Source organism: Salvia hispanica, chromosome 3 (assembly GCF_029641045.1).
Source record: "Salvia hispanica isolate PSC_SH4W2 chromosome 3, Shi_PSC_v1, whole genome shotgun sequence".
Taxonomy (NCBI): domain Eukaryota; kingdom Viridiplantae; phylum Streptophyta; class Magnoliopsida; order Lamiales; family Lamiaceae; genus Salvia; species Salvia hispanica.
Window position 1 is genome coordinate 13,615,873 of NC_142694.1, and position 212,384 is coordinate 13,828,256.

Consider the following 212,384-nt stretch of genomic DNA (forward strand, 5'->3'; position numbering starts at 1 on the left):
TCATTTTATCAATATTTTCTCAAAATCATTGTTGCATCTTCTGTCTGTCTGACAAAAACAAATATGAACAAATGACCAGAGTAAAATCATACAATCATCCAATAACAGTAATAGAAGAACTAATCTTATCGTTTTATAATCTACAGAAGAATTTGTAATGTTGCTATTTCGAATGATCTTGGCATGAAAAAATCGATTTTATGTGTTTTATCAATTCAAATTGGCGTAATGATCCCTAAAATTGCAAACTTTGAACGAAATTTGGTATATTTCATAAATTGAAACCTATTAGTATCATTTATCATCATTTCCCTTGAGTTCGTATTGAATTTAATTTTCAATTTTCGTGAAACTCGATAATGACTTACCATTCTTCCTAAAACTGTAAACCAATGTCAACAGGGGCTAACTGAACTATCCATCTTAAATTTTATGACAATACCATCCTTGTCCAACAAAGTTAGAAATTTCACTGATCAATGACATTTCCAGACAAGCCAAATTCATATAGATTGAAAAGGAAGTTCATTAACACAGATGTTGAAGCAAAGAGTTCAACTCTACAACTGATGTTTGTAAACTATCAAGAGCTGCCTCCACATTATCCGACACTAAGCATGTGTCGCGCGACATGGCTTCAACCAGTTCTGTCTTTCTTCGTGTTACTTCGTCTTTTGCCATCTGCAAACCTTCTGCTTCTCTTGCTTCTCTCAACAGCTCCTCGTGCACGATTTTGATCTCTTCTTCTCTCAGTTCTGCTTCGAAAACACTCTGATGGTACTCGGCTACTATGCTTTCAAGTTCATGTTTACCACTTTCTTTAACCTCCACAAGCATTTCTTTCTCCCGAAGAGAGTTTTGAAGTTTGAGGTTCATTTCATCAACAACGAGCTTTTCTTTCTGCACTTCAGCTTCAAGCATCTGTATTTCACTCTCCACCTTGGCCAGCTTGCAGTTCATAGCCTCACATTCCTTCCTTACATCGCTCAGCTTTTCTCTGTTGAGTTTCATTTGATTTTGCAGATTCTTCTTCTCTTCCTCAGATTTGAGCAAAGCAGTGGCTTTGCCTGTCACTTGCCAATTTCTGTTAGAGAGGTCATTTGCTGGTTTCTCAACATTATCTATTGCAAAGAGAACTCTCTCACTTTCCAGTTTCTGATTTTCCTCATCCACTTTCTGTTTCAAGTTTTCTCTGATGCTTCTCAGTTCATTCTCAGTTTGTTTCATATTTGAAAGGGCATTTACTAGTTCCCGCCTGGATGTCTGAAGGCTGGCTAACTCCTCTTTTCTTCGACTAAGATGTTGTGTAGAAACCTCCAGTCTTGAACGTGCCATAGCCTCGCGCTGTTCAAAGTAACTCAGTGAAGAAGAGAAGTTCGTCAAAGAGTGCTTCAAGGCCAGCAATTTCTTGTGAGCCAGTTCTTCTCTCTCATGCAGCTTTGATGAGAGTGCTTGTAGGTGTTGACACTCCTGTTGTTTAGCCTGTTTACTGCATTCCAGTTTCCCAATCTGTGTTGCAAGAGTATCAACTTCAATCATTGCTCTCTCAAATGAGCCAAAAATTCTTACTGCTTCAGCAGAGTATGAAAGCTTTTCTCGTGATTCTGCAAGCATCATACCTATTGACCTCAGATCTTCACACACATGCATTGGGAATGTATTAGGTTGGATTCCAGCAGTTGGATTCCCTGGGCTCATGCAATTTGATTCTTCAAATCCCAACATACAACTTTCTTCTTGTTCTTCAAGTTTTCTTGGCTCATCTATTTCCATTTCGTCCTGCTCAATTGGTTCTACAACATAATTCTTCCTGACTTCTTCGAATGACACTGTATTTGCTTCATTTGATTCGTGCAGTGGTGAGTCTATGAAACATAGGTTATGCTCATCTTGCACTTGCACTTCATATAAGCACGATTCTACATCAATGTCCGCATTTACACTATCTGCATTTAGCTCATTGGACTCCACTTCCTTTAGCTCGTGTACATTCTCAAGAAAACCTGAAGCTGCACCAAAACTAAGACGTTGACCTTTATCGACTTCAACAAGCTTTTCTGGAAAGCTATTATCTCCTTCATCATCTGCATGCTTCACCTGGCCAGAAGCAATTACTTTTTTCAGGTCATCTCTCTCTAGCATTGCATTCTCGTATAGACTCAAAAGCTTATCATTTTCTTCATGCATTTCTGTAAGTTGACATTTTAGCTTTTCAAACTCTGCCTCTATCTCCACTCCCCTGGTCTCATCTACTTTAGCAGTGTTATCACTGTGATCTTCTGTGGTATCTTGCCAAGGGATTTCAGAACCATCAGAGCTCTTTGTACGGTTTTCTGCAACTGCCTTTTCATACAGGTCAATCAGTTTATTGTTATCATCAATCAAGACCTTGAGCTTCATCTTCAATTCATCATTTTCTTTGGACAAGAAAATTGCCATTTCATGTGCTTCTGCTTCTCTTTCGCTGGCTGCTCCAATGGCATCAACCATAGTTTTTAGTTCTATTTGATCACTTACACCCACATTCACGAGAGAAGGAACTCTAGGTTCTTGTTTCTGTGCCTCAGCTACTATGGCTTCTTTTGACAATTGCTCGGCCTTGAGCTCTTTAACCAACTCATCAACATTCCTGCCAAATTGTCCATATGTTAAAACGCATAATTATTCAGGTCCATTGCACAGGATGCCTATTTTTGACCTTAAGAAATTCTAAGTTTTCAAATATCTGAATCAGCAGAAGCCATGACCAAATCATTTAAAAAGTTGTGGGGTGTATTAAAAGGTGTCCTTACCTTTCTAACTTTTCTTTCTCACCAACAAGGTAGTCAATTTTTCGGTGAAGTCCGTCAATCTCTGATTGGTTTTGAATGGCCTGATAGAACAAAAAAATGAGTGGACATGATTTAATTTAGGTAAACTAATCATAAATAGGAAGGGGGTTGAGGAAGAAGATAGAGAAGACATATAATAATCTATATATACCTGCATGCGCAAGAACTCATTCTCTTCACTCATTGATGTGCGCCAGGGTGATGCTGATTCCTGCAAAAGAGACAACTTACATAAGTAACAAAATCTCCTGACTAACTTTATTTGAATGCCGTTCAGAAAATTCTAAGAGCTGATCAACTATGTCTATGTGCACGCAATGTGACAGGTGAATAAAAAGTTGTATTTTATAAATATCAATGTAGTTTAGACCCAAACAATGCCTTCAGCTAAAGCAAACTATGATATATTCTTATCCTAATTATTGCACAAAAAATCATAATTGATGAAAAGTGAAACTGATCCGAATTAGTCAAGCATTGTTTGAGCAACGTCTAACAGTGTGCAGATAGAGGAAAGATACATAAGTATATCAGAGAAACCTTCTTGCATTACCTTATTGGAAGTCAAAAAGTTATTAGCATTGGGAGTGCCCAATACTGAATCATTGATTTCGTTCTGTTCCATCAATAAGAGCCATTGTTAGCTTCAAAAGTTTCATATTTTAATAATTATACTTACAAATTCAATTAAAACAAGATAAGCACCTGACTGTTAGTGCAATCCGACTCATGCATAAGTTTCCAATCAAGAGCTTCTCGTAGCTGCAGAAAGCACAAACTCATAAATTGAAACTGGTGATGTGTGCAAACTTCAGATCGAGGAGATTATAAAAAGCTGCAAGACATTACCTCTTTCTCTAGTACTGTAATCTGTTCATGAAGTCTTTCCCGTTCACCTTCCTCACAAAATAACTTTAGTCTGAATATACCAAATATTATACCAGATTTGATTAGCAAATAATAATAAACGGATGCATATACCTAGAAAGAGAAAACACAAATACGAAGCAGCTACTTGAACTGAGGTAGTTATGGCATGTCAACAATATCCCTATCAAACCAAAAAATTGAAGAATAGCTAGCACCGGTTGTACTTCAACTAATACTCCCTCTGTCCCACATTACTTGAGGCGTTTCTTTTCGGCACGAGATTTAAGAAACTTGTATTTAGTGAGTTAAATAAAGTAGAAATGAGAATAAAGTAAGAGAGAGGAGAGAAGGTAAAATAAAAGAAAGAATTACGTGTGATATGACTCAAGTATCTTGGGACAATCCAAATTGGAATACGACCCAAGTAACTTGGGACGGAGGGAGTAGTACAATATACTAAGATTCATTATATAAATCATCACTTTCAAACATGATAGTCGTAAGCAACAAACTGGAAATACTTGCCTTCTGATCTCTTCTTTCAGTCGCAGATTCTCCATAGCAAATCTTGTTACCTCCTGGTTACGGTCTACCTGAGCATGCAAGACCTCTATTACCTTTAAATGCTCTTCTCTTTCTTTGAGCAAGTGAGTCTCAGCCGATATCTTTCCAGAAGCAACAGATTCTAGTCTCTTTATTTGAGCTTCTCGAAATTTCAATCTCATCTTCAGACCTTGAACCTCATCTTCTCTTTGTTTGGCCTGATGATGCAAAAATGGTCATAAACTCAAAAAGGATTACGTACACATTCCTCAAACTGATATCAGAGATTTAGAAGGTGAGTTTCTTTTTTTCCTTTGCATAATCTCAGGTAGTGCAGATGAAGTGAAAATGGATGCAGCAAAAAATTTCCCTATTGCACAAAGAAAATTTGTAACTGTAATTTTCATTTATCATAGTTGACAACATGGTGCTCTTATTAAAGACTAACAAACCAACAAATTTATGCATAGATTGATACGATTTTCCACATTATTAGACTCAACCTTTCTAATCATTATTGTTCCTATAAATATCCTACAGATGCTAAACAAAATTATTTACTTTGGACGGTATGGAAGCAATATACTCCCTCCGTCCCAGATTTGTAGTAACATTTTGCCATAAAAGTCCGTCCCACATTTGGAGTAACATTTAGAATTTACCATATTTACACATAAAATTTTACCCCATTATTCACTAAAATTACACCCAAATGCCATTATCTATATTAAAATAAATCAAAACAAAAATAAAAAAACCAAAAAGTCAAAGAGGGACCCACCTTCAACCAACTCACTTCATTTATTACACACTCCATCATCTCACTTCATTTATTACACACTCCATCATCTCACTCCACTATCTCATTTCATTTATTACACACTCTACCTCTCACTTCATTAATTACACACTCCACCAATTTCTTAAAACCCGTGCCATAACTAAATGTTACTACAAATATGGGACGGAGGGAGTAAACATTTCCATTCACCTTGCTCCTCAATTGTGTTGTGTGAAATAATTGGATACATCAATTCTCATTTTAAAATCCATCAGCATATAATAGATTTTACTAGCAGGCAACATGTTTAAGAAAAATAACAGAGTCACAGACACAATTTACTATTTAGAGAACAATAATATCAACAAAGAAACTTAACATTTTGTGTTTGTCATTTGGAACAGAACTAGAATTGACAGATATGATCATTGGGGTCGGGGAATAAACATGTTGTACATCATTCCTGTATGCTCATATCTTCTTCACAGGTAAGCTTTTAATTTTCTAAATGTCAATACTTTCCCTAGCATTCGTTTAAAAGCTTCCTCGTGGCAAGAATTCAGTCTACTCGTTAAGATCAAATTTATGGGGTATGATAAAATATGGACTGAAAGTGTCAGATGGGAATTACCAGCTGCAGAGCTGCTTGATTTTCTTCTGCCAAGGACTGCAGCGCAGTGTCCTTGTCAATTTCCCTCTGAAGAGCTCCAACAAGAGCAACTTCATACTCCTTTTTCTGAAGCAATAAAGAGGAAATTAAGTTAGAAAGAGAAACCATGCAAAATTCTCATTCTCGTAGTGGAGACATTTCAACCTACATGTGACATCTTTTTCTGTGATACAATTGGACTGGAAAATCCTTGTTGCCCATCCCATTTAAAGGTTCCTGGAGATCCTGGAAATGTTATTGATAGAGCATCTCCATCGTGGCTTTCAGCTCCACCATTTACTAGGCCCCTCAAACGAGATACTTCTTTCTAAAAATTGCATATACCAAAATTACAGGGTACGTACAATACAAAATAGTCATTGCAGGAAATAGAACAAATACAAAGGGATTAAACCTTTTCTAGATTGATATTAAATCATAATCTACATATAGACCTTTGGACATGAAGAGAACTATTGGTTTGTCCGTTTGTGTGTGTGTATGCCAGAGATAATGTGATAACGTCAATTGGTTAAGAAATTTTGTTGTTAATGTTACCTTGAGGTTTTGGTTTTCAATCCTAAGAGCCAGCACATCACCAGAAGCATCTTCATTAACAATAGCCTAGTGTGGTAACAAAATGGAGAATTAGCGAAGGCCAGTATAGTAATAGCAACACTGACACCATAATAAAGAATATAACATCAATGAGCATAATAACAGTTATAGGCTTAAAGGTATACTGCATTAGCAACATCCAAAGACAGCTTTTCATGATCCTCCATCAGTATAAAATTAGCTGATTCTAGTGAGGAAAGCCACTTACATGATTTTTTATAAATTTGGCACGTTGGGCAAACTTTAATGTGCTCAAAGTTTCTAGCGAGCAGCTGCAAGGGGACAGATTTATGTGAATTTGAATTTGTACAGTAACTTAAACGGAGTAGGAACTACTGGGAAAATGAGAATTATAAATTTTGGAGAACAGTAAGTATATCCATACACATTTACACATTTTACTTAATAGTTCAGATCAAGAAAATTGTACCTAGTCGAGGGACTAATGTTTGCAATGATTATTGTCTTTGCATTTCCCCCAAGAGAATCCTGCATAATATTAATCAGAAATAGAAATAAGGCTCATAAGTATCGATACCAAAAAAAATCCAGTTTCACATCGATCAGTGAGCATAATAAATGGATTTTCTGATTATTTTCTCACACACACCAGAACAGCACTTATACGCTGTATATATTTAAACCCAGATATAGCTTCTTCATGATCTGAAAATAGAATCATCAACCTGAAGCAAAAAAGTGAGCTTGGAATCCCTGTAAGGAACATGAGGTGTCCTCCCATTGGATATGCTCACGAGATTCATTATCACGAGTCTGCATATTACATATATATCCATTCTCAGTTTTGTAGCCAATAGGCAAAGCATAAAACTAAGATAGTTCAACATAGCACCAAAAGCAAGCATACCCTAAAGTAGAAAGAGACTTGTTGATATTAGTAGCTTCCTTCAAACGTTCACCTTCTGCACCAGAGCTCTTTTGCCTGTATTTGAAGCAAAGAATGTGAGATCAACATAAAGTTATTTCTGAAGTGCATGATTGACCTCGTCTATAAATTTCACCCTCTCTTTCTCCTACATAGTTTCAGTTTACCTTTCAGATCCGGCTAAATCCACAAGATTAAGACGTGCAAACCGGTGATGAGTCACCCCCTCAGACTCCCACTGGAAGAAAGAATGTGTTAATAGTTCAAATAGAAGTTCGAGGTCACACTTGTACTATCCAAAAAAAAGTTTGGTAAAAAAAGAACAAAGAGTTATTTTTTTTCACCTTACTCTCTATGGCGCATGTGAATACACTATGAGAACGACTACTAGCATGGTTCATGTTTGTTGCAGCTACCTTTCTGTTGACTGAACCCTGAAAGTATAATATTGACAAATGAATCGTAAGAACTTTTAGAATTAGAATGGACATCATGTGCTAGGGTTTATCAGGTGAAAAAATAATTTTAGTCTGCATACGGGACCTTCAAATCCTTCAATCTTATTATTTCATGATCACGATATATTATCTAAACCAAACTCATGGTCTGTGGTTATACTATAAAATATGGAAGCAGTATATCAGTGAAAGCAAATTCAGTTGTCTTGTTCCAGTCATGCATATATGGCCATTTTGTTAATAATGTAACAATCCATATTGCTTCTGCATCTTTCAAGTATTTATAAACAGCATATAATGCTCATTTTTGAAACATGAAAGAAAAATCAAGTCATGAATAAAGGAAATCATACCTGAATGAGTTGTTGGATAACATCACGAGCACTCGTGACTTCTACCTCAGTGACATTTTCTACGTAGATACCTTTATGAGTGTCTTCTCTTATCTGCAAAAACCATGTAACAAGTTCAATCAGCTAAATCATTTGTATTCGCAAGAAAAAAGGACCATGGAGCTCAGAGCCTATCCAATGCAGATTTTGGAAATGAAGAGCATGAAATTGCAGGCTGCCAGAAGATTATAGTTTAACATAGAGTCGATGTTAAATTTTATTTCACAGGTTGAATTGTGAAGTCCATACATGAACCTCAACATGGCTTGCAAGAATCCCATTACAGCAAATTTCTGAGGGCTAGTCCCATAAATCCACATATTTTAAACTGAAGAATGTGGTTTAAAATGCACTTGAATTTCTGACAGTTCTAGAGGTTTGAATTGTTACAAGCACAACTAGTATGGCCTAATTTATCAAATTCTTGGGACCACTGTAGGTGTACTGGTGTGCATTCTTTATCCAAAAAAAATGTTAGTCTCAGCAGGCACCTGTTTCTCAAAATGTGATACAAAGATAGAATAAGTAACAGATACAATCCATACTTAACGTGAAGAATTGTGATTGATACCTGTAAATTAGAAGATAAGGGATCCAAAAGATCAAGAATCTGTTCGTTGTAGATTTCTATGAAGGAACATCTACAAGTAAATTTTATTTTTTCCTCCCTTCGAGCATCTTTATCCTGTGACATATAAAATGACTAAAAGATGAATTTGACTGTGGCATATATGACAGATACAGACAAGTAATAAGCTAGATCAATCAGCATTAGCAAATGAAAGGCAAGAGCTTGCAAAATGAACCTAATTGGGCAACTTTAAGACAATGTTGTTGGCTCTCTCTAGTAGAATCTAACCATAAAATATTATTGAATTTTTTGGCTCCAGAGGTTGATTTCTCGTAGATAAATTTCAATCCAAAAAAGAAGATAATTTTATACAAGAAATATTATGATCATAGGATAACCATACCTTTTGAATCCTGGAGAACAAGTACTCAAAAACTCTCGGTGTCATCCCACAGTTAACACTGTGTCTCCTAGTTCCTCCCTCAATGTCTCCCAGCATTGTATGAGTTTTGCCACTTCCAGTCTATATACATCAAAAGTGAACGGGAAAATAAGGAAAGTTACCTAGTATACAACCATAAGCATTTCCAAAATTATAGAACACTAAGAATGGCAGCAATTAATGTTGGAGATTTGTATGCTATCCTCAAAGCCTACATAAAAGTCCCAATAGTACCAACGGCCAATAATATTAGAATGCTCAAAGACACCGTAAAACTTACTTGTCCATAAGCAAACATGCAGCTGTTATATCCTAGCATGCAATTTTCCACCATTGGAATCCCAGCAACTTTAAACAGCATTTCCTGTTTAAGGAACGCCAACATGAAAATACGAGATATATAAAACCTTATTTAACGAAATCAAACACGCAACAGTGAAAAAAAATACTACCTGGCTAACACTTTCATCTGCAACGATATCAAACGTAAATCGGGATTCTGGATGTCCCGTCCACGTAATTGTCTGGGAGCTATCCTGCCTAACACATCTGTTAGAGCCTTGAACAGATATCTCGGAGCTGCTCAAAGGCCGTAACCGAATAATAACCTGCAAATCACCAAATTGATAGTCACTACATATTTTATCATTGTCAATTTTACATAGACTTCCTAGAGACTTATGCCTGAAATTTTCATAAATCGCACATTACAGTAATCGAATTAAGAGCAAGTAACCGATTCAGCTCAATGCAATATTGTAAACCGAAAGCCTAACCTAATTGATGAAATTAAGAGAAATGTACCTGAACATTGTGGTCCTTCCAAAAATTAGGGTCGAGACCGAACTCGAAACTGCGTGCAGTAGCGGGGGCGGCCGAGGTGGTTTCGCCATCTTCGGATACATAATTATCTCTGCGAGCTGATCTGAGAGTCAGATCTGGAGTGCTGGCGGAGTTCTTCATGACGGGGGTTGCCGATTCGGCCAAGTCAGGGTGGTGAATTTGGCCATAGCCAAAGCGCGACCTAAAAGCAGACATGGCGGATTCGGTGTTGGAGGAGAAGAGCGGCATTTGGAGGTCTCCAGCGAATTTGATGAAGAGAAATGAGTTCGATGAGATAGAGAGAGTGAATAAGAGAGAGAGGAAGTGGAAGAGACCGTTGAAGAGTTTGAAATATTTTGAATTTGAAAGCGTGGAGCCAATATATCGGCTTTGCCCTTCTGGTTGAGATTCGAATATCAGATTTTCATGTATTTATATATGGGTTAATTACAATTTACAACTAATAAACCGACCTTTTACAATTTTTTTTATTTGTATGACAACTTTTATGAAGTACGTGTACCTATCGATTTTTAAATTAGAGGGAATATCTTTTTTTATCCACGAACTTTGCCAAAGTATCATTTTAGGTTCGTAAACTTTGAAAATATCATTTCAGGTCCATCAACTATGAGTTAATATCATTTGAAGTACTTTTTTACTATTTTCAAGTTTTTTTGGACAAAAATACCCTTGATACTTTAAAGGGTATATATTTTTAATAAATTTATCCTATACTCATATTTTTTATAAATATCGTATGGCTCTTGGCGGCTCAAAATGCTTTCTTCACGTATTGTGCTGGAATGAGACGAGATCACGATAATGCAGCGATGTGGCACCACAACTAGAGTATCTCTACTCTATTATTTCACATATTTTATTCTCTCTTGCCCAACACATAAAACAAAACTACATAAAAATGTCAAAAAAAGGAAATGTTTCCCTTAAAATGAGGGAATACACTCTTTTAACCAAAGCATAGAATTGAAACATAGTTTCATTTATCACGTTAAACAATGCAACATCAAATCTTTTACAAAGCTCAAAAAGTAAAAACTCAAATCACACAACAAAGTGATAGAAGAAAGACATAGGAAATAAGTGACTAGAGAGAATTGTGTGCAATGAATTTGTTGATAAGGAGCATTAGTTGCTGAGACGGGTCTGAGAAAGGGTCGATGGTGAAGAAACCATGTTGCTGCCCTTCAAACTCCGCATATTCAATCTTCTTTCCCCATTTCTTTAGCCTATTAGCATACTCCACTGCTCTATCCCGCAGCAGATCGCAGCTCCCAACAATTAACAGAATTGGGCCCAAATCCATTGTTTCAAGATTTGGGCTGCTAGGCCCAAAAGGATTCACTAGTGGATGGTCTGTTGTTTCTCCAACTGGGATTGACAATCTCCAAAACCTATTCACATTGTAAATTTTGAAATGACCATATACTTATAGTAGTGTAAATTACAAAAATAACTATAGATGGATAAATTTAGGTCAATCCCACACTGTTTAAGATCTGAAAAATTAAAAGATGAAAATTTGCAATCATCTCATTCGCCCCCTTTATGACGAAATATGCAATGATAATGATATGGCAAAGCCAATTTTAAATACATCACCCACCACATAAACATATAGTATAACCTTAAAGAAATGAGCTAACAAAGTCATAACACTTCTATATGTTGCAAAATTTTCACTTTTGTGACTTAATTTCCAGATTTTAAAAAGCGTGTGACGGACCAAAATTTAACCATCTATCATGATTTATTTCGCAAGTTGCCGTCATTGTATTAAAAATATAAATCTTGTTTAATTATAAATGTTTCCTTCAATTATTTAGATTCTAAATTTTTAAATTCCTTGAATAGTAAGTTTCAATTATTAAAAAAAACAACAGACCTGTCAATGAGCTCAAGGTTAAGGAATGCATCCTTTGGTCCATTAGCCTCAAACTCAGTCCTCACAGTCCCACCAAAAAATGGAGCCAAATACACATATCCTCTCACTTGGACAGGACCCAGCCACCCTAACTCGGCTCCAACCCGAACGGCTAAGTGGTGCGCAATGTTCCCACCGGCTGAGTCACCCGAGATGAACACGCGGCTGAAGTCCGCCACGTCCGTGAGCCATCTATCCGGCTCCTCAGCCGTGGCTTGGCCCCGGAGCCACTCCAGGGACGAGTAGCCGTCCTCGATGGCCGCAGGGAGCCGGTTCTCGGGGGCCAGCCGATAGTCGGGTGCGACGACTAGGGCCTGGAGCTGGGAAGCCAGCCCGAAGCAGTAGTTCTGGCAATTGGGCCATGTCCGGGAGCCGATGCAGAAGCCGCCGCCGTGGATGTAGTAGAAGATCGGGAGCTTGGGCGAGGACGGGTTAGCCGGCTTGTAGAGGCGGAGCTGGAGGTTGTGCGCGTGGTCGAAGACGACATCCTTCCATAGCACGGAGCCGTCGTCTCGCACATCCACGTGGAAGCTCGGGTTTTCGGAGCGCCATATGGAGCCGTCGCTGTAGACTCGAAGAACGCCGCGGCACTCCTCCACTTCATAGAAAGGAGGAGCGCCTGTGGTGGCGGAGGCAGTGTTTCCCTCACTCATAGATTACACTTCTTCAACTATGATTCTCCCTCTCTCTCACAACTCATTAATAGGCAAAAAATATCACAGATAAATGACAACAGAGCACCAATGCAAGAGTTAGAAAGTGTTTTGGCAGCCGACCAGTTTTGTCATTACCATTATCTTTTAAACATTCATAAATCAACCAACTATGCAAAGGACAAAATCTTCCAACCAACTATGGTCAGGTTAGGTTCCTATTTTGTCACAATTATGAATAATTCTAGGGATACCAAATTTCGGAGATGATTCATTTCAGAACTTTTCTTAAAGTGAGGACAAGTAAATACATTAATATTAGTTATAGACTCAATATTAGTTCGCTGATTCATGAATATCAGTCTTTGACTCAATATATAAGGAACTAATATGTTTTGTGATGCTAACCCATATTAAATGTATCAAAGAACTGATACGATTTTCATTTTTTAGTTTAGAAAAGTTCTCATCGGAACCACCCCCTACCTAATATGTGGCGTCACTTGTTCCAAATGCTACTTAGGTATCATACGCACGATGTCATATAATAAACGCGACGTGTTTGGACTAAAAATTGGGCCATTAAGAGACAAGTGTAAGAAACCATAACTCCAAACAAATGGAATCAACAATGGAGAGTTAGTCTTACATTTTCAAGAGTGGAACAAGAAATAGAATGAGTAAAGAGAGCCTCAAACTCTAACTAGGCGCTATAGTCGCTTCGAATAACCCGATCCTCCACACTTCTTGCAGAGTATCAATCCTGTCAACAAATTTCATCACAAAATTACAAGTAATTTCAGTTTGCATTGACAAAAAAAAAAGAAAAGAGCTTAAATCAATCTTGAAGCTAAAACAGAAACATAAACAGATAATGGAATCAATCCATTAAGTAGTAGGAGTAATACCTGCACCCTTGCACACTTTACAATCTACAAGCCCTGTCTCAACCTTCATCTTACCATCATTGCAGAACACACATTTTGTTCCACCTGCTCATCAATGGTCATCAAACACCAGTATACTATCATAACACACTTAATTAAGGTTAAGGGACGAGCCTCGTTAAAATATATACGACAAAAAGAAGTCCTAAGAAAAACAGGACGGGAAGAAATGGGCCATTCAGTTGCCATGTTTACTTGTGAGTAAAGGCCATGTCTAATCTTATCTTGTGTTCGGTTGCCTGGTATCTAAACAAACTGCCCGTGACAATGTATCTTGGCCCCTATGACTGATTTAATCCTACACAAATTCCATTTTGGTCATATTGTATCTTATTGTTATTTTGTTTAACTAACCGAACGCAACGAAAGTATTTGGAAAATAGAATTACAAATTTGAATCCATCAACATATAGCACAAAAAAAACAATTATGATTGGGGATTTCAGTTGTATATTAAACTGATTATTAAGAGACTAGTGAAAGAGTTGGAAAGAAAGAAATACCATTTCCAGCACATCTTTCACACGGTACAGGATCTCCCTGCATATACAAAAATCTCAGAATTGATCAACAAGCACATAAATTTGTATTCATTTTACTTTGAATTATGTTAGTCATTACTTGAATATAAGAGTGATTGCAAGGCAAAAATGTAAAATTCATTAGTATTATATTTTTCATTTGATAAAAAAGTTGTTAATGTGAATTACCTTGAGACCAAGAAGGAGGGAGAGAGAAATGGCAACCAAAACACTAACAGTGACCAAGAAAGTCTGGGTGTCAACTATAGGCGGCGAGTCGATTCCGGTGAAGAGCAAAATGGGGTTGGTTGAAATGGTGGGGTGATGATGGAATTTGCTCAATTCTGAGAATTTTGAATTACTATATGATAACGCTGGGATTTCTGAGTTTGGGTGATGAGAGGGAAAGAAGAGAGATGAAGGAGGGGAAGAAGAAGGAGACGGTGATGAGAGGGAAAGTGGCGGCGGCGGCGGTGGTGCTGCTGCAGCCATGAAGTGGCTGTCGTTTGGATTGAGATTCTAACATGTGGAGCTCCGAGCTTCGTTTCCATTTTCTTTTCTATTTTCTTTTTTCAACATTTATTTTCATATCTTTTTGAGATTTTATTTATATTTCACCCAACTGTAAAAAAAAATTAATTTAATAGGAGTACTAAAGTAGACAGTTTCTTCATCCCTCCATCTAAAAAATACTCCATATATTCCATTTAAAAATTACTATCTCCGTCCACCAAAATTTATTCCACTTTGACCTGGTACGGGTTTTAAGAAATATAATGGAAAGTGAGTTGAAAAAGTTAGTGGATTGTGGGTCCTACTTTTATATAGTTTTATAATAAAATGTGAGTAGGAATGAGTTAGTGGAAGATGCGGTCCACTACCAAAAATGGTAAAAATGAAATAGGACAAATTTTGGGAAACGGACGAAAATAGAAAAATTGGACAAATTTTCATGGACGGAGGTAGTAAAAGTTTTTCAATTGAAACACTACCAATTATATTAGTTTTACTTTTAACCAATACTACTTATTCATTATAGACTAAAAGTTCAATTTTGGTCTCTTACATTTGCCTTAAAATTCTTTTTATTCTATATATTAAGTTTGTCCTTTTGGTCCCTACCATATTATTTTGGTACCTTTTGGTCCCAACAAGGTCACAAACTTAATATATGGGACCCGAAAAGAATTTTATGAAAAATGTAGGGGACCAAATTGGACTTTAGTCCTAGATTATAATTAAGTTATTAAATTAGTCAAACATTTTAACCGTTAGTTTTAACAAAAAATGATTATTTTGGACCAAAACAATATATTTAGGATCAAAAGGTACCAACAATATGTTAGGGACCAAAAAGTCACAAACTTAATGTATAGACCCGAAAATAATTTTAGGGTAATTCTTCTTTTTTATTTTGCTAATTTTATATTAAAATGCATCTCTTTCATCAATGAAAATATCTATAATGAACGACGGGAATATATTTGTCTTCGGTGCATGGAACTGACATTCTTTTAACCCTGAGAGTATAAAACTAGTATCTCAAAAATTAATTCATTTTAAGTAAAAAATGAAAAAATAGGAAGCACGTTTTTTCATATTATTACTTTTTCTATTATTCTCTTATTATTTTCCTAAAATAAATTATTAAAAGAAGCATCTATAGATTGAGATTTTGCTTGTAGGTATGTGTTTAAGTTCATATTTTTGCATTGAATTTTATGCAATTGTGTAAACTCCTAACATTAATGTTAATTTCTTTATCTTGTTTATCTAGCAACTATACTACCAGAAAAGCAAACAGCCAAAGGCGTATTATTTTCAATTTGCATATTAACAAGTTTATTAGCCCATTCAACTCACGCAGTAAAATGGAGAGAAATATCGAAAAGCTAAATAAAAATAGGACACAACACAACAATTACCACAAGAATTATTACTCTGAAATCAAGTTCAAAGGTAGTTGTACAACATCCAAAGCTCTTGATTCTGCTTTTCTTTTCCTACTAGTTTTATACACATGTACATCTTAGAATTGAAACCAAAATCTTGACGACCCTTTCTACAGCGCTAGCATACACAGGCCAAAATTTCAATCTAAGAACCTACGAATCAACAAAATTTACTAATCGAACCATCATCTGATGGAAGCCATGGTAAATTCAGACAACAAAGTATCCATCTGGAGAGATCTCACATACTAATATCTGCTGAAGAGCTTGCAGCACTGGTTTTTTAGAATCTAACAAGTGAAATGCATTTCTGAATCAATCTGTGGTTTCTGATGAAGACCTTGCAACAATGAAATGTTACAATCTAAACTGTGAAATGCATTTCTGAATCAATCTGTAGCATGCAACAATGAATGTTAGAATCTATACTGTAAAATGCATTTCTGACTCAATCTTTGGTTACAGGGTGTCCTCCAAAATCTTTGGCACGAAAGGAGAAAGAAGTGCCTCTGGTAGTTACAAAACTCGACCACTCCAGAATCCTGTTCCATTACCCTCTTAATTGTATATCTTCACAACAGATGGTTGACGACACTGAAAAAGATTTGGTAACCACAGATATTAGTGCAACCTATCCGCAGCATCCAAGAACAATTTGTGCACCATAGCAACTCCAATTCATGGCAATATAATAGATTCATAAGCAAGATACAACACTTCTTTTTAAGAACTACTACTACTTATAAACCAAAATGGGAGGTTGTTATTGAGGGTTCAATTTATGGTCCATCAAGCGCCCCATATGCAGACACTAACACTTTTTAAGGTGTTTAAACTAAACTCATATTTTTTATGTTAACAGAAAATAAATATATATATATCTATCTTCTTTAGTTATTTATCATATTTTTTATGTTAACAGAAAATAATAAAGATTGAAATATCAATACTCAAATATGGAGTACTTGGTAACTAAAGGCTTACATTATATACTAGTATTTCATAAAATTCAACGACAATTTTTTCAAGGAAAATGAGAACAAATTCTTATATGCTTATGTTTAGAAGAAAACTCAACACTTACTTAGGTCCTTACATGCTACTTAGTTGATACTATAACATATTAATAATAATAATCAATAACAATAATAATAAAGAATATAATAAGAAGAAGAATAATCATAACTAAATCAAAATATATTTATAGTAAGTGGCTGCTGGAGTAACATATTAGTATAATACTAGTACTAAATACTTACTAGACAATTTTTTCCAAAACTTGGAAAGGATCGTGGCCTTTAGCAAGTGTGTATATACGTATGTAGATCTTAAAGCAAGAACCTAATATGTTGAAGGAATTGATAAATGTTATCCAAAACTTTACAGAGTTTAGGTAACTGATTGAGAATTGGCGGAGAAAAAGCAAACAAGTGCTGGTTCAGAATACCTGATTAGCTGCAAGAGGCCTTTTGTGTTCCAACCCAAGATACTGCTCCCAAATATAAATGCTGCTTGTCTGCTGGCCCGAGATTCAGAAGAATAAATACGAATATTGTGAGATGTTGGCTCATCTTAACAATATAATATCAGTGGATGCTCAACAGAGAAATGAGAGGGGGTTTTTTTCCTTTTTGATTCTGTGTGTGTAAGGAGAGCGAGAGGGAGAGTGTGTATAAGATACAAAAAGAGACCTGGAATCGAGAAAACAAAAATTCTGAATTCTCTAGGTACTCGGTTCGATCTTGTGAAACAAAAGCAAATTTCCACTGGCAAAAAGAAGACAAGACCAGGGGGCAATAAGTTATCAACAGATTTTTAAGGGTTAGAATCACTTAAGACCTTAACATAATTAGTTCTCAGGCATACAACCTTAGAGAACTCTTCATCTGATACATCTAACTTTTTCTGAACACGAATCTTGACATTAGCTAAAATCTCGTCTGCATGAATGGCCAATAAAAAGGGCTCTCCAAAATTCTGAATTTTCTGCCACAAATATTGTGATAACAAATAACAAGGCATCAGAGTCATTATCCCAAGCATGGAACGGCTCATAAGCATCGACTACAATAGGTATAAACCAAATGTACCGCTTTGTTCTGATTTCCTTCATTCATAAAGTGATATACATGAATCAAGCGATCATGGGGACCGAGATGTTTCTCTTCTTCAGGTATCTGCAGAAATAAGGGGAAACTGTTGAAGATAAAGAATGACATAATTTAGTTAGGCGCATGCAGGGGCTAAAAAATGGCAATTACTTGCGTATGGGAAATGATATTGAACAAGAGAATTGGAGACCATGGACCTTAAAAGCACTTGCATGGATGAGTATGTAATGCACCCACCAATCAAACACACACACATGCTCGTGGAAGGAGGGGGGGGGGGGGAGGGAGGGAGAGAGAGAGAGAGAGAGAGAGAACCTCTTCTGCCTGTAAAGCCAAATAGTTGTCATTTATGCTTTCTATCTTTTCACCTGAAAGAAATATCTGAAAAGAAGTCCCTTTTTAGTACATAATTACTTTCTGATACATCAAGGATATGATGTAATTAACAAACCAAAAAAAGCAGCTTCTTGATCTTTAGTCCATCTGGCAGCCTATGTCAGATGATTCAGATCACACACCAGACACAGGGCAGCTCTAGGTAAAAAACTAACCCAAACTAACAAATTAATCTGATTGTTTCAAAGTCCTTAAAGTTCACTTTTCCTCACAGTCACCTACCAAGCACCAGCTTAATGCCACTTACATAATTCCCTGCTAGTTTCCGATTTATAAAAAGCATGTAGCAACATATCTTTCGTCGATACTCCAAAAATAAATTTTATTTAGCTGGAAGCAATATAGCATGGTAATTGAACGTTTTTCTTCAACTATAAACATACTTCTCCAACTTCTTAGAATATGTGGTGATATCCATAGTTTTAAATGACTCACCAATCAAGTTAACACATCCAAACCTTGTGTGAAATGTGAACATGGTCCTCAAATTTTTTAGTAAAGACAAACTAGTGATTAGGTCGTAACTAAATAAAACAATATATTTCTACCAATTTTGTTACTAATATAATCAAATGAGAACAAAGATTTATATACAAATAATGAAGATTGGAGCTGAAGACCTTGTAGATCTTGTGGGCGAATACTTCCAGCAATCTGAGTTCTACATCAGGACGAGACAGCTGAATCTGTATAGCAATCAAAAGATGCAATATCAGTCAAAGAAACACCAAAAAACAAATAATCCTAGGCACGTGAAGAAAGAAATTCCAGGCTTTGTAAGATGAATCCCAGTGAAATGTTGATGCAATGAAGCATCATCACTGGTCCCCTAGTTTACCTTCATCCTGAGATCATCAAGCAAATCAGCCACAGTGCTATCTTTAGACCGTCTAATAGAGTTAATTTCCATCTAGAAATCAGAAAGTGTAGGAGAATAATTATTTTGTCAAACAAATAGCAGAGGGGTAGATGTGTGTGCCAAGCACAATTAATTTACTAACTCAAACTAGAATATACTTCATCATTTGTCCCATGACGGAAAGCCACTCTAAGCGTTCTTAAGCCTTCCAATTCTGGCAGAGGTATATCCAGGACTTCATAGTACAATATATCAGAAACCTGACCAAAACAATAACTATTCAATATTTCAGGTAGTAAACATGTCAATTCAGACTCTTAGTCATACCTGATTGTAATGCAGTAACATATCTAGTAAAGTATCTACTCCTCTATACTTTATAGGATGAGGTTTAGGTTGTTGGGTGAATGAATTGCATGACGTGAGTCTAATTTTAGTAGGATCATTTAATCCAAGTCGGTGAGCCACTTTTTCTACAACTTCATCATATTTGTCACGCTTTGACCTTCATAGTGTATACGTATACATATTAGAAATTAATACACATATTAATGTGATCAAACTAAGACAAAAATGATGGCTTGAGTTCAAAATTTTGAATAATTTCGCACTTACAGTTCTAAACCAAATTCATATACTTTAGTCTTTTCTAGGGGCCGAAAATGAATAACCTGCAAAATAGCCAAAATAGAAGATGAAAACGACTCCATACACAGGTATTTATACATTAAGTTTGTTCGTGCTATCATCAGATTTAGATTCTAGACACGCAAGGTTCACAAGGGAAACTGTTGATAAAAAATTGGGATATTGCTAATGACAAATGTGTCCCAAAAAAATAATCTCAAAACAACAATTGAGGAAAACATAAATTAACAGAAAGTGTACTCAATGGAACAGAGCAAAAAGTGTTTGCACCCCGTGTTATTAGTTCCAAGGTAGAACCTTTATTTTCAATCATGCTTTACAATACAGGCCATGTCTCAGGAGTAGTAGCCTATTTTTATATCTTTCCTCTATTTTTCCTTTATAACAGAGCAACTCAGCTGTCAGTACCAATTTTTCTTGTTTTGTACTCAAAGCCTAAGACGCTAATGGCAGTCACATTTTCGTGATGCTTTTCTCATGGTTTGGGTTTACCTCTGGGGTATGCTTGAAGAGTGATATTCCCTTTCTCTTACTAGCAAGATAACACTGTATCTATATCGTATACTCTATGCATATGCATGGTAGGCTGGTAAGACATAATAGCATCTCAGCAATCAGTACCAAATTTTTTGTTTTGTACTTAAAGCCTTAGACGACTAATGGCAGTTACATTTTTATGATGTTTTCTCAACGTTTGGGTTAACATCTGGGCATGCTTGATGAGCTGAACATGGAGCCATTCCCTTTCTCTAGCCAGCAAGATATCACTGTATATGTGTCTATATCGTATACTCTATGCGTATGCATGGTAGGCTACTGGTAAGATAGGAGAGGACCAGGATAAAGAGATAGATGTAGCAAGGATCCAGACTCAGTACAGCACCAGAGGTCCAGATCAATGGACTGTTTTATAAGATAATGTGTGCATGTCAAAGGAGACAGTATATCGATACATTTTATGGGTTGAGAATAATAAGCGCTCAGGATGTAATAGGCAAAAACCATCACATCACATAGGATTGAATCTCCGTGGATGCTAACAAGCACGCCTCAAAGCATAAACCTAACATAACTCAGTAATGACAAAGAATTGTAAGGTCTCAAAAGTCATATCCATAAACCTAATCCACAAATTGTAAGTCGGTTACCTATACAGGAGTGTAAGGTTAGGAGAGAGGAAGGTCAACTAAGAACTAACAGTAAACAAAGGACATGTGAAAGGTATTTAAATTCAATTTCATAATCCAACTAAGAACTACAGAAGTAGAGATCAGAATTGAGTCAAAAAAGAAATACATAGAAGAGAGGTAGACAGATCGAGCGTGAAAAAGAAACAAAATGCATGGTAGGTGTGAAGGTCAGGAGGGAGGGGAGGGACAGTTGAAATTTTCCGACAGATTCATCAACAGAAAAGTGAAAGGCTGAAAGCTATGTGCACCTCTGAACACGAAGTTTGCAATTCCTAAAAGACAATGTAGTGTTATGCTAATGACAAGGCAGATCCCACAAGAAGAGAAATTTTTCCATAAGAAATGAAAGAGATTTCAAAATCAATGGTGCACGGAGTAAGATACGGAAGGGATTTCAAAATCAATGGTGCATGGAGTCTTTCCAAGGAGCAATATAAAGTGAAAGCCGCTCAGAAAAGTCGCAAAACCTTAAAAGGATTTGAATGAATATGCTAAAGATGTTCATATTGGACCATGAGTTATTCACACCAAAATTATTTTTCGAATCCCAACAAAAATAAACAGGAGTTCGTGATGACAGAAATAATGCAACACTTGTAAATACATAAAATATTAATTTGACATGAGAAATACGCAAAATGTATGCTATATGATATTCACCAAATTTTAAATGAAAAGTACTTGAAGATTATGGTGGTAGTCAAAGAATGACCGAACATCTGGGTAACGAAGACGCTGGCACACTTCGGTTGGAAGGGACTTCTGAAAGCAAACTATGTCCCCATCCTCAAGCTGTAGTTAGAAGACAAAGCAAATTGATACCAACATTTTTTTTCTCGCATAACGCATGGTATACTTACAAAAGTACAAAATAATACCTGGCTAGATCTAAAAGTTGATCCCTTCTTCATATGATCACACAACACATTAGGATAAAATCTTATTTCCTGACAACCAGAAACAGAACAGATTAATACCATATGAAAGACAGCATGTTAACCAATTACATAAAGAGACTTATTCAGTGAGTTCACACTACCAAAATAGCACAGCACACCCCAGAAAAACAATGCTGCCATAAGTATCTACTCAACCAGAAGATGAATCAGATGATGGGAAAGGGAGACTTGTCGTGAACATTCCAAAAAAATGACAGTTGATATCCTGCCCCAAAATTCTTTAACTACTTGATGTGAAAGATGAGAATAGAACAGCCAACACATTACGAGGATAGGAAATGGGACAGGATGATGGTAGATGGTTAACAGGAAAAAGAAGAGTATAAAATTAAGAAAAATGTGTTTAGCCTGTTGAAAACAGACATATACATAAACATGGAAGTGAGGCTAACAGTGGTTTAGAAAAAGCCAGTGCAGTCCAGTCCATCATGTATTAGTTCTGATATTTAAGCAACCAACCTCATAAAGATCAATATCTTCCTCAGGAGTATAGCCAGCCATCTCATTTAGTCTAGTAAAGATATCTACTGGCTTTCCCAAGTTATTCACAAAAAGTCTACCAACATATCTGGCATTAAACAAGGAAAAATAATGTCAAAAAATTGTTCTTATTTTCACCTCTTGGAGATGTCTATTTCTTTGGTTTTCTGGAGATGGTGTACATAAAAACATATCAAAACAATGTAATACAAACTAGAATAATACCTAAGCTCTTCCTTTTCTGGATCATAAAGCTTGAAGAATAACAAAATGTCATCTTTTTCCTTATTAGGGAGAGGGATAGGCAGTGAATCCTGATTAACAACATACAACGTTATTAGCACCAGTTATAAGGAGGGGCTTACTTTCTCATAAAGAACGGTTTCATTACCGGCCCAGATTCAAACTCAAGGAATAGCCTCAACTCTTTATTCTGAACTTTACTAGCTATACTCATCAAATGCCCAACCTAAAAACATGTGAACCCTCAACATGAATATACACACAACATAGATCATTGTGACAAAATAAATTTCAAAGTTGTCTAAATTTCATATAGGAAAGTACTTATACATGTAATATCAATATAAACTGATAGTGCTTGAAAACCAATGAGTTGGTGTATACTATAAAGGAAAAAGGACATTCATCAGCGGTAGTTGCATGATTATTAGACAAGGACAACAATTTGTTTAAATTGTCTTTTTAAAATTAGTATTGTATGCACTACTATTTTATGCCTGAATTAAAATGGTAGTATATTATATACTCCCTTCGTCCCAAGTTAGTTGGGACATTTCTTTTAGGCACGGGATTTAAGAAATTGATTTTTTAAAGGTAAAATTAGAGAGAGTAAAGTAAGAGAAATGTAGAGAGGGTAAAGTAAGAGAGAGAATCAAGTTTTTACCAAAGAAAGAAATGACTCAACTACCTTGGGACAAACTAAAAAGGAATTAGTACATATTAGAAAGGAATTATACCTCCTCGACATTGATAATCTAATATCTAAAATGTACTACTACAGTACTACATTAATAACTAATCCCCCCTGTCTCTTAAAAATTACAAGTATTTCCATTTTGGTATGTCCCTTAAAACTAAGCAATTCTAATTTAGGAAACTTTTAGTAACATATTACCCTTCCACATCATTTTATTTAAAACTTATACTATTAGAATTAATAATTTAATGTTTTGTGGTCCTCACTATCCAATAACAACACTACATAAATAAACATTGTGGACCCCACAATCTTGTAACACGAATTTCCTTACCCAAAACCCTTTACCAATTGCGCAGTAAAACCCATGCCGTTTCAAAACTTTACTTGCTATTTTTAAGAGACGGAGGGAGCATGAGATATGATAGCATATTGTATTAGAAAACAAACTTTTTATCGCCTCAAAGAATATTGTCAAGATGTATAACCATTTTTTTTTATTTTCTTTGTATATAACTAATTTCATGTTGGAGTTATTGGATGATGTGTCATGTATAAAAGAGATTGAAGATCAAAATAGCGACGTGAATTTCCAGCGCTGGAGGATTGAAAGAATTTTCTGTCAATTGACATTATTAGAGATTGGACGGTGTCCAATCAGGCTGATGAGGCCAGAATCAGAGCGCTTAGAAGCTGCCTACACTGCACTTTTTGACACCAATTATATTAGGCTACAAAATCAGTTAACACCTGAGAAAATCTCAATATGTGAGCAAAAACGATAGCAATGTAGGAAGAAAAGGCCCTACATACGAATGCAGAGAGGTCAATTATATTTAGTTCTGCATGTAACACATAAAGTAAAAGATGAATCCATAGCCACTGGGAGGATGGAGCAGCAGCTCCACAATACAGGAGCTGAGGTCACTTGTGAACACTCAGAGCGTAGAACACTACACATTCTAATCAAAAGATCCCTTATTACATATATTCTAGGTGAAGGCTTTTTTCCCCCTATTCTTAATGTGCTAAAACATTATTAGTTGAATTTAGCACCAATGATCCCTATTGTATTGCAAACAAGATGGATGAATAAAAATTATAGTAGTATATGATAAGCCCAAAGTCATAGATCAGTCAACACAACAGAAATACAATATAGTGACTTCGTAAGTAGTCACTTTTATAGGCAGCAAAAGATGCTTACAGTTTGTGCTTCCTCATCCTGTGTCAATGGACGAACGGGACGATAAGTTTGATTTAGGCGCTTTTCCCACAGCCAAAACCGTTGGAATTGCACCGGTATGCCGAATTCATTTTCAACCTCTACCTGAGGATTATGACAAGTTGATGTTAACAACAATAGAACAATAATTACAGCTTCAACAACTGATTGTTGAAAAACACTAACATGTGAGATGACTTAGCCTGATGTTAACAACTAATTATTTAATAAAAAATTATAGAAGTGTAAGTCCAGAAGAACATACTAAATTAAAAGGGCAAAACCTAGCCTCAAGCTGACACTGAAACCCATCTGATATACATTTTCCTTCACTTGATATTTATAGACAATAGTCTCAATTGGAACACTTACTAATTTAATGAGTAATGACAGACAAAAAAATTGATAACCAAGGCAAAAATGTGAGACTTTTATTTCAATTGAACTGAAACTGATATGTTTTCCGGTTACAATGTTATATCATATGATTCATATTGACGTTTCAGTCATAATTACGTTTTCCATCTACAGTTAAAGTTAGGCCTACATTTGAATCTAATCTTTTAGACTTTTAGACTAATGATAACCTTAGGAGTTAGGACAATTTGTCCTTTCTTTAGGGATATGCACATATCCATAATAAATAATAATATTCTGGCTTCCACACGCTTTATGATGAATTCCCAACTGTGCAAGTCCAATTGCCGTTCACTCAAATATTAACCCTATTCACCACAATTATTTCCAGATAATCTAGCTCAACATCATAAAGGTGGATTTCTCATGCACTAGAACCTACTTCTAGTTAAGTGATGCCGCTGAAGTATTACAAAATTAACCGTAGCGAAACATTTACTCATATTTATGTACCTTGAAAACATTAAATGGCATCAGCTTCTGGACCCGGAGGCTCTTAACCATATTATGATTGACTAAATCAAAGATAACATGACGTCCAATCTGCCAAAAAAAATCTCCATCACAGGCTACCTGGAAGCATCATGCCACTTTCTTATTAGTTGCAAGCTCTTACATTAGAAAGGTCATAAAGTTAAAACTTGTTCCTTAAATTACTTACCATTACAATCGTGTAAAGATGAGCTTCAGATTTGTATTTCTTTTTTTGTTCTTTTTCTTCTTGTTCTCTCTTCAGCTTCTCCTGTTTAACAGTTCAAACTCTAGTAAGGCCACATATAGTAAGTAAAAGCAAAGATTGTTATCTTTGAGAAATATGAAAAACTATATGCTGATATCAGAATCTAACCCTAAGACTCTCAGCAATATCCTTCTCATCGACATGACACATAATTTTATCCTTGTCACTGTCACGTATATACACCAGCATATAAGCATTTGAGTGTTTGGTAAACTTGTTGACTCCCTGAATCGTCTGCATCGGGTGCTGAAAAGATAAATGAAAAAGGATAGTGTCTCACAAAAACATAAGAATGCTAGCCCAACCAAATCAATCTATATATCACTGAAGAATGATACCACAAAAACGTACTTCTTCTTCACCACCATACTGCTCATCTAATGCATTTTTCACATCTTCTTTTGTCACTCGTTCATCATCAAACTTATACCTGAGAGACATTTAGGATTATTTGCTGTATGCAATTCAAAAACAAATCCGTTTGTAATCTTTCTGTAAAAAGCCCATGGTTAATACAATCTTCATGATTCAGCCAAGGGGTTTCTGAAAGTTTTGGGGACAATCATAAGAAAACCACAGTGAGGGATGCTGACTGCATAATTTTGTCAAAGGGACTAACTCTCCCGAGAATGAACAGCCATAACTATATTTTGATTAAGTGACAAGAATTGACAAGAGAATGACACAACAAATTCTTCCATTCAATCAACAAAAAGAGAGTCATTATTGCAAATATAATTCCTATGCTCAGACCAATTCCCAAACAAGAGAACACATGAGCTTAATCCTTAATGATGTACTCATGATGTATCACAAGCAACTCAACTCACTAAACGCTGTCAAACCATAGGAGTAGTACTTTTTTTTATGCTGCAAACATGAAAAAAAAAAAAAGAAGTTTGAGAATGAAGTGCATACCACTGGCCGGAAAGAGTAGGCCGTATAAAGGCATAATAGTGACCACCGTGCACACCACCACTATGGACCAAAACACTGCGCGCGAACAATATAAGTTGAACTAGTGAAAAGATATAGCATAAGATTTTGGATATATATATATACATACATAGATGGATCGAGAAAGACTATAATTAAGTTACACAGAAACAGATTTTCAAGATATCAACTTAGGCATATACAGAAATAAATAATTTATGAAAGTAAACCTTGTTCAGCATTTATATTCACATTCTGGGAGAATATATTTTTACAAAATTGTTTGTGAAGCAGCAACATAATTCAATAAACCAAAAAAGGAAAAACAACAGTTTAAATAGAATATGGAATTCACACATATATATTTAAGAGTGAACAACAAAAATGGTATATGAAACTATGGATAATATACGATGCATATTTGAGGTACTTCGTGAAAATAAATTACATCCGGGGTCTTGAACAATATTTTAATTCATTTGAGGTACTTTTTCTTTATTTTTGGATATTTTTGCCCTTTCTTTACTTTTTTGCATTGAAGGGTATTTTAGTACATCTAAAGTATTTGTTTCTTTCTTTTCTAATTTATTTGAAAGTTATATCTCTCATATATTCACACTCTTCCAATTTATTTATGATTTCTATCATCCTCTTTATCTTTTCTCTATTCTTTCTTTTTTATTTATTTCCTTTCCTAAAATTATTAGTTATACTTCACAAATAATTAATATTCTAAATACTGAATGAAAATAATATACAACGAAAAATAAATTCAAATTTATATCATATTTTAGTTTAATTAAAATAATAGTGTGAATAAATAGTACTATTATACAATTATCGTTAAAGAGTAAAAGCAAATGAAAAAAGGAGAGAAAAAAATAAGACTTTTAAATATAAATTTTAAAAATATGCAATTAATAATACTGTATTATCTATAACAATCTTGAATTTTGTAAAAAAACATATACAAATAATTGAATTTGAATATAAACAATATTATAAATTGAAATTAATTATATGTGAAGTATAACTAATAATATTAAGAGAGTTAAATTAAATAAATAAGAAAGAATTAAAATAGAAAAAGATAGACAGAAGAATTGAAATCATAAATAAATTGGAAGAGTAAGGAATGAAGAGAGGGGAGAGATAGAAACCATAAAAAAAAAAAAAAGAAAGAGAGAAGGTGATACAAAGAAAATGTCAATTGTGCACTTGAGGATAAAAAATGTGAAAAAGCACCTCAAATGAATTTAAATTTTGTCCAGATACCTCGAATGCAATTTACTTTCATGAAGTACCTCAAATATGCATCCAGATACCATTTATACCATTTTTGTAGTTCACTCTATATTTAAAAATGAAAATCTCTCTGAAATAATGGAAAGTAAACATCTTGCATTTTTCACGCAAGGCATAAAGGTTGAAGGAAAAGTGATTAACCCAAGAAATACTTCTATATAACCAAATCAGTTGAGTAAATTGTATTTTTTTCACTGTAAAGCTGGGACTAATGGTAGAAATCTCATCATCTGACCTGTGAAGTGTATAGAGGTTACAAACTCTTCTATCAGCATCAGGTGACAAGTATTTGCCATCATCTCTATCAAGATCAAGTTGAAGAGGGAACTCATAGCGGTCATTTATCTGTGTCATCGATATCAAGAAATTAGGTTACTCACTTTGTAGGATAAAGAACAACGAATACAAAGCACAAATATGCCATAAATCACAGCTAAAACCAACTACTAAAATGAAAAAATCATATACAACAATAAAACAGCAGGACCATAACTCAAACCTAAAATTTGGAGGCTTAACAGGAAAGATAACTAATAATTGACTCGAATTGCAATAAGTTCATCATTTGCATTACATAGCAAGTTACATTCGGCCAAGAATAATACCCATTAACTCGAATTGCAATAAGTTTATCATTTGCATTGCAATTTTTGACATACTTCAAATTTGCAAAAATTTGGTCAATGATTTTAAAAAACATTCCAAAATCTTCATCTACATTACCTTTGAACCCAATATTCATATTAAGTAGCAGACTATAAGTGCCAGTCTTTTCTACGTCTTTTAGTGGAACAAATATATTTTGTAATGCAACTTAAGTAGAAAGAAACTATTATAGGCATTCTTTACTAGCTGTACATACTATATAACCATATTCAAAGTAGAACTCATTCTTCTTGTCACAGTGTATTGCATGTGGAAACTCTTCATTGTATGTGGAATGGAACTTCAATTTAAAAAAAAAACTATAACCAAGAAACATTACTTATGTTTTCCCCAATAACTAAACTAGCTACTAGGATCCCTGATTAGGCACACTTGTTACATTTATCTGGAATTTTTCTAATTTGTGGTTAATCCAGCTTCCAGAAAAAAGGGCATAGAGTATGTGTTATCGAAAACACACTTTGCTTATGCGTTTCTAAAAATGCACAAGCCGTGTGCATTTTTCGCTTAATATAAACAACCCCATGGCTCTTCCCCTCTCCAAATCTGCTTTAATACAACCTATACACACATTTTTGGGACCATTTCAAACATTTAGTCATGAATTGAGGTAAGTTTTGATATTTAATTATCCTCAATTTTGTTTAATATTACTATATGTTGATGTCAAACTTAGGGTTTCAATAAATTAACTTTAGTTTAGGGATACATGCATATCGTTAATTAATTATATTTAGGGTTGATTAGAACTAAAAACTACGTTTTGGATTAATATGGTAATTTGGGTTAATTCTCCAACATGCAACTAAACACATACACTATCTATAGAGAGGCTATTCATATCATTTGTATATCCAGATTCCAAGAGTGCTAAAACACAATGCTCAGACAACTATGGTTTTGGTATCAGAAAAAACGCCATCCAACCTTGTACCATGTGGCAAATATATAGTGAATCAGGAAAGCTCGTACGGAATAGAACACAAAATTATGGAGTATTTTTTAAAGCTCACCTTTCCCATAACATCAGACACAAAGTCATACTCAAACCGCTTTAAGTGAAGCTGGAGAACTGGGGGGAAGTCAATAAAAAGCACTTCTTTCTTAGCATCCTGAAATAAGCAGAGCATTAGCTTTGAGCAGACCAATTACCGAATTTCTTTTCTTTGTTAAGACAATATGATCATAAAAGAACAGGAAAACAAGGCCCCTGAATTTTACAATCACAAGAACAGCATTGCTCATCACTGAGCTTATAGCTCCATCATTAATGTACATGAGAGTTAAAGCAACTAAAGTAGGCATAACATTGTAAAATCCAGTTAACTTGAGCACCTGCAAACCATGCTGTTCAGCATGATACTTGTTATCTCCATCTAGATTTTCAACCGCAACATACTTGTCAAAAGAAGCATAGACATCATGGCAACCTCTGACATCGAGCTGAAGATCTGTGCCATGGAGGAGGAATTAGAACCGAGCAAAAAAACAGCAGTAAAGTAATATCAACAGAAAATCTGATCATGTTAAGTACCATAGAATGACTCTTTTCTACTAGATTTGTAATCCACATTAATGCACTCAATGCAGTTCATATGGTGCCCTTCAAATAACTGTTGTATGGCACCTTCCACAACAGTTCTCTAATGACAGTATCACATTAGTCAGTGAGTAAACAGTGTCCAAATTCGAGGAAATTGAGAGTACTAGAAACTAAGAACCTTCATTTTCTCTTCAAGCTTCGCGCAAAGAACTCTATTGAGTTCTTGTACGTCGTGTTGCAAGAAAGATTCATAGTTGTCCCATCCAAAGGATTTTGTCAACTCCTTTGTTGCAACACTAGTATCGCTGTACTGAAGCTTGTAAAATAAACGCTGCATAGCCAGAGGGATACTTGCAGATGGCATATCATTAACATTCGTAGGCATGTGGTACACAGCCTGAATTCAAAAGCAAAGATGTATGAGTAAGATCGTGAAAGATAACTCGGATCCGACTACATAACCCCTAATAAATATTGTAACCTTTCTGAATAAAGGAATATGGTACAGAGTTTGGAGGAGAGAGTTCATATAGCAGGTAGCCCCTTGGTTTTTAAGTCCCACGAAACCAGTTTCTTTCTTCGAATCATATAGCCATGGATCCATAACTGTGTCCACCCCAACCTCAGCTTCAACTAAACAAGTGTCATTGACAAGATAACCCCTGCTAGTATCATAAAGCTCACCAAGTGGCATAAAGGATGCAAAGCCCCAATCAATTTTTCGGGCACTGAATTGGTATTGTGTTTCTGCACAATCAGTAAAAAAATATTTCAATTACATTAGTAACTAGATTCACATCTCCCTTAGAACAGAATATTATCTCTAACTGAAAGAAGCAGCAATTTGGATGAATCATTTCATGTTTACACCAAAGCGAATTTGAATTTTACTTGGTGAAATTTTGCACAACAGTTAAATTCTGTACAGGCTTAAAGGGGCCCATAATACCAGGAGCTGCAAAAGATGTTAAGCAGTATACCATATTCTGAAACAAATTTAATACTGCTTTCATATATGTTATAATCAGCATATCCAATAGATATTGTCCTTTTCCGGAAAAAGAAACAATAAAAAAAGGTCACTAAATTTTACTGGAGGTACTCAATTTTATACCTACTTACTCAAGGCGTGACGGCACTAGTACTGACTACTGTGCGTACATGTCGAGAGCCACTAAAACCTAGACTTCATAACAACACCACATATGCATATAGGTAATTTCACTTCTTAACTGTGGCTATAGAGTTTGCCGAAGCACGCCGTTCTTGGGGGAGGCTGGGATAGCAACTTTATATGCCGAATGATATACAAATACCAGAAGTATATAAATAGAGTTAGAACAGCCAACGAAAAAATGACCCAGTGAATTTCGAACCATACAACCGAATGTTCAAAAACTAATTGATAAATGGACTGTTTTTCTCAATACAGAAAATGTGATTTACCAAACCAACTCCACACAAAAAAATATAGACCAAATGATGCTAATGATTATTCACAAGTAGGTCAATGTGGTATATTGGATCAAAAGCAAAAGCTGCATCAATTTATATAGATAAAGAGGCATTGGGAGAGCTGACATTATTAACTTTCATTCTGACATATTTCTATTTCCAGAGGGGATGAAAAATACAGTGCACCAAAACCAACCAAGTTCAGTTGAGAAAAAAACATACTGAAGCTGGGCTAATTAATTTTCATGGTTACTGTAAATTATACTGCAAATTAAATTAGGGTAAGACGTACAATTTTAAAAAGTCAACCCCTTTTCATCCTGGGTAAGATAAGTTATCTGGTTTAGAATGAAAGACTATAGATAGACTAGAATCCTAGATTAATTCACTTCAAATAGTTGCTATGGACTAAATAAATAATGCAAACGCAATGAGCTATTTACTATTTTACAGGAAATAATATATTATCCTTTCATTACCCTTTCTGACTGAATAACTGCTATCGACTTGATCCACAATAGCCAAACTGAAATGGGTATATCTAGTCCATCCATAAGGTAAACTGGCAGAATCAGTAACACCCAGATACATGGATAAGGCATCAATATCGTTCCCCTTCGGAAAAATTAAAATCTGCCTACAAGAAGGAAACACTGATGGTTAGCATTACATTCATCAAAAAGTCAATTGTGTCAATTGGAGTTCTCAATTTTTAGGAAGGAATAGTTACCATTTGTAATCACCAACATCAAATATTCCAGAATAGACCCTCTTAGCAGTTATCCTAGAAAAATTCTCAATCTTCCAAGTAAATTTTTTTGTGCGGGGAACCTCTGTTGGTTGGTTTGCAGCGTTATTTTCTGTTGCTTCTGGTTCTAAAGCAAAGAATGGGAAAGAAAATGAGAATATATGGCTACAGAGAGAGTGAAAGAAAAGCCAGCGAGGCACTGTCATTCATCTACGTATGCAGACGAAAAATTATCCTAACAAAATAGTACTAGTAGAACCCAAAAAGCACATAGCTCCCTCTTTTTGCCAATACGGAAGAAAACGTAATAAACATACATTTAAGGCATCACACCATTAGTTTCTCCAACAACATTTGCCTTCTAAGCATAGCTGACACTACATGCACATAAATAAACAAACAGGGCAGGTTACACGCAACCAACTAATTGTTCACCATACAATTTCTTGTGTTAGATTTTACGAATTTTCATGCAAACATCAAAGTCCGCGTTTAAAACCAGACAGCGAACCACCCCGCTTCACACCCTCATCTCTGTTTCCAGAATTTACACATAAAAGAGAAACCGTAACCAAATGCAACATATAAGAAAAACGTTTTTCTTGCAGAATGGCCACAATTATGAAACAGGCCAAGAATCCATATTACCTCAACACAGTTGAACCGCTCCAAGAAAATAAATAAATAATTTCAACATTTCTATCTACTTATTTGAGTTACCTTCCACTGCCATCGGCTCAGGTCCTTCCACCAAATCTGATCGAGGATTTAACATGTCCTCGTCCTCTTTCTGCCAGCGCAGGAAAGAACAGAGATTAAATAAAATGAAACAAAAGAGGCGGCATATCAAAAAAACATACTACACCCCAATCACTTGATCGCAAACTAAACCTAAACAAAGAGCAGTTGACTATCACTGAAGCTCGTTCTTGCACCGAAAGAGAGCTAAAAACACACATAAAAACACTCACGCGTGGCGTGCGTGTTCTTCCTGCCAATTCACACCATAAGACAAAACTTGCAGGTATTTTCGAAGCAGTTGTGAGTGAATACGGAAGGCGCGCGGATTCACAAACCTCATTTGCGGCGGGAAGCGTTATGGCAGTCATGAGAGAAGAAGTTGAGTAGAATTTGAGGCAAAATTAACCTAGATTGGACTGAAATTGGATTTTGATGGGAATTTCGCAGGTGTTTTCAGGTTTTGGAAATGGGGGGAAAAGGTGGTGGGGAGAGGAAATATCTGACGTGAACTTTTTTACACTTTGATTGATTATTTTTTTCAATAAATTTTCTCTATTTGGATACTTAAAAACAAATTTTAAAAATCAATTAATTTGATCTCGAAACCTATGCTATGCAAGTCATATGTGATGTTTGACCTTGAAACCTTGACGCTTATTTCCATTTTTGTTGGTCTTTAAAAATTTGTCATCTTTCAATTTTATTACTACTATTTTTTTGGGATCACACATTCTAATCACTCAATTTCACTCATATTTTATCATAAAACTAATGCACAAAAATGGGATTTATATGCCACTGACTTTTTTAACCCATATTCTATAATGTTTCTTAAAAATCATGCCGAGTCAAATGGTAACAAGTTCTTAGCGATAGAGGGAGTAGTATTTTTCTAGTTGGGAACGGTATTAATACTCCTTTGTCCATGAATATACATACTATGTCATTTCCGGTGTGTCTCTTATTACTTGTTTCATTTACCTTTTATAATACTCACAATTTGTTGTCTTTTTTTTAAAGAAGATCAACAATGGTTCATCATCCACTTCTATGATGATTCGAATTCTCAACCTATTGATTGGAGAGGAAGCATCTTATCAATTGAGAGGCACTTTATTGTCTCTCATTCTATTCATATTTCATTATATTTCGAAACCTGCTTTTCATTCATATTTTTAAAAATTCAAACCGAGTATGAATTAGAACAGTTCATATCTTAATTGAATAAAGGCCAAAGTTTGTGAAAAAAATCCAACTTTTTGAAAAATTTATAATATTAGGAGCTAATATCCCTTGCTCTTTTTAGTTTTGAATAAGATTTTTGCCTATTATGGAGTTGGGAAAATAAAAAATTGACGAAAAAAAATAATTGAAAATTGAAGATTATGTACGGTGTAGTAAAAGTGAAGAAATGCTTGAAATCTTTTTGCTTATTTCGTGTAGTGGCTCTTAAATCTTGGTTGGATTAAATCGTTTTTTCCATGCTTGTTCTTGGTTTATCTATTTATAACTATCTAAAGTGGCAATTGTGGAGATATTAACAAAAATGCCACTGAAAGTAGTTTGGGCGGGAAAACAAAGTCTGTTAATTAGGAGTAAAATATTCATCATCATAGAGAGAAATGCGGGGAAGTGTAGCAGCCTATACTTTAATATTTTTGACACCACTTTCCGATAAAACACACCTCTGGTGCAGACCTTATTACTTTCAGAGAATCAAAAATATATCCGCTTCTTCATAGAGTACATATCACAATAAAATTCACATATGCCCTCCATTTTCTTCTCCAGATTAATTCAAAGATCCGATCTTTAGCTGCTCAAGAAAAAGGAAAGGAAAGAGAAAGAGAGAAGGTGACGCCGGTGATGCTCGACATGAGATGGCGAGGCGGCGAGAGAGGACAAGTGAGGGAAAAGAGAAAAGCGCCGGCGTCGGGAAATGAGGAAGCCGGTGTTCAGCACGATGGTAAGGGGGAGAAGATGATTTGGTGAGCGCAACAGCGCGGCGACGGCAAGTGGGAGAGGAGATGTGGAGGCGTGGTTTAGTGTATTAGGTTAATTTGTTTTATATGGGCTTTTATTTTGATACATAATTTTAATTTTGGACTTTTATTTTGGGCTTTTAATTATACTAATATATGGTCTTTTATTAATACTAGTATCATACCCGTGCGATTCACGAACCAATTGGTTTTCTATATGCATTATTTTGAAACAGTGAGTTCACATTTATGAAATGAAAAACAATATAATTATATAACGTTCTAAATTAGAAAAGTATACAATAATAATTTATTTAAAACACTTTTTCACCTCTATTACTAAAAGGTCAACCACAAACATGTCGAATACACTTTATTGTTTAATAAAAGAAAACAATAAATTATTGATATATGCGATAGGGCATGATTAACATCTGCAAAACCAAGATAAAATATCAATATGACATGTTTCAATTTATTTAATAAATTTATTATTAAAGAGAATTTTATACTTTAGATACATAAATTTTATGTTTAATAATATAAATATTGTATGTATTCTGATTTTTTATATTTCACGACAATTTTGATTAAATTAGTGTATTCAATTATAATAATGGTGGGACATTTAAACTCAAAATACGATTTGGACATATGTTGAATTTTAGTATTTTCACATTAAAATAAAAACTTTTTTTTTTGTTTTTTTAAAATTTTATTCAAATTAAAGGAAGATTCTTTTCTTACATTTACACTCATTAATACATCTCTAAAATGTAAAATTGACGGTTGGGATTATTGAATTTAGTCTAATGTATGAAAATAATTACAACACTAATATGTCCCGTAATATTTTTGAGAATTTTGTATGCATGTTTATAACGATAGATTGAAATTATAGTCTAGGAAAAACATTACAATTGAAAGAGATTTTGTTTATAAGACCAATCATTATTACTATTATCGGTCTAAACAACAAAAAATAATCAATAAATACCTTCATTTTAGGCCCTTCCATGATTATGTGACGAAATTATGAATACATGTCATCAAAATAATCAATAAATATATATTAAAAGATATCTAAAAATCAACATTATCATCAACAACAAATATAATATGATAACATGCTAACCAAAACATAAAATTGCATAGAGTGATGGACGAATTACCGATAGCAAAAAATAATGAACTATCAAGCAAGTAAATGAACAAATCAAGAAATTAACCAATTATTATTCCTATTGGTCTAAACACTGAAAAATAATTAATAGGAAACACCTTTATTTGGTCTTCCATAACCATTAGCAACGATTCTGTTATTAAACATCGAGTATATATCATCAAAATAGTCTATATAATATTAAGAAAAGATACCAAAAATATAAAATCGTCAATAATAAATATATTATAATAACATAATAATAATAATAAAAAAATACATAAAATGCTATGCGAATTAAGAATAGCAAAAAAAATACTACATATTGAATGGATAAATAGATAATTCTTTCAAAATGATTTTGAAGGTCTTGGCCAAAAATGCTACTACATTACAATACTCATTTTCTTTGTTTGGTGCCTTTTCTCAAACATCCCGAGGCATACACACATATATATAATGTTTCAACTTTGAATCATGAAAAGAACATAAATGAAAATATAATGATAATAATGGAAAATAGAATGCACCATCCTCAACTTCTCGTAACAGCCAAAAACTTTAAATTTTTATACTCATAATGATGAATTTGCCACCCACTTTCTCATGCATTAAAGATTGAAAATTTAATACTATAAAATTGTATTTGGGGTAAAATTGTAACGGTAGTAACTACTCGTAGTCTACTACTAAGAATTATTATTAGTTTTTATATAGTATTAAATAAAATTGTAATGTATTATGTTTGAATTATATGCTTATTGTGCTTGAATTATATAGTAAGCTCAAAATTTATAAATATTCAAATTTATACCCAAAATTCATAGATATTCAAATCAAGGCCAAAACTCGTCTTTTATATGTGTATAGATGTATAGATACTACATAATTTCATTTGATTGTTGCAAGACATAATAATATAGTGAGTATATATTTATATTTAAATATATTAATTTAAGTAAATATGTTGACATTACTTATAAATACTACTCCATATTTATAGTCCAGATATACAATTTATAAATATATTTATACTTAAATTACTAAAAATATAGTACTGCATGGCCTATGGTTTTCTATTTTTCTATTTTTTTGTTTTTATCCATATTTTCCATTCTATAAATACACCATATTTTTATCTTCATTTCTCACGCCTTTCAATCTCTTTCCCCAACTCACTTCCTATCGAAGAAATTTTGTCATGTAACCATTGAAATTGTATTTTTTTAATATTGTCTTTTCGGCTTTTTAATAAACGAAATTTTCCATATTGTGGTCTTAAATTTATATCTATGTTGTGTGAGTAATTTTTTATTCTTCTCACAAATTACAAATGTACTTAAATTTTGTTTCGAATATGATATTTTTTTTGGATTAGGACTAGAGAATCATTCTTTTTTTTTTTAATAAAGTATATATAATGATAATTATTTTCCCAGCTTATGTACAATTTGTATTTATTAGCTGAAAATTCATTAGTCCGTGCGTAGCGCGGGTGCTAATACTAGTATTCTAGTAATGGTTAAAAGAGTTCGACAACTGCTTTTATCATTTATTAAAAGAAATTTGGACTTCATATAAAAACTTTGGGCGTCAATCTGTAGCAGCCCAGTGACAGGCCCACTTACTAACTACGCTTCCGTTTCGTTTCCTCTGTACTAATTGAATCTAGGGCTAGATTTTTTGAACCTCTGCACTGATTTCAATTCCCCATTCGCCGGGAATTGAATCCAGTAATGGGAAGGAGAGCAAGTTCGAAAGCGGCGAAGCTGGAGGAACATTCGTCGGAAGAAGACAACAGAAAGCGGAAATCCCCCACCGAAGCGGCGAGCGATGATGATGATGATGATGCCGAGGCTAACGAAGATCTCACCCTCAAAATCGTTCAGAAATCCATGCAGCGAGCCGCCAGGAATGATCCCCATGGAGACGGCATTGCGGAGGTAGTTGAGAATTTGAAGGAAGAGCGGAGTAAGAAAGGGAAGAAGAAGAGGAAAAAGAGCAAGGAGGCTGAGCTTAATGGAGATGCCGTAAGAATTGAGTCGAACTTGATTTATTTGAAAGTTGTTTACTGGTTAGTTTTCTTAAGTTCATGCTTAGTCACTTATTCAAGTAATTTGTGTCATGTTGTCAGGTAACGAATGAAATAGATGCGGGGTTTAGAGATTTCTGCGGTGAATTGTTTCTGGTATTTTACTACTATTATTTAACTGGCATAGTTTGATGTGCTGATTATGATTCATGTTTGTATTCATACAATGGGGAATTATTATACTGCTGGATATGTCCCTCTGAGATTGGGTGAATTTAATTATTTTCTCTTGTTAAAAGTAACCAAGCTAGAATCGTAAAATATGTCGTTTCTGTCTTTTATTGTTTAGGTGGATAAAGTTCAGGAGAACGAAGTGGATAAAGTTCAGGAGAACGAAGTGGATAAAGTTCAGGAGAATAAAGAACCAGAGATTATTGAAAACACTACCGAGGCTGCTACTGTAGCAGTTGAAACCAATCCTGTGGAAGTGTCAGATAATGCTGTCCTGAGGAAACTTCTTGTGAGTTTTCGTAACTTGTGCACAAGCATTGTCTTTGAGATGAGCGACCACTCCTTTATGATTGTTTTCGTGATCTCAGCGGGGGCCAAGGTACTTTGATCCTCCTGATAACAATTGGGGTGCTTGCTATAATTGTGGCGAAGAGGGTCACACGACTGCCAACTGTACTTCAGCTAGGAGAAAGAAACCTTGCTTTGTTTGTGGGAGTTTTGAACACAATGCAAAACAATGTAACAAGGTATATACTCAAGAAAACTACTTATTTGCACTGGCTTGATTACAAAATTTGTGCTTTATTGTCTGGATTATTCAAGTGGTTTTATACTGTGGCTAGATGGAAAATAAGTGCATGTGATTTCTTTCTCATTTAATTAGTTGACTTCATTCTTAGGTTTTGTGCTCGTATACTTTGGAAGGATATTGTTTGGATGGATTTCCTAAATGGTTCAGCCTGGTTTATAGTACTCCCTCCGTCCCACAAGAATATGCACTCTTTCCTTTTTAGTCCGTCCCACAAGAATATGCAATTTCTAATTTTGGAAACTCTTTTTTCTCTAATGAGGTGGGACCTATTTCCCACTAACAATACTTTAATTACTCTCCACCTCTCTCTTACTTTACCAATTTTGCATTAAAACCCATGCTAAACCAAAGTGCATATTGTTTGGGGATGGAGGGAGTATTTTTTAGGCTTTTGGTTAATGTTAACTTTTTTTGAAAGCATTGTGACTTATGGAATCGTGTCTTTGGAAAGATATTGTTCGATTTTAAATTTTATTCTATCTCCTTTAATTACACAGGGGCGAGATTGCTTTATCTGCAAACAACAGGGTCACCGTGCTAAAGATTGCCCTGAGAAGTACAAGAGTTCAAAGATATGTTTAAAATGTGGAGATTTAGGGCATGAAATGTTCTCCTGCAGGAATGACTACTGCCCAGATGATTTAAAGGTTCTCTCTCTCTTTTTCTCTCCCGGAAGATGAATTGCTGCATTATTATTTTGTTTTATCTTCACAGATTTTATGACACCTGAGTGGTATGCAGGAAATACAATGTTACATTTGTGGAATATACGGCCATCTTTGCTGTAAAGAATATGGTGATCCTGGGCCCAAAGAACTTTCTTGTTATAGATGTGGTCTCTCTGGCCATACGGGTTTGGTAAGTTTGATATACATTAAATGCGATCTTGGTCAGATCACAGGCATCGTTGATCATATAAGAAGACATACCTTTATAGGCTTGAAATTTGAATCTTCTTTTGGTGTGGTAGCCTTTACAGTCTAACCTATTAACTATAGTTGGCTTTTGCTTATGGAGCCAATTATGCAACACTCCAGGCTCCATTAACTATGGTTTTTGTTTTTGCCCTTTATGATGAGACATGAAAATTTTGGATTTATTATTACTGCTGACTGTTTCATTTACTCCTAATACCTGAATAAGTATAATGTTCTAGTTTTAGCCTCAGAATTCCATTTTCTGAAGTTGTTTCTGATTTCTTCAGGCTTGCTCTGGCTTCCGTAGCCATCGGGATGCCAATGATAATGCACCTGATAGTTCATGCTACAAGTGTGGCGTAGTAGGACATTTTGCTCGCGAATGCACCAGCTCAATGAAGGTGCGTCACTATGTTCCCTTTAGTCTACTTTCTAATCTTTGAATAATTGGTCAAGCTTGCTTATGATGTGACACTCAGTTTCTGGGTATTTTCACCAGGCTAGTAAGAGAAACCATGAAACATCAACACCCAGGCACAAATCTCCAAAAAAGAAGCGGGATCGTTCGGAGACCCAGTCTGTCCCGCGTGATATTGGAAAGTCACGGAAAGGGAAGAAATTCAAGGACATTGAGTTTCATTCAGCTGCAAAACCAAAGCATAAAGGTGGTTGGTCTACTGAACATCCTGGAGATTATCATAGCAGTAAAAACCAAGATAGTTACTGGAGATCCCCAGCAACTCCAAGAGATAGAAAATCTCGGAATCCCTATTCAAATGGTTATTATGCATCAAGTTCCCATTCTTCGAAAAAGCCTAGGAAGATCGATTTCAATGATTCGCCGTCAAACGGGTCGAGTAGATTTCATCAACGTAGACATTCAACATCAAGATTTGGCAATAGTGTCAATGGTTATGGTGGCACGGGAAGAAATGATGATTGGTGGTAGATGTTTTATTTCGAGGAGAGGTGAATGTGGGATTGCGATACCGGCCTAGGCCATACACGAGGCTGTTGGAGGTTGTTTGCCTGTTTTAGCCCTCCTGCAAGAATATACAAGGAGTGTGCTGAAAAGTGCCAGCCGCACTCCTGCGGAAATGGAATACTAATACCAAAGCATGCCCCTCCTTGCATACAGGATAATAGTGTCCCAATTGTTAGTTGATTTTGTTTTTTATTGGTAGTTTGTATTTTGATGCGTTCTTTATTTTAAGATAATATTTTTGCTCATCTCACCCAACTGGGTCTGTAATTTATAATCTTTACAATAGTTAAAAATTTTCAAATGTCATAATTTGTGCTGTATGTTTCCGAATTTCTTTATCTAGTTTCGTAGATAAATCATGCAGTCTGATTTTTCCCCTAGTCCAAGGTCCACGTGCTTACCATACCTCCAAAGTTATACAGTATATATTTATTTGTTAAGTTAGTGTAGTTATTCAATACAATACGCATGCCATCACCGAAAAAAACATTATAAAATGAAGTAAAATTAAAATAGACATTGAAAATTAGTTGTTATTTTTCACGTATGAACACCCGTATCTTTATTATTTTTATCATTAAACGAGTTATGACGTAGAAACACACTATATTCTTGACGAAGTTGAGTAACAAAGACTTAAAAAACAGAAAAATAAAATAAAATTTATTGGTGTCATCATATAGGTGAGTTGATAATCAGGGACGGATCTAGCTACTAGTTAGCATGGGCAAATGCCCCACCTCAAATTTCATTAATTGCCCCTCTTAAATCTCTTAAATTTTGCCTATGTATATTTTTGCCCATCTTCATATAAATTTCTGGCTCCGTCACTATTGATAATGCATTAGCAATACACGAAAGAAATATAATTTGGTGAGGCAAATTAATATAGATTACTTAATATTGCATCAGTGAAAAATGAAAGTGCTAGGTCGAATTGGGCAATGTGACCTTTAAAGAAGTTGACGGTTGAGAGTTTTGAGGTACTACCATAAGGAGAGGCGATGCAATGCAAATTTATCCATTTTCGGTAGTTATTCATGCCTTTATATTTACATATTTAGAACTTTCTTGAGAAAGAGATACGTAGAAAATGGAGAAAAAAGATTGTGCAGTGGCCGGGGATGATAGTCATCTCGTGTTTGAGGTGAACGGCAAGAGATACGAGGTGGGAGAAGTCGATCCCTCCACCACTTTGCTCGAATTCCTGCGCTCCGCCACTCCTTTCAAGAGTGTCAAGCTCGGCTGCGGTGAAGGTTAGGTGCCTCGGCCATAATCTATGCTAACATACTCTTCATTATATACTTAAAAATGGTAAATTGTCTAAAAAATCATGAAATTTGGTTAATTTTTAGTCAATCTCGCAACTTTAATAAATAATTGATTATATCGTAAGGTTGGAAATGAGTTAACTCTTAAGATTTTGCAGTATAACTGAACTCAAATTGAAATATTTGTGTAAGCATGCAAATCTAGATAATCTAAAATTAAATAAAAAAGGGAAATGAAAGAAAGATCACAATTCCAAGTTATTGTGTCGGCTTTTTACTCGAGAGAGACTATTATTCCGAGAATGTGTTTGATACCATAGAATTGATGGTGTGTATTTGAATTATAAATCAATCTTTTAATATACTCTTTTTATAGATAAATTAACAGAAATTTAAAGTCAGTCATCAACCACTCTATCATGATTCATGAGTATTAGACTACTTTGATAGTAGTTTTTTTTATGGATTGTTTTGCATGCACAAATTAGAGTTTCACTCCCTTTACACATTACAACAAGCAATGAATGAATTGTGTAGTAATTCTGTGATTGAATTCAGGTGGCTGTGGGGCTTGTGTGGTGGTGCTCTCAAGATTCAACCCTGTCCTCAACCAACCAGAGATATTCAGTGTGAGCTCTTGCCTCACTCTCCTTTGCAGCCTCAATGGCTTCTCCATCACCACCACCGAAGGCCTCGGCAACACCAAGCACGGCCTCCACCCAATCCACCAACGCTTCGCGGGTTTCCACGCCTCCCAGTGCGGCTTCTGCACCCCCGGCTTCTGTATGTCCTTCTTCTCCGCCCTTGCCAACGCCGACACAGCACCTCAGCCCCCACCCCCCGGATTCTCCAACCTCACCGCCTCCCAAGCCCAAACGTCTATAACCGGCAACCTCTGTCGTTGCACTGGCTACCGCCCCATCGCTGATGCCTGCAAGAGCTTTGCTGCTGATGTTGACATCGAGGATCTTGGGATGAATGCTTTTCCGAAAGGGGAGTTTCCACCGTACGATCCTCAAGACGACGTCTGGCCATATGTACGAGTATGCAAACAAGAATGTAGCACAGTCTTGAATTCTGAAAGTCTCTCTTGGTTCACTCCAGTTAGTCTAGAGGAACTCGGCAGCTTGGTGGCGGATGGTGCGCGGTTCAAGTTAGTCGTCGGGAATACAGGGATGGGATATTACAAGGAAACAGAGAGATATGATAAGTACATTGATCTTAGGTACATTCCTGAGCTCTTGATGGTTAAAAAGGATGAATCCGGGATTGAGTTCGGGGCAGCTATTTCGATTTCAAGAGTTATATCATCTCTCAAGGAAGAAGGCGAATCCGACTTAGTCTTGGCGAAGATTGCTCATCATATGGAGAGGGTTGCTTCCATTTTCATTAGGAACTCAGCCAGCATTGGGGGGAATTTGGTGATGGCACAGAGGAGGTCTTTTCCTTCGGATATTGCTACATTGCTTCTTGCTGTGGGGTCGACTGTCGCCCTCTTGAGAGCCCGTGCGCAGGAAAGGATGACTATGGATGAGTTCTTGTACGGGCCACCTCTCGCCCCCACAGACGTGCTCTTGAGTGTCTACATTCCTTTCTTGGGTCCGAAAGTGGGTTTTGAGAGCTACCGGGCTGCACCAAGGCCGCTTGGGAATGCTTTGCCATACTTGAATGCTGCTTTCTTGGCTGATGTTAGCTTTAAAGAAAGTGGTGGTGTTACTTTGAACTATGCTCGGCTGGCTTTTGGCGCTTATGGGACAGACCACGCGACAAGGGCTAGCGAAGTGGAGGAGTATTTGGCAGGGAAAGTGTTAACCGTTGAAGTTTTGGTTGAAGCAGTTAGATTGGTGAAACTCTCTGTCGAACCCAAACATGGAACGACGCATCCTGCTTACAGGAAGAGCTTAGCAGTTAGTTTCTTGTTTTCGTTTCTCACTGCGTTTATTGATGTTTCTTCTCCCACGCTTGGTGTCTCACTTTCCGAAGTAGCTGCTTCAAGCAACGAAGAAACTGATACATACTATCCGGTTGGTGAGCCTATTCCTAAAGTTGGAGCAATCATCCAAGCTTCCGGTTCGTTCTCATCTTTTTTCCGTATGTAGGAATTTGGGGTGAAGGAAGTTTGTTAAATCTGTTTGTACCAACAGGTGAAGCTGTGTACGTAGATGACATTCCTTCACCTCCACATAGTCTACATGGAGCACTTGTTTATAGCACGAAGCCTCTAGCTCGAGTGAAGAGTATCTCTTTCGAGGCTGTCCCAAAACCAAGTGGAATCGTTGATGTTATCTCTGCCAAAGACATCCCCCAAGGAGGACAAAATTTTGGAGCCACGGGCCTTTTCGGATCTGAATATTTGTTTGCTGACGATACCACTGCGTCGGCTGGTGATCTAATCGCGTTTGTGGTATATGAAACTTGTCATATGGTACTAATTGTAACCGGTTGTTTGTCTGACTTTGCCTTGTTAATTATATTCGTTAGGTTGCACGTAGCCAAAAGGAAGCCAACGCCGCTGCAAGAATGGTTCAAGTGGATTATGAGACACAAGGCTTAGAACCACCAATCTTGACAGTTGAAGAGGCCGTCGAATACTCAAGTTTCTTCGATACTTTTTCACCCTACGAACCTCACCTAAAACCGGAAATGATTGGTGATTTCACCAAAGGAATGGCTGAAGCTGATCACAAGATTCTCTCTCAAGAGGTACTTTTATTGATTAGCTGTTTCAGTCAGTTGCATACATACTTCACATGTTGTTTTTGAACATTCAGATCATACTTGGTTCTCAATACTTCTTCTACATGGAGACGCAAACAGCGCTTGCAATCCCGGATGAAGACAGCTGTATGGTGGTGTATAGCTCAGTCCAATCCCCTGAGTTGGCTCAAATATCCATTGCACGTTGTCTCGGTGTCCCAGAGCACAATGTTCGTGTTATTACAAGACGATTAGGTGGAGGCTTCGGAGGGAAGTGTCAAAGAGCAATGAAGGTGAGTGTGATCATCGCTCCTCTCTCTATATCTCTCTGTCTCAACAATGTTGTGTTTTCAGGTAGCAACAGCATGTGCACTTGCAGCTCGAAAACTAGGCCGACCGGTCAGAAGCTACATAGACCGAAACGCTGACATGATAATAGCAGGAGGGAGACATCCTATGAAGATAACATACACTGTTGGATTCAAAGAGAATGGCAAATTGACAGCACTCCATGTCGATATACTTATCGATGCAGGCTTCTTTATCGACTTCAGCCCCTTCATCCCATATATGCTAGTAGCAGGGCTGAAGAAGTACAACTGGGGAGCTCTCTCGTTCGACATAAAACTATGCAAGACCAACAACACGAGCAAAACAATGATGCGCGCCCCTGGTGACGTGCAGGGGAATTTCATCGCTGAAGCTATAATAGAGCGCGTCGCGTCTCTGCTGTCAATGGAAGCCGGTTCAGTCAGAGAAATCAATTTTCACACAGGCGAGAGCCTGCAGCTATTCTACGCTGAGGCTGCTGGAGAAGCTTCGGACTACACCCTGCCTCGTATTTGGGACGAGTTGATTAGTTCATCATGCTATATGGAGAGGACTGCAGCGGTAGAGCAGTTCAACCGGTCCAACGTATGGTGTAAAAGAGGCATTTCTTGTGTTCCGATTGTGTATAAAGTGACGGTGAGTGGGAAACCGGGGAAAGTGAGCATCCTTAACGATGGATCCGTGGTTGTGGAAGTTGGAGGCATAGAGATGGGGCAAGGGCTGTATACAAAGGTGAAACAAGCAACTGCCTATGCTCTCAGTTTGATCAAATGTGATGGAATGGAAAACCTGATCGAAAAGGTTCGCGTTGTAGAGTCAGACACGTTGAGCCTTGTACAAGGAGGCATAACCGCTGGAAGCACCACCTCTGAAGCATGTTGTGCTGCTGTGATCCAATGCTCTACTCTTTTAGTCGAACGATTAAGCCCTCTTGCCACTACGCTGAAAGACGAACAGGGCTCACTCCAATGGAACGATCTCATTCTCGAGGTTTGTTTTTTGCATTCGATTCACTTCATGCTACAATATCCTTCCAAATAACTGTGTATTATGCGTTGTAATCAGGCACATAGTCAGTCTATAAATTTGGCAGCAAACTCTTACTTTCTTCCCGAGTCCGGTTCGACAGAATACTTGAACTATGGTGCTGCAGTAAGTGAGGTAACATTTCCTATGTTTTTACTTCAATGCTTCACGAATGGTGTTACTACAGCGAGTTTGTTGTGGTTGCAGGTGGAGATATGCGTCCTCACGGGCGAAAAGTCTATATTGAGAACGGATATCGTCTACGACTGTGGGCAGAGCTTGAACCCTGCTGTTGATATGGGACAGGTACTGTATGTTCAAGAAAAATGGTGACTTATAACTTACATGGATAATGCAATTCATTAGGTTGAGTTTGATACATACAGATTGAGGGATCTTTCATACAAGGTGTGGGGTTTTTCATGCTTGAAGAATACTTGACTAATGAAGAGGGACTTATGACTACAAACAGCACTTGGGATTACAAGATCCCGAGTCTTGACAACGTTCCGAAAAAGTTCAATGCTAGGGTGCTCAACACCGGGCATCACCCAGACCGCGTTCTCTCTTCTAAGGGTAATGTAGTGTTTTGAGTGTGTCTGATAGCAATGGTTTGTGTGGGTGTTGTTGTTGTTGTTGTGTGATGTGGTGCGCACGTGCAGCTAGTGGCGAACCTCCTTTGGTTCTTGCGACTTCAGTATATTGCGGTATACGAGCGGCTGTGGTGGAGGCTAGAAAACAGCTTAAAGGTTGGGGAGCCACACAAGGGACTGATTCCGACTTCCAACTCGACGTTCCGGCTACTCTGCCCGTTGTTAAGCAGTACTGCGGTCTCGATTATGTCGAAACCTACTTACGCAGCTTGCTTGCTCCTCCTTGAAGCTTTGTCATCGCCATCATCTACGTGTTAATATGATGTACATAGAGTTGCAATAATGCATGGATGCACTATGCTTGTGCTATGTAAGTCTTGCTACATGGCATCCCAAAAAACTGATCCTTTATATATGTATAGATTTGTGCGAATTGTAAAAGATTTACTAGTAATGTATGTTTAATATGGCAAGTTGTAAAATATCATTGTTGCAAATATAACTAGTTTTAAATGTTAATGGCAATATCATGAAAATATTAAATATCATAACGCTGTTATCCAGTGTATATGATGAAGATAAGGTACTACCTTTGAAAAAACTAGAATGCACTATAACGTGCACTAGTGGGATATTCTGTATCATCCACTTGGTACTTATATGTATTGATCAATTAGTCTTGAATTCTTTTATCTTTTTCCATGTTTAAACAGCAATATTTAACATTTCTTTTTTTGAATTTTAAATTGCCAATGAAATTTTATGATTCCAAAATAACTAACGTATAGAGATTTTACCATAAATCGGTAAATATAACTATGTTGGAAGTTGCTAGTGTTTCGTCATTTGTTGTAGTGCTATCATATGGTTAGTTTTATAAGTCGCTAGAGTTTCGTCATTTGTTTAGTTAGTAATCCCATTTTGCAGAAAATGTTTTGGCATTTTTGATAAATTCTTCTTTGAAGTTCTCTTATTTTTGTGATAATATTTTTACGTTTTTTTTTTGTACTACTAATCGTTTCAAGTGGGTCCAACCACTAGGTAAGTGCTCTCTCATATTCACTTCAATATCTTATCAGTAATATGGAGTAGATGATAATGTCAAAGTTCAAATAATGAGCTTTAAATAAACCTTGAATTAATTTTGAGTTTTGACACTGCAATTCACACCTAAATTTCAACTTCAATCTCATACCAAAAATCAATAAATCTAAATTGCAACAAATATTAAAAATTAGGTCTTTATTGCTAAGTTGTAGTATCAAAAATCATGACTAAATTGCAATTTACTTTTAAAAGTTATATAGATAAATTATGGAAAAATCGAATTCATAGAACTTGATATAGAAAACCTGTTATAAAAAAAAAGGCCTTAAAATAATTACGTTTTGATCAAAGAAATAAAAAAATATTTTAGTACATTTTATCTGCCTAGTTTTAAACCAAGTAACTACAAAAAGATTAAACCCAAAATAATTTAGTCATTTGCACTTATAACAAAATATCCAAGAATACATGTGAAAATACCTCCCACTAAAAACTCATCAGGAATCACTACTTGTATATTTATTCACACACTGGCACAGATACTACTCTCATTGAAATCTTCATAATCCTCTACAAAATATTTATAAAAAACCTTTAAATAGCTATCTCTACACCTTGCGTGCAACTAGAGGTATTACTTATTTTACTATGTTTCCCTAGACAAAATTAAATAATTGCATTATTTGTTGAACATAAATAGGCTGTGTTGCAGAGGTAATGATGAAGGTGGTTTCAAGGGGTGTGAAGATGAAAATGATGGTGATGGTATTAATGGTGATAGTAGTTACAGAAGCAAAGGAATACATGAAATACAAAGACCCAAAACAGCCATTAAATGCAAGAATCAGAGACTTGATGAAGAGAATGAGCCTTGAAGAAAAGATTGGGCAGATGACTCAGATTGAGAGGATGCATGTCTCTCCAACTCTACTCAAGAAATATTTCATAGGTAATTCTCTATTTTCTTAATTGTTTTTTGGCACCAACAACTCTATGGATTTAGTTTGGTGGATGTGTAGGGAGTGTTTTAAGTGGAGCTGGGAGTAGTCCATCTCCCAAGGCATCTGCAGAGGAATGGGTGAAAATGGTGAACACTTTTCAAAAGGCAGCTCTTTCGACTCGGCTCGGAATACCTATCTTCTATGGCGCTGATGCTACCCACGGCAACAACAATGTCTACAACGCTACTATTTTCCCTCACAATGTCGGCCTCGGAGCCACCAGGCAAGTCTAACGTTTTATACATTTTGACACGAACATCAGATCCTAACATCAGTGGTGGAACAGAGATCCAGCCCTTGTCAAGAGGATTGGAGCAGCCACTGCACTTGAAGTTAGAGCAACGGGAATCAACTACAATTTCGCACCCAGCCTTGCTGTAAGTAATTTATACCTAAACTAAACTCAGTAGTGTTAAGTATCAGGTCTAGTCATTCTGTTCATCTGACTACAGGTTTGCAGAGATCCAAGATGGGGCCAATGTTTCGAAAGCTATAGTGAAGATCCTAAGGTGGTTCGAGCAATGACAGAATTCATACCCGGTTTACAGGGCGACATTCCTGCCAGTTCCAGAAAGGGTGTCCCCTTTCTTGCTGGAAAGTATAAATCTCCATCTCTTTCTGTATTTCAACCCAGAACAAAAATATGGTTGCCTAACAAGTGAAGATATTATTCATTTACCTAAGGGCAAAGGTCGCAGCCTGTGCAAAAGGTTTTGTAGGCGAAGGAGGAACCGTAAACGGCATTGATAAGAACAACACAGAGCTTGACTTTCATGGATTGCTCAGCATTCACATGCTTCCATACCTGGATTCAATCAGAAAGGGTGTCATCTCAGTCATGGTGGCTTATTCAAGCTGGAATGGCAAGAAAATGCATGCTAACCGTGATCTACTTACAGGTTTCCTAAAACACAAGCTCAAATTCAGGGTAACACAAATTAATGATAGATATCATGTTTTCGTTAAAGTTGCCTCGAGAGAATAAAAAGACAATACTGAGTGCACACATGAATTGCAGGGCCTCATCATATCAAGTTGGCTTGGCATTGACAGAATTACAGATCCACCTCATTCAAACTATTCCCATTCAATTGAAGCTGGTATTCTTGCAGGAATAGACATAGTGAGTGTTAGACATTTCCCAAAGCTGTAATACAAGACATTTATAAAACATCTAGCTACAACACAAACATGTCCTGTCATCCTTCTGTCTAATGTCAGATGGTTTAACTATTCTAGGTCATGCTGGAAGATAATCTCACAGAATTTATTGATGATCTGACCTACCAAGTGAAGAGCAACAATATCCCAATGAGCAGGATAGATGATGCCGTGAGGAGAATATTAAGGGTGAAGTTCACCATGGGTCTCTTTGAAAACCCCTTCGCCGACCTTAGCTTGTTAAACCAACTTGGCAGCCAGGTATACCATCTGCTAATTGTAAACCTTCCTGCTACTGTTTATTGTCCTTGCAATTCAACAATAACCGAAGCATACTTTTTTTGGAAAGAATCATCGGGAATTGGCCAGGGAAGCAGTGAGAAGATCACTAGTGCTTCTGAAAAATGGTAAAAGTGCTAATCAGCCATTGCTTCCTCTTAAAAAGGATGTGCAGAAAGTACTTGTTGCAGGAACTCATGCTGATAATCTTGGATATCAATGTGGAGGCTGGACAGTTGAATGGCAGGGTGTCCAAGTCAGTGATCTCATAGTTGGTATACTTCAAATTTTAATGCCTCAAACTCTGAAGTTTAAACATATTCTCAACATATTAGATGGATTTCCACTATTTCTGATATGCTTAGCTTTCCAAAATAAAGTAATATAGCCTTCAGCAAAGCACATCTTTACATGTAACAGAGTTGTAATGAGAATAATTTATATAGAGATAACTTTCTAATAAATCCGCATTGCAGGAACCACAGTCTTAAATGCTATCAGAAAGACAGTAGACCCTTCCACTCCAGTTGTCCACATGAAAAACCCTGGCATGGATCTAGTGAAGTCACAAAATTTCTCTTATGCCATCGTTGTTGTGGGTGAGGTCCCATATGCTGAGGAAAAAGGAGACAGCACAAACCTAACTATAATTGAACCAGGTCCAAGTACTATCAGGAACGTCTGCAGGGTTGTCAGATGCGTTGTTGTTATCATATCTGGGCGTCCAGTGACAATTGAGCCTTACCTAGATAAGATAGACGCACTTGTCGCAGCTTGGCTTCCAGGAACAGAGGGCCAAGGTGTAGCTGATGTCCTATTTGGTCAATATGGCTTCACTGGAAAACTTCCTAGAACATGGTTCAAATCAGTCGACCAGCTCCCCATGAATGTAGGTGATCCACATTATGATCCTTTGTTCCCATTTGGATTTGGCCTGACAACTTAACCTAGGCAAGGGTGCTAAATCTTTAGTGATAGTTACTTAGTATTACTAGCACCAATGCATTACTGATGAATAATTACTAAAAGGAACTGCCAGTAAGTTTTGCTTACAACATTTGTATAACTGCAGCCTATTGAATTTGGCTCCCGAGATACGCACTGCACTAGTTTGTCGGTTAATGTGGCCTTACCACGGGAAAATCATCAATACCTGATTCCTATTATTAGTTATCACGCTCTCATGATAAAAACATTGAAATAAAGGTCATAACCAATACAATTAAGAAGATAGACGAACAAAAACTGACAAATACTTCAAATTTATAGTAGCACTGAATTCTGGAACTTTGAAAACGAACACAAAGGCACAAATTCATGGCCAATACAAAATCCAACTACGAATTCCTCTAGTTCCTAAAGCATTGCGATCACATAAGCATTCTAGCCAAGCATTGTAAAGAACATCACCTCAGTAATATCCAACCCCGGCCATATCATTCCTTGAAAACTGCGCAGCTTCAGCTCCGTTTCCTAGAACCAGAATCCTCCCATTCCTACGTACAGCAATCTCTCTGATTCGACGGACGAGTCCAGTTATTGGATCATTGAATATTTTAGTCTCGAGATTCCCTTCCACGTACAATGTAGAACCGGGGACGAGATTTTTCGCGGCGAGTTCGCCCAATTTCTCTGGATAAACGGAGACCCTGTGCCACTGCACCGCGCAGCGATTGGCGTAATCACGCGGCTCCTCGTTGTCCAAAGGCCTCCGATTGTTGCGAATGCCACCCGTGCCGAGCGAAATTAGGGTTACCATTTTCCCGCTTTTCAGCCGCTTTTGAATCGGCGCCTGCCCAACCTGCCCTACCAATATCGCCTTGTAAATGCCGAGGTCCAAGCCGTTTTCGAGGGGTCGATCTGTATTGGTGCGCTGCTGGTTTGGAGGGGGGGAATCGGGGGGTGAGTCGGAATCGGAAACGGATTCTGGGGAGGAGAGACTTTTGGTGCAGAAAGAGAGAGATGTGTTTGAGAGTGGTCTGTGCTTTGAGAGAATGGCAGCGGAGAGTTTTCTAGAGAGAGAAGACGCCATGGAAGTGCTATCGAAGCTTCTGCAGTCTGCACTCGACTTGTGAGACTAAAATGGAAGAGATGATGCAGAAAATAAAGACACGTCATATTTATGCGTAATTTTGTTTTTGATTTTTCTGACTCCAAATTTTAGTTCAAACCCTAAATGCAGAGTATAAGAATATTGCGATGCTTTTTTATCGTAAAAAATGCGAATTTTAGATAAATAACAACCAAAGAATTTGTAATGACGTGATTGATAGTCTGGTATATAATTTTAATATAATAATAAAAAAAATTGTTAATGTGGTATTTAAGATAATGTGGCATGAGTATAATTTCCTATTAATACGTCATTTTCTGAACTCATCAATTCTGTAAATTTCACATATTATGATTAAAAAGCCATGATTTCATATGTTTTTATCATTTATGTCTAAATAACATTTTGATCATATTCTTTTTTCTTAGTGATTTTTTAAAAAATGTTTGATGGTATTGTTTTCCCTGAAAATTGCAAATTTAATCATATAGTATGGCAATGATTAAAAAAATATGTGACTGACTTAGCGGTGCATGAATGCAATGGTCAAAATACCTTATAGTAATTTATATTTAGCCCAAATCTCGTGGTGATCAACCGGCGCAAATATAAATATGTTATATTGCTAACTCATAATTTAATTGTCAACTACAACTAAATAATACTCCCTCCGTCACAGAGAAGTTGGCACACTTTCCTTTTTAGTTTGTCCCATAAAAGATGTCACATTTCCCTTTTTGGAAAAAGTTCTCTCTCACATGAATATAAAAATTATATTTTCTCTCTCCATTTAACACACAAAACAAAACCTCCTAAAATCCCGTGCCATTTTCAAAGTATGCCAACTTCTCTGGGACGGAGGGAGTAGTCATTAAATATTCAAATTAAGGGTTTAGATCATTAATCCCTAAATGTCAATACAATCAACGAAAAACGTCAATAAGATCATAGGATTAATTCCAAAAAATATCAATAGAGGTATTAATGTCAATTAACTACATATTTAGTTATAACTAACTTTTAAATCCCCAAACTTTAAATTCATATAACATATATAAATTAAAGATAATTTCATAAGGATTCCAACGATATCCTACATGCATATGTTCCGACGTCAAAATTTGAAAAAAAATTCAAATTTTTTTAATTTTTTCGTACAAGCAGAAATGTCAACATACTATATAAAATATATCAATATAATACATATAGAATGTCAATATAAGCAATGAGTTAACATTCTTAAAGCATTGTGTTGACATTCTCAAAGCATTGTGATAATATTTTCAAAACAATATATTGACATTTTCATCCAAAACCCTAATTTGGAGTTTTTATTTTAATCTTTTTTTAATAAAAATGAAGATTACACGTGGCAAATTATAGACCACACATTTTCTAAAATTCTATAGCCTTAAATTAGTTGTAGTTAACAATTAAATGATGAGTGAGCAATTGATCACTCTCCTCTCGTGGTATATTGATATCCTATTCAATAGTATTTCTTTATTTTCCTAGTATTACTATATACTAAATGCCTATTCTTCGAATATGAGTGAAACCAATCACGACCTTCATAACACAACATACCATAAAGTTCTGAAAATAGAAAGACTGAAATCGAACTAAACGGATCAATCGAAAAGAGACAGAAATTAAAATCGAACTTTTCGAAAAAAGATAACATAAAAATCCACAGAGTAATTATAAAATACTCCCAAATTTGACAAGAATAATCTGTATAAGTAATGGCTACAGTTTCATCACATAAAATACAACAGCATCTACCTAGCACAGTTTTGTCAATATACAATCCTCCTTCCTCATTATTCTACGCTGCTTCTCATAAAAGTTTTCCCATATCACTGCAATTATTGGAACGCAATAATCAATCACTTCTGTATTTCTCTCATGTACATGATTTTCACAGTATAAAGAAAAGCTAACCTCGTTGTGGGACTGATCGTGGTCGATAAAATCCAGAGCATCTTCTTTGGTGATTACATTGACACGGCTGACTCTGTTTTTGTGTGTCACACCATATATCTTGTCAGCAACTTTCACCAGTTCTTGACGAAAAGTTGTCGTAATAAACTGAGTGCTGGCCATGTCTGCAAGACGACGGACCATGTCTGCGACAAACAAGTTAAGGATCCACCAGTTGTAGCACAAGGGAAGTGGAAATAGGGTAGAGGGTTTTGCATCATTTATCTAACTTTGCAAAACTATAACACGAGCAGATAAAACGCTAAAAGCATTTGCAAATGAGGTACAAGAATAGAGCCAGAATATAAACAAGGATACTCCCGACTGCAGTTCGATACTGGGGATCAAGTGCTGCATCTATCTCATCAAAAAGGTAAAATGGTGCAGGATCACAACGCTGAATGGCAAAGATTAGTGCCAGAGCCACCACTGTTTTTTGACCCCCGGATAACTGTTTCATCGACTGAGTCTCCCCTTGTCCAGTAAAAGAAACCTACCACAAGAAGGGAAAGCAAAATAAAGAATGTGGATGCAAAATAAGAACCAGAATAATGGCTTTAAAATGCACCCATCCTAAAAGCAAATTAATTATTTTTTTAGATGGAAAAGCAAATTGATTCTTAGGTTTTTAAGTTTTGAAGTACCCTCAGTCAGAGGACATGCCATGGTTCATGTTCATGTAGCAGATAATAAGGATAGTAATAGTAAAAAAGTTTTTTAAAAATAGCACATGACAAGAAATTAATAACAAACCTTCACTTTGACACCAATGTATTTTTCAACCCTGCCCTCAGTTTCCACTGAACGAGGTTCGTCATCATCTAAATCATTATCAGCATCCTCCATATCCTGCAAACCATTATTTTAATAGGAACAATTTAATAATTCACACAGAAGAGCTCTTGGGAAAAAAATAGCATTCTAGTAAAAGAAAGATGAGTAAAACACATATTTTATGTGCCTCCATTTAAGAACAGTCCGTCACATTTCACCAATTTTTAAGGCTAAATTAGTGAAGTGAGCACATGGTACAACTGGATAAAACCAATAACTTTGGTCAGCACTTAGTTTTGCACTTGAACTCAATTGACCTAGCACTTTGGGGTCTAATCTTTATTGTTAGCCATGGAAAGATGCAAATGATTTATTAAAGTTAACCAATAATAGCTGTCAGTCACGGTTTATATGATAAATAAAACTTTATGCGGTCAAATTATTGTTTAGCTTTGCATATTACCTTCGGTTGTTAAATTCATTTTAAAATCTTAACATAGCACAATATGCACCGTGGCCTTTTATCATTTTAAGATATATAGGGAACATAACTCGACAAGTCAATACTATCAACAAATGTTATCTGTGATGATGAAATCACAAACCTTTTTCTTCATCATAACCAAAAATCCATGACCTCCTTGTACGAGTTCTGAAAATACTTCTCGAAAGTGTTTGGCTACACCTTTAAACGTACGCTCAATTGATTCATCCTTCCTCATATCCAAAACAGTTATGAGTTCTTTGATTTTCTATCAAAGATAAGTAAAAAGTCAAGAAATCCATCCACATGCTATAAAGACTTCAATGGACAATGTCATCATAATATGAATGACTTTACCTCATCACCAGCATCCAACTCAGCTTGTCTTTTCTGGAGCTCTTCTCTTTGCTCTGTGAAATTGACATACTGATCAAGCGCCTTTTTGTTAACATGGCTGAATTGTTTCAGTTGCTCATTACACTTATGAAGCATTTTATATAATTCCTTAACACTCTTTCGTTTGTACCTAGATTGGGCATCACATGAAATTATCATTAGAAAGAAGTCCAATGTTGTAGGCCTAAATTCAATTGAACAGAAGCACATGTAGCACCAAAGATCAAGGATAAAAAAAGAATTCTAGCAGATAACAGGAACCAACATATTAGCACCAGGCAAACGGATAAACAGAGAATATGGTCCATAAGGTCCATTCATTGTCATATGAAGCTTGCTTCAAATATCAACTGTTCGAAGAAAAAAACAGTGCATGTAGTTTCAGATTACGTGAGCAAAGAAAGTTTAGTAATAAAGCCATAAGTCAATCACCACATGCTCAGTGAAGCTAAGGAGCAAATTTGCATATGAGGGCTTGCACCGTCACAGATACTGTTCCACCGATACTGGATCAGGATTCAGTCATCTTAGTGTTCGTTGAACATATAGTGAACTTTGTAAAGACTATTAGTGATGTACAAAGGGAATTGGCGAGTGCTTTTTTTTACAGAAACTCTTGGTTATTGCAGAAAGGAATTATATTTGGCTAATAACTGATAAATTAACATAGAACTTGTTGCAACAAATGCTAAAGATATTTAATGGGAAATTCAGTTTAAGTACAAATATCATTGTCTCCAGCTCTCACCAAAACAAAAGAGTAGCCTAACCTAAATTATTTGGTTTTGCCAAGCTCTCCACATTTCATTAAGAAAAATCATCAATAGTTAAACCAGTTCATAACAGATTATAGCCAGCTGAGAAGTGTCTGGAAAGTGTACAAGTACTTCAGATTAAATTATGAGTTCCGAATATGTTCAAGGAAGTTCTACATGATGCACCCAAGTGATGAAACAAGAACAAGACCTCTTGATAGTTTATATTTTTTAGAATGGGGGGGGGGGGGGGTGTATTTTGACTTTATGACAGAAGATATTTCTGACAACAACTACTATAGATATATCATCATTGGTAGGTTTTGACGCAAGCAATTTTATATTTTGACTATCTTACATGAAAGTTGCATGTGAAGCATAACTTCAAAAGCAATCTGCCAACAAGAGGTTATAAAGATCATGCAGTAGTATAAGTAATTCTAGTGATAAGGTAGAATTTGGATATGAAGATTACGTTTCAAAAGCATCAGAAGATAGGGGACCCAATTCCCGAATTTTCTTTGAGTACTCCTCTTGCTTGGCCACATATATATTCTTCTTACTCAATAACTGTTCCAGTTCTTTCGCTTCATCCTGGAGAGTAGTTTGGTACTCATCTTCAAATCTCTACAAATGCAAGAATACAATTAGCATCTACAAAATACAAACTCGGAAAGAGAAAAAAGAATAGGTATGACTAGAGAGAAGAGCTAGGATGAGAGAACATTATACACATTATATAAAATGGTAACATCTGAATTTACCTTTAGCTTATCCTTTTCAATTTTAATGTCTTCCATTTTCCTATTCTTCTCCTCTATACTTTGAGTAACGCCTGCAGAAGATATGACAGTGTTAAGATGCGGCAAAACGATGTGTCCTCAAGTTGAAGATTGAAAATGAGGAAAAGGAAGTTTTACTCTTTAGCTCCTGGGTCAATTGATCAACTAATGAATTGGCGTCCATTAACTCCTGATTTTTCAACTCAGCTTCTGCTTGCAACACATCAGTGTCTGAAGAGAGCATTACAGCCTCCAACTCTTCCTTCCGCCTAACGAGATTGGTAGATAGATTCATCTCCAGCTCTGCTTTTCTTGTTTCAGTCTGTCAATGATGGACAATGCCAAATGTCATCAAGGGGAACCATCCAAAGCAAACATCAAGGGAAAAGCTTAAATTAATGTTTAACCTCCATGCGGTTGCTCCTGCAGGTAATTAGCTGTTCCTTCAGATTAGTTATTTCAGGGTTCAAGCGAGAGAGTGACTCTTTTTCTTCTGGTGTCAAGTGATCAACAAGTTCAGTTCCCATTTCATCTCTCTTCATAGCAATATTAGCTCTATTCTGCTCTATTTGATTTAATACACTGGAAAGGAGCTTCTCCTGAAAAGAAAAAGACAACATGGAAACAATAAAACAATAATACTAAATTATAATAACAAATATACAATTGAAGGATTTTCATATTTTAACATTGAGCTAATCATTTTCCAAGATTGACTCACTTTCTTCTCAAGTGACTTCAAGATGGAATGCTTTTGCTTCTCCGCATTCATTACGTCCTGCTTCAGCTGTTCAAGTATAGATTTTTCATGAGCCATCTTGGCATCATTTTTTTGCTGCTCAGCCACTAGCTCATTGATTTTCTGGTCGGTAAGTGAGGCATGCTCAGTGAAAACAAAAGGCCAAAAGTTTAAGTAGAATATTTACTATACTGTAATCCTTAAACAAGAATGGCTTTACCCTGCTGGAGAATTATTATACATGTTATATTGCACAAACAAACGGTAGTTGGATTACATTACAGCACTTCATCACTTTTATGTAGGAAATACCAGGCAAACAAGGTATGGGAAATCCATTTAAGATAAAGCTAGAGTCATAGAATGGTTTATAAACAAATATTAAGTCAAAAGTAGTTGTGAACCAGAAGCAAGAGGAGTTTAGATGTGTTACAGCATGAACCGGATATCATTCAAGCAAACAGATACAGAACAAAAATAAAGGCATACTATTAGATAAACCCAATTAATGAAAGCGAATAGAAATTTTCTTCAAAGGATATGTTGGAGTTCCTCTCTGATTTTATTTAATTCATCCTCCTTTGTCTTAACGGACTTCATATTCTGTCTAATGGTGCTCATAAATTTCAGTTTGGAACGCCTATAGTCATAAAACCCACCAGTCATGCCACCCTTTTTGTTTACTTGATCACCTGCAGCAAGGGAGTGAGGTTAAGAATGTACACAAGATCCAAACAGAAAAGCCAAAATGAACCAAGATGGTGTACAATTACAACCTTCTAATGTGATGCAGTCCAAACCATCAGCACGGGCAACTCTTGAAGCAACGTCTAAGTCTCTGCAAATCACAGTCTTTGCGAACACCTATCAGTTTAACAAGGAAACACAAGGAAACACAACACATAAGTACTGTCATCATTAGGCGAGCATATAAGAAGCAAATACCAGCAAATGCAACAGGCAACGGAAGATAAATGGCAGGCCTTCAGTAACAATGTATGTGATGTCTTAAGAACAAACTATAAGAAGAAATATGATGAGTATCATGGCAAGCAGTACCAATTTTATATATAATCAACTTATCATCATTCCAGTGTCCCAAATGAACTTTTACTCAAGTACATTTGACCAACTAACCATCGATTATCATGCAAGCAACAGAGACATTTCAAAAGCCAAACCTGACCAAAGGCTGCACGATATTTCTCTAAGAAATTCAATTTCTTTAAAAGCGGTATCACATCAGAGCTCTGTGGATATGTGACGTGTGGAGCTTTCACCCTGTTCAGGGGTACAAATGTGACCCGACCACCTTTCTGTGCATTGAGGTGCCCAATTATTTTGGTTGATATATCATCATTTTCAACCACCACATGAAATAAGCTGTACAAAAAAAAGGAATGCTTGAGTGTATGAAAACCAAAACTAGAGAAGACACCAAAACTTAGATGTCTGGCATAATAACAATGTAACTTAAGTTCTACTGTTGATTCATGATTGACAGAATTGAGCATATCCAAGCAAGAAAGCAAAACAAAAGGAGGAACTATGAATGGTTAATTTGACAGGAGACGTGTAAACTATTGTAAGAATTGTCGTCACCTGTTCCCAGCAGTAACTTCAACAGCTGTGAAATATTTTTCATCACACTCTAGCAACTCAATAACAGGGCCATATACTCCACCAATACCATGTTGGTCACATATTCTCCTCACAGAATTAAGTCCTCTTCTTATATCCTGCGAAAGCCAAGAGTCAAGTAATATTAACAATATAATAGCAGATTTTAGAAATCAGAATGAGAAAATTAGAAAAGAAGGAACCACAGGAAGCAAAGAGTAAAAACACAATGTTTACTCCTCATTGTGTATAGTTCGCAGGAGATACCATGTCCATGATCACGCCTGAAGCTAAGTGAAAGCAAAGATAGGAGCACAACAAGGCAACGTCATAAAAAAATCTCAGACTATTAGTTAGCATCAACAGAGCTAAGGAAGATTTAAAGGTGTGCATAATTAGTTTGTGCATTGAACCTTAACAAAATAGTTTACTAAATCTGTGGGAAAAAGAAAAGCCTTCTTTTATCTCTTCAGATAATCTCAATTTCATGCATATCATTTTCTCATTATAGACTTGTGAGTCCCCATCAACAGCAGCCAATCGATCCATCCCACAAGTATAATGGATCTAGTCAAAGAGATTAAAGGCTTAACTTAAGTTCAATTTCTGGCCAAATCTGATAGGAACAAGAGTATAGTCCACCACAGATAAGCATTTAGAAAGCCAGAAACTATTGAGTCATCATCTCCAACCATATGGCTACCGTGAAGAGACAATGATGGGATATCCAACCAGTAGTGATCATACAATGATATTATTTAGTTGCATGAATTGATAACACCCATAAAGCACTCACACCAGCAGTTGCATGATCAAGGCTTTTCTCTGCTTTAAGAACATCCGACTTGAGCCTTTCAATTTCAGCAGCTTGCTCACTTTCTCTTCCCCACAATGTCCTAAATACCAATAAAAGGTTTTAGATTCCACATCAGTTAACCTTAATACTGAAATGAATAAAACAAAATTCATACTTCCGCTCATCATGCAGTTTGTCTCTCTCCACTTTATACTGGTTGTAGCTTTGCCTGTATCCAGAAATTAAAGATTCTAACTTTGCTGCATCATCTTTCCGCCCCTTTATGTAGTCATCCTGCGCTCTGATCTCTTTGTTGAGCTGCTCAATTTCATCTCTAAGCTTTTTCTCCTGACAAAAGCAATACACAAGAATTAATCTCATTTAATTTACTTCACACAAACCATGTCTGGATAAGATATGCACTCCATGGAAGTAAAAGGGTTGTTTCATCCACATGGATCAGTAAGTGTTGCAACACTGAACATGCTAGAAAGAAAGTAATGAGAATGGGAAGGCAGATCTAACTGCCTAATATAATGATGAGAGAAAAAATTTAATTGAGGACCAAAACCAAGGGTTCGATATAAAAGGCACTTGACAACGAGTCATGCATCCACCAGTTAAACCGATATCCCCACCATCACAGCATTGAAGCTAAGAATAAAAACATGCAAGAATAACTGGAAATGCTTCTTTTTCATGACAGTGATGACACTACTCTCAGTAACTAATAAATAGTTTGACATAGGAAAACAGCTACTCAGTGTCAACTAAAAATTGCAGAGCACATTGCTCAACAGCAACCACCACCACCACCCCCAAACAAAATAAACCAATACCTAAGGAGCATGCGATCACATTTTTCCCAAAGTACGACATCATGTCCTTATGCCAAAGAATAATATACTTCGAACAAATTCTACAGTAAATGTTAGTAACTTGTTCAATCTGAATCACTAATTTGTTACCAAGGATTCTTACCTGTACAAGGTTAGAGGACAAAACTTGCTCATAGTCCTTGATTTCTTTTTGTAGCCACCGGTCGCGATCTGCTTTACTAGCAAACTGTGTTGCACGTCCTTGTTTCTGATATAGAATGCTAAGCTGCTTTTCACGCTCCATAATCCTGCCATGCCGAAATCCAAAAATTATTATTCTTCGCATTAAATACCTCATTAAATAACATTAAAGCAATTAAACATAGTAAGAAAAATAAATAGCTAGACACAAATGAAAAGGGTTGAGCCTCTAGGCTATGTGAATGTGAACTAAGAGTCAGAAAGGTAGGGTGATGTGGAGGATATAGAAAAGGTGGTTGACATTAACTATGTGGATTAACCACCCTCAATAAAAAAAATACGCCTCGCTTAAGACCATGTAGGCTGATTTGTTGCCTTCTGGTTATTAGGTCCTTGATAGTCCAAAGGGCAATTTATAAGAAGAACATGATATGACTTGATTGCATGATGCTCGATCATAAGATTTACTACATAGAAAACGAAGATACAAGAATCTACAGGCTCCATCAGGGAACCAAATAATACCCTCTAGTCAAATGCTCCTCCTCCCTGATCTGCGAATCATGTAACTTCTTGACTCTAGCCAGCTCAGCATTGGATTCCAAAATTTCTCTATCCAAAAGATCTAGTTGTATCACAGCATCCTCCTGGAATACAAAATCCACACAACAGTTCAAAGGCTTTCACTCAGAGACTACGCACATCCACCAAAATGTCAAAAATTTATGCAGAAGCCAATAGTCAAAGCACCTTAGCTCTAATATTTCCTCTAATCTTATCATCATAGTCTTTGTAATCAAGCTCAAGTTTTGCACGCTTTTTTATAGCCTCTTTCTTTTGTTTCTCTACTGCTTCTTTCTCTCTGCTCAAAATCTGGGCTTCTTTGCTCAGATCTTTAAGCAGCTTGTCTAACTCCTTGCACTTCTCATGGGCATCTGAAACACTATTGTACATAGTGGCAGATTTTTCAGAAACTCTGTACCGATCCTCGTCTATCTGCAATAGTTGGCAATGGTACAGTCAGATGCTTATAAAATACTACTCACTATGCAAAAAATGCCACAACGAGACACTAGATGGCATGATATTACAAAAAGAAATCATTTTTACGAAAGCCACAAGGTTATTTATACATAGAAATGATAGAATTATAGATATATTATCAAATAATGAAATAACTTTAGTGATACTTGACGCAGAAGTGATTATAACTTGCAAATTAAATATTCCCAACAAAAGAATCATCAAACAAAAAGACCAAATAAGAAAACAGGTTCAAGTATAAGTATTATACCTTCGCCAATTGCTGTTTCGCATCATGGAGTTCTTTGTCATAAATAGTGTACTCCAGGGACTTCCTCTGCCGGTCAAGCTGCTGATACTTTTTCAGTTCCTCTTTCTCTTCATCAAGCTCACGAAGTCGGTCATCCAGGTATTGAACAACTTGAATAATTTGCTTCCTCTTGTTACCTGTAACAGACATATGTTAGATTCCAAAGTAAAATGGGTAGAAAAAATAATTCATGGGCACGTGCCAGTATCCTGCATGATTTTCAAGCTTTCACGACGTCGCTCTTCATATACCCTAGTCCCTCCAATTTCCTTCAGCAGATCCAATCGCTCAGAATCCTTCATTAATGTTAATGATGCAATCTAAAGAGAAACATATGTCAGAAAGATGAGTGGGAAGGACAATAAGGAGAGACGAAGAAAACATTCCACATACCTTTCCCTGCTGCACAACATAATAAGGATTTGAACGAGAGAATCCAGCACTTTCCAGCAGATTCATGACTTCTGTCTTCCTGAAAACTCAAAGACCACCAATTGTCAATTGCCAAGAAGTGGGTTTAAATAAGTCTTTGAGTAATTAGGCAAGTAGTAAGTACCAAAATCAAGACTAGATAAAATTAAAGACAAATAAAGAAAATCATTAAACTACATGACACAAGTTCATACATACGTGATATGTTTTCCATCCAAGAAATATTCATCTTTCTTGACACCTATTGTTCTCCTCAGCCGGACTTCCTCTTTATCAACCTATCAAAGATACACGGTAAGAGAGTAACTACAATCAGGTTTGGAGTTAGAATATGTTTCTGCACAGAATATAAACACAAAATAACACTGACATTAGCGTTGAGCTACAAAAATCTGTGGCTACTTTTGCATACAATTTACCCAACAAACATGCCTCAATATATCACAAGTGCAAAAAAAACTACAGTCGGTCTTAAACTATTTACTAGTAGAATTCTCAAAATATTATACCACAAGTCAAAACTAACAACTGAAGAAGTAATATTAGCTCAGTGGAAAATGCATTCTTAGTTCATCAAATAGTCGACTAAATGGGCCAACATGTCAATAATTTTAACATCAGAGTAACCCACCAAATTTGTATGTAGCAGAAAGGCTGGATATATCATATTAGGTTTCACATTAATGAAGTTATATAATTGAGACAATATCTTGCTTTTCAGATGGTGTATTGAATATCTCGCAGACAACCTTACTTTCCAGCAGCTAAGATCAATTCACTGTGCGCTTGACAATTATTTTCATCATTTTTATTTAACTTAAAAATCATTCCCATTTATTGCCACTGTCTATTTTTCTTTTCAACATATAAAGACAGAGGGAAATAGTCAGTAAACTGTAAACAATGATAAACACTAATTGGACCTGCAATACTGGAGAAATTTATATGCATTCAACTCTTGCTACATTTCTGGCTTAACAGTTTCTGCAGATCAAGCTTAAATAAAGAAGGCTAAGCACCAGCACCACATTGGTTTACTATTTAGTATTGCAAAATCACACAGGAATAAAAGTTATATGCCTAACAAGTGTTGGTAATTATGATACAATTGGCCAGAGCATAACTTAACAGGATAAAATTCTTAAACAGTGGATATGTCAAATCATCTGACAATGCATAGGAGTAGATGAAGCAACTTCCACTGTACATGTAAAAAGCATGTGACTTGATGTTCATAGAATATACAAAGTGGGAAAGTTGAAAAGTAAAAGTATCATCCAAATTTACAGGTATTCGATTGTCTGAGTTGTCGAACACAATCTCCACAAATGCTGATAACACCTGGTGGCCTGCACCTTCCTGATAATCACAAAAGCAAAGTGTTTGGTTCAAATTTCAGGGGTAAATAAATAGGATCAGAGAAATAAGTAATGTATCCCAATATTTCACTGCAGAACATACATGGAGCAATGCTTGTCTTTCTTCATTACGCAAGTTATGGAATAGGTCACTTATCACAAAGCGAATTGCTGTAAATAAAATGAGATTTATCAGTAAAATTAACCACTAAAAGCAGAAAAATAACATCACAAAATAATCCTGATCAGCATACCGTGGAAGAAGTTAGATTTACCAGATCCATTAGCACCAACTGCAGACATGCGTAAGACATAAATTATCTAATCTGATAAAACACTCCTCAAACAAGATTCATGGGTGAAATGAAACAACTACGAACATAATATGTAGAAGGAAAACGTATATACCAACACAGTTAACTTTGGGACTGAATGTTTCAGTTGAAATCTGTTCCCTGTAACTCTTAAACCCTTCTATTACAACCTGGAAATGAAGATACGTACGAAACTAAGAAATGAGTAAGCATATTCTGAAAGGAATCAGGAACCAATCAAATAAAAATGCCGATATTTCACCTGCTTTATATACATGACAAAATTCAGTACAGTTTGAAACTGCTCTCCAGATTGAACGATAATAAGCGAAAATGTTTAAATCCGGCGCCCTGAACAAAAACAAGCGTTTACTTAGTTAAGCCCAAATTACAAGTGAGACGAAGCAACTAGACGTTTTGGAATGAGAGATAGACTATATCCAGTCAGGAAGATTAATGACAGACTGACATAGTCAGCAAATACAGTCAAATGGGAAATATCACAACAGAAACAAAAAATTCATGAGGTCGATCAGAAAATGAAGTCGTCTAGGGTTCAGGACGAAATTGGGGCAAAGTTGAGTGAATTTTTATCAATTTTTTTGCGATGCTAACAAATTTACTCAGCGGGACTCACCAGTAAGCGGTTGAAGGCGGTGGCAATGAGCTCTTTGTGAGGTCTTGCCAGTGAGCAGAGCGTAGGTGCGAGAGAGGAGAGAGAAAATGGGAGAGATGGAAGATGATGAAAATGGAGGGAATTGACACAAGTATTTTTCTTATAATCTGTTTTGTGAAGAAAAATACCTCCGGCATTATTACTTGTACTCCTACAGAAATTGGTCGTTGCTTTCTCATCTTAAATTTTGGGACCCAAAAAATTTCAAACAATCCCTTGCGCCTAAACAAACTCAAAAGTCAAAACCCACATTAATTTATCAATAAATCTATATGACCAATTTTTTTAAAACCAAAAACTAGTTATTTTTGAAAAAAAAATAGGTTTATTTATGTATTTAATTAAAATATATGAATGCATGTATAATTCATGGAAAGTGCAATAGTGGTAATATATTTATGATTTGTGTATAATTTTTTTACTTTTTTGGAACCATAAATGTACTAAGTGTATACTTTAATTCAAATTTTAAAAATAATAGAAAGAAAATTCAAATATAAAAATAAAAAATAAGGTTAAAGGCTAATAAGTCTTTTTAACTTGTCCACTTACTATATTTATTATTTTAACATATAATTTATACATCAAATTATTAATATAACCTAATTTTGGTTGTACAAAATTTGGTTATTTATCATCACTCTTAATTTATACCCCAACTCAGAAGCTCTAAATTAAATTTACAATAATCATTACTATGTTATTAATATGGTATATAAATGCATATTTTTGTTTGCCATAATTGTTTTAGCTGTGGTTGTAGTTTTTTTATGGACAGAGTTGTATAATTGCTTTAGTGAGAAGATTATTGAAATCTACTAAATTCAATAATTGCATTCGAAGTTTGGTATATACATTTGACTGGGCATATCTACACATCTTATATTTTTTTTATCTATTTTCTTCTTCTTCTTTTTTTGTATTTGATTGTTGTACATATGATATGATGTGATGTTATCATTAGCTCTAAAATGAAAATATTATATTGTTAACTGATATTTATTCTAATTCACATAATAATACATAGGCCTTAATATAATAACAACAATACTTATGAACTTTAATGCATAATATTAATTTTATTTTGTGTTAATTTTTTACCAGGTATTTTCAGTTTCAATAATAAGAAAGATTCCACTTCATCTTTTCCATATTTAGAGTCTAACTATCAATGCTATTCTTTAACTTTCACTCAAGGTTAATCTAATTCTTCAACGTCTACAGTCGAAAAGAATGGTGGAGGAAACTCAGAATTACGAAGATAAAACAAATTAAAAATTTGAATTTATTATTATAAAGGATAATAAGAAGATTCAATTTCATCTCTTCCATATCTAGAGTCTAACTACCTCAAATATTTCTTTAAGTTTTCACTAAAGGTCCGTGTCATTCTTCCACGTCTACCTCCACAAGGATGGTGACAAATTAAACTTTGAATTTATTAAACCTTCACTCAAGGTTCATCCGGACCGGACATGCTAATTCGGCCACGAACCGGAGACCTATCCGATCCGATTCACCATATAAAACCAGTTGACATTCCGATCGTTTTGAACCGGAAGAATTGGGCGGTTCAACCAGAAACCGGTCTAACCACTTCAATATATTTTTAATCTATTTTCATTTCTTACTCTGTTGCTCTCTCAAAACAACGTCGATATCTTCTCCATCGTCACCCAACCTCTGCTTCGTCTAGTGCCCCTCCCGTCTAGATCAGTCATGCAAATGGCGACGACAGTGGCTGGCATCGTCTTTTGAGGCACTGCCTGCACAAGCAAAATGGATGTAGAAATTTAGGGATTTGTGATTTTGATATAAAATTGGGGCAAAAGACAGATAAGTGGTTGTTAGTGGCGGTGATGGCATGGGTGCTCGACGGAGGAGAAAAAATAACTCAGAAGAAAAGGGTGGAGAAGAAGAGTACAAATTACGAAAAAGGTCTGCAAAGTAAAACTAAGGGTGTCCACAATAGTGGAGCAACCACGCCTCCTACACAAAAAAAACTTGTTCGCCTAGTTATCACAGTCATGCCTCAGCCACATAATATTTGTCTAGACACGCCTCACATTTTTTTAAATTGTTGGTATATTTTAATTGGACAAGAACAAAATTAATTGTACAAAAATAAATTGTGGACTTGTATTGTGGATATGTGAAGTAAAAAATGAGGAAGAGATTTAATTTATAGAAATAAATTAAGAAAAAACAAAAAGAATCGGATTGAACCGTCGTGGCTCCACCGTGTGACCGCCATGCTCCCACCCGCCTCCACCGTGTCCTCGGCTGTCGAAGCTCAGCCGCGGCTATTTCTTTAACTTTTACTCGAGGTCCATCTCATTCTTCCACATCTACCATTAGAAGGATGGTGGAGACAACTCTCATTTACAATGAAAACAAATTAAATATTAGAAGAAAATAATAAGAAGATCCTGACCTCGTTTCTTCCATGCTTAGATTATAATCTGTCTCTGCTATTTCTTTAACATTCGTTCAAGATTCACCTAATTTTTCTACATCTATCGGCACGTCAATTTGCTGGTGGAAAAATGGTCATCAAGTTCGAGTTTGCGTATTTCTTACGAAGCCGAACATCAAAAAAATTATTTGGCCACAATTTACTAAAATTGACGTGTAATCTATTAATTCTATAGATGTGGAATTGTCATACTTGCAAATTTTCATGTATTTTAAGAGAGAAATATAAACATCAGCAGCAGATAATAAAATATGTGTTCGATCTAAAATCAATAAAAAATAAATACTAATATAAGCAAATGAACAATAAATACTAGAAAATATAGGCCAATTCTCATCCACCAGGAACTTTTCAATTGTTTTTAGCTGTTTAATTTGCCCCCCTTCAAAATTTATTTTTGCCTTCCTTCAAATTTATTTTTCTTTTTGTATTATTTTTCTCATTAAACATAATATTTTAAATCTCTACGTTCATCTAATTGTTTCACATCTACCGCTAAAAGCGGTGTGGAGGCCAACTCTTAGTTACGAAAAAATAAACTAAAATGTTGAAGTCATTATTAGAAAGAAAAATAAGGAGATTTGATTTCATCTCTTTCATATCTAGGGCCTAACCATCAACGCTATTTCTTTAACTTTTAATCAAGGTTCATCTAATTCAGCGCCACAAGATTTATGGAGAGAACAAAGATTAAAATTTTTAATTTGAAAGAGTAATATGAATATTCGACCTTGTTTCTTTCATGTTAAGATTCTTATTGCCTCGGCTATTTTTTTAACTTTAGCTCGATATTTACCTATTCTTCCACATTGATCGTCACACCTTATGAAAATTGGTCATAAAGTTTGAGTTTGAGTGTTTCTCACGAAGCCGAAGCTTGGAAAACAAATTGAAATTTCAATTTATTCAACCTCATTTTTTCACATTTAGATTCTAACTACCTCGGCTATTTCTTTAGCTTTCGCTCAAGATTCGCCTAATTTTTCTACATCTATCGTCACATCTATCTGCTGGTGAAAATTAGTCATCAAGTTTGAGTTTGCGTATTTCTTACGAAGCCGAACGTCGAAAAAATGTCTGGCCATAATATGCTAAAATTGACATGTAATCTATTAATTAACATAAAGTGAAGTTTTTCATAATTTTACGTATTTTAAGATATAAATATAAACATCAACAAAAGAAAATAAAATGTGTTCGATCTAATTAAATTAGTATAAATAAATATTACTCCGTATAAGCAAATGAACAATAAACATTAGAGATTATAGCCCATTTTCATCCACCAAAGACTATTCCAGTTTTTTGAGTTTGTCCGGTCTATGAATTTTGAAGTTTTTGCCATCATTCAAAAACGCGCCTTAAAAAGTACAGTATGTAATTCCTCCAGTAATTGAAAAGTCACGCTTTAAAAAATACTACTACTAGAATTTCAAAGTAAATGTAGTACTCCTATTTAATAAGTCATGCTTTACTTTCCATCCCAATTAATTGAGCCACGTTTTTATTGAATATTCTAAGTTAAATGATTTATTTTCTCTTAAAAAAAAACATTCAGCTTTAAAATTTTGAATTAATATTTGAAATAATAATAATAAGAAGAAGATTCGATTTCTTTTATTCTATGTTTAAATTTTAACAACTTCAACTATTTCTTTAACTTTCGCTCAAGATTCACCTAATTTTTCTACATCAATCGTCACAATCAATCTGTTGGTGAAAATTAGTTATAACATTCAAGTTTGCGTATTTATCGCGAAACCGAACGTCAGAACAAATGTCTTGCCACAATTTATTGAAAATTTACACATCATATATTTCAAATTGAAATCAAAACTCAAACAAAAGATAATAAAATATATGTTCTATCTAAATCACTACATGGATGGTGGAGACAATTCTTCCATGTTGGTTCGTCTCATTCTTCCAATCTACCATAAGAAGGATGGTGGAGACAACTCTCATTTACGATGAAAACAAATTAAAATTTTAATTAAATATTAAAATAAATTATAAGAAGATTCGACCTCGTTTCTCCCATGTAACTCTTGGATTTTAGCTCAAGATTCACCTAATTTTTCCACATCTATCGTCACATCAACCTGCATACAAAAATTGGTCATAAAGTCCGAGTTAGCGTATTTCTCACGAAGCCAAACGTCAGTAAAAATGTCTTGCAATATATTTTAAAATTAAAATAAACATCAACATAAAATAATAAAATTTGTGTTCTATCTAAATCTTTACAATTTATTTAAAAAAAATAGAATCAAATGAATAATACACATTACAGATACCGACCTATTTTCATCTACCAAAGACTATTCAGTTTCTTAGTTGTTTTTTTGCCCATCTATGAATTTAGAAGTTTTTGCGAAGTATTTGTCATGTTTTATTAAAAAGATAGTATGCTTTAAAAAATTACTATTATAAAAGAAATATATATATTTTTCATTTTTCTTTTGGAAAAAGTCATTCTTTTGAATATCTTTATTTATAAAAAAAATTATCCTAGTTTTTTTTTGCTCAACTGAATTTATAAAAACATTATATTATTTAATTTCCATGTCTTGAACTAACGTGTGATCAATACTTGATTTATATGTCAATTTTTAGTGAATACTAGTATTAACCCATCTAAGGTTCATTTAGGGAAATAAAATCGTCGATTAATAGCCAAACTCTCATTTACAAAGAGAACGAACTAATATTTCGAATTAATTTAGATTTAGACAATAAGATTCGACCGCATTTCTAGCATGTTTATATTCTAATTACCTTTGATGTATTTTTAATTTTCTAACAAGATTCACCTAATTCTTCCACATCTGTTGTCACATCAACCTGCATGCGAAAATTGGTCATAGAGTTTGAGCATGCGTATTTCGCACGAAGCCTAACATTGGAAAAAAATATCTTGCCACGATTTGCAGAAATTGACAAATCATATATTTTAAAATAGAAATATAACCATCAACAAAAGATAATAAAATATATATTTTATTCGAAATCAGTAAAAAAGAAATAGAAGTAAATGAATAATACAAAGAGAATATCAGCCAATTTTTATTCACCAAAGACTGCTCAATTTTTTGAAGTTGTACTATTACTTGCCCAATCTATGAATTTAGATGTTTTTGCCATCCATCTTAACTAATTAAAACGATAGTATATACTATATGTTTTAAAAATTATTATAAAAGAAAAATATACATGCATATTATTTTGGAAATAATAATTCTTTGAATATCCTTATTTACTAATGTTATTTTTTCTCCTAGTTTATGTTTCTGAACTGAACTTATTTAAACATTATAACTCAATTCTCATTTCTAAAACATATGTGTCAATTAAATTAGAATCGAAGGAGTATAACGAGTGGATTCGTGGTTAAGAATGGGGTTATACAGTATGTAAATCTAGAAATTAATACTCTCATCTCATGAAATATTGTAGTGAACAGTAACTGACTTGTTTATTATTGAAACAGACAACACTAGCTATATGTCAATTTTTAGTGAATAGTATTAAACAATATATAGGGATTTAGGGAAATAAAACGTCGATTAATAGCCAAACTATTATTTACTAAGAAAACAAATTAAACTTTTGAATTAATTTATATAAAGGTATAAGATTCGACCTCATTTATCCGATGTTCATATTCTAACCACCTTTGTTATTTCTTTAATTTTCTTTCAAGGTTCACCTAATTCTTCCAAATCTATTATATCGCCACATCAATTTGCATGTGAAAATTTGTCATAAAGTTCGAGCTTACTTAGTTTTCATGAAGCCACACGTCAAAAAAAATGATTATAAAAGAAAAATATGAATTTTTTATAATTTTTTTCTTTGGGAAAAAAAATTATTTTGAATATCTTTATTTAGTAATTTTATCGTTTCTCCTAGTTTATTTTTCTCAAATGAACTTATAATAATATTTTATTTTAATCCTCATGTCTAAAACAAACGTGTCAATTAAATTATGATCGAAGGAGTATAATGAGTAGAATGGTGGTTAGGAATAGAGTTATACATTATAGTATAAAGCAAGAAATTACTACACTCAGTCTCCTGTGTTTGTGAACAGTAATTGACTTGTTTTTTTTATTGAAACAGACAATATCATATGTCAATTTTTAGTAAATACTAGTACTATTAAACAATATCCGGGGTCCATTACTCCATTTAGGGAAATAAAACGTCGATTAATAGCTAAACTCTCATTTACTAAAAATAATAAATTATAATTTTTAGTTAATCATTGTAAAGATGAGAAGATTCGACTCCATTCTTCCATGTTTAGATTCGAACTATATTGGCTATTTCTTTAATTTTCGCTCAAGATTCACCTAATTCTTCCACAACTATGGCCACATCATTCTGCATGCGAAAATTGATCATAAAGTTTGAATTTGCATATTTCTCATGAAGCCCGAACGTTATAAAAAATGTCTTACCAAATATTTTATAATTGAAATATAAACATCTAACATAAGATAATAAAATATGGAGTAAAGACCAAAATTGGTCCTGTACATATGGTCATTTTATGTTTTTGGTCCTAAACATTATCTTTTGGATTTTTTGGTCCCGCACATATGGAAATTTGATCATTTTGATCCTCCGTCAACGTTTCCGCTAGAAACTAACGGTCAACGAGTTTAATCCCGATTTTGACCAAAATTAACATTTTAATTCTAATTTTTTACTCCTTAATTAATTCACTAACTATTATTATAAATATTCTTTTAAAATTAGAAAATTAGAATTTAAAATATTTTTTACTCCGCCGCCGGCGGCGGCTGCTGATCGAGGCTAGGGTTTGCGATTGGATTCACGTTGGAGAAGCTCACGTCGGCGAAATTGTAAATCACGGCGGAATCCGGCGTGGTGTGGATCGGTTCCGCGGCGGAGGATATAGGAGGAGCGGTTGCGGTTGCGACTGCGGCGGCGGAGGTGGTGAGGCTGGAGCTCTGCGCGGTGGATTTTTCCTCTGCGTCTTCGTCGGCGGCGGCGGCATTGGTTTTAGGCTTGGAGCGCTTGGTTTTGTGGGAGCCGCCGCCGACGGGGACACTGCGGAGGACGCCGCCTTTGGTCCAGTAGCGGCAGCAGCTCTTGCAGAAGTGGTGTGGCTGCGAGAGGTTGTAGTTGTTGTAGTAGCAGAATTTGGTGTTAAGCGAGTCGCAGCGAGGGCATTTGACGACCTGGTGATTGTGCGGCCGCATCCGCCTATCTCCGACGCCGATAAACCTCCCTCCGCCGCCGATTTCTTCTCCGATGCGAGCTTCTCCAACATGAATCCAATAATAGGATTTTCCATTCCCAGATTTTCTTTTTTACTTTTCGAATACCCACTTAAAAATCCTATCTTTAGTTTTTTACAATTCTTGATACTATCGAGATTCTCTGCTCACAATTTAACAGTGCTTGCGAGTAAATAATGTAACATCCCGCTTTTTCGAACCCTAATTTTTGTGACGTGAAAATTTTTGCATTTAATGCTTTTAATGCTATGACATATGTGAATTAAATGATGAGTGATTTATTGCAATATTCGTTGTGACCTAATTGCGATTTGGAATTGAGTTTGAGTTGAATAGTCAAACTTGTTGAATATGTGACGTGGCTATTGAATAGTCAACATGGTGGAAAATATGACGTGGCCGTGGAATGGTCAAAGTCGTTGGAAAATGTGGAATGGAGGTGAATTCGAATATGTGGATATTTTAATGTGGGGAGAAAGAATAATTGTGGTAAATTATTTTCCTAAGGGATGAGTGAGAATTTAATAGGAGCATTATTTAATCATGTGGAATTTTCGACCCCCTCCTATTTGTTGGAAATAATCCTATTTTTCTTGGATTTAATTATTGTTTGGGATAATTATCCGAATTAATTCCAAAGTCCGAATATTCCTTATTTATTGTTTGGGATAATTATCCGAATTAAATCCAAGGGTGATTTTCGAAATCTTCTACCTTATGGGAGAATGGATTTTATTGTTATATTATTTGATCCATTGTTTATTATCTTCCATAAATAAATTCAAATATCCCAGCATATCTTGTCAAATCTAAGAAGATCTTACCATATCCTAATTAAATTAGGATTTTAATTAATTCCTTGGAGTAGGAATTTGAAAATCACGCCTACTACCATATTTTTGGGGAGATTATTATTATTTTCTTGCTCCGTGATATTTTATTCTACTCCGTAAAATATTCAAATTAAATCATAGGCTAATTAAATAGCCTAAGAAATTCGAAATCCTCCTTTCCCTCAACGGTTTTAACGCCACTTCCCCTCAAATCTCTCCAAATCTTTAATTTATTTAATTAAAGATATTATATTTTGCACTCTATAAATAAGAGTGAGAACCTAACCCTAGCACATCACAAATCACGCCCCCCACTCCCAAATTTCGATCTCTATCTCTTTCCTACTCTTTCAAATTTTTCTTCTACTTTATCCATTAATTCTTCATCTTTTGGAGAAGAATTGAAGCTGCAATTCAAGATTTTGTTGAAGAATCAAGATTCTACTTGTATTATACCGATTGTTCTTGTGAAAAATGTACTTTTATTTTGATCTTCTCTTCTTCTACCGATCAATCGGTGTTCTTGAGTCCACATGCATTTAGATCGAGCGAAGGGGGAAATTAATCGATGAATTTGGATGCATGTGTGGGTGTGTGACCGTGTGTGTGTGTGTGCACGCCTCGGTAGGCGTGTACGTGTGTAACCGTGTGTTGTGTGTGGGAAACACTCATGCGTGACACGATTTGATGTTAAATCTAGAGTTGTTGTGTGAATAAAAACGATATGATAATCGTACTTTAATTTTGAATGGTGATATTGAAAATAATCGATGGGAAAGGGGAAACGTGAGAACATGCATGATTTTGATCCATGATTGAGACTTATTTGAAATATATGAACTAAAGGTGATAGTTCGCGTTCCCGGTGTGATAACAAGAAGAAGTTCGTTTTTGAACTCGAAGGAAATCGAGGTGGGCTTTATTCTTAAACTCTTCTATGTTGCGAATTTATGATATTGGAGAAATAATGGTGGATTAAACTGTTATGCCATGCCTATGATTATTTTGGATATTGTGTGTGCCTGATGCCTAGATTGTGAGTACGCTCCATTAGGCTAAAGGGCTATAAAAACGAATTCGGGTCTGAGTAGGGCCGCAAACCCTATCAGGCTAGTGTACACTGGAGATCGGGAGCCGTCCTTGCTAGTCGGCCGATCTCGTGGGCGAAAGTGTGGCCACACTTCGTCGCACCATATGAATTGTTGATTGATGAGAAAATGGGAGGTACTATTTGACTGGCCAGTCCATGAAATATTTTGTGATACTCGATGCTTATCTTTAAATAAATGCAAAACCTCGAGTTCACTATGGTAAGGGTGGCATAACTATAAAATGTTTTGGCATGAGTCCACTGAGTATGATTAAAATACTCAGCCCTGCATGTGTTTTCCCTATGTGCAGGTTGAGCTGCGATGGGCGGTCGGTGGTGTTGAGATGGTTGATTCAAATAATATGGATGGTTGGGATTTTGAGTGTAGTCGTGTCCTCATACATGGCTTCGCTTTCTCTTGGAATGCTTCCGCTGAATATTTTGAAACTTATTACCTTTGGTCGGTTTGAACTTAGTTCTTCGAATTAGAATATGGTGAATTACTGCGTTTTGTTGGAACTACATTAAACCTTTGACTTTTGAGCTTAGCCTATGAATCTATTAAACCTTGATTTTTCGTATTTAAGCCGTTGACTTACTATCTTGATACTTCATTAAACACTTGGTCAAATCTCTTTAAATGAAACCCTAGTCTACGCACATTCTTGTTGCCTTTAAGTTCGCTTAGTTAACCGTCGCCGCATTTATTATACCCTAGAAATGCCGGACTGTTACAAATAATCTCAAGAATAATTATTTGTTTATTGGGTTTGGATGTGCCATTACAGTTCCCAGGCTTGAATTTGATTTCTTTCTTTCTCGATCTTTCCCTAGTATGCACGAATTTCGGATTTTGTTTCTTGAAGCTTGATGATGAAGATATTTCAGAATTTATATATCTATTTCACTGCCGAGTTGGTTGATCAGTAGCCGCCGCCGCCGACGGCGGCAGAACAGATCTGCTCGGCGGAGTAAAAAATACTATTTTAAATTCTAATTTTCTAATTTTAAAATATTTATAATAATAGTTAGTGAATTAATTAAGGAGTAAAAAATCAGAATTAAAATATTAATTTTGGTCAAAATCAGGATTAAACCCGTTGACCGTTAGTTTCTTACGGAAATATTGACGGAGGACCAAAATGATCAAATTTCTACATGTGCAGGACCAAAAAATCCAAAAGATAATGTTTAGGAACAAAAACGTAAAATGACCATATGTTCAGGACCAATTTTGGCCTTTACTCTAAAATATGTATTCTATCTAAATCAGTACAAATTTTTTTTAAAAAAAACAGAAGCAAATAAAAAGACACATTAGAGAATATCAACTAATTTTCATCTACCAAATAGTGTACCGTTTTTTTGAGTTGTTTTATTTGCCCAGTCTATATGAATTAGAAGTTTTTGTCTTTTCTAATAAGATATTAGTATTTTTTTTTAAATGATTACAAAAAAAATGCATTTATTATTTTTTCAAAACAAATTAAAACTTCAAATTAATTAGTACTTAGGAAGATAAAGAAGATTCGATCCCATTTCTTCTATGTTTAGATTCTAAGTACCTTTGCTATTTCTTTAACTTTCGCTCTAGATCCACCTAAATTTTCTACATCTATAGTCACATCATTCTGCAAGTGAAAATTAATCATAAAGTTTGAGTTCGTGTATTCCTCACAAACCTGAAAGTAAGAAAAAATGAATGGCCACAAAAAGTTTGCAATCATTGATCTAATATTCTGTTAATTCTATAAATGTGAAGTTTTTCGTATATTATAAAATTAAAATATAAACATCAACAAAAGATGATACTCTAGTACGTTCTATTTAAAATCTAGTAAAAAAACAAACAAAAATAGAAGCAGATAAAAAAATATATATACATTAGAGAATATCGATCAATCCTCATCCCTAAAAAATTATTCAAATTTTATCTGCCCACCTGAAAAGTTTATGTTGTTTATCATGTTTAATTTGAAAGCTATTCTCTCCATCCTCGGCTAATTATGTTACATTTCTAATTTTACATGTCTCGAGCTAGATGAGTTATTTTATCTTTTAGCAAAATTCATTATTTTAATTTTATTTTGTCTTTACATTAATTTCACAACTTAATCTAATAAATACAGTACGTATAACTTTTTAAATCTTACGATGGTAAACAGATGATTCATTTTTTAATGTAATAAACATCATTATATGCCAATTTGTGAATATTAGACAATATATATAGGGTCCATTTAGGGAAATAAAACATTGATACACAATCTACTAATTCTATACATGTGGAATTTTTCGTTCTTACATATTTTCACATATATATTTTATAATTAAAATATAATCAACAGAAAATAATCAAATATAGTATTTCAAAGACTACTAAAAAGCATCAGTAAATCAACAAATGACTTATTTTTTATGATAATAAACAATATCCAGGGTCCATTTAGGGAAATAAAACATTTATTAAAAGCTAAACTCCGATTGTGAATCTAAAAAATTAAGATTTTAAATTAAATATTAGAAATAATAATAAGCCACATTTGTTTTATGCTTGGATTCTAACTGCCTCTGACATTTCTTCAACTTTAGCTCGATATTCACCTAATTTTTTCGCATTTATCGTCACATCAATCTGCTGGTGAAAATTGGTTATAAAGTTCGAGTTTGCGTATTTCTTACGAAACCAAATGTCAGAAAAAGTTTATTACCACGAGTCACTCGAATTGATATGCAAATCTACTAATTCTATACATCTGGAATTTTTCGTACTTACATATTTTCATATAAGGTAGTGATAAAATGCAAACTTATATATTGTACAAACTCAAAACTTTTTAACACAACTTCAACACAGTTTCAATACAATATCAACACAGTGTAAAATTTCAAGATTTTAATGTCACACAGTATCAACAAAATATCAACACAACATCAATCATTGACTACCGCTGATATTCTGTTGACATTTTCTTGTTGATGTTTTTTTGTGATCTGTTGACATTTTTCAATGGTACAGATCATAGTTTTGAGTTTGTACAATATTTAGAGTTTTCATTTGATCACATTCCTTTTTATATATTTATTTTATAATTGAAATATAATCAACATAAGATAATCAAATATAGTATTCCAAAGACGACTAAAAAGTATCAGTAAATCAACAAATGACTTATTTTTTATGATAATAAACAATATCCAGGGTCCATTTAGGGAAATAAAACATTGATTAAAAGCTAAATTCATGTGAATCTAAAAAATTAAGATTTTGAATTAGAAATTAGAAATAATAATAAGCCTCGTTTCTTTTATGCTTGGATTCTAACTACCTCGGCTATTTCTTTAACTTTAGCTCAACATTCACCTAAATTTTCCGCATTTATTGTCACATCAATCTGCTGGTGAAAATTGATTATAAGATTCGAGTTTGCGTATTTCTCACGAAACCAAACGTCAGAAAAAGTTTATTGCCATGCACGATTTGTTGAAATCGTTACGCAATCGGCTAATTCTATACATGTGGAGTTTTTCATACTTACAAATTTCCATATATTTTATAGCTAAAATATAATCTTCAACAAAAGAGAATCAAATATAGTATTTCAAAGACTATAAAAATAGTACTAAAAAATATCAATAAATCAGCAAATGACTCATTTTTAATGATAAAAACAACATTATATATCAATTTTCAGTGAATACTGTAATAAACAATATCCAGGGTCCATTTAGAGAAATAAAAGGTCGATTAATATAGCCAAACTCTCATTTACTAAGAAAATGAATTAAAATTTCAAATAATTATTAGAAAGCTAGAAATTAATACAATTAAGAAATATTGCTCTGAACAGTAAATAATTTGGTTTTTTAATGTACTAATTAATAAACAACATTATATTTCAATTTTAGGTGAATATTAAATAATATGTCTATGGTCCATTTAGGGAAATAAAACATTGATTAAAAGATAAACTCCTGTTGTGCATCTAACAAATTAAAATTTTTGAATGAAATATTAGAAATAATAATAAGCCTCATTTCTTTTATGCTTGGACTCTAACTACCTCGGCCATTTCTTCAACTTTAGCTCAAGATTCACCTAATTTTTCTGCATTTATCGTCACATCAATCTGCTGGTGAAAATTGGTTATAAAGTTCGAGTTTGCGTATTTCTCACGAAGTCAAACGTCAAAAAAAGTTTATTACCACGACTCGCTGAAATTGATACGCAATCTACTAATTCTATACATGTGGAATTTTTCGTACTTACAGATTTTCATATATTTTATAACTGAAATATAATCATCAACAAAATATAGTAAAATATATTCCAAAGACTACAAAAATAGTACTAAAAAAATATCATTAAATCAGCAAATGACTTATTTTTAATGATACAAACAACATTATATGTCAATTTTTAGTGAATATTAGTAATAAACAATATCCAGGGTCCATTTAGAGAAATAAAAGGTCGATTAATAGCCAAACTCTCATTTACTAAGAAAATGAATTAAAATTTCAAATAATTATTAGAAAGCTATAAATTAATACAATTAGGCAATATTGCTCTGAACAATAAATATTTTGGTTTTTTAATGTACTAATAAACAACAGTATATGCCAATTTTAAGTGAGTATTAAATAATATATCTAGGGTCCATTTAGGGAAATAAAACATTGATTAAAAGCTAAACTTGTGTTGTGCGTCTAACAAATTAAAAATTTTGAATTAAATATTAGAAATAATAAAAAGCCTCATTTCTTTTATGCTTGGATTCTAACTACCTCGGCCATTTCTTCAATTTTAGCTCAAGATTCACCTAATTTTTCCGCATTTATCGTCACATCAATCTGCTGGTGAAAATTGGTTATAAAGTTCGAATTTGCGTATTTCTCACGAAACCAAACGTCAGAAAAAGTTTATTACCGCGATTTGTTGAAATCGATACACAATATGCTAATTCTATACATGTGAAGTTTTTCATACTTACATATATTCATATATTTTATAACTGAAATAAAATCATCCGTCGAAGATAATCAAATATAGTATTCCAAAGACTACAAAAATAGTACTAAAAAATATCAGTAAATCAGCAAATGACTTATTTTTAATAATAAAAACAACCACTGGCGGACCCACATGTAAAGGAGGAAGGGCTTTAGCTCCTAAGAGCATCTCCAACCATTCCACTAAACTCAAACTCATTTTAATGTAAATTTCACACTAAATATTGATTTTACTCCAACCATTTACACTAAATTCAAACTTAAAAGAATATTCTCTATATTATACTTTTTTTACTCACAAAATTTGAAAAACTTTTAGGTATTGGTTTAGTGTAAACCTAAAGATAGGTATTTTTTTCTCAAAAACCAAAAATAGGAATGATTTTTGAGTACTATTGGAGCTAAATACCCATCCTATTTTAGTTTTTAGTATACCCTTGGAGATGGTTAATGAACCTAATTTTTCAATATTTTTCTATTATAAAATATTTTGAGCATATTGATATATAAAAGCCTCTAATAATAATTTGAATTACATGAAAATTTAATTTTACATAAAATTTTGAAAATTTAGGCCCTACTCATATTTATTTCGCGTCCGGCCATGAAAACAACATTATATATCAATTTTCAGTGAAATAAAAGGTCGATTAATAGCCAAACTCTCATTTACTAAGAAAATAAATTAAAATTTAAAATAATTATTAGAAGAGAACTAGAAATTAATACAATTAGGAAATATTGCTCTGAACAGTAAATAATTTGTTTTTTTCAATGTACTAATAAACAACATTATATGTCAATTTCAGGTGATTATTAAATAATATATCTAGGGTCCAATTAGGGAAATAAAACGTTGATTAATAGCCAAACTCCTGTTGTGAATCTAACAAAGCCCTATCTCTCTCTCACACACACGTTGTATTAAATTTTCTTACACGGCTCTGCTTCACGAAACGACAATCCGATTTACGAAGCACCACTCCAATAATTGTCATTATAAATAACACTCCCATCCTCCCATAAATCTCTTCATCCCTCTCTCCTCATTTTCTACACAGGGTCAATTGTTTTCTGCGCCAAGGAGAAAAGGGGATTGGACCTCTTTTTCTCCTTCACAGGAATTCTCTCAGCTACACAGAAAAGAGTAACTATCTACTGCTGCTTCTTCTTTCCTTCTTGCTTCATTTCTTCCACGCTTCTAATTCTAATTATTTTCTTCCTTCATTTTGGGTTGAAAAGTTTGTGTCTTTGATCGATTTGATGTTTATAATAGTAATTTATTTTGAAAACGTGCGGAATTAGGGGTGGGTTGCGTGCTGAGTTTTTCTTCTTCAGTGCTCCACTAGTAATATTTTCAATTACAAAATTGGGGGTTTTCAGTTTCATAAATATTAAGGTTTCTTCTTTCTTCCCTGACTTTGTGAACAGCGTATGGATCCGATTTTTTGGAGAAATTGATATCGCAATTTGTATGTAAAGCGTTTTGATTCAAATTTCAGATGATTCTTAGCTTTTTGATGCTTCAATTTGTTTCACAGCTTTCACGTTTTTTTAATATTTCTTCTGCAATTGTTACCTTTTTCTGTAATCTGTTAGATCTGCGGTTTTGCTTTTAGATTTTAGTAGAATTTAAAAACTTTGAACTGAAAGCTCTCCTTTTTCTTTTCCAACTTTTTGGTTAAAGTTCATGTGATTTCTGTGATATGCTCAAATTTTGTAGTTTGGTTTAATAGTATTCCAAATTTCTGCATAAATGTATAATCGAATAAACCAGAAATGTAATCTCTGCACGTGTTACAATTTTGTCTCTGTATAAATTTTAGCAATCTCAGCTGCAAATTTCGTGATGTTCATAATTTGCTTGTTTGCAGGTAGGAACACCTTTTTTGGTGATTCCTTTTTAAATCTTTCAAAGATTAGAGTTCACAATCTGAAACGATGATGATGTTTGAAGACATGGGGTTTGGTGACATTGAGTTCTTCCAATCTCTCCCTGTAAAGGGAGCAGATATGTGTGCCCTGCCGCCTGCGGAGTCTGAGGCTGAGGCAGAGGATGATGACTACTCCGATGAGGAGATAGATTTGGATGAGCTCGAGAAGAGAATGTGGAGGGACAAGATGCGGCTGAAGCGGCTCAAGGAGATGAGCAAGGGGAAAGAAGGTGTTGAGTGTGTGAAGCAACGGCTTTCACATTCGCATACGCAGGAGCAGGCGAGGAGGAAGAAGATGTCGAGGGCGCAGGATGGGATCTTGAAGTACATGTTGAAAATGATGGAAGTGTGCAACGCTCAGGGGTTCGTGTATGGGATCATCCCGGAGAATGGCAAGCCCGTGAGTGGGGCGTCCGACAATCTGAGGGAGTGGTGGAAGGAGAAGGTGAGGTTTGATCGCAACGGGCCAGCTGCGATAGCTAAGTACCTGTCGGATAACAAGATCCCGGGCGAGAAGGAGGGGTGTAGCGCTATTGGTCCGACTCCTCACACGCTGCAGGAGCTTCAGGACACCACCCTCGGGTCTCTGCTGTCGGCTCTGATGCAGCACTGCGACCCTCCACAGAGGCGATTCCCGTTGGAGAAGGGGGTTTCGCCTCCGTGGTGGCCGACTGGGAATGAGGAGTGGTGGCATCAGCTAGGCCTGCAGAGGGACCAGGGCGGCCCTCCGCCTTACAAGAAGCCTCACGACTTGAAGAAGGCGTTCAAGGTTGGCGTCCTGACCGCGGTCATCAAGCACATGTCTCCCGACATTGCAAAGATCCGTAAGCTCGTGAGGCAGTCCAAGGGTTTGCAGGACAAAATGACGGCCAAGGAGAGCACGACCTGGCTGGCCATTGTTAACCAAGAGGAAGCCATTGCTCGGGTACTCTACCCCAACCACCGCCCGCCCCTGTCCTCCTCCGAGGGCAGCGGACCATTCCCCATCAATGAGTACGACGTGGAAGGGGCTGAGGCGTCTAGCTTTGACGTGCACGAGCAGAAGCCTAACCCGCTCGCTCTGTTTCATCCCCCCATCAAGGATGAAACCATCATCAACTTGGACTTCTCCAAGAAGCGAAAATTGATCAACGAGGCTAATGGCTCGACGATGATGGTGGATCAACCACCGGCACTCTACAACGACACTCGCTACGGGTTTCGTGGTCGAACATGGAGGGACAACCACAACCACCTGCCTGAGTTTGGGGTCTCGAGCTTCAATAACAACAACGGGATGAAGCTGCCAACTGCGTTTCCTCCAAATCCAGGCTCTTTCGATCTGTCTGGAGCTGGGGTTCCGGAAGACGGGCAGAGGATGATCAGCGAGCTTATGTCGTGTTACGAGAGCAATTTGAATGCAGGTAATAATAACAAGGAGGTGGAGACTGTGAACGTAGCCGATAATGCTGGGCTGTTCCGGTCGGCTGATTGTTTCCCGACGATGTTTAGCTCGCCGTTCGACATGTGTGCGTCGGCGGACTTTGGCGAGGGCTTTCCGAGGGACAACATGGCGAAGCAGGATGGGTCTATGTGGTACTAGCGAACTGACGATGCGGCCTCAATCAGAAAAGTGGCTGGAGTTGTGGAGTAATAAAGCAAATGAGGATTTATGTTTGAATCCTGATTAGGTTTATGTAGATATTATAATTATATGAATATGTAGTTTATCATAATAGTTTAATTTTGTTGTGTAGGTTTGTTTGTTTTTATTTGCTCTGTTTCTATTATGTTTGGTTGTTGATGTACAAAGCCTAAAATATCATGTGTTTTAACGTTTCAGGAAATATTTTGTTGACTCAACATCTATCATAAGTTGATATCTGATTTCAAACACACACACTGTTCATCCTCATCCACATCTACATCCATAAAACTTGACTCAATGCAACAAATATTTTGGATGCAAATAAGGGGAAATTATGTTTTAATATCCTACTTTTGTTTTATTCGCAATTACGATCAGATCCAATTATAAGTTATTAGTCCTCTATCAAAATATAATTAATCAAAATTAAAATAAGATTAGGTTGGATACATTGAATCCTAAGCAAAAGAGTTGGATCACATGTTTGATTCCACAAAGTTTCCTGTTATAGCAACTATTCATTGGCATAAATTCATTTGCTGTTTTTGGGCATACTAAGGCACATGTGGGTGTGCATGCATCCACACACTTTGATCTATGCATGTATCCTCGCTCTCAGCATTATGTCACATATATTAAGTCAAACTTTCTCTACAATATTTTTGTTTAAACATCAAAACATAAGGGTATAAATTTAATCAATCATAAAAACTAGTAGTACTACTATCATTTTTTATTGCAAGTACTTGATATTAATCTTAGAGCAAAGAAGAATATAAAAAGGAGAGAGGAATTAGCCGCAGAGTTCAAGATACAACAAGGGAAAATTTTTCCGACTTATGAAATTTAGTTAATTTAATAATGATATGTTATAGAAAAAAATTGTTATGATAAAATTACTAAACTATTCTTACTCCATAAAATTTCCAAAATTTAATAATTTAGTCTTCATGCATATTCATTGACTGATTGACATATGTCTGTTTGTAGTTCTACATCACACTTCTTTCGTGACTCCATCTATAAAAAACGTTATTTATGTTTAGACATTTAGTGACGCATGTTTTCATAATTTTTAGTTGATCGTTATTAGTAGAGATGGGATCTATATTAGTATATGTGAGTGAAGTGAGATGGTATTTGAGCATGTATTAGAGTAAAGTTCAATTGTTGATCTGTGATACGGTTGTTGCCGAGCAAGCAACAAACAACTTAGACTAGGAACGCACACTAGCCGAAGAAGATGATGAAGAGAACGATGAAGCATGGAAAATATAGAAGAGAACAATGTGGAGGGAGTAGAGAAGGCTGGAGAGAGTACTCAAGAGAGTGAGAGCAGCAAGACGAAGGAGATAAGGGCGAGTGCGCGCCCAAAGAGAGACACACGACCACCTAATCATCTCCACAATTATGTGGCGTGTTAATTAGTTATGTTCACCCCTTGTTATTAATTGACTTTTATTATTTTTATGACTAACTATTGATTGCGTTGAGCGTAATTATAAGCTCTGTTTCAGGATTTATTTGTTAGTTCTTTCCCAAGATGAGTAGGAGGTCGGACCAGGGTATATAGTTCTTAGTCTTTATAAATAGGGACTTGTCTTATTAATCCAATAAATGAATGATAAGTTACTACATATTTCTCACCAAAAGTGATCACAAACCCTAAACTGACTTCAGTCTTCAGCAAAGTTCGACGGGAACCCTTCTCGCGCATTGAGCCGAAGCAGGCGATCGCTGAGCCTCCTCAGGCCGCCGATCACCCCATGTATGCCGAGCTAATCGTCGCTGGACGACCGTTGAGGGAAAAACGCCCTTAATACACATATTTCTTGTGGACGAACAAATATAGTAATGATATGTTTTTTTTTTAGAGTTATTAAATTTTATTTGAGATTATTTAGTAGTAATTATTTAGGTGTTCGGTTGCCAAGATTAAATCTCATGATTAAAGACGTATTATGTTTGGTTCATAAGATTGAACCCTACAACTTAATCCTAGATGCATAGTCTCATGATAATTAGTCATAGCATCCCTCCTCCAACTAAAATAATCCCACAATTTAATCATAGATGAATAGTCTTATGATAATTAGTAATGACAACTGAACGCCACCTATATGGACTATATGACAAAATTCACTTTTTTGTCATATACGTTAAAAAAATTACTTATTAATCAGGTATATAATTAAAATTAAATTACAATGTTATAAAAAAAATGTGTATTATTACAATTTTTGTAAAAACTTTTCAAAAGAGTTAACAATAATACTAATATTCTACTTTTGGCATGTATCTATGAATTAATTACACTTTGGTTCACTTTTCAAAATTTGTATTTTTATTACTAGTACTATATCTTTTGTAGTAACAACTAATTCTATTTTGATCCACCTCTTAATTTTATTTTATTTTATTTTAGGATAGTTTTTTTAAAATCTTTAATAAGGCGAGATTTACTCTCAATTAATTTTGTCTTTCTATTTATTTTTAGTGTAACTTAAAATTTGTAATATTATTAATTTTTTATATTTCCAATGCACTGAGTTTATTACTGAAGCTAGGGTTTGAGTGAGCAGCCGATTTTAGATGATCATCTCTGCTTATTGACGGCAATAATCACCCATAAGTCTGGATCCTTTTGTAAATCTTCGCAGGCTAGATTTGGAAAAAGCACGTTCCTCTGTTTAGATCTTCACCGGTTTAGTGTTTTGCAAGCAAAGAATCATATCATTGGTAGTTAAGTAGCATCAGAACCCTGCTATGATTTAGGAAATTGATAAATTGGGGGAGAAACACATTTCGTCGAGTTGAGTTTTTGAGCGATAAGGAGCTCCGAACAATGGCGACCAATGCAATTCGTGATGCGCTTATGAAAAATTCCAACTTTGGGAGCCAAGCTTTCAGCTCCAAAGGCCTATTCTCCGGAAGCTTCGTGGGGGCCTCCTCCTCCGCCACTTATCTCGCCATTGCAACTCCTTTTGCTTATCGAGCTTTGTTTGGGTATGTTGTGTTTAATAATGTATACAGTATATTTTTGTTTGACAAATGCAGTAGCTGCTGATACTTTGATGGATGATTATTGTTTCTGCTTTTATTTGATCCAACCCAGTAATTATATTGGGGAAAAGTTGTCATTTTTTATCCCAGCTTAGGTGGAATTCAAGTGTTGATGTAGGGATACTGATGCAATAGGAGCTTGATTAGTTGTAGTAGTACTAAATTAGTGATTGATATAGTAAAACATTGGCTTCTGCTTCCACCTGTTTGCATATACCAGTCTATCATAAAGCTGTTGGTTATTTCTGCAGTTTGAGAAAACTTGCTTGGTTCTTTAAAGAGTTAGGATTGCAAAGTTTGTGTGATCATTCATGTATTTTGTTAATCCTAAGTAAAAGCCCACTATGAGATTTGAAGAAAGCATGGCTGTTTGAGATTATCATAAGTAATGTAAATTTTCATTGTTATGTTTATATTAATCTCGGAACAAAAAAAGGTGGAGTCTTTTATTATTGCTGTATCTTTGCTAGAATGTATTGTTTTCAAGGGGGACTTTTACGCGATGGTCCCCATGCTATGCAAGGTCTGGATAGTATCTGCATGGCTTATGAAAAGTCTTGTGTCAAAAAAAAAATTTGTATCACAATTACTTAATATTGCTTGTGGATTGATCTGATGGTTTATTAGTATTAATGTATCCACGATTTATCTCAGGGATGGCCCTTTGCACATTACCTATTGTGATGCTGGTGCAGTCCTAGATGAAGATTTCAGTTCTGTTATGCAGAGCGGGCAAGTTGGCTATGTTGATGCATCTGTTGGTGTGAAGAGCAGTAAAAGTTTTTCCACTTGGAATACTTACGGGAATGAAGTAAGAGATAGTTTCAAGCAGTATGATATCCAGTTGAAACCACTCTTCTCAGCATTTCATTGGAAAAATTTTGGCCTGACATCATTGAGGTCTTTTATGTTATTCTATTTGCCTCTTTTGGAACCCCGTCCACCTAGAGAGGATGATGAGGAAGATTTTCTAGTTGAGAATCCAGAAGAGCATCATGTAGATTTGGTTGAGCCATTTAAGAAATCAGTGATACAAATAGCCCGTGAGGTAATATTCTTTACTTGATATTAGTGTAAAACTGGGTATAATTTTCCAGTCTAGTAGTATGCCGTAACTGAATATTGATGAGAATTGAGAACTATACATTAAGTCTTGTTCTTCACCAAAACTACATTTTTGGCTTCAAGCACCAGAATAATATCATAAAATTGGTTGAGTGTTTTAGGTTAAACTAACCTTTTGTCTTGCTGTCCATGTTCAGACGAGTGTGGTTACCACAAGGCGTATCCTTGAAAGACTTGCTGTTCATTTCGCTTCACAACGCATAGCATGGAAACTTCTGAAGGGTAATATATACAATCTTTATATGTTAGTAGTAATTTTTTTATACCCATTATTCACACGTTCTCTAAATGCCTCACATTACATATCAACCACCGCAGATGTTCCCAAATCCGCAATTCGGAAGGCAGCAAGGAAAATGCCAACTTGTACATTCTGTTTTTGTGTTAGCAGAACCACCCTCAGAGGTCCCATGTCTAAACCTTGGATTCTTGCATAAGCTTTCATTGGTGAAACCTGGTACTAATCATTTTTTCTCGATTGTGCTAATACCGATCTTTGTATTAACAGGACATCTCCTCGGAGTTGTAGCTTCATGGGCTGTTCAAGTTGGCATCAATATCTATGGATTTCTTTATACAATAACTAAATCCAAGAATGACAGTGATGCAACAATTGATACAACAGAGGAAATTAAGACACTTGGAAAGAAGGTTTATGGTACCAGTGTCCGATGTGTTTCCTCACTCGTTTTTGCTTCTATCGGAGCTGGCATTGGAGCTACGTTGATTCGTCCCTCAACGGGGCAGTGGGTTGGTATGACACCATAATGATTTATGATGATAACCATAGTTGATTAGCAGTAATTAGTGGAGTAGTACTAAGTATTTATGATTAATTTTTTTGCAGGGTGTTTGCTTGGGGATTTAGGAGGACCAATTATTGTTACATTCTGTTTCGAGAAACTTGGTTGGCCACTCTAAAGGCTCGTATCAACAGAGAGAACAATCGCTTCTACAGACAGACGCTTATATTTTTTTACTGGCACTTTTTCATTTTTGCTCTGCGCTGGTTGATTGTAACTTAGAAATGGGGTAATTTATTTCAAAATAAATAAAATTGAATTATTTACTCACACGGTTTGTTTTGGTGTAAGAATCATCTACAAATTATTGTTGTAATTGCATCCATGAATTTGATGGTTGTAATTTTGGTTAACAGACATTTAATGGTAATGTATAATTCGATAGAGAAGTAGATTCTTAATAATTTTATTTGCAATTCTTACATTTCTGGGTAGTCATTTAATTATTTAAAATAATACTAGATCTATTCTTTCATAGTTGCGTCAGGTGACGACTCATAGTTGAGTCAGGTGACGACCAGAATTGGACTGCACTGTGAATGCTTTAAAATATTATTGGCCATTAATCAAAGTATTGAAAGGGATTAATTTAGAGATGAACTAAAATGGGATTAATGTAGAGAACAAAAGGTGGTCACTTCGAAATAATCTATTTTCAGACGTCGAACAAAAACATAACTTGTTTTTGGTTTTATAAGTACAAATACAAAATTGTTACGTGTTTTTTGTTAATTTTATTTTTTTCTCTAAACTAATAAACCATAATTTCATTTATGCCTTAATAAAAAAGAATAAAAGATACTGGTTGAGCCGGCATGGCGTGCAAATTACATGTGTCAGATTAGTAATTTTCATGTTCAATAAAATTAAGATTATTATAAGTAACAATATAATGGTGAAAATAAAATGGATGGCCGGGACAACGAAGACATGATCAACAACAAAATAAAGTAATTTAGCAATCTAGATATAAGTTTTACATGTGTTTGTTTGGTTTAATTATATATATTTTTTCATTATAAGTTTAATTTGTCCAAATATAAACGACATGTCCATGATTACATCAGTACATTAATTAATTTATTGATTGGTAGTATTGTTTAGTTGCACTAGGTAGGAGCAGGGGTGGCAAAATGGGTAGCGGGTAATGGGTAATTTTCATTTCCACCTGTTATCCGTCAGGTATTGGGTACCCGGTACCTGACGATAACGGGAGATGAGACGAGATCGGATAGTGTGTTTTAGAGTTTTGCGGGTAGCGGGTATACCCACTACCCGGGCGGATATACCCGTTAGTCCCGATAATACCCGTTATTATTAGTATTAGCCATATTCCATCTCTTAATACTCCCTTCGTTCCATATTAATAGAGGTGTTTCAAATAGTTAAAATGGAGAAAAAAAAAAGTAAATAGTTAAATAATAACATCCATATACGCACTCATTTTGAAAATTTTAAAATAAATAGTTAGAACGGAGAAAAAATAAAGTGAGAGATAATGAAGTAGAGAAGACTATTTAGATTATTACATTTCCAAAATGGGTGAAGAAAATGAAATGCCTCTAAGGCGGACAGTGGAAGTACTTTATATAATCTAAGAGTTCTTTTAAAAAAAAATTATATTCCAACGAACATAAAATTGAAAACTCACCGGAACTAGCTATAGAGTGTCATCTCTCACTTTATTCTCAATATATTCAACGTTTACCATCGAGATTAATAACATAAATTAGGGAACATTGACGGTTATTATGGTTTTCAAATTTTTTATTAGGATTTCGGGTCGGGTACGGGATACCCAACACGGGTATCAGGTAATCCCGTTATGTCGCGGGGCGGGTATTGAGACAATAAATTTGGCTAAAATTGGGTACGGGTACCCGATTTATCGGGTGCGGATACCCGTGGGTAACCTGTTTCGCCACCCTAGGTAGGAGTAATATTTAACTCACAATACACTAGTTACGAGTTACGACAAATGTCAGAAAATAACTCAAGATAGAGTCGGTGGATTAGTCTGCTACGTTTACCGTAAAAATTAAGTTTAAAAAGCTACTATACTTTTTCTATATCAAGCAATTTATTTGTTTTGTTAAGAACTTAGAACTGTTATTAGTCATAAAACTTAATTAGGAGACAAAGAAAAATTGGTCTGATAGTTGAGATTGTTAAATACTGTGTAGACTACCAAATATATACTGCAAATGAAAAAATATTTGTATAGTCAAATAGTAATATTCTACATACTATATATAATAGTATATTACTAGTATAACACACGAGTCCGTGATCATTAATATTTATTAAAAAACGCTATATCACATGTTTGTTATTATCTCCTCCTTATTCAAACAATACATTTTTCTTGTTTGAAAGATTTCATTCATTTCATGGTGATATTTTTTAAAAATGGAAAGATCATCTAAATCTCTACTTTATTCTCATTTGTTGCATTCTCATTTAACTTTATATACCGACATATATCCTAAAATGCATAAAATTTGTTGCTGAAAAGAATGTTTTAATTTGAATGAGACGAATAGAACATTCCTACTTGTTATAAATAGATGCAAAACACTTTTAAGGCTATATTTTTCTTAGCATAAATTACATGAATACCATTTTGTAGTATTCGTTGTGTATTTTCCGTGTTAAGAAGATTGAAGATCTTCGTTTCTCCGAAATTCAATTTACCTAAAATATCACCAAAAATTATGAAAAATATTTGTTGTTATATACAGCCAAAAGATACCATTCATAACAAAATCTTGGTATGAAAGAAAGAAATAATTTTAATTAGTCCAACAAAATAGCGTTAAATCGAAAAAGAGATGGACTAAATTAACAACTGTTTTCACGCGGATGCCAACTCATCAAAAACACACACTTAAAAGTTCAAAAAATCTACACGCTGCGTGTATATATATATATATATGTAGATATCTTTACTGCTTTCCTCATTCCCAATTTCCGATTTCTTCCGTCTCTTCGGCCGCTAGTTTATGAAGAATGGCTGCCGCCGCAGACTCTCCGCCTCCTCCGCCTTCAACCACCGCACCACCACAAGCTGAATCCGACCAGATTAAGAAGCCTCCGCCTCCGAATCTCGCTCCTCCACCCGCAACCTACGTCGTCCGGGTACCGAGAGACCAGATCTTCTACATTCCGCCGCCGGGGAACGCCGCAAAATACGAGAAGTTCAGCCGCGGTAGAGAACGCCGGAGCTTCTGCTGCAGATGCTGCTGCTTCACCTTATGCCTCCTCTTCCTCCTGATCATCGCCACCGCCGTCTCCGCCGTAGCGGTGTACCTCGTCTTCAGATTCCAATCGCCGAGTTACACCGTGACCAAAGTCGCTATACACGGAATGAATCTAACTTCCGCGGCGCCGATCTCACCGCGATTCGACGTCGCCGTCAGAGCCGAGAACCCTAATCTCAAGGTCGGCATCTACTATTTGAAGGAAAGCTCCGTAAATGTTTACTACGACGGAGTGATGCTAGGCTACGGCGTTTTGCCCGATTTCTACCAGCCGAGGAAGAATGTGACGGTGGTGCGGGCGACGGTGGCGGGTTCCGATGTCGTTCTCGGCGATGCCGTTAAAACGAAGTTAAGGAATGCGCAGAGCCGCGGGAAAGTGCCGTTAGTGTTGACGGTGGAAGCCCCCGTTAAGTTTAAAGTGGGAGCCGTTAAGACGTGGGAAATCACCGCCGAGGTGAAGTGCGACGTCGTTTTGGACAAGTTGAGTGATAAAGCACAAATTGTTTCTAAGCATTGTGATTATAGCGTTAGACTTTTTGGATAGATAGGATCAATTCAAATTCATTTTTTTTACTACCCTTCGACCAAGTCTGACTTGACATTTCTCTTCATTTATCAATAAAAAATTTAAATACTACGAAATTGATAAAATTTCATCCATAAATTAGCAATTAGCACTTATCACCTCCTCTCCTCGCGCGGATGACTTGAAATCAGAAATTACTTAAATCACTAAATTTCAATTTTTTCAAGTGTCTCACCATCCATGTTCAAATAGATGACTTTTGATAATATTAAAAATGACAATATTTCAACAAAATAAGAAGAGAAATAAGAAAATTAAGAAATTTATTTTAATAATACAAGCCGTTTTGAACATCATTTAAATTTGACATTTGTACATGATGAGACAATTGAGAAAAATTAAAAATTCGTGATTTAATATTCAAATTTCAAAGTTACCAAAATTTGAACACACTTTATTTTTGTTTAAATAATAATAATACAACATGCATTCTAATTCAGACCATAACCTGAGACTGTGATCGTTGCAACAAAAACTGTTCATAGTTCATCTTGGCATCTTGGGTGGCCTTCTGCAATTCAGTAAACATCCTCAGCGAACATTCTGCAAAGCTGTTTAGTTTCACAAGAAAACCTTCCAAGCTCGTCCTAACACGGTCCAGACGAGGCACAGCAAAGTCGAGATCTCTCAACGTATCCATTGCAGCCTCATTTCTGTTGGCTCTGGCCTGCTTCTTCTCTTGACGAGGCAGAAACTGAGCAACTTCCGCAGCCAGTTCCTTGATAGAATCAGCAACACCTTTCGAAGGCAGGGTGTCGATCATTTCCAGCCAGGCACCGCATAGCATGTATATAGGCGGACCACAGTGTCTCATGGATGGTGGCCTCATCCTTCTGTTCCTCTTGGAAGGTTTCTTCTGTGGCACTGAGACGCACTTGAAGAGCCACTTGTCGATGGCTTCCACGTAGATTTTCTGGGCGCTGATCCATTTCGTGAAGCTGGATGATAGAGAGCTGAGTCTGTACCCGAGCTGGATGATGATTTGTCTTTGTGAATCTGACTGCATTTTCAATTTTGTGCTTCCGGGGGCATGAGATTTCGATATGATGAGCTCCTGCAGCTTGTGGCAATCCATCATTGTTTCCCACATCTTCCGTAACCTGTCATCAATGACATGAAAAAAGTATATGAGCTGACGGGCTGACAGGAACCATCGAAAGGAAACAACAGCGAGATTAGGCTATGATAATTGTTTATTAGCAAATTTGGCATCTACAGAAATGGAAGATATCGGGTTAACATTGATTGTAAGCTTTGGATCGAACTTACTCCTCAATTAACTCCTCGAGCTGTGGCTGAAGTTCGGTATCTCTAATAACTTCTATTTTCTGTGAGATTGCATTGATTCTGTGAATAGCCACTGTAATTCTTGAATGTAGATCTTTGGCTGCTGCACGAGTTTTTTCAGTATTCTCTCCGCGTGATTCTCTCTGTCGAAGAAGCTTGCATTTCTGTTCAAAACTACTTTGAAGTGCCTCACTAGCCTGCAGGCAGAGATGGTATCCAAACACAACAGTTACAATTGTGAAGACTCACGCGATAAATCAAAGTGATGCCTGAAATATGAGAATGAAACCAAAGCTGGCATTCTGCTGTTTTTATATTGCCATGTAAGTAAAATAGCAGAAACAAGATTCCTAATATCCAAGTAAGCAGGAGAGATATTGAGCTGACCTTCACTTCGTCATAGAGTTTCTTCTCCCATGCGTAAAGCCTATCTAAGGTTGAGGCATGGCTTCCAGACACCATGCAGAAGTTGTCGAATAGACTGTTATTAGGATCAGCAATATCACCATTGGAGTTTGTAGCTACAAGATTTCGAGATGATAGAGAACGAAATGATGCTGACCGGGGCCATGTTAAGTACTTGACTGAATTTTGAGAAGGCTCTGATGAAGGAAATGCAAAGTCAAGTAAATAAGTAAATAATCAGATAGTGCCTAGTAGAGCAACAAACTGAAAGTTGTACTGATAAGTTGTTAATTTGCAATCCTTAACTCAAAGCAAGAAATCAGTTCCACCAATTACTAAGAAACTAGAGTAGCTTCATGCTAATTCTATTGTGCAACCTTGTTTTTTGTACACACAAGTCTCTTGATTAAATCATATTAATCTAAAAAAACTCATAAGTTAAATAGACCTTACCTATTATGCCACAGAGATAGTACTACATTATAAGAAGTGTGATTAATCATATGCATGCTTGAAATTAAGTTCTGTTCTTGTTCAACCCTCTAGACAAAATGATATCGACCAAAAATAAATTGGAAGAAAATATTGTATCACATGCTATAAAAGTTTATGTTCTAAAATGATTCTACACACTTATCTTTCTCCCACAATGCATTTTTCTCATAGAACCACTTTTCATATAACATCTATAGATTCAATGCATGATTTGTTTAGAAGCCAAATTAAGTTATGTCTAATACACCAACTCAATCTACTTGCCAATCCAAGGATCATGCGTCTTTCCTTCACATTATAATTAGCTATGTCATATTGAAAATCTCAGGCATGATTCACCTACCTTGTTGAACCTCACTTGGATCTTTCCCACAAGAGAAACAAGACTTTAGTAGTGATGTAGCTGCTAACCTACCTGTCAAACAAAGAATCATTTATTTCCAAGTGAGACAGAAAGTATACGGAAGGAGAAGGCTAAAAGAAAATATATGTGATCAGTGATCCACTATGTTCAATTTATCACTTAGTAAAAAAATTTGCTTGTAAAATACACCTACTCCTATGATGCATTTTCCCTGATAGCACATTATCTTGATGATGCAGTAAATGAGTGCCGAAAGAAGCAACATATAAATCTTCCATAGGTCATTAAACTTTATTCTGAAGTCTCATTTGAAGGGATGCCTCAGAGAAAATTACTGATTAAAAGCATGCCTAGATAAGAAACCAATAGGAGTGAGAGTGACAGAGAGTTACGTTCTCTCCCAGTCAAAACTGGACGGAAATGGAGTTTATTTGCTTCAAGCATCCGTGGAACTTCTTTTCCAGATTCAGATGCTTTAACAAAGAGCTGTTCAATGTCACTGATGCTAGAATAGAAGTCCTTAGGCACAACTTTGTCTTCAAGTGCACCTCTGCCATCAGCTCTAGCTTCCTTATCATTTCTGTGAAGCGATAGACCAGGAGAGTTATTTTTTCTCCCATTTGCAGGATTGGTTTCCGATACTACAGCTTCAGGATGCCTTTCGGCTGAACTACCATTTACAACATCAGCTTTCCTTCCGTTCATATGATGTGTGGTTTCTGATTCTGTACTAATGGCTGACTCACCATTGCTGACACCCTCTGCCCCGGTGTTGACATTTTTAAAACTTCTAACAAGTGAAGCTATAGGAGGTTCATCAAATTCTTCTTCTGATCCATGTGTTTCCTCTGAGGACACACTCACACGTACATCCTCCAAATCAGGAATCCCTTCCTCTTTCCTAAGATGCCTAATCTCATCAGAGTCCTCGGAACCCTGATCAAACATTCTCTTTCCTTGAGCAGAATAGTCATTGTCCGCATGGTGGAACAGGCCAAAATAATCCCAAGGAGACTCAGGTCCTTCCGTTGAATCAACTGATACCACAACAGGAACAGGAGGCTTTTCTTCAATTTTGCTGGAAACTGTCCCTGTAAATTTCATAAGATGAGCCTGGTACTGGCTCGAGACTCGAGGTGAAGGGGATGGCAACAGATTCTCTGTTGCATCGGCATCTTGTGATTGAGACGGAGACAAGGAAGATAACCGATGGAAAGACTTGTCAGTCAAAGCAAGGAGCTGAGGAGTAGCAGTTATTGATGGATAGACTAAAGATTCAACTTGAAGATGATCAGGTTCCACAAATCTCCTCAAAGCAGCTCCTATGATTTTCAATTCCCCAATATAAGCAGTGTGAGCTGCTGCAAGAGAACACCTGCCATTAAGTGCTTGCTTGATGAACTTCTTCCTAGCGCGGCAGAGCTGCAGGCTCTTGTCTTCCTCCAACCGGGAATTCGAAGCCCCCATCACTTGCACCTATTCAATTATAGCTTCAAATGTCCTATACCACAAGATTAGCATGAAACATCAGATCAACCAAATCTAATGTTACCTAATCTAGAGATTTTCTTTGGTTTCAAATTTTCAGTGCATGAATAATGTGTTCTTAGTTACTCCATAATGAAAAATAGGAAAGTAGGAATCAAATGAAAGTGAGGATAATTCTCCTGCAATATGCTAGAAAGGAAATTAGGAAGTCCTTGAAATTGAATTGACAATAGCAAACACCAAATCAGATAAAATGCACATTCATACAACAGAATAACTAGTGCAATTAAAGCATGAGAATGCAGGAGCAGAAAATTACAAGCGAAAGAGCATACACAGAAAAGGGGGAAAAGATAAGTGAAGTAAGCAAAGAGAAGGAAGGGATGAAAAGGAATATTTGGCCACCTTTTCCCCTTTATTCATGGGAATTATAACGGAATTCAAAGTGGCGATGATAGAGGCGGTGAAGGAGTTCACTGCAGATTAAGATAGAGGGAATCTTCGCCACACATACACACAAAAAGGAGGAGAGAGAGAGAGAGAGAGACTTTTGATGCGATTGTGTGTGTGAGTGTCACCGTCACGTAGGAAAAAGGCAAACCGGTAAGATCAGCAAAGGTTGCATGCAAATGAAAATCCCCATTCTCCAAAAAGTGAGAGAGAGAAGGTAATCTGACATTGCAGCAGAAGAGCTGAAAATTATACTACTGTTATTCACTTTTTACCACAGGGAAGATACTGCCCAAATAGTCGAAAACTGAATATTTGATTCATTAAATTAAAATTTAAAATTCAGTTTAAACTTAAGGCAAATTTGGTTTTTCGATTCGATTCCATTTCATAAAAAAATCGAATATTCATCATAGGCCTCTTTCTCATCTCCCCAATAATATGAGCGTTACACCTACGCATCTCTCTCTCCTTTACTACAGCTTAAATAACTCAAAAACAGCGTAATGTTTGTTGGTTTGTAGGGTAATATCACTCACATGCCAAATAATGCCACAAATTCGAGTTAACGTATATGGTAAATATATCACTACGTTAATTAATCATAATATCACAAGTAATCACACAAATTCGAGTCAACACCCAGGGTAAATACTCCCTCTATTCCTTTATAGTTGAGTCATTTTTTTATTTCAGAAAATTCCTTCATAGTTCAATCATTTCCATATATGGTAACTTTTTTCTCTATCTTACTTTTCTCTCTTATTTTATTCACTTTATACTTTATTCTTCCTATTTTTTACTTTTTCTTACCTTTTTATCTATTTATTTAACACGTCCAACATTCTTTTCTAGAACTCCGTGCCAAAAAGTTTCGCCTCAACTATGAAAAAACGGAAGGAGTATAACGCTACGTCAATGCATCATATTATCACTATGTTATTACACAATTTACATTTCACCTATTAAAATCTCACAATTGATATGGTTCGTCAATTTATGTGTAGTGGGATCCTCATAAGCTGGTGTCACGTCTTATCACATAGTAAATGCAATGTACTGCATGATTTCGTTAAGATTTTTTTTCATTTTGCAGTTGTCGGTTGTAGAAACTATTTATTAAATTTAATTAATGGCTACAAGATTGATTACGGTGGATAAAATAGAACTGGTTAAATAAAGTATTGCATTAATATTTTATCAATTAAATATCACTGCATGAGTGGTCATGATTAGAGGATGATACTACATACTGTACTAATACACCATGACAAAAATTTATAGTAGTTTCTCGTCGCAATGTCAGCTTTATATCTTTGGCCCAGCTGTCTCACCGTCGAGATGCTTATAAATCAATAATCATTGATTCGTCGGTGAATACTATTAGTAATTAAAAAAAGAAAAGAAAAAGAAACAAGTGCAAATTAAATCTGAATCTTTGTGCATTAATGTTAAAAGATTGACCTAATTTCTTAATTATTTTAATCTGCAAACCCGGTCGAGCATGATTAGTTGGATTCCACCAAAAGCGTGTTCGATACACTCGTGGTCAAACAAAAAATAAATAAATAATTTAAAACTAGCTCAATAATAGAAAAAGAAGATGAAGACATGACCACCACCGTGATATTCGTCACTCTAGATATTTTCAAGGAGACGCAGATGGTATATTTTCGTTTTATTTGTTTTGTAATATTGCTAAAATATAAATTTGGCCACCACGAAAACATCCCTCCATGTGCGGAGAAACTTTTATTTGTTTTTTTCCATTCACAAATTTTTACAACGATTTATAGCAGTAATAGATAACCTATTTCCAAAGAGAGAAAAACAACCCCTGAGGCCCTGACAATAAGCAATTTCAATCACAAGAGAATTGTAATACTCGTATCTGAGGATTGACCATCACTATATATAACAATACATTCATTTTGGTGAATGCAGCAATGCCGAGGCACCGAACAATGAAGATCGAGAAAGCAAGAACTTCCATGTTAGCTCGTTGATCCGATTGAACAAGACAAATATGTTTAACAGTTCTTACGTATTTTGTATCATCACTTGGAATCATCATACCTCAAAACTTAGAAACAAGGAATACATCCCTAATGCTAATATCCTTACAAAGAGATTATTTTCCGATGCAAATGCTCTCCGTTTGAACCAGCTTCTCCATCATGATCGTGGAAAATGAGGGTCAGAACTCCGACTAAACATAGAACTGATCCTACAAGAAGCTTGTCGTAGCGTTCCACCCAGTGAAACTTGAGCTGACTTGCACCGTAAAATGAGAGAGCCACTAGCGACGTCATTACAGTTATCGTGCTGCAATGCAATATCATAACATGCCAAGGGTCATATTTCTAACTAAGATAAAATAGCATGAATTCCAAGATTTACAAAGGTACTAGTGTAAGGTTCATTGATTGCACATATCATTCTTGTATCTACAACATACGTATAATCCAAAAAGAGGCACACTCCATTACATCAAGATGCAAGGTTCATTCACCCTAATTAAATCATTTTTGGGGATTAATATACCCTAATAAGAGATTGATGAACCTTATTTGGAATTTATTTGGGTGGATGTGCACAAGTTTTTGCCATTCAAGAAAAAGGAATGGAACCTTCTTTTTTTCCGTTCTCATTACAAGCCAGAAAGTTCTCAACATGCAACCTTAAATACTTAGATTGCGGGCTTTTGGCTAAAGTATTAACAAGCTGGTATGATTTTTATCAGTCAGAAGTTGCTATGACCTAGAAGGATTGAAGCTTTAAAGCTACAACGTTGTGTTGTAAACTAGATATTGGTCAGATAAATTAATAACCAAATGATTTGATCTCTTTTAACTTTTAAGGAAAGAATTGCACATAAAAGGAAAGGACAATAATCACGCGATGGGAAGATCCATTAGCATTAACCAAAATGCCAAATATTTGAACATAATATTACAACCACAACTGAATATGTCAGGTTGATAGTTTATTTTTGAATCCATCAGTTGAATTAACCATACTTGCTGCTAGATGTAAAACTTGGGGTTATAATAAAGTTTGACAGCAAAAGATGATAAAAGCAAGAAATATACACAAGATATTCATTACCTGAATAACAGGACTATGATGGCAAGCACCATCATCGAGGATGAGTTTCCAACAGCAAGAAATACTGGAAGAGTGGTTGCACAAGGAGACAATGCAGGGACGAGAACAAGACCGGCAACAGCCATTTTTTCCATAGGTTGATTGTGAGAATGGCTATGACCACCCTTTCCAGTCAGAAATAACACGATGTAACCACCACCAAGAAAAATCAGCAACAAAGATGCAAGTTTATGCACAGTTTCCTCTCCAGCTATAGTGTTTGTTATGGTGATTGCTGTTATGCCGAGTAGCGAAGTGGATAGAACATGCAATACTGCTCCAAATGCAGCTGCAAACAGACAAACAATTAGCGCTCAGCACCATTGCAGTGACAAGAAAGTGGCACATTGGTAGTAAAACGATGTAGAAAAGGACCTTATACGTTATAACTTTGCAAGGACCTAAAGCACAAGGATAAAACAGAAGCCAGAAAAATACTAACAAATGGCAAATCTTAAGAATTCAAGTCAGTATGTAGCCCTAAGTTTACAACACAACCATCTCATTTCTCAAAAATTTGTGCACTTCCATCCTAATGAAAATCAATTAGGGTTCATCAATCCTTGATTAGGGTGGATGCACCATACACCCAGATGTACCAAAGGTGCACCTTAAATATAAGCTTATGTATATTGCTTAGGTGCTGATATTTTTCAGGAAAACTATTAAATATGAAATTCAGTGGGAGTATAGACTATAGATTAGGCCCAAGAGGCTGGCACAAGTCCTATATAAGGGATTAGAGACGCGCACCTGTGTTTCAGGTGCAAGGACTCAAATTCTTGCACTGTTTTTCAAGAAGCATTCCAAAACACAATAAAAACAGATCAGACGCTACATTTTACAAACAATAACCACAAACAACACACTGCTCAGATTTGCCTAGCATACAGCACCAAAATGCTTCACACACTTCCACTGTCATTTCTTAGCCATGTAAAGTTCGAAATCCCCAATTAGCCCAATTTTAAGGTAAATAGGGGTTCAGATGCAGCAATTATGAGATGAATTAAACAAATTAAACAAAACGTTGTTACGCAAGCAAAATCAATCTAGATCCCGCAAAACCCTACTAAATCAGGAGCATCACTTACTGACGAGAAGAGTGCGAGAGAGAGTCCATTTCTGAGCGCGGCCGACAATGGAAAACGGGAGCCAATGTGTAGGGATGAAGGAGTGCAGCAGCGAGACGGTGGCTATGCCGCCGATCGTCGACAAGTCCTCCGCCGTAATTCCACCCTCCATTTCCTATCGTCTTCAATCTTCACCCTTTACCCTGGATCGCCACTCTACAAAAGTACGATTGACAGAGTTGGTTTGCAGAGATCAGATTCAGGTAGAGAGAAAATTGCGTTCCGGTGATGTATGGAGTCAAATTTAAGCATAAATAATTAAATATGACTTTAATTTTCTATACCGAAAAGGATCATCTAATTCTTTTCCGCAAAAGAAATAGATAAAGATGTAAATAACACAAATTTAATTACAATTAGGTACCTGGACAACGTATAATCACATTTTAGTTATCGGTCTTTATTGGGTCAGTTAAGACATTTAATTTATAATTTTAATTAATTATTATAACTCACTTTTACTTACTACTACTAATATTTTAATGAAAAATAAATTTTATTTAAACAATTGGTATAGCACACTTTTTCGTTGTTTATTTTAAACACATTAACTAATTTCAACACTCAATAAAGACGTAAATAAAATCCAATTAATTTCACAATTAGTGTTACGATCTAATTAAATTATAATTTATCGTGAGAAATACTAAATCTATACATATATAAAAGGGGAGTTTTGGAGATATTTACAAAACTGCCATTATAAATTAAAATTTGTAATTTAATATAAACTCTTTTTTTTATATGAATCTATACATCTCAACGGCAATTTCACAGCTCTCATTGAATGTACTGATAAATATTGCAAAACAAGAAGACTAGGAAGAAAGCTGTACAATCTAATATTAATAAATTGAGTAAATGTATATAAGTTACAATCGACAATTTCATTCTCCTAATTCTTTATACTATTATTATTAATCAATATTAATATTATTATTTTGATGTTATAAATTAATAATTAATTCATTTTTAATATCATTCAAATATACTTAAATATAAATTATAGTTATAATTATATTTAATTATTATAATAATAATATTATTATAATACTAAAAACTAATAGTAATTAATAAATAATTATAGTATAATTATACAAATTATGAATCACATAATATTATGTAATAATAATAATAATAATAATAATAAAAATAATTATCATTATTATTATTATTAGCAGCTAATCAATATTGCCTTAATAAAAATTTAACATTGTGAATTGTAATAATATAAAATTTGAATATTATTAGTCAGGTGTTTCACCTTAAAATGAGTATAAAATAATTTAATAAAAAATATTCAATTAATTTAATTACTTTAAATAATTAATTTAGTTAAGTATTTTGATTTTTATTTATATAATGCAATAAGATTATGTAAAACACTAAAACGAAAAAAGAAAAAAGAAAAAAGAAGGAAGAAGAAACATAAATTAAGGAGAAAAAAAGAAAAAAAGAAAAAAAGAAAGGAAGATAAAATACTAAAAAGAAAGAAGAAAATGAGAAAAAAGAAAAAATAAGGAACTAAATAAGAAAAAGAGAAATAAGAAAGGAAGAAAATATAATCACATATTTGGTACTCCCATTTAATTGAAATTTCCAAAAATATCCTCCATGAAAAAAAATTACATATTTGATACCTAGGGTTATTTTTGTCACTGGGTACCAAAAACGATATAAAATAAAGATCAGGTACCATTTACGTGCGAAAGTGAAAGATCAGTTACCATTTATGTAGTTCATTCAAATAAAAAATTAGGCGTCTTAATTACTAAGTAAAAGACTAATATGCTCTTAATTTTTTTCAATTTATTTAAAATTGAATATTATTTTAATATTATAAAAATGATATTTCATTGATAAAATCAAAATTCCATAATTGAAATTACTAGAATAAAATTACTATTTTTTATAAATGAGAAAATACATAATCCTAAAATCGAAAGCTCCGTAGAAAAGCAGCCTCCACCAATGAAGAGTCATGCCAAAAAACTATTGTGGGAGATCGGCTACTCTCTCAATCAAATATGTTCGACTATAGGTGATTTGGGATGGATTGGAGGATACAAAGTTGGAAGAATAAACAAGGTGAAAAAATGATAATATTAATAATTTTGTTTCCAAATAAAAAAAAATAAAATTATTGTGGCCGTGTACGATGAGCGTGTCCCACGAGCTCGGTACACATCCTTCCAAGCCTATAGTTCCTACAGGACGGGACATCTGCAATGGGAACTCGTTGCTGGCTCGTTTCGTGGGATATTGTTGCGGGTGCTCTAAGATATGTAACTCGTTTTTTTTTTACTTACCAAATGATTAAGGGTATCAATGTAATTGTACTACTAATTTATAGAAGTAGCGAGTGCTATACTAATTAAATTTGGTCACAAAACCCCAACCCAATCTTAAAAATTGGGGACCGCACTCGCACGCACAGATTCGAATTAGGGTTTCGCCACTCAAACCGATAAATCATCGCCGATGACCGAAGTTCTGAGCACCACCGACGAAGATAACGACCGCCGCGGCGAAAAGGACACCGACGAAAAGCCTCCCGAAGCCGCCCCCTCCGATGCTCCCCCGGGGGACGCGTCACCGCCGCCCCCTCCGCCTCAACCGCCGCGCCGCGGCATCCGAGACCGAGAGCGCGACTCCCGTGATCGGCGTGATGACCGGGACTATGACCGTCCTCCGCGTCGCGAGTACTATGATCGGAACCGATCGCCGCCTCCGCCCCCACCGCGGGAAAGAGATTATCATAAGCGCGGCAGGATGAGCCCGAGCCCCCCTCCGCCTCCATATCGAGACCGGCGCGGAGGAGGTCCGCATTCTCCGCCTCCTAGAAGGTCTCCGCCGTTTCCTCCGTACAAGCGGAGGAGGGACGATGGTTATGATGGTAGGAGAGGGAGTCCGAGAGGAGGATATGGCCATGGGGATCGAAGGTGCATTGTGCATTTGGTTAATTTAGCTACTGTTCCTCTTGTGGCAGCTTACTGTAGTTTATGTCCTCCCATTGGTTCTTCAGTAACTAGTTTAGGATTTCATGGGCACTGTTCTTTGATTCAGATTTCTGGTCTTGATTTTACGCTCTGCAGAATATCCATTGCAACATATAGTGGTAGAATATAAATATTCACGAGTTTGTGCACCTTGTTTAAGTTACATTTCTAACCATGAGCACATGATTTTTGGCATTTTGCACATAAGAATTTCATCGTGCTGCTCAACTAGGTTATAGTGACATAATTTTTGGTTCAGGTTTGGGTATGATCATCCTGGTGGATATGACCGTGAAAACGGGGGCAGACCTGGCTATCCTGATGAAAGAACTCATGGTCGATATATGGGCCGCGGAGGTGGTGGCTACCAAGGCGGTATGTCTATATTTTTTCTGTTTTTATGGCATTGGTATGTGTATTCTATGGGGGGTTGCTATATCTTCATTATTTATATGATAGATAAATTGTTATTTTCATTTTACCATACACATCTCTAAGATGTCAATAATGTTAAGCGCTTATTCTACCTTGATAATCAAGTAATATGCGTTTAATGTTTATTCCCAGCGCGTAATCTTAACTGAATTCCTCATGCTAGCTTGTGCCAACCCCCTTCCCCCAAAAAACAAAAAAGATATTATTAGTGAAAGTGTCTTTTATTTTATTCTAGATTGCTATCATTATTCAATAGTGGCGTGAAGAAATGAACAATCTGGAGATAGTGTAATTTAAATGTATGTTGTTCAAACCCTTATCATAAGCCTCTGGTGCATCTCTTGAGCTACAATAGAAACTGAAATAGATGGACTGAGAACAACGGTATGAAGAATGACTTTGGAGTGATAAGACCCAGGAACTTGAAAACAATAAGAATTACATATAACAATATTGTAGATTTATTAGGAATGTTTTATTCAAGACGATTTTGTATGTTATCCTTAAGATAGTTAGTACATTGTTTAAGAGTATGAAAAGTAATTTGAAAATGCAATAGTTGCTATATAATTTAATTGAAATACGTAATTGGGGGCCTATTGCCTCCATAGTTTGGGGGGTCGTTGGTGGTGAAGTCTCTTTAGCTGCCACTTGGAGAAATGCAATGATGTTTGGTGATGTTAGAGATGGTAATCTGCCCCCATCAACCATTGGAGCAAGAGATTTTTTGCTTTACTACTGTGTAGTCATCCATAAAGGATCTTTTATGCTTTGAAATACACTGTATATCCTGAACTATCACTTCCAATATGCAGTTGTAAGTTGATTAGCTTCATGTTCAGGATGTGATAATAATTAATAAGTAGTTCATTGAGTTTAATCCTATGACCTTTTTTTAATTCTTACATACTTTGAACTAGTTAGACTTATCTTTTGTATCTCTGATCTTTCTACTTTAATATATGCTGGTTGAGTAGCTTACCTGCGCGATTCTTTGTATACCAGTCTAAATATTTTCGATACTGACAGAATATGTTGATATGTTGAGAAAGAGAAGCTTTCTCATTCATAGGACAGAGGACCTCAGTTTGTAGAATAAGATGCTTCCTGCTGCAAAATAGAACAGAAAGGACTTAGTGCAACTTGCACTAGGATTAAATTATGATTCATATATTCATTTTAGGAAATTGTAGACTTTGATTTCACTGCTGTAAAAATATCAGTCGAGATCCATTTTTTGGCTTCTATGGGGCAGGAAAATAATGGACTCCAAATACTATACTCATAATTAATAGTTTTACCATTAAGCTATCTTGTGCACGAGTTTTCCCATTTTCACTTTTGTTTGGTGGGTTTGGTATGACATTGAGTTAATCTTGATTGGAAATTTTAAACTACAATAACTTTTTTTTACGACTTATTTTCCTGTATTGATCCTATACTTCTCTTACCTAACTACTTTATTTTCCTTTTTGATGCAAAATAATTGGTTTTTTTCTATCTATATTAACTTTTTAGAAGAGAAAATATTTAGACATTTAGAATTTTGATTGAAATTCAGGAATTTGATATTCGAAGGTAAATTTGAAATCTGGTTTGGTTTGGAGTGGATTACTGTCAATAATTTCACACCCTGCAGTTCATTTGTTTGGAAAATTTGAGAAATTGTTTAAGTTTCTTCAATTGTTATTGTTATTTAGTAGTACATATATTAAGAAACATTTAATGCAAATTTATATGTTATATATGCTATGACTGTAGATTCAGAAATGTGTCTCTTATATTAGTGTGAAGTATTTGTAGTGCATATATTGTATGTGGTGTGTTAGTGCAATGACCTTTTGTTGACCCAGAAGAGTGGATTGAACTGTGGATTTGATGTCTACTCTCCAATCCAATCAAATCCTTCAATCTGAATGCAACCTTAGATTTTTTATTTATTCTTTCAAGTTTTACTGAATGCATACACCCAGGGCTTCCTATGATGACATTTGGGTGACTTCATATCTTTAAATTTCTATATTGTTGTTCCTTGTCCAATGTTTTCATTTGATCTTCTATGTATGCAGATTGGGATTCTGGTCGTGGTGCTTTTGCTGATACATTTGGTGCTGGTGGAACCCAAAGGTGAAAATCGTGCAATTGTACTGTATTCTGATTATTGCAGTGAATTCTTAGGACATCTGAGGTTTAATAATTTTCTTGGTGCAGTACATTCAATTCTTATAATATCACAGTTCGGTTTTGTTAGTTCCTCTCTCGAGTCAACCTTAACTCTTATCACCTATTATATATAAATGTAAGATTAAAGGTAACAGAAATAGTTATTATAAGTACATATATACACACAGACACACTGACCTGTGACATCTTAAAGTTGATATTTGCATATAATGTATTGCTGTTCAGTTTTTAGTATTCTTTTATATGAATAATGTTGTTTCATTGCTATGAAGCTAAATCCATTGATGTGTTTGAATTATTCTCCAGGGAAGGAATGATGTCTTACAAGCAGTTCATTCAGGAGCTTGAAGATGATATCTTGCCTTCTGAAGCAGAGCGCAGGTCTGGGTCTAAATGTTCTAAAGTTTGACAATTTGACATTATTAGATGGGCTCGCTGTTCAAGTAAAATACTCCATATCTTTACTTTGCCCCTCGTATTAGTTTCTCATTCTGTTACTTATTGTACTAAATGGCTGAGCATGATCAGATATCAAGAGTACCGGACAGAATACATATCAACCCAGAAACGAACTTACTTCAATTCACATAAAGATGAAGAATGGTACTTCTTTTTCTCCTCCTTGAAAATTATGCTAAGTATTCCTTTAACAAGTTTGTTTATTCATTCAGGTTGAAAGACAAATATCATCCAACAAACTTGCTCGCTGTCATAGAACGGTAAGCCTACTAAGTACTAATCGAAGTTTCCATTTGGGCCTCTTATCCACTTCAATGTGAAATGGCTTCCAGTTTGGTGTATATGCAAACTTGTAAACACGGTGACCCCTTTGCAGGAGGAACGAACTTGCGAAGAAGTTGGCAAAGGATTTTCAGCATGATCTGCAGGGAGGGACTTTGGATATGTAAGACTATTTCCTGCATATTTACTTTGCTTGTGCACTCTGACCATTTTTATGGAGTTAGACTAATCTGGCCAAGTTCTTTATGTTAAAAGAGGTCCTGCTTTTAGTCCTTCCTCATCAAACAAGGCGGACCAATCCAGTGAGCCCAATTCTGAAGATGAAACAGATGGCAAAAGAAGGCGGCCCAGTCGGGGTGGAGCCAAGGAATCTGAACTTTCTTCTGCCCCAAAGGCTCACCCTGTCAGTTCTGAGACTAGACGAATTCAGATTGACATTGAACAAGCTCAGGCTCTTGTACGGAAACTTGATAAGGAAAAAGGAATTGAGGAAAACATTTTATCTCGATCTGATAATGATAGAATTAGCAGAGATAAATCTCATGGAAGTTCAAGTGGTCCGGTCGTCATTGTAAGGGGTTTAAATACAATAAAAGGTCTGGAGGGGGTTGAGCTTCTGGACACTCTTCTGACTTATCTCTGGCGTATTCATGGAGTTGATTATTATGGGTTGTTTGAAACAAATGAACCCAAAGGTCTCCGGCATATTAGAGTTGAGGGGAAGGACCCTGATGGAATTGGTAATGGGAACGAGTGGGAGAAGAAATTAGATTCTCATTGGGAAGAGAGACTAAAAAATTTAGATCCTTTGGAAGTAATGACTGCGAAGGAAAAGATAGATGCTGCAGCTGTTGATGCTTTGGATCCACATGTCCGCAAAATTAGGGATGAAAAATATGGCTGGAAGTATGGATGTGGAGCTAAAGGTTGTACAAAGCTCTTCCACGCTGCAGAGTTTGTTCACAAACATTTGAAGTTGAAACACCCAGAAGTTGTGATGGAAGTGACATCAAAAGTGCGGGAAGAGTTGTACTTCCAGAACTACATGAAGTAAGTACTCCATTATAATGTCTATTGCTTATTTGCTACAAAGTCCTAAAAGGTTGTCTTGCAGTGATGAAAATGCACCTGGAGCGGCGCCTGTCATGCAGCCCTCATTGGTATGTCTTCTACGGTAGCTACTTGTTAAAATAATGGTCTTGAAGTATTTGGGTCTGCATTATTGACACGTATCCATGTCCAGAGGGAAAAGACACAAAGACGAAGACCTGGTCCAGATAACAGATTGAGAGATGATAGGGGGAACCGCAGAGAACGTGATAATCGTGCAAATGGCAGTGAACACTTTGATAGGTCTGAGAATCCTCAGGCTGGGGATTTCAACAATAGTGATGGTGCTGCCGGGAACAACCCAGACGAACCAATGTTTGATTCTTATGGTGGGCAAGGCATTCCTGTTGCTGCTTTCCCTTCAGACATACCTCCTCCTGTTCTGATGCCTGTTCCTGGTGCTGGGTAAGTTCGGATCGTTGTTTTGTCCATACTTTTCTCTCAGTACTCATACTGGGCATGGTTCTTATGTGTCTTCAGAATGTTTTCTATGTGAATTACATATTGTTAATTGGATAAAGTTCGTTGAATGCAGCCCACTCGGTCCTTTTGTTCCTGCCCCACCTGAGGTTGCTATGCGGATGTTACGAGACCAAGGGGGCCCTGCGCCATTTGAGGGAGGCAGAAATGGGAGGTCTGGACATCAGTTAGGTGGACCTTCCCCAATAATTGCTATGCCACCTGCACTTCGGCAGGATCCTCGTAACCTGCGAAGGTTGGTGTCTTGTTTATGTAAAATCTCCTAGCTAAAGCTTATTTGTCTGTTAGTTTTAATGCACAGTGCACGAAAACTAGAATGTGCAAATGAGTGCTCTGAGAACTGAATATCACTATTCTGCTAGAAGTGATCTTTTTGCCAATGAGTGCAATTGTTATCACAAATGTAACTTACCCGAGTTCAACAATTTTGCAGCTACAATGATCTGGATGCTCCAGATGATGAGGTGACAGTTATAGACTACAGGAGCTTGTAAGGAGGCACCTTATATGAATGCTGCTGAGTCGGGCTTGGGCTAATCTCGAATTTATCTATATGTTTGACGACGTGCTGGAAAGTGTGCGGGGTTTCTGCACAAGATTCTTTGTGAAGTTGGGGATATGTTGAATAGCGTTTGTGTTGTAAAACAGTCTTTTTCCTATGGCTAAGAAGCGTTGAGCTCCTTATTCTTTCAAGGCCTAGAATCTGACGAAAGAGCTGAAGCTCAATTGGAAAACAGAAATCTCACTTTTAATGTATTTTCGACGTTGTCTTTCTTTTTATTTGTAAGGTCAGATTGAAATGAGATCAACATACGGATTTCTGCATAGTAGAAAACAGCAGGTTGAGGTTCAATGGAATAATTCAAATTAAAACACTTGCCAAAAAAAAAATTACATCCAAACCAACACTGAAACAGTTTCTGTTTTTAGTTTCTAAAACGGTCATTTTTAAATGGTATATGGTCGATTTTTGTTCAACCGTATAAGACGTTTATATGAACATATCCGACGATTTAGAAAATTACTAGTAACACTTAGTACCCATGGTTTCATTTTGAGAATAATTTTTTACACAAAAAATTAGGCGATTGAAATGTTAACGTGACATTTGAAATTACAATTTTTGGTAATCAATGTGTAATTTTTAGTAATCGACTAGTAATTTCAGTTGATACGTCGATATTTCGATGGCCTTGCATTGACATATTATTCAAAGAAAATGAACTAGTAATAGGTAAATGTTTGGACAAAATCCACAATGTAAAATGCTGCATTTTTCTATCATGGTTCTGTATACCAAAATAAAGAGAAACTATCAATTGAACACAATGAAACACACAAGAAATTTGGACACAAGTTTCGGTTGATATTAATGATTTGAGTGCAACGCAATCCTTGATGTAGTAATTTACAAAGTAATTGGACTTGTTATAGAATGGGAGTCATCTAAATGGGTATATCAATTGCTATCTACTGAATCTTTATTTTCAAATTCTTAAACTTATGCAGCAGTGATTCTATTGATCTCTCTACTCTTGAACTCTCAGCAAGCCTCACAACTTCAGACGCCTGGTGCAAGTTTTGGATTCCGCGGCCCAAGCTCGCAATCGAAGGAGCAGAAGGGATCGATTCAGCAGCACACTCGATCCCATCTCCACACGCGAGTAACCCTGCGCAGGTTGCAATGCTACACCCGAAGGTCGCCCATGGCGCCACTCCAACTCTCCGCACTTGGCGCTTCCTCATTATTTCGTAGAACGCTGATCTCATCGCTGTGAGGCTTGTTTTCTCAGCAGAAGCTATCACACCGTGAGTTACAGCACGTATCTTCTCAGCCGACACCACAGCCTTAAAAGTCGTGCCTTTCAGCGTGGAACTCGCCATCCCAGGAGCCACCAGCTTTGTCGGACCAAGACCCTTCCCAAGAGCCAAAAGAACAGCCTTGTGCGTCTGCGCCAACAAAATTTGCAGAGAGGCCGGGACGTTAAGAGTTGCAACTTTCATCAAAGTCGATACTGGAACAACCTTGGAGAAGGAGGAGGCTCCAAGAACCGCTGTTGCACCAGCTCCTACCGCCACCATGGGCTTATCCGCTAGCTTCCATTTTCTGTTCCCTTGCGTGGAATCATCATCAAGATTGATGACAAGCTGATCAACCATATGTTTAACCTCCAAAGGGACCTCAGTCTTCCAGTTCCTCCTAAGCCCGGCTAATCCACTAGCATCAACAACTGCAACTATAGATTTGTACTTATTTGCCTGGCTTCGAAGAGCCTGTGCAACAATGGAGTGAGCTTGATCATCCATGGGGAGGTCAGAAAACTCACACTTAGCCATGGCAGGCTTCCTAACCACCCGACCTGCATTGCTCAGAGCAATCCGCAGCCCCTCAACCGCGATGGGGAATGCATAAACCTCAGAAAGGACCCTATTGTCAACAGTTCCCCCCTTGTTGACATCACACAGCATCTTCTGTGCACAGGCCAAAGCCGTCCCCATAGACGGTATATCCACAAAGATGTCATGCAAATCAACAAGCAGAGCGTACACAGATCTTGCAAACTGTGGCACCTCATAATCAGCCAGCGCACGAACCTCCTCACCACCCACCAACTTCATAGGTGGGCTCGCAGGAAGTAAGATGGACGACAAAGACTTCACCATCCGAGACTGGACTTCATCTAAGGCACGGAAGGCCCTTGAGTTCAGAGACACAATCGAACTCCCTACACTCTTGGAAACCAAACTACTCATCTGCAAACCGAACAAACCATGTAAGCCACCTTTTCCTGAATCTTCCCCTTCCGACTCGCCCTCAACACTGCCATCAAAGTTGCATTTCACGAAAGGCGAGTCAAGCATCAAGAAGGAAGAGCCTACTTCCTCAGCAGCATTCTTGGCTGCAACAAGGTGTCCATTGAAACTCACCCCGAAAATCTCCCTCAACACCAAACTCCCTGCAACATCCTCATACTTCTCCTTATTAGCCTTGTGCATAAAGCAATTCATCAAAACCTCAAACACAGAGGTGGGAACAGTATCACCATCACTAATCAATCCAACCCTAGTTTCCTTCAATCCATCCATATCCGATTCACTCAATTGCACAACAACTGCATCGGGCTTAATCTCCCTGATCAAACACTCGGCATCAGCAGCCGACCTCTCCGACAGATTCTGGACGGCTAGCACGTATATCACGGACTGCGATTCGCGAATCGCGTAGACGAAATGCTTCGTGCTTTCGGGAATCGATAATTTGCTGACAATCCTATCCGATTCCCTCAAGTCGTTGTGGAAAAATAGAGTGGTGAAAGGCCATAGCTTTTTAACATAATCCACCAGGCCCAGCATGATCACTGAACACCATCAAACGCGGTCGACTTCTTCACTCATTAAATCCGATTAACAAGATTGGAGAGTTGCGCAGGAGGAGAGGGGAGAGCAAATGGAAATTAAAAAGGATTGTTAAATTACCTGATGAATTAGGGATTCTCGGAGGTTACTGAATCGGCAAGATTAACGCTATTACGAGTAAACAGAGGCGATGGATAATCTATTCTCCCCATTTGCTTGCTTAATCTCCTCAATTCTTTGACATTCCATTTTTTTTGCCAATTCAACTATTCATATACTACTACCAACTTCGCTTAAAAAAGTTTAATTAAATAATGTATATACAGTAATTCTGAATATTTTAATTAAATAATAGGACTAGTATATTTAAAAAATTATATATTGATCCGCCGCCACCAAATTCCACTCTACAATCCTAACCCTTTCTCGCAGATTCGTCATCTTCTCATAAGGTAATTCCATTTTCTAGATTATTTGGCCGGCTATTTTCGATTTAAATGTTGTCGAATGGATTAACCAAATGTTTTAGTTTATTTACGCAATTCTAGATTCAGTTCGCTCAGATAAAACTTCGTCGTTCTATCCATCGATTTCTATTTTACTATTATACTCCATTATTGTTTTGTGATTTGAACCCTAGACATGTTTTGCAGTGAAAATGCCCTCTGTCCAACCAACATTGGCTCCTGAGATCGCCAACAATGTCATCAAGGTCGGACTAATTCTTGTTTTGAATTTGTTTCTCTCAATTGCAAAACCCTAATTTTATGCTAAATTGGAATTGGGAAACATCAAAATCAAAATCAACGATGAACATGGAATAAGTTTGATTGTGTTACTTAATTTTATGACCCCTTTAATGTTGCAGCTTTATCAAACTATAATAACTATATACAAGTTCACTTATGGTTATTTTTATGCTACTTCTGCAACTTATTATGGACCTTGTATATGCAGCTTTATCGTGAATGCCTACGGCGAGCTCATTCTTTTGAGCCTCAGGTATTTTGTACTGTGTGCTTAGGGTGACATGGAATTGTATTTTGCATGCATTGAAGAGTATACATGATTGTTTCATGCGTTGAATCCTTTGTTTTTGTGTTGTTTTGAATTCTGAGTGTTTTGGATCAAAAGAATTCCTCATTGGGAGAGCAAGTCTTCCCTTTTATTCTTTGGCCGGAGCATAACTTTTTTTACAAATAAGTAAATTAGCTTGTAGCTCTCGAGCCAGAACAGTTGATAATTAATACCCTACTTCTTGCCACATCCACATTTGCCTTATGACTGGGCGCACTTGATGAAGGGTTTGCGAATCAGCTTGGATTAGGTTATAAGTATAACGTAGTATAGCCTAGAGCCTCTTTTATCTTAGTTTTTCTAGAGAGAGCTGCTGTGCCTTTAGGATCAAAAGTTTGACTGATTCTGTAGGCCTTAGTTTATTTCTGAGCGTTCAAAAATAGAGGACTCGTCCCTTATTCCTGCAGCAAAGCAGCTAGTCCAAAGCTCATAATGGAACAACAAAGGATGAAACCATGAATTGTGTTTACTGTGAAACTACTGTATATTAAGAAGAAAGAAAGGCTCCCAAGTATCCATTTGGTTTATATTGATTACTCCAACAGTTCTTGACTTCTAGTGGATTGTCACTTGTAGTCCTTGGTATTCAGTCCTGACCGTGGTGAAAATCTGCCTGAATTGGGTGGAAATATGGTGGGTGTAGTTGTACTGAGAAAATGTAAAAATATCTCTATCATGGTTACAAACTGAATAAACCAAAACAAAAAGATACCATATGGTTAATTTGAAGCAGACTGACGCTATTACTTCAAAGTTCATTACCATTTGGGCTATGATTAAGCTCCCTGAGAAGTGTTTCTTTCAACTAATCCTTTTCATTTAACTATTCGATTGCAGCAGAACAGAGAACTTTTAATTATTTTGGTGCAATCGCAGTTCAGGCATCATAAGGATGAGACCAACCCAGATAAGATTCAAAAGTACAAGGACGAGTGAGTTCCGTTCTCTCTCTCTCTCTCTCTGGACTACATTCAAATTAATATCAACTTACCTTGCGAGACTCACTACATTAACTTGCTTGAGACTGTTTGATAAGATTTGCTATGCAACAGTGCGGTAAGAGGAGTGATTGATCATATGATATTCGAAGCCCAGAGAAAAGCCCACCAAACGCAAAGCACTGATGAAAGCTGAATGCTAGTATGTTCTTAAGTTATTAGCTTTTGTTCCTTTTTGGTGAGTTGTGGGGAATATTTTCTTCAAAGTAGGGTAAATTTGATGCTGCCTTTGTCCATAGCATCACACTGATGGGATAATAATGTATGCAAAACCATAATTCGTGTTTAAAATTTGATTGACTTTTACAATCGAATATTGTTTTTTGGTTACAAGATCTGTATTTTATTTTATCAAAGCAACGCAATATTAGTAATTACTTGCACCAGTTATGTTGTTATACTAAACTTGCTGATGCAAATATGCAACAATATATTTGGTAACAATGAATTATATAGTAGTAGTACAAAGAAGATCAGGGGTTGAGCGAATCAAAATCTCTTTCATTTTACTATTCGTTTATATTTTGAATATTTTTGTTGTATACAATCCGAATTTCAAACAAGCTTTTTTAGGCTAAACTCGAGCTTGGGTATGCAAAAATTTTCTTATTCCACAACCTGGGTACAAAGTTACACTAGAAAATCCCATTTTACATCAATAGCATGCTAGCTCTACAAAACCATCAAAATAAATGTACAAATAGCCGTCTATGTGTCATACAATCTGGGACATAACTATCAAACAAAAATGAGATAAAATAAACACTCTGCTCTACTGAAAGAAAAATCACATTTACAAGCAGGAGATACCAAACAAGATTATATTGGAACTAAACTACCCACAAGATGAGAACATCCGGGGTGAAGTCAGAGAAAGGAATGTTCAGAGAAGAACCAAAGATGAGTCGCACCTAAACTTTCGTGTGTGAATGCGTGGCACCAGAAGACACCTACTTCCGTGGTCTTTTTGTTAGATTATCTTGCTTGGGCTCGACCTGCAAAGACATTAACACATCAGCCAGATAAAGGTCACTGTTACAAGGCGAGACTGGTAATGATGATAAAAAAAAATACAATCAGCTGCAAAGGAAATATGAGAATCACTGGATGAAAGCAATACAACATCTATAGCAGTTTGAGAATTTAACAAGGGAAATATAGGTAGTCTGATAATGCTGCACATTGTCAGTACAATAAAAAATTTTGTGACAAACCGTGGTATTTGCAACTTATGATATTATTAAAAGCTCAGATGCTAATTTATTCCCCTTCTAAAGGTTAGAGGGCGAATTTGCCATCTTTACCAACAGTTATTAGACTAACTTCTACCAAGTGACATAAGAGGAACTAATGTCAAATAAAACAGATAACTTCTATGATTAGGTAATCATAAGAATTTACAAGAAAAAAGAATGTTTTTCCAGCATATGTCAATAATCCTTACTGCGCTTGAAAGCTGTTCTCGAATATAGGCCATTGATCTCAGCATGGCACCTAAAGTATCCTTAGAAACCTGAAACTTCACTTCTGATTCTCCCAAGGTTGTCTCTGTGTCTTGAAGCTGAACATAAGAGCAGATCATATGAAGAGAATGATTATGGCTTAGAACACATCAGAAGTTAGTAAATATCATAGCCACCTGATGTTTGATCGAAGAAATGCGATATCCACATGCAGTTTACAAGAACCCAGTCAGTCACACATGGCAATACGAATAAGTTAAAAAGGGCTTAACATTATTGCCTGATAGACATTTACGTGAGATCCAAACTCTAATGAAATGCTAATAAGGGTACGTCCAGTCCAGAAAGAACATATGGGTATGCAAATGAACAATTAGCAAAGTTTCTCCTTAGGGTGGGATAACTGCAACTACATGTTACTAAGCAGGTGATTGCCTCTTGGATACTACTTCCTCTTCTTTTATTGCACCAATTTTGAAAAGATGATACTTTTGCAGTATACTTTACCCTTGCTGTAATCCGGATTAGTAAAGTGACACTTACAATCACCATCAAAGTTATTGCATAGATTAACTTAAGTATCTCAAAATACATTTAGGGCCTAGACACACAATTCCCCTTTGTCCATTCAGGATTAATTTCTGCAGTTGTTGGAGGATGATCTTTGACATGTATAACTGGAATCATGCAAAAGATAAGGGTGTCCATGCAATTATTTCATCCAATCCAGTATCAAAATTGAGAGCCACAAACCTTTAAATTGATGACAGCAACCTTATTGGCAGTTGAAAGCTGTTCGCTGATGTAGGCCATGGACCTTAACGTGGGTTCCAAAGTCACCCTTGATAGTGTGAACTTTACCTCGGATTCTCCTGCTGGCGTCTTGGCGTAGTCTTGTAACTGCAGAAGCAGAAAATAAAAACATATAAATTAGAAACAGTAGGCATAAATAAAACTTCTTCATCAAAGTTGATAGCATAGAAGTGGCAAGTATTGAACGCCATCTAGAAAAATTAAAAACAATTATTTGAAAGCCATGAAGAAAACTAAAATCGCCTGACACTTGTAACAGAAAAATCAGCATCATACGAGCTTTTTGAGCTGTAGATTAGTTCCGGTCCTTCCTGATTAAAGGAGACTCAGGGAAATGACATTAATATGGGGTCACATTTATTTTTCAAAAGAAATCTATCACCACATAATAGTCAAAAATAAAAAGGGAGTAACTTGCTTGTGGCGGATGCACACATTCTCTTTTTGTCTTTTACATTTCTCTTGTTTAAGATTAGCTTTTATATGACTGTTTGAGATTCAAGGTAAGATATTTCTGTAACTCTCCTTTGGAGTAACAAATTGGGGTTTCAGAAAGACTGGAATTGGAAAAGTAATTAATAGAAGGAAAAAGAAGCTACAGGTACACCAATAATTCTGGAATAAAGTCATCATATTGGAGCACATACCTTCAGGTTAATTACTGCTACCTTATTAGCTGGAGTTGAGTTCTTGTTCTCCATTACCCAAGTCATTGACTTAAGACAAGGAAGAATCATCTGTATCCCAACGTAAAAAAAAAGAGATTAACAACTTTCCAAGAGATGATCTATTTCTATAGTTCCATTGTAACCCTCTCCAAGAAAAAATAAAACAAAAGGGGAAATACCATGTTTTCGGAGTGACCACTATCACGGTTAAGAGAAGCTGGTGCCATGCGTGGGACACTCAGATCTGAATGGCTAAGAACCCCAGTATCATTAAGATTAAAGCGTCGAAAAATATCATCTTGGCGTGGCCAAAGCAGAGGGGTCATTTCAAGGTTTGCTGTCGATGTTCTACAATCATCATTAGTAGCTCCACCAACCTGTGAGCTAGAAGGTGCAGCTTTTGCTACATTTTTTTTAACACCAGCAACCTTTATCCCTCCTTCTCTAAGACTAAGAATTGATGCTCTGTATGTCTCTAGCGATATAGCCCCTTCTTCAGCAAATCTAGTTGCTTCCTTGCATAAATTATTATATCTTGTCATCAGAGATCCCTGCAGATCACATTGTTCATCGGCTATAATGATGTTTTTAGCATTTCTGGTCCACCGCTTTAAGATGTAGTGAGATGGTAAAGTAAGTACATTTGTTACAGTAAATACTGTTAACACGTGTCTGCAAAGGATACCAGAATACTCAAACATCTTACAGCTACAATTAGCTTTCATTTCCACAATATTCACTTTGACGAAATAGACTTTCGTGACATCCTCAAATTTAGCAACCCTGAATGTACTACTATTCCCATCTCCATCAATTCTATTTGCAGTATATACAAATGTCTCTACTAATTCCTCTTGAAATTTCAAGAATATTCTCTTTGTATACATGCTAGCAGCCTGATTTTCCATAGGGGAAGGTGTCTTCAGCACTGGAGTGGTGCATACTGTATCAAAATCAGCTTCTACTTCCCTCTCAAATGAGTTCTCTAAAGCTCTTTCATATTGTCTAAAGAACATTGGCAAAGTAGTTTGCTGATTCACATAGCCATCAAAAAAGGAGCTCTGAAATCCAGGACTGGGGGAAATGGCAGCAAAGAAGGAGTCTCGACAATAAACAGGCACCCATTGCTTGCGGGAATTATATATAGACTGAAGCCAGTCATTTCTCTTGAGATCATACTTATCAAGTATTAATAGCCAAAAAGACTCAAATTCCTCAATGGTCTCTGTCATGTTGATGCAGTTATAGAGCTCCACCTGAAAGTTAGGATGAGCACGACATACATGAGCCATTCTATCATGGCCTTCTCTTAGCACATCCCATTTGTTTATACAATGGCGAGTTTCAGGAAAAACCTGTGTAACTGCAGCCTGTGCGGCTCTGTCCATATCTGTGGTCAGGGAGACAGGCGCATGATCATTCATGGCAGCCAGAAACGTTTTAAATAGCCACACAAATGTAGCTTCAGATTCATCAAAAAGTAACGCACAACCAAATAAAATAGTTTGACCATGATGGTTCACCCCTGTAAATGGAGCAAATGGTACTCTAAATTGATTCATCCTGTACGTTGTATCCAGAACAACTGCATCTCCAAAATGACTGTAAGCTCTCCTTGACTTAGAGTCTGCCCAGAATGCATTAGCCATGCGATTCTCTTCATCAAGTTGTATAGCATAGTAAAATCCATGATTCTCTGCCTGCATCTTTTTAAAATAATCAAGGAGATTTTGAGCATCCCTACCCAATGTTCTTGTTTGGTTGCAATGCTCAAGTGTTAGGCCCAGTGCTCCAATACTTTTCACTGGATGATTTAATCCAGAAGCAGGTATATTCTTCGCTACATGGTTAATTTCTGAAGAAATGCCATTTCCATCCACGGAAACATACATGACGCCACTAGGAACTATGTCTACATCTTGGAAAGTTTTGGCCGCACTGTTTGTTGTAGCAGCAAAATGTCTTTTAGGTCTAAGGCACCGCAACTTACTACGACTAACAACTGTGTGGCTATGATCTTTCACAAACTTTGACACAATCCATATGTTTTCACCCCTTTGTTCAACTCTGAGCATTGCCCCACAGCTCTCACCAGCACTTTTCTTTAAACCATTCCTGGAACACAGAAACTCCCTGGAGGTTGAACGGTCAGAGGAAACTTGAGCATTAAACCCCAGAGTTCTTGCATAGTCTTCGTAAAACATCTTTGCTGCATTTTTAGAATCAAATTCCATCCCAACATACGGTTCAGCAAAAATACCATCCTCAACCAGCAAGTGCCCAGAAGCATCCATGTCACCACTAATATTAGAATCAGCATCCCCATCATCTGCCAGCTCCCCATGATGGCCCATATTTACCTCTTTGGCACCTACCAATTCAGCATCCATATGCGTTATCCTACTTGCACGATAGTCAACTACCGCAAAAAACCAAAAGTACCGGCATTTCTTGACAACTTCTTCTCAGCTTCATTTGCCAAAATTTGCATGAATTTCAGCAGTCCACTACATGCAGAGTAAAAAAGGTAAAGCCCTAATTACACTTAACAAAGACAATATAACGAACCGCAGAAATTCGGAAAGCACACAAACCGTATCCAGCTAAACGTGCATTCAACTCTTAATCACTCAAAAGTCTTCATTGATCCTTCCATCCCACCATAGTGGTATGTTGAAACATCAAACAGCATATCAACTTCTGCATCACATACACATATAAAAACATACTCATATGGTTAGGACCTCTCCTATAACTTTATCACTGAATCTCCTATACAAATGAATTATTTACAAGGATAATACGAAGCGTTCACAAGCACTTGAAAATTGTGATGTACACACTAACCAACTAACGAGCGCAGTAATTAAGCAATCATATTGGGGGAAATGATTTTCATAACAACGTAAAAGATGCTGAATATATGAGATATTACAACAAATACCTTTGATCAAAGCCAAATACGAAGATAAGCAAGAATATCTCTCGCGATCCGTCATAAATTAGGCGCAATTGAAATTTTATGTGTCAAGGTGATACGACGGCGTTGGACGGAGCACCGGCGACGTTGATTGAAGGGAGCGGCGAATAGAGGGAGAGAGTGAGTGGGTGTCGCGTGTATACCGATTGATTTTCGTGGGCGCGGCCTTTCTAGCCGTTGATTTTCATCAGCGGCTGAGATTACGTTGAAGATAGTCCTCAATTTGCCTGACTTGCTTACGTGGCGTGGGGTTGCAACAGTGTGTCCATCATTTGTTTCTTATTATTACTAATATTTTTTTATTTTTAATTTGATTCAATTTATTTTTTTTGGAATGGTTAAATAACTTTTAAATTTAAAAGTCGCGCCACGAAGGGCTCGAACCTGAGACATTTATAACACTTAGTATTATAGTATATAAAATATTTTTTATATAAATTTCTATTTTATTAATAAATACAGTGTTCATTTTTAGGTAAGAAATAAAAATCCTACTCCTTTTGTTCAGGAATAAATATCTCACTTGACTTGGCACAAGTTAAAAAAATTAAAATAAATTTAATAGAACGTGAATCTTAATTAAATATATTATTTTTATAATAAAATGTGAATAAAATGAGATGGTGAAATGTGAGTTTTAATTCAGGTGCGGAGCCAAGAATAAATACTGAGCGAGCAAAAATTAAAAATTAGAAAGGTTTAATGAAAAATTAGGTGTAGAAACCCGGTGTGTGAGGGGGGGGGGCATTTTTTTGCAAATAGTAAAAGTAAAAAACAAATATTTTGTTACCTCGAAATGATAGTATGAGATAATACTAGTACTATTTAATGACATATGGAAGGAAGAAATATCCACTTCCATTTATGCAAATGTTGTAAAACGTTGACGTGAATTTGGAAACTTTAGAGGATCAATATTCAATATGTCGAATTTCTGATAATTGTACATAAAAAAAAAAGCTGCCCCTGTAAAATTGTTTAAAATAGATAGATGATCATCATCTTATCTGAATCTTGTAAAACTTAATCATCTCAAATTCAATTCAAAAGACTATCAGATTTTTGAAAGTCGAATTTTTTTAGGATCATTATAATTGAAGTTGAATGAATACGTAGTAGTACAAAAAGTTTCCAGCAATCCATCCTTGTAATCAAATACATCAAAACGTCCATTACTATAATACTATGCCAGATAAGGCGAAACGATAAACCCTTTATTAACTGCATCATAAAAATTTGAATTTCCCCTAGAAAATCGACACTGGTACTGTATTTGGCAGTGATCAAGCCGCAGAAGTTGAGTGTCGAAACATGTCCTGTATGTCAAGGATATCAGCAAGGACACCCGCCGCAGTAGTGTCGTTGCCTGCTCCAGCACCTTGAATAACCAGTGGTTGTTTGCTATAGCAGCGGCTATATATCTCGACCTGCACTTGAAAATAAGAATGCATAAAATCCCTTCATACTATCAAAATTTAAGGGGTGTTTACTCCACGTCATAGACTAGATTGACAATGCATATGATTGCGCATTTGATGGATCGAGCAACACAAATTTGTACAATATGTGGTGGATTATCCTCTATTTTTGTGTACATCTAAACTATAACCGCCTCCAGTTGAAAATAATGGAATAACTTCATACTATTAAGGATTGGGTTGGGGGGGCAAAAGAGATCATTCAATTAGTAGAAACTATACAGAAAGCTAAAATGTTTTTAAATGCAGCAAAGATGGTAGAAATTATATAGAAGAGAATTAAGTTAAAAACAGTTAAAGTGGACAGAAAACAATTGGTGTCATATAAACAAACATACTATTATCTAAAGAAGTATAAATACAAGCCAAAAAACTTCTTCGCGCATTAACTTCCCTATTGCATGCAGAGAGAATACAGCTTTCGATAACTATATGTTATAAATGAATATTACGAAAGTTTTGATCTACTATTAAATGTTTACATATAATGTGGAAGCATGTCGTATAACTAGTTAGGATAGAAATTGCATCAAGGGCATGGAAGGAGAATGGGATGTGAATCATAAGTGTGAAATAACTGAATATGGATAATTGGATCGATGAAAGAAATGCTTACCACATTATCACTACCCTGCAATCTACCCAAGGCTGAATCTTTTGAAACTTCTTGCAAACCAACTTCACACCTGCCGGAGGTGTAAAATGTATGTCAAATTATAAATTATTATGATGACAAGGATAAAACCAAGAACTAACCAGGAGTAGACAATAGCTTATTATAAGAGCATTTTTTAGTTTGTCTATCTCTTCCTTATGCGGCAATAGTACCAAGTTATGTAATAAGAAGATACCTAGACTCTTCGATCAGACAAACATAGCGCAGAACATTTCCATTTGAAGCAGCACTTTCTATGCGTTTTTGGATAGCTTCATCAAGCAAGGGGAGGCCTTTTGCCAAAAATTCATCAAGGGGCATATTAGCAGGTCCCATTTTTTCTGGATACAAACTTTCAACCTGAGGAAAGACACTGGTTCTAAATATCTTATTCTAAAGCAATCAGGCAGAGGTTGCAATCGGGCTGATAGCAGGAACCTACCTTGATACTGTCCAACTCAATACGATGTCCAAGAAGTCGTGCAAGGATCAGTGCCTATTTATACAGAAATATGAATATATAAGTACCTTTTGAAAGCAAGTATGAGATGGTTTCTTCTAATTTGAATAGGTTATGCAAAAGCTTTAGAGTGGACAGTATTTAACTATTTATTACGCATCAGTTGTGCTCATCTAACACTACCTTCTTCCTTCTCCTGTTTGGGTTGCAATCAAATTAAAAGGAGATACAGTTCAAATCCATATCAGCCCTTTCGGTGGGATCTATGAAATTAAAAATTATGGCATCTTATAAGGATAGTATATAAGCAGACTTGCATGGTTCTTGTTGAATGTTGATACAATAATTGAGTAACTTTTCCAGCATCCCATCTCAGAGACTTGACAGCATTAAGCTTAATGAAGATGCAGATATGAAACTAATCATTCTTAGAATTTCTAGAGAAGTCATTGCAGATGCAATACTTAATGAGTGTCGCGCCTTCAACCTAAAATGAATACCTATCATCAACTTTCAAATCAACAAAAGTGTTGTATGCAAATGTCAGCTAAACTGAGAGGACAGAGCTTACAGACCTTTCTAGCGACATCCATCCCGCCAAGATCATCCCGAGGATCTGAGAGAAAATATTAACCTTGAAGTCAGAATAGACCAAGAAAAACTAACATAATAGGAAAGGGTCCCCAATCTTGCATATGAATATGCAAAACAATGAGCCTGTCTGAATTACATTTCTGAGATCTGAATGAAATATGCAATATCCTACTTAGCCCATGTTGAATACAAGTACATATTACAGACGATTTAAAATGTGTATTTAAGGATTCTAAAGCATTATTTCACAATATGTAAATCCCTTCTAGAAAAGAGATGTATTTGTAACAAAATATATACAGTTATTAAGTTTAAAGATGTCTTTCTTTTCCAATGCAGCAAGGCATTCCCCATACCGAAGAATAATTTATAAATCACATAGTGAAGAATCCATGTAGGCCTTAGCTTTCCTATTTTGATCATAATCTAGCAAGAATTCCCTAATATATGTCACAGAATTATCTGTAACAACCTCGAATGAAAAGGCAGAGATTTGTAAATAATTGAGAAAAATGATAATCCAATTTCATTACCAGGTTCAGTGAATCCAAGCTTTTTTGCAGAAGTGACAACTTGGCTAAAGGGTCTTCCGCCTTCAACCTCACTCATCACATAGCCCAGGGTACCTTGTAATCAGAAGAATGAAATGTTTCCCAACCAGGCAGTCATAAGTTAATAATTAATTAATTAGAAGAACATCACAGAGCCTAAACACAAAGAAAAGATAGTGTCAAGCAAGGAAACAAGAGCATACCACTCAAACTTCCAATGATGCGATTGATAGGATCTCCTGATGAAAGCATTCGATTAATAGTTGCTATGACAGGAAGACCTGCACCAACCTAACATGAAACAGGAATTAGACAGGAGTTATGCTTCACAACTCCCGTTGAGCTGATATATAAAGAATTTTGAAAATTTAGAAAGCAAAACAGCATGAGCATTCAGGAATGGGTAACCCTTCAAGCACCTCAGTTCTAGAATAAAAAAATCCAATTGGTTTCTTGCTACTGGAATTTGTTATTTATCTCATTGCAAAAGTCTTTTAGGGATAAAAGAAAAATATAATGAAGAAATGCAGTCACTGCAAAACATTTGCAGGATAAAGAGTTCGAGTTTGACTGTGAGGTAGAACCTAGGTAAGACTAGTAAGAGTCTGGATTTATTGACTTGCTACATCTCGACATTAAATTGTGTTTGCAAAACTTTACGGCTCCAGTCCAATGTCCAAAGTTGATGCTTAGAAACACTTACAGTTGACTCGTGTCTAAGGCGTCGAGGCTGCGAGACCAACTTGTCATAATATTCCTGCATATTGAACAGGAAAAGCATTGATTAGCTATGCAGAAAGCTTGGTTACTGCCTGAAGAAATATCAATACTTCAATATTGTCGTAGAAGATGACAACCATGTTACCGAACCAGTACCAAATATTGGTGCAAAATAAACAATGTAGAAACAAATACCAACCAATGGAGAAGTAAGTGGTTTCTTGTTCGCCAAGACCACACAGCCGTCCAAGTTAATCACTTGACTCAGCAGCCCAGTAGTTTCAGAGCTCGCTGAGCAGTCAATTAATGCCAGACCTATCAAAACAGGCACGGTGCGCACACAGTTTGAATTGATGTAGTCAAATTATGGTAATGTAACAACTCGGATATAAATTAAAGTATATGCTAAGAAAAATCATTTAAAACCACAAAATAATTAGCAAAATTTACTCTCGTGCATTCTATGCCTTGTTAATTCATGCCGGTGCTAGCTGCGAACAATAGATTGAACACTACCCAATGCATATATATTAGGATCCAACTAAATCAAGAAGAAAATAGCTTTGAAAGAATAACTAAACGAAGAGCTGTGATCATATCAAGCTCGTAAACAAAAAGGTTGAGCCGTATCCTACCACTTGAACTACGTAGAGCAGTAGCAACATCAATCACTTTCCTCCCAATTTCTTCACCGGAATACACTTGACATTCGCCTTCATTTTCACAAAAATGATCAATAACTCTTGTCAAAACAACTATGGCGGATTTTGACAGGTAACAAATAAGTAAAACGAACTCAACTAACCAGTTTTAGTAAGATCGAGGAAAGAAGAGCCGTTGGACTTAATCACGCAAAGTTGCAGCAAAAAATCATCACGGAATTCGGAGGTCAAAACATCCGGTATAGCCACCATAGATTTACTATCACACACTCCCACCACCCTTAGCCTCACCCCCTGAAAAATTCAATTTACATACATTTTTATACTCCTCAGTCCTCGGTGTTTTCCATTATCTATCAGCACACGGTGGCATACATTAACAATGAATGCGTGATTGAAAGGGAGAAACCTGTTGGGAGTGGAGAGGGCGGCAAGAGATGACGTGGTGGAGGAGCTGGCGGCCGACGCCGCCGCAGCCCATCAGCAGCAACGGAATGCTGGCCATTCTCCAATCACTCTGGTTTGAGCAATTTGGTGGCAACTCGATTCCGATTGTTGAACTGCTTTTGGAAGTTCGATTGAGGGGAATAATTTGCTCTCTGTGTTTTTCTCAGTTAATTTGAAATTAGTGTGTACTAATACTAGTATTTAGGTTATACCGAAATGGAAATGGATTTTTTTTTTCTTTAAAACCAATATTGAACTTTTATTTTTTTTTAGAGCATGAGAAATAACTATTAGAGCATCCGCGATGGCGCCCTTCCTGTCGGATGTCGGAGAGGCTTCCGGGAAGGGCGTGCGGGACGTCCGCCACTGGGGCGGACGTTGACGTCCCTTAAGGACACGAGAGGGGCGCGGTCGTCAGCGGAAGGGCGACGGGACGTCCGCCATTATGGCGAGTCGCGAACTTCCCAATTTTTTAAAAAAAATTTTAAAAAAAAATTCTATATATATAGCTCGTTGAGCCGGGGGTCACATTTATTGAAGCTTGGGGTTGTATTTTTTTTGTTTTATGACTATGTACTTTTTTATATTTAATTATGTATGTTTTTTTTAATGAAGTTGTTGCATTTTCTCCGTCCGTATTCGTGTCGAAATTTTAATTCCGTAATGTAAATTGCATATTTGTGAATTTTTTTATTGCCGGAAGTCCGCGCGGGAAGAGCGATGGGAAGTCCGGATTGTGCAGTGGGAAGTCCTTATGACGTGGCAGGAGGGTGGGAAGTTGAAAGTACGATTTTGTGTTCACGGTGCGCACAAAAGGAAATAAACAGGTTCCCTTGGTCCAGCAAATCCATTAGATCACGCGGTCTAGGAACTCGTTGGTCGTAGGAAATCCTGGTCGTCGGACACACAGAGCACTCTTTCAAAAACCCTCAACCACTTTACTAAACCTAGTATAGGGAAGTAGGGATCGATCCCACAGAGAAGATGCGTAATAATCATGTTCAAGGATTTGGACTTGTTTTTTGGTGTTGGCTGCTGCCACGCATTTTTTCTTGGGTTGAGGAAAACAAATTAAACTTGACTTGGGAATTTTAAAACTACTACGCTAATAGCTGGACTTAGGCGAAATAACAAGAGAACGTTGCAAAGAAAATTAACTGCTCAATTACCATATCTAAGAAAACTACTCTAATTACCTAGACCTAGGAAACAAACTGACTGTGGGGACCATGACTGAAAAAGCAGGGTACGGACGAAAAGCTGGCAGAATAACTAACTCGGGTACTAACTAACAGCGACATCATCTTCTTCAACCAAATTGCGTAAAAACTCATAAGAAAAACAACATGAACGAAATCAGAGCAGAGCAAACTAAATCTAAATCAAATTGATGCATAACAACAAAGAACTAAACGGATCTACAGATGCTAGACGAAGTAAAACAGGAAACAAGCAGAAAACTCAAATTCATCCAACAACTTCCTTTTCTCACTTCGGATCCAACCTCAGACGCTAAATCCACTCCGGATCCAAGCGTCCGACACAAACTCCACCCAACAGAAACACTTCATCACTTCAGATTTAAACAACAACCTCCAATCAGTCAACAAACCACAGATCTATCACCAAATTCCCAGATCGAGTACCACAACATCAAAATAAAACAGAGATCGACATAAAATTTGTTAAAATAAACTCTCAGCAGCAAGATCTACGTAAATCAACTTGAAATATCACAACTAAACGCAAACCAACAGAAGCGAAAAGATAACAAGTAACATCAACAGCCAAGTCGACTCCCGAAAGTGAAGTTCGACCGCAAAGTGCAAAACAACTGAAATTAAAAGAGATTGTATTTTCGTCCACACGCGGACGGTGTTACAACTGAGACTTTCTAAAGAAATGAACCCTTTCGTAACCCGAACTACCTCAGATCTCCCATTCTCAAGTGTGTGTTATGTGTGTGAGCTAAAAGAGAGTGAAAAAATGATGATTTGTGCGTTGCATGCTCTTCTATATATAGGCGTTGGAGTGGGGCCCAGCGAGGTATAGATAGACTTTGTTGCCCTCAGCTACTAACTCTCTCCGTCACGCCTTCTTTTCCTTTGAATTCTGCTCACTTCACTTCATTCCTTTGCTAGACCGTTTCCTTCAGCATTCCCTTGATCTAGCGATTTTATCACACACCTGGCTTAGGAAACATGTTAGACCCAACAAATTGTAACGCTTTTCACCATATAACCGATGCATGAAATTAGCCTTATCAGAAGTCCTTATGACGTAGCAGAAGGTGTTTTTGGGAAGTTCGACGGGAAGAGCGGAGGGACATCCGCACTATTGGGGTGCGGATGCTCTAAAGAAATAGTAATAAGTTTATAAGAGAAATAGTTGTAAGTTGAGTTGATGAAACTCTCTTTTTACTTGATAAATTATGTCATAATTAATACTTTTTGATAGATGTATGGTTTACAAAGATAAATGGAGTATAATTTTCTTCTTGCGTGAAGGAATATATCAAACTCACTAGCATCAACGAACTTAATGAACTTCTGAGAATCAAACAAATAATGCTCTTAAATATGATAAGTGATAGATGTGTGTGATACAAACGCTAATGCCGATTTGAGATAAGAGTTAGAGAACGAACATCTTTTTTATCTCTCTTCCAAAGGCCACGATTGTGTATATGGGCTGAAGGCCAAATGCCACACGTTTACAACATGTCATAATTGGGTGGGGTTAGATTAGCTTAAACCAATTTTTGCAATAAATCCCCTCAATTCATTAAAGGTGCATATGTAATCGCGGCTTAATTCTTGATATATAAAATTGTAGTATATGGATCGATAGCTCAGAGCTTTGAACCTTTAACAACTCCGTCATACCGACAATTTGGTGGACGAGATGCCAGTGAATTGAGACAATATTATCGACATACTATTATTTACAAACTCATCAGTTCGGACGTTTGTATCCATTTTGGCTATGCAATTCATATGTGATTCAAACATTTAAAGTTTGAAATTGCTCTCATTTCTCACTTATGTAGGCAATTCTTTCTCAATATTTTGTCAAAGTCCACCTCCTATAGATTTCAGCGAATCATCAGAAGTCATTTTTTAATTGTAACAACTAAATTCATATATTTTCGCATTTCCATTGAACCCATCTCATGAGATCTTCAATCTTCTTGATTGTGTTACCACTGTAAGACCCTAATCATATGTTAAATGTGGTTTTCAACTTCGTTCCTTCTAACAATTTAAGAATTTGATCACAACTTAACCTTTGATTAATGGATTCGTCTAAGTTATATATTGACCTTATGCAGTCAACTGAAACACAACCTATGATCAATTATATTACAATATTGTGTCACTAGCAGATATATCTAAACTTACCGCTATACTACAAGTCATTTTATGCTCTTTATAATGATGAAAATGCATACTAAGTTACTGGCTTAAAATACAAAGTGTTGCCATATCAGCTTCGATTTAAAGTATCATCAAAATTCCAAACCATCCCTAAAATAATATGTGTAGAGAGAGAGAGAGGGGCATTGAAATCAAGTTTTGAATGAGGAAAGCTTAATAAGAAAGGTAATTGGGTAAAATGATAAAAACCCATGGGTGGTAGCGCAGCAACACACACTTAGGAGGAGGCTGTGGTGTTGGCTACTTTCTCTGCCTCGCCTTCACTACTTAACTCCTTCTTCACTTTAAATACTTTGAATATTGCTAGATTAGTGTCGCCTGAACAACAAAAAACATCCATCAATTATATTATGCATTAGCAGGCATCAAATTATGAAATAGGTATGTGATGCTTTATGAAGTAAAGGGACCAACAATATGTGTGTGATGGGTCAACTTAAGAGGAGTATGAAAGTTGGTGTGGTTGAATTGAATTATCTCTAATATTACTACTATTATCATGTTCATGATCATACACACATACCAAATGTGATGAGATTCCCTGGTGATGCAGGGGAGACTATTCCAGGAAGAAGCCGCTTCTCGTTGATGAAGGTACCATTCGTGCTGTCTAAGTCCGTAATCAAGAGGTTCTCTTCTGTCTTCTCGATCCGAGCATGCACACCCGATACTGCCAATAGTTGTCCAACACAACACAACACAACCAAAGAGAGGTATCACAATGAGAATCATGTCTAGGATCAATAACATTTCCATTAAAGATTTCAAACTAAACAACTAAACCTTCCTTGTCAACAATTACACTGTCATTGTAAACACACACACACACACCCCAAATCAAAGATTTCGCATAATCAACGTGTATGATGCCGAGATCAGCAGCAAGGCTAGTAGGTGTAAACTATGATAATGAATTAAAATGAAAGAAATATTAGTAATTCAAGTACCTGTAGGCACAGGAAGCACAATATCCGCTTTGTCAGGAACGCGCCCAACAGTAACTACATTCTGAATCCATCTCAACAACAACCATTCAGTAATGCATTACTTAAAAAATAATGCCAAATTATATCCTAAAACTTACAGAATCGATTTGGAATGTGCCTGGCCTCGCAATCTTATAGCCTATATGCCTAAAATCGCCATCACCTGTTTAGCAATTAACACTATAAGAAGATTTTTCTCCCAAATAGTAGAATTTTGCCAATCAAGCAATGCAATGGAGACATCAGTTAAATAATAAGGTGATTTTTCAAACCCTTGGTGTATCAAGTTTTGAATCGGATGAATGAATAACGTATATCTTTGCAGATTACAAACAAGCTCTGAATTTTTCCTAATAACCTATAGATGATCAATGTATCAATCTCTCTCTCTCACGCACACACACAAAGAAGGAGATGAGGTCAGCTGACCTACGGCTTGAAGAAGCCACGTTGAAGAGGCATTGGTTGCAGCTTCATTGGTAGAATCCGAAGCTCTTACGGCGACGAAATTCCTCAGCTCTCTGGCACTAAATTTGAGGTTCCTGGGCAGGCAATTATAGCCATTAAAGAGGTGGTTTTGGCTGCGAAAATTGGTGGGGAGAGAGAGTTGGCCTTGGCATATGAGAGAGAAAGAGAATGGCCACTCATTTCTACTACTTTCTCTAGATTTTAGAAATTAAGGAGTAGTATATCTGTTTCTGATGTTTTGTGATCATATAAAATAGATAGGTGAACGATAATAGGTGGCATACGATTAATGCTTTGGATAACCAAAAAATCTTGCTCGTGGTCGCCCCTCATCATAATCATAATCATAATCAATTTATGGAAACATTTCTATCTCTACTTTTTAATTTCTTTTATTTTATTCTATTTTCATTAATTCATAAAATAAAACTACATAAAAACCATGTCAATTCCCAAATATTGCATATTTAATGAAACAGAGGGAGTATTTAGTTTTAATTTAGGCCAAATAATTAATAATTTGTAAAGTTCAACATGTCAAACTTTCAACAAATTTGCGATAAATATCCAAAAAATGATGTAATATGCAGTTACTGGAATTCTTAAATTTCACTAGATGTGACTGATGACTTAAAAATAAACTAAAATATAGATGAATAATCTAACGAAGCTATTGTGCCCTGGTTGATTAGTGTGCTTGTTGTGCACATGAATAATTTGAATAATCAAATGAATGGAGTAGATGTTTTATTGGAGCTACAACTAAAAAAGATGAACAGATATAAGTTTAATGTGGAATTGTAAGGTATTAAGGTCTTAACATGTTCCATATAAACTTATAAAGGGATATAAAGAAATTGTTTGGAATCCATATTTAATAGAGTAGTTTTTTTTACTGGTTATTGATAATAGAGTAGTTTTCAACAAAGTTTATTTTTCCATTGATATATAATATTATGAACTTAATTAGTATTCTTTGTTGAATTTTCCTAGTGACTATGAAATCCAGCTATACCTCATTTGTCATCACACTTTATTAGGTGTAATTACCACTGAAAATGATAGTGATGTGTAGGCCTGTCAAATCGGGTATCCGTGGATATCCGATCTGAAAATTTCGGGTATCCGATTCCGAATTTCTCAAAAACTACTACCCGATACCCGATCTGAAAATGATTTCGGATATCTGGATACCCGATTCGGGTATCCAGTCCTGATTGGACACCAGTGGTAGAGGGCAGCAACGGTGGACGACTGTGGTTGGGCGGTAGGCGGTGTTTGCACTGCAGAGGTGACTTAAGAGGGAAGGGATTTTGGGATACATTTAATTATTTAATTTTTTAAACAATAAAATAAATATATAATTTATTAAATTAGAAAAAAAAATTAAAAAAACGGGTAATTCGGGTAAATCCGATACCCGATACCCGATAATTCCAAAATCCCATACACGAACCCGATCCCGATACCCGAAAAATAGGGTATCGGATATCCAATTACCCGATTTTTTGGGTTTGGATATTGGATATCGAATATCCGATATCCATTTTGACACCCCTGGTAATGTGAATATAAACTCCATAGATTGGAATATGATTATTAATTTCATTTTAATGTAGTCAGATTTTGTTACTGGTGAAATAAATTCAACAACTATTTAAAGTCGTGATATTGTATCATAATCATAATCATAATCATTTTCATCGTTCTAAATTATACTTCCTCTCTCCAATTAGAAATGAAACATTTTCTTTTTTTAGTTCGTCTCATTATAAATGAAACATTTTCTAAAATGGAAACATTTCTATCTCTACTTTTTAATCTCTCTTATTTTATTCTATTTTCATTAATTCACAAAATAAAACTATATAAAAACCATGTCAATTCCCAAATGTTGCATATTTAATGAAACAGATGGAGTATTTGGTTTTAATTTAGGCCAAATAATTAATAATTTGTAAAGTTCAACATGTCAAACTTTCAACAAATTTGCGATAAATATCAAAAAATGATGTAATATGCAGTTATTGGAATTCTTAAATTTCACTAGATGTGATTGATGACTTAAAAATAAATTAAAATATAGATGAATAATCTAATGAAGCTATTGTGCCCTGGTTGATTAGTGTGCTTGTTGTGCACATGAATAATTTGAATAATCAAATGAATGATGGAGTAGATGTTTTATTGGAGCTACAACTAAAAAAGATGAACAGATATAAGTTTAATGTGGAATTTCAAGGTATTAAGAGCACTCCCAATGCACTCGGCGTTAAATCCGGAGTTTTATCGCCGATTATCGCCGAAAATTCGCCGGCAATGGGGAGGAATCGACGATAATCCGGCGTTAATTCTACCGAATTAACGCCGAATCCCGAAAATTCGCCGGATTATCGCCGACCACCGTGGGCGATAATCCGGCGATAAAAATAGTTTTTTTTTTTTTATTTCCCCCCCTATAAATTTAAAATTTAATAATTAATTTAAAATAATTTTCCCCCTATTTTTTTTTATTTTCGTCGTTGTAATTTTTTACTCGTGTTTAATACAACGAACTTTATTACTATTATTTGTCTTGTCTTATAAATTAGCTAGCTTTATTATATACAAAAATAAAACAATTAAATTAGTAATGATGTAAAAATGAAATGTTGAGTTAGGGAGAAATAAGGGAGAAACCATTGGAGCAGTTGGCTAAAAGTTGGCTAAAAACTGGGGATAAATTTTGGTGCTGATGTGGCGCTGATGTGGCAGAAGTTAGGGAGAAATAAGGGAGAGCATTGGGAGTGCTCTAAGGTCTTAACATGTTCCATATAAACTTATAAAGGGATATAAAGAAATTGTTTGGAATCCATATTTAATAGAGTAGTTTTTTTACTGGTTATTGATAATAGAGTAGTTTTCAACAAAGTTTATTTTTCCATTGATATATAATATTATGAACTTAATTAGTACTCCTAGTTGTTGAATTTTCCTAGTGACTATGAAATCCAGCTACACCTCATTTGTCATTACACTTTATTAGGTGTAATTACCACTGAAAATGATAGTGATGTGTAAGCCTGTCAAATCGGGTATCCGTGGATACACGATCCGAAAATTTCGGGTATCCGATCCCGAATTTTTCAAAAACTACTACCCGATATCCGATCCGAAAATGATTTCGGATACTCGGATACCCGATTCGGGTATCCAGTCCCGAAAAATCGGGTATCCAGTCCCGATTGGACACCAGTGGTAGAGGGCAGCAACGGTGAACGACTGTGGTTGGGCGGTAGGCGGTGCTGTGCTCGTTTACACTGCAGAGGTGACTTCAGAGGGAAGGGATTTTGGGCTACATTTAATTATTTAATTTTTTAAATAATAAAATAAATATATAATTTATTAAATTAGAAAAAAAATAAAAATCGGGTAATTCGGGTAAATCCGATACCCGATACCCGATAATTCCAAAATCCCATACACGAACCCGATCCCGATACCCGAAAAATAGGGTATCGGATCCAATTACCCGATTTTTTGGGTTTGGATATTGGATATCCAATATCCGATATCCATTTTGACACCCCTAGACCCTAGTGATGTGAATATAAACTCCATAGAATGGAATATGATTATTAATTTCATTTTAATGTAGTCAGGTTTTGTTACTGGTGAAATAAATTCAACAACTATTTAAAGTCGTGCTATTGTATCAAATTTAAAGTTTATGGGAAAAAACAAATATTAAAAATTGTAATAATAATAGTTGTCAATACTGCTTTGAATAAAATGTTTTTGTTGTATTTAGCGTATTTTCTCAATCCATTAGTATAATTTATGATAATGAAATATACTAGGAATAAATTTTTGTAATTAACATTGTTGAATTAGAAAGGTGTTAATAATACTCTATGTCTTTAGGATATTGGTCCCTAAAATCACAAAATTTGGGCGAAATTTGGTATTTCTCACGAACTTTAAATTTGGTCTAGAATATCACAAATTTTGCACTTTTGTTTGATATTTCCCAAACTGGCTCAAATGAGATATTTTTATCAAAATCTTATTTTACATGGACAATCGTAATACATTTTACTTATGAAATTTTAAACCATTTTTCAAGTTCATAACAAGTAGGATAAAAAGTCACGTAGAAAATCACATTGATTAAATTGTGTAAAGTATGGTAAAAAAGTCTCGTAAGTTAATCAAGTATGGTTATAGATATGTCATGGGAAATAGCAAACAAAGTGCAAAGTTTGTGATATTTTAGACCAATTTTAACGTTCGTGAAAAATACTAAATTTAACAAAATTCATGATTTTAAAGACCAATCAATCCCTATATCTTTTTGTACTTATTTGTATTAATTCGATTGTTACACCACTTAGTTTGGTATCTAAACTACTAAAATTTCATAATTTTTACATAGTATTATACTTTCAAACAACATGGCAATAGAGTTTGTGGAAGCAAACTTTATTGAATAAGAAAATACAGGAGAAAAGAAAATACTGGCCAAATAAATAAAAAAATCCCCAAAACAATTTGAATAAGAAAACCCTAAATCCCCAAATTCCCCTCTCGTCACCACCCTCCCAAATTCCGAATTCATCGCCATTCACACGCGCTATGCTTACAGCCTGATCATCACATCCAGAATTCAAGGTATTTCTCTGCTAGAACATGGCGGAAACGCTGGATAGGACGCCGAACCAGACATCGCCGACGCGTTCGAGGTCGGTGACGGAGACGGTGAACGGGTCGCACCGGTTCGTGATACAGGGATACTCTCTGGCGAAAGGCATGGGCGTCGGTAAACACATAGCGAGCGAAGAATTCACTGTGGGAGGGTACAAATGGGCCATTTATTTCTACCCCGACGGGAAGAATCCCGAGGATAACTCAACCTACGTCTCGGTGTTCATTGCGCTGGCGAGCGAGGGTACTGATGTGCGGGCGCTCTTCGAGCTCACGCTCATGGATCAGAGCGGGAAAGGGAAGCATAAGGTGCATAGCCATTTCGATAGGTCGCTCGAGAGCGGGCCCTATACGCTGAAATACCGCGGTAGCATGTGGTGAGTTTATCGTTTCATTGTCATTCTTGCAAGTTCCTATTTGGATACCCGGCTTTCGTTTACACTTTTGCGTTCGAAATGGCGTGAAATGGATGATGTGTTGCTGAGATTATGTGATTTTATCTGAATTGATTCTTTGATGTTTTTCTTGCCTTCTTATTTTTGGTCTTACTCAATGAACAAACAACTATTTTTTCTTCTTTAGATTTTGGGCATGCTAATTCTATAGGCTGCTATTTTGTTAATCAGTAGATTTCTCTGTGGTATAAGTCTTTGTAAAAGGGTTGTTTTGCTTTACGATAGGAAGTGTGGTAGCATATCTTGTTGGTGTCATCATATGCCAGCCAGCTTCTATTGTTTCTTGTGATGAAGTTGGATTGTACCCTACATGAATTGCATGTGTCCCAGTTTAGTAACTTTAGTTGCATTACCAAGAGGGTTTAGACTTGGTGGTAACTGGTTCAGGTATATATCATGATTCTTTAACTCTATTTCCCTGTATGATCAATGCTGGACTATAGGTCAGGGCCATCTAATATTGGAATTACACGAATAAAGGAAAAACTGCCTTGTTGGGTTAAATAAAAAGTGGTTTATGTTGCACTATCAGGTTTATAAGATTAGCTCCACATTTGGTAACACGTTTTAATCAGTTCCTCCAGAATGGTTTAGTACCTAGTAATCTATATCAAAAGATGTAATGAAAATTGTTATCACAGATTCACAGATTGTGTTGGTTTGGGCCTAATGAATTTTATGAATCATATCAGTATTCTTTAATTGGGTAAAGTTGGTGGTCTTCCTTTCTGATACTTACGTTTTAACTTCTTCTGTGCCTTAATGCAGGGGTTACAAGCGTTTTTTCAGGAGAGCTATGCTTGAAACATCAGATTTTCTTCGAGATGATTGCTTGAAGATCAACTGCACAGTTGGAGTTGTTGTTTCTGCTACTGATTGTTCTATGTTACACTCTATTCAGGTTCCAGATTCTGATATTGGGTCAGACATTGGGATGCTTTTAGAAAACATGGAAGGTTCTGATATCATATTTAATGTATCTGGGGAGAAATTCCATGCCCATAAGTTGGTATTATCTGCCCGTTCCCCCAAGTTTCGGTCTGAGCTCCTCGAAGGAGTGGATATTGAAGCGGAAGAGGTTATGGTACCGGACATGGAACCTAAAGTTTTTAAGGTGAGGTGATGTTATAGTTTTGATCTGCTCTTTCTGGTTCTACTAGAGTAATTATCTTACCTAACAGTAAGCTATAGCATTTTGGTGATTTGCTATTTCTGCCCTTAAATTAGTGAGGTTGATGAAATGGCTAGCCTGTTCATTTCCATAATGGTGAATGTGGATACATGCTAATGTTCTTTGATTCACGACAGGCGCTGCTGCACTTTATCTACCGAGATACCTTGGCTGAAGATGAGCTGATATCATCTAGTTCTTGTTCTACACCTTTGGTAGCTGACACCCTGACTGCAAAATTGCTGGCTGCAGCTGATCATTATGACTTAGAAAGACTCAAAAGGATATGTGAATCTCATCTGTGCAAAGATATATCTGTAGATTCAGTTACACAAGTGCTTTCTTTGGCAGATTGTTATCATGCTGCAGAATTGAAAGATGTCTGCCTTAAATTTGCCGCTGAGAACCTGGCAGGTATATGACTTGTGGACTTCTTTCTTTAACCCGTGATTATTTGGAATCTTGTTATTTCTGATATAAGAGGAGATCCTCATTTCATTACCTGGCTCCTTTCCTTATGACAGTTGCTATTCATTTCATTGTGGTTGTCCATAAGATACTATGGCATTTATAGGCCTTTATTAGTGTTGTTTTACTAACACTTAAGGTTGAGAATGAGATGGAAATCTCCTCTCACTGCAGCGTCAACACATTTTGAAGTTCCATTTTATGGTGCCAATAGAATTTATGCCAATGACCTTTGATTTGCTTTTCCCAGCTTGTTTTTGAGTATGTATGTATGTATGTATGTATGTATGTATTCTTACAGTAGCATCCTAACTTAGAGGAAACATGATTCTTCTAGGTGTTGGTCTTTAGAGATAAATTAGATTTGTGTAAATTTTGCCAATGACCAAGCTAGTTGGGTTTTTTATTTATTTGGGGAGTAAAGTAAATATATTATGAAATTGTTGAAGGAAAGTGCTTCCACAAATTCTTTGACAGGCACTTTACTTTTTTTTAATCTTTTCGGACGATCACCTCTTTCTTGAACAACCTCTTTCTTCACCAGTCTTCGCCTTCCATTCTCTTGAACTAAAACATCGAAGAATTTTTCTATTTTCTTTCTGTCCATTTTTAAGAATGAATTGAAACCCACAACTATGTGCCTATTTATAGACCCCTGTGTCACTTTTTCAATGTAGTGTTCTCAATTATTCATGTCATTTGATTATTTGTTTCCTTATCAGAGCTACAGAAAGAAAAGTGAATCTAGGTGCTAACATAAGCATCTAGTAGCAAAAGGTAGATTGAAATTTTGAAATTATAATATGGACTATGGAGTAGTATGTTAACATAAAAATGTGTAAAAATCAAACTAATCTGGGGGTGATATAATAATGATCACACAATAAAAGTTCATTTTAAATTTTCAAATAAAATACTATATGGTATCACGCATTCACACCACTTACGTGTTGTCATATAATCATGTAATTCTGCTTCATATTGTCTTCCCTTGTCTCAATAACATTTTTATTCTTTGTTACTTTTCAATTAAAATGTAAACACTATTATATATGAGAATGTATATTTCACCCTGTGTTACTATGTATTCACTTTTTGACGTAGTTCAAATTGTAACTATATATACTAGGTTATTTAAATGAAATGTAGCATGCTTACGTAGTTCAGTATTGATGCTTTTGTATTTCTTAATGTTGCTCACAACATTTTGGAACTTCTCAGTCGACCAAGGTTTAGAATTTGAAGTTAGTATATGTTGTGGCCTTTTCTGCACATTCTGGAATGATTAATAGGTACATAAGGGAAGTGCAAAGTTGTATTTGCATAACAGGCTCCTAGTGTAACATTTCTGCATCATTAAGTAAGACATTAATAATTATAGTACAAATCATAGTTTAACTCATACTTTGATACCCCCAATTACTTGACTTGTGTTTGGATCTACATTGTGGACAATATACTAGTATCTTATTCTCCATGATCTTTGAGTTTGTAGCCTATTAGATTGCAACTACCATGTACTATGTATTTTAGCTTTGTATATTGATTCGCTGCGATATACAATCTACCATGACTCTTTTTGCAGCTGTCATGCGTTCGGATGGTTTTGAATATCTTAAAGAAAATTGCCCATCTCTACAGTCTGAGCTTTTGAAGACGGTGGCTGGCTGTGATGAAGACTGCAGCAATGGTGGTGTCAAGTCCGGGAGCGTGTGGGCTCAGCTCTCTGATGGCAGTGACAACAGCAGCCGGAGAGTTAGGCAACGAACTTGATTTTGGAAGGTAGGAATGATAGCTGAGTGAACAATATTTTCTGTAACAATTGTAATTAGCAGTAATGTTTTGTATTTCGTTCAGAAAATTATGGTGACACAGTGAAGTTGCTACATTTACTGTGCTTATTGTGCTTTGATCCAAAAATTGGATTCAAAAGTACTACACATGAAACAAGTGAGAATTAGCTTTTGTTTAAGGCAATTATATATGATAAAGTGCCTTCTTAAACCAAGTGACTAGAACGTAAAGAAACAACAATATATTCGTCAAAAGCCCTCATAAATGAAACAAATATAAATGCGCACACGTTGTTACAATGTGAAAACTGCTAGACATCAAGACCAAACATCACAGAATTGTTCCTGAAAAAGTAAGCAATCTGCCCCAATATTGAGGCCAGAACTTAAATTCACGCGACAAGTAGCAATGGAAAATAGAAAACATGTCCAGAGAAAGTTGATAATCTGCGTTTTCTCGAATGCAAATAAGTGGACTAGATGGTAGGCATGGCATTCCAAGCACTGGAATCATGATCATGGTGGCTTGGAGTTGATGGAGTTGCCACTGCGTCAACTATTTTGTAGTCTTTGCTCAAATCGTCACCATAAAAAGCTTCGATTGCATCTTTTACAGTGTGTTCGTTAGTTTGGTGCTTAACTGGGCTGAAGCAGTTCGAGGCAAGCAAAAAATCAGGTCTGGAAAAGATCATCTGGTTTCTTGCCTCAATGCTATCATCATATGTCAATAGGCCCCCGTTTATTGCTTCTTCCTTAACTAAAACATCAAAATAATGCAGGATAAAATCATGAAAAATCCCCAGTGAAGTAAATGCAGAGCACAAATAGAGCGATGAAGGTTGTGTAGAAGGAACTCGTACCTGGAAAAGTCCCCGTATGGAAGGTCTCATCCAACGAGTTCCCACTGAACATTGATGGGGAAGAATGGCCTAAAGGAGAGAGTTGATTATCATATGCTCCCCATTCCGTCTCGTGGAGAGTATGTAATGAGTCATCCATAAAAGTGGGTGCATGTGGGGTATTAACACTGTTGCTCTTGGAGTTTCTTATGGTTTCTGATTCAGATAGAACTGCTTCCAATAGACCACTATTTTGGCGTGAAAGATTACATGAGTTCATGGGCTCATTTGGGGGCGACTGGATTAAATTTTCATCGGACTCAAGGTAACGCAACGGGGAAGAGGGTGAGGGTGAGCCCCAAGTACCCATCTGTGTTTGGAGTGAAGGGAGCTCCGGCTTCGTTGCCCAAGAAGGCTCTGAAGAAGAGTTGCCATTTAAGACGGCATGGCTGCCATTAGGTAAACTTGAAGTTCTCGCATTGTCAGTTGCAGGATTATGATCATATGCAGAGAACACTGGCGATTTCCCAATTTGCATAGAACTATCAAAATGGTATTGATTCCCACCTGGGAAAGCATTACATATAGGAGCATTTAAGCCAGGGAACATCGGTTCTGACCCGCAAAGACGCTTGGATGGATGAACTGTTGGGAGCACGGACTTGTTATGGTACGGATTGCTTAGACTCTGCGTAAGCAGGCTACTTGCGGGAATGTCAGGCAAGTTACCAGGAGGAAAGTTCAGCATGAATATATGGCGATTAAGTTCCAAATTCTTAAATTCCACAGCTGGAATGTCAAAATTGTTATTTGGCATGAGTTCTGGATGGTGCACGTTACCAGAGGATAAATTACTCATGTCATCACTTTGCAGGTTGTCATTCAATGGCTGCGAACAGATATCAGGTGGATAAATTGGTAAACCGGCACGTTGTCTTCTTTTGATTCTGGTGTTCCAGTAATTCTTAATCTCATTATCTGTGCGGCCAGGCAACTGCCAGTAGAGAAGAAAAGGATGAGAAGCTGAGCAAGAAGATGTAATTATGCTGAATATCAAATATTTAGTAGTTAATGGAGCGAAATATTTCCATCACACCAAACAGATATTAAAAAACCCACGTAACTACAATATCTCATACGATGAAAGATTATTGCTAAACTCTAATATATTGTGTTACTAAGGGATCAATATCAGTAATATCATAATTGTACTTGACACGCTATAACTCAAAACATAACCTAGAATGGCCACTTTACGGCCCCATACACTATAAACCTGTGCACATAGCAAGCCATCTCTATCACGTATGCAATGTACACCTTTAATCCTTTCTTTTACATTTGAAAGCAGGTGATGGTCACATGTTTCATGATTATAATGATGACATACCAGTTACCACAAATATATACTCTGTCCCACGTTACTTGACTCTCTTCTTTTTTGCACTCGTTTTGGAAAAATTTAATAAATAGTTAAAGTGGAGAGAGAGTAAAGTAAGAAAGAGAATACGGACGAGAAGACCGGTGTGTATTTAAACTCAGTGAGGCAGTACAGAGTAAAGGATTTCAGAATATGGTAAATAGGATTGGATGATAGGAGCCATCTAAAATTCATTGCATTTTGGCATCCATTGAGGTGGCGGCGTCCATGGGGACCAACTTTGGAAATTAACTGTACAATTTTTACAGGGAAAGTATTGGTTTAACTGTATCACAATGATAATTGACTATTCTTACAATCTTGATTAAATACCAATCGGAACCAACCACGGAAATCTAACAGTAATTTTTTACAGGGAAGCTTAACTATCACACTATGATGCGACTATTTTTAGAATCATAAATGAGGAAACAGATATATCATATGCAGCTGAGAAAAAGTATTGAGTATTTGCAGTGAAATGCTGCATGAGAAATGAAACTGCCTAAATGAGGAAACAGATATATCATATGCCAAGATATTTTTCACAAGACATGAGAATAAACTGAAGCACTGGGACACACCTCAGCAGCCATTCGAGCCCATTTGTTTCCCATCTGGGCATGGAGTTCAATTATGCGATGCTCCTCCTCAGCCGTAAATGCACCTTTCTTAAGATCTGGTCTGAGGTGATTCGCCCACCTCAAACGACAACTTTTCCCACAGCGGGCAAGACCCGAGTGTTTCTGAACTGCATTCCAGTTACCCTCTCCGTTTTTGGTAACATATTCAACTAAAATTGCATCTTCTGCAGAAGTCCACGGACCTTTTTTAAGTGGGCCATTCCCTCCGACATTTCCTTCAGTAACATCATCAACAGATGGGGAATCTACGCCACTGTTGGGCTTCGTCCTCTCATCACTTTCAGTCGACATTCTATCTCCTAAATTTCGAAAGAACAAGAAGCAAACGTGTGAGGCAGCAAGTGGGGCTTGATGCATGGTTTTCTAAAGAGACTTTAAACTTTGAGCAACCCAAAATATCCAATCTCATATTCTTCCAAAAAACTAGTTATCTCACCAATCAAGAAGCCATGAATTTTGAGAAAGAGGAAATACAGATTGCCAAGAATATCTTACCTATATAAACCATAAAGTCCCCGCACGTTATAAGAGATAACAGACATAACACACGTAGAATTCGTGATTGCACAAGTCACGTCACGTATAGGGTTGATTCCAATGGAAAAAGTTGATGTCTGAGAGGCCAATCAAGTTCGAAGAGATCCTACAAAATATAATATCAAATTTTGTAACACATTTGCAACACACCATCAGAAACAGGCGAAGGACAATGCCAAAAGTTCACAGTTTTATGAGTGAACTGTCCAAATATAACTGTATAAGTCAAACTCAAAAACTTAAAGTGACATCTTTTCCGGGTCCTATAACTGGGAAGGGAAAATTGCACAATTTATATATTGGCATGATACACACACCAAAAGAACTAATGCATGAATTATCAATTACAAGTGGTGAAAGTACAGCAGTTTGAGAATTTTCATGAATAGAAAGAGAATCAGAATCCAGTTTCCTTATAATCCTTGGAAACAAAATCGGCTGACCAATGATTTTCCATGAAAGCTAAGTTCCAAGGCGAGCAATTCTACGAGCATCACAATTTGACAAAACGTTGCCTCCAGAAAGACACTATTCCTTACTTCTGCAAGTCCCTAGAGAATTACCAAAGCCGGCATGCATGCAAAAAAAAGTCTCACATGATTTGGCAAAAAAGCAAAATGTAACTATAATGAGATTATAACTATATTCTGCAAAAAAAAAAAAAAAAAAAAAAAGGAAAAGTAGGGTTATAAAATTAAGCAGTCACAAGAAAGGGAAAAAATATTACTAAATGGCAGAATCTATAAACAAATAGACTTTCATAATTCCAAGGCATAGTTTTCACAAAGTTCTTGTCGACAAAAAAGAACAGCTATTGAACTATAGAGATCTATCATCCGAATAACATTCCAAATTAACATAATATCCCTAGTATCTATTAATCACACTAACGATTATGCAAATAATATTAAATGCAGTTATTATCTACCTTCATCCAGCGATCTCTCCAAATTAAATCTTTCGAAATGGAAAATCTAGTCTCTTAGTATCCAAGTCTCAATTTTTTTTCATTTATATTTCCTGGGAAAAGGCTTTTTCTTTAATAAGAAAATAAACGAAAACAATGCCGCAAACTCAAATCTGCGCTTAATTTTGACGAATACAGGAACAAAATAAGAGCTGAAAACTTTGAAGGTCGGACAAAATCGGAATCATGACAGATTAAAAAAAAAGATTTAAGAATCCGGAAACCCTAGTGAAGAATTGATGAAATGGCACCAGATCCACTTGTTCATGAAAAGGAGATAAAGATAGAGAGAGAAAGTGAAATCATATATATAGAGAGAGAGCGAAGAATAAGCTAATTAGCATGTGAAACTATGAAAAAAAAAAAAAAATTGAAAATAAAAATAAAAAATGAAATTGCAGAATTGAAAGAGAGGAGAAAGAGAGAGAATTAGCTGGCAGGAGAAATGGTAAAATGGAGGAGAGGTTTGAGGGGTGAAAAACACCTCAATTTGGAGTAGGAATGGCAAAAAAACACTCATAAACGCACTACTCCTTTTCCGGGACTTCATTTATTTGTAGACATTTGAATGTTTATTGTATTGATTGAACTCTACCCTTTCTTCAATGCTTGCCACTTTCTCTCTCATAGTGAGTGTGTGAGAGAGAGAAAGAGGAAATCAAGGCCAGTAACCTGAAAGCCTAAAATTCTGCTAGAAGAGGGAGAAAGCCAGAGCTGGAATTTCATGTGTTGCGGTGCACTGCGCCAACATTTTATATTACTACTTTTATTTTTCTAATGTGATATACTAGTACTTTATAAAAAATTTAATTTACTGAGATAAACGATGCAAATAATTAAAATGTGTTTATAGCCACATTTGCGACATTTTTTATGTGTTTAAATTTGTTTTGAATTTTCTAATATAATGTATTATCGCGTTGTTATTGTTATACTTATTAAAGTTAAATTAACAATATTGGAAATGTGTGATGTAAAAAGAAGTCTTGACGTGCCCAACTCCAATAGGAGATGAGAGGGTTTGAATTAACATGTAGTACTACAATTCTTGAAACTTTTCACATGAGGTTGGAGAGATGAAACCAACCTATACATGTATGCGATGAATGTGATTCTTTAGTTACAATTATTTGTAGTCATACTTAGTGGTGGACCGCAAAAAATATTTCTATAGTCTAGATTTTGTGTTGAAATTTTAAATCAAATTTTTTTTTAGAGATTTGACTATAAAATATGTACTAAAACACATGTACTATTATAAAATATCAAAAAATCAACCATATTAATAAATAAAGTACAAAAATGAATTTTTAGTCTAGGTGTGTATGTGTGCCTAGTGTCCACCAATGATGAGTCTCCTAGTGGCGAATCCAAATTCTGAGAATGGAACTCAAGAACGAAATGTTGAAAACCTCATTTAGTGGCTATTGAACATATTTTTGTATAATAATTATTGAACTTACCTCATTTAGTGGCTATCTGTTAGTGGAAAAGAAACATCGCCAAATTGTGAATGAATTCAGTAACACAACGCACGTAACTCGATCATGTAGTAACGATGTTGCAATAAAATAAGATACTAACAAACATTGTACAAGTCATGGATCATGTTCAAAATTAAGGATTTCACCATTCAAATAACAGAGCTTGTGAAATAAAATTGATAGAGATGATTAAACAGACTTTGTTAAAGAATAATCATTATCAAATATATTTTTTAATTTAAAATAAAAAATAAATACTACTCCTCTCTTTTTTTTTTGACTCGCACCTAAGTTAATGAAACCACGTGATATTCCTATATCATCTATTTAACATCGAAGAAGATGGTGACACCTGTCACGATCCATTGATTCATAATTATATTTTTAATATTAATATAATTAATATATTTTATATAATATATTAAAAAATACCAAGAATTATACCAAAAATTACGAATATTTCAAAAGGGACATTCATATTTGAATTAATTTTATAGAACTAGTTTAATACTACGGCCTATGGCCTATGGCTATGGTAGTGAGGGGCAATGCAAAGTCAAAATCAATTGAGGAATTTAGTGGGCCTTTGATTCAATAAATTCCTTCAACCACTGTAGACTGAGTGAAAGAGTGAAGAAAGTGGATAAATACAGTGAAAGGAGGGCCAAACAAGGAAAATCAAAGAAATGGGGGAAGCCACAAATATGTTGTCCGTTGAAGAGGCGTCGGAGATAGTGCTGAGGGTCGCTGAGCGGCTGCCGCCGGTCACGGTGCCTATCCACCACGCACTCGGCAAAATCTTGGCCCAAGACGCTACTGCTCCCGACCCACACCCCCCTTACCCCGCCTCTATCAAGGTGGATTATAAAAATCGATTCTTTTTGCTGGTTCACTGAGTTGTAGTGTTTAATTACTGTGAAATTTCTGAATTAGTGCGTCAAAATTGTTTCTTTTAGATTTTTATTGGAGGGGCTATCTGATTGCATCTATGAGAAACGTTACTTACATTTACTGCTTTTTGTGGGTTCATTCATGCATTTGAGAATGAACATTTTTGTTGTGCTTTTAGATTTTAATGCCAAGAGTTGGTCGTGCTACTTTATGGTCAAGCTTTGCTACCATTGCTTGGTTTATCTTAGCTTGCAAAGTTCTCTTCTTTAGATCTTTAAAAAAATTGTTCTGTTATTTGGTTCTCTAGGATGGGTATGCAGTGGTTGCTTCAGATGGTCCTGGTGAGTATCCGGTAATCACTGAGTCACGAGCGGGTGATGATGGTATTGATGTCACAGTGACTCCTGGAACAGTTGCTTATGTGACAACTGGAGGTTAGTCACCTGGTGGTCCAGATTTTACTCTCTCTCATCTTTAACCTCATCTTGTGTTAATGGACAGTACACCATTTTTTAGACAGTGTAGCAATTCTCTGAGTTTCAGGGAGTTTTTAGGTTTCAAACGTCATGAGCTAAGACCCGACAGATTTTAGAAGAGTGATTGTTTTAACTAACTTAAAATAGTTAGACCAGAGCCAGGATTGAAATTCAACAAGATAGAAGTTATATCCCTTTAGGCTGATAAATCTGGCTATGTTTAGTCAATAATTGAGGAACTTCAGTTGCCTATCTGTTTGTCCAAATTCTGGTTTCATTTATTCAGAAAATCAAACTTGATTTAGGTTGTTTGACAACTGCAAAACTGAGCGGGTCCAGATATTGGTGTTGTTAAATCACGCACAAGAACACCACAAATCCGTATTCTTGTTTTTAGATTCCTTAAACTGAATATAGAAGGCCAAAAGTTCAATTTCAGCCTGCTGATAATGTGAAGTGCTTCCTGAATTATTAGAAACTGATTTTTTATGCTTTTTGTTTTTTCTGAGTTCAGGACCAATACCTAACGGTGCTGATGCTGTTATTCAAGTAGAGGACACTGTAGAAGTAGAGAGCGCAGCATCAGGTCAGAAGCGTATCCGCATGTTGAAACAAGTCTTGCAGGGACTTGATATTAGGCCAGTGGTATGAAGGCTTTCCATATTGTTATGTTCATTTGTTGGTTAGTGTTAATTAGATTAGGACTGCATGATAGGAGCTTCATGGTATCCAGACATTGCCTTATTTTGCGTTATTAGGAATTCCATTTAAAATATTCTCAATCAGAGTTATGTTATAATCCCTGCAAACATATGCTGATCTGTAATTGAATGATGGATCAATTCTTTCACATGTTTTCTAATTTCTAGTTAAAAGCTTGGCAATCTTTATAATTGCACAAATACCTGTATATTACTGCTGAGAATTGTTGTTCCATTCCACAATGATACAATCTTGCTGAATGTCCAATTTTTTTCCATTTAGGTTAAGAAGATCTAAAAGTAATTCCTTCTACTGTAGGCTCTAAATTTCTTCTACACCACGATCCTTCATTGATGGAGTCTATTTACTTGCAAATAATTGCTGCTATTGTACTGTCCTCCCATTCACGTTTGTCCTCAATTAAGTTCTGTGTAAATGTTGCTAGGGTTGTGATATTGCTAAAGGTGATGTAGTATTGAAATCTGGAGAACGTTTAGGACCTGCGGAAATTGGTCTACTTGTGACAGTGGGTATGACTTCGGTGAAGGTATTGATTTTTTTAATTCCTTTTTCTGTATCGTTCTCTCTTCCCCTATGCCTCACTGGTTCTGGTCCCACAATGACAAGCTAAAAGCTTAACAACAATATTATGTACAGGTATATCCTATGCCAAAAGTTGCTGTGCTTTCCACAGGGGATGAACTTGTTGAGCCTGAGACTAAATCTCTAAAACGTGGCCAGGTAGTAGAAAATTTTCAGTTACACTATTAGTCCTTACAAGACTAATATCTAGAATATAAGTCATTTCTACGTTTGAGTAGGTCCTGTTGAGTTGATCTCAGATACGCATTGTCTAAACAGGAAGGATTGTAGTGACCAGTATAATTAATTTTTATCTAGGTTGTCCATGGGAAAATTTCCCATATAAAATTTCCCTGTTTTGGTATAGATTTAAAGACATGAAATTTTGTTGATTTTTGTCTATTAATTTTGTAGCATAATGTGTGCTTCTTCCTCATCCAGTAAATGGTATCAAAATCATTATGCTTATGAGCTATGCTCTGAAGTCTGAACAAAAGTTTGTTGCGTCTGGATGGTAATCTCATGCTAAAAATGCTTTTTTAAAAACTTTCTGATTTTTTTTGAAATACATGCATCGTAATTTGTAAATATAGTTTACTTTCCCTCTCTTCTACTGCCTTCCATCTCCTATTTCTGACATTTGAAAAAATCAGTCATTAATAGTGTTATGGTTTGGCTTATTTTTAAAACGCACCTCTTTTTTTTTGTTTTGTTTTGTTTTGGTTCGTTTCTTTACTTTCTTTTCCTTGGCTGTAAATCTACTGGATAAGAAATTTATGTAACGACATCAGGACAGGACTTTCTACTACCAATATAGTGCATCTTGATTTATTTGGATGCCTGCTCTTCTGCAGATTAGGGACTCCAACCGTGCCATGATTATTGCTGCTGCACAGCAGCAGCAGTGTGAAGTTATTGATCTTGGTATAGTTCATGATGACGAAGAAGAGATCGAGAGGGTGTTTGATAGAGCTTTCTCTAGTGGAATTGATATACTGATAACCTCTGGAGGAGTTTCAATGGGAGACCGGGATTTTGTAAAACCCATGCTTGCAAAGAGTGGAAAGTTATATTTTCACAAGGTAATTGTTTCGTTTTTCTGCTTCGTAGTTTGATTTCTCTGTAAATGAAACACATGTGTGAATCCACGGTTTAGATGGCTGAATCTGATCTTGATCTTGTCATTGCCTGCTGTTCAATTCACAAACATCTTTTTATTTTTCATGTATTACCTTTCAAAATGAAGTTTGTTTTCTTTTGACATGATCTTTCATTCAGGTTAACATGAAACCAGGAAAGCCTCTTACATTTGCTGAGATCCTTCGTGGATCAACTGATAAGAAGTCGCAAACTAAAATTCTTGCTTTCGGTTTACCTGGAAATCCAGTGAGCTGCATGGTCTGCTTCCATCTCTTTTTGGTTCCTGCGATTCGACAACTTTCTGGATGGACCCAACCTCACCTTCCTAGGTTTATGAAAGTTCTATATCTCTGCGTTTCTATTTCTCCGCCATCTTTTCATTTTAATATTTTGCCTCCCAATCTTCCTTCCAAGTCGTCACCTTTTACTATTCATGCATATGCTTTGCAGAGTATATGCTCGTCTAAAGCATTCAATAAAGGCAGATCACGTTCGTCGGGAATTCCATCGTGCAACTATTAGGTGGGAGTTCGATAATGGAACAAAAACATCTGGGTAAGACTTTGGTTGCATCATTATATTGGGTTTCTTTCACTCCCTCATTTTCCCCCTCTCTCAATCTCTATCTCATATTTGCACCTGTCTTCTCGTTATAAAATGATGTGTTTTTTAGCGTCACAAGTTAGTACAGCTTCGTAAAAGATTCCGGTTATCAAATCTGGTTGTCCTTGATGGGGTGGAAATGATTCCAGATTCATCGCTGAGAGCACAGGCCACCAGATCAGCAGTCGGCTTTTGAGTATGAAGTCAGCAAATGCCTTGTTGGAGCTACCACCTACGGGAAACCTGATTCCTGCTGGGACTTCTGTGGTTGCAATTATTATTTCCGATATAATCGGTTTTGCTGAGACTACTAGTTTGCCATCATTAACTTCAGAAGCTATATCACCTCAAACTAACCCTAGCCACGTAAATGTCAAGTCTGAAGCTTCTGAGTATAAAGTGGCTATTCTCACTGTGAGCGACACTGTTGCATCAGGGGAGGGGCCGGATAGAAGGTGAGAATCTGTCACTTTATTCAGTTTGTTTATTGTTTATTATATGCTAATACATTTGTTATTGTAACTGGCCTCACTAATCAGTCATGCTTTCATACTGCATTGATATTATGTTGATTATGGTTACTATCTGAGGTATGGAATCCGATTTCCCTTCAAGGGGAGGGGACTGGGGAGTGGGAGTGGGAGTGGGATAACAGGTAGAAGAGCGTACGTACGAGCTCTAATATCTTATTGCTGGTTTCAATGTAAGTTGTTTAAATTTAGGATAAAATGAGATCTTAGAACATATAAGATGTTTGTAATGTCATTTAGAATGAGTTAGAATCCTCAGTTGCATATGGCGGTGAAAATTTAAAATAGAAAACATTGCATCTTGATACATCTTTCAGGATCATTATTCCTGAAAGGTCACTATAGTGATGCTAAAACAAGCGCAGCACTGATATTAATCCATGTGAGAGATCAACATGGACTTTCTGAAGACTATGCAACATAATCCCATTTGATTTCTTATCGAATATATGTGGCTGTGTTTAATGTAACGTGACTGCTAGAGACTTAGGGCTTTGGCGGAATAGAGTACATTGCATCTTGATACATCTTTCAGTTTCATAATTCCTGAAAGGTCACTTTAGTGATGCTAAAACAAGCGCAACACTGATGTAAATCCATGTGAGAGATCAACATGGAATTTTGTGAAGACTATGCAACATAATCCCATTTGAATTTTATCGCATTTATGTGGTTGTGTTAACGGTAATGCGACTGCTTTGGAGACTTGGGGCTTTCTACCCAGTTGATCTTAACTGTAGCTATAACATCAACAAGCCTCATAAAGGCATTGTTTTTATTTTTATTTTCCTTCTTCATTCGCATTCAATCTTAACAGTCACATACTATGGAATTTTTTATCGTAGAACATAAGTACTAGTAATTAGGTGTGAGGGCTTCATTTCGATCAAAAGTAAAGCTTGGTCACAAGTAGAGCAGTCAAGTATGATTTCAATGTATTAACGTGTTCTGCTGGACTCTTGTCCCACAATCTCTTCGCATTGCTGATAAACATCGAGCTTTGAATGCCTATTTTCCGGCTTATAAGATGTATATAACTTTGCAGTGGCCCAAGGGCAGTATCCTTTGTGAATTCAGTGTCAGAACAACTAGGTGGGGCAAGTGTTGTTGCTACAGCAGTTGTTCCAGATGAAATCCCTAAAATCAAGGAATCATTGGAGAGATGGAGTGATGTCGATAAGATGGATCTCATTCTTACTCTTGGTGAGCATGTCAATTAACATCTTTGATGAGGTTGAGATAGGATCTCTGTGTCTGAAAAAACATCTTATTCATAACTGGTTCCTTTATTCTTCCGTTGGTTCGAGTTTACTTTCCACTCTTCTGCAGTAACGTGACTTGTAAAATGAAATAGGTGGTACTGGATTCACCCCGAGAGATGTAACTCCTGAAGCTACCAAAGAAGTGATACACAAGGAGGCGCCCGGTCTACTTTATGTCATGATGCAAGAGAGCCTAAAGGTACCTAAATTTCTAATTTTCTTCATCTTTGGCTACTTTCAATTTAAAAATGTTTCTCTATTTTCCTGAGTCTTTTCTGGCCTCATCCTATATACAAAGTTGTTTCCTTTCCTGCATCTAATCACTGGTCACGAGCCAATGTTGAGGTCCTATAAATATGATTTCGATTCATAACACAAAATAATCAAAACTCTTCTAAAAAAATTCATAATTGTAATAAAAGAAAAGACGAAATTCTTGTTACTGATTTTTGTGTGCGCAGGTGACGCCATTTGCAGTTCTATCACGCTCTGCAGCTGGAATACGAGGATCAACACTGGTTAGTTGAAAATATGATTTACATCCCATCTAGTTAAAGTATGCATTTTCACTGCTGTACGAAGCTGCAGTCACTCAGCCGTGTTCTCTGATATTCGTGTGTATCATCAGATCATAAACATGCCCGGAAATCCCAATGCTGTGGCGGAATGTATGGGCGCTATACTGCCTGTTCTTAAGCACGCACTGAGGCAAGTGAGGGGCGACAAAAGAGAGAAACACCCTCGCCACGTGCCCCACGCAGAAGCTGCCCCGGTCGATACCTGGGAACATAGCCACAAGTCTGCTGCCGCTGCTCAAGAAACTGGCTGCTCTTGTTCCCATTAACACACTCACTTGTAAGGACTTCTCTGTCTTCTGGATTGAAATTAGCAACCAACAATAAATGGAGCATAAAAGTGTCAGTAGAAACGTGAGTTGTTTTGTTGTTGTATTAAAAGAACATCCGAGTCAAATATATATCACGACACAATTTATGCTTCAAGTGTAAGCTTATGTTGTAACTTGTAATGATGTTTTTTTGTACTAATAAAGTTGTATTGCTCGAGACTATATTGTTTTGTGCTTCGTGACTGCTTTTGAGTTTGGACAATGTTTATGTAATGCCACTCACTATAATGCGAATTATGCACCTGCCCTATCTCCATTTTTCGTCCGCAACGTTAGCATTTTTATCTTCCAGCCCTGCAATAGGCCGGACTATACACCCGTCCTATCTTTTGATAACCATTTTGGTGAAAATTTATTCTATGTGAGCAATCGTGAAACGTTTAATATATTTTCAACCACTTTTTAAATTCGTGGCAAGTAGGATAAAAAAAAGTCACATTGATTTTTATTTTGCCAAGTAAGATAAAAAAAATGCCACGTATTTTAGTCGGAATTGGTGATTGACCCAACATGAACATAAAATAAAAACTATAAAGTCTAATATTTTAGACTATTTTTAAAGTTATGGAAAATACCATAATTAGGCAAAAGTAAATAATTTTTGGGACCAATATCTTAGTAAGAAATCAGTTAATTATACGAAGCTTATGTAGAAACTTTTCGCCAAAAATGTTGAAAATTAAACTCTAATAAAAAAGAAATTCTATTTTAGAAAGCCCAACACATTTTACCTCCATTCAAAGGCCCATTATATAAACAATATACAGTAATTTCTTAATAATTTGTTATTATCAATAAAATTAATAATACAGATGCATACACAGACAGATATATACACTCACGAGAGAAGTTTCAATTGGCTTCTCTCTCATCCCGTTGAGGTCAGAACTCCGAATTGATTCAATGAGCTTGCTTTTTTCTTCTTCTTCTTTCAAATTTTTTCACTTCACTTTATTTTGTCTGTCGCCGTTGGGTTGTGCTATCCATATCGTGAACATGCTTTTCTCGTTTGCTTTGACCTTAGGCATTTCCAGTTAAAGGATTATTAAATTCTTTTGGAATCAATCGTTTGAAAGATTAATTGTGATTAATTTGATTGAATAGCTCGTTCTGATGCTTCGTATCTGGATTTTGTTGAGTTTTGAGATTTTGGCAGTATCATAATAGTGGTTGCAATCCATCTTTTTTGTTCGATTTTATTTTCAAAATTGCAACTTTCCTTAGTGTTTTTGTCCCCTATAAATTGCTCCAATCTTGATTAAATTCTATGGTTTTGCTAGAAATTCTATTCTGTGTGGATAATGTGTTTTGGTGGACAAATTTGGAAGGGAAGGGTTAAAAAAGATGAATCTTTTAGCAGCGCTGAATTGTGTTCACTTTTAGTACTTCCAATTTTATGCATTTTAGGGTTATATTGCTGAGTTAGGATTAATGGAGCTAAAACTTGCTACAAATTTGAAGCTTGTTTTAGGAACAAAGGCTAAATTGGTTGAATTCCTTTGCTTTTCTGCAGAATGTTCTGAAGCATTGAACTAGTTATTCTTGTGGATTCTTTCTCCATATCTGAGTAATAATGGCCGCAGAGGAAGAAGGCATGAATCTAATAGAGATATTGGAGGAGAATGTGGCTATTGACATGAGCAAATACATGAGCTATGTCCAGTCTCCGAGCTGTGGCGCCATAGCAACATTTGGTGGCACCACTCGCGACACCTTCGAGGGCAAGACTGTCTTGGAGCTGAGGTACGAAGCATACGTCCCCATGGCTGTACGATGCATCAAGACGATATGCACTTCTGCAAGATCATCATGGAACCTGAATTCAATTGCAGTGGCCCATCGCTTAGGCCCCGTACCTGTTGGTGAAACAAGTGTTTTCATAGCAACCTCAGCCGTTCATCGTGCAGATGCCTTGGATGCTTGCAAGTTCATCATCGATGAGGTTAAGGCATCGGTTCCAATATGGAAGAAGGAAGTTTATACCAATGGCGAGGTTTGGAAAGAGAACTCTGAGTTCCTCGAGAGGCGGGACGAGCTTGGGAATTCAAGTTGCCGAAAAAAAGTTGTAGTGGATGGACCAGAGAGAAAGGGTTGCTGCGGAGGAAAGGTGAAGATGCCGCCAGAGGCATGAGATGATGTGTGGTGATGAAAAGAGAGGCCTTTTGTTGTTGTAATACAAGGATTTTTTTAACATTTTACTTGTGTAAACTTGTAGTATATCTTGGAACATTGAAAGCAAGATTAATAAACACAATTTACACATCATTGGCTTTGCTTAGAAACATAAATTGAATTAATTCATTCATCAGTACAGTCAAATGATCTCTAATTTGACTTGAAATTACTAATATAGTAAACGGTTGTATTTAGCAGCAAATTCAAAATGGAACTGGAATGAGAGCACAGGCAGGAGGAATGAGTGCAACAGCTCCTCTCTCTGGATTTGTGTATTTCCGATACACAGCCTTGAGCTTGTTCTCTGCTGCTCCGAAGTGGAAACTGACCAGCATCTTCGCACACTCACTGATATATATCAATCAGATACACCGAGAATCAATTAATACACACGTATTATCTAAAGTCAGAAATGGAAAAAAGGAGAGTTATAGTTTTGCATACATCAAGTGACCCTCAGAGTAGCCAGTGTGATGCTCGAGTGTCTCAGTCCACGAAGGGCTTCTGTTAAGCGCACAACGTGCAGCATATACAGCAGAAGCCGCAATCTTTGAAGGACTATGCTCTATGATCGTTGCGTAGCTCATCAAGCCAAGTTCAGCATAGAAGAACACCATGTTCTCCAGCTACAACAAATAAGCAAGCATTCATTTTCACATTATTCAAATGCTAAAATATGCGAAAATTTGTTTGGATGAATAAATCTTAATCTACCTCCTTATCAGAAGGGACAGATGCTTTGATGTATCGAACCAGAAACACGTAAGGTGTTGGAACAGTCAGGTACCACTCCAGCTTCCCAAGAATAGCCTTCTCCATGAAAAGCACTTGCTCCCTCACATAAGCATTATCCGATATGGCTATAAAGTCGCTCACCTCCGGTGCCCATATCTCCTCGTACTTGCAAGCAATCAGCATCGAACTCATGCCCACCAACTGAAGCTCCCTTCTCGGGACAGTCTTCACTGCAAGAAACCGGTCCACTATGTTGATGGTGAGGTAGAGGCTCTCCGGCACCAGTTCAAACTTCTTGTGAACTTCAATCAACCAATCAACCAGAATGCCTCTCATTTTAGAGTTAACCTCTGGCTGTGAGTCAATGTAATCATGAACTCTGCCATCTTCCTGATTGAGTCAAAGGATTGAAACATGTTACACAAACAATCAATGATGAAGGTGAGGATGAAATCAGTTAGTATGAATTGCGCACCTCTGTTTGCTTATAGAATTTGTACATATCCTCAACATACTCCACTGCTGCCAATTCATTATCCGCATCAACTGCATCGATGTCTATCAGATTCTTCAGCTTCTTAGTCACTCCAGAAGCAGCCTAAGAGAACAAACCGATACCGTCAGAACAAGTTCTCAATATATGATGTTGAAACTAATCTCAAGTAGAAGCATCTAAGTAAGTCTCACTTTGCTTCGAGCAGTGAGGATTGCAGTGAGACTTTTAGCAGATTTCTTGGCTATCACTGCATCATTCTTTGGCTTAGCAACAGCAACACCTTCCTTCCTATTCATGACCCTATTAGCTTTTGCAGCACCATCTTTTGCCACTAGAATGTTGGGGTTTTCCGCCTGCTGTTTCTGCAGATGATAACAAGAATCAGTTGTGGGAAAAACATAGAAAACAAAACAATCCAAACGCCAAAGATGTGCATTGAGCAGAAGTTTTTTAAGGCCTTGCCTTGCAGTTGTTCTTGTCTTGAACTTGACCATTTGCCAATAGCTGAGCACTGAATCTCCTCGTTACAGGACGGTTGATCTGATTCAGCGGCTTGCCCTCAGCCACTGGTGCCGGAACCAAGTTTCCGATGTCTCTCAAGACCCTCCGCTTCCTCGCTTCCGGCTGAGGATTCTTCTGCTTCCCTCCTCCAACTGATAACCAAATCAAGAATATTGCTTGTGAGATTAATCGTCATATTAAAGAAAAAATCATTCTTAAAACGTAAATTGTTACACTTCTCCAACATTAAACAAACACTCAGTTCAACACAATCTAACTCAACAATCGTAAACTTTAGGCCATATAAAGAAAACTATGAATTTTCTCAATAGAAAACCCAAACGGAGTGAATAGCCTATCATCAAATCTCCAATCAGATTGAAAAGTAAATTGATGGATGAATAAATAATTCTAAAACCTAATTTCAGAAGGGCTTTGAGAAGAAACACAAATAAAAAACAGTAATAAATTGACTCAAAAAGAAGAAGAAAAGAACGATCAGCGCCAATTGTATAACATACCGATGGGTTGCTCAGGGGCAGCGACAACTCTTGAAGCCATCTCCAAATCTAATTCTTCCTCTTCTTCTTCGCTTTCGATTTCTTCTTCACGGCTACCGAAAACCTCTCCAAGACTGGCCCAAAACGATGACAGAAGCACACCGAGACGGCCTCTGCGCGTCTCTCCTCCTTCTTCGGGTTTATCTGTCGTCGCCACAATGCACAAACCACAATCGGCCTTCTCTCTGTAGAAATCTGGTGATGGAAGAGCGTCAATGGAGAGAATGAGCTTTCGCAACAACGGTCATATATAGTTCAGCTTCGAATAGGATCCGTTGGATCTCTTATGATCGGACGGTTTTCATCCGCACTAAATTTACTAGCCGTTGTGACAGAGCACTTAGAATTACCGTTGATAAATTACTCCACTTTTAAGTTTTTTTTTTCTCTTCTTTCCCATATATGATGCTGCACAAAATAACTTTCTATTTAAACTTATAGCGGCGATAAATATATTTTTACTATTATAAAAGGTATTGCTAAAATAAAATTTTACTATTCGGTTTGTTTTTCAATAAGTTTTGTGTTCGATAATGTGTTCGATTTGTGTTGTTAGGCAAAACGATAGGAGAATATGGTGATGATGATGCTCTCACAACAACTGCGTGGGAATGGACAGTTGGTGACTTCGATATTTGTGTGTGTTCGGTGGTCATGGGCCATGCCGGTCCGCAGCTAAAATTGAGACGATGGGTGTGTGAGTAAGTTTTTAATTAATATTTAATTAAAGTGAAATTTATTTTATAATTGATATATTAATTAATTCACATTTGATTCTCACTTGATTAATTAAACAAGTTTTTATTAACTTTTGCATATAAATGAGATAAATATATTTATAAGAACAAGAAAGTAATTTGATAACTTAATCCACTAGTATAACTTGTGAACATTTTTATCTTGGTTTAATCTTATATTGTACATCAAACAATATAGTGTAAATCCAATAGTAATTCAATCTTCATTTTAATATCTACAATTGATCTCTGTTTTAATCGAGGAATGCTACCATGTGACCCTTCATATTATAATATTCTCACTCGACTCTTGAATATTGTTATCATTGTTCTGCTAAAAAGTATTCCTAGTGAATACTCATAGTATAATATTCTCATCTGACTCTTAAATATTGTTATTATTGATCAACTTAAATTTTTTTAGAAACTTTTTTTCTATATATCAAATACAATAATTACATTTTAATAAAATTTATTTTCCATTAGGCATTTCTAGTTTGCAAATGCAAGCAACTCAAAACTGGTGATTTAGTAATTAATTAATTATGAATCCATGTGAAGAAAACATTTTCAATTTGCCCAAATCATTGTAAATTTTCGAAAACAATACTCACTTCGTGCTAGAAAAACCATAATTTTTCAATATTTTTGTATATCTCACAACAATTTTCATTTCTTATTTTAGATATTATTCCACCACCAACTCAAAAATTATTATCTTTACTCTATCAACTTATTCACGCTCACATCTGACCATTATAACACTAACTCCACCATATTACTACTCATGTCTCACCTAGCTTTTTTATACGAGAATGGAAGTAATAGGTTTCGGACATATTCTAGGTATATTCACAGAAATCAGTGGCAAAATGTCAGTTGGGGATGTAGCTCAAATGGTAGAGCGCTCGCTTTGCATGCGAGAGGCACGGGGTTCGATCCCCCGCATCTCCATTCTTTTTATATTTTATTTTTGTTCTTATTTTTACTTTTAACAAATTTCCCACGTTAAGCCTTGATTAGAAGCTAAAACTTATTTACATCATTTAAATCTTATCATATCTAGAAGTTACAAACAAGAAACAGGGGTCTGACTGCAAAAAGCCAAAAACAAAGGGTGACAAACCAACAAACAAAATACTACTCCTACTACTAGTATCAATTCTAAGTATAACAGAGCTTTTGTGGGAAGGAAGGCTATCAATTTCATAAATGTTCATTAAAAAAAGCATTTCAAATCTATAAAAGACATCAGCAAAAAAATGCATATTAATATCACAAGTCTCCCACTTTACATTACTGTAGCAACAGACCATAATCCCCACAACTTTTATTTGGACGTCGTACACTTACTAAACTAGTTATCAAAGCATACACAATTTAAACATCATGAGAAAGAATTGTACCTCTCCTCTTGATCTTGGCAGATGGCTCGTAAGTAACACGTTGAATGAGTTCGACTGCGCCCTTCAAATTGTTGTGTCTGAGCTCCATCTCCGACCATTCACACCAAATGCTAGCAAGATGATCCACAGCCTTAGCAAAAATGAGCCGGGCATTCAGACATCTCCATGATGGGATCAACTGTCCTCACAGCTTCTGCGTATGTCAAAATCTGTTTTGTCGGATTCCCTTCGAATATCCTAACTCTCTTTCGCCTTTACATTGCGGTGGTTTAAAATAGTCTTTGAAGAAAGAATACGAAAGAGTAATACTAGTATAATAGTATTAATATTGTCGGTTATAAATCCTCTTCCTAAAGTCACGCCCATTTTATCTTTGACTCAATAAGGTATGTTAGTCTTATTAAAGCCAAACAAATTTTTTTAAATATTACTCTATTTTCAGTGATAACAATTTCACAATTTATTATACTACTACTTAAATAATACTTACATATAAGTTTGCATATATATTTGCATAACGAATTTAGTACTGCTAGTTTTGCATGAACAATATATTTTTGGTTATCTCTACATCCTATTTTTCTCATGTAATTACATCATCATAAGGTAAGTGTCGATCTTGCCAATTTTTAGATAGATAAGTATAATATTATTTCCTAATTAGTATTATTACAGTCGTATCCCGTTTCATCCACAACAAACTATATTTTGCATTGCCATAAGTTCGTTTTGCATTAAATTTTTTTTCCTTCAATTGCAAAACTTCAGAGATCCAAGATATTTTCAATTGTAAATCCTATTTTTACATCATCAAGATATTATCTCGAGGCAGGTGTCGATTTTGTCTAATTTTAGATAAATATTACTAGTAGTATATTAACTTTTCATTAAGATTATCTTAACTTTTTACGCAATAATTTGCATCACAACACAATAATCAATAATCTACTACTACTATTACATTATATACGACTCGTTATACAATTATGCATTTGGTGATACATTCCTGTTGCATAATTATTGATAGAAATATACGAGTTCCATTCTTAAAACTAATTGGTGATAGGAGGAGGGCCCATAAGAGACTTCCATCCTTAAAACTAATTGGTGATAGGAGGAGTGACCCTTTTTTACCCACAGTCAGCGACCCGCCCTGATACCATGATACAAATTCATGGATTCCATCCTAAAAGCAATTGGTAATAGGAGGGGGGGCATGAGACTTATATAGTAATTTCAATTCTCTTTGTACACCGATGTGAGATAACTGTAATATATTTTTTGTAATTTTAATTCCCAACATATTATAAACTTATAATCGGGTCCATTTATAATTGTGTATCATTAAAAATATTAGGTGATCCGAACGGGGCTCTGGAACTGGCTCTTTTCTGATATTTACATCCAACATTCTCAATAGTGGCACAAAATACTTTTCAGTTATAGAAATTAAGGATGAACACAAGAATGACCATTCAATTCCTTCCATACTAGTGCCTGTTACTGTAAGGAGAATACAACCTTTGAAAAATATTTTATTACTCATTAATCTATAATATATCATTTTAATTGTGATAGTATAAAAACATAAATGTATACCATGTTTCTAAGTAAATTAAAAAGATATATTTTCCATTTATCTCTTTAGAAAGATAAGTATAATTATCTTCTTAAAAAAGTAGTGAATTTCAAGTGAAGAATTTAAATTGAAAAGGTATACAAAAATAACTACTTTACCATTTTACTTTTTATGTGGAAAAGATATAAAAATACATTTTAAAACTGAAAAAGGTATAATATCTTCTTAAATACTTTTACCAATAAAGAATGAGTTTCATGAAGAAAAAGTAAATATCGTAGTTATTTCACTTTATCTCTCTATTTATCTTCTCTCTTGGAGATACTCTTATAGGCTTTTTTTTTGTATGATGAAACGGAATAAGCAGGGAGTTAAATGAAGATGAGATTGGAATGAGGTTGAGAATAAAATGAGGATTTCATTCCATTATTGTGCTTAGTGAATGTAAGGAATACAAATGGAATGAAATTGTGCAGTGAGTGTGGTGTGTGCAATATGTATAGTGTGTGCCTGTGTGGAGTGTATATGCAGAGTGTGCATATAGTGTGTGCAGTGTGCGCGCGCACCCAATGTGTGGATTTTTTTAATAATTTAAAATTAAATTTTTTTAGTTATATTATAAAATAAAAATTATAAAATTGAATGATATTTAATTTAAATATAATATAAATGTTTTATAATTTTATTAAAATCTAAAATAAGAAGAAAAAATAATGAAATGGAATGCAAATTAAATGAAATGGCCCTTCCTTAGTAGATAGTAGAAGGAAGGGTTATTCCCATGAGGAATAGATTGATAATTTCAAATATAATAATAATTCTTTAGGTAAAAAATTATGAAGAGAAGAAGTGGAATGATATTAAAAAAATTCCATTTCATTCCTTCGTTCTATTCCATTAAAGTTGATGATCGGAATGAATCTAATAAAATTCAGTAGTACATACCAATAAAATTCCAAACCAAAATATTGGATTCACCATTATAAATACGCGGTGCATAATTTTATTTCATAGATACGCATAGCATTTAATACCCAATTATGACAAAAATGCATCACTTGCTAATTTTGTCAAATAAAACTAATTTCCGTTTGACTTTATAGAAATGTGACTAATCACTTATCACTGTCGATTCAGTTTTTTTTCAGCCTCGCATTATCCCCCATCCGCCTCTCTCCACGTATATATATATATATACGTCTGTGACGATACACAATACACATTTTTTCTCTCTATAACGTTACGCGATTTCTCCGACACTAAAAATCCAATCCTCCTTCCTCGTACGGGCAACCAACTGACGCCGCGGCGCTCGATATCGCCATCGATCGCATCGATCCGTTATTAAGGTGAGCCTTTGCCGCGTTGCGTGGCCTTTCTTTTCGATTTTGATTAGGGTTGCGGCGTGATTTTGAATTTTTTATTTATTTAGATTTTGGAATGTATTGGCATTGGCGTTCGATTAGATGAATTTGAGGGCGGCGCGTTTGGTTTTCTCTCATTGCTTGTGTTTGTGGGGGCTTGTTTTGTGAATTCTGGCTTCTTTATTGGTTTGCGATAGATTGATCTACGGACTGCATTTGTCATTTCGAATGATTGTATGAATCTGGTTTTCTAAATTCGTGATTGAATTTCTTTTTCTCAGTGATAGGATTGTTGAGGGTGGATGTGTCGCTTCCCTAATTTTATTTGGGAAATGGAATTTGATTAATAAATGTGGTTTTTCCTTGAGGAAACCTGGTATTATTTGGATGTGTGTCGGTAGGGTTGTGTTTCCTTCATTAGCCATTCTACGATTAGCCTTTGGAATGTTTGGAATGTCAACATCAATTAGGCATTATTGTGAATTGATTGCACGAAGATGATTGATTGTCCATGTATTACTTTTGTTGGATCTGGGAGATTATGTAGTTATTTTCTCTAGATTTGAAACATGAATGTGGGGAGTTTTGCTGTATGGCCAACAAATTTTAGATATTGTTACAACAAGTGAGGAAAATAAGCATAAATGCTTGGTGCTCAGACTCAGAGTGGTTGACTTGAGGGTAGTTATTGAGGCAGGGAAATAATAGCTGTGGAGATGACTTAATACGTTGGAAATAATGTCGACACGATGGCTTTCATGAATTATTGAATTACTATATGACAATCACTAAGGAAGTTACTGCAGGGATCTGACTATTTGACTCTAATATGTTTTGCAAATATATAGTACTAAAAAAAGGCATTAGAACTGAATAAGGCAGCAATAGATTTTTGCTTCTTATAACCAGTATTCAGAATCAGAAATATGTATACTTGCAGGATAAGCTCAATATCAGATACATTTGATTTTCGCCAATTGATTGGGCATCTTGGTCAAAGCTGTTCATTTGTGTGGGAGGTTGCTAGTGTTTGATCCATTGCACCCTGGATTGGATATATTATGTGACAATAGGAAAACATCAATTATTTTCTCATATCCTAACCAAGTCACTTGCCAAGAAGACAATGAATGGCAATATTCTTGCACATGTTTGGCTTAACCTGCGACTTTTTGCTGCTGGCTAATGCTTCTTTATTCTTTAGTTTTGCAGAAATTAGAGCTTGAAGTTGCAGACATGTCGCCAGCATCCAAGGCCAAGTCTAAAGATAAGAAGACTGGCAAAGAAGCTCCAAAGAATTCTCTAAAGCCTTTGAGTCATGTTAATGCCAGTAGTGGGACCACAGCAAGTGGATACAATCCTGTTTCAAGAACATTTCATACCTTTGAATCTGCACCAGTGCCTACGGCCTGTCCACTTCATGTTAATGGTCGTTTCCGGAATATAGATGATACGGATGACCATAATGGAAGTTCATCAGGGACGGGCATTGAGTATGACTCTATTTCCAATAATGGTAGTTGGTCTGGCGACTCTGAAGACCATAAAGAAAAGTCATCACAGCCGCTTACTCGTCAGGATATAATACCTGGTGCTGACAATGACAAAAGAGAGAAGATACGTCAGAAGAATGAGAGGAAACATCAGCGCCAAAAGGAGAGGCGAGCGCAGGAGTTGCACGAACGGTGCTGTAGCTATCTCATGTCGAGGAAGCTGGAAGCTCTGGCACAGAAGCTTGTTGCTATGGGTTTCTCCCAAGAGCGAGCGGCAATGGCTCTTATTATGAATGAAGGCAGGTTAGAGGAATCAGTATCATGGCTTTTTGAAGGAGGTGAAGAAGACAAGAACTCGGATAACAATCTTGATGGTGGTGGTAATTTGAAAATTGACATATCAGAGGAGCTTGCTCGCATTACATATTTGGAAATTACATATAAGGCTTCCAAACAAGAGGTGGAAAGAGCTGTAGTATCCTGTCAGGGTGATCTTGAAAGGGCTGAAGAGACATTAAAGGCACAAAAGGAAGAGACTCCTGCTGTCTTGTCTAAGCCTGATGAAAATGGCGATCCTCCTACTGTTACAAATAGCAAGCTAGCAACGATTAGTCAGAATCCATTAAGAATACAACCAAAGTCTACTTCAGTAACCACTGTACAGCAGAGAAGAGATGACAAAGATTTCAACTACATCAAACTTCCTGCAACAGTAGAGTCTGTAGTGGATCCTGTGACCAAAAGCATGCAGGTGGTAAAGAAAATACCACCTAAAGCTGACTGGGCTAAACAACAGCAGATTGTGCCTGCAGAGAAAAGGTGGGTAAGTCCAGGATCAGATTCTTCTGCATCATTTTCTTTAGCATCACGGTCTCTGCCATCATCAACTCCAGCCAAGACGGATGTTCGCTATGTTGGTGTTGGAAATGAATTGAAGAAGTTGCAGCTAGGATCAGTCAAAGAACCGGTAATCGTCATGCAGCGACCTCAGTCCATCAATGCAAAGCAGGTTCCCAGCACAAGTATTAGCTCATCTCCTCCTGGAGAGATGGCTATGAGTTGGTATCCTAGTTCTGTTGAAACAGTGAAGCCACATGGGTTCGTGCCATCTGTTACCGTGTCTAATGGTTTTAGCTCAAATCAGTCGCACAGCCAACCTCAATATCAGTCGTCACAGCACCAATTTATGTCCAGTAGCAGCCCAATTGATTCATCAGGAACTAAAAAATCCAACAGTTACTGGGGTCAAGGCGGATCACCAGCACTTGCTGCTCCTTCCTCCCTTGGTCTCTTCTCCTGCATTGGTGCCAGTGGCTCATCTGGGACTTCATCTCAGGTGGACTGGAGCACCGGCAGCTCAATGTTGCAATTTGATTACACCAACGTTGACTGGAGTTTGGATCGTGGGTCACTATTCCCAAAACCTAACGGCCCATGGACTGGGGCTAACTACATTCCAACTAATTCTAGCCTGTATGATTCATTTACATATGGTGCGGGTTTGAAGTCTACTATGAGGCCTGGTCTGTCCAATGGGAATGCTGCAGCGATGGATGGGCTAAATCCCAATGACCTGATGGCTGGTGGATCACGGGAATGGACTTCACCATTTGAAGAGAAAGACCTTTTCAGTCTACCCAGACAAGTTGTTTCCTCTCCTACACTGTAAGAGAATGGTGATGGGTTTTACGAATAAAGAAAAGGGTGTTGATGTTGGTGCTTGTTCTTTTATGCTTTTGGATTTGTATTTCATATGAATTGACATCATATCTTAATGGGAAAAGCATTACAGTTTCTTTGATTCACTGACTTTCATATTTTGATTTCTTGCCCAAAATCTGTTGAAATCCACCATCCAGCCAAAACTCACTACAAATATCAATCTCATGTTTCCGGATAGTACAATTCTTGAATCTATCTTGTTAAAATCCCTGTCTTATTTGCTACAAATGTATAATGAATTATGTAGAGAGAAATGATAGTAGGTGCGGCAGTGGGCCAACGATGATTCAGTGAGGACGGAGGTTGCTGATGACCCACCAAACGGTAGTAGCTATGCACAAGAACTTGTCATACATCATCAAGTGGAAGCACACAATTAACACGGAATGACAAACTGTAACATCGAGCGCAAAAAAAATCAAGAGATACTAAAATATATGGAGGCACAAGTTTGTAAGGACATGTGGGGTTGATCTTTTCATATGTGGTGTAAGTTTAGCATACAGGTAGGGAAATCGTTTTCACTCCAAAAGGGATTTACTAACAACCAGAAACTGACTTTTTCGAGGCAGACAACAACAAACACGACTGAGAAACGAATAAAAAGAGGGAGCATTGCAGATGTAAAATCAATAGTCAAAAGGCCAGCGCGTTCTGCTATGCTCCTCATTTGGAGCTGCTGCACCGTTTCCTTCAGTTCCTGAATGGCGTTGAGTGTTCTGATTCGATGAGTTTGAAGGCCACAGAAATGTAAATGGATTCCACCTCCCTTGACTCTGAGAGTTACTGATGTCCCTTCTGCTGCTGTTGTCACTTGCATTCACTGCTCTCTGATTCAAGTTAGAACGAGAATTTGCAGAGTCTAGTGAAGGCAGCTCAACACGACAGACAGGGCACGAATTATGTTCCACTAGCCAAGGCACAATACAGTCTGAATGATAGATATGATCACATGGCATCTGTCTAGCTCTTGTCCCCAATTCAAACTTATCTTGACAAACTGGGCAGTGAGCATCTGTATTGAGATGCCTTTGCAAAATCTTGATGGTTGGCATAGCATCAATCGCGGAACGCGGTGCTGGAGGAGGACCCCGCCTGTCATTCACACTCAGCTGCTCTATCAGTTCCTGTAACCCATGCCCCATAAAGAAATCACCAGAATCAGCCCGTCGTTGCCCCATAAAGATCTCACCAGAATCAGCTCGTCTTTGCCCCACTCCATGTCCATCACTAAAAAAGAAATCAAATGGATCGACAGCAACTGGAGTTTGGCCATGGTATATCAATAATTGGCCAGGAGGCCTGGGGCCAACGCCCACACTTGTTCGTCCTCTCACATCAAAGTTCGGGTCCCTTCCTATCATCCTGCGCCTCATTAGGGCAGCAAACGCATCCATAATACCAAATCTTGGATCTTGCATAAACCCGAGTCCAGAACCATCACCGGAGTGAGTGCCCATAACTTCGGCCAGCTCTTGTATAAAGCCACCATCACAGTACGGGCAGACCAAGTTACGGCCTCGAGGTCGTACAGGCTGTCTGCATTGGTGGCACCAATGAGTGTTTCCACCACTAGACATTATTATTATTATTATTTATCTTAAACACGAAACATAAGCCACAATCTCCAGCCCCGGAACTTTTCCTGCATCCAGACATCTATGAATAACCATAACTCAACTATGAAGCAGTTTTAGCAAATTCAAAATTTGAAACAAATAACTGATATGAGATCTTCCAATGAAGGCTGGACCATATTCCAATCAATTATGCAGGGTTCAACTTGCTTAGCTCATCATGTAAATTTACAGGGTCTAGATCTGCTCCACACCACAGAATTCAATCCTCTAACACAAAGATAGAGAATAGAAAGGGGAACTCACCTAACAAAAAAATAAAATTCTAGGCAACGAAAAATCATGTTGATCAGAACACAATAAGTTCATGAGCAAAGTGTACACGGCACAATCAAGCATCAACAACAACTTTTATTGGTCGGAAAAATCCAACAAGCAAGCAAACAAAGTTGTATAAACTGAAAGCGATCAATCAAGTTAAAATAGAAGAAATCTGAAATTAAGAAGAGCATGAGTAGTTAATGTAGTCAGTACTTACCAGAGATAGAGAGAGAGAGTAATGCAGGAGATTGCGACAATTTCCCTAAATTAAGGATTTAGCAATGGAATCACAAAAGACTTGTGTTGGAGTTGAGTAGGATATATATTTATATATACGAATGGATCTATTCATTCTGACCCGACCCGAACCACCCGCGCTTCTTTTCTTTTGCCACTCAAAAAATTGAGATGGATTTATAATCGGATATTATCATTTCTTAAAATAACGAATTACCAGTCTTACCAACCCAAATCCAAACCCAAACCCAAAGCATCAGAGAAGAAAATGAGAAAACGGCATTAATTGAGTAGTATTGTATATTAGTTGGCACAATACCTCTTTAAATCACACTATCTGCAGTCACACCTTCGTGTCCTAATAATTTTTTTTTTTCAACACGTCCTCTATAGCACAGCTTGAACATTGCAAAGACATTAGTAGGGATTACATTTTCAAAATTTTCTTTAGAAGTTTATTTTCAAGTAATTTAGATTATTAATAGGGCTTTTGTAAAATTTAAATAAAATTTCAAAATAATTTATAAAAAAATATTCAAAAATTCAATTCATTAGGGGCTTAAGCCTCTCCCCCTCCGCATTGCTCAAGACCTTAGGTCATCCTATTCGTGGTAAGGAAGTGAAATCATACAAAATGACCAATCCAGTCATATTATCATCATTTTCTTCTTTGGTCCTTTTTTTCTCATGCCATTAACCGACTAATGCATCAAAGTGAATATTTTAATCGAGGTACTCTCATCGTCACTTCCATCATCATAGCCCGACACCTATAGTTAAAAAGGGATTAAAAATGTATAAGCTACTGCTATAACATAATCACATTCTTGGTTTGAATTTGTGAATAACCTTTAACATTACACCCCCAAGTCTCTAACAAAAAACTCAACTATGAACGAAAACAACTTTGATACATAACACAACCTGGTAAATTGTCAAATAATCAAATACTTGCACATCAAATAAAAGTCTAAATAAACTATCAGCTTATATAAAGAGGTGTTAAGACTACAACGCAAGGTATATCATGAAAACAACTTGATGAAGTATATTTTTTTCTCTTTTTAATTATACTGCTATTACTGCCACAATATGGTAAAACAAAAGCTGTGGAACTATATGTTACTGCCACACAATATATATTGTAAAACAAAAGTTTTATTTCACAGGTAGAGAATGCAAATATAGTTTCATACATAAATATTTTTTCGGATTTCTGATTTCTTCTTTACATAGTTAAATCTAACATTCGCTGACATACTATACATAATTAATCTAGCATAATATTCCTTCATCCGCGAATAAGATATATATATTTTTTTCATTTTGGCACATCTGCCAATAATAATCTCAATTCACATTTACTGAGAATAGTAAATAAGTTCTACTCCATATTATAACATTTTCTACTCACCTTTTATTATAAAATTGTATTTAAAAGTGAGAGTCACACTCTCTTATTTTTTCTACTCACTTTTCTTTGTACAATATATCTTAAAACTCGCACCAAGCTCAAACGTTACCCCTATAGCAGACGGAATGAGTAATAATCAAAGACTCCACACATAAATATAATATGTGGGATACAAAAAGGTCTCAAAATAAATCAAATCCTAAATTAATAATTTAAATAAGAGTGAACTACATAATAGTACCCGATCTTTCATTTTCGCACAAAAATGATACCTAATCTTTGTTTTATACTCCCTCTGTCGCATTAGAAATGAAACGTTTTCTTTTTTGGGTTGTCCCAATAAAAATGAAACATTTTCTAAAATGAAAATAACACTATCTCTACTTTTTCTTCTCTCTTATTTTACCCTCTCTTCATTAACTCACAAAACAACACTGCATAAAATCTCGTGCCGAAAACCAAATGTTGCATATTTATTGAACGGAGGGAGTATTATTTTTGGTACCTCGTGACAAAAATAACCATAGATACTAAAGGGGTGTGATCAATTGCTAACTCACCTCTTAATCGCTAACTACAACTAATCTAAGATCATAGAAGTTTGGAAATCTAAAGGTCTATAATTTGTTATGTGTAATTTCGTTTTTTATTTTTTAATATTGAAAAGATAAGAATAACTAACCAAATTTAGGGTTGCGGAACATCCTGTCAATATAGTGTGTTAAATATGTCAACACGAATACATGAAAACGTAAATACAGTTTCATATTGGCATTATTCATGTATTATATTGACATATTTTGCAAGTTGTATTGACATAATCTACTGGACGAATTATATGAAAATTCACGAAAATAATATCAAATTTTGACAATGAAACGTATGCATGTAGGATCTCGTTGGAATCTTTATAAAATTATCTTTAATTTGATATATGTAGTGTAAAAAATAATTTAAATCGAGATAATTATATGCATTTAAAGTTTTGATATATTTTTTTAATTTTGTTAATCGACATTAATACCCTTAATGACATTTAGTTGTAATTAGCAATTTAAGGGTGAGTTCACAATATAACACACCTCAGATACTAAATATGTGATTTTTTAGTCATATAGGGCATCTTTAGAAATTACAACTAAATAGTACTCCCTTCGTCCCATAATAGATGTCATACTTTCCTTTTTAGTCTGTCCAATAAAAGATGTCACATTTCTTCTTTTAGAAAAAATTCTCTCTCACATCAATTATAAAATTATATTTTCTCTCACCACTTAATACACAAAATAACATCTCCTAAAATCCAATGCCATCTCCCAAGTGTGACATCTACTATGGGACGGAGAAAGCACCAAAGATGTAATTTCTTTTTTGTTTTTCTCTCTTCTTTCCTTTTTCTTTTAATTTCTATTTTCTCTTCTTTCTTTTTTCCTTCCCTTTTTTCCATTATTTTATGCATACGAGTATACGACTAGTTAACATTCATAATATAAATTAAGAACCACCTAATTAGACTAATTGTTTAAACTAATCAAATCAATTGAATCCTTTTAATTTAAATATTTTGTATCGTTTTAAAACTAAAACACCTAATTAAAAATAGCAATCATTTTTTTTATCGTTATAAATATAATTTATATTTTAAATTTTATTAAGACTATATTGATTAGTTATTAATAAGATAAAATAATAATAATAATAATAATTGTTATAATTTAATATTATATGATTCATATTTTGAATAACTATATTATAGTAATTATTTATTAGTTGCAAGTTATTAATTAATATAATAATAATTAAATATATTTAAAACTATAACTTTGATTAAGTATGAGTTATAATGAATTATATTAAAAATAAATTAAATAATATTAATTTATACATAATAATATTAATAATGAGAGAAAGATATAGAAGATACTCCCTCTGTCCGCGAATAGGAGTCCCGTTTTGCCATGTCCGCGAATAGGAGTCCCGGTTCACTTTTATCATAAATGGTAATAGAGTCCCACCTTCCACTAACTCATTTCATTTACATTTCATTTAAAATTAATATATACAAGTGGGACCTCTATTCCACTAACTTTTTTCCATCCACTTTTCTTAACATTTCTTAAAATCCATGCCGCTAAGAAATGAGACTCCTAATAGATGACGAATGGTGTATATAAGTACTTCGGAAAGGATCACCTACAACAGTAGTCACACAATAAGACTACACTCATTTTTACAATAAATAGTTGGTAAGTCTCACATTGTACTAACTCACTTCACTCACATTTTATTATAAAATCAATATAAAAATTATGGGTCTCCTATTCCACTAACTTTTTCAACCTACTATTATTTATATTTCTTAAAACCCGTAATAACAATAAGAGTAACTCCTATTGTGGGACGGGGGAAGTATCATTTTAGGTCCTAGCAAAGTATGCTAAAAAATGTCTATCATAGCAAAAATGTGAAATTGTGATTTTTAGTTGATGTTTTGTGGTGAAAATTAGCATTAACTACTCAAAGTGTGATTTTTAAATACCAAAAACAATACAAAACAAAGATCAGGTGCCGCTTTTGTGCGAATGTAAAAGATCAGATACTCCCTCCGTCCAATATGCACATTTTCCTTTTTAGTCCGTCTCATAAGAATATCCATTTTTCATTTTTGAAAACTCTTTTTTCTCTAATGAGGTAGAATCCATTTTTTATTAACAAAACTTTAATTGCTTTTTCTTTCAATCCCTTTCTTATTTTACTAATTTTATATTAAAATTTGTCACTAACAAAACTTTAATTATTTTTTCTTTCTATCTATTTTTTATTTTATTAATTTTATATTAAAATTTGTGTCAAAATCGTGTATATTATTTGGAGATGGAGGAAGTATAGTTCACACTTTAAATAATTATAAAATGATTCAAATCATTTCACGATCTAGGGTTTTTATAACTGCATATAAAATCTCGCCCCTCCAATATTTCTCCCTCTTTCACTCTCTTTCTACTTGGCCTAGGTTATCTCTACATCTCTCTCTTTCTCTCTCCAATGGCTGTTACCTTCGCAGATCTGCACACAGAAGCCGGCCTAAAGGCCCTCGACGCCTTCCTCTCTGGAAAATCATACATCTCTGGGTAACACGCTTCTTCACTTTCTCCTTTTTTTCTACAATTTCACACTGTTCAATTTATTCTAACGATTTGTGAATTGTTTGATTGGCGATTTTCAGGAGTCAATTGACTAAAGACGATGTTAAAGTTTATGCTTCCGTTTCGGGGAAGCCTAGTGCTGATCTCTACCCTAATGCCTCCAAGTGGTACGAAGCTGTTTCCGCAAAGCTAGCATCGAGGTATTTTCTTCTGACTTCACAAATTAATCCAATTTGCTTTCGTGCTTATGTTTGCTTATTTATTGAATTTCGTCATGCCGATAGTTTGCTTTGTATATCCTGTATTTGTGTATATTAATTATGTTTGTGATTCTTGTTGTACTTGATTGTTGAGTTGCAATTTGTTATGGTGTAGCTTTCCTGGAAAAGCTGTTGGAGTAAGTATCGGAGGTCCAGCTGCAGTGTCAGCTGTTGAAGCGAAGGTAGCTGATTTACCTTTGTGTTTCGTATACCGATCTGCCTGAAAAATATGCTAATTGTTTCCATGGCATTTAATTTACTGGGTCGATTGATAGGGGAAGATTGATGAGGCATAACATGATAACAACACACATTTTAGGCTGATACAGGAGTTATCTCCTAACAAACCATTGTACAAAGTATGAACTTTTTGCAATCCTGAACTCAATGCAGCAAGAAGTCATTTGGATTATAGGATGTTCTGGGCATTGTTACTTACGGCCATGGATGAACTTTAGTTCTGTATTGATATTTTTCCTTTTCCCAAGACATTGTAGGTAGCCCTGGTTATTGGAATTGGTATTGTCAACACAACATGGTTTACACTTTTAGGGCCTGTTTATGTTTTATAGATAGCCCTGGCTCAAGATACTAGAGGCTTTTAATTGATTGGAAGATTCGTTCTTAGGCCTAATGGCTTTGTACTGTTTATTTTTTTGGTGTGTATTGGAGTAGATAATAACTGATATGTAAAATCCATTTCATCCAGGAGGATGCTGCCGATGATGATGACGATCTTGATTTATTTGGCGATGAGACCGAGGAGGAAAAGAAGGCTGCCGAAGCAAGAGAAGCAGCCAAGGCGCCTGCTAAGAAGAAAGAAAGTGAGTCTATGGCATCTTAATCTCACAGTGTTTGCTTTTTAAGTCATTATCTGCGCATATGGCTGCCATTATTATCATTTCAAAAATTGATGCAACCTTTTAACAACACATGACTAAAAGTTATTTTGAGATCATAATGTATAGATCAATTGATGCTATATGATTGTATCCATATGTTAGAGAATATCTGTTTCCACACGTTTTTACATGTCTACACTGTTTCATTGTGATTCTAAGTTGTCCTGTTTGTCTTCATCTTGCAGGTGGTAAGTCATCTGTTCTCATGGATATTAAGCCCTGGGATGATGAGACCGACATGAAGAAGCTTGAAGAGAGTGTTCGAAGCGTTGAGTTGCCAGGACTCTTATGGGGAGCATGTATGATTCTCTTCTGTTTTTGGCATCCTTTCTCTTCCTACATACTTTTATGTATTGTTACTACATTGCACTAGTTATCATATATGCATTTGGTGCTTTACTTAACTCAGTCTATAACTTCTCCATGCAGCCAAATTGGTTGCAGTTGGTTATGGAATTAAGAAGCTCCAAATCATGCTTACCATTGTTGATGATCTTGTCTCTGTTGACACTATGATAGAGGAGGTACTCACCGTGGAACCTCACAACGAATACATCCAAAGTTGCGACATTGTTGCCTTCAACAAGATTTAAAGTTGCGATGTCTGAGCCTTTGTCCGGCTATAATTTTGTTATTCACTAGAACTTTTGCTTGTTTTGGTTTATACCACCTTTATTGTTACCAAGGGAAGAGGAAAGGATTTTTAAGACACTGTTTGCGGATTTGATTTGGTGGTGTTTGATGAAATTTGCTGTTTTTATAACCTTTGGCGGCGTTTGATGAAAGTTAACTGTTTTTACAAGTACTTGAACACTACTGATGTTAAATAAATACAGTACTATTTCTGTTATTAAATTTTGGTTATGACTTATGACTTAACAAATGTTGTTAGGTTTTAGGTAAAACTTTAAACTGCTTTTTTTGACTATTAATCACATTCACTGATATAATTTAATATCAACTATACATTAAAGTGGTGTTGCATCATTTTTTTTCTAATAACAAGCATCTAGGTCTTCATCTCCTACAAGAAGGGTAACATTTTTACACACTACACTACTACAGAAGCAATGCAGGGATGGAATGCAGGCCAATTCTACCCTATATTGAATAGGCTCCACTCAAAAACTTTGTTCGCATAGAGTATTAGAATGAAGAAGTTCTTCGCAGCTGAAACCTTAGTGTGCAGGGCTCACATGTGGTTATCTGTTCGAATTCCTGCAACACAGTCAACAAAACAAAACTAAGTGCGCCAGTGTAGGCATCAATTTAAGATAAAGAAAGTGTTTAAAATTAGTCACTGTGGTAAAGGAATATGGAACAAAAACACCAAGCAAGTTTTCAACATAAAGATATGTTCGAGGTTTGTTTATTGGCGAATCTAGTGCAATACTTCAAATTTCATGACAAATAGACATCAAGTAGCATGAGAAATTTACACAACTAAAGTGCAAGGAATTCAAAATCTCGAAATAGTTTTTTCCATTATTCATAGTGGAAGCATATCAATAAAGAAAAAAAGGGAGATATTCAAGCTGCAGAATATAGCCAAATAGCTGCTAGTGTGTTGTTAAAAGCATGAATCGTGATGGCTTAACTTGAAAGAACATAGCTGATGAGTTACGCACGGAGGAACAGAGATATTGGAGCATCCACGGAAAAAGTTGAGTTGAAGAACAAGAAGCTTTTAGCTCATTTTGTATGATTTAAAACAAGCTGCTGGCAGAGAACAATACAGACCAGGCACATTGTTCATGTAAGAAATATGCTGCGAACTCTTTGATGTGCTTTCCATTCGAGAAGTGAAGGAATAACAAACTAATAGGACTAGTTCTACGAGAGACACCAAGTGCATATCAGCCAATCAGCAAGCTAACTTTTTTTGTCTAAGCCACAAACTACAGAACAAGAACTTTGTTCTGATAAGAAAGAGACTATGCTGCTCTTTACTACGAAGTTGTTAATTTGTAGTGGATCAATGTCACATGAAAAGTATCCTTACGGGATATCACAGTTGACAGTATAGCTGTCGAACGAACCCCATTTGCTTTCACACCAAGACAATCTGAAGGTAGAATAAGCTAACATGGGTAGTTACATGAGAAATCTGAATCGTTAAACATCAGAGAACAGGCCAAAATTTTGCAGGTTTATACAAAAAAGGACAGATAACAGCTCACAATCAATGAATCAACATGTGGAAGAAAATGTAATCCGCATTACTTTATGCCAATTTCACAGTCAAGCCAGAGGTACAGTTAGATCATATTAGATGTTATTCAGTAGCTTTTACAAATTTGTATAACAAAATTCAATTTCGAAGTCTATATAGATGTCTAAAATCCATTGTACATACAAGTGTGAAATGTTAAAGTAGTTGTAGGTGGCACTTCTTTAAACTGTATGGATAGACGCCATAGTGCATCATATCTAACATTTCCTAGTAAGTTAGGCACCAATCTTTGATACTCGCTAAGAGTAAGGTTCTTCTCAATCCTAATTTCACAAAATTGTAGATTCAGTCACCACTCCATAATGTCAGGCTGAATTGGATAGTTACACGACCCATGCTTCCTTTTAGCTACTAAAGGAGGTTGATATTTTAAATTCCCCCAACTCCTTCTAACAACTGAAACACCAACTGTGCTTCACTCTCAACATATTTCTTCTTGAGACAATCCTCTTTTTTCATCTCATATGTGTTGCTGCACCTAGACAGTACCGCATGCAAAGTTCCAGATAATTCTTTTTCTTTAAGTTTATAGTGAATGTTTGCTGTTTTTCCAAATGTGATATAAGTTGATTAACCCACCAGTGAAAAGTACAAACCAATAAGCTTATAATAATTAGTAATCTAGGAATGGAGTCAAGTGTGATACTAGTTTCTTTTATATTTCCTAGATCCTTTGCTTTTCTTTCATATCTTCGCGTTAAGATGTTTGGTGCTTGTAGTTATATTCACTTTCCAGTTTCCACCACACACAAATGGTTCTAGTGTATTAGCTTCCAAGCCACTACCACCAAAATTTGGATTATATATAAGATCCATAGATAGGTCTTGAAATTTAAAATTTGTTTGAAATATTCAATGGATCAGAGTGATGCCAACTTGAACCATATTCCCTACAGATTTCAAGATGTGAGGAACAAAAGACATATTGCTGCTAGATACCTCACTTATCTCCAATCACAGAGAAGATACCTGAGGTGGTTTATAATGTACTAGTACTTAACTCAAAGCTAGATTCTGAGAATGTTTGATTAACGTTGCTAAAATTTTCTTGTTTTAATGTTTGACAGTTTTCAGCTTTATATGGTTTTCCATCATGTTCTTCATTATACTACTAGTATATAAGTTCGGTCAAGACTACTAATTCCTGCGTCCTATGTTACTTGAGTGCGTGCGTCCTATGTTACTTGAGGTGTTTCTTTTGGGTACGAGATTTAATAAAGTTGTATTTAGGGGGTTAAATGGAAATAAAATAAAGTAGGAGAGAGAAGTGAGAGTTTTGTTTTTAATCGTAAAGGGAAATGACTCAAGTAACTTGGGACTGGGGGAGTATTACTTTAATTATAATTCATAGGTAACAAGGCCTATCCACTTGAAATTTTCCAAATTATTTTTCTAGTTATTAAGGTTCATCAAATATACTACTAGGGGAAAAAAACCAAAGTCTAAATGTACTTTGCGAAATTCAAAGAATCAAGACTGTACCCCTCAAGATCAAATGGACTCTGTTCATCAAAGGTAACTGAACCTTCCAGCATGTGCAAGCTGGTGAGAATGACATTAAACAGTAAATGAAAGAAAATGCTCATATTTAGCAACCACTCATAGAAATCAGAAAAAACTAAAAGTTGAAGAATTTATGTTCAGAAAAAAAGAATCGTGTGCGATTCCAGTAAACTGTGAAACTTCGTGCAGTTAGCTGCTGATATCACAAATTTGAATCTGCTAACTTTTATCACGTGAAGGTGTAGTAGTCTCTGATGCATGCACTTTCGGATAACTTTTTAGTCAAAACTTGATTTGTGGCTGGTTCATGTCCATTACCTTAAATGGAAAACTTCATCACCCAAAACAATTTAAACAGGAAAAGACACTGAATTGTTGGGCAGTTAAGTTTGAATCACTTAATTGTACCCGAAAATTAGATCGTTAACATTTCACATTAGCAAAAGTCTTGCTGTCACATATATTACCAGCATGCACCATGGAAATGCATTTATTAAAGAAGGATACAGGTAGGTATTACTTGCCTTTTCCTTCTTAAGCTTTGAATTTTCCTCTTCAAGTCGTGAGACCTTGGTCACCAACTCATTGTGGTAGGCCTGTGAATGCTACATGAGTAAATATCCCGATGCCAATATATTCAAAATGCACCAGCAGCATAAAATATAACACAGCTATGCGAATTTTCTAGTCTTGCCTGTTTCCTTGCACGTGACCGTGCAGCAGACTCTCTGTTCTTAATTTTTCGCCTTAGCCTCCTCTCGATGGTCTTCTCAAGATCCCCAGGCATCCTCTTCCGGCCAGGCAATGGCGTATCTGACAAATCATCAATTGAAGGCGAAGGAGACAACGACCTCATTTGAGATGAGAATTTGTGGGACTTGAGTGCGCTATCCAAGGACATCATGGGTTCAATAGAAACGGTGGAAGCATTGGACACGTACATCCCCGCTTTCACCAAAAAGTCCTCCAAAGTCATCTCACCAAGGGTCGGGGGTGTTCTTTCCTGGCTACCAAAGCCCTCCACATTGCTCATCTTATACCCTCGCTGGATATCCCTCCACACCTCATTCACCGTCTTCCCTGTGAAAGCCCTAGCAAGCGACCAACTGGCTTGGCGCTGCAGTGACGCTGCAGGGGATGTTTCGATGCTCTCCATCCCAGAGGAGCGGCCAGTATCAGTGGTCCACACTTTCTTGAGCAACTCATCAAGGTTCATGCTTCCTAACGGCTTTGCCAAATTACCTAGCAAGTGCCTCTCAACTTCGTCTAGCGTTAGGCCTAACCACGAGTTGCAACGTTGCAGTGGATGATGCTGTACATGAGATTGCTGCCCTCCACCACTCACATGAGAATTCATAGTCTGAATCCCCATTCACACTTCACCTCCACTTTTCTAAAACTACTACCAATTGGAAACCCTCAAAAACCTAATCAACTAGAATTTTCCGAAGCCAATCCGATCTCTAAAATGATAAAACTCCTTACACCTCAAAACCTGAGCATGGATTAAAAAAACGCATGATTGAAGCAAATCCATCTAAATAATGTGAGAAACATCCAATCAAAAACACAACAAACTCCTTACAAGCAAATTCACAATAGATGAACCGAAACGTTGAGAAGAAACGAAAGTGTTCGCAGTGAGCAGAGCGGAGCTAGGAACAGACGATTGTATTCGACAAACAAGGCAATTTCGGTTGGGGACACAAAACAAGAAGCAGCGAAAAATAGAGCAATTAGAGAAACAGAGAAAATAGTATGAATTGCAAAGAAAAACATAAATTAGGTGGGATAAGAAGAGGATCAGATGATCTGTTACCGGAAAACGAGATTGCTTTTGTATTGTAGGAGGGATCCACGTGTTGCAATTGGGAATTTGTTTTAGAGATAATAGAAACAAGTATGTAATCGGGATCGGGTTGAGGTGTTGGATTTGTGTTGATTGCTTTTTTCCAGTTTTGTATTTTTTTTTCATGCGAAAACGATGATTAGATGCCGTTACATATGCATAAAAAATATCCAAACCATAAATACAAAAATAGGGTAATTAAATTTAAACTAGGAGTAGTATCGATCCATGTAATTGAATTAATACTAAAAATTTCAATCGACAAGTTTGATGGATCATATTTTTGTTTTATGGAAGAATCATTATTTATTCAGTAAAGAAACGAAATGTGCAATACACTTATCATTGTCCAAGTTAGAGAGATGCTATTAACGAAAAAGGTTCATTTGATTAGGTGGTTGTTCAGCCTAAGGATGGCAACATAAACGAGTTTAACATGATCATTGGGCAATAAAGATCGGTTGAAATCAAGTTTGATGACTAGCCACATGTCTTAATTATGTTATCTTATATGCATGGATAGTGGCAATAGTTAGCACTTCATCCACGATGGCTAAGCTGAGTTTGTTGAAGTCCGATATTTATTTAATGATTATGGAGGCTAATACGAGTCAATTTAGAAATTATTATTGATTACGTAATTCTTTTAAAATATTATTGATTTAGAAATTAGTATTCTTAATCATGATTACGTAAATTAATTTATTAATTAGATTAATTAAATCGATTTATTTGTATTATTATTCTAATTCTAAAATAAATAAATAAAGCATTTTATATAAAAGTAGAACTACTATTGAAAGCCTATTATTAGTGAACTTTCCCCACGAACATGATTCAAGAAACAAAATTCAACCGAGAACCAACTACTGCCTCGGCAGTTCTTCGTTATGAAATGACAATTTTATCACAATTGGCAAATAAGCAAAAAATTCAATTATATTAAGGGTTTGAAGGGGGAGAAGAAATTAAATTGTAAAACTAAAATAAAATCAAAAGCAACAAATATATAAAAACTGAAACCTAAGCTTTATATTCAGAAAATATTAGTAATATATATCTAAGCGTTTTTGGTTTTTTAATTGGTAACAAATTCCAAAAATATCACGCTTATGTATCTCAATTCATTACTAAGTATGATTGTGAGCTTGCAAATTATGAATTGAATAATTAAAATAATACAGTAATTTATAAGATACAGTATTAAAATTTGAATTATATCTTACTACAACATATACAACATATCAATTGTGTATATGAAAGTGATATTGAATAATCCCAAAGCTACAAACCCCATTTATCCCCCATCTATTAAATAAAGCCTAGAAATTTTAGAGTATAAATATTGAATTGATTAATAAAAAAAATTCGGGGGGGATATTAGTGAAGTTATCACTCCACCAAATTTGAAGATACGATACAAAATTAGATGCTTGACATAATTAATACAGTATAATCGTGGTTCGTAAAATATTTACTGTGACTAAACGGGAACGTAATTTGCACTACACTATACCGACTTATTGGAAATTAAAAACAATGAAACGGGATGTCTCCTAATCTTAGATGGAAATATTAAATAAATTTTATATATATGGAAATATTGCCAAAATCCACAAAAAAGATTTTCCGTATCTTGAGAGGTATAGAGATTTACTTACCAGAGGAAAAATAAAGTTTGACCTTAGAAAAATGGTAGTAGTTTTTTATACTCAATGGTATATCAATTGAAAATATTCTATTTTTATTTTATATACGGAGTACATAATTATTTTAGGGTGCAATAGGTAAAATTCTTTTTTTACTCAACTATAGGTTTCTAGGTAATTTCGTATTTTCATCAAAAGGCAATAACTCATCAACACCATGGAAAAAAACACGCATGTTGACTCTAAAAAAGAAATCCTCCTACATTCAATCATAATAGCACGCAAAAATATTTTGGAAAAAGAAATTAAATATATTTATGAATGAATAATTGCGTTATAGAACTTTCCCTATACCAAGCAAAGAGACTTCACTCCGAAACACACACACAATATTATTTTGGAAAAAGTAATAAAATATATGTAGGAATGAATAATTAAGCACCAATGCGACTTCACCTCAAAACAGCTGAAAAGAAAAAAAAGAAAAGAAAAGATTATGCTAAGCTAAGAGGATCTTTAATAAAGATATTATTTGAATGAAAAAAAGAGTGTTTGAGTGTATCTAATTGCGACAATAGTTAAAGGTTGTTGCTCTCCCTCCATTATCTCCTCCCTTGTTTGTCGTTTGATTTCCTAAAGGAAAGTGCGAGATTCAAATCGCAAATAATCTCAATTACTCAAGATTTACCATATTTACTCCTCGATTGCCCTTCTGTCTTCTTATAGGGTTTTCTTTTTCATATCAAATCAAACCAAACCAAATCCAATCTCCTTCTCCTCATATCTCTTGAATCTTGATTAATATTCCATCAATTTCAACCGCTTCTCTTCTGAATTCCTTCTGAATTCTTGAATTGATTCGATGGAGGAGGGAGACAGCGGCAGAATTCCGGTGATCAAGATAAAAATCCCAAAGAAGGCGGGAGAGGAAGAGGGTGTTCCGAGCCACTACTGCAAGGAATGCGACCGGAGCTTCAGCTCGGGGAAGGCGCTGGGAGGGCACATGAGCTCCGCGCATGTTCAAGCTAACAAGGAGTACTCGATGAGGAAGGCGATGAGCTTCAACTCCAAATCCAAATCATCGTCGCCTGGATCTCCTTGCTGCTCCTGCAAGATCTGCGGCAAGGCTTTCCAGTCGCAGAAATCCCTCTTCGGCCACATGCGCTGCCACCCCGACCGGGACTGGCGCGGGATGGAGCCGCCGCGGGAGGAGCTAGGGTTTTTGAGTGGGAAGGCGTGGCCCACTTGCAAGAGGGGGCGCCCGGCGTTGGACAAGGAGAAGGACAAGGTGGAGGATGAGGTGGAGGAGATGTTCAAGGTGGCGGTGCAGGTGCTGGCCACCGGGAAGATGGAGAGGGACTACAAGTGCGATACGTGTGGGAAGGTTTTCAGGAGCCACGAGGCCCTCGGAGGGCACCGGGCCAGCCACAACAAGTTCAAGATGATTATCGTCAACACGAGCACCCGCCATCTCGAGCCCAAGAAGATGCCAAGGACCAAGAAGATGATGATGATGATGACTAAGCCTGATTTTGTCACTAGTGATCCTGGTCCTAGTGATGATCATGTTGATGGTGATGGCGATTCGGCCTCGGCCTCACCCTCCACCATCAGTCCTACCTCAGCCTCGGGTTTTCTCTTTGATATCGATCTCAACATGGCTCCTCCCGAGGAGGAGGAGGACAAGGGCGTGGAGGAGTCTTCGAATGATAGGCGGTAACAGTCTGGTTCATTACTTTGATTATGTGTTTCTGTTTCTAGGTTTTGTTTTTGCTGTTTTTTTTGGTGTTAGTGAGAAGAGACATGGAAATTCAAGTTGCATAGTTCCAATTGTGGTGATAAACCCCTTTGTTTCTTTCTTCTAGCTCTACTCACTAATAATGCTACCAATTTCAACTTTGTTGTTCCAATCTATTGCTTTTCTTGAGATCATATAGCTACAGGCTTGATTATTTTGTGATTAGCTTCAAGTTCATTAAGCCAGTTTCAGAATGGGATGTCAATCAAATTGAGATTTTATATGTAAAAGATCTGAGCAAATTTTAAGTAACAAATACATATTCAAGCCTAATATTTTCTCCAAGATCCCATGGGTATGAATGTTGAAGAACATAAAATATTGTACCAATGTGAAGCCCTCAGATACAGTATTATCACTATAGGGTTATTCTTAGTGTAAAAATACTCTTTTTTTTTATTGAAGATGTATGAAAAAAACAAATTAGTATCTCATGCTATACATAAATTAATTTGATGTTAAAAGCATTATAAATATATTTGACTTACTTTTTGTTCTTATATATTGATTAGATGGAACACAACAGATAATTAACAGTTAGCTTTGTTACAAAAAAATTGCACACAAAACAGTTAGCTAATTTGTTTGCTCCTAAAATTACTCACTATTATTAGGGATCAAGGTTTTAGGGTCCAACAGCCAGCAGCTGATGCTGTCATATATATATGAATTTTGAATTTTGAATTTTGAATTTTGAATTTTGAATTCATGACTCTATTTCTGATATGAATTGGTTGAACTCAAACCCAAAAGCTAGTTACATATTGGCCAATCACTACAAAAAATATAACGTATAATGACCAATTTTTTTGTCAATAAGAACGTATAAGGACCAATTTGTGTTTATAAATACATTCTCAACATTTGAAAAAATGACTTCAATCTTGGTATCTCAACTAAGGGACGGCGTATAAAAGCGTCCCAAAACATGCAAAAGTGGTATATATAGTAGACAATCGTAACTTAACTTAAAGCCATTTTTCTTTGTGCCCACGGCTATTTTTTCTACTAACACAAATAATCTTTCTTTAATTTTGAATTGGTTGACTTCATATCATAATACCAATGTAGACTTGGTATTAGTAGTAGAACTGTAGAATAAACATATGTACTATACAATTTATAAATTCATATATCTTTAATCTAAATCAAATTTGGCCGAATAAACCTTACTATATGCTAAATATTTCAAAAGGATCGACAATTTTCTTTTTGGCGTGATCAAAGAGCTTAGATCTAATCATAGTAAACCATAAGTTTTCCATAAATATTATACGTAATATATGCTGATTAATGAACTTACGCATTTATAGTCGCACGAGATATTTCAGCATCTCAATTATATATAAATGACGATTTTCTCTTGGTTTTAACTCTTTTGATATACTCCTACTTAGGGCTGGCAATTTTTGACACGACACGATAACACGACACGAACCGGCACGAAATTAATGGGTTTGGGTCAGAACTTATCGTGTTCGTGTCCTTATCGGGTCGACCCATTAAGGACACGAAAATTTCGTGTCGTGTTCGTGTCGGGTTCGTGTTATCCGTTAACAATGCGTGTTCGTGTCGTGTTCGTGTTATCCGTTAACACATAATATTTTAATATTATTATTCTTATTAACACATAATATTTTAATATTATTATTCTTATTATTTTCATTTTTCAATACTTATTTTCGTGTCATTAATGGGTTCGTGTCGTGTTCGTGTCGTGTTGACCCGAAACGGTTCGTGCCGTTAATGGGTTCGTGTCGTGTTCGTGTCTGAGGGTAGCGGGCCGTGTTCGTGTTCGTGTTTGAGGTTTTCTTAACGGGTCGTGTTCGTGTTTGTTGTTATCGTGTTCGTGTCGTTATCGTGTCGACACGATAACGACCCGACACGCACGATTTGCCACCCCTACTCCTACTATATCCAAAATCAAATTATGAGATGCTTTTGTTTTCTTATTTTTCTCAGTTATATATTTGCATACGTCTGCAAAAAGTATTTTTATTTTATTTTATTAAAATCAATTTTCTTTTTCTGATTCCAATCTTCGACTATCCTAGATTGAAGCTCCTAGGATGGGCCGCAAATATCTTGTATTAAAAAAAATGAATTCGAATGCTAAAATATCTTGATAGCATTATTTTGCCTACATAATCCAGTTAAGCCGTTTATGGTGATTGGTGACCTATTTGGTATTGATTATGTTGAGCTAGCATTACTTTTGATTATATGGGACCTATATATTTAATTATTTGGTTTATATCGCCTATATAATCGACGGGGTACAAAAATGTTCTATTCAAAATATTTGTAAAACTAACCTTTTTCATACGGATCACATATATCCACGTGTATATTTAAAAGAAAAAATTGGAGGTTTTATCAGATAAAGCAAAACTCTCCACGTTTTTCGTGAGTCTGTTATCCTTTAATTTTTAATTATAAATGTTATTTTAGATTAATTGCATAATAGCAATAATTTATAAATATTATATCTCAGTCATATCTATCTAAACTGGTAGATTGCAGCTTTAGAGAATGCTACAAATTGTAATACTACTACTGTTTATAAATTATTAATATCTTACAAGATAGTATTAATTATACTGAAAATATCTTAATTGTCAATAGCTTACGAGGTATATATTGAAAACCCTAATTATTGATAAATATGATTTTATTTTCATAATTTGATTTCTCTATATACAAAATAGAATTAGATTATAGCATTTTCAAAATATAAAGTTAATAAGTAGTACTATGAAAAATATTAAAGTATTATAATCAATTTAATAAATTCATGAACTCGTAGTACTAAATTAGAAATATATGAAGTCGTGCTAATTCTAAAATCGTGTTAATAAATACTCCTTCCATTCATAATAAGAGTCACATTTTGCCATTTCGATCCGTCCACAATAAGAGTCATGTTTCACTTTTTTACTATAAATAGTAAGTAGATCTCACATTCCACTAATACACTTCACTCACATTCTATTATAAAACCAATATAAAAAGTGGACTTTATGTTCCACTAACTTTATATTCCTTATATTTATTAAAAGTCGTATCCATACTAAATATTACTCCTATTGTGAGACGGAGAGAGTAGATTAATAGTGTAAACTTAAAATTCATTTTAAAATTACTTTTGGATTCAAGTTGAAACTTTCACCGACAATGAAAAGTATGTTGCATAAGCAATAATATGTGCGTGAATTGGTTAAACGATAGAATGGTAATATTGATCCAAGTTTGAATCATACCGCCCAATCTTTAAATATTTTGAATGTACATGAATATTAGAGCATCCGCAATGGTAGGCTAGCCGAACCATTGGAGTAGGCTAGCGGGAAATCGGCCAAAATTTCGGCGTGGGCTAGCCGATCGCGTTGCGCTGGCCGATGCGCTAGCCGATGCGCTGGCCGCCATTGTGGCGTGCCGATCGGCCAGCGATCGGCCAGCGCTATTTTTTAATTTTTTTAATTTTGTTTTTTTGAAAAAATATATAATGTATTTTTTAAATGTTTTTTTATGAATTTTTTTTAATTATGTAATTTTTAAATAGGCACACAGCGAGACCCCCGTTCGGCTAGCGGCAAACTATAATGGATTCAAAGCATACTAACATTTGTTAATGTATTTTTTAATAAATTAGTGAGGAGTAGAGTGGGGCGGTGGCTCGTGTGTGGAAGCCCGGATTTTATTTTATTATGTAATTTTTTTTTATTTTTGGTTAATGTACTTTTTTTATTTAAATAAAATTAACGAATTTTTTCATATATGTGTCGTAAATTTAATTCCGTAAATGTAGTATATTTTGAATTATTTTTATTGCGGCTGGCCTATGGCTAGCCTATGGCTGGCCTAAATCTGATGTGGCAGGTGGTTTTTTTAGTATTACTGACGTGGCAGGGGAGAGAATGGCTGGCCTATGGCTGGCCTACCGACCATTGCGGATGCTCTTAGCATTCATAGTGCACCGATTCCAAGAGGATTCACATATAGTTGGTTGGCATATAAATCGGAGTACATGACGTAAAAACATATTACTAAAACCTTTTTGCATCCACGTCATTTTTTAAACTTTCTCTCTCCAATTAAGATGACATATTTCCTATTTTAAAAAATTTTTCTCTCCAAATAATACACCCAGCAACTTTCTCACTCCTATTAAAATATCCATCTTTCTTTCTCTCTCTATTTTAATACTTACACCCATTCTTTTTCTCTCCAATTAAACATTTTAACCAATAACTCTTAAAATCTCGTGCCGACTAAGGAATGTGTCATTTTAGCCGGGACGAAGGGAATAGTATATGAGATATAGTTATACATCACTAACCAAACTATTTTGTTAGCTCAGTTGTCTGGATGGCTGTCATGTAACCATATGGTTACAGGTTTGATTCATCTTGCTTGCATATCTCGACTTGCTTATTTCTAATTCTTGTTCCTTTGTAAATTTTTATCTTTTTTTTTTAATTTGTATTTTCCTAGTTCTCATAACTAATTTAATTTATTAATGTTGTTTTTGATTTTCTCATAGATCATTAACTAATAATTAATTAATTAATAGTATTATTTTTCATTTTCTTAAACAATAAGTTTTGTTTATTTTTCATTATTTGTGTAAATGTTACTATTATAAGATCATAAATTAATAATCATTAATTTATTAATTTTTCTCTTTAATTATTTCAACGTCAACATTTCATCGTATGTGTATTTAATTTAGGGTGCTCAGTCAAACTGTTCATCTTTCTCATTCATCTCCCTCGCAGGTTCGTAATATGTCGGGTTGCTTCTAGAATCGTTGACACTAAAAATATGCAATTATCGTTAATAGTAATTTGGACCCCCAGTATAAAAATCCCGCGTCCGCCACTGATGTGTGCAATGTGTGTTTACATGCAAAATGTGTGAAGGTACTCAATTTATAAGTAAATATTTGGAATTTCAATTATATAGGAGTACTATTTTTTATATGAAATTCAAATTATGAAATTGAGAAAAAATGGAATGGTAATTCAATTTTAAATCTTTTTTTTTTTTCGGTACCAAACATTGTGGTTATGGAATAGAAGATTCCAATTCCACAGACCCAAGTCTGTAATACCGAACAGCGGAGCTTGTACGGATTTTGTTTTATTTCTTTGTAATTTCAATTCTATAATTGTGTTCGCATATATTCCTTCTACATTTGAGTAGTATTATACCTAACAAGTTAATGTATCCGGTTACAACAATTATTATCCATATATTTATCATTGAATTTATTCTATTATTCTTGCAAAACTAAAGCATGAAAAAAGAATAAAAAAAACAATTCCAAGTTGTACAAAGTCATGTCTTTATTAGCTATTTTTTCTATAATTTTTTTCTATACAGTTTAGAAAACCAAAATAGGAAGAAAATAAAAATCCGATACTAGAATGTCGCCAACATTCTATGTACAAAAATGTATAAATACACCTCTATAGACGTTAGAGTTATCCCCCAAAATTTGCGACGTTGTCAGTTGCAAAAAGCTTTGAATTCACTGCAACTGCCAAGTCGAGCCATATCCGGCTAATGGCTGTCTTCTTTCACGGCTGCCTTGTTAGCTCTAGTACGCTTGAAATCTTCCATGCCACGGTATTCCTCTCTCAGCAGCCTATCCAATTCAGGGTGTTTCTTCACTGCCTCTTTCTCATCCCGTGCCTCCCGGAAATGATGAAATGCCCTGCCAAGTCGAACTGAGATTGTGAACACGTCTAAGTGACTGTGAACAAAGATTGTGAAGATGTAGCAATTACCAATACTTCTCCAGGCCATACAGGTTCCCTTTTTCATAAAATTGGAGTGTCAGCTGCTCAAAGTCATCATACAGATCCCCTTTGAATTCCTTCTCCAATCCATAACTGAAAAACAAAAAATTGAGGGCTAGAGAATCCCGTCTAGGAAAGACTGAAAGACGGCTGTTTGTAAGAGAGAAAACGAAGAGTACAACTCATGTACCTATAGAACCGGAATAGGCATTCTGTTCCATAATTGTAACCAGCAGCAGCATCTTCTAGAGCCAGCTTACGGAACTCGTTGTACATGGAAGGGGCAAACATGTTCCTTAAGAATAAACACCAAAACTTGTACAATGTGTTCATCTCCTGCAAGTAAACAGGCGTGAAATGCATCAGCCTCAGCAAATTAAGGTTACCACATTCCAAGACCCCGCGCAGTCCAGTCCGATTAGTTGTTATTTAATGGCAAGTGTATGAAATAAAATCACAAGGAGGAAACATCCATTACATCCAAGACCTAAATTCCAACGAAAATATATCTTGGAGGAGTTCAAAGAGAAATTCATCTATAGTTTCCAAGATACCTCACTGCGACCAGTGCCCATTTTCTTTCGTTCACTGAGGCAGCGTTTTTTATACTTGTTGTACCTGAAGAAAGAAAAACATACCAGCTATATGATAGGGGCACAATCAATGAGTCCTTTGGCTAAACATGCATGCTAGCAACTATAGCATAAAATTCCTTAAAATTGTAGTATCTTCTTACAACTGCTGTTTGAAACCATTTTCCTCCAGAAGTTTATGGCTTGCATGCTGAAATGGTGGAAATGACTTTGGTACTGAACCAACCGGAGGACTACTTCCTGAATGGCTTAACCTGAAAATTAATGGGTTTCATCAAACCAGAGAAAAACCTATAATAAGTCTTAATGAAATTTAGATGCTTCACATCTGGTCTGCGCAGATTATTCATTATTTCTTGTGTTTAATAGTAAAATTGTGTGATACTCACCCATAACTATCTGGGGGTGTAGAACCAAAGAAAAAACCAACTGCATCACTAGGTGGACTTCCAGATAACGCTCCCAAGGAGTTCCAGCCACTTACATGGCCTTTAAGATTTCCGTAAAACAATCGCTGGTGTTGCTTCAAGTTACTTTTATTTTGCTTTTTATGTGAGTTGGATGTGGTAGCACCGTGAGCAGAATTTCTGGAGCTGTCATCCCTGTCTTCACCAATTGGCTTATTATGTCTACGATGTGACCTTTTTAAGCTCAGTTCCTGCAAATGGAGTTATATTAAGAAATTGTTTTCCATCAAATAGGATGTGGAAACAAATACGGGAACCTGCTCATAACAGTAAAGGCCATCATTTATCTTGGAAGCATCCTCACTGGATAAGAGCTTTGATTCTTCCCCGGCTCTCCTTTGACTATTCTGCATCACAGAACCTAGTGTCACAAACTTAAAGAATTCAACTGATAATGTCATTCAGTTACAACTTTGTAGTAATTTATTAGGAGCAAAGCATGTCTTTGAATGGACACCTAAAACATCTAGCATAGGCTCCTTCACCTAACAAAATACAGTTGATAATAAAGAGAAACCGAATGTTTCAAAGACATGCTTAGTGTAATTAGATGTGGGTTATAATCAATATCTGTTCAACCAAATGAGGAGAATGAAGGAAATAAATAGAAGAAATATAGAGCTCTAAATAAGCATTTTCCCAGTTCAACCATGTTATTAAGAGGTAATAATATACTGCGAAAACAAAAGATGATTTCATATAATGCAAATCTATTTTACCCTATCACTGAACCTCAAATAAATACGGAGTAGCAGACATAACCTAATTGAGAAAATATCAGTAGAGCAATAAGCATTCTAAATTAATATTACTCCGCATTAAATAGTAGTAATAGGCTAGCAGAAAGTCTCAAACAAGCTTGGCAATGAGTCATGGCCTCACTTGAGTGACAATTACAAGCCTCTCGACAGCTTGATCATTAATACTGATTTCCTCATCTTCATCATCAATCCTGCATACACCCAAAAATTAAATGCACAGAGCACCTATCATGAAGCTTTCACGCAACAGGGACTAGGAAAAAACACAAGCAATTCAAAAGGCAGTAGAATTCCAGAAGGATGTACCCAGAGAAAATGAAAACAAAACAATAACCAGTAATTAAAAGGCATTCACTATGCTCGTGATGGAAAAAGGTAACAGTAAGATAAACTAGATGTGACATATCAAAGTTATATCCAAAGCTTGTGGAAAGATTTAACAATGAAGCCTGAACAAGTGATGTTCAACCAATTATCACAAAATTACATCATGTGGATCTGTAGTTGAGAAAACTTTTCCAGTGATCACCCAATTATTGCACATGAAGCAATACTTCGTGCATGGTTTGTAGCTTCTCAGTTGCTGATATTGTCCATAATATCACAGATCAACTGCTTGCATAACTATTACCTGTTTATAATTTATAGTTGCAGAAGCTGTATTATTAAGTAACGTAGAAACAGAAACTCTGTAACTACTAGAAAGGAGGCTTATTTTAAATATATAACTACTGGTGCATGGACAGAATTGACACAAACAACTTGAAATTTATGTATAACACCTCTACTTGGAAGTTGAGAAAGGACATAGCCAAAACGTATTAAGTGGATCCAAGGGAGACAAGAAAATATAGTAACTTGTATTTCATTAAAAGGAATCAACAAAACCCATAGACCTTCAATGCCAAGGAGAATTAAATCATTTACCGAAGAAGGTACAGGAATGTCTGTGCATATCAGTCATCAGAAATCAACGTTTAGATATAGTGAAAGAACACATGTCATGAGAAATTTGGTATGGAACAATATATGTTTGCATAACCAAAATTGCTGACTATCATCCATGTCTTTTACAACGATGAGGCTGCATACTAGATTCATTGTACATGCTACATACTAGATCCTTTGTACATTTCTGCAGCAAATATAATCGACCAATACTTTCCTGTCCATAACAAACACATGCATTTTCTGTTTGAACAACTTTACATGTAACAAAGAAGCGAAAATGCACCCACTTATGCATTTTCCATTTAAAAATTTTTACATGTAACAAAGAAACGAATAGGCGCATCCAACAATTTTAAGATACATATAAATCAAGCAGGAAGAAATCCTATACTACCTTCCAGCAGTAGACGGATGGTCACGTCCTGTTATTTTCTGCTCCAATTCCAGCTCTTCATCAAGCATAAATGTGCTTGAAAATTCATCAGATGACTCACCAAAGTTCTTCAATTTCGGTTTCGAAAGATCCTGCATTTTATTGCTTTTGCCATTTTCTAATAAGACCGACTTCACAGAATCAGCTCCTACAGAATTTTCTTGGAAATTTGATCCATCGCTAAGTACACTAGTATTGTTTTTAGAGCTGGGTTGAGAGCCCTGCTCTAATCTTAAATTACTTTTTCCAGAAGCAACTCTTTGTTCTTCACCATCCTTGCAATGTTCTGTAGAACTTTTAATGGAGCTTCCCAAAGCATCAGAAGCCAATGGCAGAGATCCCAATGAGCTTTCAGCTGGAGGAAGCAACCCAGATGTTCCACCAGGACCGTCTCTTTTATTCTCATTCTGATCATTAATATTCACAGAATTTCCAACTAGGGATGTAGAGTTAGCATTCACAGATTTCGGAATCCACTTAGACCACTCATTGCGTCTCCTCACCTTCTCACCCTGCAGAGATTGAGATCAAACATGCAACAAAGGGTTCAGAAGAAAGGAAGTGAAAATGCTTTCTGTACAATCACCAGAGACGAAAAGACATAAGTGAAAAGTGCCAAGGAGAGGAAATTTATCGAACCTGCACTTCAATGGTCTGTGAAGTTTTCAATGCATCGATAATAAATGGGATATCTTCACTCATTCGTTTAACCTGAAACTCAAAATGACAGGAAAGCTCTTAGTAGCAAAGACTCCAACAGAAACAACTCATCTAGGAGAAGTAAATCAAGTGTAAGAGACAATGGATTTGCAGAGAAAAGAGAAAAAGCTTTTACTCCCTCAGTTCTTTTGTGGGTAGGGGGGATGGGAGGATTTATCCAAAGATAATGAGTTCAAATATTCTCAGATACCTTAAGAAAAAACTGTCATAACATTATGCAGTGTTACCATGCTCAGAGACTGAATAACAAAAAAATCATCACTTTACCCTGTTAAATTTTGCAATGCTTGATACCGGGACCCAGCCATGGTTGTCCATCAAGGAGATCAAGTAGACATCATCACTCCCCAGATTCTCATCACTGCCAAAGTATATTAATGTTAAGTGCAGAGTTATCAGGATAAGTTCTCTCTGTATTTTCTTGCTAGTTTTACCAATCTCAAAGCATGGCCAAATAAAGTTAGTAGCATGTTTCTTGAAATACCATTCAAAACTAAAGAACACTATGAAATTTTTCCCAAACTTAAGCATATGAAAGAGTAATTCAAAGTGCATGGACATCAACTTTAATAAATGCAGCTGATACAAAACAATAGGCTTGAAGACGTGTTTTGGTTCTTATGGGACTAGTTCCAACCCTCCTGCAGCGTAGGCTGAATTTCAGAGGCATGAGATCTGTTTAAATAATTCACCTGAAATAATACTCAATTTGCTTAACAATGCTGGTCCTCAGTGCTTCCAGTGGCGTGGGTGATATGGGAACTCCAGGGCTCAATGGATATGGAACAAAAGATGGCGGATAAGGAACCCTAACAGAGCCAGGGGGGGCAGCAGGATAGAAGAAAGGTCCTGATGGACCTGTTGATAGAAAACTTTGTTAGATAACTGTTCTAATATAAGAATAGAAGAACAAAGTGGGGAGAAGGATAGAAAGAATAAAACTGAAACGGAGAATATAAGATGTCGATTTAATAAAACGATAAGTCAAAAATACATACACAACACAGAACATATACCTGGATAGTTTGGCCCGTCAACAATGCCTGCAGGCCCAAAAAATGGAGGCCTAATCAAAGGTCTTGGCCCCACATTTTGTTGCATATAGAAATTGTGAGAGGCAGGCCATTGACTGTTGTAGGATGGATTCCTTGGTCCATGTTGCTCATTTGTAATACGCCTTCTTCCACCAGAACCAGAATCATGGCCACTCGAATCTGCATGCAATGAAGGTTGAAAATTTCCATTCATTGGTGGAACATAGGCTTTTGCTGGATCAGTACCGGACTTCAGCATTTGAGCATCAGCCCTTGGAAAAGGTCTGGCTGGAAACTGATAATTGGATCCAGGGACAGGAGTTGGTGAAATTGGAACCATACCATGAAAGTGTGGGGTCATTGGCGGCGGAGGGTAAGGACCGTAAGGTGAGGGACCAGAAAATGGAGGTATATTATTTGGGCCATGCTTTGGGCCATTTTTATTGTGATGTGTGGCGTATGGCCTTCGGGGAGACTTAAAGTTACCACGACCATGAAACTTCTGAGGCTCAACAGTAACCTAGATGTCACCAAGAACTGGCAGATAAGCTACCAATTTAAACAAAAGTATACTTGTTCAAATAGATATGTAGGTTCTCAAACAGAACAGAAGTAAGATGAATTAAGTGATATTGTATCACGCATTACATGTCGATATAAGCTGAGCAAAAGGGAAAATATAGTTTTACTAAGTACAACGTGCCAAACCAACAAACATGATAAAAAATGCAATAAACAGTACTTAGATAGTCGAAAACATAATACATTGAAATAATAAATTGAGTAATATAACATAACCTATTGAATTCATATGCTGATTCAACTGCTTATATAGATCATTTCTTTTTACTTACCTGCGCAGAGGATCCTCCAATAACAGTTACTTTAAGTAAGTGATAAGCAATGGGTAAATCCTATTATCCATCAACTAACTAAAACTTCAGACCAATTTTCCATAATAGAAAATTAGGCACAATTCCCATTCTAAAAAGTAAAAAAACTCAGATGTCTCTAGGGTGCATGAAAAACAACGAGTGTTCCATAATCTGAGGGGTCCTATCATTCATCTAAAATCTACTTGTATTACCTTACACACTAGTGATTTTACTGTCTTCAACAATCATATTCTTACTCGCATCAAACTTATATCTAATCTCTGGCAACAGATGAAGTAAGAACCTTCACATGAAAATTTGACCTAGCATTACAAGACTTGATTTCCATCCATTAATTTAGATTATTAAGGTAAAAACGAACTCGCGCGAGTTTAAACAAAATTATACCGATTAATTCACCCTCAACGGATAGAATGCAAATAGCTAGAGCATTAATTAATACAATAAAATAAAATAAAATAAATCAGTAAATTAGAAGAGGATCATCACCCACCGGCGGCGCAGAAGACGTCTGAGGATCAGCACGGCCATCACTCCCGGCCTCAGTCGGCGGAGGAGGCGAGTTGGAGGGGTTCAAAGCGCTAGACCTCGATCGCTGCTGCGCGTCGGATAGCGCCGGCCAATCAGCGCCGGCCACCGGAGACGCGGCGGCCGAAGTCTTCCACGGCGACCTTGGAGGAGCGCCGGAGACGGCGTCAGTTTGATTCTCTGGCCGATCACCGGCATCACTACCCCCATTGTCGCCCATGCCCACGACTGCTTGCTTTCCTCTCAATGAAAGTAATAAAAGGGTTTTGATTGTTGAATGGTGAAAACGAGACTAGGGTTGTAAAAGTATCAGAATTAATGTGTAAAGATTGTGTATTTTTATTTTTGGAGTATCTACTAAAATTGGAGATATGTGAGAGAGAAAAAACAAATCTATCGTCAAATTTCAAATATTTGGATTAAACATATCTATAATTATTCAAAGGGAGTAGAAATAATAAATAAATTATTTTATTAGTCGGTTTGTTGAGATTTTGTTGGATTATTGTTTCCTTATTCTTTGGGATAGAATACAATATATGGTTTCTTATTTTTCATGTTTCTTGGATTTTATAAAAAATGTGTAAAGTACAAATAATTTGTAGATGACAAAGCTTGATTCAACTAAAATAAATCGGATATTAAAAAATGATTTGTATTAGCTTGTTGAATTGGTTCTTCAAATTAAATAGCTAAGGGCATCAACAATTAAAAGTTTTTATATGGCTACTTGAATAACCGATAACTGTAACATTTATTAATGATTATGATCTCAATTTGCATTGAGATGGATTGTCGGTTATAATCGAGAACTTGTTCTAATAGAATCGAAGTAACTAAATTTGATAAATACAACAATAAATTATATTTAGTAGTAATAAATTAGATTTACATAACAAGATATTTGATTGTTTGAATATTTTATATTTGGAAAAATGTCTTTAATCCGAATGATGACAAAAGAATATGGAGCATCATTGACAGATGCATTTCTAGTAGATATGTTTACCGGGACAAATGATTGGTTTGGGAGTTCAACACCATGTTTTGTCTTACAACTTAAAATGTGTTTCGTTCGGCACCATTCCTGGACGGTTAATATTTGACATGATAATTTAGCCCCCACCCCAATGGATATATGTCAAATTATCAATTATCCTTTTCAACCCAAAATGGATTGTAAGAGGGGTCTCATGTTTTTCTTACGTCACACCAAAATAAAAAATGAGAAAAAATACAAAAGGGTTGCGATTGAGATCCTTGCATTTCTGTCTCTCGTGATTGCTTGTGACGGGCTTCAACCAAGATTATAGCTTGGAAAAGACTACAACCCGATGCAGGTCATACATCATAGGTGTGGGCTTCAACCTACACGGTGCTTACAAGATTGAATGTAAAAACTAATGGACTTAGATTGTGAAGGTGAGGTTTTGTCCCCAAAATTAGTTTTCATTCATTGTTAATTCAAGAATTCATCAGGGTCTATTTTGCATTCGGTTATAAGCAGATCATGTTCCAACTGTGTTTTTTCACATACTAACTTAATAATAACAGATGTTTTATGCAGGACAACTAGACAAGTCATGTGGAGATAGATACTTGAGAAGGATCAAGCTAACAAGTCTGAGTGTTGAAGACAACATGGTCCACACAGATGATGTCAATGTTTAGATATACGGAAAACGCTCTCTCCATAACGTTGCGGGCCTTGGTATGTTTCATTTTACATCAGATCATATGTATTGACGAACAGTTATGTGTGTCCTCATTCCTTTAAGTGGTATCACCCTTTGTATAACGTTGGAAAGCCCTCATTGTTGGCATATCAGTTGTCACAAAAATAATACTCCCTCCGTCCCACAAAATTCGTCACCATTTGACCCGGCACGGGTTTTAAGAAATGTAGTAGAAAGTGAGTTGAAAAAGTTAGTGACACGTGGTTCCTACTTTTATATATTAGTTTTAAAATAAAATGTGAGAGGGAATGAGTTGGTGGAATGTGTGGTCTACTACCAAAAATGGTAAAAGTGAAAGGTGACAAATTTTTAGGGACGGACGAAAAAAGAAATATGTGACAAATTTTTCAGGGACGGAGGGAGTAATTCGCATGCCATGTAGAGCAACAAAATTTGTAATAATTACCAATTTTTCTGTGTTTTTTATGATATAAAATTATTGAGACACGAGTACATACATGAAACAAAAGCACAGGGCTACCATGCTACACCTTTTTGCACTTTTAGCTGGTTGATCTTGTGGCGACATATCAAGGGACACTAAAATCGCCTAAGGAGTCACCTTCCCATCCAGTCAACACATAAATGAAGTTCATATTTGGGTCACATTAGCCGGTGTGTTTGTGTTTATGGAGATGTTTCCCTTTCTCGTCTAGCAACACACTTCTCGGCACTGCTCACATGCAAGTCCATATATGCCATGTCCAAAGCACCCTCATAGACTTACAAAGGAGGCATAAGAGTGATAAAAATTTGCTCAAATATTGAGCTTGCATTTTAAAATTCTAGTTCCGCTATTGGCTAACAGTTTATACCTTGCCTGGGTGTGATTGTGTAATACATTTGTCAAATATTATGCTTGCATCTTAAATGACATCTTACTCTAAATGACTTTCTTATTCTCTCCTGTCTCCAAATAAAAGTATTTGTCACTCCATCTCTAAATAAAAATCTTATTTAATCATTTCCATCTGTTATTTAACCATTTCCATCTGTTCTGATTATCTGTCCCTAAATAAGAGTGAAATATTACAAACAATATGAATTCCAAATTTCATCTTATTTCATTCACACATCTTATTATAAAACTAATATACATAAATAAAACTCATATTTCATTAACATCATTTCTTCAAACCAAGAAAATAACAAAATATAACTTTTTATTTTGGAACTGAGATCAAACAAACTGATCATGTCTAAAACGCCATATATTTATTTTACTTTGACATCTTGCAAATACAATCAACCAGTCATGACTAACTATTAGACTAGTTAAATGTAGAAATCGTGAGCCAATAAGTGCATTTCCAAGATCATTCCATCTACTATTAGGAAAATAGTCTCCCCATTTCTTGTATGGGCGAAATATTAATTCAACATCCAATTCCAAACAACTAAATTGATCAATACAGAACTTGAGCCACTCTTTCGAAGAACTCATGACTGCAAATAAAAAGAGAAAAATTTAATAATCCGAATTCCGAAGCACACATCCTAGATCGAATTAGTACCAACAGTTTACTACTCATGCTGTCCTAATTTCAATATCTCAAAAGACTATTATTAATATACATATTTTATCATTTTGTCACATTTCATTTCACAAAAGCGGCGAACGACATCACCAATCTTCGCCGCGAAGCTGCCGGAGAACTCTGCCGTGCGGAGAGTCCGGATCCCCTCTCATCGCATTCATCCGAAATATCTCTGCCGCCCTCCTCAGCGCCTCCTCCGCCGTATCCAGCTGCTCCGGCCGCCACACCCCCTCCCCCCAATTCCCATCATAGCCGACGCTCTCGCTCTGCGCCGTCCCATCCGTGGCCTGAGTCACCGGCTTCCTCGTATCGCAAACCTCAATCTCCGACAGCGGAGACGCCTTGTGGTGCTCGTAATACTCCTTGTTGTCCCTCTCCTGCTCCTCCCGCTGCGTCTTCCGGTCCACTCCATCCTCCTCCTCCGGCCACGGGCTCCCGTCGATCCCCGCGCACGTGCTCCGCCGCTTCTGCTGCCCGAACGGGTCGGGCATCGGCCCCACGCCGCTGGACTCCAGCTTCGCCGCCGTCTCTATCGGAGACTTCGGAGCAGTGTATGTTTCGTTGTCTTTGCTCGTCGGCTCGTGCTTCGGCGGCCGCCGCCGCTTCTCGTCTTGCATCGCATCCGTAGGATACACATCCTTAGAAACAAGATTAATCAATTTTATTCAAAATTGTAAAAACTTAGTCAAAACAGATAATATCATACTAATATTGAATTCAGACGTGCATAAATCACTAAAAAATGTGCAAACAATATACAAGGGCAACTCATTAGAACAAAGTCAGTAAAACTTTATCAAAACAGACAATATCATACTAATATGAAGTTCGAATAATATGAAGTTTGGATATGCATAAATCACTAAAATTTAGTTACTCAAAATTAATACAGTACTTCTTCCTCGATGGCGTGGATGGCTGGATCAGCCGTTCTGCCGGAGGTGGTGGTGCAGCCGCGTAAGCTCTGCTGCGGGAACAGAGTGCGGTTGAATTTGGCGGCGGTGAGAGCGAATCTAGATTGCATTTTTCCTCTTAGTAAATTAATTATGCGATCTCACTAGCGGTAGAGCTTATTCGAAATGTTGTCACAATATCCACGTAGCATCTAACTTTTTTATAAGAGGTTGGAATATAGAATTGCCTGCGTTGCTTAGGAATTGGACACGTGTCTAGTTAATGACACGTGGCATTAGTTTCCAGCATATGTTGGCGTCTAGTGTCTTCGTGTCAGTAATGAGGTTTTTTTACCCTCTAAAGTTGTATTAATCGAGTTATGCCTAGAAGATATTAGAACTTTCGCCATTTGTCTTCTAGAGAATCTTTTCTCTCTAGCTCATTCGATTTTTGTGCAGATAATGTTTTAGAAACATTTAATTTGATGAATAAACTTCAGTATGGTACATAATATGCTAGAACTTTCTTAAAATAGTAGTACTAGTAGAAGTTTTTAGAACTTTACTTTTTCTAAGGCAACCTTCTTAATTTGCTTAAATAGGTTTTGTTTGGTGACCGTTTCGTATTATTTGCTTAAATATGAAATGAAATGATATAGAAAAAGGCAACCTTCTTAATTTGCTTAAATAGGTTTTGTTTGGTGACCGTTTTGTATTATTTGCTTAAATATGAAATGAAATGATATAGTTTTATTATTAGTGGGTTTGTTGGTTTCAAGCAAAATTATTTTATTAGTTGGTTTGTTGAGATTAAGCAAATATGAAAAGAAATGATATAGTTTTATTATTAGTTGGTTTGTTGATATTTGGTTGGGTGTTGATTTTTACCAGCAGATATTTTGAAATTATTATTTTCTTATTCTTTGGGAGGGAATATAATATGATTTCTTATTTTCCCGTGTTGAATTGGTTCTTCAAATAATATGAAATTAAACAAAATGAAATGATATAGTTTTATTATGGAGCAGTTTGAATAAAATAAACACTTCATTAATATATTTAAATAATATATATTATGGTTTTTGACTACAAACTTAAATAATAAATATTTTTTAATTAAATGCTTTAATTAGTTTAGAATATTTGTTTTATTACATATATTCTATATAAACAGAATAATAGTATTTGGAATAGATGCCAGCATGCCTCAAGAAATTTTGTCTTTTCACCGGAGGGTGGTGGCAATTGCTCGATAGCGGTAATGTTTGCTCTATCCATCTCTAAACCATCCGCATAAATCTTGTGCCCAAACACGATAAGCCCAATTCCATCGACCATCCCTTATCAAGAAATGACATTTTTCTCGATTTAACATAATAAAAATTGAAGTGACATCTCAATCCAGTGATGATGTCATTAGATATTTCTATTCGTCTCTCTCTGCTGCACCCTGCTTTGTGAGTATAAAAACCTAGTGTACACATTATATTTTGCTAAGTTTGTTTGAGTTTAATGTAAATAGTTGGAGTTAAATTACTATTTAATATAAATTTATATAAAAATAAATTTGATTTTAATAAATGATTAATTTCTTAGAGTTTGCGAGTTTAAGCAATTTCCTAGTGTATAATTTAGTTTCAAAATTTTTGTTACACAAGTTGAGAGTTGAGGGTGTCACAAAAAATAGGGCAAAACCTCTAACAAACAAAATAAAGGAGATTAGAACCTATTTATTTCTTGTTTTCAAATTTATTGATATACTCCCTTCGTCGGTACAAAGGGAGTTTTGATTTGACATGGATTTTTAAGAAATGTAAGTAGAAAGTTGGTTGAAAATGTTAGTGGAATGTGAATTTTATTTTTTTTGTATTAATTTAGTAATAAAATGTGAGTGAAATAAAGTTAGTGGAATGTGGAGTTCATTACCAAAGGTAATAAAAAAACAAATAGAAAGTTTATCAGTAGACAAACGAAAAGGAAAAATGAGATGTTTATTGATTGATGGATGAAATATATCAATCAAGACACGTAATCTTGACAAACTCATGGTTTAGGATATTTAGGTAGGTGATTAATACAAGTTGTTGAGTAATTTGAGGTATAAAGTCTAGGTTTCATCCACTTATTTGCTAATTATAGAGCTAACAGGTTTGTCGAACCCTTGATGCAAAAACAGGTCTAAAACGAGCTTAAACGGAGTTGAACTGGACAATACAGAACCTGCCCGGGCATTTTCTAGGCGAAGAAATACCCGTCCGGGCGTTCTGACTGGAATTGCACATCAAGATACAGAGAGTTCGTTCAGTCGGGCGTTTTCCATCTGAAAAAGCGCTCGCCTGAGCGTTTTGAAGCGAATTGCGGGTTCCATACAAAATGTCCGGTCGGGCATTTTGACACTTGCATATCACCCGATCGGGCATTTTTGACAGCTTCCTTATTTTCCCATTTTTCACCTCAAATATAAAAGAGATTTCATATTTTTTTAACCCTATCTCTGACAACCATGATTTTGAGCGGAAACAAGAGAATGAAGAAGGCCAAGGAGCTTATCCTCTCAAGAGATTGAAGGAGAAGACTCTTCCTTCAACTATGTTCTCTTTCATTTACTTTGTATTTCATTTTATTTGACTTTGATCTTGTTTAGTTAAGTTTCTAGTAAGGATTTGGAGAAGTTTGAGCAGATTGTATAGATTGAACTTTGGTTTAATGCTTTTCTATCTCATATTGTTGGTTTCGTTGATTGTTGAGCTTTTATTATCTAATTGCTTAGCTACCAATTAGATACATTTCTTGCTTAATTAATTGTTGTCATTGAAAAATGCATGATCAGGATAGATGTGCAATCAACAACTCCGTGCAACCCATATGATCGAGAGATGCATGTGCTAGAGAGGGCTTGAGTTCGTAGAATTAGGGAGTCATTCTCGAAGTGTTGGAAGGAGACTCCGACATTAGAGGTCGATCAACTCGTTAGATGCACTCGAGAGAGGGTCTAATCAACCATCTCGACTTTCCTAACCACAATTGAGGCCCAATAGAACTGCATGACCCGTAGGTAATATCCTTGATCCATTCTAACGGATCAATTTCCCTATACTTTCCCAATTTATGTGAAAATCATATTTTATTTGCTTTATTTAGTTAATTATCTTTACTTACTTATTTGTTCTTCATTATTAATTAAGAAAATCCAAAACCCCCATCATTAATCTGGCATTGCATCATAATATTCATTCCAACCTTCAGTCTTCGAGAATCGATAAATATAACTTGTCACGTACTGCCTATCCCATACACTTGCGGGTAACGCTTTTGATTGCTAAAAATAGCATAAGCCAAATCTTCACACTAATTATGAATCAATATGAAAATTAAACTATGTAGTTGAATACGGCAATAACGGACAGAATTTGTCGCAATAACCACCATTACATGCTCTTGAGAAAGAAAGAAAATTGTAGTTTTAAAGTTAGAAAACACAGTGTTAATTTTAGCTTTTTTAATCGACATAGTGTTAATTGCTGTTTCTATACCCTAATTACTCGTTAATTATGATTATGTTAACTAGTTGACGCAGAAACGTCATGTATGTTCGTCTGCTGTAACGTCTTCTGATATGGGCCAAACAATTTTATTTGTATAAATTCATTTTTTGGCGTTCATAGACCACCATCTTTTAATGCGCCACCATTGTCTATTGATTTGTTACTCTTATTTAGTACGGTCACAACTCACAACAATAATGCTAATCATAAATTTAGGTCTGCCTTTTCGTGACCCAATAAAAATATACTATTATAATTAAATATTTGAGCACAATTTATATGGACACACCAATTTTAGGTGATTCCATGAAGTGAATCGAAATTTGGGCACCGATACTATTTCCTTCTATCCATTCATTTCCATAAATTGAGATTCACTACCATATTTATAATTTAATTCCATATTATTAACTAAATAGGGTTTGATCTTGGTATTAATAAAAACGACCCGACTTTTTTCTTTATCTAATATATAATGTCTATCTTATTTTCCTTATGTTAGATTTTCTTTAAAGATGCACTCTATGTAGTAATTTCCAATTATTTCTTTTTCTAATATATAATGTCTACCTTATTTTCCTTGTGTGATTTTCTCTAAAGATGCATATATATTAATTTCCAATTATGTGATGTTTCATTTATTTTATTCGTATGACAATAATGTATCTGTATCATATATTATCACATATATCAATAATGATTTTTAGCCATATCTACATTTGTGACATGCACATCATACCTTTGCAATGTACTCCATAATTGTTTAAGGCATAAAGTAAAAAAAAAAATGATTTAAAATCAGGGGGCTTGGTTTTGTTCTTCAGGATTTTCACTTTATTAACAATATATACATCAAATGTGGATTATTGAGCTTTGTTTTACACACATTATTAAACAAAACATGCATCCATTTTAGTTACACAATTTCAAAATTACATTTGAAAACCAATTCCATCATTACTCCAATAATACTTAGTAAAATGATTAAGAGCAAAATCCAAAACCAGACTTGGTCAAACTGTCAACCACTTGTATTCCCAAAAAGTTCAAAATGCCCGCGTCAATTGGGAAATTTAATTTTTGAAACCCAAAATGTTGGAAGTTGGAACGAATTTATAACAAAGAATTTCATGTTAGATAACATTACCACTTTTTCCCAAGACATCCAAAAAGCTACTTGTACCATCAATAACAAAACTAAATAGAGAAAGAATAAAAATATAAATCAAAACAGCTTATATACACAAGTCAAAAATCAAAATCTAAGGATTTAATCATACTATTACTAGGAAAAACATGACTAATTCAATCATTGTTAGTCATTACATCAGCAAATCACCCTAAAAAAAAAAAACCTAAATTTTCCCCTCAAATTAACATCACATTAAGTTAGACACTTAGACTAGAGCTCTCCAATTTTTTTTCCTTTTTCCAGATTTCAAATTTAGGGTACAACCGGAGAGGCCGGAGGTACAACTCCACTAAGCGTAGACAGATGATCCACACGAAAGCGCCATCAACAGTATCGCCGCTCTTTCTTCCTCTCTCAACTTGTTCATCAACTTTCCCGATCTCTGCAACACAATCTCGCTTTTGAATCGCATTTTCAAAATCTCTCTGACCTCGTTGCTCCGCACAACGCTCGTTCGCTTTTTCTTCTTGTTTGGCTTCCCCGAATCCAGCCCTAGGAGCTGCCTCCTCTTCTTGTTGTATTTTATCCCGCAGGCATTGCATAGAGACTGCAAATCAAACAGAAAATTTCAAATCAAATCAAACCGTACAATTTTTTTTTTTTAAATGCTACAACGGTTCACTTTTATACCTTCGGTCCAGCTGGACCGCCTCGCCATAGCGGAGTTCTCGAGGTGTGACAATCGCTGCAGGTCTTCAATGGAGAAACACTGCCATTTTTCTTCTCAAAATCTTCTTTCTGAAACAGCAAAAGCGAGATGTAAAACAGTCGCGGTTGATTGATGAACCGAAAAAAAAAGTGGATAATGATGCGATCGCTTGATTTCTCACCTTATCTACTTTCAGATCCATGTGATCGGAGTGTGGATTGATGAAATTAGAGCAATGCTTTGAGAATGTTTATCCAGAAAATGGCGTGATCATCGCATGGAGGAAAAAAAGAAAAACTTAAAAAGAAATAATTTGTGAAAATAAATCAATTTTTGGCGAAGGGTTTAGAGTGTGAATGGGCCGAGTGTGTGTAGTGTGTGTGTTTTTGTGGGCTCGGCTAATCTTTTTATATGTCTGTTGACAGAAAATAATAGAAAGCCAGCGATACGCCAAACCCTAGCTGACCTTGTTTTGTGGTAATTGACTATAGTGCCCCTTGATGTTTCAAAATTTGAATTTACAGTGAAACAATCTCGGCCGTTGGTTTCGTGATTCTGTTGTGATGGAATCCGTGCATGACTTTTCATTTTTCGATTTTTGGGGTTTGATGATTTATTGGTCGTTTTATAAGTGATTAATTGAGTGCTTATTATTGGTATCTTGACATTCCTATTATTTGGATATTTTATGAAATAAACTTTTAATATATTAGTACGTATACTAGTACTCCCTGTTCCATAGTAATGGAAATGTTTTTTTTTGGGTACATAATTAAAAAAAAAATGCGTTAACTGAGTTAAGTGAGTGAACAATAAAGTTGAAAATGAAAAGGGTACATAGATGAAGAGATAATGAAATAAGTGAGAATGAATATATTAATTTTTACTAATGACTCCAATACTATAAAATGTACTAAAATAATAAAATTACTTCACTGCTATAGAAAGAAGGGAGAATATTGACCGACTATATAATTCCCAAACTTATAAAACAAAAACGAGGGCCAATTTATTTAGATGGTTCTTTAGCTAGTTTGCAACACAACAAAGTAAACTGTGAACTTATTTTAATGATTCATAATTCATACTATAATCAATCATATACTACTCCACTAATGTTTAAATAAGGTTCGAGAATCTAAAGGGGACAGATGACATAAAGGTACAACTAATAATAACGATTCTGATCATGTTATGAAACAGAAGAAGCTAAATAAGAATCTGCTGCAGTTCCTTGCTTGTACTTTAGAATCAAATATCAAATATTAGTATAGTAGGAGTATGTTTCCATATGCCAAAATCAAGTGTTTTGACTTCTGAAATATCATTGACATTCAGAAATAAAAATAATTCTTGAAAACAAAAGTTTTGGAGCGAATACTCAAATTAAAGCTAAACATTAATTAGTAAGAATGTTTCGCTGTGAGTAGTAAGTAGTAGTACTAGCAAAAAGTTTATAACAAAAAAAAAAGTGAGCATGAATAATACTCTCCGTACAATAAAAATAGCATATTTTTGAATATCAAGAATATTAAGTTACCAAAAACAAGTTGATTGTGAATTCAATGAAGAAATATCAGAAGCCACAGCTTTTGCAAGCAATTTATAGTGTCCTTTGCTACTGATACCTTGTGATTTCTTAATTATGTGATTTTACTGAAAATGAAGCTAACACTGCTAGAAAATACTGCCAAAACTGAATATTACTCCAACATTTGAATTGTAACCTCATAAATACAAGGCCAAATTCCCAATTTCATTTGAGCAAAGCCAATAACGCTGATATCATCCAATATAAGGTATCATATAAAACTCGAGAAGAAATATACACAACAGCAAAACTCAAGAAGAAATAAACACGAACTGCTTAGGCTACTAATCGCTGAAGCAAACGAATGTGCACGAGATTTCATTGTATTTACCAAAATCCAAAAAGAAAAGAAACCAATACAGGACAAATCACATAAAAACGACTCAATTTCAACTTTATATACTCTAGCGGGCATGGAAGATGTTTTCAATATAATATAGTACCACATGATATTCATGCTACCATTGCAGAAAAAGGTATGATAAGAAAAAAGATTTTGCAAATATGGTTCTCTGCAGACAAAAACATGTGAGATAACCGTCTTGACGACGCCACCAGACAATCCCTTTGTATCCCACCACCTTCAGGGAATACTACACCTTGGACGCCATCTCTCATATCCATAACTGGCATTACGATAAGTTAAAAACATAAGAGACCGACAGCCAACCAGACTCCAGATAAAACTCAACCAGCCAGATCCATTGGACATCCATTCAAGTTCCTCTTGAGCTTCCTGTAAATTTCAACTATTTTCATGTTACGGTTGGTCACATTCACGTATACATCACAAGGGAAAGGATCGGAAACTATATGATCAGGTTTAACCATAAATAAATCTACACACAATATTGACTAAGTAGATACACAGAGTGGTTACTAGACAGGCCAAGATAAAAGACTCAAAATGAAAACATTTACTTCACCTTCAACTGAATTGAAAGCCCCCTGTTGGAACAGGTAGGTCGCCACCTCCAAAGTTAAAGCCAGCTTGCTGTGTAGCATCTCCAGCCATGACCTGTTCATCATCGTCTTCCAACCAATATGTTTCAAGAATCTTCACAGATTTCTCATAGATTTCATTGTTGTCATGACTTTGGAGATTTTCAATCTTCTCTAGACCTTCTGCGTCATCAATCATCTGAGCATAGACATTCACATCTCCGGTGTTACCCTGGTTCTTCTCAGCTTCTCCAACCTTAAGAATGTTCTCGAGGCCTTCCAAGCAGACTGTGACAATGCGTGGATCGGGACAAATAAGAAGGTCGCACATCGGCTTTATACATCCCTCACCAACCAAAAACCTGTAGATGTTGGATTAATTTTCAAGCTACACATTCCACGACATGAAATAACTAGGAATGAGGTTGAAAGTTTTTACTTGATCTGGTCTGGAGTTCCACCAGAAGTGGCATTTGAAATAGCCCAGGCAGCCTCTTTCTTTATCTCAAATTCAGCACTTTGAAGCAGAGTAAGAAGAGGAGAGAAAATACCAGCAGCAATCACAGCCTGAACATTAAAATAACAAGCCTTTTAAATTATATGTAGCATTATAACATAAAACAGAAAAAACACTATTTTTCGAGAAGGAGAATAAGCAGCTAGTCCATAGAGAAGCAATTGGTGTAACAGAATACATTTACTGTCTGTATCTACATTTTCCATGCAGTAATGGCAATTAGTTACAATGAAATTGTAGATGACCAGTTCACTTGTCCAAGTTTGGGTACCTGGATCTGGTCCTTATTTCCTGCTGTTATGTTTGAGATGGTCCAACAAGCTTCTTTCTTGATACTTTTCTTATAATTTTGTGTCAACAAGTTAAGCAGGCAAGGAAGAGCCCCCTTTTCAATGATGACCTGAAAATGATTGCAAAGATCCTGAGTGTCTAGTTTAAAGCAAAGCCACTGCGGACTAACAACAAAATTATTGCCTTCCCGAAATAAAGTGCAGGTAAACAATAAATATCAATTTTTATATCACTAAAAGGTCGCTTTTGTTATCACATGTCAACATATCCTTACACGACAAAAATCAGTGTCTTCCACACAGAGAGTGGCGGAAAAGACATGCAAACAATCATTGAAAGTAATCCTAGGATGAACTTTCTGTTGGGAAATAAACAGTTTTATAACTAATCGGAGAAATACGTCTGTCTAAATACCTGAGTCTGGACATCATCACCAGTCACAATATTTCCAACAGTGCGCAGGGCAGGTATCAAAACAGATGGTGATGGGTGTCTGAAAAGACCCAGAAAAGAATAAATAGAAAACAAAATATAATCGTCAAAAGTGTACCAAACTAATAAATTAACTGATATAACTAGACAAGAAATTTGGGAAGAGTAGTAGACACTCTGCCACTTACAGTAAAAGCTCAATAAGACGAGGACAAACATCAGCATCAATCACAGCTTGGATTTTCTCATTAACACCATCAGATAGATATGAAAGTGCCCAGCATGAATCTGTTAGGACCTCTTCATCATTCATATGAATAAGAAGAGTAAGAGCAAGGAGGGCGGGCTTCACCTGGTCAAGGGTTTAATCATGACATGTTATAGGCTATCAAATGGGATTGGCAGTGAAAAGATGCACAAAAATCTGAAACAAACTACTGAAAGACAAACCTGTTCAAATGGAGGCTGTGGCTTTCCCCTACAAAAGTTTGACAGAGTCCATGTTGCATTTCTCAGCATGGATAGTTTCGATTGGTCACTAAATTGCGACAACAACGGCATTAAAGCCCCATAACCGAGAACCAGATCACGACATTTTGGTGAGTCACCTGCAACGTTTCCTAAAGCCCAGACTGCCTGCATAAGAAGTCAAAGAAAATCAAATGATATAAAAGTAACAAGTTCAACATAAATCATTTGTGCGTGCCACTGGCAAAGTGGCAATACAAGCATAAAAATAACAATATATATACATCCATGTATGCATACCTGTTCGCGAACATCATCACTTGGAGAAGTAAGAAGTTTCACAAATATTGGGACAGCGCCATGATCAATCACAACCTTGGTGTTATCAGATGTTCCAGAGGCAATGTTTGTGAGGGCCCATGCTGCCTCAAACTAAATAAAGGAAGAAGTCATCCATCATTTCATAATCAAAAGTCATAGCAACTATTCATCAAAATAATACAAAAACATCCACCACAACATACCTGAAGCTGCGGATAATCGTCCCTTGCAAGAAACTCTACAAACCTAGGAACAACTCCGGACTGTATTACTTCCTCAATCGGCGGATTTCGCTCTATTATAACAAACCATAATAAAAATAATTCAGGTTGAGCTCGAAAGTGAAAACAATAAACCCAAATTGTATCACTAAGTAGAGCTTTCCGATTACCAATTGAAAGAAGTTTCCGGAACTGAGTTGTGGACTCCAGTTGCCGCGGACCATCGTCAGACCAAACACCATCAATCAATGCTGGAAGACTTTCAAGCTGAAAAGGGCACGGCATGCACGATGCAACCAACAGCTCAAAATTAAAATGTAAAAGTATCTCACAAATCGCGACATGAAGTTTCTTTTATCCCTATTGATCCAACTATAAGATGCTAGGCAGACCTAATTAGATAACTTAGACATTTAATCACCAGATCATATATGACAATTACAAATTTTATAATAACAGACAATAAATTCAATAGCAACAAGACGAGCAGATTCGTGAATCAATAATCAATCCAATTCGATCAGATCCAAACCTAACTTTAATTAAAGCAAAAAAAAACGTTGAACAACCAATACCTTCTTATCAAGCTGCGGAACGTTGACTGCAGAGGGTAGCTGCTGAGGTTGAAGCCCCTCCCGCCGCTTTTTTTGCAAATTCTCCTCCCTTCTGTTCTTCCGGATCTCCACCATGTTGTCCTCCCGCCTCCGGCGACCCTCCTCCGCGTCGACCGCCACCTTGTAGCGGCTCCGACGGACCTCCGTCCTGGCGTTCGGCCTCAACGACATCGATCAAAAAGGGAGGGGCGAAATTTCAAATCCTAGAAATGGCCGATATTGCACAATAATTGCGTTGCTTTGTTTGGTGTCAGAGGAGAATGGTAGTGCGGAAGAATATTTATGGATACGGACGAAAAAGTTTCAGAATTTGAAGAAGTTCTTTTTCAAATGGAGAGAGAAAATGGGGAGTTTGAGTTGTATAGAGAGAGAAAGCTCGGGATTTTTTTCATGCGAATTGAGAATGGGGCGATGATTGTAGCGGTTCCAACGACCCTCCTCAGCTGAACTGCCCTCTTTCTTTACTTATTTAACGATATTGCCACTCAATTTGAATTTGTGGGCTGCAATCTCCTGCATCGCGAGATTAGGGTAAGATTAGAAGTGAGCGTATGACGGCTGTATATTGATTAAACTAATGGAAACATAATTATTTTTTGTATTTCGGATTTTAAAAATGATGATAAAATTTTCCCTTCATCACTGTTTTCCGGTGATTTCTTGGCATTCTCTCAATTTATTATCATAAATTCGTAACATAATATTCTGTAATTTAAGTATAACCATCTCATCAAAAGTGTTTGTTTATACAGTATATATTATCAAAACGGGTATAGTTTTTAAGGGTTTGGATTAAGATGGAGCATTGAAATTAGAAAATGTCGGATAGGCACACCTGATTCATGCTACGTTACCTGATTTATAAGAGCATATAAAGGAGAGAGGTAAATAAAAAGGTAAACTAATATAACTATCATATTTACTTTTTTTTATGAAATTATTTTTCAAAGGAAGATGTATTTGAGAAGGTATTATACCTTTTTCCATTTTGAAGAGGTATCTTTACCTCTCCATGAATAGGTAAAATCTTATAACTACCATATTTGTTATTCTTTTCATGAAAAACCATTTTCTAAGGGGAAAGGTATTTGAGAATGTTTTACACTTTATGTTTTTAATGCATTTGTACTATTATTTTATTCTTAACAAATAATTTATCTTTCTATATACCTTTTTCCTTTGGAATGTGTAACTTTTTAGAAGGATATATTTTACTTTTTAAGAAAGTAAATACTACATGATATCTTTTCTATATACCTTCTCTCCTTAGAAATGCTCTAAGGGATGATCCTCATACTGTCGAAGAGTCGAAGAGTTTAAAGGTTTTCTAGTCAAGCCAAAAAATAACATGACTGTCTATCCTAGCGTAAAAGTGTATTTATTTTTAATTAATGTTATATGGAGTAGTATGCTGATTAGTTTGATAGTCAATAAGCTAAAAGGTCCAATGTTAAATATTGAATACTTACGTCGGTAAAAGGATATATACTACAAATTACAATTATCTAAATTTGAATCCTATGAGCCTATATTCGAATTTGATAATATCACCAAATCATCTCAATGCAACCTTATATAGTCTTTGTTTCATATATCTCCTAGCTTCGACATGGGAATGATGAAATACTTTGTTGCAGGGATCGAATATAAGTGTTGGGAGCATATAGGAAATTGCCGAGAAGGAAACATAAAAAAACAATGATATGATGTGGAGTTGCATGTCAGAGGAAAAAAATTGACAGGGAGTGAAATAATTAGATGAGTTTGTATGTGATCAAAATTTTGCATATGAAGTTTTGATTATCATAGAATAATAAGAATTTACTAGAAGAATTAGTCAATTAGACCTGACCTATAAGGAGAATTAGAATTGTGGAAGAAATTGAGAATCCATGTTGACGCCTTGATGGGGGAAAATATATGCAAGGACCAATGAGCACTACATTTAAAAGTACAGAGTGAGAAGAGGAGTGAATGTCAATAATGTGGTACGATTAAAAGTAATTTTTTTTCACAAAAATAATAATAAAAAATCGATGATAGGATCGATATTCAGCTCTATCTCCACAATGGAGGGCGATCACATGCCTATGGGGTCGGTCAAAGCCGATACAACGGCTCTTTGGGGGGAGGTGCATGGGCCGATGATCGGACCCTCTTCCACAATGAGGAGCCGATGGGGGAGCCGATCACCGCCTCATTTGATCGCCCCCAATAGTGATATAATCACATTTCATTAACTCATTCTATTTATATTTTATTTTAAAACAATATAATTTTATAAGAGTAGGATCCACATTTCTAATTCTTTTTATTCACTTTTCATTATATTGTAGTAACATTCTACTAACTTATTTTAAAACTT

At 35.9% G+C, this 212,384-nt stretch overlaps 33 protein-coding genes, 1 long non-coding RNA gene, 1 other non-coding gene and 2 pseudogenes across 85 annotated transcripts; 16 read left to right on the forward strand and 21 right to left on the reverse strand.

Annotated features, from left to right (window-relative positions):
* Positions 1-406: 406 nt before the first annotated feature.
* Positions 407-10,213, reverse strand: LOC125216091 (P-loop containing nucleoside triphosphate hydrolases superfamily protein). The gene is made up of 22 exons (XM_048117711.2): positions 9,846-10,213; positions 9,494-9,649; positions 9,322-9,405; positions 9,003-9,122; positions 8,600-8,713; positions 7,990-8,082; positions 7,523-7,612; positions 7,346-7,416; positions 7,161-7,235; positions 6,979-7,066; positions 6,723-6,781; positions 6,501-6,564; positions 6,233-6,298; positions 5,844-6,002; positions 5,657-5,761; positions 4,227-4,462; positions 3,681-3,750; positions 3,537-3,593; positions 3,385-3,447; positions 2,983-3,042; positions 2,793-2,872; positions 407-2,629 (listed from the first exon to the last, which is right to left on the reverse strand). The coding sequence occupies exons 1-22, from the start codon at positions 10,110-10,112 to the stop codon at positions 529-531; spliced, it is 4,278 nt and encodes a 1,425-aa protein (XP_047973668.1). The 5' UTR covers positions 10,113-10,213; the 3' UTR covers positions 407-528.
* Positions 10,214-10,847: 634 nt separating this feature from the next.
* LOC125214953 (strigolactones hydrolase CXE15-like) lies at positions 10,848-12,914 on the reverse strand. Its single transcript, XM_048116209.2, has 2 exons — positions 11,770-12,914; positions 10,848-11,278 (listed from the first exon to the last, which is right to left on the reverse strand). The coding sequence occupies exons 1-2, from the start codon at positions 12,459-12,461 to the stop codon at positions 10,972-10,974; spliced, it is 999 nt and encodes a 332-aa protein (XP_047972166.1). The 5' UTR covers positions 12,462-12,914; the 3' UTR covers positions 10,848-10,971.
* Positions 12,915-13,057: 143 nt separating this feature from the next.
* LOC125214954 (thylakoid lumenal P17.1 protein) lies at positions 13,058-14,481 on the reverse strand. The gene is made up of 4 exons (XM_048116210.2): positions 14,119-14,481; positions 13,912-13,948; positions 13,370-13,453; positions 13,058-13,224 (listed from the first exon to the last, which is right to left on the reverse strand). Exons 1-4 carry the CDS (start codon positions 14,419-14,421, stop codon positions 13,172-13,174), a joined length of 477 nt encoding a protein of 158 aa, XP_047972167.1. The 5' UTR covers positions 14,422-14,481; the 3' UTR covers positions 13,058-13,171.
* A 1,369-nt stretch (positions 14,482-15,850) lies between these two features.
* On the reverse strand, positions 15,851-33,745 carry LOC125214363 (ubiquitin C-terminal hydrolase 12-like). 13 transcript variants are annotated; one of them, XM_089067961.1, is made up of 34 exons: positions 33,470-33,745; positions 33,219-33,288; positions 32,481-32,625; positions 32,230-32,387; positions 30,980-31,042; positions 30,777-30,901; positions 30,474-30,692; positions 30,287-30,395; positions 30,088-30,203; positions 29,766-29,864; positions 28,322-28,431; positions 26,764-26,838; positions 26,197-26,275; positions 25,954-26,091; positions 25,768-25,848; positions 25,560-25,679; positions 24,672-24,794; positions 22,916-22,993; positions 22,750-22,838; positions 22,504-22,612; positions 21,964-22,032; positions 21,767-21,877; positions 19,863-19,918; positions 19,575-19,752; positions 19,406-19,507; positions 19,227-19,298; positions 19,009-19,074; positions 18,308-18,373; positions 17,972-18,058; positions 17,751-17,867; positions 17,573-17,647; positions 17,329-17,400; positions 17,141-17,222; positions 15,851-16,475 (listed from the first exon to the last, which is right to left on the reverse strand). In XM_089067961.1, the coding sequence occupies exons 1-34, from the start codon at positions 33,605-33,607 to the stop codon at positions 16,432-16,434; spliced, it is 3,441 nt and encodes a 1,146-aa protein (XP_088924087.1). In that variant the 5' UTR covers positions 33,608-33,745; the 3' UTR covers positions 15,851-16,431. The 13 variants fall into 13 exon arrangements, 9 of the variants coding, with proteins under 9 accessions (XP_088924087.1, XP_088924086.1, XP_088924085.1 ...); XM_089067960.1 differs by having other exon boundaries at positions 17,751-17,858; positions 30,777-31,042; XM_089067959.1 differs by having other exon boundaries at positions 17,329-17,397; positions 30,777-31,042.
* A 4,260-nt stretch (positions 33,746-38,005) lies between these two features.
* Positions 38,006-41,470, forward strand: LOC125214097 (uncharacterized). 2 transcript variants are annotated; one of them, XM_089067967.1, is made up of 8 exons: positions 38,006-38,413; positions 38,518-38,571; positions 38,765-38,935; positions 39,015-39,173; positions 39,736-39,885; positions 39,980-40,096; positions 40,443-40,556; positions 40,635-41,470. In XM_089067967.1, exons 1-8 carry the CDS (start codon positions 38,120-38,122, stop codon positions 41,151-41,153), a joined length of 1,578 nt encoding a protein of 525 aa, XP_088924093.1. In that variant the 5' UTR covers positions 38,006-38,119; the 3' UTR covers positions 41,154-41,470. The 2 variants fall into 2 exon arrangements, with proteins under 2 accessions (XP_088924093.1, XP_047970934.1); XM_048114977.2 differs by having other exon boundaries at positions 38,008-38,413; positions 40,655-41,470.
* A 533-nt stretch (positions 41,471-42,003) lies between these two features.
* Positions 42,004-47,539, forward strand: LOC125214095 (aldehyde oxidase 4-like). Its single transcript, XM_048114975.2, has 10 exons — positions 42,004-42,396; positions 42,970-44,481; positions 44,556-44,815; positions 44,893-45,114; positions 45,183-45,401; positions 45,463-46,428; positions 46,504-46,599; positions 46,672-46,770; positions 46,851-47,040; positions 47,127-47,539. Exons 1-10 carry the CDS (start codon positions 42,234-42,236, stop codon positions 47,342-47,344), a joined length of 3,945 nt encoding a protein of 1,314 aa, XP_047970932.1. The 5' UTR covers positions 42,004-42,233; the 3' UTR covers positions 47,345-47,539.
* A 981-nt stretch (positions 47,540-48,520) lies between these two features.
* LOC125214098 (Nucleic acid-binding, OB-fold-like protein) lies at positions 48,521-52,650 on the reverse strand. 16 transcript variants are annotated; one of them, XR_016136621.1, is made up of 4 exons: positions 51,956-52,650; positions 51,602-51,698; positions 50,113-51,492; positions 48,521-49,910 (listed from the first exon to the last, which is right to left on the reverse strand). XR_016136621.1 is itself a non-coding variant. In XM_048114979.2 (2 exons), the coding sequence occupies exon 1, from the start codon at positions 52,575-52,577 to the stop codon at positions 51,957-51,959; it is 621 nt and encodes a 206-aa protein (XP_047970936.1). In that variant the 5' UTR covers positions 52,578-52,650; the 3' UTR covers positions 48,521-49,910; position 51,956. The 16 variants fall into 16 exon arrangements, 1 of the variants encoding a protein (XP_047970936.1); XR_016136617.1 differs by having other exon boundaries at positions 51,599-51,698; XR_016136623.1 differs by having other exon boundaries at positions 50,113-50,663; positions 51,291-51,698.
* On the forward strand, positions 48,822-51,718 carry LOC125214096 (uncharacterized). The gene is made up of 9 exons (XM_048114976.2): positions 48,822-49,053; positions 49,124-49,328; positions 49,392-49,482; positions 49,558-49,703; positions 49,790-50,033; positions 50,124-50,228; positions 50,345-50,527; positions 50,616-50,820; positions 51,022-51,718. Exons 1-9 carry the CDS (start codon positions 48,822-48,824, stop codon positions 51,489-51,491), a joined length of 1,881 nt encoding a protein of 626 aa, XP_047970933.1. The 3' UTR covers positions 51,492-51,718.
* Positions 52,651-54,250: 1,600 nt separating the features above from the next.
* On the reverse strand, positions 54,251-66,177 carry LOC125209273 (structural maintenance of chromosomes protein 3-like). The gene is made up of 30 exons (XM_089068131.1): positions 66,021-66,177; positions 65,646-65,734; positions 65,478-65,553; positions 65,324-65,362; positions 65,173-65,240; positions 64,999-65,070; positions 63,910-63,989; positions 63,673-63,751; positions 63,482-63,599; positions 63,241-63,416; positions 62,697-62,942; positions 62,472-62,593; positions 61,909-62,053; positions 61,103-61,275; positions 60,928-61,027; positions 60,114-60,250; positions 59,693-59,894; positions 59,288-59,375; positions 59,054-59,203; positions 58,494-58,645; positions 58,180-58,371; positions 57,911-58,094; positions 57,755-57,825; positions 57,466-57,617; positions 56,197-56,365; positions 55,961-56,107; positions 55,335-55,430; positions 54,900-55,074; positions 54,543-54,727; positions 54,251-54,460 (listed from the first exon to the last, which is right to left on the reverse strand). The coding sequence occupies exons 2-30, from the start codon at positions 65,658-65,660 to the stop codon at positions 54,458-54,460; spliced, it is 3,612 nt and encodes a 1,203-aa protein (XP_088924257.1). The 5' UTR covers positions 65,661-65,734; positions 66,021-66,177; the 3' UTR covers positions 54,251-54,457.
* A 7,145-nt stretch (positions 66,178-73,322) lies between these two features.
* Positions 73,323-73,990, reverse strand: LOC125209274 (uncharacterized). Its single transcript, XM_048108879.2, has 2 exons — positions 73,956-73,990; positions 73,323-73,872 (listed from the first exon to the last, which is right to left on the reverse strand). The coding sequence occupies exons 1-2, from the start codon at positions 73,988-73,990 to the stop codon at positions 73,323-73,325; spliced, it is 585 nt and encodes a 194-aa protein (XP_047964836.2).
* A 7,741-nt stretch (positions 73,991-81,731) lies between these two features.
* LOC125213459 (ETHYLENE INSENSITIVE 3-like 1 protein pseudogene) lies at positions 81,732-84,501 on the forward strand (annotated as a pseudogene). Of its 2 annotated transcripts, none has more exons than XR_016137083.1 (2): positions 81,732-81,888; positions 82,616-84,501. The product of XR_016137083.1 is annotated as an ETHYLENE INSENSITIVE 3-like 1 protein pseudogene, transcript variant X1 (transcript). The 2 variants fall into 2 exon arrangements; XR_016137084.1 differs by lacking the exon at positions 81,732-81,888 and adding an exon at positions 81,926-82,213.
* A 2,340-nt stretch (positions 84,502-86,841) lies between these two features.
* On the forward strand, positions 86,842-89,682 carry LOC125211319 (uncharacterized). The gene is made up of 6 exons (XM_048111053.2): positions 86,842-87,308; positions 88,020-88,413; positions 88,628-88,712; positions 88,809-88,895; positions 88,999-89,244; positions 89,338-89,682. Exons 1-6 carry the CDS (start codon positions 87,148-87,150, stop codon positions 89,409-89,411), a joined length of 1,047 nt encoding a protein of 348 aa, XP_047967010.1. The 5' UTR covers positions 86,842-87,147; the 3' UTR covers positions 89,412-89,682.
* Positions 89,683-92,239: 2,557 nt separating this feature from the next.
* On the forward strand, positions 92,240-93,129 carry LOC125214075 (NDR1/HIN1-like protein 13 pseudogene; annotated as a pseudogene).
* Positions 93,130-93,467: 338 nt separating this feature from the next.
* Positions 93,468-97,837, reverse strand: LOC125214074 (uncharacterized). Of its 3 annotated transcripts, none has more exons than XM_048114946.2 (6): positions 97,584-97,837; positions 96,083-97,191; positions 95,670-95,741; positions 94,814-95,028; positions 94,409-94,623; positions 93,468-94,239 (listed from the first exon to the last, which is right to left on the reverse strand). In XM_048114946.2, exons 2-6 carry the CDS (start codon positions 97,155-97,157, stop codon positions 93,576-93,578), a joined length of 2,241 nt encoding a protein of 746 aa, XP_047970903.2. In that variant the 5' UTR covers positions 97,158-97,191; positions 97,584-97,837; the 3' UTR covers positions 93,468-93,575. The 3 variants fall into 3 exon arrangements, with proteins under 3 accessions (XP_047970903.2, XP_047970905.2, XP_047970904.2); XM_048114948.2 differs by having other exon boundaries at positions 97,514-97,837; XM_048114947.2 differs by having other exon boundaries at positions 97,498-97,837.
* Positions 97,838-99,593: 1,756 nt separating this feature from the next.
* On the reverse strand, positions 99,594-102,173 carry LOC125208986 (Fe(3+) dicitrate transport system permease). Its single transcript, XM_048108543.2, has 3 exons — positions 101,870-102,173; positions 100,737-101,064; positions 99,594-99,953 (listed from the first exon to the last, which is right to left on the reverse strand). The coding sequence occupies exons 1-3, from the start codon at positions 102,018-102,020 to the stop codon at positions 99,749-99,751; spliced, it is 684 nt and encodes a 227-aa protein (XP_047964500.1). The 5' UTR covers positions 102,021-102,173; the 3' UTR covers positions 99,594-99,748.
* Positions 102,174-104,295: 2,122 nt separating this feature from the next.
* Positions 104,296-110,637, forward strand: LOC125213983 (serrate RNA effector molecule-like). The gene is made up of 12 exons (XM_048114812.2): positions 104,296-104,850; positions 105,167-105,282; positions 107,412-107,469; positions 107,833-107,907; positions 108,055-108,129; positions 108,198-108,245; positions 108,362-108,430; positions 108,523-109,317; positions 109,382-109,427; positions 109,511-109,782; positions 109,913-110,092; positions 110,291-110,637. The coding sequence occupies exons 1-12, from the start codon at positions 104,390-104,392 to the stop codon at positions 110,349-110,351; spliced, it is 2,256 nt and encodes a 751-aa protein (XP_047970769.1). The 5' UTR covers positions 104,296-104,389; the 3' UTR covers positions 110,352-110,637.
* A 565-nt stretch (positions 110,638-111,202) lies between these two features.
* Positions 111,203-113,454, reverse strand: LOC125216905 (uncharacterized). Its single transcript, XM_048118691.2, has 2 exons — positions 113,335-113,454; positions 111,203-113,216 (listed from the first exon to the last, which is right to left on the reverse strand). The coding sequence occupies exon 2, from the start codon at positions 113,209-113,211 to the stop codon at positions 111,328-111,330; it is 1,884 nt and encodes a 627-aa protein (XP_047974648.1). The 5' UTR covers positions 113,212-113,216; positions 113,335-113,454; the 3' UTR covers positions 111,203-111,327.
* Positions 113,455-113,537: 83 nt separating this feature from the next.
* On the forward strand, positions 113,538-115,622 carry LOC125211434 (uncharacterized). 3 transcript variants are annotated; one of them, XM_048111224.2, is made up of 5 exons: positions 113,538-113,666; positions 113,868-113,926; positions 114,172-114,216; positions 115,129-115,223; positions 115,344-115,622. In XM_048111224.2, the coding sequence occupies exons 2-5, from the start codon at positions 113,873-113,875 to the stop codon at positions 115,423-115,425; spliced, it is 276 nt and encodes a 91-aa protein (XP_047967181.1). In that variant the 5' UTR covers positions 113,538-113,666; positions 113,868-113,872; the 3' UTR covers positions 115,426-115,622. The 3 variants fall into 3 exon arrangements, with proteins under 3 accessions (XP_047967181.1, XP_047967182.1, XP_047967183.1); XM_048111225.2 differs by having other exon boundaries at positions 115,132-115,223; XM_048111226.2 differs by having other exon boundaries at positions 115,168-115,223.
* A 258-nt stretch (positions 115,623-115,880) lies between these two features.
* On the reverse strand, positions 115,881-121,340 carry LOC125214426 (protein FAR1-RELATED SEQUENCE 3-like). 2 transcript variants are annotated; one of them, XM_048115450.2, is made up of 8 exons: positions 121,178-121,337; positions 120,828-120,933; positions 120,676-120,740; positions 118,413-120,604; positions 118,213-118,302; positions 117,506-117,652; positions 116,734-116,850; positions 115,881-116,284 (listed from the first exon to the last, which is right to left on the reverse strand). In XM_048115450.2, exons 3-8 carry the CDS (start codon positions 120,722-120,724, stop codon positions 116,240-116,242), a joined length of 2,640 nt encoding a protein of 879 aa, XP_047971407.1. In that variant the 5' UTR covers positions 120,725-120,740; positions 120,828-120,933; positions 121,178-121,337; the 3' UTR covers positions 115,881-116,239. The 2 variants fall into 2 exon arrangements, with proteins under 2 accessions (XP_047971407.1, XP_047971409.1); XM_048115452.2 differs by lacking the exon at positions 115,881-116,284 and having other exon boundaries at positions 116,806-116,928; positions 121,178-121,340.
* Positions 121,341-122,272: 932 nt separating this feature from the next.
* On the reverse strand, positions 122,273-126,952 carry LOC125211629 (Glyceraldehyde-3-phosphate dehydrogenase-like family protein). The gene is made up of 12 exons (XM_048111507.2): positions 126,743-126,952; positions 126,477-126,627; positions 126,307-126,384; positions 125,871-125,986; positions 125,655-125,708; positions 125,155-125,242; positions 124,934-125,026; positions 124,382-124,422; positions 123,789-123,842; positions 123,543-123,706; positions 123,308-123,377; positions 122,273-122,640 (listed from the first exon to the last, which is right to left on the reverse strand). Exons 1-12 carry the CDS (start codon positions 126,836-126,838, stop codon positions 122,497-122,499), a joined length of 1,149 nt encoding a protein of 382 aa, XP_047967464.1. The 5' UTR covers positions 126,839-126,952; the 3' UTR covers positions 122,273-122,496.
* Positions 126,953-130,239: 3,287 nt separating this feature from the next.
* On the reverse strand, positions 130,240-131,894 carry LOC125212183 (SMAD/FHA domain-containing protein). Its single transcript, XM_048112280.2, is given in 6 exon segments — positions 130,240-130,535; positions 130,741-130,887; positions 131,165-131,225; positions 131,302-131,366; positions 131,633-131,773; positions 131,776-131,894. Coding segments are annotated over 6 exon segments (591 nt in total). The 5' UTR covers positions 131,852-131,894; the 3' UTR covers positions 130,240-130,434.
* Positions 131,895-136,196: 4,302 nt separating this feature from the next.
* LOC125216259 (BTB/POZ and MATH domain-containing protein 4-like) lies at positions 136,197-140,452 on the forward strand. Of its 2 annotated transcripts, none has more exons than XM_048117926.2 (4): positions 136,197-136,731; positions 137,578-137,923; positions 138,118-138,394; positions 140,090-140,309. In XM_048117926.2, exons 1-4 carry the CDS (start codon positions 136,340-136,342, stop codon positions 140,092-140,094), a joined length of 1,020 nt encoding a protein of 339 aa, XP_047973883.1. In that variant the 5' UTR covers positions 136,197-136,339; the 3' UTR covers positions 140,095-140,309. The 2 variants fall into 2 exon arrangements, with proteins under 2 accessions (XP_047973883.1, XP_047973882.1); XM_048117925.2 differs by having other exon boundaries at positions 136,199-136,731; positions 140,034-140,452.
* Positions 140,453-140,484: 32 nt separating this feature from the next.
* Positions 140,485-145,330, reverse strand: LOC125216258 (transcription factor GAMYB-like). Of its 7 annotated transcripts, none has more exons than XM_089068134.1 (6): positions 145,133-145,330; positions 144,125-144,232; positions 143,640-143,787; positions 143,085-143,443; positions 141,102-142,074; positions 140,485-140,998 (listed from the first exon to the last, which is right to left on the reverse strand). In XM_089068134.1, the coding sequence occupies exons 3-6, from the start codon at positions 143,650-143,652 to the stop codon at positions 140,718-140,720; spliced, it is 1,626 nt and encodes a 541-aa protein (XP_088924260.1). In that variant the 5' UTR covers positions 143,653-143,787; positions 144,125-144,232; positions 145,133-145,330; the 3' UTR covers positions 140,485-140,717. The 7 variants fall into 7 exon arrangements, with proteins under 7 accessions (XP_088924260.1, XP_047973878.1, XP_088924259.1 ...); XM_048117921.2 differs by lacking the exon at positions 144,125-144,232 and adding an exon at positions 144,610-144,701; XM_089068133.1 differs by adding an exon at positions 144,610-144,701 and having other exon boundaries at positions 143,640-144,232.
* Positions 145,331-146,703: 1,373 nt separating this feature from the next.
* B73 (molybdopterin biosynthesis CNX1 protein / molybdenum cofactor biosynthesis enzyme CNX1 (CNX1)) lies at positions 146,704-153,387 on the forward strand. Its single transcript, XM_048116130.2, has 13 exons — positions 146,704-146,989; positions 147,331-147,457; positions 148,014-148,144; positions 148,647-148,748; positions 148,859-148,942; positions 149,638-149,865; positions 150,062-150,252; positions 150,374-150,478; positions 150,676-150,981; positions 152,102-152,259; positions 152,411-152,517; positions 152,780-152,836; positions 152,947-153,387. The coding sequence occupies exons 1-13, from the start codon at positions 146,819-146,821 to the stop codon at positions 153,160-153,162; spliced, it is 1,983 nt and encodes a 660-aa protein (XP_047972087.1). The 5' UTR covers positions 146,704-146,818; the 3' UTR covers positions 153,163-153,387.
* Positions 153,388-154,018: 631 nt separating this feature from the next.
* LOC125215139 (molybdopterin biosynthesis MoaE family protein) lies at positions 154,019-155,490 on the forward strand. The gene is made up of 2 exons (XM_048116464.2): positions 154,019-154,106; positions 154,739-155,490. Exon 2 carries the CDS (start codon positions 154,799-154,801, stop codon positions 155,354-155,356), a length of 558 nt encoding a protein of 185 aa, XP_047972421.1. The 5' UTR covers positions 154,019-154,106; positions 154,739-154,798; the 3' UTR covers positions 155,357-155,490.
* On the reverse strand, positions 155,480-157,915 carry LOC125215138 (G2/mitotic-specific cyclin S13-7-like). The gene is made up of 7 exons (XM_048116463.2): positions 157,654-157,915; positions 157,094-157,284; positions 156,823-156,993; positions 156,611-156,733; positions 156,115-156,525; positions 155,845-156,026; positions 155,480-155,748 (listed from the first exon to the last, which is right to left on the reverse strand). The coding sequence occupies exons 1-7, from the start codon at positions 157,691-157,693 to the stop codon at positions 155,604-155,606; spliced, it is 1,263 nt and encodes a 420-aa protein (XP_047972420.1). The 5' UTR covers positions 157,694-157,915; the 3' UTR covers positions 155,480-155,603.
* A 1,395-nt stretch (positions 157,916-159,310) lies between these two features.
* TRNAA-UGC (transfer RNA alanine (anticodon UGC)) lies at positions 159,311-159,383 on the forward strand. The gene has a single exon. It is a non-coding gene; the product is annotated as a tRNA-Ala (tRNA).
* Positions 159,384-162,608: 3,225 nt separating this feature from the next.
* On the forward strand, positions 162,609-166,076 carry LOC125212355 (uncharacterized). Of its 2 annotated transcripts, none has more exons than XM_048112496.2 (2): positions 162,609-162,763; positions 163,983-166,076. In XM_048112496.2, the coding sequence occupies exon 2, from the start codon at positions 164,015-164,017 to the stop codon at positions 165,938-165,940; it is 1,926 nt and encodes a 641-aa protein (XP_047968453.1). In that variant the 5' UTR covers positions 162,609-162,763; positions 163,983-164,014; the 3' UTR covers positions 165,941-166,076. The 2 variants fall into 2 exon arrangements, with proteins under 2 accessions (XP_047968453.1, XP_047968454.1); XM_048112497.2 differs by having other exon boundaries at positions 162,621-162,763; positions 163,991-166,076.
* A 319-nt stretch (positions 166,077-166,395) lies between these two features.
* On the reverse strand, positions 166,396-168,237 carry LOC125212356 (putative E3 ubiquitin-protein ligase RHC1A). Of its 2 annotated transcripts, none has more exons than XM_048112498.2 (2): positions 168,109-168,237; positions 166,396-167,638 (listed from the first exon to the last, which is right to left on the reverse strand). In XM_048112498.2, exon 2 carries the CDS (start codon positions 167,571-167,573, stop codon positions 166,623-166,625), a length of 951 nt encoding a protein of 316 aa, XP_047968455.1. In that variant the 5' UTR covers positions 167,574-167,638; positions 168,109-168,237; the 3' UTR covers positions 166,396-166,622. The 2 variants fall into 2 exon arrangements, with proteins under 2 accessions (XP_047968455.1, XP_088924183.1); XM_089068057.1 differs by having other exon boundaries at positions 166,396-167,652; positions 168,109-168,166.
* Positions 168,238-172,515: 4,278 nt separating this feature from the next.
* On the forward strand, positions 172,516-174,613 carry LOC125211779 (elongation factor 1-beta-like). The gene is made up of 6 exons (XM_048111712.2): positions 172,516-172,673; positions 172,769-172,888; positions 173,064-173,130; positions 173,658-173,772; positions 174,036-174,149; positions 174,280-174,613. Exons 1-6 carry the CDS (start codon positions 172,588-172,590, stop codon positions 174,441-174,443), a joined length of 666 nt encoding a protein of 221 aa, XP_047967669.1. The 5' UTR covers positions 172,516-172,587; the 3' UTR covers positions 174,444-174,613.
* Positions 174,614-174,792: 179 nt separating this feature from the next.
* LOC125211778 (ABSCISIC ACID-INSENSITIVE 5-like protein 2) lies at positions 174,793-179,563 on the reverse strand. Of its 5 annotated transcripts, XR_016136595.1 has the most exons (6): positions 179,172-179,399; positions 178,281-179,081; positions 178,111-178,182; positions 177,566-177,625; positions 175,449-175,915; positions 174,793-175,068 (listed from the first exon to the last, which is right to left on the reverse strand). XR_016136595.1 is itself a non-coding variant. In XM_089067470.1 (5 exons), exons 3-5 carry the CDS (start codon positions 178,956-178,958, stop codon positions 174,997-174,999), a joined length of 822 nt encoding a protein of 273 aa, XP_088923596.1. In that variant the 5' UTR covers positions 178,959-179,081; positions 179,172-179,241; positions 179,406-179,563; the 3' UTR covers positions 174,793-174,996. The 5 variants fall into 5 exon arrangements, 3 of the variants coding, with proteins under 3 accessions (XP_088923596.1, XP_047967668.1, XP_047967664.1); XR_016136596.1 differs by lacking the exon at positions 177,566-177,625; XM_089067470.1 differs by lacking the exons at positions 175,449-175,915; positions 177,566-177,625 and adding an exon at positions 179,406-179,563 and having other exon boundaries at positions 179,172-179,241.
* A 2,155-nt stretch (positions 179,564-181,718) lies between these two features.
* On the forward strand, positions 181,719-182,901 carry LOC125209275 (zinc finger protein ZAT9-like). The gene has a single exon (XM_048108880.2). It carries the CDS (start codon positions 181,947-181,949, stop codon positions 182,802-182,804), a length of 858 nt encoding a protein of 285 aa, XP_047964837.1. The 5' UTR covers positions 181,719-181,946; the 3' UTR covers positions 182,805-182,901.
* A 5,311-nt stretch (positions 182,902-188,212) lies between these two features.
* On the reverse strand, positions 188,213-195,368 carry LOC125213658 (la-related protein 1A-like). 3 transcript variants are annotated; one of them, XM_048114319.2, is made up of 15 exons: positions 195,035-195,366; positions 193,988-194,165; positions 193,628-193,825; positions 193,304-193,469; positions 192,879-192,972; positions 192,531-192,602; positions 191,853-192,403; positions 190,629-190,698; positions 190,004-190,093; positions 189,669-189,937; positions 189,423-189,533; positions 189,241-189,304; positions 188,877-189,022; positions 188,675-188,779; positions 188,213-188,601 (listed from the first exon to the last, which is right to left on the reverse strand). In XM_048114319.2, the coding sequence occupies exons 1-15, from the start codon at positions 195,287-195,289 to the stop codon at positions 188,448-188,450; spliced, it is 2,523 nt and encodes an 840-aa protein (XP_047970276.1). In that variant the 5' UTR covers positions 195,290-195,366; the 3' UTR covers positions 188,213-188,447. The 3 variants fall into 3 exon arrangements, with proteins under 3 accessions (XP_047970276.1, XP_047970275.1, XP_047970273.1); XM_048114318.1 differs by having other exon boundaries at positions 188,213-188,614; positions 193,628-194,165; positions 195,035-195,368; XM_048114316.2 differs by having other exon boundaries at positions 193,628-194,165.
* A 926-nt stretch (positions 195,369-196,294) lies between these two features.
* LOC125217150 (uncharacterized) lies at positions 196,295-196,867 on the forward strand. The gene is made up of 2 exons (XR_007175580.1): positions 196,295-196,491; positions 196,624-196,867. It is a non-coding gene; the product is annotated as an uncharacterized LOC125217150 (long non-coding RNA).
* Positions 196,868-198,252: 1,385 nt separating this feature from the next.
* Positions 198,253-199,435, reverse strand: LOC125211150 (GATA transcription factor-like protein). Its single transcript, XM_048110854.2, has 2 exons — positions 199,239-199,435; positions 198,253-198,981 (listed from the first exon to the last, which is right to left on the reverse strand). The coding sequence occupies exons 1-2, from the start codon at positions 199,365-199,367 to the stop codon at positions 198,430-198,432; spliced, it is 681 nt and encodes a 226-aa protein (XP_047966811.1). The 5' UTR covers positions 199,368-199,435; the 3' UTR covers positions 198,253-198,429.
* A 4,548-nt stretch (positions 199,436-203,983) lies between these two features.
* LOC125215624 (GATA transcription factor 15-like) lies at positions 203,984-205,006 on the reverse strand. The gene is made up of 3 exons (XM_048117092.2): positions 204,804-205,006; positions 204,604-204,711; positions 203,984-204,520 (listed from the first exon to the last, which is right to left on the reverse strand). The coding sequence occupies exons 1-3, from the start codon at positions 204,822-204,824 to the stop codon at positions 204,263-204,265; spliced, it is 387 nt and encodes a 128-aa protein (XP_047973049.1). The 5' UTR covers positions 204,825-205,006; the 3' UTR covers positions 203,984-204,262.
* Positions 205,007-206,505: 1,499 nt separating this feature from the next.
* On the reverse strand, positions 206,506-210,419 carry LOC125210763 (importin subunit alpha-like). The gene is made up of 11 exons (XM_048110344.2): positions 209,981-210,419; positions 209,576-209,672; positions 209,388-209,479; positions 209,164-209,295; positions 208,846-209,031; positions 208,584-208,747; positions 208,378-208,456; positions 207,944-208,072; positions 207,595-207,722; positions 207,140-207,517; positions 206,506-206,949 (listed from the first exon to the last, which is right to left on the reverse strand). The coding sequence occupies exons 1-10, from the start codon at positions 210,188-210,190 to the stop codon at positions 207,142-207,144; spliced, it is 1,593 nt and encodes a 530-aa protein (XP_047966301.1). The 5' UTR covers positions 210,191-210,419; the 3' UTR covers positions 206,506-206,949; positions 207,140-207,141.
* Between the last annotated feature and the right edge of the window lie 1,965 nt (positions 210,420-212,384).

Bases quoted from the DNA above. Each gene is read 5' to 3' on its own strand.
- LOC125214953 (XM_048116209.2), bottom strand. From the start codon at position 12,461: ATGAGTGAGGGAAACACTGCCTCCGCCACCACAGGCGCTCCTCCTTTC. The intron at 11,279-11,769 runs GTCTGTTGTTTT...CAATGTGAATAG, and splicing joins AACCTTGAGCTCATTGACAG to GTTTTGGAGATTGTCAATCC.
- LOC125209274 (XM_048108879.2), bottom strand. From the start codon at position 73,990: ATGTTACATTATTTACTCGCAAGCACTGTTAAATT. The intron at 73,873-73,955 runs GTGAGCAGAGAA...AAAGTAAAAAAG, and splicing joins CTCGCAAGCACTGTTAAATT to AAAATCTGGGAATGGAAAAT.
- LOC125212356 (XM_048112498.2), bottom strand. From the start codon at position 167,573: ATGTCTAGTGGTGGAAACACTCATTGGTGCCACCAATGCAGACAGCCT.
- LOC125215139 (XM_048116464.2), top strand. From the start codon at position 154,799: ATGGCCGCAGAGGAAGAAGGCATGAATCTAATAGAGATATTGGAGGAG.
- LOC125214098 (XM_048114979.2), bottom strand. From the start codon at position 52,577: ATGGCGTCTTCTCTCTCTAGAAAACTCTCCGCTGCCATTCTCTCAAAG.
- LOC125211629 (XM_048111507.2), bottom strand. From the start codon at position 126,838: ATGGCCAGCATTCCGTTGCTGCTGATGGGCTGCGGCGGCGTCGGCCGC. The intron at 125,987-126,306 runs GTAGGATACGGC...CTGTTTTGATAG, and splicing joins TGCTCTACGTAGTTCAAGTG to GTCTGGCATTAATTGACTGC. The intron at 122,641-123,307 runs GTAAGCATTTCT...TTTCAAGTGCAG, and splicing joins TGCAGGGTAGTGATAATGTG to GTCGAGATATATAGCCGCTG.
- LOC125210763 (XM_048110344.2), bottom strand. From the start codon at position 210,190: ATGTCGTTGAGGCCGAACGCCAGGACGGAGGTCCGTCGGAGCCGCTAC. The intron at 209,673-209,980 runs GTATTGGTTGTT...TGCCCTTTTCAG, and splicing joins TTCCGCAGCTTGATAAGAAG to CTTGAAAGTCTTCCAGCATT. The intron at 209,296-209,387 runs GTATGTTGTGGT...TCCTTTATTTAG, and splicing joins ACGATTATCCGCAGCTTCAG to TTTGAGGCAGCATGGGCCCT.
- LOC125214097 (XM_089067967.1), top strand. From the start codon at position 38,120: ATGGGAAGGAGAGCAAGTTCGAAAGCGGCGAAGCTGGAGGAACATTCG. The intron at 39,886-39,979 runs GTTCTCTCTCTC...AGTGGTATGCAG, and splicing joins ACTGCCCAGATGATTTAAAG to GAAATACAATGTTACATTTG. The intron at 40,097-40,442 runs GTAAGTTTGATA...TGATTTCTTCAG, and splicing joins TCTCTGGCCATACGGGTTTG to GCTTGCTCTGGCTTCCGTAG.
- LOC125209273 (XM_089068131.1), bottom strand. The intron at 63,752-63,909 runs GTATGTATGAAC...TTGAGTTTTCAG, and splicing joins TTGGATGGAAAACATATCAC to GAAGACAGAAGTCATGAATC. The intron at 57,618-57,754 runs GTAAATTCAGAT...TTGCATTTGTAG, and splicing joins TTGAAAAGGATAAGCTAAAG to AGATTTGAAGATGAGTACCA.
- LOC125214095 (XM_048114975.2), top strand. From the start codon at position 42,234: ATGGAGAAAAAAGATTGTGCAGTGGCCGGGGATGATAGTCATCTCGTG. The intron at 42,397-42,969 runs GTTAGGTGCCTC...GATTGAATTCAG, and splicing joins CAAGCTCGGCTGCGGTGAAG to GTGGCTGTGGGGCTTGTGTG. The intron at 47,041-47,126 runs GTAATGTAGTGT...GCGCACGTGCAG, and splicing joins CCGCGTTCTCTCTTCTAAGG to CTAGTGGCGAACCTCCTTTG.
- B73 (XM_048116130.2), top strand. From the start codon at position 146,819: ATGGGGGAAGCCACAAATATGTTGTCCGTTGAAGAGGCGTCGGAGATA. The intron at 148,145-148,646 runs GTATGAAGGCTT...AAATGTTGCTAG, and splicing joins GACTTGATATTAGGCCAGTG to GGTTGTGATATTGCTAAAGG. The intron at 152,837-152,946 runs GTTAGTTGAAAA...GTGTATCATCAG, and splicing joins GAATACGAGGATCAACACTG to ATCATAAACATGCCCGGAAA.
- LOC125209275 (XM_048108880.2), top strand. From the start codon at position 181,947: ATGGAGGAGGGAGACAGCGGCAGAATTCCGGTGATCAAGATAAAAATC.
- LOC125211434 (XM_048111224.2), top strand. From the start codon at position 113,873: ATGCCCTCTGTCCAACCAACATTGGCTCCTGAGATCGCCAACAATGTC. The intron at 113,927-114,171 runs GTCGGACTAATT...TTGTATATGCAG, and splicing joins TCGCCAACAATGTCATCAAG to CTTTATCGTGAATGCCTACG. The intron at 115,224-115,343 runs GTGAGTTCCGTT...GCTATGCAACAG, and splicing joins ATTCAAAAGTACAAGGACGA to TGCGGTAAGAGGAGTGATTG.
- LOC125214074 (XM_048114946.2), bottom strand. From the start codon at position 97,157: ATGGGGGCTTCGAATTCCCGGTTGGAGGAAGACAAGAGCCTGCAGCTC. The intron at 95,029-95,669 runs GTAGGTGAATCA...TTCCTTCATCAG, and splicing joins TCCAAGTGAGGTTCAACAAG to AGCCTTCTCAAAATTCAGTC. The intron at 94,624-94,813 runs GTCAGCTCAATA...CTCTGCCTGCAG, and splicing joins AACTCTATGACGAAGTGAAG to GCTAGTGAGGCACTTCAAAG.
- LOC125214954 (XM_048116210.2), bottom strand. From the start codon at position 14,421: ATGGCTGCAGCAGCACCACCGCCGCCGCCGCCACTTTCCCTCTCATCA. The intron at 13,949-14,118 runs GTAATTCACATT...TTGTATATGCAG, and splicing joins CCCTCCTTCTTGGTCTCAAG to GGAGATCCTGTACCGTGTGA. The intron at 13,225-13,369 runs GTATTACTCCTA...ATTTGTTGACAG, and splicing joins TAAAGTGTGCAAGGGTGCAG to GATTGATACTCTGCAAGAAG.
- LOC125212355 (XM_048112496.2), top strand. From the start codon at position 164,015: ATGTCGCCAGCATCCAAGGCCAAGTCTAAAGATAAGAAGACTGGCAAA.
- LOC125208986 (XM_048108543.2), bottom strand. From the start codon at position 102,020: ATGGAGGGTGGAATTACGGCGGAGGACTTGTCGACGATCGGCGGCATA. The intron at 101,065-101,869 runs GTAAGTGATGCT...GTCTGTTTGCAG, and splicing joins CTCTCGCACTCTTCTCGTCA to CTGCATTTGGAGCAGTATTG. The intron at 99,954-100,736 runs GTAATGAATATC...ATTGCATTGCAG, and splicing joins ATCATAGTCCTGTTATTCAG to CACGATAACTGTAATGACGT.
- LOC125211319 (XM_048111053.2), top strand. From the start codon at position 87,148: ATGGCGACCAATGCAATTCGTGATGCGCTTATGAAAAATTCCAACTTT. The intron at 88,713-88,808 runs GTAATATATACA...CAACCACCGCAG, and splicing joins AGCATGGAAACTTCTGAAGG to ATGTTCCCAAATCCGCAATT. The intron at 88,896-88,998 runs GTCCCATGTCTA...TTGTATTAACAG, and splicing joins TAGCAGAACCACCCTCAGAG to GACATCTCCTCGGAGTTGTA.
- LOC125214363 (XM_089067958.1), bottom strand. From the start codon at position 33,607: ATGACTGCCATAACGCTTCCCGCCGCAAATGAGGTTTGTGAATCCGCG. The intron at 33,289-33,469 runs GTGAGTGTTTTT...CTGCGCTGGCAG, and splicing joins GAAGAACACGCACGCCACGC to AAAGAGGACGAGGACATGTT. The intron at 26,839-28,321 runs GTCAGATGATGA...GTTCGCGCGCAG, and splicing joins AACCTCTATACACTTCACAG to TGTTTTGGTCCATAGTGGTG.
- LOC125213983 (XM_048114812.2), top strand. From the start codon at position 104,390: ATGACCGAAGTTCTGAGCACCACCGACGAAGATAACGACCGCCGCGGC. The intron at 107,470-107,832 runs GTGAAAATCGTG...ATTATTCTCCAG, and splicing joins GGTGCTGGTGGAACCCAAAG to GGAAGGAATGATGTCTTACA. The intron at 108,246-108,361 runs GTAAGCCTACTA...ACCCCTTTGCAG, and splicing joins TTGCTCGCTGTCATAGAACG to GAGGAACGAACTTGCGAAGA.
- LOC125215138 (XM_048116463.2), bottom strand. From the start codon at position 157,693: ATGGCTTCAAGAGTTGTCGCTGCCCCTGAGCAACCCATCG. The intron at 156,994-157,093 runs GCAAGGCCTTAA...TATCATCTGCAG, and splicing joins AAGACAAGAACAACTGCAAG to AAACAGCAGGCGGAAAACCC. The intron at 155,749-155,844 runs GTATGCAAAACT...GATATATATCAG, and splicing joins TACTCTGAGGGTCACTTGAT to TGAGTGTGCGAAGATGCTGG.
- LOC125215624 (XM_048117092.2), bottom strand. From the start codon at position 204,824: ATGGATCTGAAAGTAGATAAG. The intron at 204,712-204,803 runs GTGAGAAATCAA...TTGCTGTTTCAG, and splicing joins TGGATCTGAAAGTAGATAAG to AAAGAAGATTTTGAGAAGAA. The intron at 204,521-204,603 runs GTATAAAAGTGA...TTTGATTTGCAG, and splicing joins GCGGTCCAGCTGGACCGAAG to TCTCTATGCAATGCCTGCGG.
- LOC125213658 (XM_048114316.2), bottom strand. From the start codon at position 195,289: ATGGGCGACAATGGGGGTAGTGATGCCGGTGATCGGCCAGAGAATCAA. The intron at 189,534-189,668 runs GTGAGTATCACA...ATTAATTTTCAG, and splicing joins ACACCCCCAGATAGTTATGG to GTTAAGCCATTCAGGAAGTA. The intron at 189,023-189,240 runs GTATCTTGGAAA...GTTTACTTGCAG, and splicing joins TGGGCACTGGTCGCAGTGAG to GAGATGAACACATTGTACAA.
- LOC125214096 (XM_048114976.2), top strand. From the start codon at position 48,822: ATGATGAAGGTGGTTTCAAGGGGTGTGAAGATGAAAATGATGGTGATG. The intron at 49,483-49,557 runs GTAAGTAATTTA...ATCTGACTACAG, and splicing joins ATTTCGCACCCAGCCTTGCT to GTTTGCAGAGATCCAAGATG. The intron at 50,229-50,344 runs GTGAGTGTTAGA...TAACTATTCTAG, and splicing joins TTCTTGCAGGAATAGACATA to GTCATGCTGGAAGATAATCT.
- LOC125216259 (XM_048117925.2), top strand. From the start codon at position 136,340: ATGGCGGAAACGCTGGATAGGACGCCGAACCAGACATCGCCGACGCGT. The intron at 136,732-137,577 runs GTGAGTTTATCG...GCCTTAATGCAG, and splicing joins AAATACCGCGGTAGCATGTG to GGGTTACAAGCGTTTTTTCA. The intron at 138,395-140,033 runs GTATATGACTTG...CTCTTTTTGCAG, and splicing joins TGCCGCTGAGAACCTGGCAG to CTGTCATGCGTTCGGATGGT.
- LOC125211778 (XM_089067470.1), bottom strand. From the start codon at position 178,958: ATGGGGATTCAGACTATGAATTCTCATGTGAGTGGTGGAGGGCAGCAA. The intron at 178,183-178,280 runs GCAAGACTAGAA...TAGCATTCACAG, and splicing joins GGTCACGTGCAAGGAAACAG to GCCTACCACAATGAGTTGGT. The intron at 175,069-178,110 runs GCAAGTAATACC...ACTGTGTTGCAG, and splicing joins CAAAGCTTAAGAAGGAAAAG to GAATTCGAACAGATAACCAC.
- LOC125216091 (XM_048117711.2), bottom strand. From the start codon at position 10,112: ATGCCGCTCTTCTCCTCCAACACCGAATCCGCCATGTCTGCTTTTAGG. The intron at 7,067-7,160 runs GTATGCTTGCTT...TGTAATATGCAG, and splicing joins AAGTCTCTTTCTACTTTAGG to ACTCGTGATAATGAATCTCG. The intron at 2,630-2,792 runs GTAAGGACACCT...ACAATTTGGCAG, and splicing joins GAGAAAGAAAAGTTAGAAAG to GAATGTTGATGAGTTGGTTA.
- LOC125214426 (XM_048115450.2), bottom strand. From the start codon at position 120,724: ATGCAAATTTTGGCAAATGAAGCTGAGAAGAAGTTGTCAAGAAATGCC. The intron at 116,851-117,505 runs GTTTGTGGCTCT...TCTTATGTTCAG, and splicing joins TTGCTGTCATCAATTTAAAG to CTTCAAGACACAGAGACAAC. The intron at 116,285-116,733 runs GTAAGGATTATT...ATGTCTTTGCAG, and splicing joins GAGAACAGCTTTCAAGCGCA to GTCGAGCCCAAGCAAGATAA.
- LOC125211779 (XM_048111712.2), top strand. From the start codon at position 172,588: ATGGCTGTTACCTTCGCAGATCTGCACACAGAAGCCGGCCTAAAGGCC. The intron at 173,131-173,657 runs GTAGCTGATTTA...CATTTCATCCAG, and splicing joins TGTCAGCTGTTGAAGCGAAG to GAGGATGCTGCCGATGATGA. The intron at 174,150-174,279 runs GTATGATTCTCT...TTCTCCATGCAG, and splicing joins AGGACTCTTATGGGGAGCAT to CCAAATTGGTTGCAGTTGGT.
- LOC125216258 (XM_048117923.2), bottom strand. The intron at 142,075-143,084 runs GTGTGTCCCAGT...CTCTACTGGCAG, and splicing joins GGGCTCGAATGGCTGCTGAG to TTGCCTGGCCGCACAGATAA. The intron at 140,999-141,101 runs GTACGAGTTCCT...TTGATGTTTTAG, and splicing joins CCATACGGGGACTTTTCCAG to TTAAGGAAGAAGCAATAAAC.
- LOC125211150 (XM_048110854.2), bottom strand. From the start codon at position 199,367: ATGCAATCTAGATTCGCTCTCACCGCCGCCAAATTCAACCGCACTCTG. The intron at 198,982-199,238 runs GTACTGTATTAA...CTTGTTTCTAAG, and splicing joins TCCACGCCATCGAGGAAGAA to GATGTGTATCCTACGGATGC.
- LOC125216905 (XM_048118691.2), bottom strand. From the start codon at position 113,211: ATGCTGGGCCTGGTGGATTATGTTAAAAAGCTATGGCCTTTCACCACT.